The sequence below is a fragment of the Camelus dromedarius genome, chromosome 26, assembly GCF_036321535.1.
Source record: "Camelus dromedarius isolate mCamDro1 chromosome 26, mCamDro1.pat, whole genome shotgun sequence".
NCBI lineage: Eukaryota > Metazoa > Chordata > Mammalia > Artiodactyla > Camelidae > Camelus > Camelus dromedarius.
Window position 1 is genome coordinate 16,443,956 of NC_087461.1, and position 288,358 is coordinate 16,732,313.

General features: G+C 40.1%; 1 protein-coding gene and 2 pseudogenes across 1 annotated transcript; 1 reads left to right on the forward strand and 2 right to left on the reverse strand.

Annotated features, from left to right (window-relative positions):
- Positions 1 to 20,133: 20,133 nt before the first annotated feature.
- On the reverse strand, positions 20,134 to 20,547 carry LOC135319382 (small ribosomal subunit protein uS8-like; annotated as a pseudogene).
- A 15,154-nt stretch (positions 20,548 to 35,701) lies between these two features.
- On the forward strand, positions 35,702 to 208,228 carry ITGA8 (integrin subunit alpha 8). The gene is made up of 30 exons (XM_031444604.2): positions 35,702 to 36,123; positions 36,815 to 36,948; positions 55,989 to 56,089; positions 59,225 to 59,348; positions 64,092 to 64,153; positions 65,184 to 65,229; positions 68,742 to 68,867; positions 70,225 to 70,269; positions 72,594 to 72,637; positions 74,084 to 74,140; positions 76,966 to 77,018; positions 85,923 to 86,128; positions 88,470 to 88,661; positions 134,394 to 134,439; positions 137,659 to 137,766; positions 142,664 to 142,719; positions 143,160 to 143,314; positions 144,744 to 144,881; positions 145,374 to 145,441; positions 147,018 to 147,165; positions 152,264 to 152,356; positions 156,519 to 156,598; positions 161,269 to 161,349; positions 171,629 to 171,734; positions 173,953 to 174,111; positions 184,412 to 184,540; positions 189,015 to 189,128; positions 195,576 to 195,677; positions 203,507 to 203,629; positions 205,339 to 208,228. The coding sequence occupies exons 1-30, from the start codon at positions 35,918 to 35,920 to the stop codon at positions 205,423 to 205,425; spliced, it is 3,189 nt and encodes a 1,062-aa protein (XP_031300464.2). The 5' UTR covers positions 35,702 to 35,917; the 3' UTR covers positions 205,426 to 208,228.
- Positions 169,633 to 170,184, reverse strand: LOC105096920 (guanine nucleotide-binding protein G(I)/G(S)/G(T) subunit beta-1-like; annotated as a pseudogene).
- Positions 208,229 to 288,358: the final 80,130 nt, after the last annotated feature.

Consider the following 288,358-nt stretch of genomic DNA (forward strand, 5'->3'; position numbering starts at 1 on the left):
ATGTATTCTGTGGCTAAGGAAGTTTGAAAGGATGGTAAGGACAGGACAGTAATAACAAAACTGTAGAAAAGAAATATCTGCAATTATAAGGGTATCACACAATCTGGAATTTTGGTCTCATTCTCAAATGGCTCAATAGAGTAGTCCAAGTTTTCCTCTTTATCCTTAACAATGATATTAATAAGAATTAAAGACAAAAACATTAGTGGCACTACTTAGTTGCAGCGATAAATGTTTTTCCTTCCTTAGTGGTGCTGCTAAATGCCTTAAGCTGGTTTTATCTGTTTGCTCAGTAAGTGTAGTTTAAGTGATTTCACAATTGTTTAAAGCACTGAGGAAAAAAGGCAAGTGATTTGTCATTTTATTATAGTTTCTTAGTGGCAGCAAATTGATGTCTTACCAAAAACATGCTTTACCTGTTTGCAATTTGCTTGGGGGGTCTTGTGGACTGAAACCCCATTGTGTTTCAAAGCTATATGTTTTGGGAGCTCATCTCTCAGGTACGGGTCTTAAAAGTTGGTGTATCTGGTTTGGGGTTCAAACCCTTTGCTCCTAAGGAGAAGCTCCAGGTTTTGAGTTCCCTCCCATTGTGGGTTGAAGTTCTGGGCTGGGTTTTATGTAGAGATTGTGTTTCAGGCTCTCTTATCAACCTTATTGTGTTTTTATTCTCATTTGCCTGATATGTAGTCATCACTGAGCCAGTTTTTAGTTTAGTTTAGTTTTGTTTTTTTCATAAGAAATCGTTCTATATGTAGCTGTAGATTTGGTGTGTCTGCGGAAGAAGATGAGTTTGGGATCTTCCTCTGTCACCATCTTGAACACAGAAAGAAAAACCATCTTTCACAAAGAAAAGGGGATGGGAGTTGATAGGACAGTGGCTGGTGAATGAGTGTGGTGGAGATGAACTTAAAGAACCAAAACTAGACTATTCTAAGTTGAGATGGCAGGGAACCAATTGCAGAAGGAGAGGTAATAATCTGCTTGGCTTCCTGTCCCTGAAGACAGGAGACAAGCAGTCCCTCCTTGTCAGTCTACCCTTGCTTTAGGCTCAGACACAGGTAGGTTTGACTCAAAAGCCTGGTGAAGCCCTGCTCTGCCACTTACTACTCTATGACTTTGAGCCTTGACCTCTGGGCTTTGCTTTCTCATCTGTGTAGTGGGGATAGAACATGACCTCTACCAAATACACTCTACCTGTCTTTCAGGACAGCCTCTCCTGGATATTCTTTGAAAGTTTTCCCATCTTGGATTCCACCCCTTTAGAGCTATCTGGTTTTGGCTCCTAAGTACCCCTGTCCTGGTTATGACACCTCTTCAACTTTTAAAAACAGTGAAGTAGGGTGTTTGCATTTGGCCTTCTCTCACTTCCCTTTCTGCCAATCCTCACCCACTTTCTACAGCCTCTGCCTAGACCTCTAGGCACCAAACTTCAACTCCTCAGTGCAAGACTCTACACTCAAGGCCCATTGTGCTCCTGATTCAGAATTGTAAGCCTCCTCTGCGGCCAAAGCACAGGTACTTTCCCTTCAAGGTTTGGCTCTGTATTTGGAGAAAGTTAGAGCCTTTCCACCTAAAGTCAACTTGCCCATCCCATTGCCTGAGGTCTTTACCTAATCTTGTAACTGACTCTACTTTAAATTTCACCAGTCAAAATTCATTTATAGGAGTCTGGGGGATGTGGATAATATGTTACTTTATTCCTTGTTCATCTCATATCCTAGCTGTACTAGGTGTTACATGTGCTGAGGACAGCTGGAGGAAACGTCTATAACATGAGCAATTTAACAGAAAAATCAATTCATGAAAATTGCCTTACTCAAATGAGATCATAATGGATTACAAATGGTATTATATTGAATAACAATTCAACATACCAGTCTGGAGACTCAATTTTGTTCCATAAACTGTTACTAGAATTGCATCTATGAGCAAGATCTGGTGGCTGCCTCTGAAAAGCTCAGAGTTTATTGCAGTGATTAGCAACATTGTTAAGTGAGGTCACAAGCCCACTTCTGCAGAAAACTGTTGCTCCATTCCATAAAAAGTTGGCTTGTTGGGGAGCTTGAATGTTTTAAATGTAGTTATATTTCTCTGTCTATTCCCAATAGATTTGTGCACCATCTACTTTAGAAAGTTAGTAGTTTTGGTCAATCAGGATACTGAGTCATTGGCTAGCAAGTGAGGAAGCTGATAATCAATAATCATGATTGGAATGCCCACCATTTATTTACTTTGAACCAGAAAATTTATGCATAATATTTAGTATTCTCACAACTCAGGTGAAGAAAACAAAAAAGAAACCAACCAATTAATCCAAGGATACATAGCTAGTAAGTGGTAGGAAGTGTGCCAAGGGTCTACTCAGCCTTCAGAAACATCCATTATGTTAACTTCTGGCTCCAACATCTTGCATGAAAATACTGTGTATTTCAGTTGTGATTTTGGAATTTTGTCATGCGGGAAAAGACGGTACTGACACTCTAGGAATTTTAAAAATAACTCGATAATAAATGTGACAGAAAACAAATGAAGCTATATAAGAATGTAGCAAATAAACAGTTTTCCAGAGCAGTGTAATGTTAACATGGCATATTTCCCCTATTAAATTTTAACAACAATATATGTGTGTTTGTAGACAAAATGTTTTAATTTAATTCTACAAGACAGCTAGAGATTGCTTGCATTTGTTTTTTACTCAAAATATTTGTTTAGAATTAGTCAATTGATTTAATATGTAACAGCAGTTTGTGTGAACAAGAAGAAAAACGTGCAATTGATGGGGAAGAAAGTATTATTGTGTAATGTCTAACCATTGTGTTGATAGAATGAGTTTGTGTTCTTCAGTAAAGATGTTTAGCATTAACTCAGATTTGGAACATAGTGGGAAAAAACATACTGTCAATTGTATTCTCAGACCAAAATACCTTCATAACAGAAGTTTGTTTGTTTTTTATCATGTTCTGAAAATTGTTAAGTCACATAACCTGATATGGTAAATACTGTATTATATTACAGTGAGTCATGGAATGTATTTTCTTCAATTAAATTAATATATATTTTTACAAATTCTGGTCTGGTATAAATTTGGTGTGTGATGAAGTTGTCTCCCAGATACATAAAGAAATTCTGTGATTTCCAAAAGATCTTATTTAGTATGTAGAGTAATGCTAAGATCTTATGAATGAAGATGAGGATCATTTTCAACTCCATTGGACATGTAACATACATATATTTAAGTAAATCGCCCCAATCCATGCTGGAAGCAGGCATTCAGAGTTGAGACCAGGCCCTTTTGTGCATGACTGTACTGAGCTATGTGAAATTACCCCACATTTGAAGTCATGGGTGACACTGACTGTTCTCTGGACTTAGCACCACTGTGGTTCACTGGCATTCAAGGGCAGGGTACCAGAGATGGTCAAGCCAGTCTTGGGTCTTGGCCCCGCCATGTTCTGATTGTGTGATGACAGGCAGTAAATTCACCTCTAAGCTTCAGGAACTGCACCTAGATCCTGGGGAAACTTATACCATAGGGTTGTTGAAAGGCCGCAACTGGTTCAGCGACACTGTAAAAACGGTCCTTGTAATTATAATGCAAAGACATTGAGAAAGTAATACTTGACAGATGGTAAGAGCTAATGCAAACTTTACCCACACTGTGACTGTTTTTTTTCTAATTGCCCGTCTTTTTTCCTGATCATGATCAAGAACCTTTATTCTGAGGAATTAAGCAAGAGAAAATGTTTTCAATCAGCTTTCATCGAGTATGCCTCACTTTGTGAGGTAGGTATAATTATTCTCATTTTATAGCAGAGTTATCAGGATTCAAAATATTAAGTGGACTGGTGCCTAGGAGATTGTTCTTAGGTGCTGCTAAGTGAATAAATAGGTGAAGTAAGTGGTAAAGCTGAGATTTAAAATAGAACTTTACAAGCTTAAATCCAGTGTTCTTGCTGCTTTGTTGTCTTTCTGGAAGGGACTTGGGTGAGCCTACAAGATCACTGGTATCCTGTGCTATTTATTCAACAATTAACGTTTGATTTTTGAGAGAAGAGGACTATGTTGGCTTTATTTAATGATACCTAAAGGACCTGTGTACTTTTTGCTTAGTTAGCCTATAATTTACACAGCCCTATTCATAATATTCTTTCTTTTTCAGATATAACTGACACGTAGCATTGGATTAGTTTTAGGTGTACCAAATAATGATTATGTATGTATTGCAAAGTGATTACCACAATAGGTTTATTAACATTAATCACCACACATAGTTAAAATCTTGTTGTCCTTGTGATAAGAAGTTTTAAGATCTACCCACTCAGCAAGTTTCAAACATGCAATACAGTATTATTATCCCTAAATCACCATCCTGGACATTACATACCCAGAATTGATTTATCTATTAATGACAAGTGTGTACCTTTTGACCCCAGTTCACCTATTATGCCTACTCCCCACCTCTGGCAATCGCCAGTCTGTTCCCTGTATCTATGAGCTTTTTATTTACAGATTTCATTTTTCAGTGAGGTCATACAATATTTGTCTTTCTCTATCTCACTTATTGCACTTAGCATAATATCCTCAAAGTTCATCCATGTTTTCACAGACAGCATGATTTCCTCCTTTCTTATGGCTGAATGATATTCTATATATAATGATATTCTAAATAATATATTCTCCCTATATATAATTCTATATATACTCTCTCTATATATTCTATATATATAATATAATATATTATACGTGTGTGTGTATATATATATATACATCACATTTTAAAAAATGCATTTATGTGTCAGTGTGACACTTAGGTTGTTTCCATGTCTTGGCTTTTGTAAATAATGCTGCAATAACATGAGAGCACAGATATCTTTTTGAGAGAATGATTAAGTTTCCCTCAAATAAATACCGAGAAGGAGAATTGCTGGATCATAAGGTGGTTCTATTTTTAATATTTTAAGGAAACTCCATACTGTTTTCCATAGTGGCTGCACCAATTTACATTCTCACCAATAGTGCACAAGGATTTCCTTTTTGTCCATATTCTTTCCACTATATATTCGAAGTTTTTGTGTAGGTATGTTTTATTTTTTTCTCTTGGGTGTATACTTAGGAGTGTAATTGCTGGTTCATATGCTGTTTATTTAACTTTTTGAGGAATTGCACAACTTTTTCTAATGTGACTTCACCATTTTACATTCCCATCAATGATGAAAAACTTTAAATTCTTCCACATCTTTGCCTACTCTTGTTACTGTTTAGCTTTCTCATTTAAGACATCCTAGGGTGGATGAAGTGTTATCTCCTGGTTTTAATTTCCCTAATACATCATTATATTGAGTATGTTTTCATGTATTTATCACCTTTGGAGATATCCCTTCAATCATCTGCCCATTTAAAACTAGTTTTTTATTTATGAGTTATGAGTTCTTTATATATTTTGGATACAAATTCATTATGAGATATAATTTGCAAATATTTTTCCCCTTCTATGGGTTGTCATCTCACTTTCTCGATGGTGTCCTTTGACACACAAAGATTTTTTAAAATTTTATTTTATTTTTAATGTTCTTTTTTTAATGAAATTCAGTCAGTTTACCATGTTGTGTCAATTTCTGGTGTACAGCATATTTCAGTCATACATGTACATACATATATTCCTTTTCATGTTTTTTCATTATAGGTTACTACAAGATATTGAATATAGTTTCCTGTGTTATACAATAGGACCTTGTTTTTTTATATATATTATATATATAGTATCTGCAAATCTCAAACTCCCAATTTATCCCTTCCTATCTCCTCTCCCCCCAGTAACCATAAGTTTGTTTTCTATGTTTGTGAGTCTGTTTCTCTTTTGTAAATAAGTTCATTTGTCTCTCTTTTTTTTTTTTTTTTTGGATTCCATATATGAGTGATATTATATGGTATTTTTCTTTCTCTATCTGACTTACTTCACTTGGAATGACAATCTCCAGGTCCATCCATGTTGCTGCAAATAGCATTGTTTTATTCTTTTTATGGTGGAGTAGTACCATTATATATATAAACCACAACTTCTTTATCCAGTCATCTGCCGATGGACATTTAGGTTGTTTCCATGTCTTGCCTATCGTAAATACTGCTGCTATGAACATTGGGGTGCACGTATCTTTTTGAGTTAGAGCTGTCTCCAAATATATGCCCAGGAGTGGGATTGCTGGATCATAATGTAACTATATTTTTAGTTTTTTGAGGAATCTCCATACTTTTTTCCATAATGGCTACACCAAACTAACTTTCCACCAACAGTGTAGGAGGGTTCCCTTTTCTCCACACCGTGTCCAACATTTATGGTTTGTGGACTTTTTAATGATGGCTATTCCGACTGGTGTGAGGTGATACCTCATTGTAGTTTTGATTTATATTTCTCTGATAATTAGCCATATTGAGCAGTTTTTCATGTGCCTATTGGCCATTTATTTGTATATCTACATTGGAGAAATGCTTGTTTAGGTCTTCTGCCCATTGTTGGATTGGGTTGTTTGGGTTTTGTTGTTGTTGTTGTTGTTATTAAATTGTATGACCTATTTGTATATTCTGTAAATTAAGCCCTTGTCAATTGCATCACTTGCAAATATTTTCTCCCATTCCATAGGTTTTTTGTTTTGTTTATATTTACCTTTGTTGTGCGAAAGCTTATAAATTTAATTAGGTCCCATTTGTTTATTTTTGCTTTTACTTCTATTGCCTAGGTAGACTGCCCTAGGAGAATATTGCTAAGATTTATGTCAGAGAATGTTTTGCCTATGTTTTCTTCTAGGTTTATAGTGTCTTGTCTTATGTTTATGTTTTTAAGCCATTTTGAATTTATTTTTGTGTATGTTTTGAGGGTTTGTTCTAACTTAATTCATTTATATGCAGCTGTCCAGCTTTCCCAACACCACTTGTTTTTTCTCCATTGTATATTCTTGCCTACTTTGTCAAAGATTAATTGATCATAAGTCTGTAGGTTTATTTCTGAGCTCTCTATTCTGTTCCATTGATCCATATATCTGTTTTTGTGCCAATACCACATTGTTTCCTTTCCTTTTAAATCATCTTTAATTTCCATAATCAATGTTTTACAGTTTGTTACATATAAGTCTTTCACCTCCTTGGTCAGGTTTATTCCTAAGTAAAATAACTTTATTTTTGATGCAATTTTAAAAGGGATTTTTTTTTTAATTTCCTTTTCTGATATTTCATTGTTAGTGTAAATAAACGCAACTGATTTCTGTATGTTAATCTTGTATCTTGCTACCTTGTCGAATTCTTTTATCAGTTCTAGTAATTTGGGGCACAGAAGGGTTTTTAGTTTTGATGCAGTCTAATTTGTCTTTGTTGTTGCTGCTGATGTTTGTATTTTTGCTATTTTAAGAAACCACTTCCTAATCCATGGTCATGAAGTTACTACTATTTCTTCTTTTATAGTTTTAGCTCTTAGAATTAGATCTCGGACCATTTTAAGTTAATTTTTACATACGGTGTGAGGCAGGAGTCCAAATTTGTTCTTTTGTAAATTCTTTTTAAATCTCATTATTTACTTTCCATTTGTTTTTGAGATGAAAGCTTAGCCTGTCAATTTCCAAACTTCCTATTTTTTAAATATATTAAATTTACATTCCCCTTTAAGCACTGCTTTATTTACATCCTACAATTTTCGCTATATGCTATTTTCTCATTGTCATTCAGTAAAAAATGTTCTAATTCCCATTGCAATTCTACTTTGACCTTTGGGTTATTTAGATGTGTGCTTCTTAACTTGCAGATTTTGGGGGATTTTCTAGACTTGTTTTATGGTCCAGTATATAGTCTATTTTGGTAAGTGTCCCACATGGACATGAAAAGAAAATGTATCCACAGTTGTTAGATGTAGTGTTTTATGTTTGTCAGTTAAATCAAGCTAGGGTCCCCGTCATCCCAGTCATATGAGTTAAGACATCTCAGTCTCCCAGCTGGGACTCCAGATCAAGAAGCAAACCAGCCATGCCCATTGTATTTTATTCAAACTCCTAAGCCAAAGTCTTTCTCAAATGATTATTTTATGTCATGAAGTTTTGGAATGGTTTGTGATGAAGCAACTGTAAGAAGAATAGACTATATTGCAAGCTCAGTGTTTATGAGAAAAATCTATACTTTTTCATAATCCTTATGGAATTTAGGACCAGAGTTAGATGATTAAATCTAGCATAATGTATTTTTATATACATTTGGAATAACTTTGACTTTTACTTAGTGTAAGATAAGAATCCGTGACAGGGTTTCCACTAGAGGAGAGACATGGTCATGTTTGCTTTAAGGGAAGGATTCTGCAGTGTGGAAAATTGACCATATGGTTCCTTCTGGATATATGCCCAGGAGTGGGATTCCTGGGTCATACGGTTAGTCTATTCCTAGTCTTTTGAGGAATCTTCGTACTGTTTTCCACAGTGGCTGCACCAAACTGCATTCCCACCAGCAGTGTAGGAGGGTTCCCTTTTCTCCACAGCCTCTCCAGCATTTGTCATTTGTGGGATTTTGAATGATGGCCATTCTGACTGGTGTGAGGTGATACCTCATTGGAGTTTTGATTTGCATTTCTCTGATAATTAGTGATATTGAGCATTGTTTCATGTGCCTATTGATCATTTGTATTTCATCCTTGGAGAATTGCTTGTTTAGGTCTTTTGAGAGGGAACCTTATTTTCAGGATAAAATCTGCTATTGGGCTGAGGGCTAAACATTGTATAATTTGTATAGAGTTTGGTTTTGTATAGACATGGGAAGAAGCTACAAGTGAAAATAAAGAACTCTAAATGCATTTTTTAATGTCTTGCGTTGGAGCGAGTTTGCAAAGATGTTACTGAATCACAGTGTGTATCCAATGTGGGTAGAAAAACAATAAATTTACTTGACCAGAAATTTAAAGGCAATACAGCAGCATGACTGTTTCTGTCGGCAAAGTTAGAGCCACACTTGTCACTTTTGCTGTTTGTCATTAGACCATGAAGAAAATACCAACAACTGGCAAGATTTTGAAAACCTATGTGTGTTTTTCTGGATTCTTTCACAGTCCAAGTGACGAGGACATCACTGGGAAAAGGGTTCAATTCATCAGAATGAAAGGGAGTATAGAAGGAGCACTAAAATGATTCCCTTTTCCATTAGAGATGATGTGGGCTTGGGGAGATGATTGGGACTTGGGCAGATGATGTGGGCTTGGGGAGATGTTTGCTTGGAGACATGATGCGGGCTTGGGGAGATGATGTTGGCTCAGGGAGATGTTGGCTTGGGGAGATGACACGGGCTCAGGGAGATGATGTGGACTCCCTGACATGACGCAGGATTGAGGACACGACACGGGCTTGGGGAGATGACAGGGGTTTGGGGTGATGACTCAGGCTCGCAGACATTTTTCCATTCTATATCTATTCTACACTTTCCATATCCCCTCATGCATTGATGGACACTCAGGTTGTTTGCATGTCTTGGCTATTGTGAATAATACTTGCAGTGCACATGGGAGTACAGATACATTTTGGGTTTATTTTCATTTCCTTTGGATAAATATCCAGAAATAAAATGGTTGGATCGTATGGTAGTTCTATTTTTAATTTTTTGAGAAGACTCCATACTGTTTTCATAGTGGCTGCACCAATTTGCATTCCCACCAACTGTGCACAAGGGTTCCCTTTTCTCCACATTCTTGCCAACATGTGTTATCTCCTGTCTTTTTGTTATTAGCCCTTCTAACAGGTGCGAGGTTGTGGTTTGATTTGCATTTCCCTGATGATTCCTGACATTGAGCTCCTTATTTATACTCTTTGGCCATCTGTATGTCTTCTTGGGAAAATTGTGCATATCCTCTGTTCATTTTTCAGTTGGATTTTTTTTTCCACCATTGAGTTGTATGAGTTCTTGGTGAGTTTTATATTTGGGGTATTAATCCCTCATCAGATATGTGGTTTGCACATATTTTCTCTCACTGATCGATGTGATGCACTGCTTTAATGAAATGAAGTATTCAAGTCATTTGATCACCTCAATAGATGCAGGAAAAAACATTTGACAAATTCAACATCCATTAATGATTAAAAAAAAAGCTCTCAACAAAAATGAATATAAAGGGAACATTCCTCAACATTAAAAAAGCTGTATATGACAAGCCCACAGTTAGCACCATACACAGCAGTGAAAAACTAACAGTGTTTCCTCAAAGATTTGGAATAAGACAAGGATACCCAATCTTGCCATTTTTATTCAACATAGTACTAGAAGTCCGAACCAGACAAGAAAAAGAAATAAAAGGCTTCTGTATTAAAAATGAAGAAGTAAAGCTGTCTCTGTTTGCCTATGATGTGATATTTTACACAGAAAACCTTAAAGACTGCACCCAAAATGTGTTAGAACTAATAAAAGAATGCAGTAAAGTTGCAGGTTAAAAAATCAATTTCCAAAAATCTGTTGAGCTTCTGTACACTAATAACAAACTATCAGAAAGAGAAATTAAGGGGGAAAAAATCCCACACAGAACAGATCGGTGTTTGCCTGAGGCATGGGGTGGAGAGGAGGTGAAATGGGTGACGATGGTCATAAGATGCAAACTTATAGTTATAAGATAAACAGGTCTTGGGATGTAATGTACAGCCTGGTGACTCTTGTTAACAATACTGTATTGTATATGTGAAATTTACAAAGAGAATAGATCTTAAATGTTCTCATTATGAGAAAAACCATAATCATGTGACATGCTGGATGTTAACTAAACTTGTAAACATTTGGCCATATGTACATATATCAAATCAGTATGTGTCACACCATGGACTAATACAATGTTATATATCAACTATATGTCAGTAAAAAGCTAGAAAAAATTGAGTATTAGTAAAAGTTGTAAATGACTTTATATGGCCTTGAGATGGACAAAGCCTTTTGCAGCGTTACCTAAAGTGGGAAAATTATAGCACTGATATAAAATTTTATAGGTTTTGTATATAGAAAACCATAAGTAAAAGGGAAGTGACAAATGAGAAAAAAAATACATGTGGCTAACCACTACCCTGCCCCAATGAGAAAACAGACTCAGGAGATAAGAGGACACACAGTAGTGAAAAAACACCTCTCTAAGCTTTAGTTTCCTTCCTGAATATTGAGAATCTTGATAATGTATGCAAAGAGCTTAGGGTTGGCGCAGCACTTGAAGTTTCTAATAAAAATGGTTGTATTTATTAATGCACGTGCATGTGTGTGTGTGTGTATATGCACAAGTGCACCATTTTGCCCAGAACTGATTAGTTTGAAAGCTGAAAACCCCACAGATCTCCTCAGGCATCAAACTGGGATGGTGGGTCACCCTACTACATATGTACAGAGCAGACACAGAAGAGTGCGCACCAAGATTTTAAGAAGACTTAGTTCTGGGAAGCAGGTCTCACAGATGCCTTTTATTTTCTTTGTTATGCTTAATTGTACATTTTAATTTTTTTCATACATGTGTTGGTTTTATGATAAGGAAACAACCCACATTTATTCCAATTTGACATTTAAAAAAAGTTGAATACAGCCTCTAGAACTATTAATAGCTGTGGAATAATTTCCAAAATTAGACCAAGTCAAATACTAGCAGTTCTTTTAATATGAGCAAATCTTCTGGCCACAAGACATGACATGCTATCAATTTGCCAGCACTAAAAAGATGTTCCCTGTGCGTGATTTCTGCACTTCAACGCCTTGACAAATAGCGTCAAAAATGCAATATAAGTGTTTTAATAAAAGGCAAGTTATGCAGTTACACTAGCGTGCAAAGTACAGTCAATAAAAATTGGAGATTTTCCTTATTTCTATACTGTTTAATACACTGACAATTATGATACCATCATTTCAAACGCTATGAGTTATGTGCTAAAACTGTATCCATTAATTACTAGGATTATGTGATGAACACGATACCGTAATGATAGATTTTTGTGATTTATTCTTAAATCGAGGGGTTTTTATTTTTATTTGATTTACTTAAAATTTGATCTATTCCTAACTTAAATATATACTTTGAAGTATCTTTTCTTTTTCTTTTTCTTTTTCTTTTTCTTTTTTTTGATGGAGGAGACAGGTGGAGCAGGAGGAGGTGGGTCCCAGAAATTTGATGAGGGGGAAGAAAGGATATTTTCATTATTCTTTTAGTACCCATGGGCTGCTAGTTGCATGGAAGACAGATGTGGCAGGGGAGGGAAACTGTGGGGCAGCCTCTTCTTGTGAGTAGGAAAAGCTTCACAGTCCACACAAAGGTTCTCCATTACCAGTGGGATCATCTCACATTTCCTTATTGAGTGCCAGCAAGCTGTTAATGGCTTGACTAAAGTCTTTCCAGTTACTGTATTTTTGAATACTTCCACATGAGATTTAGAATGTCTGAGCTGTTGAGAGAAAAAAGAAAATTTGGGAGAGTGGAAGCACACAAGACAGCCTCTGATTCCCTAACACTGCTTCCTAGAACTAAACTCAAAACACACACACACTCACACACACACACACACACACACACACACAGCTACTGGCCAGGACTTTGTGAAAACACAGGTGTAACCCTGTAACTCAGCCCTATTTAGAAACCCAGGCTCTCCGATTTAAAGGGCTCATCTACATTACAAGAACCCACTGAAGCATAATTCCAGATGCATTTGAAATCCCATCTTTGGAATCTAGCATCATTTTGAATCAGGCCCTTATACTTACTGCCTCAGCCCCCTCTAGGGAGAATTATCTGCACTTATCATTGTTGGCCTTAATTAGGGAGCCCAAATCAAGTATCTGGGATTACATTACTGCTATATTAACTCCTCTCTGGCTTTGCCCAAGACAAAGGGTCTCTTTTCAGCAATTGCAGCTAACCAAATCTGTGGGCTTTACTGCTCTCCAAAACAAAACAGAAACAAAGGCCAAGCCATACAAGAAAATACTCTACCTCTATCGCCCAAAGTGCGTCTCCTGAGTCATCCCTTCTTCCTTGCTCCCTCAACCAACCCCAGACCCCTCCACTGGCAAGGTGGAAAAGACCACCAGGCAGACTTTTTGATGAATTCATGAAAAACTTACCTTCTGTCCACTATTATACTTTTTAGAGGAGCTCTATGAGGTGTATATGGAATACTCCCTTGAGAAGATGCAGCTTTGTTTTCACAGAAGTGCAGCAGAAAGAAAGTTACATGAGTCCTTGAAGGCACACACAGCTGAGTTCTATGAACTGCTGTTAGTCAGGAGGAAAGGGAGCAGACATGGGCAACAAGCAGCCTGTAAATTCTGCACCCTAAGTGAAGTGCTGGGGCTCAGGCCAACTCAAGAACCCAAGACTGAGGAACATGGGAGCCAATGAGTGTGGGCAGTTGACCTCATGTTTAAAGGGCTGTCACAAAGGCAGCTCATTAACTCACAAAGAGCCCACTTCCACATTCTCTGACTTCTAAGTGTTGGCAGCTGTGTCTCTATCCTTTCGGCCCTAGTGGCACACACAAGCTTTCTTTCCTCCCTCCTTCCAATCCATTACCCAGTCCCAACTATTTCCTTTCTCCACAGTTAAGCAGCCATAAGCCTGCCTCCTGTAAGAGCTCCACCCCAACTTCCCTGCCTCTGTCTCCTCCTATTTTATCTCATGCCTACAAACAAAAGTTGTATTTCCTTAGTACATTTTTGTTAACCTACCCTGTCCACGGAATCTACTGCTGGCTCTAACTTGATTAAATTATATGCACTGTTTTGATTGAAAAACTGATTATGAATTAAGTGGGATTTTTTACTCTGCATTCCTTTCCCCCATCATTAAACAATCTTCATCTCCAATTACAAACAGCAGCACCCACTCTCCTATTCATCCCTTATCAACCACAGCTCCTGCAACCCTGCCTCTGAGCCCAGTGAGTGGACGGAGACAACGCATAGAGCTGCTGAATTCTGAGACACAGTGTTGAGGCAGCATAGGGGAAAACCTGTTTTCAACTTGGACCCCAAGCAGAAAAGTGATTGCACCCACCAAAGCTGTCTAAAGCAACATGGGTAATACGTTAACTAGCCAAAGAGTGCCACATTGCCCAAAGAGAATAAAGCCTGCAAGGAGAATCCAGGTAGAAAGAAAAAGACAGAGAATATGACATCAATTTAATGAGTCCAGCCCACATTTGCAAAATACATAGGGAAAGCAGTATCTTCCCTAAAAATCAATTCATGAAGATTCATCAGTTAGAGACTACACTGGAAGCAATGGCATAAGACTAGTTATTTTCTGTGTTTAGTTATAGGAACATTCAAACAAACAAACAAACAAACAAAATCACAGCACAGCTGGTGCAGAACAAATTCCTGGAGAAAGAAGATTCCAGACAAGAGTCTTTAACCCATGCAGGTTACTGCTATCATGGGTTCATGAATGAGGAAGAATGAAAGATTGTTATTATAACCCACTAGACATTTCTTATGGCTTTAAAGGAGAGCCCCAGAAAAATCTATAGTTACTCGCATATAGCTCTCATTTCTGAGCATGAGTTTAATCGTTCTCAATAAATCTTTCTGTTGGATTTGTAAGACACCTGCCCCACCCTCCTAGAAGGACTGGGTAGATTCTCACTCCGTCTTTCTAAAGGCTTCCAATGAATCAACCAGTACATTGTATTTAAGATCACAGAAACCCCTCTGAGCTCATCTCATTCATTTCCATCTCTGTATATGGAGATAGCACTGGTTATGCACATCTGCATATTACTTAGTGGTTAAATATATTGATGTTATTTGGCATCATAGCCCCAGATACTATGGGGACATAAAGTATACACAGCACATTATTCTTGCCCCAAAGGGCTGTCAATCTAGTTGGATGAAAGAAACGAGAAGTCAAGAGTTAAGAAAGGGTGAGGCAATTAAGAAATAACTCGGTCCTGGAAGTAATTGTATGGGAATCAAAGGGAGAAATCCCACTGGGACTGGATATTCATCTGCTGTTTCTTTCCTACATGCAGGAACTGGTATTGATTTTTCTTACTGAGTCTGGCTGGATGGTTTGGGTGTAGTCCCTTCCTTCACCTACCCCCGAAAATGGGAGTCTGGGTATTGGTCCTGAGTTGTGATGTTCTATCCTGAAAACCTGGGAAAGGTACTGGGAAAAAGATCACTGGACCACTAGAGAGCCAAGAGCGACCACCTTGGGAGGAATTTCAATCAGAACCCTGTAAAACATCCTACCAGAAATTCAATCCAAAGAGCCTAGGATTGGAGAGAGAGAGAAGCAATGGAGGGAGAGGACAGGTCCCATTGTAGAAGCCGAGCAAGCCAGGCTAAGTGAAAGGATCTGAATCACAAAATGCGCAGAGAGTCTGGGAGCATTTCCCAAGTCAGAGAAAATAGTTGTAGGAACTTTTATCAAAGGGAATAACACCCGTGGGTTTTAGTGAGTTAAAAAAAGGCTCCCTGAATGTAGACACCACCTCCCACCAGGTCTGACGCTTTTCATCAGGACGGGCTGGATGGAGCTTCCCTACAACAGTTTACCCAGAATAGGACCTAAAGTTTGCCGTAACATTTCCGAGGTGGAAGAAGAGTCCCCTTGTCTATCTCTTTGACCCAGACCCTTCCTAGTGGATGATTTTAATGCCATGGGATGCCCAGAACCTCTTCCAGCATACACTTAGGGATTTGAGGTGGAGAAGGGAGTTGTGGGTCTTGGTGATCTGTGTGACCGTTAACAGAATGCATGGGGCTGTCTTGAAGATAGCATCTCTTGTTGCCTTGGAGACCCAGAAGTTGTCTTCCAGCAGCTGGCTTGAGCAGAATGTACATTGTGTCTGGAGGCCAGCCCAGACTCACAGATCTCCCCCGACTCCTTCCCCTCAGGGCCCAGCACTAGCTATAAAACTCCTTATATGTATATGGTGACAGCTTCCTTAATACTGACCAGCTGCTATGGAAATAGTGGTGCCAGGGATGGCAAGGGACCAGCACAAATGGAACGATGATTGATGCAGAAGGGAGGGTTCTGACCAGTGAGATACGGTGAGTCATGACAACCGAATGCTGCTGTGACTACAAACAGCATGCATCTCTTTCAGTAAGAGGGGCTACCCTGGAGTTCCCATCTGAGTACCAGCTGATATAATCCGTGTGGCTTATAGCCTTTGTATAGTGGACAATGGGCAGGTGGAACCAGTCTTGGAAGGTCTGGAGCAGTGTGCTATTTGGCCTGACAACAGAATCATCTGTGAAGTTAAGACTATGGATCACTGGGCCCTATGCTTGATCTACTGGATCAGAACAGCCCGGGGTGGAACTCTGGCACACACACATTTTTACAATTCCACAAGGGATTCGGAAGCACAGCTAGGGTAGTGAACTACTGATCTAGAACAGTGCTCTACAGAACTGGGGTACAAAATGAAGACTGAATTGACGTTACATAGTCAGCTAAACTGTGAAGATATATGGGGCCAGGTAATCAGTGGAGATGTTAGATGATTAGGTAATCTGTGGAAGCAGAAGGCCTTTCTGACAAACAGGCAGCAGCTGTTGATTAAGTGGGAGATAAAAGGACCTTCAGTGTGGGGCTAATAGACAAGAATTTCAAATTTTGTTTGAGATTATTTCACTTTAGGTGACACAAGTGAAAAGAAGAATTATATTTTAGTCTGTGCTCAAGCATTTCCCGAAGAATATTATTTTGATTATCTTTCTTGGCAGAGAAGTCAAAGTTATGGTGGACATGTTTAAAGTTAGAGACTGATAATGTTTCAAAATATATAATCAATCAGAGATAATTTTCTGGTCAGCCTGACCTAGCCAGACACACATCTTATCCTTAAGTATTTAATTCATTAAGTTAAATAAGGTGACACCGATAGGATTTGAATTGCTGCTCTTTGATTGAAGTTGATTGAGTAAGTAAGCCAATGGCTTGTACGTACTTGCTATCAGAACAAGAATCACCAGTGGAAACAAAGCTCAACTCTGATGACAGAGGGAGGGGAGGGATGGGGAGGATTGGTAGACACAGTAAGGAAGCAGAGCTCTTAGAAACACGGGGTGACTGCAGAAAACATGTCAATTAAGGGCCAGCTTCTTCTGGAGGATATCCCCATAGGGAAAGCCAGGGGAAAATGTAATCTCAACACAAGTCAAACCAGGGTACGAGGAGATTATCAACCTCGGCCAGCCACATACAGCTCCACCCATGAAAATATTCTCCTTGTGAACTTTGGTAGAAGAACAGCTTAGAGAGAGTTTATAGTTGCCACCAACATCCTTCTTTGGTAAACAGGGCACATTTCATTTTAAAGTTCTTGGTGCTGATTGCTCAGTTTGATCAAGATAAGAATGGGTTCCAATGGTCCAAATTCTTCTAACTGAATCAGTCAACCAACCCACAGGCAAGTCTACTAGTTGGCAGCATAGGGCAGATATAGGGCCCCTAAAAGTTTTGGTGGATCACATTTAGTGTTTTGAATGGGCCAAGTAGTCAGCTAGGGCATTGCCAGGGCACCGGCAAAGTATGTTGGCTCAAACTCCCTTGGTTGCTCCAAAGAGTCATTCTCCCTCCATATTCTTTCTTCTAAATCCTCCAGCTTCTGTGACTGTCTCTTCAGGAAGGCATCATTTTACATCATCTCTCTGTTAGAGCTATAGAATCACAAAGTTTTGGGGCTGAAGGACTCCCTGTGAGGGTACCTGGTAGCCTAGATATCTGTTGACTAAGTATATTAGTCAGAGTTCTCCAGATAACACAACCACTAGGATGTACTCATGTGTGTGTGTGTGTGTGCATGCACACGTATGTGTGTATAGATAGATAGCACACCCACATGAAAGAGAGAGGGAGAGAGAAAGATAGATTGATTGATTGATAGATATATTTTAAGGGATTTGACTATACAATTGTGGAGGATGGCAAGACCAAAATCTGCAGGGTGGGTTCACAGGCTGGAGACCCAAGGAAAAGTCACTGTTGCAGTTCAAGTCCAAAGGCTGTCTACTGGCAGAATTTCCTCTTGCTTGGGGGAAGTTGGTCTTTTGTTCTATTCAGGCCTTCAACTGATTAAATGAGGCCCACCCACATTATAGAGGGCAAACTGCTTTACTCAAAGTCCACCTTTTTAAATGTTAATCTCATCCAAAAATACCCTCACAGACACACCCAGAATAATGTTTGAGCAAATAGCCGGGCACCACAGCCCAGCCAAGTTGACATGTAATTTCAACAATCTTGGTGCCAATTGAGCACCCTAATCAGCCTAGAAGACCATGACTCCTCAAGCACCAGAGAGTATCAGGTACAAGCAGACAGTAACAGGGGTGTCCTCCTTCCCCATTTCACAGAGGGGTGTCTTAAAGAATTAGGCAAAGATGGACTCCAAACCATCAGAGTACCCGTCTGGTCAGGATGGTATTCATTCCCTCTGGAAATCAGTGTTAAAAAGAATGATAAAGACCAACAGTATCATTTGAAGAAAGTCCTTGTTTCCTGTGAACATTAGCACAGGGTCCTGAAGGAGGATGGAGGGCTGTGTCACGTTCTCAATGCACTGGAGCAAAGTGTATGTTGTATTCAGGTGAGGGCAGGAGTGGAATCTCACACAGTTCAAACCCCACTCTTCTGGAATATTTGCTTTTCAATGTTTTGAAGCTGTATCCCAGGCTTTTGCTTACCATTTGTTTTCCCAGAAATCACATTAAAATCTCTCTGGAAAAACTGTTAGTAACATTGTGGATCATGTCCCCCTTTATGAGTTTCACAGGAGCCCACAAGAATGGGAGACAGTCTATCTCACAGAAGAATTTGGCAGAAGACAACTATTGTGACTCAGTTCAGGGCAGTTAATGTTACCACTGTCTCTCTGTTGAAAAGGGATCCATACAGAGCACATGAAATCAACTGTAGAGCAGAGAAGCCATTGTTACCAGTACAGAGGGAGCCACAGTAAGGGGTCTTGTCATAGCCTGCAGACTTTGAAGTTTGGACTTCCCAGTTTTGTTCCACTGAGCAAACCAAACCAGCTAGCTATAGGACTTACATGACATGAAGTAAATCAGACCAAGCCAAAGAGAAACAAGCTAAGTGACAATGTAACAGATCCACCCCCCTGCCCCTGCTCTCTCCTCAGTAGTTTGCACACTCCTGATGGCAGGGTCTTCATCTTGTTTTCTGCTGAGTCTCCAGAAGCTGGCACATTAACCTTTGCTCAGTAAACTTTTATGGAATGACTGTTTTGGTGATTAAATAAATTCCAAAGCAATTCCCTCTATATACGGACACAACATCACAGCAGTCAGAAAGGAATGGGACTTCTTGGTAGGAAAACGGGAATGTTCTCAGAGTGCTTCATTTTTGAAGTGAATTTACTTACAAAGTGGCCACCATCTCTGTGCATCTCCCTGGCCATCTGTGAAATGAGACTGGGGAATGGGATCTTTACTTAGCACCCATGCAACTCTCTGGGACTCATCTGATAGGTAAACATGGAGGGTGGGCAGCACCCTCACTACTCATTCACAACAGCCCTTTTCCTTTCTAGCAGAGCGAGAGAGAGAGAAGATCCTGGAAGATCTCACCAGGCTGCTTAACGTGGCTGGATTTTACCTTTCTGAGGACAGAGACTGTGTACATTATCCCCAGCATACCACACGGCCTGATAACCATGGAGTATGCTCAGGTGATGGTTATCGGATGTGTACGTTCTTGGTTTGTTCTTGCCAAGCAAGGGGACTAAAGCATGGAAGCATTTCAGGAAGCCTGTAACAACAGAAAGCTGGTAAAGTGAGCAAAGACAATTACAATGGAATATCAGAAAGAATTAAGAGGATTAATAGAGGATATTGACAAAGAGAGTAAGACCCAAAGAGATTAAACTAGCTTATTGAGGAGACAGAAGTAGCAAGAAGACAAAAGAAAGATAACCAGACCACGAATGAATACTCATACTGCCAGGATGTGGACTAGATTATGATATATATATAAAGATTGAGGAGAGCAAGAGATTGGTTCTTAGACAGATTCAAAGAATGCGGAAGGGAGAGTTTCCAATCTTAAAGAGCTTACACATTATACCATTATACTTTTTCCTTTTCCTTTTTCTCTCTTTTTTTCTTTTCGTCCACTCAGGCATTTTATTTGCATGTATATATTACATCCTTAGGAAAAGAATCCCAAGATTTCCCTCCTGTGTGTTTTTGCCTTGCTTCTTTGTGGTCCCTGATGCCAGCTGAGGTTGTGAGAACCATGAAAACAAACTAATGGGACAGGAGCAGGTCATTCTAGCATTTTCCTGGATCTTTGAGTTGCATGTAAAATCAGGCTGGTCACTCCACACTTACTTAGCCTGCCTGTGAGGTTCACAACAATTTTCCAGCTCTGAGATCATCAATGATTTCAAATTCACCAAGATAACCATGCTTCATCATCACAGTTAGAAACCTGATGATGACTTTGGAGCACAGCCTAACAAAAACCTGATGTTTGCCTCTCTCTTCAGCATCTTTGATGCTTTTGAGAGCATCAGCCAGGACCTTCATGCACAGCATTGTGGTGGCACAGAAAGATGGCAGGAAATTATACTTTTTCATTAACAATAATGTGGACCAACTGTCATAGCAAGAAGTAATAATTTAATAATCAAAGATTATTATCAGCTTGCATAACTGTTATGCATATTTACCTTGAAATAATACCTATAATATGAATATTGTTATATATAAATATTATGTTACATATAAATATTATATAATTTTAACTATATTTCTCTTTCATAAACTAAGTCATAGATTAAGACACCACAAGTATAATTAAATTTTGCATTTGTCATCTTAAAACAGGAACTGAAGCATTTACTACTTTCAAATGAATAAGCCCTAATGTCACCAATTTGAATGCTGCTGAAAAATCTTCAACTGCACTCAAAAACCATCACATTATAACTACAAAGTGGACCCATAAATAATGCCTGTACTTTCATTCTCAAAGGACAGTAAATCTTGACCACTTGGGGGATATAAATTCTTTGAGAAGCTGATAAAAGGTATGGATCTTTCTCTCAAGAAAATAAGTTTATATAGTTTATTTCATCATAGGTGTTTTTTGTTTACATAAACCAACTATTTAAAAGATGTGTACTTGTGTTTTTCATGGAAAAATTAATGTGTAATTTCTGAAATAAACATCGAACTAAATTGAAATTTACAAATAATTAAAAAAACAGAATTTTAACTCTGTTCACATTTCAATGAGAAGCTGGATTTTGTTTTGCCTTGAATAAGAAGACAAAATTATAGCTAGGCTTTTGCTACCGTGACGTTCATGTCAGGGTAATGGCTGACATCTTTTCATTTTTTGACTTTTCTTTCTGATGGCCACAACTGCTGAAAATTCCCATGTACAAAACTCGGTGTTCAATAAAATCAGACTTCTAGAGTTCACTGTCAAAAGAAGCCAGGCTTATGTCAAGATTCCCAGAAACTTCACTTCTTTGAATTGAATTAATGCCCTATCATTTCCTTTGCCTATGAGGTGACCTTAGGCAAAATCTGCATCTTTGACATTGTCCTCAAAGAATTTTTAAAAGGAGGAAAGTCCTAAGCAGACCTTAGGGCTTATGCTGTTAGAAGCCTGTGAGTTTCTCATCTCCTGGCTCCCTGGTCCCCTCAATCCTATTCCTTCTACAGTTTAGTCCTTGCCTATTTCCCAACCATCAATTCTATATCCCTGCGGAATGGCCAAGGAGGACCCCAATCCCACTGCGGCCAGGGAGCAGGACATCAACCCAAGTGTGGTCTCAAATATTTCCCCCCAGAAGCACCATTAACACTGCAGTTGCATTTTGTAGCAGACTGTTTGTTCCCTTATGAGACCATTATGAGCAAAGCAGATGGGCTGGGCTTTTGACAATCACATTTGTTTCTGTCAAAAAAAAAAAAAAAAAAACTTCCAAGTTCCACACAACCCCTAAAAACTGGCTTTGGTAGCACAGTGTGTTCAGAGCAGACACCGCTTGCATAGGATTTCACACTGGCACTAGACTCTAGCTTCACCCTCATTAGTTTTAATTGAATAGTGCAGAGGTCCAGATGTATTTTATTCCTATGGGAATAAACACATGATTTATGCCTATCCATGTCCTGATTGTCAGATACAGTAGTTAACATTAAAAGAAATAAAAATGGAAGGTAAAAGCTTCTAACCATCTGTTTTTTCCCACTACCAGCTAGGCCTCTATTTTCTTAACATTTCATTCTAGAGCAGAGTGGAGAGCTGCTGTTTTCACTGTTATTCTACAGAGCCATCCTGGGCCAATAAGCCAATAGCGGAGCTGAAAACATAATGGGTTTTCTCAGGTTAGATAGCTCACTTCTCTCCAGACGGCATCTTCCCAATTTGGTAAAAGTCAAGCCTCACTCTGCTGCATCTCAACTGATTCCTGATTAGCTTTGGCCTTGTGTTCTCAGTGGCTAAGATCTCCCTGGAACATTAGGATGGACATGGAGAGAATGTCCTTGGATGTCGACACACTCGACTTCCCAGGACTTTTAAAGTCCTAATCACATCACTAGCATCTCCACTCTTGGCTGCTAGTTAATGAGAATGAAGCTGTTCTTTTAAATCTACTAGATAATGTGTGATTAATTGAAGACATAAGGGCCAATATCCTGTCTCTCACATTATTATAATCTAGTGGTGTCTCATGGTTCCACCAAAAAGCACAAATCTTCATCACAGCAATCTCTCTGTGTTTGTGATGGCAAGCCTCCAAAACAGTGTTGTTTGGCAAAAACAGGAGTGTTTTCAGCAACAAAATCCAAGGCAATTGTATGTTACAGTCTGAACCCACCATAGCTTGAGCCAATTAACTGAGCATCTGTTGCATGTGGTCCCACACTATTACACATAATCTTGATTATCTTCATGTATGAAACAAAGGAATCTCCGGGCTAGGTGTATTTTATTTTACTTAATCTTATTTTTTTCAGGTAAGTTAGAGATCCAAATTTGTTTGGATCTGGACGTTTGAGGCCCACTGGATAATTTAGTGGGTTTTTTGTTTGTTTCTGTTTAAGTTTCTTGTGACATTTGTTTTTTAAAAAAGCTACTTAAATAGTTAGGGTTTATATGCCTAATATAAATTATTTGTATCAGATGGCATGATTTTGAAAGAAACTAAAAGAAACTCCAAGGCAAAGTGACTTAAACAATGAAGAGTGCTTATGAGTCACACCACTGGAAAGTTGAGGAGCGAGGCAGACGTCAGGTGTGGTTCAGTCAGAACTCTGGCTCCACTGATCTGTGATTTCTGGTCCTCCCCCAGGTTGACGGCTGGCAGCAATGAGGGTTATGTACCTCCTTTATGGTAATCCAGAGGAGAGAGCATTTTACCTCTCATCTCTAGTTCTATAAACCGGAACCAATCAGGGTAGCTCTTAGAATGCCAGGAGCTGATTGGTTTATGCCTAGGGTCCACCAATCAAAAGATGGCACATGCTTTTTGGCTTATGCCAGTCAGAGACTACCCACAGAGCTGGTGCTGGATTCATCCCACCTGAACCACCTAGATACTCTGCAATGCGTGGGGGAGGGTTGAGGAGAGGAGGTTCACTATAGAAAAGGGAAAGAGATGATGGTTGCTACAAAAGAAACTATTGAATGCCAACTGTGCCATTTGCTTTAAAAAAGAACTGCTTTTTCTTTTTAAAATTGTAATAAGGAGCCATTACAGATTATTATTTAGAAGCAGTGTTTAATTTTTTTAGAGTAGAAAGAGACAGTTAGAAATAGGATGGTATTTATCTACTCAAAAAAAAAAAAAAAAAAAAAAAAAAGAAAAAGAAAAAGAAAATCCCCACCAAATTTATCAATATTATAATGGTTAGGAATCCAAGTGTTCTGGAGTCCTTGAGTTTAAATTGTATCTCCATCACTTACTAGCTGCATGACACTGAGTTAGTCAATTGGCATATGTGTCTCAGTAAATGAGGATAACAATAGTGCCTACATCATCAGGACCAACTGAAAGCACACATGCAAATAAATCTTCTAGCAATCCTAAGTGTGCCATGTTGTCACCCATCCCCCAGAATGTGGCTTCTATGGGTAGGGACCTCGCCTGCCTTATGCACAGCTGTAACTTCAGTGGCTGCATATACTAGGGGGTGCCTGATTAACCCGTGTGGGAAGAATGAATGAATCACCTTTCTTCTGTCTCCAACTCTTCCCACCAGAGTAAAGAAGAGGAAAGGGTTAAGGAAATAAGAGGCCAGTACAGCTGGAGCCAGTTCTTGGTGGAAGGCCAGCACTGAAATCCAGGAGGAATGGGGTTTGGAGATGTAGAGCCACTCTGAGTGCTGTTGGAACAGTGCAGCTGACAGGGTCTGGAAGAGAAGAGGTCGAAGTGTTTGTTAAATCCCACAACACGGACTTTTTTTCTTTTTTTTCTCTGAGCCTGAGAAGCATAGGATGAAACTGGATCATCTGGTTCAGTAACAGAATCCTAAAATAAAATGAAAAATGTGGGAGTTTCTCTGTGGGAAAGGAGAGAAGAGGATTCAAAGGAAAAAGACAATAGAAGATTTAATCCAAAACATCTAAAAGCAAGTATTGTGTTCAGGGATTTTCAGAGATTCTCTACAGAAAGAAAAAGACATTGAAAGACAGAGGAGGAATAAAACTGTGGAGATGTTTCAAATAAGGGGTCTCATAGGGATCTTTAAAATATACCTAGAGGAATTCTTCATTCATAGAGATAAACATACTCAATTCCCCACTGGCCCCCCCTGCCAACGTCTTCTTTATCTGCTGGACTTCTGCCAAGATGTGGCAGAATACTGACTGCACAAATGAGTCCTGCTCAGTGGGAAGAAGCAAAACTGAGCTAAAGTCTGCTCCCAAGATTAAGTGAATATTCACTTTGAAATGATCAGAGAAACTATATAAAACACAAGTCACGTAGAAGACAACAAATACACAATTTTTCATTTTTGTTTTAAATGGACTGTTTAATTTAGAATAGTTTCCATCCAGGAACCCATATCACATTTAGTCACCATGTCTCCTTGGGATCCATTAATCTGTGACAGTTCTTTAGACTTGGGTTCTTTTAGGTGACTTGGATCCTTTGGAGAAATACAGGTCAGATATTTTGTAAAGTGTCCGTCAATTTGGGTTTGATGTTTTCCTCTTGATTCGACCGGGATTATAGTTTTGGGGAGGAAAACCACAGAGGTGAAGTGCCGTTCTCGCCACATCACATCAAAGGTACATTATCAACATAAATTACCACTAAGGATGTCAACCTTCTGTAGCTTTACCCCCTTTTCATACTGTATCTTTGGAAGAAGTTCACCATACCCAGTGTAGCGAGTTGTGCTCCACTTCCTTAAGGTGGCAGTGTTGGCATAAATTAAGAAAAAATTCTTATGTATAGGAATTTGTCTCTTCTCCCTACTTATTTATTTATTCAATCATTTATTTATATCAGTATGGACTTGCATTAGTCTACTAGTGCTAGCATAACAAAATACCGTAGACTGGGTGGCTTAAACAATAGAAATTAATTTTCTCCCCATTCTGGAGGCTGGAAGTCTAAGATCAAGGTAACAATAGAGTTGGTTTGCAGATTGCCACTATCTCACTGTATCCTCACTGTGTGCACCTGCCTAGAGAGAAAGATTTCTCATGTTACTTCTTTTTTTTTTTGAAGAGTGGGTTATTTATTTATTTATGTTTTCCTTCAGTGGGGGGGAACTATTTCGATTTATTTATTTCTTCATTTTTGGAGGGGTTCCTGGGGGATGAACCCAGGACCTCATTGTTGCTTCCTCTTAAAAGGACAGGAGTCCTGTTGGATTAGGGCCCCACCCTTATGACCTCATGTAGCTTTATTTACTTCCTTAAAGGTGCTATTTCCAAATACAGTGGTAGGTATTGGGCATTAGGGCTGCAGCATATGCTTTTTGTTTTGGTGGGAGGACACAATTCAGGCCATTATGGGGCTCATAATTATTTATTTTAGACTTTGGGTTATAATCCAACACTATATTATTTATTTTGTTGTTCAAGCAGCCTTTGGAAGCTCTTTCCCTTGACTGTTACGTCTCTTTAACTACTCCCATCCATTTGGTTTTTGAGCACTTCCTTATTTTCTGCTCCACAAGATGCCCCGGGTTCATCTTGTGTGTTTATTTCCTGCTGCGGCCCTAGAGTCAGCTGTTTCTCCCAAGGTCTCTGGTTCCTTCTATTGGAGAATGGTATTAGAAACTCGGATATGGTTCCTGGGTCTCCTTGTTGCTGCTGGGTGCCATTGCCTCTAAGCCCTTTCAGCCATAGCACTGACAACAGTGTCTTATCCCAAACCTAGAAAATAGAAATAGACTGATAGAAAAAGTAAATTCTTGGGAATCAGAGATTCTGTGATTTATACTCAGGTTTCACCACTTATCACATATGTAATCTCCTGCAAATTACTTAACCCCATAAAGTTTAGGTTTCCTCATTTTAAACATGGAATATTTAGGGGAGAAGGGAATAGCTCAGTGGTAAAGTGCATACTTAGCATGCACGAGGTCCTGGGTTCAATCCCTGGGAACTCCACTTAAAAAAAAAGAAAAGAAAAAATGGAATATTTAAAAATATGTTAAAAGAGATTATGTATATAAAGGGCAAAGCATGAAGCTCACGACCAATAAATATTAGTAACTGCTTAGCATAAATGGGCCGCCTATTATGTCTGCAATTTGGACCTTTGAACAAGAAATAATTGCTTTGCTAATTAATTATTTTACTTAATAATTATTTCTATTAATAAAATAAATAATATTTAGTAAATAGATGTTACTTCAAACTCAAAATATTTGAAGCTAAATGCTTTTTCAGGGGGTGGAGATCATTATTTCTTCCTAGAGGAGGTACTGGGGATTGAACCCAGGGCCTTATGCATGTTAAGCATGTGCTTTAGTACTTGAGCTATATCCTTTCCCCTCCCCAAGCTGAATTCTTTCCCCTAAACCAAGTTCCATATTAGACTTTATGTTTCTAAAAGGAACACCATAATTCACCCAAATTATCCAGATTCAAAGGCTGATAATGCCAGGGTAGATGTTTCAGACTAGCCCTCCCGCTCAGTATTAAAATACTGACAAAGTATGCTTTTCAATAGTCTAAAAGGCACTGGAGCTTTTATAAGCCACTGAGGAATTTCCAAGCCAATGTCCAAGAGAAGAAGGAAATTCAGAGTTGGCCACCAATATCTGGAGCCATTTTTCCCTAGAAGAATTTTCTGCTCTTCTAATGAAATGGAATACTGAGAGGTTGGGTTGGGAAGGACTTACGGGGCTAAAGGAACAAAAATTATAATCTGTGGTCTTGCAAAGAGGCTGTTCAATGGCAAATATCCCATATTTAGCATTGAGACTCTAAAAGTCTACACTCTAAGACAAAGGATGAACTAGAAATTGGCCATTCCAGGGACTGAAGCCCAGCTTCAAGTCATTTCGATCCTGGACATTGATTTAGATGAGTGAGTAGTAGTATTGCTCGTAGAAACCTGCAGAAATAGTTGTTAAATTCTATCTGAATGAAGATGGCATCAGTGCAGGCCTCAAGTTACATGTGTAGTTTTTCACAGATGATTTCTGGCATTTAAATTTTTAAAAATGTTCTTACTTGAGAGGCACCCAAGGAAATAAGATAATGTGATCAAAACACAAGAGAAAAAACCAGATAATATGAAGAAACCCTTCCCCCATAATTCACATAATGTTGGTAGACACAAACTTCAAAATAACTCCAAAAACAGTCAATAAAATAAAAAATAAGATTGAGATCTCTGACAGAGAAGTGGAAAGTATAAAAGCAAAACAACCTGTGGCAGTTCTATAACTTAAGGATACGCTAGCCAAAATTTAGAATCTGATGGACTGATGTAGCAACCAGTCAGTCACAATTATAGAGATAATCAGTGAACTGGTAGATAAATCAGAAAAAAAAAAGTAAGATAAAACATGTAGAACAAAGCAGATGGAAAATGTCAAAATAAAATAATAATATAGGGTGTACTGTGAGAAGGCCGAACATACACTAATAGGAGTCTCAAAAGAAGATAAGAGAGACAATGGGGAAGAAGCAATATTGGAAGAGATAAGTGAGAATTTTTTTAAAAGATGAAAGATATTAACCAACAGATTCAAGAAGTTCTATGCCTCATGAAATAGAAGTAAATAGAAAAACACGACTACATGCATCATATTAAAAGCACTAAAACCAAAACTTTTCACTGCCCATCCCCATTGCATGGTACTATCCTAATTCTGACCTTTATTCTGTCACAAGCAGACTAATATAAGTATGTACCTACTATTCTCTATGTCTCCCTCATTTACATAGCTGTTAAATTAATGTTCCCCAAACATTATTTGTTATGCGAAAATACTAAGAATTATTTGGTAACCTCTCTATAAACCTGCTATTGCCCGAAGGAGTGTAAATTGAGAAGGGTCAACTAAGACAGCAGGACACAGTAAGTTACCCGAGATCCCCCATGCAAGGCAGGCACAAGTGGATAATGGAAAGGAAAGATAACATAATTCCATTAGTAATCCAGAACCAATTAGAAGTGTCAGTAATAATAATGACTAACACTTATACTGCTTTTTGTAGGGACACTCATATGGGTTTACGTATTTGAACTCATTTAGTTCTCACACATCCGTATGAAATACTGTTAGTATCTTCATTTTACAATTGGGGAAACTGAGGCACAGAGATGGTCAGTAACCTGTCCACGGTCATGGAGGCAAGTGGCAAAGCTGAGCTACAGATCCAGATATCTGGCTCCGGAATCCATGTTCTTAACACTTACACGGTACAGCGTCCACACATCTGAGCAGCACTGGCTTCCAAAAAGAATCACAGTATGACTGAACTGCCAGCAGGGATTCGGAGTTCAAGAGAGAAATGTTAACTGTGGTTAGAGCTAATCTCTTAGCTCCCGAGAGTGAGATGATAGTGAATGAGATCACACTGTGACTAAGGGCTAGACAGCAACCTTAACATCACTATAAAAAGAATTAAATTTTAGACCCCTTCTTTCCCAGGCATTACCATCATTACCACGACTTTTATGACCCTGAGTAGTGGCACAAGGTTTTCAGGGATTTCATAGGAAGTTACTCTAATATCTACTCTGAATAAGTCCTCCTTGCAAGCCGGTAGAAAAATGGCTAAAAATGGCTTAATCCATTTAGTTTAGTTTCCCCTTCCAGTAATGCTACTTGGCATCTTTCTTTTTCCTTTATGAGAATATTTTAACTTTCATCTGCTGGTTTTAATTTAACTTGTCATATTTCTATTTTCTTGTGCATGTGCCCAGAAGCCTTTGGGAAAAAGACACTTTTTTTAATAAGTCAAAACAATAAAAACCAGAAAGGTCAACCTAAGTCAATTAGTCACATTTTAAACAGTCTAAGTAGAAGACACAAAATCCACTTCCAACCTTCAAATTGTTCTCTCAAAAAGACTGCAAACCCAAGAAACAGACTAGGGCATTCTCGCACAGAAAGAGTTGAAGGGATCAAGGCCTTGGGCACGGATAACTTACTCTCCTGGTAAATAGGAGGTCGTTTCATGTAAGTTACACAAGTGACAAAATGCACGGATATCATAGGAGGCACATGGCATTTTATAGGGGCACTAAATGCCTTAACTTGATTCCATGTCCTAGCAGAGATGAATCCAGCTAAGATCGAACGTTTCTGAGTCCATGGCCCCAGACCAAGACATAGGGCCCCTTATTTTCCAGATCTGAGTGAACAGACTAACAACCACATGTTTTTAAAAAGTTTCATCATTAATAGTACATTTTATTTTTTTGGGTTTTGCCCTATGGCTGTGTTCTTCTTTGAAGGAAAATGATCTTCTAAAACCTTCCCCACACCTATTCTTCTCTAACCACACCTTATTAGTTTTGCTCCTGGCCCTTATCCACTGAATTATATTCGTATCAGGTTGCTGTCTCCTCACTGTATCAGAAGCTCCATGAAGGGAAGAACTCTCTCTCTTAAATTCACAATTGTATCTCCAGTTCCAGTCCAGTGCCTAAGATGTAGGTGGTGCTCATATCTGTTGATGGAATGAAAAAAAAAAAATGAAGAAACAAATAACAAAGTTAGGTAGGCAAATGAGAGTGAGTAGAATATAATCCTTGCACGAGTGACATGGAGATCTGATTTGGATTTTGCAGTTGGCTGGGAAAATATGAAATATTATTTTTATGGGCAAATTCCTTCCTTCCCTCCCTCCTTCCTTCTTTCCATCCTCTATGTCTCTCTTCTTCTTTTTCACCTGTTCCACCTGATTTGCAAAGCTACAACAAGGAAATAAAGATGGTGATACATGTGGGAGGGACCAAGTCAAGCTCGGGAACTTTTGAATGAAAAGGTCATCTAAGTGGTTGTGAGACTCAATCATTTTTTTCACAAGAAAATCCCACCCACTTTAACAGGATCACAGACACTAGAGGGCAGTCCTAGACACCATCATGGTGTCTTCTAACAGTGAAATAAAGGTAGCAATTTAGCCTGGGGTTTAAAACACACTCATATCACCAAGCAGATGCTGCAGCCCTCACCTCCTCCCATAATTGGAGGACTCCTCAAAGACTCTCCCATCTATTTGTCAGAGACCTTAGGTATCTCACCTGAGTCCTTCAGCCTCCTCCAAGAGCTGAATGGAGAGGTGTCTAGCTGCTTCAGCTGTCTGTGGCTGCTGTCTCCCCCTGGAACCCACAGCTATTGCTGCTGCCCTTGTCCTGGGTCTGCGGAGGCACCCGCAGCACTGTGTTAACAGAAGCCTCTGCTTTCAAGGCCTGGTAGGACCCCCATGAGGGAATTAGTGCCTTATAAAAGGAACCCCAGAGGACTCTCTCACCCCATTTCTGCCATGTAATCATGTTGCCATGTGAGAATACGAGAAGTTGGCAGTCTGCATCCTGGAGAGGGCTCTCTCGAGAATCCAACCATTCTGGCACCTTGATGTCGAACTTCCAGCCTCCAGAACTATGAGAAATAAATTTCTGTTGTTTATAGGCCTCCCAGTCAATGATACTTTGTATGGCTGCCTGAATGAATGAAGATACCTGATGTGCACAGGTGAGGAGAATGCCTCACTCCTCGTTTTAAGTGACTCTCTTTCCCAAGGACCAGGGTGGTGCTGCCCTAAACCCTAACACCTCATTGAAATTCAATAATAAGTGATAACATAAAATATATAATATAATAAATAATAAAGCCCTTCAAATATATTCGCACAGCCTCCTTTTGTGTTGGACTGAAGCATAATCTCTTGGGGAATTGGACTCTCCAGCTGGACTCCAAATCTACAAGTAAGATCTGAGTTTTTGCCCCCAGAAGTTTGCTTTCATCACTATGGCTAACCCATCAGACATGTATAGGTTTTTCAAGATTCTGGAATGAACGTGCCCTACATGACATCTGTAGATCAAGGTCCTGCCTATAAGCTCAACTGCCTGGGGTTTTTGACTCTCAGGAAGATTTATCTCCAAATGTCAAGGCTTTGAGAGAGCAACATTTGCAACAGTTACCTTCCTTTTTTAGAGAAAGAACTGTTTTATTTATTTTTATTTTTGTTTAAAGCACAGTTGTATTTAAAAGGCTCATGCTAAAAAGAGATCAAGTCAGAGTCTGGTTTTGACCAGTGGGAATTTTCCTTCAGCCAAAGCAACTGTTGGCTGTGCTTGAACATCTGCCAGCACAGGGGCCAGGGCTGCAGCACTTTGAACTTAAAAGTGGCTAATAAAATCATGAAGGGAAATCATAAAAGAGAATTACACACAAAATTATCAAAAAGAGAGAGAGAGAGAGAAAAGAGATTTTACTATAATGAGATTCACCCTTGAGGGACCAGAATAGAAAATTTGCAGACATAAGCTTAACATTTGCAGAGATACTTGACAGACTTAAAAGTTGTTTGCCCAAAGTGAGTGCAATGGACCAGTTTTTACTAATCAATGGTTTCTAATATTGCAGAAGTACTGAGTCCAGTTGGGAAAAACAAAACAAAACAGAACAAACAAAAAAGCTGAGATCACCTTAATTACCCCAGATACAAGAAGAGATTGAAAAATTACCTTCCATTTTTGGTGCATTCATTTTTAAAGCTGATGGCATCTTCAAGGACACATTGTTTTCACACTGCCTCATTTTGTAAATAGATTAATTAGCACAGTGAAAGTGTGGTTGTACAAATGAAATGATCAGGCTGGGACTCTCTTACCCCTTGATTTGAAGGCGGGATCACTTTTCATCAAACAAAGAAATAGATTTAAACATAGTCGGGAATAATACTTGGTTACTAAGTTACAAATGTATTTGGTCTTCTGTTAGAAAATATGCACTAATGGTTAAATGTTACAGCATCTCTATTTTTAAGTACTTTGTACATGGCTACAACCCAGAGAGCATTTTTTCTCCTGTGGTACTCTTTTACTTATTTATTTTTGGAAAGTTTGGGCCAAATCTGTTCCATCTTTGACCTCTGGGTTCTTTTCTTTTCTTTTTAGGGAAATAACTATGTATACCTTTCTCAGTATTAAATATACACATGTACTCACATGCAAAATAAACAGTTCCCAGACTTGCTTTTCTGACAAATAAATCCTTGCTAGTAGATCTTTAAAATGTCAAACTTCTCATTCAGCACAAAACCTGTCACTGTCCATGTGTTTCTCTGAAGGTACCCTAGATCTTACTGATTGGCATGGTTCCCATGTGTCAAAATAGTGAAATATGCAAGATTCAGGCCTATTCTATCCCTGTAATTATTACAGCCTTTTTTTTTTTTTTCTGGCTTCTTGCAAGATTTACTACTTTCCCCAGCTTTTGATTTCTTAGGGAGGTCAAAGAGCTTTGAGTTAGTTTGCTTTCCTTCCACTCTTTGAATACCAAGGTGCCACCACATCTTTTTCCGAGACCACTTAGAAAAGTACACAGTTGCTTTATGCCACCTCTCAATCACTACTCACAGACATGCCCAAAGGGTCAGCCCAGAAGAGCTCATGACTTAATAAAGGTGACTTCTCATTTTTATCATAACTTAGAAAAATGTTCTTATAGCCCTAACAGCATGAGAAACTGGTTTTGGCATCTAGCGATCCTGGGTTCAAATCACACCATTTACTTACTCTGTAAATTTGTATATGATTGTGCCTCTCTGAACCTTAATGCCCTCATCTGTAAAGTAGAAAGTGACGTAATTAAGAATACAGGCTCGTTGTGTAAATCAAGAACAAGTGTCTTTTAGAAGAAAGGAACAAGTATTTATGTATCCAATTATGTGGTAATTATTAGAATTTTCTTTCCCTACCCATCCTATCTTGAATTAAAGGACAGAGAACATGCCAGAAATACTGCAAAGCAAGGGAGTAACAAAAGGGGATACACTGGTGACATGGCGCTTTGCACAAACGAAAGCATTTTATAATATTTAGCGAGTTCTGCCCAGTAAGTCACTCAGCGGGCTGAGTGCACATCTAGGATTATATGATTACTTTCCACCTATTTAGGTGTTCCATTTCAACCTAAGACTTGCTTGAAATATGATGAATTTCCACATTTCAGCATGTCAGTGTCAGGAAATGATGGAGTTGAGGTTATTCCGCAGACTCAATGTTTTCCTCAGCTTGGAATAAGCCCATGTGTATGTTGCATGTAAGTTACTCATTGAAATTCACTCTAGGGAACATCACTTTTATTAACATAAGTAACCTGACCAGAGTAGCAGACTTTGTATCCAACACAAATGTCCTAAGTGTCTCGGAAAGGACTGTCCAGTTAGGATAGTCCTGGGAAAGGCCTTTTTTCTGCCATCTACTCTTAAGTCGTTGTCTTGGAAAGGACTGTCAGTTAGGAAATGATTCAGATGTGATGATTTTCTAGGTAATCTTCTGATAGCTTATTGATTTTTAGCATTTTTACAGGGATTAGCAAAGATAAAAACAAAATTTAAGTCACTCTACAACTGGGTTCTGATCTAAAGAGAGATGAGAAAATCCAGCTTTACAGTGGGAGCAGAGATTTTTCTGTGGGTGGACTCCCACATCCACATCACCTAGACTAGACCACCGCTCTGGATCGTAGTTTATGTTCCCAGCTTCTCTGCGGATCCCACACTAGCAACAGATTCAACAGTCCAGCATCTACCTCCCATTCTGCTCTCCTTCCTCCACTGCAGCCATCTGGGATTCTCCTCAGTGAAGCTGATACCTGCAGATTCACCTTGGGCCCTCCTTCACTTTCATTCTGCATCAATCTTCTGGCCTTTTTCCTACTAGTTAGCATTGTGGCCTTCCCTTCCCTTCCTTCGGTTAATCATGTCTAGGTCCTCATCACCCAGTGCATTTGGACAACAGCTACTTTGCTTGCTCTTTCTTCTAACAACTGACCACCTCCCCACAACACACATACATTCTCCACTAAACTTGGAATCCCTGTGGGAATGTCATGCCCTTGGGGCAGAACTATCTCCCTTTGCCTCAATAAATGTTCCTGTTATTCAAGGTCCTCTTTCTCAGGAAGTGCATCCCCATCTCCCACTGCTCCCTAACCCACATTTTATTCTAATCCTTTGCACAACAATTTCACCCCAGCCTTTGTGTCTTTAATATTTTCCCTCAATTACTCTGCCCACAATATCCAAAGCCAAGCCTCCTACTCAAATTTCTGCTTAAATCTACTAACAAATCTGCCAACAATTCTCTTTAAAATACTGTAGAACCTACTCACCTCTCCTGCGTCTACACTTCATTCCTATTTAACCCCAGTGCGACGCTCCCCCCCCCCCCCCCCCGTAATGCTTAATTGCTCTCTTTTCCCGTTAGTCCTGTTTCCCTGGAAGATCGTGTTATGTAAGGGCTTACACCACGTTTCTCTTCTGCCTTGTCCCTCTTCATATCCTTCACTCCTTCCCCAGAGCAGAAAACACAGAAAGAGAGCAATAACACCCGTGGGGTGGGACTGCAGTTTGAACTCATGGAGATTCCAACCTACACCTTCTACCCCTGCTGAGGGCACGTTGTAAATCCCAACATTCCCAATTTTGCCAGCCTTTGGCACAATTACACTGGGTCACGGAGATTTAGGACCGAGTCATTTAACAGGCCCCGCGTGCCTTTGAGAAGGACCGAAATAAATTCTCTAGGATTGCTTTGTTTATTAGTTACCTCTGCAGGGAGGTGGAGTGGAGGTGGGGGGCGAGCGGATCTTTGGATTTAAACTTTAATTCTCAGTCACGGACGAACAAACGCATCTACCCTGAGGGCTCTTCAGGCTGCAGAGGTGATGCAAAGATCACGCATTTTGTTTGTCTGGCCTCGTCTCTCGTGGTAGGGTACGTACGCGCTGTCACATTCTTCCACTTGGAGAAACTGAAACAAACCCTCGCCCCATGCGGTGGGGGAGCTTGCTTCCAAAACCAAAAGCTTGAATTGGCGCGTGTGAGGCTCAGATCGTTCTTGAGATGCAACTGCAATAGAAAGTCAGGCGGCCAAAACAGGCGCCTGGCGCCGGCCGCTAGCGGGGGCGAGGGCTGCCAGGGAGTCACGGGCTTCGGCCCGCGGCGCGCGGACCCGCCGCTAGGTGGCGCCGGGAGCGCGCCGGGTCCCCTCCCGTTGCCAGAGGTGGGCTGGGATCCCCTGCGCCAGTCCCCGAACTGCGGGATCAGGCTGCCAGGGACGCCTCTAGGGACGCGCGGCGGAGCGCCTGGGGCTGTCACCGCAGACAAGCCGCTCGCACTGACCCGGGACGTGGGCATCGGGAACCTCCAGCCGCCACGCCTGCGATTTCCCGGCGCGGGTCCTCTGCTCTCGCTGCCCAGGGAGCATCGCCCGGGCGGAGGGCGATGTCTGCCCGGACCCACCGCGGCCCCCGGGGCAGCTGGGCGCCGCGGCTCGCGCCCTTCTGTTGCTTCTCGGCCGCACTGGGGATGCTCTGGTCCCCAGCCTCCCAGGCGTTCAACTTGGATGTGGATAAGCTCACGGTGTACAGTGGCCCCGAGGGCAGCTACTTCGGCTACGCGGTGGACTTCCACATACCTGCCGCTCGCACGTAAGTGGCCCTGCTCGCGCGTCGATGAACCCCGCCACAGCTTGGGTCCCTGCCCCTCTGCCGGGGGGACCCGCGCTTGTCCCCGCAGCCTGATGGAAGGCGATTCCTGAGAGCCCGTCCTGTTTGCCCAATTGGGGTCCCGTCTGGCTTCACACCACTAGCCCCTTCTCTCCCCTTCCATGCTAGATGTGCCTTGTGAACTCTGAACTAGGGACGTGTCACTTGGCTAGAATCTGAAAGTCCCGGGAAGTTCCTGGGACAAAGACTCGAGCATCATACAAAGGGGAACACGGGACCGAACAGATTCAAGCCAGTTAAAACTACGACCACAACATGGTCTGTTTATACATAGCCTGGAACAATTAAGTGTCTGGGCGCAAGTGCTGTCTGCTACAAGCAGCTGGGCTCTGTCCTTTGCTATTTTTTTTTTTTTAAACTCTTTTCTCAACTCGCTGTATACATAGCTCCACCTAGGGAAGAATTAGGACTATTCGCACCGTCTTCCAAACCAGGTTTCAGACGCCCGTGGGTTTCCGAGAGGAAATCAAGTTTGACAATTGGTCTCCATCATGAGTACATTCCTACCCTGGACCCTGACCCTAGTCTTCGTGGGTAGGCTGCTCCAGAAACTGCATCGCCTGCGCTCACGTTTCTGATTCCCAAGGAGTAATTTTCTCCAATCCTTTCGCAGAGCGAGCGTCTTGGTGGGGGCGCCCAAAGCCAACACCAGCCAGCCAGACATTGTGGAAGGGGGAGCCGTCTACCACTGCCCTTGGCCCGCCCAGGGGTCTGCGCAGTGCAGGCAGATACCGTTTGACAGCACCAGTAAGTGATGTTTGTCATTCTCAATGGTGGGTCCCGGTTTCAAAGAGCCAGAGCCATCCCGGAGTCAACTCCCCATGTTCTTTGTACTCGTTTGGTCTGTCTGATGGGTCTGTGCAGGTCCTTAGAGAAATCAGCTTTTTAAAGCCTGAGCGGCAGGGAGGGAAAATGTTGCCTGAACCCCAGGGAAGGGACAATATTATGAGCTTGGGTATTTGGATGCATCCTAGGAACTTCTTTTTCCTTACTCTCCAGAGATAAGCATTTTCAGGGTGAGTGGATGCTTTGGAGAAATACAGATGTTACACCTTAACCTTGGAGAGAATTTGGTTGCTTCCCAAGGACGAGTCTGGGATAAAGATCCTTAGCATTTACAGTGCCCAAACTCTGGAGGCAAGAGTCAGCTGCTACAGACCCAGACATCACTCCATGTTGCTGTTTAATTCTTTACAGAAAGAAAGAATTTTCTTTCAAAATACTGGACATTGGATGCAAACTAGTACAGGCAGAGTGTGGATGGATTACATTCATTTCGAAAATCCCTAGACAGATGTTTCTTATTTAATTAAAGGGAAAATACATTTTAAACAATTCAGGCTGGTTATGTTTCCTCTGGTGTTTTCTCCTTGGGTCTTGAGAAAATAATTTAAACTTAATGCTTTCAAAAACATTAACATTGAATGTTTTAATTTGTACCTCCAAAACTTTATGAATTCAAAAGGTATACATTATTGGAAAGCAAATACCTCTTTTTGGAAAAATGTGACTATGTCAATTCAAATAATGTTCTTTGATGAACAGTCAATTAAAATGCTTTTTGTGCCACACAACTATTTTATGGCATCATTCTTCATTATTGTTACATTAGTATAGATTTAGAATTTATGTAGAACATCAATTTTCAAAGAATTCTGATGAAACTGTATGGGTGGTATTTACCTGTTACTTTAACCGATTTACATTTTTTATTTTAAAAGAAAAAAATAATTTCAGTTCTATGAATATGCAAATCATTTCAAAGGGAAAAAATCCTATGCAAGCATTACCTTGAATTATGACCAAATCAGGAAATATTTTATAAAAGCATTTTAAGATTATGTTTTCATATGTGTCTATATATGGTCACAATAGCTCATTTACCATTTTAATAGTTCACTTATTTCATACCAATTTTAAAAGATTTTATTTTAAAGCTTAACTATTAGAAACTAGAAAATTTAAACCACTTGATGTTAATTTGTGAAAGAAGTCTTTCAATTAGTTGTTTAATCAGAACTTTAGATGCTTCTAATTACTGGCTTCCTGCTTGAGAATAAATTTCCTAAATCAGAAAAATTAAGCATAAAATTAATGGCATTTTATTAACCCATGTCAAAATCACTTGTATTTTACAAAGTATTTTAAATGTAAACGTTGATAAATAAAAACGTAACTTATTGGCATTATTTGAATTTAAGTTAAGAGAAGTTAGCATTTACATTGTGAGACATGTTTGATGTATTTTTACCCAAAATCAATCTATTGTCATGATCATGAATTTAGTAACATTCTAGAATATTCCCATAGTATATCAAAATATCAAATCAGGATCTGGTTAGTATATTTTTCCTTTAAAACAGGAAAAATCAGTGTCTGTCTAGATAAGTCACACCTGAATACCTAAGTACTAGTCCCAGTGGATGGCACAGTTCAGCACCTATGTGAAAACCACAGAATACAGACATTAATAGGAGTTTTAAAAAACTGACCACTCCCAGCCAACAATTTCCAATGTTAAATTATAATAGGTAACATTTTCCAAAAGTTCATTCTAAAGCAACTGTTTGAAGTGTTGAATTCAGTTTCCCACAGAGAACAAATGCTAAAAGATTGTGCTTTGGTTTCCAGAATAACCCACAGGAATGCACGTAACCCTTACTGTAGCTAAATTATATTTTCAATGAAACAGTAAGGGACAAACTAGTACAATTCTGACAATTAAATAAATAGGAAAATAATAAGAGTGTTGAGAAAAGATCAGTGTTTCTTGGAGACAGAGCACGAGGTAGATGGCATCTTCTGGGCAGGTTCTCAGGAAGGCACCTGGATATCTCAGAGGGCTTTAGAGATTAGTGCTGCTGGTTCTACACCATGTCTTATTTTGATTTTTTTTTTCCTTGAGAGATGCACTCATCCTATTTTTATACTTGCAACAATAATCACCATAATTTGAGGATTCATTAATGGAACAAAGTGAGGGAAAGAAAGGAGGAGGGGTGGTGATGGATATTTCTGAAAGAATTGAGCAAGAAATGGAAAAAAAAAAAAAAAGCAAGGCAGAAGAGACCAAATGACATTTGTGAAAAACGAATAGTCTATGCTGGAATGAACAAAGCAGTGACCTGTGAAAACCTGGGGGAGTTGCAGAGAGAGGATAAAAATGACTGAGAAAAAGAAGTTTCCCATGTTAGCCATCAGGGGGTACTGTGGGCCCAGGAACCCTGGCTACTACTGGGAATGGCCTGAGAATGGATGGGGGAATAGGAATCAGAGGATCATGGCTCAGGTGTTTGCTACTGAGTGGGTGCCAGCACCAGGCACATCATTTCTATCAATACCTTTATGTGTGCACCCTGCGACGATGGAGCTGTTGGTGAATGCCATTTGCTGTGAAGCTGTGAAAGGGAGGGAGGGAAACAGCAGGAGCCTGGAGAGCTATTTCCAGTTTGACTGTTGGTTCTGTGGGCAGAATGTGATATTGGAACTCAAGACGAAAGGCAGAAACAGAGGCATTCTGACTCTGGCTGTTGCAGTCAACGCTACCAGATGTGTTGCATTTATTCATCACCTACTATGTACCAGTCACTTATATACATTATTTCTAATCCATAAAACAAAACAACTATGTAAAACTCATTTTGTGAATAAGAAAATGGACATCAAAGTTGTTAAAAACAAAAGATATATCCAAGACCACACAATGGTAAACAGTAGATGCAGGGCTGGTCCTAACAGACTGCAAATTCAGGGTAAGATCCTACAGAACTGAGACACTGCTCGCCTTCCTCCTTCTCCAAACCTCCACCCCAATGCTACCTTCATGAATTCCAATTAAAATGATCCTCCAGAGAAGATCTGAAAGGGGAAAGCAGTTTAGGTAGAGGTGGTAGAAGCAGCTTTTGCCTCTGTGAGAATGATGAATTCCATATGCCCCTGATTTGCCACAGTTCCCCATGTGTGCCCTCTGGTGTCCTCATCAGCTGCCTCCTGTCTTACTCTCTGCCCATTGGCAGTGACATACAGTTTTCCCACAAAGAGAAAGAAAATTTCTCTGCTTGACAAAGTAGTGGCTCTGAGTGCTGGACACCCACAAATTGACATGCACATGACAGAGAGTGATGTGCCAGGCATAAATACATATCACATTGCAAATATTCCTTTGTGTAGAGAATCGTGGCTATCCCTTCCACTCTGTCTGCTTTTACTATTACATCTGAATTCAAGGCATTCTAAGTAAATTTGACCTTTTAATGACGTTGTTTCAACTTGTTCAGGCCCCCGGGGTGTCTACAAATTAATGTTTGCTGTGGTAACCTACTAAACTCTCTCAACTCAGACATTGGAGGAGACTGGCCTATAATTTAGTCCCTGAATCTGGTTGTGATCTTGAACCTTAGTTTAAGGTCAACTGCCTTTAAAAAAAAAACTGTCTTTGAGTTTGAATTTTTTTCATTAAATAGTTATTTTATTTTTGCTTTATCCTATAACCTGGATTAAAAAAAATATTTCTGATCGTAAATGCAAAAACAGAGGAAGCTGGGAATTGCCTAGCCTTTCAAATGCGTGACTACTATTAAAATCTGTGGTCCTTTCAAGTACGGAAAAAAAGAAACTTTCGGGAAGCATATGGTGCTGGGGGAGGTGCAAAGAGTAGATAATTTTCCTGCTCTGTGCAAAATCAACTGGTTCCAAAAATGCTCTTCTCTCATCTCCCTTCTGTCTTTCCCTCTTACTTCACTAGAATAAAATTTCCCCATTGCCAAATTGATTTCTTTCACTTTTACCTCTAAACTATGCCCTGTGTCTTAAATGTAAAGCATCTCATCTGCCAAATTCATGCCTCTCCTTTCTGAATTTACTCCAAGGTTTGTTTTTTCTTTTTCCTACCTTTTCCAAACCCATGTGTAGTTACATAAAAACTCCTGGATTACAGCTCTCCTGCTGAAAGGGCAATGAATGAAATAGAATGAAGCAGACACTCCATCTTTGGAATGCTAGGAAGGCCCATTGCAACAGTAGTAACAAGAGTATAGTGCACAAATATTTGATTGTTTTAAACGGTCAAATGAAACATTTTGAGGAGAAAGATAATGGCATATGCTAATTAATGATGATAATCACCATAGCACTGGTCATACTGGAGGGGTGATACAGCTGGGAACCCTCCCAGTTACGGACCCACTTAAAGAGTGAACAGGAAGAGGTAGGGGGTACCACTGAGATTTGGAAAGACTAACAGAATTTGTCTGGCCTTAATTTAGCATCTTTATGTTTAAACACACACACACACACACACACACACACACACACACAGCTAAAGATGGAAGACAATTTGGTTAGGATATTTCAAAGCTCTAGAATGGTAAGATTTTTGTTGGAATTGTGTTTTAGCTTGGAGACCGGAAGCCTTTGTTGCGGGGGTGGAGGGGGGTTGGGGAGGAGAGTCTGTTTTATTTTGTATCCTGTGAGCCCACAATAAGGAGCAGCTTAAAGCATCTGGTGCTGTGACTGGTACAGGGTTGTTTTTTGATAGTATTGGGTGTGCCCTTTTTCTCATATGAGGGTTGGGGAACATATTGGCCGCATAAGTCTTGCTTTTCTAACTTCCTCCGAAAGAAATCAGTTTTTGTTCAGGAACAAAGCAAAGACAAATGTAGGTCAGAGCTACCCCAGTAAATGACAGAGGAAATAACACCAATGTGACAGAACTCAGAGACAGCAGAAATCTGGATTCTAGTAAGTTCAACTGAATGTGGAAAAAAAAAGGCGGAAGGCAGCCCAAAGATAACCTACTCCCTTTAAGAATGAATAATGCCAAATGATAACCACTATATGTAAAAATAGATAAAAACAAATTTCTTCTGTATAGCACAGGGAACTATATTCAATACCTTGTAATAAGCTTTAATGAAAAAGAATATGAAAATGAATATGTGTATATATGTGCATGACTGGGACATTATGCTGTACACCAGAAATTGACACATTGTAGCTGACTATTCTTCAATTAAAAACAAAATAATGCCAGAGTTAGGACGTTTTGCTACTCAAAAAATATACATATTATATACACATACACACATAGATTAGGGCAGAAAGCTTACTCTGTGAAGTACGAATCCCACTGAGTCATCAAGGGCAATTAAGCTGGAAGGCTTAATTATTCTAGAAGCAATGATGGCTCCCATGGCTGATAAACTGGCTTGAAAATTTAACCAACATCCCTCAGCTTCTCCCAACTGGCTCAGACTTTCATGTGACAAAAATCAGCTATCATCAAGTCCTGATATGAAGAGGGAGGAGGCAGCAGTCTCTACAGTGCATAGCAACCGAGGAAGCAATTAGAAAGAGGAAGTCCTTGAAACTCCCTCTAGAAATGGGAAACAGATCTCCTCTATGGCTAGTAGAATGAGCGTTAGGCGCCTGTTGCTTAATCTGCAAAGTTCTTTCAAGAAGCTGGAAGTGTGTGTGATGGAACAGGCTTTCAGGCTTTTGGCAGGAATGGTCCATGCAGCAGCTGCAGCATTCTGGGAGAAATGTAGGAAGTTGTCTTGAAATTGTTCTGAAAGCAAGAAAAAAAGCTCTGTGACATGTAAGCCACTGGTTAAGATGTGCACATTCAAGCTCTACCTGTTGCATGTAGAGTCCTGTATCTATGAGATGTGTTGACGGAGAGTTGCCAATATCTCTTGACAAGCTCAGCTCAGCTGTGCCCTGACTGACACCACCCAGATACACGAACATGAATTTTTGAGGAAGAGAGATAAAAGACTAGTAACCGATCTTATTAAAAGTGCTCACTTAAAAAGTACTTAATTTTCAAAATTGAGTTTAAATACATCTTCATAAAATTAGTGCATCAAGCAAGGTATACCTAGACAATGAAATGCTAAAATAGATTAAAAGTAATTTTAATTCTGTGTTATGTTATATGGAGGCTTAAGGTAGATAAGCAAATCACGATTCACCAATAAGCAACTTATACTTTAAACAGTCTACCTGATATACCGGTGTCGTTCTGTTATGGACTTCAGCCAGGCAGCTGTCAGACCAGCTGAGAAGGAATGGAGCTCAAATCCAGCCCTGCAGAAAAGCCAGCCCCTGGCTTTTTTGAGATTTAGTGTATTACCCCAAAGGTCTGCCAAGTAGAGAAATTCTTCTAGATTCACAGACACTGGTGAAATTTACCCTTTTAATTTCTTTAGTAAAAGTAAAGCATAGATTACAAAAAGAAGGCTTTACAAACATGGTTGCCAGGCATTAGGAGTAGGAAAGAGGGGTTGTCTCCAAAGGGGAGGATCAGGGGATTTTGGGGAGGTAATGGAACTTTCTGCATCTTGATTGTGATGGTGGATCCATAACTGTATGTATTTATTAAAATTCACTGAACTGTACATCACCAAGAGTGAAAATAAAACAAAACAATACAAAATGAGAAAGAAAAAAACATTATGGACAGTGCTAGAGAGTTACATATCCGATATGAAGATCCAAGCTGATGGTATGGCCATTGCTATGAATATGGGGGATGAAACCCTTAAACTACACGAAGGTCTAACATAATAGTAGCTAGAAGCATAAGGACACATATTATCCCTGAAAAGCAAAGTAGGTTGCCTTACTGCCCCCCAAAGGGGGCAAACAATATGTCAGCTTGTCACGTAGGACCTTCTATATCATTCTTTAAATAAAGGATACTATGTTCAGGATGTGTTTGGCAAGAAAACTGTGAGTGGAAACATGTTAAATCAGAATAAATCTTTGCAACAAAGCATCATACTTGGATAAATCTCATATCCTTACTGAAATTCAAGCATGAGACCTCTCATTGGTGGTCATTAAACAAAGGAAATCTCACTTCAAACGCATTAGTAGAGTGATCAAAATTAGTATAACTGCACTGCAGGACATTGACTTACTATATTAGGTCAGTTTTATTATTAAGCTCTGATGTTTGACATATGGACACAGATTTGAATATGATACTGCAAAAGCCTCTGTATGGTTCTGCTCTGATTTACAGGACATTCAGAGGTGAGAGAGAAGGAATAGGTTTACACAAGAACCCTACGCAGCCCACATTACACACAGCGTCTCACCCTAGGTGTAGCAGCCCACGTCCTGGTGCCTCTCTCTTAGCACCCAGAACATCTTATCTTCCAGTAGTGATTTTTCTGGAACTTTTCTGACTCCTCTCTTCCTGCAATTCCAATGCAAAATATGTTCCTGAAATTAATTCTAATGTTGCTGCAAATCCTTTTTTAGAAGAAAAGAGGTGTAACACTAAAAATTTTTTTTTGAAAATCCTTTAACTATGGATTCATGTAAATTATGGTCTTAATCACACAAAAGTCTTATATACCCATAAAAAATGAAGCCTGCTAAGAATCTGTATTAATATGGGGAATTTCTTTTGTTTTAATGTTAAGTGAAAAACAAAATTCAAAATTATATTTGCAACTTGTAGGAGAGTACAAAGGGGAATAGGTAATGATAGGGTGTCTTTGAGACATACAATTAAAACTATTTTCTTCTTCTTTTTCCAATACATTTATTATTTATTTTAAAAACCACAAACAAGCATTTATTTATGATCAAGAAAAATAATGATAAAACTACAGATGCAACCATTTCTAAATGAAATTATTTGAGTTCACTGAAGATTAACAACAGAAGACCACAGTTTAGGTTCTGTATTGGCTGAAGGCATTCTTAGTTGCTTCCTTTTTTGTCTTGGGTATTGATGGTAAAGTAGGTTAGAAATGTACTTATTTATGTATAGGTGCTTATGTTTTAAAATACTGATCATTAAGGATGTTTTTAGTGATAGTTCTATGTGGAAAAGTAAGACAATGCAGAGTATCACCTGTTTTCATTCTAGATTGCTCCTGCACCAATAGAATCGTAGGCCCAGAGGTCTGACATGACAAATTCTAGAGACTCTTATTTCAGAATAAGAGAGCTATCTGTGGGGACAAACTGCCTTACTGAATCTGCCAATTTAATGACTGACTGCATCCAGAAACACCCTCACAGACACATCCAGAAATAATGCTTAGTCAGATAACTGGGGACCCCATGATCCAGTCAGGTTGACACATAAAATTAACCATCAGATCTTCTGTGAGACTCGCAATGCCTATTTTCCTAGAAAAGGCACTGAGAATTCATGAACTAAAGATAAAGAAATCTATTGCATTCATAGGATAGAATATTTTTTGACAGTCATTATTTTTCCTCACATTTCTTAGGCCAAAGTTTGCCCAGGAATTACTGTTGTATCCAACAACCCCAAATCTCTGGCTGAAACAGCCAGAGTTTATTGCTTGTCCACACTATCTGTTTAATCTAAGTTGGTAGGGAGGCTCTGCTTATTCAAGGTTCCTCACTGACACGTGCTTTTACGATCACTCTAGCTGGAAAGGCATGTGGCAGATTGCATATGGTCTAGTAAAGCTTCCACTTGGAATTGACATTGGCTTCCTACATTTGGTGAGCCAAAGCTTGCCTAGGAGGTTGGCCATGCCAACTTACTTGAATATCTAATATTTTATGTTAGATTGGTGTGTTTACTCACACCTGTCAAAAGTGTATGCACACCCATTAAAAGAACACTGGGAGAGAAATGCAATAGAAGAGACTGTCTTGCAAAATGTGATTAAAACAGATTTTTCTTCTGTTTCTAAAGGACATATTTTGCAGGACACAGTTTTGGGACCCTGAAATAATGTAGTTCCCTGGGGCTGCAGTTCTAATGCTCACACTTATGGTAGGGAGCAGACACATGACAAGGAAAGGAAGGTATTTCTATCAACAGATGCAAAGATATAAGTGAAACTCATACTGACCAGCAGTCCTCAACTTCTTCCACCTGGTCTGTATTCTCTAGCACAAATATTGTTTGAGAAGACTAAGTACCCTTCATCCTTTAAGTCAGGCTCATTGGGTGCCATTAAATCATAACGTCTTTTCTCCTCAAAGCATCCTTTGGTTAATTTTAACCCATTTTTACTTTTAAAATACAGTTGACCTTGAACAACAGGGGTTTAAACTGTTTGGGTTTACTTATAGGTGGATTTTGTTTTTTTCAATAAATGGGCCTTGAAGGATTTTAGTGTTCAAGGTGAATCCTGGAACCAGTCCAGAACATTGTCCAAGGGTCAACTATATTATCTTCAGGAACAGTGGAGTTGACAATAAAGCTTAGACTTACCAAACATTCAAATCAAGTTTCAGTGACTGACTAGAAGCATGTCAGTAACTATCTACAAGCAGATTTTGTCTTTGAATCTGGAAGTATGGCCATGAACAAAGCTCAAGACATTCACCTTGTAGAATTTGAATAGCCAGTGACAAGTTGAGAAAAAGTAAGGGGATGTGTGTGTATGCATGTATGCACATATGCACTTTTTTTTTTTTTTTTTAGATTGACTGAGGTGCTGTTTTCCTGTTGTGCTGTAACAGATTTACCACATATTTCATGGCTTTGAACAACACAAATTGGTCATCATACAGATCTGGAGGCCACATCTAAAATAGATCTCCTGGGCTAAAATCAAGAGGTTGGCAGAACTGTATTTCTTCTGGAAGCTCTGGGGGAGAGCCTGTTTCCCTGCTTTCTCTAGCTTCTAGAAGCTGCTCACGTTGCTTGGTTCATGGCCATCTTCCATGTTCAAAGCCAGCAATGCCAGCTGAGTCCTTCTTGCACTGCCGTGCCTCTGGTTCTCCTTTTCTGCCTCCCTCTCTCACTTTAAAGTATTTTTGTTATTACATTGGGCCCTCCAGATGATCCAGGATAATCTTATTTTAAGGTTGACTGATTAGCAACCTTAATTCCATTTGCAAACTTAATTCTCCATTGCTATGTAACGTAACATAGCCACAGGTTTTGGGTATTAAGATGTAGACATCTTGGTGGCTGTTATTTTGCTTTCCAAAGGTGGTCAGAGAAAGTTTCATTAAGGAGGTGGTGTATGAGCAAGGGTCTAAATTAAGCAAGGGAAGAAACTGTGTAATTGGGGAGCAGGGGGAAGGTTCTAGGTTGCAGGGAAGTCAATGTTAAGTCTGGAGATGAGAGTATTCTTGGGAACTGGAGAAAGGCCACTGTGTTAAAGAGAAGTAAGTCAGGAAAAGAGTGATAGAAAATGAGGCCGGAGAACCAGGTATAGGCAAAATTATACAGTACCTTGAAGGCCAGAGTTGGGATTTAGGATTTTATTCTGAGCAGTCAGTAGTGGTTTTAAGTAAACAAGTAATAGAATTTGAATTATGTTTTTAAAAGGGTCAGTTTTATAGAGTGTAGGCAACCAAGACCAGGAGTAAGGGGCTTAGGTAGGAGACATTCCCATCATCTAGTGATAGAGAAGCATGGTTTGGGTTCAATGATAGCAGTTAGGGTTGAGACATGGTTGGATCTGGGATTTATTTGAAAGGACAGTTGGTAGAATTTTCATTGTGGATCAGATTAAGGGCAAAGAATAAAGAGAAAAAATTGACCTGAGTGACTGGAGGAATGGGACTGAGACAGAGGTCAGTGGGGAAGGAGGAAATCTTAGAGAGAATACCCACTGAGTTCAGATATGAGAAATTTGAGATGCTCAGTGGACATCCAAGTGATGTCAGATGGGCAGTTGGATACATAAACTCAGAGTTCTGACAAGAGGTTTGGAAATTTAAATGTGGAAGTCCTAAGTATGTAGATGATACTTAACACCATGACTTAGGGAGTTAGTGTGAGTGAAGAGGAGACGTGAGGAGAAGCCAAGGGAAGCAAACGGAAAAGAGGAGGGAGGGGGAGAGGAGAGGTCAAGATTGCGATGGAGTCCTGGAGTTCCCGTCTTTTAAAGAAAAATTGGAGAACTGAGGAGAATGTATGAACAACACTAAGAAGGAGGGGCTGGTTAGGCAAGAGAAGTCTTTAAGCCAGTGAAGAAGTTCATGTGAGGTGAAGTAAGGACTGAATTCTGAATGTCTGACTTGGTAACGTAAGGTGACTGGTGACAGAAAAGAGCACTTGCAGTCATGCGTGTGTCAGGAGAGGATGGGAGAAGACCAATGGGAGACAGCAGGTCTGTAGAGCCATGTTTCCTCCAAGGAGTTCTGCCCTCAGTGGGACCATGGAAATGGGATAGTCAAGAAGACGTTATTGGGTGTTTGTAATCTAAACGGAATTGTCCAGTCAAGAGGGAAGTGATGATGTTAATTGAAGGAAAAGGGGATGATATGCAGGAATAGATTCCTGAGTAGATGAAAAGGGATGAGTGGGACCGTTACACAGATGGAGGGACTGACCTTAGGGGAGCACAAAGGTGGTCCATACTTAGTGACCTCAGGAGGTGGAGTGAGAGTAGGTTGGTGGGTTTGGTGACAGGAGGAAGAAAATAATCTTTCTGCATTTCTTGTATTTTCTCAGTGAAGAAAGAAGCAAGATTATCAGCTGAGAATGAGGAGGTAGACAGATAAGGTTGAGAGAAGGAGAAAATGTAAATAATAGCAGAATGGCAGAAGAAATTGAGTGATGAAGTAATAGGTTTACCAGGCAGGACACAGGGACCAGGTGAATTTATAAATCTGAATTTATTTGTGGAAGGAATACAGTTTGCCTCTGTTCAACTTATAGTACGGTCCTATCTGGGGTAGAATTTAAGATATCCCCAGAGGATGGTTCCATCTTGGGTGTTCATCTTCCTTAAGTATGCATTGTAGACACAGAAGGTTTAAGGCTGAAGTGCCTGCTTTGTGTAGCATTGGGAGTGGAGATTTTTTTTTAACCCACAAAATAAACCATTTTGTTAGATGACTGTTGGTTCCCTTTTTACCACATCTTCTGGCAACAGGGATGAGATCCTGAGGAAAATACAAGCCTACAACAGACCTAGTATAAATACGTGTTCATGTGCAATTGGGAGGCAAGTTTATGCAAACTTCATCCTGAAACCCAATCATATCCTGTATTTAGAAGTATTGCTTTGAGATCATATTGAAGAGATTTATGTCATTCAGCCTGCTTCCTGAGATTCCCAAGCTGAGAGGTTTTCATTACTTCTTGAGGCAAATAAATTACTGGGCACTGAACAGAGGAGCACACTGTTCTCTTCACAATTGGAAGGTGACATATAAATCAAATCGACAGTTCATGTTTACCCAGCTGTGTCTCTGGCCAAGATACTTGATCCCAGGTAATTATTCCAAGCATGAGAAAATCTAGAGATGAGAGAAAGTATGTAAGATTCAGGGAGCTGAAAGAAAGTTACTATGGGAATGACACAAGGTGATGCTCACAAGGTAAGGGTGGGCTAAGGCTCTGAAGAACTTTTGATGTTTTAGAAAGAACTCTAGGATCAAGATGGAGAATGAACTTGAAGGTGACAAATCTGGAGGAAGGGAAGCCAGGTAGGGGAGACTGTTGCAGCAACTGAGGCAGAAGGCGTGGTAGTCACCACTAGGGAAGTGGCAACAGGCATGGAGGGAAGTAGACGGACTTGAGAGAGCTTCAGAAGGAAGCATCAGCTGGAACTGATCACTAAGTGGAATCAGGAGGTGCAGGATAGACAGTTGTCACAGATGTTTTCTAAGCTTCTGGCTTGGTCCACGGGGCTGCCATTATACTAGGTATAAATAGTGAGCAAGACAGATGTACTCTCTGAGCGCAAAATATTCAAGTCCTGTGGAAGAGAAGACGAGTGCCCAGTGGTCTTAATGCAGGAATGTGTGCTGTAAAAGGAGGAAGTGAGGGAGGTTTTAGGTGTGCAGGAAAGGGCTTGGATCCTTGACTAAAGAGGAAGATTTTTGTGTGGCCAGGAAAGCATTTCAGAGGGGGCATCATTAAAGATCAGAGTTGAATACTGGTGTGTGTGTGTGTGTGTGTGTGTGTGTGTGTACATGCATGCATGCACATGACTATCTTGGGGTGGGTGAAATGGGAAGGAAAACCAATCTGGCCAGTGTAGATGTGATGGAGAGGGTTGTAGCAGGCGTGGTCAAAGTTGAAGTCTCAGTCTCAACAACCCACCTGTAACAAGCTCTGCCCTTCAGACTTTTGTGTCTGACAAGGGGACACAGAGTGCTGTGTTTTGAATGGCTTATCACCTCCCTTTGGAGAGGTGATACTTTCACTCCGTGTCATGGGCTCTTCTAGCTGTGTGATATAAGTGAGCTGAATGCCCACCCAAGAAATCAACTCCGTGGCACCAATGAAAGCCCATATGTATTTCCAGAACAAACCTTACCTATGGCCTGAGTCACATTACATATGAAAAACATTTCAAATGATTTCATATGAGGTGGAGACAGATGTCTGGAGAGCAGTGGTGAGGCACTATTTGATATTAAAAACAGGAAGTTGGAAACGTGATCTTTATTCTCAGGAAGATGATACAGATGTGGAAATAACTGTGGCCCTCACCGGGGCCTGCCCTCACCTGGTCAGGCCCTCTCCTGATTAAAAACGTCTGGACAGCTCCCATGACAGCTTTATGTTTGTTGTGAGATATTCACGTGTTTATGAATAGATAGATGGATGATAGATCCAACTCATTCTTTTTCACTCCTGTATAGTTGTGTGCCCCCTTAATAGCTGCCCTCACTTATCTGTCCATTTCTTTTACATATGAACATTTAGGTTTTGCACTTTTTTCTACTGCAACAAACATGTGCCCTGAGCATCTGTATATCCAACTTCATCTGCATACAGAGAAGAGTTTCTCTCTGGCACCAGACTAGAAATGACATTGCTGGGTCTTAGCGAATTATCAAATCTGTTTTATCAGCTACGCCAATTGAACTTCCAAAGTAGCCACAATTTCCATGCACACAAGCAAGGCATGAGAGCGGGACAATAGGCTCTTAATACTGTAGGACTTCAGTTTTTGCCAATCTGGAAGACGATGAAATGGTACTCCGTTTTGTCCTGTTTTCATTTGCAATTCCCTGATTATTAGTTGAGTCGATCATCTGTTTATGCTTACAGACCATACACTTTTTTCTTCTGTGAGTTACTCTTCCATAGCCTTTGTTCATTCTCATGTTTGGTTATTAGTTTTATGGATTAGAAGCATACGACATATATTCTGAGTGTGGGTTCTTTTTTCGCATGCATATGCTGCAAATACTGTCTCCTCAAGTTTTGCTAGTCTTTTAATTTTATTTATGGAGATTGTCGTCCATCTGAAATTTATCTTTAGGATGTGGCATAGGTTTCTAACTTATTTTCAATACGAAAGGCCAGTTGTCTTAACATCGCTTACTGAACACTCCACCTTTTTTTTTTTCCTTTGGAGAGTTACAAAGAACATACAGAAGAATACCGAGTAGTAAATTATTGACACACTACAATGAAATCTGACCCACCGCCTGTTTTTGTATGCCTATAAGCTGAGTAGTTTTTACATTTTGTAATGATTGGGAAAAATTTTTTTAAGGAGTAATATTTAATGACATGAAAATTATGTGAAATTCAAATTTCTGTGTCTGCAAGTAAAGTTTTATTGGAACACAGCCAAACTAGAATATTAATTATCAGCCCTGTAGAGAAAACATTTGCAGACGCCTGTTCTGTATTATTCATGGACATTTTTTTTAATGGTCAAGAGTATACACATTAAATTCATGATGGTGAAGGAGGAGAAGAGGGGAGTGGAACTGGGGATAGACGTCAAAGGGTACTGTAATGTTTGTAAACATGAAAAAGCAATGGTCAATTCTGCCTGGTGGAAATACAAGTATTTGTTATATGAAGTTCTTGTAACTTTCTGTGTGCTTTTTTAAAAAATAGACTTTTTTTTTAGAGCAGTTTCAGGTTTACAGCAGAATTGAGCAGAAAATACAGAGTTCCCACATAGCCCTCCCCACCCACACATATATGGTCCCCTACCCTCAACATTCCTCACTAATATCTATCTGTGCTTTCTTTAAAAGCCTCAGAAAAACTAAAAAAAGAACAATATATTTTGTAGACAATATTCTATATCAATGCTTATAAATCCGTCATATGTTTTAGTAGTGGAGAGGAACCTATTTTATAGATAACAGAAATTTCTTCTTGAATCCCCTTGTTTATGGATATTTAAGTTGCTTCAGTTTATTAGATGAAACATAATATTCAAAATAGTTCATGAAACAACAAAACTTATACTTTACCACAGGTTTGGAAGTACATAGAATATGTGGTTTAGATCTTGACTATGGCTTTTAAAAAAAAGTTTAATTGTAGTTGATTTACAATGTTAGTTTCAGGTGTACAGCAGAGTGATTCAGTTATACATATACATACCTACATATATTTTTTCTTTTCAGATTTTCACTTATATGTAATTAAAAGAGATTGAATGTAGTTCCATGTGCTATACAGTAGGTCCTTGTTGTTTATTTATTTCATATAAAGTAATGTGTGTCTGTTAATCCACAACCCCTAATTTACCCCTGCCTTCTCCTGGGCCTGCCCTCACCTGGGCCTGCCCTCTCCTGGGCCTGCCCTCATATAGGCCATTCCGCGTATAGGTGACATTGTATTTGTCTCTGTCTGACTTACTTCACTTAATATGATAATCTCTAGGTCCACCCATGCAGATTGTTTCAGTTTTCCTGTCACAACTGGGACAGCAAAGGTCTCCATATTGCATCTTAAAGCATTTGTGTAATTATTTCTATTGAACAGACTTCTAGAAGTTGAACTCCATTGGTCAAAAAATGAATATTTAAAATTTTGATATATGTTGCCAAATTGCCCTTCTAAAAAGTAGCTTTGAGTTATTACCTTGAAAACAGAGATTATTAATACTTTTGCTAAACTGCTAGGTGGCAAATGTCTTCATTGTGGTTTTAACTTGAGGCTCAGGCTCTTTCCATGAATTTACAAGTTTATTTGATTTCTTTTTCCCTGCATTGCCTGTTTAGGTCCTTAGAACTTCTCTCTTTTAAATTTTAGTCTTTTTCTCTTATTGATTTTAGAGCTCTTTTATGTATTAAATATATTCTTTCTTTGAAAACAGTTCATCTGCATTTTCATTTATTAACTTTGTTAATAGTCTTCTGCCACTTAGGAAGCCTCAAATCACATACAATCACTATAAAACTTTTCCTTAGCTTTTCGCTTTGTTTTCTCCATAGTTTTTTGATATTCCAAGGAGAGAACTGCTTTGGTAGCTAATGGTCTCCATCATCTCCCAGGACCGTTGACCCTTCCAAGAGTTCTCTGGGGTTGAAAGTGCACTTGGGGTAACCAATGCCTTCCTTCTGCTCCAGAAGGATGTATGGTTCTATCCTAAATGTTTTGCCCCATGTCATAGGAGTTTGGTCAGGAAATAGAAACCGCTCTGAATATTACAAATAGGGAGGAATTTCTTGCAGAATCTGAGAGGTTTGTTTACATGGCCACTGGAAAGACTGGAGATGTGAAGGTCAAGAAGGTCACTGCTGACAGATCAAGAAATCTGGACATTCAGAACTTGGTCTCAACAGTCAGAAGCATCAAAATGTGTGATTGTCAATGGATACTTGAGAGTCACAGGAAGAACATCATATATGTCACTGCTGATGCCCACGTGCCTGCCAGAATATAATGGCTTCTCCATCTTCTCCTCTTTCCAGATCTCTCATGAGCCTATCATTCAGCCTGAATCCTACTTGTAAGAGGGTCTGGAAAATGTATGTTACAGGCTTTAGGACTTTTGCCAGAAAGAAGAAAGCTTAGGAGGGCAGAAATTGTGCTCAATATTTATAGATATTATTACCTGGAGGTTGTTTTCAGGGAAGACCACATCAAATGGAATCAACATTCCCCATGCATCAAAGGTTCACTGAGCATCAGTGTGCAAAAAATAGCACTAAGCTCTGTGTTGGGTTGTTTGGCGTGAAAGGATCTTGTTCAGAAAAGGAAAGTGAGAAACTAGGGAAAGGTCACTTTCACAGTCAACACATATATATTTCACTCATTTGAAATTTTATGACATTACAATATTAGATGTAAAGTCAGTGAATTCATGAAAATAATCAAACAGAACTTTTAAAAGGAGACTCATCCACCTTAAATATCAAGGAGAGGAGGATACACCTAGATCAAAACTCATGTCAGTAAAGAGAGACCTGGGGCAGTGGGGTTCTTCTCTATTATAATCCTTGCACTGGGGATGGAGTTAGTGATGTCTACTCATTTGTATTCTTGCTCCTGAAGAAATTTGTCACTAGAAAACAACTCACAGTTTACACTTTTTTCATTTTAATTCTATTATATTTTTCACGGTTTATACTTTAAATCAAGTTATTACACAGTTCAACTTTATAATAGCAGAAAAGATGCCTCAGGATTTGCAGAAGCAGAGTCATGTTATTTTTCTCCAGCAAAATAAAGCCAACTGGGAGTAGATATTTTTGTGTCTGTGAGGTCCTTTCCAATTCTTGGAGTTAGGCTGTTTCCATGTTTCTAATTAAGAGGTACTTTTAAAGGGTTGTATTGCTGCAAGATTTCTGTAGTATATTCTTAGCTTATAAAGCACTTCCACATTCATTTATCTCATGTGATCTTTATGATTTTGATCACCTGTGAAAGAGGGAAGGGGGAAAGTATCCTCAGCCTCAGTTTACAGAAGATATTGAAACTATAAAAGATGAAATGAATTGCCGAAGAGCACCCAGTCAATGCTGACAAGATCCTTTCTCTCTGAGTTCTGTGATCTTGCCTAGATACAAATAGAAATGTTTCTATTTTCAATTTAATGCTCTAATGTGTAAGGTGCTCCAGTTCTTTGCCAGATGTGTGCATTTTGGGTGAGGATTTCCAGAACTTGTTTTTTCTTTTTTAAAAGCCCAGAAACATCAAAAGCATAAGATTTTAAAGAAGGAAATTTGCAATTTTCTACTAACATGTCAAAGTGTAAATTTTAGGTTAAGACTGAGTATATATAATTTTTTCTTTTTTAAACAGTCTGTAATCATGCAAACTCAACTGAATGTTAATTACATGTATATTTTGGCCTCACTTAATAGAAGTTAAAAGTTCATTTGTAATGCATTTATTATAGAGGCAAGGAGGAAAAATAAAATGCCTACCAAAGAGAACACATACAAATAAGGTGCCCTAGTATAAATGTCTTTTGCAATTCATTAGCTATTACTTACTGATGGAGCTAAGAACCTTGTGGTTAGAACCATGTGGGAAATACATTGACTGGGAACCAGGAGTGAAAGAAAAGATATCTGCTTTTTATTAAGACATGAAGTGTGTCATAATTGGGTTGAATTTCTACCCAGATGGCCCTCCTCATGCTGACATTTGCAAAGTGTGTAGAAAACTGTGTTGAGGTGTTATTTTCTGTGGCTGTGTGGACACACATTGCTCGGTTGAAAACCAAGGTCTTGCTTGAGCAGATTCCTGCTAACCTGTGCTGAGAAAAGCTGTGCTTCCTGGCCCAGGGAGATTCTCAATTGTTTCATTATCGGAAAAGATTTAGAATGCTTTAGAGGAGTTATCAATGTTTGGTCTTTCCTCTGATGCACATCAAAGATAAAAGTGCAGATTTTTAAGACCCATAGAGTCCATATCAAGTTTACAGTACAGTTACCCCTGAAAATATAAGTTATTTTAAAGAATGCTTCTTTTAAGTTGTGAAATGTCATGTTCAAATATGTATTTTCACTTGATTGGTAGTTTTCTAGCTTAGTCTTAGTCAAAGAGAAATGCTCCATGTGTATGAAAATTGTGTTTCAAACAGTTTTAATGGGTAAATTCATTATCACATATTGACTGCCGCGTTTTACAAATTGTTAACAATCCATGTCCTCCTTGTCAGACAACAGGAAGATCAGAGTAAATGGAACCAAGGAGCCTATAGAATTTAAATCGAATCAGTGGTTTGGAGCAACAGTGAAAGCTCACAAAGGAAAAGTGGTGGTAAGTATCAGCCGTGGGCTAGTTGGGTTGCTTTGGAATCATGTGTGCCCTGAAATGTTTTAGAATTTGTATCTACAAAAATCCATTGATGTATGATCACACAAAGATTTTCAAAGATGAGCTTATCAGCATTCCCCTCCCCCCCCAAAATTAGTGCTTAAAATTAAAGAATCTATTTTCGTCTTCTTTTAAGCTACAGGCAATTAAACTTGTCTTCCAGAAAATCGGTTAGACCTTTTTAAATATTTCAAAACAAATAAGGAAGATAGGATAATAAAAGCTTAATCTGAAATAGGTAAATATTTTATTGCTTAAGATTAGTTTAAAGGGCTGATTAAAATTTGACCAGAGAAATAGGATTAGTACTGCTAGGATTCTTTGAAAGTTAATCTACTGTGATGTCACTGACCCTCTTTAGAACTATGGGAAAGTTTTCTTTAAAAATATAACTGCTGGAAGAGGGTATAACTGAGTGGTAGAGTGTGTGCTTAGCATGCAGGAGGTCCTGGGTTCAATTCCCACCACCTCCATTAAAATAAATAAATCTAATTACCCCCCAAACTTAAAAAAATTAAAAATTATACATGTGTGTGTATATATGTGTGTGTGTATATATATGTATCAATTATATATATATATCAATTACATGGCTCTCTGAGTACAGTGATACTTTTAAAGTAAAATTTCTACATCCCAAGTATAGATCTTTAGGCTTTAAAGTGCTATGAGTTTATGATTCTCTTCTCTATGGTTCTGAGTGATAATACATATCTAACTTATTGAGAAATAAATGACTGTATTAAGCTGATCTAGATTTTTTTTTTTTTTTTTTTTACTGTTGGCTCTACTTTCCTTACAAACTAAAGCAGTAGCTTTGGCTCTTAGGATTTGTTTAAAGCTGTTTGAATTATGATCTAACAAGAATAAGTATCAAAAGGAAATGTCTTGCTTTCTTTGGTCTGTGGTTAACCGCCCAAAGAGATTTTTGAAAGAAAATAGGTAATGTATAAAATATAAATAGCCCTCTTTAATTACAAATCTAGAATTTACAATAGGCTGTCTGTAGAACTGTATTTGCATCAACATAGTTTTCACTTGGTAAAAAATGTTTTTTATCCTTTAGTGATTTATGATATATACAAAAGCTAATTCCATCTAATAACTATTTGGGGTTAAAAAAATCTTTTGGTACTGTATTGATTTTTATTGTCTTGAAAATTTATAGCATCATTGTTGTGTGTTTACTTAATATTTGTAGGTGCCTTCAGAACTGTTGAAAATAAAACAACATACCACATTCATAGTAAAATGGTTAATTTGAGGGCATGCTTGCATTTTCAAACTAATGTGATAGAAAATAGGGTAATAGTACATTTCAAGTACATTTACAAACGTAATAAAGTACGTTCAAGGTTATTTTTGCTTTGAGCACTTAAACTCAGCAGAATAAGGAACTAAATTCCACCCTGTCTGACAGCTATTAGAACTGCAGAATGCTGTGAGCAGAAGGATCGTTCTGAATATTCAGGTATCATGTGTACACATAAGATTTGGGTCAAAGTCCAAATATTATCATGTCATCATGTTTCACATCAGTGTGAAACTGAGCAGGTATAAAAAAGATAACTTTTTAGGGCTGACAGCAGGTAAGGACTGGAAAGAATTGTGATGACGTTGAAAGTTTCTGTGGTGCTATAGAAAGTGAGACAGGTTGCCTTATATTGAGCCACACAAGTAATGCTTTCCCTCTCCAGACTCCTACTTCCCACTGTTCCACCTTATGTTAAATGTCTTAACCACCTAGCTTGTCAGTTCAGTAATAGGGCCCTAAGTTAAGGGAACTTATATGAGTTAGGCCAAGACCTCCCACTATAGAGAAAGATGAAGCCCTCAAAAAACTTAAGTTGTAGAAGCACCCTTCTCACTTGAGAATATAAGTTATCTTTACCAGAAGTCATTGCATGTTAGACTGATTACTAAGGACATGTTTGGAATCATGAAAGGACTTTAAAATTGGGAACTACCTCCCCTTTTCTGGCATTGTTTTAAGTGTGATGTCATCTAATTGGAAGAGGGGCTAGTGGTTCCATTTTCTAGAAATCTGTAATTCTGCATTCTTAGAAATGAGTGTTTGAATATTCAGATAAACTCACCTACAGAGGATTCAAGCTAGCAAAACAGAAGTCAAAAAGGTACCCATGTTTTCTACCTCGTTGTTTTTACTGTCTCTCACTCTTAGAAAACTTAATGTTATTTAACTTCCTTAAAGAGGGTTTCATATACCCTCTTTGATACTTGACAATCCTTTCAAATATCATGGTCTTCTTAGAATCCAAGCTTCTGAAGAAGCAACCAGAGGATTTCATTCAAGAAGCATGTTTTTCTTACCAATGTTTAAATTAATTTTTGTTTTGTCATGAATAAAAACCATTAAATGAAAAACAAAATTATGGTGATAAGGAGGTAGCAGGTCCAAATGTAGGTTATTGTTTAAAAAATTGTCATGTATATAGTAGCTGAACCACTATACTATACACCAGAAACTGACACAACATTGTAAACTGACTATACTTCAATAAAAAAAAGGTAAAACAAAATAAAAAATTGTCAGACATACCCTCAGTGATAAACTGGGGGAATCCACAAAACAGAGGTTTACAAACTTGTCTGCATCTTGTGATTTGAAAGTTGTTTTTCTTTAAGCAACAACTAGACAAAGAAAGGAACTAGTTCTCATTTTAAGACATCATACTGTTTCATTCCCTGTTTCAATGTTCATTTGCTTTTATGCAGGTCCAATTAAAAAAAATAATATATGAGTTCTTGGCTTTTAGTAAATATTTACTTTGCCAGGCCACTTTTACTTGACTTAAAATCCTGTGGGGAAAATCCCATTCCTTTGTATATGCTTAATTTGTTCCAACCCTACAGCGCATTAATGTTGAAAAATGGCCTTCGGAAGTTTAATTAGTGCTGACTACCAAGGTCCTCATTAGCATCCTGGAGGCCAGTTAAGCCACCTAATAATTTAGCATTATTTGTTACAAATTCAACTGTAACAGCTGATGAGTCAAATCAAAGCATCATAGAAGAGATTTACATTAAAAAAAATTCACTGTCTTTGATGTTTCCCAGGCCTGTGCTCCTTTATATCACTGGAGGACTCTTAAACCAACCCCAGAAAAGGACCCAGTTGGCACCTGCTACGTAGCAATTCAGAATTTCAGTGCATATGCTGAGTACTCGCCTTGTCGGAACAGTAAGTTATTTTTATTCTCAAAACTGAAATATAGCTCAAGAGCTTTTCTGCTGTAGACAGGGCAAGGAAATCTTAAAACACCATTGAGAAGGAAAAAGCGACAGGGGTGAAGATGATTGAAGGTCTTACAGGATGACTTGCTGTGACTTGGCGACCAAGACGGGGAATTCTGCAGCTCCTCTTCCGTGTTTTAGAGAAGTTCTGTTTTTAGATATCCTACAGCTGACTTGATTGGTTCCTTATGTTAGGCCTTAAACTTTCAGTCTCTATTCAAAATTCACCCTGCATCTAGAGAATGCTGACTGCCCACTTGACTAGTTAATTGCAGGAATGAGGTTGGCACGATGGGACCTGGAGGCACGTTGGATGTGAGCGCCCCATCCAGCCTGTGTTCTCAGTGACTGTTGTTTTCTTTGGTGTGATATACCTTTCTCCTTAAAGTGCTTAATCCCATTTTTCAAAAAGATTCTGTACATTTGTAGTCCACATCTCATCTGGCAGGTCTAAGGATCTTCCAGTGACGTAGCCTTTAAAACAAGCCTGTAAGTGCCACTTTGGGGGCACTGCTATTTAATCACTTCCTTTTTGGGGGAAGACTCAAGGACTTTGGGACAGCACTATTGACTGCTCTATTCAAAGTCCTTTTGGCAATTTTCCCAGTTCTCTGTGTGTCATGTTGATCGTGGGTATTTGCCAGCAAGAAACTGATGGATTTTCATCCTTAGTCTTGATCATTCACGAGACTATGTTGGAGAAAGAAATGGTGTTAGAAAGAAAATTCTAGTGACTGATTTCAGAATATTGATTTTTAAAAACTTAAATTAGATTCTCAAACCTCTAAAGTTTCCCTGTTTCATGTGAATATTTTTAAATTTCAAGATTAATTTAGGCCAGACAATGAGCAAGTATCAGAAATCAAACAATGGGGATAAAGAATGGATGAGTGATATTAGAGGGTTCCTAAAGATGTTCTGAGATTAGAAATCTAAAGGGCTGGGAGTTAAACAGCCAACTCTCTTGGTTTTGGTTGAGGATCTTGTCAAGGAGATTATATCTTTCTGTTTTAAAGTGCTGAAATAAATCAGCCACTTCTTCACATCTTAACAAATGTCAGCTGAATGACTAGTCTGTCAATTCAGAATTTTGCTTTAAATGGCTTCAAAACAAGTGTTCCTTGTCAATAATGAGGCTCAATTATATATTCATTCAGCACATGTTTATTGAACACACTGAGCACTAATTATTCTGTGTTTAGGGAATAAAGCACAGAACAAGAGAAAGCAAACCTCTGTTTTCAAAAAACTTAGATTCTAGTGCAGGAGGGAGACAGCATACATGTAAGCAATTAGGTTCAGATCCAGTAATCCCAGTTGTGGGTATTTATGCAAAAGAAATGAAATCACTATCTTGGAAAGATATCTACACCCCATGTTCATTGCAGCATTGTTTATAATAGCCAAGACATGGAAATAACCTAAGCATGCACTGATGGATGACCAGATAAAGGAAATGTGGTATAGATGTAAATATGGATATGGATATAGATACATACACAATGGAATATTATTCAGCCATAAAAAGAATGAAATCTTGCCACTTGAGACAACATGGATGGTTCTTGAGGGCATTATGCTAACTGAAATAAATCAGATACAGGAAAAATACTCTGTAAGCTCTCACTTATATGCAGAATCTTAAAACAAACACAAACTCACAGTGTCAGTTTGAACCATTATCTAAAAATATAAATTATAGTATGCTTACATTTTGAGTTACATGGGTACACTATATTGGCAATTTATTTAGTGTTTCCTTTCCTAAATAAAAGAATAGGTTGACAAATGTGTGTCAACTGAAATAAATGTGCAGCCTAAAAGTTAAGAGTTATGTTTTATTTGGTGGGAGGACTTGAGCCGGGATGGCAGCCTCTCAGATCACTCTGAGGGACTGCTCCGAAGGGGTAGGGGAGGAGCTAGGATATAGGGGCTTTGCAACAAAGACCAGGTAGTTGGAACAATAAAAGATTGCTTGTTATCTAAAGGAAATCAGGCATCTTAAGTTAAAGAATCTAGTGCTTTTCTATATATGGGAGGAAGCAAACATTTGGGCTCACTGAATTCATTCCTTTGACAAGCACCTGGCTATCTAGAGCCAGTATCCTGTCTGTTCTTATTCTGAGTCCCCTCACAGTGCACCATTGTGAGTGGCTGCAGAGGCTGGGATGCTGGCCTGTCCTCACTGGGGGGTGGCGGCAGCCGCTGAGAATTTGGTTTCAGCATTCTTTGCTTACTGATATGGTTGCAGTATTTTCATTCACAGGTGAAAGCGGAGTTTAGGCTGAGTTGCACAATAGCTAAACAAATGGCCAGGAATTCCTCCCACTCTAGTAGCCATCTCTAGTGTTCACATCCTCATGGTCTCCCTCTTACTGGGAGTACTTCCTCCTCAAATGCACCCAAGGAGCAGATTTCCTGTCATCCCTAAGGAGTTCACAGTTCATTAACACAAAGCCAGCTTGTTCATGAACATATGGTCAATATCACAGAACAGGAATATCATTTTCAAAAGAGAATTTCAAGAAGACTCTCATGTTCAGTTCACACCATGAAGCCCGTCCACTGACACTTTGAGTGATTTGGGTGGTAATCTGCTCATTCATATTCATGGCATGCCTGTAGTTCTTATGGTCATTCATAATTCACTTGGGGATGGTTTACACACACCCTTCCATTCTCCTTTGGAAGCCAACAAACAGAAGCACGGTTCCCTGGATTCCTGAGTTTGCTCTGGGACATAATTGTAAAGTTCACAGGTGCTCTGAAGTTATGGGAAGAAAGATTCCTTTAGCTTTCATAAACTATAATTTTAGGAGGAAAACTTACTTTGCAAAGGAAATAACATCACATTCTATTATAACATAAACATAAACATGTGAAGTTGATTATTTTCTCAATGACTTTTAGGAAAAACTACTATTTTCTCTTAATTTTTTTCAGTTTCCCAGTGTGAAGCAAAATGATTTCAAAGAACAGTCATGTTTCTTCCTTTCTGAATAATTTATAGTCTTAAAAATAAAAAGTCAAAGTTGATTTTAAAAAGGACTTATAAAAAGTGAATTAAAGATACATTTTTTATAGTCAAGATTACCCATGTTTGTTTACATAATCATATCATGTATTCAAATATATTTCTGTATGCATACAAATATTTAAATATATGAACTTTTAAAAAAATGGTACCTGGATGTTTTAGGTTATACAGATGAGATTTTAGGCCACTTTATAGCATTCATAATTATAAACCACAAAATACATCATAGAATAAAATACATTGTAAGATATTGTGCACTTAAAAATTTGTTAAGAAGGTAGAGCTCGTGTTAAGTGTTTTCACTACACACACACACACACACACACACACAAACAACAAACAAAAAAGCAATATTTGGTTGGGGGGGCAACACAAGAATTCTTTTGGAAGTGATGGATATGTTTATTCCCTTGATCGTGGTGACGGTGTCTTGTGTTTATGCATATGTCTAAACTCATCAAAATGTACACATTAAAGTGTACAATTTAAAAAATAATATTAAGTATACCTCAATAAAGCTAAACAAAAAGAACTTAGTAAATAAAAAACATACAAAGCATTAAGTGACATTTGAATTAAAAACAAAACATCGCAAAAATACAGTATATGAGTTTAAAAAAACTATTTTAAGACATAAAGGGAGCATCTGGAAAGAATGGCTGATGGCAGAGCTAAAATTAGCTAAGGACTAACCAAAGAAAAGGAAAAACAGAAGGCATTCTAGGAAAAGCTGGAAAGCCTAGATCTATTTCAAAAAGCTTCTGGAATAGGAAAGCCTGTAAATTCTTCCTGTAATGATGTTTTGCATGTTTGGATGTTTTACATGATTTGCATGTTTGGATCTAACTAGATAATACTTGAGAGTCCCTCTGCTGAACTACATTTCGGGTTTAATGTAAGCCCTTTAGAAGTTGTAGATAGTCCTTTAAAGTGCAAGTGACAAGCAGTACATTCCTCATCCTGATATCACGGGATCCTCATCTCCTAGGTGGGGATCTACATGCTGACCTGCTATGGTTTAAAACGCTGTGTAACAAAGTTCTATTGGATATTCAGGTAGTGAATTACATTGCACAGAATATAAAATAAGCCACTGCTAGAGAGTTTCCTCTTCTGTGAAAACTTGTGCCCCTGTGAGATGCATTGTGACCAGAAATGCAATATCCAGATTTACCTAATGATAACTGAATAATTTAAAGTTAATTTCCTATGAGAGATCATGAAAATCGAAACCATTGTCGGTGCCTCCAGCAGAAAGTATCCACCCAGGGGACCAAGTTGAGCGCTCTCTTTCTCAAGGCATTGCTTCACTCAGAACACGAGGGTGCCACCGAAATACGTTCCTGCCACCTGGGGAACTGGGAACACAGTTGAGAGGTGGAGGTTTTGTTTCTTCAAACAAACATGGGCTGTAAAACCCAATATAATAACTCCAGGGAACATTATTCCCCCTGATCTTACTATACAATCCTAGTGCTTTTTGGGACAAGATAACAGATTGAAATATGTTTAAGAAATTACTTGGAATTCAGTTTGATCATTTTAAATTTGGAAGTCTATATAGAGAAAAACAACAGAATTTTGTGAATTGGCTATTAAAATATATCTTGGGAATGATGACATTATAACATTTATGTATTTTGATCCTTTCAGGCAATGCTGATCCTGAAGGCCAGGGTTACTGCCAAGCAGGATTTAGTCTGGATTTTTATAAGGTGAATTTTTTTGATCTTGTAGCTTCTAATAATTATTTTATTTTATTTATTTATTTTTTACTTCTACCTCTGACTCTCACTCCCACCCCCAATAACCAACAACAGCAAAAGAATCTTCAGGTACATACCTAGCCTGTTTTGGCAACTTCTTTCAATTTTTTTTGTTTGCTATTTATTTTCAATAATAAAGTAATCTATGCACATGACAACCTATTAAACAGCAAAGAATTATTCAGATGGAAAGCAACAGTCTTTCTTCATTTTTAAATGAAAATCCAAAAAAGAAAAAAATCAGTAAAGAAATATGCTTCTGAAAAAGATCACAAGAATCTATAAATTATTGTCTCTTAGCTGCAATTGACTGATTAAACATTAGTGTTAAAATTCACATATTCTTTTACAAAATTAAAAACAGATATCTAATAAGAATATAGGAGGCAAAGATTCCATGGTTTTAGAAATAATAAAAATTTAATCAACATCTGAAATTTTACTCTCCCTTTTTTTTCTCTCTACTGAAAGTTAAGGATGCAAGATATGTAAGTTGGGGTTGTAAGTAAAAAAGAAAATTTCTGTTTTCTAGTCTGGAGCTTTTACTCTCTCTCCTGGAAGAGTAGGTTTACAGATGTATAGAAAAAATAGGCATTATTGTGGCCTTGAAATAAATAGGAACCAAATTTTCTTTTTATTACCAAGGCTCAAAAGACCATGCCTGCTGAATTGCATAGCATTAAACATGTAGATATTTTGCTTACTTGAGGCAGTGCCAAAGAATTGAATTTACTTTTTATCAGGGGAGAGAATTTAACTTATCTAATTGAATCAAACTAAAAGTATTTAATATGATAAATAACTGAAACCAATAAAAGGAAAGAAAATAACTTGCATGACTCAGATATAAGAGCCTGTTTTAAAATTTATTTTTTTATGTATAACAAATTGTAAGAGCAATGCTAATAATGATTTATCACCCTTAAGAAAAAAAAACCTCAGTTTTTCTTTTCTAATTGTTGCTGTTTCTGTTTTATAGAATGGAGACCTTATAGTAGGAGGACCTGGAAGTTTTTATTGGCAAGGTATGTTTTGTTAGCGGAGAAGAAGTGCTCATTGGTTGTTGCCAACAAGGAGATGAAACAGAACATCAGATGTTGACTTTTTACTGCATTAATTTTATATCCACATTTATATCTTCTCCAGTGAAGGAAGCACCATTTCAGTTTGTGCTTTGTTTTATAAATGATATTTTAAAATACTGTGGCAACTTAATTCCTTTAGTCATCAAATGCTGATTGAGGCCACGTGAGGCTTTATGTGAGATGCTGAGGATACAATGGTGAGTAACCCGTAGAGGTCATTATCTCAGGCAAGACGCAGGCATTAGTGGAATACTCACACAAGCACTTGAGAAACTCCAGGCATGATACTCACTAGCAAGGAAAGGGACGTCAAGAGGGGGCCACAAGAGGAGGCTTCTCCAGGGTGGCCCTGTGCAAATGTGTGTTGTTCTCTGAACGGTGGCTGACAGGGAGATGAAATGCAACCTGTGCTCTGCTTAAGGCGCCCTGAACCCAGGTGTCTGCCCAGAAAGGATGACTTCCCCTACTTCTTAGAAAAGTGTTGCATAAGCCAGCAGCAAGCCTGAGGTCAACCGGTTTGGAAGTAAGCAGCCCTGAACTGAGATCTGAACCTTGAGTAGACGGTAACCTTAAGTCATAGGCAGAGACAGGAGCAACTGTGTGAAAACGTTCTATGGCACAAAGGAGTGCGGGGGGCTGGGAATGGAGGGAAGCCGGGCAACTGGAGCCAAGAGCTGCTGAGTGGGAGGGAGGAGCCCCGCTCACCAGGCAAGGCTTGCAGCCCAAGGTAAGGGGTTTGTCTTTATCCCAAAAGACAAGGAGAAATCCCTGGTAGAGGGTTGGAGTTTTAATGAATTATTTGAGGTAGAGTAAGAATGTGTTGTTTGTTCTGAGAAAAATGGGAAACCACTGGAGAATTTTAAGCATGGGATGCTATGATCAGATTTGTGTTTTGCAATGATCATTCTGGCTGCAGTATGGAAGATGGATTGGAGGTTGGCCCAAGTGAAGTATCAGCAAATTTGTTACAAGGTTATAAGCTAGTGATGAGTTTGTAAAGTAGACTAACTCTAAGGTTCAGATGAGGAGACTTGCTTCTCAGAGTTGGTGACGGTACAGACTGAAAAATGGGAGGAATCTGAGACAGAATTTGGAAGCAAAATAAACAGCCTGGATGATGGATTGGATGTATGTGGGTGAGCATAGGGAGGACGTCAAGGATATGTTTCTGACTTTTGTAACTGAATGGTAGTAGGTGGATCCCAGTCCCTGAGATGGAGAACACTAGAAAAGAAGGCCTTTGGCGTGGGTTAGGGGAGGAAGATGATGAGTTTGCTTTTGGTTATATTGAGTATGAACATGTTTGAGATATCCAAGTTTTTTCACAGATGTGTTTAGATGTATGGGCTTAAACTCAAAGATAACTAGGCTAAAATAAAAACTAGCACAGAGGTGACAACTGAAGCCATGGATGTGGATGGGATGCCCAAAGAGAGATTACCAAGAATACAGACTTAATTTTGGCTGTAAAGTTTAGAGTAAAGATAGAGTAGAATATGAGAGAGGTGAATAGTTGAATAATGGTTATTTTTTTAATGGAAGAGACCTGACCATATTTAAAAAACCAGTGGGAATGATGCAGGACAGATGGATTTATGATAAAATTTTACATGAAAGTATTGTTAAGCTTAATTCATACCTATACAGCTATGAACATCAAATAATTAACATTTCAATTTATAACCATTATTTTGCATACTGGAAAACAATATATTTTATGCAGTGGATGGATATAAAATAAAAATTATCTGCATTTAAAAAGATTTTGTTCAAACTCAATTAATTCCACACAATTCTTTCCTTAAGTTGAAAAAAATGCCTGATACAGATGATATGCTGAAAATTAACCTTATCGAGGGGATAGAGGAAGATTTGTTTGAGATCAATAATTTAAATTTTATTCAGTTTTAAGATTGTAATATTTGTAAAAGCAGCTTAAGGAAACAAGCAAAGGCAGTGTGTATGTGGGAGGAGAGTGCGGGCTATTTAGCTTTAACCCAGAGAAAATTGGCAAATCCTACACACATTGTTTAGAAATGCCGAGTATGAATATGATTGTCTTAATATAAGAACAGTTATTTCAGGCACGGTCACTTGGAGATATTTATGGCCTGGTTTGACAGTTTTATTCTTTTTGAACTTCAGACAGAAAGACTGTGGGATTTATGTGGGAATTCCCAAGGAATAATTTGGCTTTAAAATTGATATTAAATGTTAGTCTCTTGAAAGCATTCTTCCAATTTTCTCCCGAAGAGCATGAGATCACACTTTCCCCTTAGCTGTGCAAAATAAAAATGAGAATGCATAGAAAATGCATAAAAATTGTGCTGGAACACAGCTGTCCATCTTTTGTATTCACGTCCATCTCACTACAATCATATTTCAAGGCTTCTGATAGTGATTTTATTTGGGGGAGACTAGCCAATGTTCTTATCATATCAATGTTGGTGGCCACGGATTCCCTTTTTGCTACAATTTTGGATCTTGCTGGGCCTTGCTGCTTCCCATTGTCACAATTGTATGCTTTATGTATATATTTTAACATTAAATGTGAATGGCTCAGAGATTAGGTAATTCCTACCTTCAGTTTAGCTGGTATGTTTACAATCTGTTAACTGAGTAAGTGATTTAGATTTAATACATCTGCACTTTGAGTGAACACAAAAACCCTAGAATTAGAATGACAAAGGGACCCTTGTCGTAATGCTGAATATCTCAATAACAAAACCACCTGACCTTAGGGAATCCATGCAAGCTTTTTGGGCCACAGTCTCTCCATCTGTAAGAAGATACATTTTGCCTAGATGACCTCAAAGCTAGATGATGTTTCTTCTAGCTAGAATATTCTTCTAGCTAGATTAATTAAAAATGTAATCACATAAATGTTCAGGTGTCTTCACTCTTAGATACGTTTATCATTTAGAGGATGAGGGAGTATGTAAGGTGAAGGCAACAGGAAAACAGATAAAATTAAGGGCTTTTGGATTAATGGATGCAAACTACTATATATCAAATAGATAACAAAAAAAGGACCTACTGTGTAGTATAGGAAATTGTATCCATTATCTTGTAATGACCTAAAATGGAGTAGAATCTGCAAAAATACTGAGTCACTATGCTGTGTGCCTGAAACTAACATGATATTGTAAACCAACTATACTTCAATTAAAAAACCCAGAAACAAATAAATGTTACATGAAAAAACTTACATAGTTCATCTTTGGTTCTTCTATCAGGATGGAAAGCTCTGACCAGCTGTCAGCAACTCTGCCTTGCAGTTCTAGTACCAGGCAATAAAAATTGTTGTCAGAAGTGCAAGCAATCCCATTGTTGTCAGTAGTGCAAGCAAGCTCATTCTCAAGGGAGTATGTGTTGTTCAGACGCCCTGTGTTTGCAGAGGGAGGGTCTGCCTCTTGTATTCATTGTTACCATATTCATTTGTTTCAACACAGGTCAGGTGATCACTGCCAGTATTGCAGATATCATTGCAAATTACTCGTTCAAGGATATCCTAAGGAAATTGGCTCATGAAAAACAGACAGAAGTGGCTCCAGCTTCCTACGACGATAGTTACCTGGGTGAGAGCCATTGCTCAACACCTTTGTGGTTTTTCAAAAGACAAATTAAATGTAGAGGGAAATTTTATTCCTCACTTATCTGATCATTTGGGGTACCTTATGTAAATTTTCTTTTCTTAAAACTTAGCTTGGACTCTTATCTTTCTTTTCTTTTCTTTGGGCTCAGCCATACTATATAATCTGCATAGACTGATAGCTATTTTATAGGCTCCATGATAATCTCTTGCACATAAAATATTTTGCCAGCTGTTGACACTGTGTATTAGTGGGGATGCCCACTACTGTATAGGCAACACGATAGTGGACGTTTCCAGTTTCTAGAGCAAAAGCAAGAGACTTTCGAGTTGCTGGAATGTTCTCAAATTTTTTTTATGTGCAAACCACACAAGGCCATTTTACCACTATTCCCAGCTTTGGAATCCTATTGGCATTTTGATTACTTGATGAACTTTCAAAAGTTGTAGTTATCTTTTCTCACCTCACCTCATGTTAGAGCTAAGTGAAATTTGAGGGAAATCATCATGAAAGGTATTAGGAAGTAGGCCTTTTTGGTGATCACAAAAAGCAAAACCTGACACAAGAAATACTTTTCAGAGTGATCATGTCTGATTATGATGAATCAGTGACTCTTAAAATGCAGCCGCCACCATTCACACATCACGGTGGGTGATGAAGCAATCCTGCTTTTAAAAGGGACCCTAGAGAATACAATAATGCCATTTTCAGCAATGTGGTTGGACCTGGAGATTGTCATACTAAGTGAAATAAGCCAGAAGGAGAAATACCATATGGTATCACTTGTATGTAAAATGTAAAAAGATGACACAAATAAGCTTATTTACAAAACAGAAACAGACTCACAGACACAGAAAACAAACTTATGGTTACCAAGGAGGGAAGAAGGTAGGAAGGGATAAATTGGGAGTCTGAGATTTGCAGATACTAACTCCTATATATAAAGCAGATGCAGAGCACAGGGAATTCTATTCAATATCTTGTAATGGCCTATAATGAAAAAGAACATGAAAAAGAATACATATGTATGTATAACTGACTCACTAGAAATCAACACAACATTGTAAAATGACTATATTTCAATTAAAAAATAAACAAATAAAAGAGACCTCAGAATCTAATCGTGTTACCATGCCCAGAAATAGCAGATCTACTATGCTTGCAAGATTTAGTCTGAATCTTGGTTTGATTAATTTTTCTCTTTATGAAACTCTAAACTTTTATGTTACAATTTGGCACAAAGCAGTACTGTGGTAGTTCTTTCATATTTCCATATATAGATAATAGATCATTTGTAAAACCTTCAAACATGTGATTAGTTTGTTTCTTTTCTTCAAAACAGGATATTCAGTTGCTGCTGGGGAATTTACTGGGGACTCTCAGCAAGGTGAGAGACATTGTTGACATTAAGTCATCTATAAAACATGGGGAAAAGGTAAAGTGACCTAAAAAGCCCTTTTGTGAATGTGATTTTTCCTGAAACTTTTAATCAACATTACATGCAATTCCTCCTTAGTGCTGTAGCCATATGAGACTGCAGGCTCCAAAGTTACTGATTGTGATGGTTAATTTCTTTTTTCAATGAAATTCTGAATATTTGTGGGATGGGAGAGGCCATGGTTACCATGTATCTCAAATGGCATAATCCCCCTTAATCTTTCCTGATTGACAAATCTGTTCCCCAAATCAGGCAACTCCACTGTATCTGACTGTGGTCTGTTTTGAGGTGCCCCTACTAACCATCCATACATGAACCTGGAATGCAGTGTAAGATCTAGAATCTCTACTCAACACTCAACATCTCCATTTGAATGGCTATCCCAAACTTAATGCATTTATAGCTGAACACCTACCTGATCTTTCCACTTAGACATGCTTTACTACCCTCCATCATCTCCATCTCAGTAGGTGGCAATGCCAACTTCCCAGTTGCTCAAGAAATATAACCTTGCAAGTCAACCTTGGATGTTGCGCTTGCTCTCATTCCCCATCCATATCCAATCCATGAGCAAATCCAGCTAACTAAGCACAAAATACAACCAGAATCGGACTACTTCTCATCTCCTCCACAGCTTCTACTCGGATCCAAGTCCCCATCCACATGATTGCAATAGCTTCCTAACTGGTCTCCCTGTTTTCATCTTTGCCCTCTTGTAGTCTACCCAAAATCCAGCAGCCAAAGTGGTCCTTTAGAAACAGAAATCAAATTGTATAACTTCTTTGTTCCCAATGACTTCCCAGCTGATTCAGCCTAAAATCCGAATCTTCACAATGACCTTTAAGGCTCTGTTTATGAGACCCCTATTTACTTTGACCTCATCTCCTAGTCCTTTACCATCCTCCAGTCCCTCTACTCCAGCCACCCTGCCCTCCTTGCTGTTCTTGGAATTCTCCAGACACACTTTTACCTCAGGACCTTTGCACTTGCTGTCCCTTCTGACTAGAACATACTTCTCCCAGATCTCCATCATATTTATTGTCTCACTTTCTTCAGTCTTTGCTAACATGTCATCTTCTTGTCAAGGCCTTCCATGGCCACACTAATTAATCACAATTACTTCCACATTCTGACTCTAACACACCTAGCACCATTTTACTGCTTAGTGTTTCTACATTATGCTCATCCCCTTCTAACATATCCTTTAATTGACTCCATTTTTCAAACTGATTGCCTCTTCCAACTAAAGTATAAGTTGCATGAGAGCAGGGAATTTTATCTTTGTTCCCTGCTGTAGCCTGCGGTTGCCTATGAATATTGATTGAATGAGTGAATTTACTACCAAAAAGTCCAGTGTCTAACTCCAAATGAGTCTTCTCTGATTGTTAATGCTCTAACAGCATGAGCACTCAACCCTGCTAAAATTCAGTACATCAGATAGAATTAATGCTAGAATTTGTGCTGTACCTTTAGGAGCAGGTTTAGGAGAAGGGAAATTTGAGTAGAAGGGAGGCTCTTTTCCAGTCCCCCTCTTTCTAAATCAAAATAAAAATTTAATCCCAATGAATCAAAGGATACTTTAGATATGTAGAAATGAGAGCTGGAAAGATCTTTGATAATCAGGCAATTCCAACTCCCATCTATATTGCAGGTGGAAAAAAATTAGGTTCAATGGTTGATGTCAGGTATATGGCGGACCCATATACCTGAATCTAGAGCCATGTCACTGTGCATTAGAATATGCTGCCCCCTTTCACCAGAGTTGGTTCTTCTACCTGGGTTATTGAAGCCTCCTTCCCAGTGTACCCTCGGCTGCCAGGTTGTCCTATAATTCTGTTCTTGGGGGCCAGACTTACTCATTTATGATATGTGGCCTTTCCTTAGGTAACAGAAATTATTTTAACACTTTAGTTGGACAGGAATTTTTACTTTGTACACCAGTACGAAAGACAGTGAAAGCTGGAGAAATCAGAGTAAGAAGTTTAACCTACAAGCCATATGCAGATCTGAGAAGCCAGGCTTGTGTTCTAGAGACAGAAACACATGGAGGCTGGTGATGGAGATGGGTAAAACTCAAAGTAAGGCTTTTGTTCTTCTGTTTTCATTTGTTTGTAGCAGAAACAAAAGCCAATGCAAAACTGAGACCTCAGACTTCCAGCTCTCTACCTGGTACATGACAGTTACTCATTAAAAAGAGCCATTCTTAACCGCTTTGTTGTAGAGCTTTTGAGTATCTGTGTAATTCACCTTCTAAATTTCTATTTTCATCACAGAATTGGTTGCTGGAGTTCCAAGAGGAGCACAGAATTTTGGATATGTGAGTACTAAGAATGCACTCCAGGATTTTTTTCTTTATATATGCAAAGAAACATTTTGTTTCATACAACTTTTTAATCTTTTAAAATGCCCTGTAATCATAAGCACTACTGATCCGCACTTGCTTGCTCACTCAAAGGGAGGCTAGATTGTTGTCTACTCTGTGTGCAGGATCAACAACATAACTGGTGGGACCCAGCGTAAAGCGAAAATGCCTCGGCCCTTGTTCAAAATTGATGATTTCAGGACAGTGACAGCCGGGCTGTTAAGGGGCAGGGCTCATCTGAGTGTGACTGCCCAGGTCTCATCCCCATGAGTCTAGCCCTATCCTTGTGCATAATCTGGGAATAATTTCAGAGTCTCCCATTGTTGATATGAACAGCATTTTAATATGTCTCATATGGTAGAAATAATAAAGTCAACTGTTATTTCAGTTGTATATTCGTTTGCAGGGGATCTCATAAAAAATTATGACAAACTGGGTGGCTTCAAACAACATAAATTTGTTCTCTCACAGTTCAAGAGGCCAGAAGTCTGAAGTGCAAGTGTCGTTGGTGGGGTTATACTCCCTACAATGCACATGGAGGGGAGGCTCTTTCTGTCTCTTCCAGCTGCAGGGGTTCCCTGCCTTCCCTTGGCTGTGGCAGCATCGTGTCAATCTCTGCCTCAGTCTCCATATGGCTTTCTTCCCTCTGTGTCTGTGTGTCTCCTCCGCTCTTGCTATGAAGACACCAGTCACTGGACAAAGGCCCCCTAAATCCAGGATGATTTCATTTCAAGATCCTTAACTTCAAATCTACAGAGACTCTATTTCTAAATAAGGTCACCTTCTGAAGTTCTAGGCAGACATGAATTTTGGAGGGATATTATTCAAACTCGCTATAACTAGTTACTGTAAAAATAGGAAAGGAAAATAAAGCAACCTTATAAAAATAAAAACTTATATTTTAAATAATATTTTTAAAGTCTGGTAAATCTGTAATTATCTATAGATTTTAGGTTGGCTGGATAGGATTTAAAAGGAATATTTTTGCTAGTTGGATAACACTTAAAATTTCTTTTTTTTTTTTTTTTTGCACAAAGCCACAATCATCAATTTCTTATAGGAGCATATGCATACAAATTAAATTTAGACTAAAATTTTGATTAGATCAATTAACTGACCATCAGGTTAGTTGTTCTCAGAGTTCTTGAATTCAATTTTTATTTCTGTACTGCAGATCAGTAAGCATGCACAGTGTCTGAAAGGATCCAAATCTTAACTATAAACAAAAATTTCAATTGACTTTTTTAAAAGATGATTCTTATGGGCTTATATATATTTTTTCATATAGCTAACCATTTATCACTCTTCACAGAAATTTTTAAATGATTTAAGTTATACTTTTTAAGAAGTTCTCCAATTCTATACTAAATGATGTAACGTATCTAATTTCTATGATTTCAGGTTTCAATCATTAACTCTACAGATATGACCTTTATTCAGAACTTCACTGGTGAACAGGTAGGGTACTTTAATATCAAATAATGAATGTTACTGTACTAACAGAATATTGTAATATTCATACCACTTATTCATTCATGAAATATTTGCCAACCACCTACTATGTGCTGGAAACTTGTCTGAGCACTGGGACTGTAACCATGTACCAGAAGGACAAGATCCCAGCTCTGATGCCATGGTACAGGGGAGGTAGTTGGGGGAGCAACAGTTAATTAACAAACAAGTGAATGTCCATCATGATTTCAGATAATGATAAGTGATGTAAAGGCAGAATATGCTCCTTATAAGCCAAAATCCCACTAAGTGCTGAAATCTGAGAGCAATCCTCTTATATTGCAGTCCTGTATGTAGCATGTCTGGTGGTAAGTTCTGGGAGGACACAGTCTTCTCACAGATTCCACATATCCATCAGAGTCAACGGGCCTGGGCTCTGCCTCTCATCCTCACTGTGACTGGAACCCTCTCCATTCCCAGCATTATATGGTAGTTGACAAGCTGTCTGGTTCTGGACCCTTAGCCCTGGGCTAGGTCTTGCTCCTGACTCACTGTCATTGGCTGAGGCCTTATCAGTAGATCAGTTGCTTGAAAACAGGCTGCTGTGAGGTCACTCTTCACTCACTACCCTCCATTTTCCTGGGTTGTGTGACCTGTGGAAATGTGTCACATTTCTTAAAATAATGATTGTGGTACTGCTGTCTAAGGGAGCCAGTGGTGAGCTGAGTTAGTTCCTCTGGGCAACCAATTTTCTCTCCTAAACACCACCGCAGGTTACTGAGCTCATAGTGAGCCTCACATTTGAATCTGGCCCACTGGGTCTGGAAGGGTCCAGGTTTAAGATCCTGAAATGATAAACTCTTGACTAGACCTATAAATTAGGACTAATATATTTGTCAAGAAGTTTTGATAAATAGAGATTTTTAACGAACACAAAGGATTTTTGACATTTCCACCCTCCAACTGGGGCTTTAGTCTCTCCATCAGTCTGCAATTTTCAACAAAGCACTGAACAATGTCTCTCATGGTACTCTTGTGATAAATATAGAGATCTAAGGCCAGGATGATAGTGAAGATGGGTGGAATTGTAAATTTTGAGCAACTGTTCCCAAGTGGTGATAATGAATAGTTTAATGAAGATCTGGCAAGACTTCTCCTCTGCCTTTTTGTGCTACATCTTTATCATTAGAAGCTCTTTAAACACTGTTAAGTTTGGACTTTCTGTAACTTCTCATCCCCAATACCACCTAGTTCTGCAATCTTGAACCTCAGAACTTAGCATATAAATGATGAATGTCCTCTGAGTTCCACAGAACGCCACACCAGGAGTAAGAATTTTACCACATGTGTTTGGAATAGAGAAAAGAGGTAGAAAAATTGAGTTATTGCCTGACACAGTTAAATGAAGCATTCATTTCCTCTGCAGAGAGTATTTTGCATCTAACACCCATGTCTTCGTCCATTTGGACTACTTTAATGAAAATTCCGTAGAATGGCTAAAGCAACAAACGTTTCTCTCTCACAGTTCTGGAGTCTGGGAAGCCGAAGCACAAAGGCTAGGCAGATTCATGTCTGGTGAGAGCCTGCTTCCTGGTTCACAGCCGTCTTCTCACTGTGTCCTCCCATGGTGGAAGGAGGGCTGGAGAGCTCTCTGGAGTCTCTTTTGTAAGGACACTGATCACATTCATGAAGCTTCCATCTTGGTAGTCTGATCACCTTCTGAAGGCCCCACGTCCTAATACCATCATGTTGGGGGTTAGGTTTCAGTATCTGAATTTGGGGGAGGTAAGGGATGCAAACATTTCAGTCTATAGCAACTGTGTATGTTTTGAATAGAGTAAACAGGTGAGAGAATTTAATTATTGTGTTACACTCATTAACTCATCTATTTATTTCCTCCGCAAAGAGTGTCTGACACCTGACACCTAATCTGAGCTAAACCCTGTTCAGACAGTGCAGACAGAAGAATGAACAACACAGACCAAATTCTCTGCCTTCTGAGAAGCATACTTTCCAGTGGACTGTAGTCTGATTAAATTTGTAGGTGATGGGAGGCTAAGTCAGCTAAAGCACTGGATAGCAGAATATGAAAACAAACAAACAAACAAAACTTGACAACCTAAAACTATAGGTTAAGGTTGAAAGGATTATGATCTTGAAAACATAGGTTGAAAAACACATGTAAGAGCTAGAACGTGAGGAGATTAGGCACACAATTTACACTCGTTAAAGACCTAGAAAATTTAGCAGGTGATAAACTCAGTATGAATTGATACTGAGAAGTGGTTTACCCCAAAATTAAAACCTTTTTTTTTTGCTTCAGTGATATAAAGACTGTACATCCTACTTAACTTCTGTCAGTGAGCTCATGAGGTATCATCTTTTCTTTGGTATCACATATTGTATCTCTAAGGAAGATGGTGAGCTGGCTGAAAATATTTCCATGTGAGGTTTCATGTGGAAATGAAATTAGATTTGTTCTGTGACATTCCAGATTGCAGAATAAGTAGGAGGATCAAGAACTAGAAGTTACAGAAAGACCAATTTTAGCAAAGAACATTCTAAGAGTTAACACTACAAATTGAGTGGGCTGATTGTTGAACATCTCCAGAGAATGTCCAAGCAGATGTCAGGGATATTGTGAGGAAAATTATGCACCAGGTCAAGGGTTAAACTAAAGGACTCAAAGACTCTGTCCATGTCCCGGGGTCTATGAATTTAAATGCAAAAATGTGCGGCAATGAGGCTAATCTTTCAGGGAAAATTGAGAGATCACAATAAAAGTGACTTTTTGAACACGGAATGCATCATCTTATGGTTTTCCTTTGCAGATGGCATCTTATTTTGGATATACAGTTGCAGTATCAGATATTAACAATGATGGGTAAGTTTATAAGAACTTCCTCACTCACCAGATACTATACTCATCCTTATAAATGTAATATTTTTTTCTGCATAAATTACATCCTTCCATACATCCTTGACAAGATAGAGGCTCTCTTGTTTTAACTTTTTTTCAGTTCAGGGCAAGAGGATATATCTACTAAAGAAATCTATGTTATCCTATTTTATGTGTTTACCAAGATTTTCCACATCTGCCACTTCTAAGAAACGACTGTTTTACTTAGTTTTGTCTTTAATTATATGAATTGAATAGTCCTCGGCCATTTGAAATCCATAGTCATTGAAGAATTTTCTCATCTTCTTCCCTTGCATATGATACATTCATAAAACATTTGCACATCAATATTTTTTCTCCTGACAGTAACTGCCATTCTAGTGACACCCATGCAGAAGATGAAATAATATATTTTTTAGATCATGGCAGTAAATTACAGTTGAGCTTGGACCAAACAGCATGATAAATTATGGTCATGTTTAAGCCGTTACTTCAAAGAAAATTATTATTAAGCGTCTCTTTGACCCACTAAAAGCACCTGTCAGATAAAACACAAGATTAAATAAGAAAACCAGTGAATTAAGTTGAACTGATTATCCATGCAATAAATTGCTGGAGCCCCTACAATGTGCCAGGCACTTTTTTGGGTGCCCAGAATGTCACAGTGAATAAGGCAGAATAGGTCTCTGCTTTCATGGACCTCGCGTTTTTGTAAGAAGCACATAGCTGAAGAATCTTAACTATGTTCCAAGATACGGGCTAAGCACTTTAGATACATCATGATAGGCATTAGCTGTGACCTCTGTATAGAACAGAAACCTCCACCCTCACAAAGGTTATACTGGAGTTGAGGTAGGAGCTACATACCAAAAATAAATGAGTCAAGTCAAGAATATGTTAGATGGTGATGAGCACTATGGAGGGAAAAAATGAAAACAGAAGGGCTGAAGGCAATCAAGATGTCCTTTACCAGGTAAATGTATGAGTATTCTGTGGGACATCCAGACAATGGAATATCACACAGCGCCAAAAAGAAATGAGCTATCAAGCTAAAAAAAGACATGGAAGAACCTTAAATGCATATTGCTAAGTGAAAGAAGCTAGTATGAAGAAGTTTCATATTTTACAATTCCACTTTGGAGAGAAAAGGCAAAACCACGGAGACAGTTAAAAGACCAGTGGTTACCAGCTGTTAGTGGTGAAAAGAGGGATGAGTTGAGTGGAACACAGAGGATTTTTAGGGACATGAAACTACTCTGTATGGTACTACAATGGTGGATTCGTGGCATTATACATTTTTCCAAACTTATAGAATGTGCACCAGCAAGAGTGAACCCAAGTGTAATCTGCAGACTTTATGATTATGAGGTGTCAGTGCAGGTTTATCAGTTGTAACAAATGTACCGTCTGGTGTGGGATGTTCACCGTGTGGGAGGCTGTGCTTGTGGCCAGAGATGTATGGGAAGTGTCTGTACTTTCTGCTCATTTCGGCTTTGAACCTAAAACTGCTCTAAAAAATGAAGTCTATTAATGAAACTTAAAAAAATATATACAAAAACAAAAGGGGATAGGAAAAATTGGGAGGGATGCAATTTTTAATCAGGTAAATAGGGAAGGCCTTGGTGTTAGGTTAGGTGAGGGAGCAAAACATGATAATATCCAGGGAAGGGTGTTCAGATGCCCAGAGGAGGTGACAGCTGCTGGCAAGTTCAAGGAATATCAAAGAAGCTTGGAGAGATGACAGTGGGGAGTGGGATTATGAAGTTTTGTGAGCCACTGCATTTACTCCAAACTGCTTTACATGGTACCATGCAGACTCTGCCACAAATAGAATGAGTCTGTTTCCAAGAAAGACACATGATCTTGAGAGCCACTGGAGGCTTCTAAGCAAGGCAGTGGCCTGCTCCCACTTCACTTTTAGTGGGCAGGCTCTGTTTATTGAGTCTCAATGGCCACGAGGCCTTCTGGGAGCCCACTGAGATAAGCCAGGTGAGGTATGACAGTGGCTTGGACCAGAGCAGTAACTGGAAAAAAATATATATATTTATTGAAGTATAGTCAGTTTTTACAACATTATGTCAATTTTTGGTGTACAGCATAATGTTTCAGTAATACATATACATACATATATTTGTTTTCATATTCATTTTCATTATAGCTTACTATTGAATACAGTTGAATATTGAATACAGTTCTCTGTGCTATACAGAAGAAACTTATTGTTTCTCTATTTTATATACAGTAATTAGTATCTGCAAATCTTGAACTCTTAATTTATCCCTTCCCATCCCCTTTTACCCCGGTAACCATGTTTGTTTTCTATGTGAGTCTGTTTCTGGGTTTATTTTGAAGGTATATGTGAATGTAATCTTATTCTGGATGCAGATAATGTATAACGAAGTTGCTTTCATCTTCAGCTCTCTGAGTTGTGAAAAGAAAGTAACAAATAGAATCATCTTGAAAACGTGTAACCCATGTGGGCTGTATTTGTCATCAGAGCATTTTAGCCATTTGGAGAGAAAATGGCAGAGGATGAGCTTGAGTCCAAAACATGGCATACTGTCCAGATTTAGGAAGCCCATTCTTTAGCGAAAACAAAAATTCTGACAGTGGCCCTCAGAATAAGTATAGACACATTTCTCTCAATAGATAGTAACACATCACCCACCGGGCTTCTCTCCTGGGACCCAGGCAGCATTTTATAGGGCACAAATCACCCAGTGTGTTTCCTTCCATAGTTCACTCCCTTTTGAATCCTTTCAACTTTCCCCCAGTGTCACAAAAGAAACCTTGTGAATAAAGGACATCATTGGTTTCTTGTGATCAAAACAACATGGTAGTAACAAACACAGGAATTTTCCAGTGATAATTTGTTTTTCTTGATGTTCTCAAAAAATTGCTGTGCACATTATTTCTTCTTCTTAGGCAATATATTCTGAATTCTGTAGACTGCTTTGAATCAAATTCATCTATTATCTTAATATTGCCATTCTTAAAGAAAAAATACATATGGATTCTCAGTCTGTATATTATTTGCTGCTCAATTACTAATTGTAATTGCTAATTCAATTAGATGCTAATTAAATTGCTAATTTAATTAATTAGATGCTATGTACATTCAAGGTCCTATAATAAATGAGTATACTCTGGAATCTGTAATTTATCCCAAGTAAAGATAGCTCACATGAAGTCTGAGATTACAATAATGCAGATATAATTTGCCATCATCTTTGCACACTTGTGTTTCTAGAACAATAACTTGATATTGTTGGCTTTCAAGTAGACACAAATAGGGAAAACAAGGCATCTTGGGTTTCTAGGTTTATAGTTGATCCCAGGATGGGGCCCGAAAACCACTAATTATAGTGGCAGCCAGTATCCTCACCTCCATGGCAGGATATTCATCCCCAGGGAAGGTACAAAGCAACCCATCAGGACAGAGACATAAACCTGTAATCCCAGAAATCTTAGCAGAACAAGAAAAGGAAGGCAGCAAATCATGCACGTGTCAGTGATTCTTCCTAAGCTGCTGTGATGGTTCCATGTCAGGGTGCATGTGGCCTCATTTTGAGATAACACTTCTGTCATTCTCAATTCCAGACAAGGTTTCTAGCAGGGACCCTCAGGATGTATAAGATTTGCAGCAAACATAAATCGCTATCTCATATAGTTTTCCTGGGTGTGACATATTGGGTCTCCCCAGTTGGTTAGCAGTTTCCAAGGCAGAAATGTCCACTGAAACAATGGTAGAACCTAATATGCCATTAAACAGCAAAATTTGATCATTAATTATTAGCAGACCATGCTTTTTTTTTTTTCTCTCAAAATGCCTTTGTGTGTAATATGTATAATAACATGGGACGATCCATACTACAATCCAGTGAAACTATCTAAAATTCACCACTGAGGAAAATGAGACAGAAGTTAAGTGAATCGCTCAAGAGTACACATTAAGTAGGGGAAGACCTTAATTGTTTACACAACTTCTGCTGACTTGCTCCACAGAAATTTTCTCTGTATTCTCTGTATACAGAGAGCTCTTTACAAAGCTCTAAAAAACACCTAGTAGGAAATATATATATATATATATATATATATATATATAATCTCAGTCTTCAAGGGTTTATAATCTGTAAGGATTAGGAATTTTCAACCTAGTAAGTGAGTAAAATGACTAATGTGCCTCTCACTTACTTTTTTTTGTGTTTTTATACTTACTTTTAAAAATTGGGAAACCAGGATAAATTAGTATACTTGTCACTGAAGAAATTCAGTAACCTTTTAAATATTTTAAAATAAAAATTGTATATATTTAAGGCTTAAAATTGTATATATTTAAGGCTTAATTGTATATATTTAAGGCTTAAATATACATACAAATATACATACAAAATATATGTATATTTTGTATGTAAATATACATACAAAATATATGTATATTTTGGTGTACATATATATAGTGAAATGATCACTACGTTCAATCACATGAACATACCCATCTGTGTGATTCATTTATATCCATCCAACCATCCAACCATGTGGTCCATCTGTCTCATAGTAACCTTTTGTGTGCATATATGTGTATGTGTGCGTGCACAGTAAGAGCACCCAAAATCTATTCTTTTAGCAAATTTCCAGTATGTAATACAGTATTATTAACTGTAGCCACTGTGCTGTATGCTGCATCCCTAGAACGTATGCATCCTGCCTAGCTGCAACTTTGTACCCTTTGACCAGTATCTCCCTATTTCCCTGACATATCCACCCCTGTAAGCACCACACTCTGCTTCTCTGAATTTTCATTTTAGATTCCACATATATATACAAATATAGATCTATCTATATCTGATGACATATAAATAAAAACATATATTATCTGTATATATACATGTGTATATAGGTATACATATACACATATGTACAGAATACATATAGATTTCAATGACTTTTAATAAGGGTTGTGATAGAAGGGTAACGTGTGTTTAAGTTTTTGCTCTGTTTTAGCTGTTGATGAGAATCTGTTTATTAAATGTGCATTTTATTAGTTTTCATTATTTTTATAGATGAGGTCAGACTTTCATTTTATACAAATATAAGAGCATAATTTCACTTATTTTCACCCAAAGAACTTTAAGATTGTCTTTAGTGTTGCTAAAAACAACTGACTGATTAAAAAATTCCATTATGAATGGTTTTTAGCAGCATGGCATATAAGGAAAGTCAGTTTGTTTGATTATATTAAAAATAGCCATACTAGTCTTCTGCATTTTACCTAGTCATTAGTTTAACTCATAAATAATTTTACAGAGTCTATAACTCCTATGATTTTAATTCACAAAGCCCTTTCTAGCTTTTCCAGCATTTATCAGTGATGAAGGAATTATACATGAGCATTAATCACCCAGCAGAGTTCCATCCTAGAATTGAGATTTAATTCCCATTCTTTACCCAATTTCTCATTTCTCAATATCCTTAAAAAAAAAAAAATAGCCTGACTGTTTCCTTTTAAGCCCTGGCCCTAAGTGGATGTTGTGCAGTTACTCAGAATAGGATGAAGAGCATCACTCAGCTAGTTTGTGGTTCAGAAGTTAAGACTTCCAAGTTCTGTGGGATTGAACCAGACTTTCCTTTCTCCATCAGAGAAATAATTAAGTAATGCTGTGCACAAGGCTACCTAGTGAGCATCCTTCGACAGGGTGTGTCATCCTCTGCATCCGCCATGCAACAAAAGCAAAATCCCTACAGATGCTCCAAAACTCAACATCAGGGGAAAAAAAAGACAATGTCATTAAGTATTGCAACAAAATAAATAAGCTGGTGGGAATGTCCCCAGTGGGTTTTTTTTTATAATCAGAAAAGATGTCCAGGTGTTAGGAGTGGGCTCCAAAATTTAGAACAAACAGTTGCCAGAACGCTGGTTGCGGATGATATTGTCAAGCCTGTGCCTGTTTTGAAACTATAAACAAGCTGGTGAAATTAACTTAACCAGTTAATCTTAAAAATAGCCAAAGCTACAGAGTCTTTCAATATAAACACTGTTACGAAATTCTGGACAAAATTAACAACAAAGGGAGATAGTATTTTCCTCTTGGACCTAAGCAAGAAAATCTGTTTTTTATTTTCTTACAGCTTTTTGGACTTTATAGTATTAATACTATTTCACAAATTTACAGAATTACAGTTTAATTCACTGGATTGTTTCTAGCCACTGCAGGGCCAAAACGAACTAAAAGAGATTCTTAGCAGTTAGTTAACTTGAGAGCATTTCAGAGAAAATTTATTTGAAAAGAAGCAGCTTTGGGTAACTAAGTTTTGGTGCTAGATTTAATCCAAGTGTGTTTGCTCATAGAGGAGAGATCATTAATGATTCAGTTAAGTAGAAAATCTAGAAAACCAAAACATAAGTTGCAAATTAAACTGATTTTAGTAACATAAATGACAAGCTATGTTAATTCTCGCTATCATAAAAATAATTAAATTGATGAGATATCAATTCTACTATACAGTTTTCTAACCTGTATTCTCTTAATAAATAACTACATTCTGAAAATCAGTTCAAGGCATTAACATGCAAAATGGACTACTGGGAAAAAAGAAACATGAAATTTATGTGTTAATTATTACATATAACAATTATTACATATAACATATGAAACACCGTTTGGCTGCAGAAAACTTGAATTCAGATTCTTCATAATGAATTCTCATAGATGGGTTCCCTTATCCTCCCTCTCTTTCTATCCCTATATTTATGCTTTGCTTTTCAGGAAAATATTTATAATGTTTTATCTCAAAGAGCACATGAAGGATGAGAAGTTGCACTTTGTGTTGTATTATATTATTAGAGTGGGTTTAGGCATAAAAAAGAAATACAAATAAAACCTGTGTGAATGCTACACAGAAATTTAAAGAAAACTGCTTAAACATTAGACATTTCAGATACGATGAAATTTAGTGTATATATTCTACTTTTATAAAATGCTTTTACATAATAACTTAGATCTCATCCAAACCACCAACATGACCCAGAGAAGATGGTTTTTAGTAACAACCTCATTAATATTATTTATTCATCATTGTTCTTTTTTGAGATTAAATATATATAATATATATTTTATATATGTTACATATTCTTAGAATGGCATCCAGCCTGTTAACACAACTACTTTTTCAGGATGTCAGTGTTAAACATCTTTACTAATATTGTTAAACTTTAAATTTGAATTGGGTATATTCAAAAAAAGGTTGTGATAAATACACTTTGAAATAGTGTAATAGCACACATAGCCTACTGCAGTGGCTTTCTGATGATTTTTTGGCCTTGTGGGTTCATAATCAGAAATACGTTTGATACTGCAACCCACTACACACAACTGAAACAGTTCGTGGAACAATATTTACCCTTATTATGTGTAACACATTAACTGTGATGTTTTCTATTGTATTCTATTTTGTGTTTTAAAATTGCTCATCAAGATCCATTACACTGATTTCACAATCCACTAATGAGTTGCAAATGAGGATGTAAAAACACCAGCCTAAACAACAATATATACTGTGTCTCTTAAGTGGTGTTGCTAATATAAATTAATATTGACACTAAATGCAAAATATTCTACAAGGCACATTGAACCAAATGAATCCAAGATTACTGTCTCTCAACTTCATGAGAACACAATTATTAATTAAGAACAAATGTCTGTCTCCTTTTTTGGCATTTAGAACATTTTAGAAGACTTACACTTAAATATCTAGGGAAATACACTTCTAAGAAGATAAATCAGTGCTGTCATAATTCTCCAAGAATCCAAAGATTCCATGGATGTACTAATCTTTTACAATGACAGGTCAAATATTTTTGCATTTCTAGAACTCTGCAGTGTTGGCAGTGAGAAATGGAGTGAGTCAATATGTCAGTCCCATGTCCTGTTCATACCCTCAGGGACCAATTATATGGCTTTGTTCTTTCTTTAGAGAATGAGCAAATGGCCCAGCTCAATCTCTGCACTAAAGAACCGGTGGTTTTAGACGCCTTTGAACTACAAGGCAGCAGCACACACAATTAGGTATTTAACAAATGCCTCTTCATACTGACAATAATAATAAAAGAAAGAGAGGCAATGCGATTCCTCCCAGGGAAAGCCAGAGACTTGGAACAGCCCCAATCTCTGCTCTCCTTTTGGCCTAGAGCACAGAAGCATGGCAAGTAAATGCATTTGGAACATTTCTAAGGGAATGTTTTACCTAAATGTAGCAATCCGCTTGCTATCTCTTTCTTGAATTTTTTTCAACCTGAAAAATTATCTACCAGTTTCCTGCTATAATATCTATCTATATTTACAAAGAAAAACTATAAATCTGCATTTGGGAGGAAAGTGTTGTTTTCTATCTTTCTAGTCGGTACAGTAACCTTCTCTGGCCTCTGTTTTATTTAAACGGAGGTAACAAGAGGAAGACAAAATTTATGTTAAACCTTATTACTGCAAGAAAACTTCATAATATAAATGCACAGTTGTATAAATTGTAGACAAGCTCTCATCTACATTTAGAAAAGCATATTTAGGTCTTTTTGATATGTTTTACTTGTATGACTACATTTTGTGGAAAATCATTAAAAAGCCAAAAAGGATGCAATATCTGTGGTTTTCTTAAACTAGTTATTTTTTAACATAGCTAAAAAATTCAATGTGACGGTTTAACAACTCTTATTTTCTTACGGCATTCTATTCCTTAGACATAACAAAGCAGTGAAAGAAATAATGACGATTAAAAATGTCCCTTGGAAAATGAAAAATGCCAATGGAAATGCACTAATCTAGTTGATTAGAAATCTACTGAAAATGATCTCATGTCTGCCAGCATGCTGACTTCTCTCTTTGTTCCCTGCAGGATGGATGACATATTGATTGGGGCACCTCTCTTTATGGAACGAGAATTTGAGAGCAACCCTAGAGAAGTAGGGCAAGTTTACCTGTATTTGCAAGAGAGCGAACTCGTCTTCAGGGACCCACAGGTCCTCACAGGCACTGAGATTTTCGGGAGATTTGGTAGTGCTGTGGCACACTTAGGAGACCTGAACCAAGATGGATACAATGGTAATTTACACCAATGCATGGAAATTACTCATGTGCCACAATTTTATGTTACTGTGACATGAAAGAAACAACAGACTTCACAATGGTGTGTGTGGTACAGCTCTTATGATTGGTCCTTAATAAACTATCCAAAAATCCTAGGGCAGTTTAAACTTTATTTAGTTTTGGCAAACATAGATGTTACATGGAAATTTTCTCCATTGATTTAGGGTGTCCTATAACAGCTCTGAATAAAGCAACAATTATTTTTAAAACTGATGTTTGGATTACTGACTTGAAGAGAACCAGAGATTCTTCTATATGAACAGGGTCAAAACAAATAAATATATGTTGATATATTAGTAAATATATTGCCTTCTGAGTAATCCAAATGGGTTATGTATGAGTTATGCTGAATTTTAATTGGTCTATAAACTTCACCTTAAAACTACCTTCATTGTCATAAAGTAGTATTAAGTTCTTAGTTTAGGATTGTGGTTCTGTAAGGTAAGAATTAATGAATGCCTTCTAAGTGCCTCTCCTCAGAAGGTATATGCCAGCTCACACAAAATTTTGCATACACTTTTTAGGACCTTTAAATTAAGAAGCTGGGTATAGTGAGTGTCTTGAAGTTTGAAGGATTAATAAGAATTAGCACCAATAAAATAGCTTAAGGAGTGTTCCTATCAAATCAAAGTATTCATTAGTACCTTTGGCAAGGAGCACATACTTTATACTTTGTATGATTTCTTTGAAAAAAACTATGTCTCAGCAATGTATGGTTAGTAATTTTTAAAGTACCATAAAACATGAATGCACATTAAAGGCTTATGGTTCCAGGGAAATTTTTTAAAGACAATTTCATCTTTATCTGATTTGTTGCTTTCAAAAACTGCCCTATTCCTGAGCCCCAAAGGAAATAAATGATGCTAAGTTATCTGTGGAGTCATCTTTTTCATCCTCTTTTCTTCTATTTTTACTTTCTCCTGAACCGTTAATGCTGTTTTTAAGAGCTAAGAGAAACATTTCTAATGATTTAAAATGGGTTCTGCTTCTTGGAGCCTTGGTGTCCTTGAGTATCAAGTAGGTAAAATAATGCCCAAATGGGATTCAATTGAGAGGCACATGTAAGCTCACTGACTCAGATGTGAAGAAGGTGCCCCTTTCTACCTACCAGATGACCATATCTTTATTTTCTACAACAGTATGAGTTTTTAGGCCGTTCATCCTTACCTGTTAAGTGAAAGTGGATTTATGATCCTTTTATGTCGTGAAAATTGGTTCACAATTTATACAGTCTTAGGCTTACAAACAGATGAAAAACAAAATGAGGACACATGCTGCGGTATGCGGTGTGGGGCTGTTTGGGTATTGTGTTTCTGGTGCTCTTTTTCATGTAAATTTCGGTAGTTATGTGTATTATTTAGAACAATCCTGGTGAGCACAATATTTGGAAGGTGGTTTGCATTCAGTGCTGTGTTTAAGTAGGAGTCAGACATAAGAGCGCTGTTTGGTTTCCCAGAGTCCTTAGCTGTGAAATGGGTGTTGCCTATATCATGGGTGACATCATCATTCAAGGATATAATCTTTGTGAGAGAGGTTATTTCTTTTCTTTTTTCCTTTACATGAAAAAATCTATAAGGTGATTTAAATTTATTTTTCAGCCATAAAATAATTAAAATAATGCCATTTGCAACACCATGGAGAAGGTTATTTCTTTTAACAAGAATCTCTAACGTACACTGCAGAGGAGCCTCATCTAGTCTATCAGCCTGGTGGTCTGTCCCAGCTCTTCCTCCTTGTCACTCACTAGGTTCCCATGTAGACCACCCTCTGACTGCCAGGCTCCCTCCATCTTTGGGCCTTTGCACAGTAACTCCTTCTGCTGGAAACACTTGCCCCTCTGATTCCACCTGGTTGGTTCCATCATGTTCCCAGATTTCAGTTTCAAGATGGGCCTTAGAGACACCTTGTCTGACCATGGAATCTAAAATCACAATCCAGTCACTGCACTGTATCAATATTTTTAAGATTCTCTATGTAGCATTTGTTGCTTTCTATCTTCTTGATTATTTCTTTATTCAAGTTGTCCATGACCTGCTCTAGAATATAAACTTTCTAAAAGCAGTGTCAGGTTCATTGTTGTACTCACTGTACCCAAGACAGAGTAGGCCCTTGGTAAATATTTCTTGAATGGATAAAAGATGGCAAATAATTGACTCTTGCTGCAGCACTACAGATTTTCATGGAAAACTTAATAAGCTTTTTGGGCTGCATGGTACTGCTCTTTGATTATACTGCATTCTATGTCTAAAACATTCTTCTTTATTTAAAAAAAATGTTTATATGTCTCTGTTTGTAGATGTTGCCATTGGTGCACCCTTTGCAGGCAAGGATCAGAGAGGCAACGTGCTCATTTACAACGGGAACAAGAATGGCTTAAACGTCAAGGCTTCCCAGATTCTTCAAGGAGTCTGGGCCTCACAGGCTGTCCCTTCTGGATTTGGCTTTACTTTAAGAGGTGATTCAGACATAGACAAGAATGATTACCCAGGTAAGGTTTGCTTTCTTTTCCCATGAGAGAGTCCACTTCCTGGAAGGAGCCATTCTCTGGAAAATGCATCATGTGTAAGCAGTTCTCTTGTCCAGGCTACAGCCAAGCTTAAACGTGGCATAGATTCTTTGGGTAAGATTCCGGAGCAACTTTCATGAGACTTTGAAGACAGACAAAACAAATATTCCCTTTCCTGTCAAGAAATGATGTTAAAAGAAGCAAGGTGGCTTTTTAAAAACTGCACTGGATATAAAACTTATCAATTGGGCAACAAAAGTTTTTATTTGAAACCCCTCAGTAATGTGTTCTCCACTGACAAAGACAGCTTGCATCATATCCCTTTTAGAGCAGTTTATTTTAACCCTGTAATTCCCTTTTGAGCACATAGTGCCTATGAATTAACTTCTGCACCTCAACATTTGTGTCATAAAGCTCATGGTTTTGGAGCATAAATATTTTCCAGCCACATTTGGGGGTTTTCCAAAGATAGGTTGACGTTTTTTAAAGTGAAGCAAAAAGAACGGGTCCATGATATAGATCATAGACTATTCTTGATCGCCTAATTCATGTAGAGAGTTCAGTAGAAATCCGTAAAGCACAGTGAGGTAATTCATGTTTTATGCACGCAGTGCTGTTTTAAAGGATTGTTTCAGTAATCAGGGATTTTAGCAAAGAACATTAGACTTCTTGGTTTTGTGGTTCAGTTTTCACTTTTATGTTGGTTATTTATAAGATGGTTTCAATAAATACTTACAAATCATTAGTAGTTAACTGACAGCTTCAACTATTTATTGAAACTTTGTCTCCTCCATCACCCGTTCCCTAATTGAGTATTTTCCATATGTAAAGCTTTTTTTTTCTGGTTTGGGGGAGCATTCAGTAAACTAACTGACTAAATATACATGACTAATTTCAATCCTTCAACTTTCTCTTCCCCTCTGGAATTAGGCAAAAAGGTTACTGCAGTTTATTCTTATAAATTTGCCAGAAATTTTTCCTGGCACTCACATAGACATTGCAGTGGGCTCAAAGCAGGTTTAGTATTATGTTGTATAGGAGTGTGTTCTACCTGTGGCATTTTCAAGGGCATCTAGTTAAATTAATTGTCTTAGGTTATATTATACTAACCTAATCAATGATGATTAGGCTTTTTTTGAGGGGGGGGTGTCTCATACATAATCTATTCTATTTTAAATAACCCCAAAATGAAATCCCCTATGATTTCTTCCCCAAATATGGCAGGATAATTAATGAAATCATTAGTCACCATTCAAATCCTGGGTTGCAATTTTAGAGAAACAGTTATTTTAGAAAGTTAGTACTATTCCTTACATTCATCATAGTCTTCCCTTAGTACCAGGGAACTTGACAGAGAATGGCCATGCCTTCCACAAGGGAAAGGAAATAGAGACTGTATGGATCACATAGCCAGTCTATCAACTTCCTTTGAAGACTTCTAAATAAGGGCCAGGAAGAAGAGGAATGTGAAACAACTGTTCTCTCAAGGAATGTTCCCTCCAGGGAGTTGGGTAAAGAAGTAAGACAAGGAGAAGCTAAAGTAATTGCAATGTCAGTAATTAGTCACCTCTTAATTACCTCTTGTTCATCCCTTCTTGACAATCAGAGAAAAGTCATGTGAGGCCATTCACTAGTCAACAGCTTTATGCACTGAGGCTGATTCAATTTACAGTAACCAATGACATTAATGCAGTATATCCATCTGTATGTAAAGTAAATGCTCTTTACTAAGGTAGGACTGTTAATGCCACTTAGTTGAATTTTTCCATCACCCCTTCTCAAGATAGTCTTGAGGCTTTCAGAATTCGTCTGGACATCATACTCAGTAGACCTGAGTTCTGGTCCCAGTTCTGCCTCTCCAATATAGATGTCTTGAGCTTCATAATCTTGCAATATTTTCCCTGATCCCATCTTCTTGTGAAAGAGTGCCATTCAAAGAAGGCTTTCTATCTTGACACCAAGTCCCCAGGAGGCTAATGAGAGGAAAACTGCCTTATAGGCAGGTGACCAGATTCTGTTAGCTAGTGTAGCCAATTTGAAATTTGCATGCATAATACAGGAATTAGACACAGAACCTTCCTCATTTTTCTATAAGTGAATTCCATGTAACTCTCAAAGCCTCCATTTCCATGATGGTGGAAAACCTTAATATTTGCAGTCACTTCTAGATTCAGACTTAATGTCATTTGGGTAAGTATTCATCAAGACTCTCTCTTTCCTCCCTCTGTGGCCACTCTCCCAAGGAATGGAATAGTGAAGGGGGTGCCTGTTGTCCAGGGGTGGAGAAAGGGGCACCTGGTCCAAGAGCATCATCCGTAGTTATTGGCCTCTGGCTGAAGAATAGCTCAGTATCTCATGGTCTTTGACGTGATGCTTGAGCTTCTGTGCTTAATTCAGTGGTCCACTTAGTGGCCACTACCCAGAAGTTCCATGTGTCTGGGTCTTCCTTGTCCTGATTTGCTTTCTTCCGGTTCACTCTCAGCAAGCACTTCTATGCCACTCAAATACTCACAGATTGGGGCCTTTCAGTTTCTAAGATTGCCTTTGGGCATATCCTAGATTATTCCTCTAGCTATTGTTTATTTTCCACCTAGATGTCTCTTACTCCAGCATGTAAGAGGGTTGAAGTCTTCTTGGGTTTGGCTTGAGAAGTAGCAGAAGCCCTCTTTTCCTACCAAAGGTTACTGGGTGGCATGCTGAAGTAAGATCTATGTTCTCCTCCTCCATGGCCTGTTTCGTGGTTTTCCAAACCAGCCTTTTCTGGAACTTAAAAATAGATATACTTTTCTTCCTCTCTGTGGTCCTGCTTCTTCAATCCAAAGAACTCTGTCTTCAGATTATTGTCCCTTCTATGAGTTTCAAAATCCATTCAACACACCGACTTCCTTCTGCTAGGATGCATCTTGGTCACCACCTAAAAGCAGTGGTCCTCCATCTTGGCTACACATTAGAATCACCTGGGGAACTTTAAAAAATTTGTATGCTCAGGTCACCCTCCAGACCAGTTAAGTCAGGATCTCCAGGGGGCAGAACCCAGACCACAGTCATGTGTTTAAGTGACCTGGGTGACTCCAGTGTACAACCAACCAGGGAACTAATGATCAAGAGTAAGGCTTCCCCCACTTTAAGGGACTGGATTACCTAGGCATCTTGTTTGAATGCAGATCCTGATTCAGTAGGTCAAATGGGCGGGAAAGACTTCTCATTTCTAGTCCCTGGTGGCACGATTAGTGCTGGTCTGCACACCACCTCCTGAGTAGCAAGCTCTGAAACTGGCATGCATGTCAGTTACCTGTTGTGCCTATTAATAAAGGCTGGGTGCGTGGCACTCCCTCAGATATTCTGACTTCCCAAGTCTGGAACGGGGTTTAGGGCTTTGTGTTTTTACCCAGTAGCCTACTCTGAGAAACACCACCCCAGAGTCTCCATGCCAGGTTCCCATGCCCACAGCAACAGATACACAGTGCTCTCTTTTGGCAAGAATGGGTTAGCTGAGCTCTGGCATTTAATTTATTCTTCACCAGGTTGCTAAACGGGGGTGGCAGGAGTGGGGGCAGCCAGGCCTAGGGTGGAGTACTTGCCTAGCTTAGGAAAACTCCTAAATGGAGATTCGAGGGCACTTCTCTTGTGTAGTGGGGCCTGGAGTACCTCCCTCTCGGCGAGTGAGAGAGAAGATAGAAAAGCACTCAGAAGTCTGTGACATGCCTCACTGGCGCTGCTGCTGTTGGGAGTCGAATGTTTTCCCTGGTGGAGGCCCCGTGTGGATTGGGACACAGAGCTGGTGGAGGACGGGGCCCTGGGCAGGGCTGGGGGACACGTGGAGGAGATATGCCTGCTCAGCTGAGTGCTGGCCTGGCCTGCTGCTGCTCTGGAGACCTTGAGCAAGGAACTTGGTCATCTGTAAAATAGGGTGAGGAGCCCTGCCCACCTCACAGGGCTTATCTGAGGTCTGCCTGACAGCCTTTCAGCTTTGGGACCAGCAGAGTCCTGGCCAGTGTTAGGGGTGATGAGGATGTCGAGGGTGACAAGGACAGGGACAAGAACGAGTACTGAGGATTCACTTTGTGCCAGGCACGTGCCGAGTGCCTCCCATACCACCACCAGTGCCATCGCATCCAGGCCGCTGGCACCTCTCACCCAGACCCTGCAGCTGACCCCCAGGCTGGTCTCCGACTCCGACTCTGCTCCCCTTTGGTCCGTTCTCTGCCAGTGGCTGAAGCAGGCTTCAAACAGCACACCACCCAGTGGCGTCTTGTCCCTTCCTGTGGACCCTGCATGAGCAGCTCCTGCCAACCTTGCTGATTTTACCTACCCTACTTGTCCCTGTCCCTCACACCTGCAGTGCCCCAGTCCCGGACCTTGGCCCTTGTTCCCTCTTCCTGGGTCACTCTTCACCCAGATTTCTGTGACCTCCCTCCACGCTTCATCCAAAAACATTGTCAAACCCAGCCTTCTCATCCCCTCAAGCCAGGGCCCTGCTGCGGGTTCCCTTTTAGCACCTGAGTTCAGCTGCCACTACCATACAGGCATGCGCACTTCTCCCACACTGGACTCTAGGCCCCAGGGGAGCAGGCAGTTGGTGTCTTGTTTCCTGATGTGTCTCCAGCCCCCATAACAGGGTCTGATACAAGGTTGGTGAATGAACAAATCAACATATTTCATTTAGTCTCACCCCATGACATAGGCACGTTGCTATCTGCACTTCACAGATGAGGAAGGTAAGCTCAGAGAGATGGATTGACTCGCTCATGGTCACCTAGCTGCAGCAAGACAGAGCCGAGCTCTGAGCCCAGTGTCTGTACCCCAGAGCCCTGTCTCAGCCAGTAGCAGCTCCCACCTTCCTGGAATCTAGGCAGGCTTGCCCTGCAGGGGAGGACAGAAGTGTGAGGGGGCTGAAAGCGGGGAGCAGGTGGGATTAGACCCCAGGAAGGGATGAAGGTGGGCCAAGGAGAAAGTGAGAAAACAAACTGGAGGGGTCTGAGAGGGCCGCTGGGGCGGGGACCTCAGCGCAAGTCAGGACAGGGAGCCCCAAGGAGAGAGGAGAGCCCCCGGGCACCCCTGCTCCTGAGGCCATCTCTGTCACCTGTGTCCAAGCTCCCTGCCCTGGCTGTGTTCCTGGCATGATCTCCGCTTCCCAGAGGAGCTCAGGACTGGCCTGACTTCCCGGGGTGGAGAAGCACATGGGGAGACAGAGCGAATGTGTGTGTCTGTCCAGCCTCGCTGTTTGCGTTGTCGTCACATCTTAATCAGCCTATTTCTGGGAGCGATGACTTCATCTCCTGTGTTTCTCGACACAGCCATTGTCAGGCATCCATAGAAAGACTGGGCCTGGCACCATCCATGTTCCCTTAATGAGCTGGGTTGGGAGAGCCAGTTGGCAGACCCTAAGCTGACCTGGTCGGGGGGCTTACAGTCAGGTCTGCCTCCAAGAGACTCCCCTTCTGGAGGTTAGCCTTAGATCTGGGCTCATTGACCCTGGCAAGCCCAGTGCAGCAAATTGTAGCCAGCCAGGGCACATGCTGTGTTGTGGGCTAGGGGTGGTCACACCCAGTCTCTGCCCTCAAGGGCTCCTACTGGCCGAAGGAGGCAGATGGGTCAGTGGGCTCTACACTAGAGGGGCTGTGGGTGGACAGGGAAGGGAGCGAGGACTCCACTGGGGCTCAAGGACAGCTCCACAGGGCTGGTGGTTGGGCCGCAGAGTGAAGGTGATGGCTGGTGGAAGTTTCCCCTTGGAGAGGAGGGACGGGGCTTGCTGGTAGGCCTGGTGGCTGTGTTGCTCTGTACATGTGCTGTGTGTTGGCCTGGGGAGTGGCAAGGGACAGAGTAAAGGGCAGTGGGAAGGGAGGACTTGATCCTGAAGGTGACTGGGAGTGGGAAGGATTTTTAAGAGGGTCTGAGCAGTGGTTTCAAAACAGCTCCCTGCCCACGGGAGGTGGGTCTGGGAGGAGGAAGAAGAAGCTGGCAATTGAGAGCCTGGCCCTGTTTTCCCTTCATCCTCCAGGGAACGGGTCTCCTCTCTGCCCCTCCCCCATGCTACCAGGAGCTCCAGTCCCCAGCCCTGGAGGCTGCTGGACTAGGGACAAGCGGTTGTGGGAGGTGGTGGGGATAGGGATTTAGGGTGGTCTCTGAAAGATGGTTTGTCTGGGCTTGGGCAGCTCTGGACGGCCCCTGAGCCTCGGTCCTGAAAGCACATCGCTACTCCAGGCTGATGGAAGCCTTGTCTGGAGGCAGGGGGATGGGCTGAGTGACCCCTGGCCGGATACAGTGCTGAGGGGTAGGTGACACATTGTGTCACAGCCATGACCAGGACATGGAGGTAGGGGACCCCCACCAGGGAGTTCCCTGGGTCCCAGCACGGAGCAGCCCCTGAGTGAGCCCACCTGCCCTGCATCCACCACTTCCCAGCTCCACAGCCTGGAGCAGCTTACTTAACCTGTCCGACTTCATTTTCCATCCCATTGTACCTGCTTCCTGGGATATTTGTGAGGATTATTTGAATTTAAAGGGGAAAGAGCCTGGCAGAGTGTCCACACACAGGAGGTACCCTGTCTGCTTAGCTGGGCAGACAGAAGTGGCTGTGGTGGTAGGGGCAGAGGGCAGTCATGCTCACCATCATTGTCAAGGCTCCTTTAGGTTTCTAAGGGCCAGAGGTGGGGAGTTGTTGGGGGGCAGGGGTGGGAGAGCTGGCTAGTGTGGAGGGGTGACGGGAGAGCCTCGTTGAAGGAGCAAAGAAGTGTAAGTCCCAGTCTTCAGAGCTCAGGCAAATCACACATCTCTCCCAGCCTCAATTTCAGGGGCCAAGGAAGGAGTGAGGAAGGGTCAGAGCTGGCAGGGGACAGGCGAGGGGCTAACATATCTGTTAAAGACTTCTGTGTCATTTCTTCCAATACTGAGAGTCAGCTAACTGCCGCTTCTTGAACAGACACCAGCAGGGAAATGCTCTGAAAGGGGCCCTTCCCAAGCTGAGGATGGCCATGTCCTCCCACGGAGGATGGTCCGATCTCCCATAACCTTGAACACCACCCATCTTCCTTCACGGGCCTTACTGTTCCAGCTGTTCAGCATTGTCTTTTTTGGTAAGAGAATAGTTCAGCTCAGCAAAGATTTCCTCAGCATCCTTTGTCTTGGGTCTGTGTTGGGCCCAGGGGATGCAGGGATGGTTATACTGACCCAGCTACCAAGGGGGAGGAGGACTGTTGAATTGTCTCGTGTTTCAAGACGTAAATGTAAAAGCAGCATCGGGGGCGAGAGGCTCTGGGTTGTAGGCTCTTCTCCTTCCTGCCTGTGGGGCTGCGGGCAAATTACAGGACCGCCGAACCTCAGCTGCTTTAGCTCAGAACCTCGGTCAGTCTCTGCTGATCCCTCCCAGCACAAAGGTGCTGTGATCACTTTTGGATTATTAACTTCCTCTGTCCTCTCCAGGTAGAGAGGCCTGTGCTGAGTGCAGTTTGAGGGCAGAGCCAGAGGAGTGGACTCCAGGGTGGTAGACTGACCTGACCCAAGTTTGAAGTCAGTTCTGCAACTTAATATTTATGTGACTTTGAGCAAATTACTCCCTCAGTTTCTCTTTGGGACTGGGTTTTCTCAGCTGTAAAATGGGGACGATGATATGCCTGGTGTGGTATGTCCTGGCCCTGAGGGAACTCAGCAGCAACATTAAAGCTGCTGTGAACCTCTTCTCTCCGCGGACAGTGCCTGCTCCGTGCCAGACACACACACCCGCCCCTCACCCCTTCCCAGATCCAGGTATCAGAGGGGAGCCAGTTAGTGGAGGTCTTCAGCCTGCACTACCGGGAAAAGAGGCCCAGAGATAGTAAGTGGCAGCCTCGGGCCTGCGGCTGACCGAAGAGCATGAGGATGGGCCCCCCAAACAATTCAGGTGGGGCGCGGGCCTCCGCAGAGAGCCCCCTGCAGTGGGCAGCAGGCATCAAGTGATTTTAAACGCCTTTGACTGGAATATATACTAGTTTGAAATTCTGTCTTGCTTTATGAAAAGAAAAGTTTGCTAATGAAATTAATAGTGTAAACAAGATTTGGGGAGGGAGGGCGGCCAGGGGAGGGGGTCATTTGAGCACACTTCAAAGAACATCCTTCTCCAGCATCTTAGCCGCACCATTTGCACACGTAATGATTGTATTAATTATAGGTGGCCTCATCTGTTAATACACTGAATAACATGCGGCAGAACTTTGCCCTCCTGCTTAATTTAATATGAGACAAGCAGTTTTGGACCAATGCCACGAATAAGGTGTCTTTGAAGAAAAGTGGACTGTTCTCAAAGAAGAAAACAAGGAAACACTTTACTCCGTTTTACACTGATCTAAAGAAGCCAATGACTGCATCTTTATTACTTCCTTTCCAGTTTCCTTTCTTTTTCTTGCACGCACCCCATCATCCACCCTGCCACAGAGCTGTAAAAATTCACAACAACAGGTTTGCCAGGCTGTGCTACATTCTTGTAATCACCCAGTCAGAATTCTCTGGCATGCTTTTCTCTAAAGATAACAAGAACAGTAATAATAATGCAAGTCATTTTTTTGATCCCTTGCTATGTGCCAGGCATCCTACTAGGCACTTGACTGTCATCATCTCATTTAATCTTCACAGCAGCTTTGTGTGCCAGAGATTCTTATCTCCTGTATACAGAGAGGTTAGGTAACTTCCCTGGGCTCACGCAGCCGTGAGCTGGCAGTTGGGAAAAAGACCCAAGGTCTTGCTAACTTTCGTGCTCCTTCTGCTCTGGGGGAGACTTGACATGTTTGCTCTTTATCTCGAAGATTTCCCTGTCTTATTTGGCCATCACAGAAAAACTCCCTTTCTGCCAAAGAGGAAGCTGAGACTCTAATAGGTTGTTGAGGGTGATGCAGGAGGCGAGCCCAGGACCCCTAATTTCTAGGGTAAAACCAGCCCCACATCCCCACCCACCTGCCCACAGAGTGTGTGTGTGGAGGGGGAGCCCCTCCTTCCTCCCCTGAGATCTTGAGGACAGGAGGGTGTCTCTAGCCTCTTGAAGTAGGGATGGGCTTGGCCTCACGGTCAAAGAAAACTATGAAGCAATAACCAGGGAGGAGGACGCCAGCACGTCCTAAATGGCGTTGCATGCGTTGTCACTAAGTCGGAGGTTGCACATGGGTGGCTCATGGCCCACAGGCTGGTTTCATTAGGTCTGGTAGGGCAGAAAGGTGTTTTTTTTTAATAATCTGTTCCTGATATTTAAGCAGTCCTAAAACATTCACCTTCAACATTCACCAGAAAAATCTGGATTTTTGGCTTTTCTTGAAAAAACAGCCCTGGCAGCACTGGGTCTGTATTCCTGCAGGACAGAGAACTGGCCTCTGCAGCTCACCCCAGGCTCCTTTACTCCCTGGAAGGCTCTGAGTTTGCTTGGCCTGCATTAGGTCTTTCCAGTGATTCTGGGAGGGGTGTATGGTGGGGAGATAGTGTTCCCATTCCATAGATGATGAGCCTGTGGCCCCACTGGACCACTCTGTAAGACGTTGTCAGCTAGGCCTTTAACCTCTATCTTCATTGTCCACCTTGTGTGGTTTTCACTCCACCTCACCACCTCCCAGCCATGTCCAACCCCCACTGTCCGCCAAGGCAAGAAAGAAACCTTTCACAGGCCTAATGACTCAAAAATAACCAACAGTGAGCCCAGGGAACTGTTCCTGTCTCCCCCTCTCCTTTTCCACCCTCCCCAAGGCCGGAGGGGACATGGGAAACCTATTCATTTAAACTCAGTTATTTTCTTGAAGACAGAATGGAACTGAATTGGGTCAGTGGCTATAGTTGCTGTGCTCAGCTGTTTTCCCTGCAACAACATCACCCGCCGGCTGTGTTGCTGGGCTCTGTGCCGCTGGGCTCACCAATTAGAACTCTGTATCGGTGGCCATTCCTCGGCAGGCTTGACTCTGAAGGAGAGGAGCCCCCTCTGCCCATTTACCCCACAGGCTGCCGGAGTGGGGTCCAGAATCACGTGCTCACTATGAACCCAGGCTGCCCGCCCCCAGCCTGCGGTGGACACTGGAGTTTCTACTGATGAGCCAGCAAAGGCGCAGAGAAATTGAGTGCTTGCTGGAAAGACAGGCCTTGAGCCAGGCACGACAGGGACTTTACTGGCTAGGTTACTTGGAGCAGAGTACTTGACCGCTCTGCACTTCCGTCTCCTCGTCTTGTAAATGAGGTACAAGGTCTTGACCCTGGGGTTGGGCTGTCATGATGTAAACGTGACTCAGTGTGCCAGGGGCCTGCCCCCCGTTAACCCGTCTGTCCACACTCATTCCCTTGCATGATGTGCCACGCACAGAGCTTGGTGGAGGACCCAGACCTCAAAAGGAGGATGTGCTGGGACACCCTCCTCTCTTTGAAGCCTTTCCCTATACTTTGCACCCAAACTGGAACGGTTGTCCCTGCAGTCATTATAGGTCCTCTTGTTGCAGAAAAATGTGTTACAGCTCAGTTGTGACAGCAGCCTGGATCTGGGCGAGAGACCAAGCAGCACTTGGAGAGTTGGAGAACTCAGGTTTATCATGCCAGCAGGCCCAGGGGAGTTAGCACTTCAAGCTCTGGACCCCATCTGTAGGTTTACACAGGCCTTTTATAGGCTGCTAGTTTTACACTTTGCAACATCATCTGTAAATAAAGTACAACAGAAGTTGACAAACCAGGAGCAAGCTTTGTAGAAATAGACCAATCAGGAGTGAGAGTAATAACCAATCAGGAGTGAGGGAAGTAATCAATCAGAAGTGACCTCAGGGAACCAATAGAATTCTAAGTGTAAGTTAGCCACTTTAAAGGCAAAAAGTAAGATAGAGCCTCTGGGCCAGGGAACTGGACGGTGCTAAGAGGAGAGCAGCGGCCCTGCCTAGGGGTCCTGCCGGTCTTTTTATGGGGCTTCCCGCCTCACTCTGATGGGCCAGCCCTGTGCTGAGTACTTTTGCAGCTTCCTCTGGGCCCACAGCCTGACAAATATGCTTGTATTGACACTCATGTCTGCATGCATCCCTCCCTCACTGGACTGCCAGCTTCTTGGGGACAGAAACTGTGTGTCTTTTTCACCTGCCTGTATCCTTCCTAGCTGTGTGGCCTCGGATTGGATGTTTTCCCATAGATGGGAATTGTGATGCCTCCCTCTGGCACGTGTCACAGAGAGGAGGCCAGTAGTGTCAGGCAAGGCAGCAGCAGACTCTTGCAAAACACACAGAGGGAATCAGATCAGACGCTTCCATTCCACTCTGTTGAAGCAGGGAATCTCTAAGAGCAGGGCTCTGGGGAATTCTGGGAGGGGTTGTTATTGCTGTCTCATTGCAGGATTGCTGTCTGTTTACGTGGGGAAATGAGGACAGGGAGGTGGTCTGTGGGCCTCCCCTCCATCTTCTCTGCTGAGGAGGGCTGAGCCTTCCCTGAGGCAGCTGCTCTGGCTTCACAGTTTTCTCCTGCTGCCCAGGGCACGGCTGGGATGAGTTAGGACCTAGCCAGCCATCGCTGACCCCTGGGCCCCCAGGTTACAGTGCCTGGCATTGTACCTCCCCTCTTGGCAGAGTTGGAACCGGGAGGTGGAGCAGGGCCTCCTCACTGCATCCCCTTCTCTGATTCCAGGGGTTGGGGAGGTGTGGATAAGGGAAGTTTGGCTTCCTGACCTTTCAGGGTTGTGGTGAAATTAGGTGGCTTATGTGACTTGGGTAACAGGTCTGGTGTGGTGATGGCTGTGAGGGCAGGGCCTCACCCTGGTGAGCGGGCCAGGACCTGGGGCCTGGGCAGTAGGTGACCCAGTCAGAGACAGAGAAGCTAGGCTCTGGTGGGAGCACAGTGAGTAGCACTCAAGTCTCTGGGGAGGGGCTTGGGGACAGACCACAAACTGACCTAGTACACTGTACAGTGGGGCCGCAGTCAAGGCCTCATACACCATGCCCCTCCCCTCTCCCTCGCCTGTTGATAGCACTCACTCCCTGGAACACCGCGCTGGGCTCACCCGGGACTTGGCACCGTGACAACCAAGAAAGAGAAGTGCTGACCATGTCTCATTGCTTGTTCGAGTAAATTTACTCTATGTTTTTCCAAGGAGGTGTCACATGGGGAGGAATTTACTCACCCTAAATGCTTTGATGGAAACATTACATTTTTTGAGTGAACATGTGTCAACATCACTGTGGGGGAAAGGTTCCAGGATTCCCTGCCAGCTGAAGTCATTACCACAAGATGCTGGTGGGGGGCCTGGCAGATGGGGGTCGGGGAAGGAGGTAGCCAGAGGGCAGGAGCCTGGCTGGCCTAATGGGAGGGGAGAGGGGTTGGAGCTGGGGGGCTCTCGAGCAGGTGGAGAGGAGGGAGGGAGTTAGGAAGCTGCAGGCTGATGATATACATGAACCCCCCGGCCCCCGCCCAATCACAGAACATGGAGCATGCGGAGCTTGAGGGGTGGGGACAGGGAACAGAGGCTAGGGAATGGTGAGCACTGGAAGCTCAGGCCAGAAAGATAGGCCAGGGCCAGATTGTTGAGGGGACTGGAATCACAGCTGCCACTAACTAGCTATGTGACCTTGCGTGGCATTTTCAACCTCTCTGTGCTTCAGCTCCATTGTAGTAAAAGCATCTCTGTGAATTCCCACAGCTGATGGCTTTTTGGAAGATTAAGTGAGATAATGTATGTAAAATACCTAGCACTGGGCCTGGCACATAGCAGGTGCTGGGACACATTTGTCATTTGTTGGTGATGATGAAACCACAAAAGCATAGATGCGCTCACATAAATTAACAGCTGGGGCACACTGAAACTGCTACCCAAAGCTAGCCCTCAGTCTAATACCAAGTTTGTTTCTCACCATCAGCTAAGTGCAGTGAGGGTCTCTTCAGAAGCACTTATCCATGCATATCTAGATTCTAGGGTTGACTCTCTGCGGGGCCTCCTTCTCCCGTCCTTGTGCTTGCTTCTGTCCTGCAGACTCGTCCCGAGGTGGTGGGTTGTAGCAGCACCCTCCTGTGGCTGAGGCAGTTCTGGGCAGGCCGCAGAGGGCCGCCAGCCTGTACATAGCTTCTAGAAAGAAGGGGGCTGTGATCACAAGAAAGTTCCTCCCTCATAGGTTGTGAGCATCTCTCTTCCCAAGGGGATGTGCAAGCATTGCCTGGAAGTGTTCCTCAACAGCCTTGCTGCTGGCTCCCCTGTACCACAGGAAGTGGGAAGCTCCTTGAAGAAAGGGGGTTCCAGAGTCTCCCAGAGAGCCAGCACTTAATAGGAGCTCAGTTGTTGAGAGTCTGGAGCAGGCTGAAACCACCGAGGACTGAACGGGGGCTTGTGATTGCCTCTAGATATAGAGGCCACAGGGTAGGCAGGAACCCAGGCAGGGGCTCTGTTCCCCCACTGGCTTGTTAATCCATATTTACATGGAGGGATTGGATTCCATAATCCTATTGCATCAGAAAGTTAATGCAGCAGCCACCCTAGCGGAGGCTTTGATTAGCCCCTTTGGGTGGCGGCTATAAGGGAAGTAGATATGATTCCCTGCGTGTGATAGAGGCTCAGTGCTTGGAAAACTGTGGCTTCTCTAGTGGGTGACCCCAGGCAAAAATGTCGAGTTAGCTGGGTGTGCCTTTCCCAGAGGGATTTTGGTTCAATGAGGGCTGTGTCAGTGTCACCCGAGACCAAAAGGTGGGGTGGCATGTGGGCTCATGGGTCCGACTGCCCATCTTGTAGCATTCACAAACCCGGGCAGTCCACCTAGCTCACCCCCTTGTCTCTTCCATCCAGCACTTCACCACCCCCCCCTCGCCCTGCTGGCTCAGCCCAGGATGTAGGAGACACCGCCCAGAGAGGGAACTTGAATCCAGTTCTTCCCAGCTAGGGGAGCTGTCTGGTTGCCTGGCTGGCTAGTTCTGAGTCAGAGCCCCGCTCACCCTTGGCCCTTCTGTCCGGGTGACCTTGTCTGCCCCTCTGTCTTTGTTTGCATTTAAAAAATGTCTGACTGGAAGTGCGGGGGAGGGAGGGTGCTGGTCCTGGAGTTGGGGGGTGGGGGTGATCAGGGCTGTTGTTCTGAGCCTGACCAAATCCAGCGGGGCCTCCGCGGGCGGCGGGGTTGGGCCGGGCCTCTTCCCTGCCCTTGGCTGGAGCACAGTGGTGAGTGGGGGCGGAAAGCGGTTGCAGCTGGGGGCAGCTGGTTGCGGAATGTCCCGGCCACCGGTCGCTCCTGGCCTGGAGCCGGGGTGCGGGTGGGAGAGGGGGCGGTGAGCCACTTGGTCGTCGGAGCCTGGCCTGGACTGCTCTGCAAGCCGCGCAGGGTAAAGGTGCTTTCTGCTTGCCCTGGTCTTTTGGTTACCCCTGCCCTGGTTCTGCCAGCTTGTCTCAGACCAGCCAGAAAGACACGTATATTCATTCAGGACATCTGTTAGTGCCTACTTTGTGCCAGGCACGTGGCTGGAGGTCTACCAGGCCTACCAGGTGAACAAGCCCTATTTTTGCAGCCCGGACTTTCTCCCGGTGGGAAAAGGGGGCCCAAGCAAGTTTCAGATCAGTTCTATGAGGAAAATGAAGCAGGGTAATCACTTGGAGTAGGGGTGGAATTTGCTCCTTTAGCTAGAGTGGTAAGGAATGGCCTCCCCTAGGACCCGCATGACTTTGATCTCAGAGCAGAATGAGGAGAAACCAGCCTTGCCTAGAGCCAGCATCCAAGGGAGGGAATGGCAAGTGCAAAGGCCCGGAGGTGGGACTCGGACAGGATATGACCCTGGGCAGAGCCTGCAGTTTGGGGGAGGAACCTGAAGCTCGCTGCAAGCCTCCTCCAGCTTCCCGGACAGGATCGGACCTGGAGCTTGGTCCCCAGGCTGCATCCTGCCTGGTGCCCTGGGAGGGCTACTGGCTTATAGCTGGGAGTGTATCTTTCTAGACTTCTTGGACCTGGAGGTTGTGCCATGTGGTTACCTGTATGGAAGACTATAATTTTCCACTTGTTCCTTGGAGGGCCTGGAAATCTCTAGATGTTGTCACTGTGGTGTTTTTTTAAGTCATTTTTGAAATTTCAACTTGGAAGACAGAATCAGTGTGTGCTTTGCAGGAAGGGGAAGCCTGTCTGGTCACACCTATTAGATGCTGGCCTGGGCTGAGAGCTCCCCTGATCTGGCTGGGAGAGGCACCTGGGTGCACGCCATCCTCAGAAATGGGTCTCTGTGGCCTCGGACTCCTCAGTGACAACCTCAAAAAGATCCTGGGCTGGGCCAGAGGAGCTGCTCTGTGGAGACCCAGCCATCCTCGAAAGCCGGATCTGGCTCCAGGGCCCCTGGTGTGCAGACCTGGGTCAGCCCAGGGGCCTACCCCACTGCCAAGGTCTGTGGGTGGCTCTAGGGGTAAAAGGGATGCAGGAAACTTACTCGCTGATGAGTGGGCAGGCGACCTCGATGGCTGTGGGTCAGAGATGGAGGGTGTGGGGCTGGCTGTTTCTCTAAGGAGGCCCAGCCCTGGGACTCCACCTGCCCCAGGACCCTACCTGTCCTGGGACCCCATTGGTGCCCAACAGGTCCTTCCACACCAGCCCAGGTTCCTCACTGGCCCTGGGAGAAGGAATGGAGACTCTCCCCAGAGGCTTGGGAGGAAAAGTGAAGGTGGGGGCTGGGGTTACTGGTCTGGCTTCTCTCTCCTGGGAACCAGTCCTCCTGAAGCATCAAGTCATGCGGGAGCCAGGTAGGGAGAAGCCCACTGAGCACTGGACAGAGGAGGTGGAAGCAGGCAGGCGAAGCAGTGGGGAAGGAACTTTAGGCCCAGGGAACTGGTGGGGTTGGCAAGGTGGGCTGTGAGGAAGGGGCTTTGACCCCAGGCTGTGCAGCCAGTGAGGGCCCTCGGGCTCCTGTTCCCTTAGCCTGGGGCTCCCAGCGCAGGTAAGGAGAAGGGCAAAACCGCTGGGGCTCCCAGCCACTGCCTCTTGGAGACAGATTTAAGAATCCTCCGCTTTCTCTCTGGCGGTTAGTATTGCAGGAGAGAAGCTTTACTCCTAAAACTTATATTGATCCAGACACTAATAAAAAGTAAAGAGTTTTTTAGAGCAAGTTTTTTTCCTGTTTTTCTACTAGAGCAAAGAACATCAGAGCCCTAAAACACAGATTTGTTTTCCTCCCTCTCTCTAGGTTTGGGTGAGGAGGGCATGGGGATTGGCCTTGTTCAGGTTTCACCTTTTCAAGGAACCTTCCCCGATTGCACAGGCCTGCAGTCGTCCCTCTTCTCCAGCAGTTAACCGAAGCTGCCACTGTGCATCTAGTCTCTCCCCCAAAAGGGCTGGGGTGTTACAGAAGCCTTCACGCTCACCCGAGACCACAGGGCAGTGAGAGGCATCTGCCTTGGAGGCAGCAAAGGCTTGACTCTTGACTTCTTGTGTCTTTCTAGATCTGAGTCTTTTGCTGCCCTGTTCTTTGCGTCTCCATATTTATTTCATAAATACTTCTTGAGCTCTTACACCTTGCCAGACCCTCCCCTCAGGATGCAGAAATACAACAGACATAGCCCTTGGCCACGCAGAGCTTACTTCTGGCAGGAAAGACAGGTAACCATAAATGAATGGAGAAACAAATAAGTAATTCTGGATTGAGTGATGTAAGTCAGGATTTTTGTCCAGTTCGTTCAGCACCTGGATTCCCAGTGCCTAAAACAGTGACCGGCTCATACTTTTGCACATAATAAATACTTGCTGGCTGAATGAGCAGGATGATAAGAGGGAAACAGCCAGGTGTTTCTGTAGCAAGTAATGGGGGTGGGGCAGGACCTGTTGTAGCCAGAGCAGCTGGGGAAGGACTGAGTTCCACCAGAGTCCAGAAACCAGCCTTTTGGAGAAGGGGGTGGACCTGGAGCTCCCACTGAGGGAGCAGCAAGTACAAAGTCCCTGCGGCGGGAGGCGGGGAAAGCGGAGGCCTGTAGTAGGGGATGGAGTTGCTGGATGAGGTCAGATGGTAGGCAGGCCACTCCTGCCGACTTCTTTCACCCAGGAAGAAGTCTGAATTTATTCAAATTGCTGTAGGGATAACTGGAGGGTTTCAAAGCCTAGGAGTTAAATAATCTGATTTGCATTTCTCAAAGGTCCCTCTTAACTCCAGGTAGGGGGGCAGGATCAGGTAGGTGCGGAGGGGTGGACAGGTATGAGAGACTTTAGAGGAGGTAGTGGCTGGATTTGCTGATGGATTGGGTGCTCAAGGTTAGGGAAAGGGAGGGTTCCTGGCTTTTGAGACTTCTGGCTTAAGCTGCTGAGACAAAGCTCCGCTTTGGCCATGTCAGGCCCGAGATTCTACAAGCCATCCAAGATGAGGTATCAGGCCAGCATTTAGATATATGAGTCTGGAGCTCAGAGCAGGGAAGGACCAGAGATAGAAACTTGGGAGTCTTGAGCACACAGGAGGTGTTTCAAGCTAAGAGCAGATGAGATCACCAAAGGAACGTGTTTTACTGAAGGGGAGTGCCCCCAAATCAGAGACTGAGAAACTGCCAACACCTGGAGGAAAGGAGGGCCGTGGCCTGTGAGGGAGGAGGGAGTGTGGTGGCCTGGGCTTGAGGGAGGGAGCTAGCTGTCAGGTCGAGTGAGGAGAGGACAGGAACTGTGATTGGTTTTGGCCACATGAAGGCCTTTGGGGACCTTCCAGAGACTCCCTGGGGTCAGGCCAGGTATGCTGAGTAGCCAGGAGGTGAGTAGAAGAAGAGGCAGCAGGATCTGAGAAGCGCAGGGAGAGCAGGCCAGCCCGGGGAGCCGAGGAGGCTCAGGTGAGAGGCTCACACGTCCTCAGGTCCGGGCTTTCCAGCGGCGGAGGGCCTCCACCTTGGGCCTGCATCCGGGGCCTCTCAGCGGACTCTAGGGACTCTGAATGGGCTGAACTGGGCCTCCCAAAATGACCTTCAACAGCTCTCTCAGCTCTTCTTTCTCCCTCTCTCCCTGGAAGGCTCACTAGCCAACGTGCTAGGTTCCCCTTTTCTGTAGAGTCACCCAGCCCTGCCCTCCCCTCTCCCTGCCAGTCTCTCTCTGGGTCCAGGGCACATAAAGAAGAGCCCGGGATCTGGCTTTCCTTGGAGGGCCCTCCCGCCTTCCCAGAGCAGAACTAGACTTCATTTGCCCTAGTGTCTTTGCTCTGGGAAGTTCCTTGGTGTGTTTGGCTTCCAGAGAAGTTTTAAGTCTTTTTCAGGGTATCTTGGTGGCCGGCACCTTGACCTCCTGCAAGGCTTGGCTGGCCGTGAGGGGGAGTTTAGAATGTGTTTGGTTTTGTCGGGGAGCAGTGTAGGGTTGGGGAGAACCTAAGGTCTGATGGTCCCCAGGTGGGTTCTGAGTGTGTTGAATAAATGCCACCCAGGTATTTGAGTCTTTGGGTTCCCAAGTTGTTTAATTAAATGCTTCCTCTGTGTCTGGTTAACCAGTGTTTTTACATCTGTTGTCTGCAGAGGATAGTGTATTTCTTTTTATGCATGAAGAAACTGAGGCTTAGGAAACTGAAAGGACTTGCCCAAAGTCCCACAGTTGCTAAGGTACACAACCAGAATTGCCACCCAGCCCTGCAGACCTCCGAGTCACACCACCCTGTACCAACTAATTAACCCTGTGGGTGAGGAGGTGGTGGTGGGGTGTAAGCCCCTGGGTCTCCCACTGCCCCTCAGGAATAGTGGCCCATGTTCTGCCAGGGCTTCAGGGGATTCCTTCTGCCTCCTACCCTGTTTGTTCTGGTGCTTCCCTCCCTCTTTCCCGCTCCCCCAGGACACACATCAGTTGCTTTAGGCTCCAGAAAGAAAGAGGCAGACCTTGAACTTGATCAAGCTTTGGGGGCTCTTGGGGCCAAGGGAGCCCCCAGCTTCTGGGAGGCTGTGCCACAGGTGTGGAGTGGCTTGTGTGGCTGCTGAACACAGGAGAGCAGGCTCAGCTGCAGCACATCCCGTGGGAGACACCTGAGAAGGGGGCCCGCTCCTCACTGGGGAGTGGGGGAGACCGAGGTCCGGAGCTGGCTGGGTGGGTGGGCTCCACCTGGAGAGGTAATGCCTTATGCTGCCTCCTGACAGGCTGTGTGGCTTGGCACCCTTGTACCCTCTCCCTACCCAGCAAACTCCAGTTAGCCTGGGGCTGGGGCGCGGTGGAGGCCGGCTGTTTTCAGGTTGCAGGGGAATCGGGCCACAGCCCAGTCTTTATGGCCTTATGACCTGGATGCTTCTGGAGGAGAGTGGGCATCTGGGACATGCTAGGGAGTGGTCATGCCTGGTAGTCACTGAGGGTCTCAGTTGGACCCCCTCTTTACAGAAATAAACCGAGGCTCAGAGAAAGAAGTGACTTGCCCAGGGTCACTACCCAGGAAGCTAGTTTTGAGTCTCCCAGCATGTCCTCGGGCAGCCTCCTTCAACCTAGTTAATCTGGCAGCTCTTTCGTAAGTGCTCACTGGGAGCCAGATTTGGTTCTGTAACTCACTGACTCCTCGCAGCCACCCTGTGAGGCTTAGTACTGTGATTATCGCAGAGGGGAAACAGGCTTGGAGAGGGGACTTGGCTTGTCCAAGAACACAAGGTTGCAAGCAGCACAGCACAGGTTTGAACAGTCTGGCTTCAGAACCCATGTTCTTAACCACCAGGCTACACGGCTTCAAACTTACTGCCAGGCTCTATAGAAATGGACTGAGGGTAGCAAACCCTTGAATGACCTGGCCCCTACAGTGTTAGGCCTGAGGACTCTGCCTGGCCTCGGCCTTTCTGATGGGTTTGCTGTACAGCACCTATGGCCTGCCCACACACTCCTGGTGCCCAAAAATGGCCCACCTTTCTTGGATGGCTTGCTGGACCAGATATGAACCCCAGGCAGTCAAGTCTCTCCTCCTTTCCTCTCCCCTGCCCACTCCTATTCTAGCAGCTCCCAGGCCTTGCACACCCTTGGAGCCCAGGGGCCCCAGGAGTGCCCCCATCCCTGCAGCCCTGCCTCATCCATTCCTGTGGACCTTGCCCAGCTTGCCTGAGCCATGAGCTTGGAAGGACCACTCGCTCACCCACCCCCTCCTCTTGACTGTAGAGCCTGTTTGAGAAGGGATGAAGGCCTGGGTGTCAGGTGCCCCACCGCTGTGGGGCTGCAGACTCGCCTCTTCCTCTCCCTGCCTTTCCTACACTTCCTGATGTCCAGTCTTCTCATCTGTAAGGAGAGGGAAAGAGTGGAACTGACCTCGCAGGGTTTTGAGGCCTAGACTGAAAGCCCAGTGTTTGGGCACCTGTGAGAATGATTCCTCATCCTCACCGGCTTATTTCCTTAAAAAGAAAGATGCTAGTGGATGTGGAACAGGCGGGGCCTCCGGAGGGAGCAGGTGGGAGAGAGTCCCGGCTTTGGCTGAACTCACGTGGCTGTGCCCTGGCTTTGCTGCAGACTTTGCACGGCCCTGGCTTCCTCACCTGTAAGGTGGGGTGAGGAGAATGCCCGTGTTGTGGCATGATTGTGAGGAGTAAGGAGGCAGGGCTGTGCAGCGCAGAGAGCTGTGCCTGGTGACCGTGGGTGCTTCCTATTCTCAGTCTTGAGATGCAGCCTCCTGGTTTTGGGGTGTGGGCAGTTCTTCAGGTGAAATTTGGAGTTTTACTGTTACACATTTTGTCGGAAATGTTCCTGAGAAGCCCCAGGCCTCTAATCTGATCATGACCTCAGAAGGATTTTTGGTTTTTTGCTGTCTTGTTTCCTATACAGAAAAAGGGAGCTGTGCCTTTAAGTCCCCAGCGGCCCCAAGTGGGACACTGGCCCTTTAAAAGCACATTACGGAGAGTTGGAACTTAGCCTTTGTTTAACTAGCCGTGATTAGTCCCAGCGGACAGGGCTGGAGTAGTATGCCTAGGACTGGAGTGGGGTTGGACTGGCTGGGCCCAGTGGGGGACAGTGGGCAGTGGGGTGGCTGGCCCGGCTCCTCCGTTTCCCCGGCCTGGTGAGCCTGGTGAGCCTGGTGGCCGAGCTGAGGGATGGTGAGTGACCCGACCCGATGGCCTGAGCAGAGGTGGGAAGGAGGGAAGGAGGGAGGCTGCCAGCCTTCTGGGCCCAGGGCAACTAAATGAGATGGGTGGGAGTGTCCGGTCAGAGAGGGGTCATTACAGGTGCCCAGTCTTGGGAGGGACTCAGTTGTTCCCCCTCAATGGTGTCTCTGCCCCTCTGCAGACATCTAGCGGTGGCCCAGAGTGTAGTAGAAGCGATTAGGATAACCCTGCCAAAAAGCGAGAAATCAAGGGGTGTTGTTTCTGTTTTCAGTTTTTAAAAAGAGAGGGAATCCTGCTCCTTTCCGTGAGCAGGCCCAGTGGCATCCGTGGCTGCACCGGGAACCGGGAAATGAGGTGCTTGGCCTTTGCTCAGCCCAGCCCGGGGCTGCACTGAGTGGGGCTGCGCCAGGGTTTGGGGGCTGCTCCCCACCCCCAGCAAGACTCTTTTCCCCTGCTTCTCCCTGCCTGTGTCTGTCTCCTGATCCATCGGCCTGCAGGCCTGCAGCGTGTCCAGACCTGGGTGTGTTTTGCTGAAGCTTAAATGTTTGAAACAGTTGTCAGGAGTCAGGTCCCTGTGATGCGTCAGTCTGTCCTGGGGAAGTATCTTGGCTCCAGAGATGTCCGGGGTTTGGCTTGTCACACACTGTCTCGTGGAGCGATTGTGAAGGTCAGCTGAGCCACTGCTATGGAAGTGCCAGCCGTGTGCCTGGCTTCTTACAAGTCTCCATGTCCCTTGGTCCTGGCCACCATCACTACCACTGCTGGTGGATCAGCGTCCTACCCTTCTCACCATTTCCCAGACAGGGAAACGATCTACCTAGTGTCACACAGGAGGTGACAGGAAGGGCTCAGTACAGTTCTGGTGACCCATGATTTTTCTAAGTGACTTGAAAGTTAGTGCATTTGATCACAGGATTTCTGTAGGCTCGGTGAAATTCTGAGGCATTGACAGGCAGTGAAGAGAGTTTGGAGTTGGAGCCCAGATGCCAGACCTCCAGCCCTGCCCAGGGGCCTGTGAACTGTGACCTGGGGCAAGCTGCTGGACTTCTCTGAGCCTCCACTTCCAGAGGTGGGCTGGTGGTGGAGTGCCTCGGGGCAAACTCTGGTTCTGCTGGGGCAGGCGGAGTGCACATGGTGGTCTTAGAGCTGGGCATTGATGGATAAGGCGGACTTGCTGCTGGGGGTGTTCTGAGTGTAGGTGGGCAGCCCGGTGTGACTGGGTCCAGATGCAGCTGAGCAGGACCTGTGTGGCTGGGCTGGGACGCACCTTGGAAACAATTTAAAGTATATGGCATTACTGTTTGGAATCCCATGGGCCAGTGGTAAGTGACAGACAGGGCTAGCTTATCCCAGACTCCGCCAGAGTGTGGTGGGAAGAGAAGGTGGGCTCTTTGGCATCTGGGACACTCTGGCCTTGGGAAGCCCCTCAAGGTCTCAGAGGCTGTTTTTTTAACTGTAGCTGGGCCACGTGAGCAGCAGAGATTGGGGTCCGCCAGATGCAGAGCCAGTGCCTGCCTGGTGCACTTCCCAGGCATGCGGGGTGTTGTGGCTCAGGCCGGCACTGGAGAGCCACAGATGGCTTAGGTGCATGGTCGCTAGGAGCAGGAGGAACTCAGCAGCCACGCCCTGGTTTTCTTTGACATGAGTTTTTGCTTTCGCTGGTGGCCTGGGTGCCTGTGGCTGGTTGGCAGCCACCCGCTCCTGCTGTTTTGCTGCTGATGAGAGCTCCTGGCTGTCTCCTGCGAGTTGCAGTCAGGGAAGCAGAGCTCTGATGCCCCATTGGGACTCCCAGACGCCAGGCTTTGAGAGGATGGGAAACCAGGGTCCCAAGGCCCCCAGGCTCAGCGCTTTCATACTGGAGGCACTCAGTAACTATACACTGAAATACTGAATTAACTCGAACCAGGAGTGGGGGGTGTTATCATTGATAACAGACCTCCAGCATGCTCTGGGAGGGGGTAAGAGCAGCCCATTTGTCAGATGAGAAAGTGGAGGTGCAGGAGAGACCTGCCCGAGGTCTACACTCTCTTGGCCCCTTCCTCAGCTTGTCTTTGCCTCTTGTCTGCCACAGGCCACAAAGCATCTCTGTCCTAAATGGTGGCCGGACAGGAGAAAGCATTGCTGCTGGACCTCAGGTGCCAGCATTTGCTCCCAGATGGGTCCCTCTCTCCTTAAGCAAGGAAGTAGAGCCACCTGCCTAAGGCAGAAGCGCTTTAGGGGCAGGAAGGGGCAGAATGCCCAGGAGAAGGCAGGGCTGGGGCTGATCACTGCGCGTCAGGTTACACCTGTTGCCCCGAAGGTGGTGCCATCCCCATTTAACAGATAAGACAACTGAGACATGGCAGGTTAATTAATTTAACCAAAGTCACAGAACTTTGTTTACATATGTTTGTCTTTAAGGAAGGAGACCTCACCACATTAGACCAGTCACCAACCATCATGATGCCAGGGACTGGGGCTGTGTTGACAAGTGGCTGGTCTGAGGCTGGAAGCCTAGTGCCCAGGGGTAGGAAAAGAACAGTCCCCAGATCACCTTGTCACCCTAACATGAGTGGCTCGCACAGCACCAGAACCCGGGTCTGGGGTGGAGACGAGAGGGGAGAAGATCCCGCCTCTGCCCCAACTCTCTCATTCTTTAGAGGGTCCCCTGAGCCCAGGAAGGCTTCCTGGAGGTGGAGAGCTGGGAAAAATCAGATAAGCCAGAGGAGAAGTAACTTCCTTGGGGAGTGGGAATCCTTGGTTTTCAGCTCATTCTTTTTTTGTTTTGTTTTGTTTCATTTCATCATCCCTCCCCGGTTGGGTCCTGAGTCCCCAGGGCCTGAGGCAGCTGTTGGAGGTTTCTATGGTCTGGGAGGGTGGGGTGGGGAGGGGTATGATCTGTGGGGCTGAGGGGATACCTGGGAGTGATCGCGCTTGTGAGGAAACGGCACAGACTGAACTCGCAGGGACGGACAGCACAGCCAGGGCCTTGAAGTGTTCTCAAGAGTCTTCCAAGCCAAGGAGCTGGGGGATGGGCAGCGGGCTGCTGCCTGGGTGCTCTGGGACTGGCAGCACCAGGGTTGTGGCAGATGGGGCTAATGCTGTGCTCCTGGGCTGGGGGGGGGGGGGGGCGATTTACCTGGGGGGAGGCTGACGGGAGCGGAGCTTAGGGTTTTGGGTGTCTCAGCCTTTCTGAGCTGCTGGGCCAGGCTTGGTGGTTTCCCTTGGGGACCAGTGAGGGGCAGAGAGCTGTCAGAAGCAGGAGGAGCATTTGGTCCTCAACTCACTTTCAATTTGCCCAACTCTCATCCTATTCAATGAGTGTTCCTCAGATACTTTTCTTTTAAAATTCAGGGCACCTCACTGTTCTGCTGAGGTTTATGAATGTTTAAAAACTGCTTTGCAGTCCCCAAAGTAATTTGACAAGTCTGACAGCTATTGATGAAAAACCCGAAATTATTCAGGCTGCAGGGCAACTTAAGGGTGTAGATGGAAAGTTTTTTGTTTCTTCTCTCTGTGCCCCTTGCCCCCTCCCCTTCCCCCCCCGCCCTCAAAAAAAGATGTGGGGAGGTAAATGTGTTCCTGAATGTTGTTTGAAAACTCCATTAGGCTGTAGAATTATACTGGAAAGGGTGGGGACAGGAGATGGGCAGGATGCTGAGGGGTGCCTCTCCTGTTCAGGAGTCAGAACCAGCACCCCTCACATCCCTGGTCTCTCCTCAGGCCTGTGGCCCAAGTCACCAACAGGCAGCAGTGAGGTATTGCCCGACACCATTACATGTGGTGGTGAGGAGGTGGGGCGGTGGGGGGGAGGAGGGGTGGCAGTGGTTAGTATCTGGCCCCTTATGTTCATGGGGAGTTCACTTTGTGGGTAGCTCTGTGGGTGAGGAGACAGCAGCCTAGAGAGAGGAAGGAACTTGTTCGGGGCCATGTAGCAGGCCTTTGGGCCCCCGGTCACAGGCAGATCAAGGACGGGCGAGGATAGGACCCTTTCAGCGAGAGGGTCGGACCCCTGCTAGGGCACAGGGCACAGGCTTGGCCCAGCATGATGTAGGTACCGGACTGTCCGACAGAGGGTGATCAGGCTGTTAGGATCCCAGCTTTTACTTCTGGACCTTGTGGCCCAGCCAACCCACTTCTCTCTGGTGTCCTAAAGCTTCCTTCACCGAACCCTTTGGATTGACTGGGGTGTCGCCCCACGAGCCGGGGCTCATCAAACCTGTTGGAGTTCTGCTCCCCCTTCTGCTGGGGCAATGCCTCCTTTTGTGCAGGGCTGTTGGGAGAAGGCCGTGTGGTGATGTGTGTACCTTGGTGAGAACACCTATCTCTGAGCTCGGCACATAGTAGATGCTTGCTAAGTGGCTGAAGTCCAGGCTGCTGCAGGTCAGTCATTCAGCTTGTGTGGGGCACCCCAGGAGCGGGGCCTCCCGCTGCCGCAGCTGTAGCACATGACAGCTGCCAGGGCGCGGCCCCTCCTTCTCCAGCTCAGCCCTGCGGTGTCGGGGAAGGACAGGCTCCCGGGTGGTAAGGTGAGGCAGGAGACCGGCACCTCCCAGCCCAGGGCTCAGTGTCAGTATGGCGGCGGGGTCACACTGGTTCTAGCGACTGCTGGGACTTGCCCCTTTGCCTCAGACCGGGAGAACCCTGGGTGGAAAGGGACCATGCCTCCAGGGCCTGTCATCCCAGGAAGCCTTCCCAGGCTGGACAGTGAACCTCCCTGCCTTTTAAGGACAGGTTCTGTCTCCCCAGGGCCCTGGGGGCCACCAAGCGGCTGCATTCTTCTCCCCTCCCCTAGGACTCCAGCTGGGCCAGGAGTGAGCACTGGCCTCAGCAGCCAGTTCCCAGGCCAGCAGGGCAAGGCTGGGCCTGGGGAAGAGATGGCTCTGCTGGATGTTTGGGGCAGAGGGGCAGGGTGGGGTATGGTCCTGTTTGTGTCCTGACATTGACCCTGTTCTCCAGAGCCTCCCCTGCATTGTCCTAGTTGACGCTTACAGCAGCCCCTTGAGGAAGGTTGGTCAGTTCTCCCCACTTAGGGACAGGGAAACTGAGGCCTGGAGAGTTGAATGAGTTACAGGTACTCAAGGTTGTGTGTTTTATAGGGAATGGGACTTGATTTGCTCCTGCAGCTGAGCTCTCCTGCCTGTTCCCAGCTGCAGGTGTGCAGAGTGCATGTTCACCCCACTGCCTGCCTGCTCCCGGCGCCAGCAGCCCCCAGCAGTGCAGGCGTCCCCTCCGCGGCATAGCTAAGCGCGCTCTCCCAGCTCCGCTTGCACGCCTCCAGAGACAGGGTGCCCGCTCCCACTCAAACCAAACCAGCCTGCCCATTTGGGGACAGTGTGACTGAGCTGGACTTGGCTTCTCCTGGCCCCAGCCCTGCCCTCTGGGGGCATGCACAGCAGCTCCCCCTGCCCCTTCAAGATTTGGAGGGAGATTCTGAGCCTCTTCCTGTCCAGGCTCTCCAGCCCCACTCTCTACTTGCCCCACCCGTAGTGGGAACATCCTCCCCATAGGGCTTTTTAATTATCACAAGTTCTATTTTCAGGTCTCCTCCCTCCTTGAAATAATGGGGAATTTGCTACACTAACCTTTTAAGAGGAAAAAGGATGGAGTTGAAAAACAGCTTGTGGGTTGGCTGGAAGGCTATCAGATAAGGCCGGGCCCAGGAGCCAGGACAATGTCCCATTGTTCCTGCTACCGGCCCTCACAATGAGCTGCTGTTGGGGCCTGGCTGTGTCTCCCACAGTGGCTCCACCTGCACCCGTGTTGTGCCCACGTTTCTCGGCTCCTGGGCCCTGGGCACAAGCTACCTGACCCCAGCCAGCCCTGCAGCTCTTCCTCCCGACCTGGAATGAGTGGTCATGTTGAGCAGGTCAGCTGGCTGTGGGCCTTTCCCTGCGTGCCTGCCTGTGGGGAGGCTCGGCTCGGGCGGATGGAGTTAGGCCTGGAGTCTGCTGAACGGGGCTCAAATCCCACTCGGCCACTTGCCACGTGTGTGGTCTTGGGCAAGCCACCTGGCCCTTCTGAGGTGCGGTACCTTGGTCCTGATGGGCTGTCGTGAGAACAGGTGAGGAGGCAGGTTGGAAAGTGCTGTGGAGTGGGACTCTGCCGCCCCACCTGAATGTGAGCTCTTGTATGTCTGAGAGACCAGGGACAGCGTTGTGGTGGCCACATTTGGCCTGGGCTTTGAAGACTGAGAAAGAAGGCTGTTCTGGGGCAGATGGTGGAGAGGAAGGTGGAACCGGTTCTGGAACCAGCATGGGCAAAGGCCCCCCAGAGGGAAGGAGTCCCAGCTGGCCAGGGATTCTCTGGGGAGGAGAGTCTAGGTCACTGGCCAGGGTATGTGTGAGTGCGTAGAGTTGTGGGGAGGGTTCAACCCCAGGTTGAAGCACTGAGACTTGATTCTCTCTAGGCTGTGAGGGGAGAGCTGATAGGGCCAGAGTGACATCATGTCAGGCAAAGGGGCCCGTCCAGTGGGAGGGGACTGCTATGGTCTAGACAGGAAGACCAGTGGGGCTCCCCTCCTCTGCTGCCCCCCAAGGCCCTGACCAAGACAGCTCTCAGAGGCAGAGGAGGGCAGGGCAGGGCTCCCTCTCCTGTGGCTTTGGCTCCTGTCTGTGACCTGGGAATCCGGGCACCACCCCTTTCCCAGGATGTGTGAGGATTCCATGGCATGGAGGACGTGGGTAACTGAGCAGCTGGGTCAGTTTGAGGAGGGGCGACTGCAGGGGACACAAGGGCCTCTAGTCCCAGGGATGGGGATGGGCTGTTGAGGGTCTAGAGAATCAGCTGTGTCTTGGACAGTGTCAGAGGGGTAGGGCCATGGTAGAGGGGTGCAGCCACAGAGCAGAGGATGAGCCCCTGGCTTTGGGAGAGATGGAGGGAGCTCCGCATACCTGGACAAAGCAACAGCCAGGTGTTCTTTGGAGATTCTGTGTGAGCACCAGGGTGCTGCTCTTAGGAATTGGCCTTGAGCAGGCAGCTGCCCCGAAGACCAGCGCTTGGGTCATTTTGTCCCTTCTCCCACCACCAGGGTCTAAAGGCTCAGGGAGGGTTGTCCTCATGGCAGCTGACCTCCTATTCCCCCAGGCTTAGCAGACCTTGGCTGCTGGAGTGTTGAGGCCTTGGTCCAGGAACTCGGGGGCTCTGATTCTTGGTGCTGATCCAGACCCAGCCCTCCGCACAAGGACCCCCATGCCTAGCAACGAGACAGCTCTGTGACAGGCCTCCCAGCACAGCCTAATGAACAAGGTGCTGGGGCCACATGCAAGGTCGCTGTCTGCCCCAGGAGTCTGGGAATGCTTCGTGGAAGATTGAGCACTGATGCTGGGTATTGAAGGTTGAATAGGACAAGGGGACTTCTGGGCAGAGGGGGCTGCAAGTGCCTAGAGGCCTGCCTGAGGGAATCATGACCCCTGGGGAAGAGGAGCCCAGGGGGAAGTGGAACAGGCAGGTGGATCCCAGCCAGCGGGGCTGCAACTGAGCCCATGTGATCGTGATGGGACACCCCCCTCTTCATGACTCAAACGCCGGGGGTGCCTCTCCCTGAAAAGCCTCTCTGTGGTGCTTTGGTGTGTGCTCATTATCCTCTATTTCCATTTGAGAGCAGAGTCCTTTCTCTTTCAGATAAGGAAAGGGCTCCCAGTGGGGTTGGGGTGTGGAGGTGACACAGGGAGGAAGCTGAGACCCTGGGCTGGTCACCTGCGTTCTCTGAGCAGGCCTCAGTGTCTCCCCTGAAAAGTCAGCATGAGGTCAGTATCCATCTCGCAGCCTTGTGAGGATCCAGCCAAGTGCTGTGTGTGATGTTTCCTGCGGGCACAGCCCCACAGCCCAGGCATGAGACCTGGTTCTGTTGTAGCTGCAAGACCCAGCCTCTCAGCCCAGCACAGTCACACGGCAGCCCTGGCAGGGTGGTTGTGAGAATTAGCCCACACCTGGGCTGTGGGAGCGGCCTGCACGTCCAGGGCCCCCGTGCAAAGGCCTTGGCCCTCCTTGGTGCCATCTCACCGAGAACCGAGGCTCTGGTCTCCAGAGACCACAGGAGGTCACTGTGGGGTGCATGAGACTGAGCTGGGCACTGGGGAGGCCACACAGTGGGCATGTTGGGCCACAGTCTCTCCCACCCCAGCCTCTGGGCAACAGGGAAGGGCCTGCCTCAGGAATGGGGGGGCACTGACCCCCTACACCATACAGGGCAGCTGTGGGCAGGGCCCCCAGACCTACCTGGGTCCCTTCCAGCAGGAGGCCTCGGGCAGATGAAATGGCTGCTGCTCCCTGAGCCCATCTTTCTGTAAAATGGGTAGATGAATGCTCCTGGCAGAGTTGTGTGCAGTTGAAATTTTAAAAGGGATGTGAATGTGACCAGCTGGGTGCCCTGGCCGAGTGGAGGTGGGCACCCACAAGTTGGGTGGGAACAAGGTAGAGGCCAACACCTGCTCACCTCCTTACCAAGCTTCTTGGGTAGAGAGACTGTGCCCACTGTCTGTCCCCTTGGAGCCTGGGCAGTCTGTGGTGCCCTGCTCCCTCCCTCCCTCTCATTCCAGAGATGAACCCTTTCCCCTCATTTTATATGCTTTCTTTTGTCCACACTGCCTGCCATTGACCCACTTCTGGGCAGGCTGCTATTAAACCTACCTAAGATCATGGTGGGGCACACATGCTGCCCTGTTTGTTAGACAACAGCAAGTACTCTTTGTGTGTTCTTGACACAACCCAGCTGCCTTCCACAGGGAGAGAAGAATAAGGTTGATTGTGATGTTCGATATATCCTTATTATGAATTACAGCTATTTCATCCCCTGGACTGACTAGAAATCAGATCACTTAGTACCTTGAAATAATCAAAAGCACAGACGTGCAAAGGTGGTTTGATTTACATTTACCCTTTGTCACATGATCTGTTCTGCAAGCTACAGATGTTCTGTATTTGAGCAGGATCAGACATTTAGTATTCTTGCCTTAGGGAAAAAAGAACGCTGGCAAAAAGCAGCCATGGGGCCAATTATATTGCTAACAGTATTGCAATTATAGCCATCATTACTCCTGATAATTAAGTGTCCAAAGCAAGCCAGCCAATGCAAATAAGATAAATACAGTTCATATCCTTTGGATATGGAATATTATTTCTGAATCTCTCTCATATGTACATACATGCACTCACACTTACATGTTTGTGTATGTGTTTATATGTGTGTGTGTGTGTATAGCAGCAGAGTACATAGGATAAAATTGGATGACACTCTACTTCTTTTTGGGAAACATCAAACCAATATAAACATAACCATGTTAAAGCTGGCAGAGTGGCAGTGGAGGGGAAGGGGAATCAGACTGCCTGGTTTCGTTCACATCCATCACTGATGAGCTATGTGGCAGTGGATGAATTAGTTGATTTCTCTCGGCTTCTGTTTCCTTAACTGGTATGATGGGGCTAATAACCCTGACTTCACCAGACTGTGTGTGCTAGCACTTTCTAGGCTGGGAGAGGATTTTTACAAAATGTTGTACAATGGTTTAAAATAGGAAAGAAAATCCATTTAATTAATCAAAACAGAATCAAAGCTTCCCCGACATGTTGGGCTATATAAGATGTTGGAAACCTGCGTTCTAGGATTCTGGGGATGGGCAGCATAGGTTCAAAACTTGACTCCGCTGTTTTCTAACTATATGTGAGTGAGGGAGTTTCTTAGGCTCTTTCAGTGTCTGAAAACTTAGATAATAATACATTGGTACAATGATGAAATGAAATTGTTTATATAATAGGAAATGAGGTATCATATTTAAGTTAATATGAGGTGATATAGAACGTAGTTTAATGAAGACTTAAAACATTCAAGACTTAAAACAAGACTCTGTTTTGGAGGTGTTCTTTTTCCTACACACACTAGTTGTTAATATCTTCTTTTTCTTATTCAATGTACGTGGTCCCCAATCTTTTTAAAATTTTTTTTGAGTTACAGTCAGTTTACAATGTTGTGTCAATTTCCAGTGTAGAGCACAATTTTTCAGTTATACATGAACATACATGTATTCATTGTTGCATACTTTTTCACCATGAGCTACCACAAGATCCTGTATGTATTTCCCTGTGCTATACAGCATAATCTTAATCTTAACTTACAATGCTACATTTGCCTCCCCCACAAATAGGAATGAGAATAAGAACTTAGCTACTGGGACTCTGCTGGGTTGAGAGCCACTCATAAAATTCCTGTTGCTGGACCCTCACTAGAAGCTTCTGCTAATTTCATGAGATTGCCGCTCTGCTGTGATGTAATTGTATCACTCACCCTATCCTACTTTCCACCCCTAAATGGGAGATGAGGGACTTCTCCATATCTCATTATTGTGATTTCCTCGGCTCCAGCAAAGCAAAGTGCTCTTTTCTCTTAGCCCTTTAGCCATTAAAGGATATTTAATTTTTCATATAAATTAGGGCCAAACTAGGTGATGAAAAGTAGACAAGACTTAGTAACGACTGGCTATGATGGACAGGAGAGGAGCTGGGAGTAAGGAAGAGGTGATGTTAAGATGAATCTGGAATCTTGATCCAGTGTACTCAAGAAAAGTAGAGCCTAATGGACCAACATGGGGAGATTCAACTACAGAAACTAAAAGGTTCTACTCTAAAAGTAATATTTGGAATAATTTTCCTAACATCTAGCTTAACCACTTAGTATTTATTTAGACTTCTTCCAATAAATATTGTCATCACACACGTACATAAATAGCAGTTATAAGTACTTTCATTTCCAGCAGCCATATTCATTTTCCTATTCAAAATGTAGATGTGTTCAGGTTTTTATGTTGGTGCTTATTGAAAAACTGAGGTTGACCAGAGGCGTGTCTTGCATACATTATCTGAGTGAAAGCATTTCAGAGAAGAAACAGCTGTGATAGTCAAGAATCCCCAAAATCCAGTGATCTGGTCTAATCCCATTAAACATGATTGTATAACAAGTCCATCTGTTAAATGCATAGCCCAGACATTGTAGGATGGAAGGGGATAAGTGCAGGCTTTTTTGAGGAGCAGAGATCTTACAGGCAATAAAACCTGGAGGAAAATATGGGCTGAATGCCAAGACTAACATTGCCTTGCTTTGGCTTCTGATATATGACGATTATATCATGAAGCAATCTCAAACAGTTATAACAAAGGACATAAAATGACCTATCATATGTTTTCTTTATTTAAGTATAATCAGTTTACAATGTGTTAATTCCTGGTGTATAGATAGCATAGTGATTCTCTGCCTCTGGTTCTATCCTTTTATGATAGAGGAGTGTTGAAGTCTACAACTGTAATAGTAGATTCTTCCATTTCTCCCAGCATTTCTATCAGTTTTTGCTACATATATTTTGATGCTCTGTTCTTAGGCACATACATTTTAAGGACCATTATGTCTTCGTGGAGAATTTGCCCCTTTATCATTATATAATGCCTTTCTTTATCCCTGATAACTTTCCTTACTTTGAAGTCTGTTCTATCTGAAATCAATATAGCCACTCCCACTTTCTTTTGATTAACATTAACATGATATATCTTCTCCATCCATTTACTTTTAATTTATGTGTGTCTTTATATTTAAAGTGGATTTCTTATAGATAACATATAGTTGGGTATTATTTTTTGACCTGTTCTAACAATCTGTCTTTTAATTGATGTACTTATACCCTGACATTCAAAATAATTTTTAATAAACTTGAATTAATATCTACTATATGGGTTACTGTTTTCTATTTGTTGTCCTTATTCTTTGTTCCTATTTTTGTCTTCCACTCTTTTGCTCCCTTTTGAGGTTTTAATTGAGCATTTATATAATTCCATTTTCTCTTCTTTATTAGCATATCAGTCATCCTTTCTTAATTTTTTTTTTTTGTAGTGGTTGTCCTAGAGTTTGCAATATACATTTACAACTAATCCAAGTGTATTTCAAATAACACTATACCACCTCACAGGTGGTAAGAGTATCTTAAAAAAGCAAAATAATCCTATTTTCTCCCACCTGTTCCTTGTATCATTGTTGTCATTCATTTTACATACACACACACACACACATATACACACACACACACACATACACACACACACACACACACAGGTGAATACTGTGTTGCTATCTTTATTTTGAATTCTTACATGTTAGACTAAGAACAAGAAAAATAAGTTTTTATTTTACCTCTACTTATTCTTTCTTCAGTACTCTTTTATTTATGTAGATCTGAGTTTCTGACATATATCATTTTCCTTCTCTCTAAAGAGCTTCTTTTAACATTTCTTTCAAGGCAGGCCTGTTGTCAATAAATTATTTTATTTGCCTGAGAAAGTGTTTCTCCTTCAATTGTGAAGGATAATTTTATAGGATAAAAAATTCTAGGTTGGTGTTTTTCTTCTCTCATCGGTTTAAATATTTCACTCCATTCTCTTCTTGCTTGCATGGTTTCTGGGGAGAAGTCACATGTAATTATTATCTTCCTCCTCTATAGGTAAGGTGTTTTCTTGCTCTTGCTTCCATAGTTCAGGATTTTTTTCTTTATGTTTGCTTTTCTATAGTTTGAATGTAATATGCCAATGTGTAGTTTTGGGGGGCATTTATCTTTCTTGGTGTTCTTTGAGATTCCTAGATCTGTGTTTTGCTGTCTGAGATTAATTTGGAGAAATTTGCAGTCATTGTTTCAAATATTTCTTCTGTTTCTTTTCCTGTATTCCCATTACATTTATGTTACACCTTTTGTAGTTGTCCCACATTATTGGATAATCCATTTTTTCAGTCTTTTTTCTCTTTGATTGCCAGTTTTAGAGGTTTCTATCTCAGAGATTTTTTTCCCCTCAGTCTTGTCCAGTCTATTAATAAGCCCATCAAAGACAATTCTTCATTTCTGTTACAATATTATGTATCTCTATCTTTTTTTTTTTTTTGGTTCTTAGAATTTCCATCTGTGTGCTTACATTTCCCTTCTGTTCTTATGAGCTTCTGTTCTTAAATACTTTATCAGTAGAGGCCTTAGCATATTAATCATGGTTGTTTTAAATTCCTAGTCTGATAATTCCAACATCCCTGCCATATCTTAATCTGGTTCTTATGCTTGCTCTGTCTCTTCCAACTATGTATTTTGCCTTTTAGTTTATTTTGTATTTTTTTTTTCTGATAGCTGGGCATGATGTGCTGGGTAAAAGGGACTGCTGTAGATATGCCTTTAGTAGTGTGGTGGGAGGTGATGGCAGGAGGGGGAGTGTTTAATGGGTCTATGATTCGGTCTCAGTCTGTTAGTGAAACTGTGCCTCTGGACTGTGAGCTTCACACATGCCTCTTACATTTTTCCACTTCAGTGGGACAGGATGTCTATAGTGGGCCGAGATTGGGTATTTCCCTTCCCCCAGGTTAGATTCTGATAATATTCCAACAGGTTAGGTGCTGTTTAACTAGCTTCTCCTGAAGGCAGACCTTGTTAGGAAGAACAGAGTGCTCTGGTATGTTTCCAAAAGGTCTCTACCCCCATCCCTGCCAGAAGCACTAGGAAATTTTCTCTCATGTTCACTGTGAGAACCTGGTAGAGATCCAGGAGAAAAAGCAAAAAAAAAAAAAAAAAAAAAAAAACCTCTCAAAAGTGTGCCCACATCCGCCCTAATCCCCAGTAATTGGATCCCTCCGGGGTGGTTGAATCTCAGAGTTGTCCACACTGAGCCTCCTGCAATTCACCAGTGATAATCCAGGTTTCCTGGCCCTGGCTCTGGCTCCCATGGATAAGTTGTGATTCTCTGCATTTGCTTGTCAGTCTCTCCAACTTGGGGACAGCGGTTTGCCCCGCTGTGACCTCACTTCACTTACGGATCTAAGAAGAGTTGTTGATTTTTCAGTTTGTTCAGCTTTTTACTTGCTGGGGCAGAGGGGCGACTTTCAAACTTTCTACATGCTAGACCAGAACCCAGAAGTCTGTCAGTTTAAATCCAAACTAAAGACCTCCCAAACATTCAATTGTAGAAGCTGGCGTCTTTCTGAAAGCCAAGACACCAGTAAATAGGACAGGATGTCATTTATCCTGGATCTTACTTGTAAGTGTATAGTTAATGAACACTTGCTGGCCTGCCACGGTTCCTTTTATTGGAGGCGGAGGGAGGCAGTGAGCGGGAGTAAGTTCCCCTGTACTTAGAACCTCTACTTTACTTCTGATCTCCCGCTGCATGTTTTTATATAAGTCATTTTTAATTTACTTATATACGACTTAAAAGCCATACTGTAGTACAGTTCGCTTGAAGCATCCCTTCTGTCTTTGCACACCCTGGACATCTTCCCAGGAGTTCACTTCCCACTTAGGAACTCAATTCGAGGGTCACTTCCTCAGGAAGCCTTTCCTAATTACCGTCCTTTCTCCAGAAACGCTTCTCTTGGGTTGAAATTACACATGTGAGTGGTTATTTGATAAATGCCTCTTTAGTCCCACTGGACTGGACACTTTATTAGTTGAGGACAAGCACTGGATTTAATTTTGCTCATTGTGGAATCCCTAGTGCCCCCAGCAGTGGCTGCCACTAGAGGCATCTAATGAATTTTGTTGAATGAATGAATGAGGATGAATGAGTCAGTGAGTGAATAAAGCAACGTTCTCACAGCCGCACACCTTGGCGTGTAAGTGCCGCCACTCCTCTCTTTACCTGGCTGCTGCCTTCCAACTCTGCTTATGTGTAGTGAACACTCTTACCCTTGTACTGAATAAGAAGAGACATGGAAATTGAGATGGTGCCCTTTTAAATAAACTAGGGCATTCTCTCCTGGGATCATGGGAGGCTCCACTCAGAGTAGTGCACTCATTCCTGACAAGTAGAACCTTTGATCTCAGTTCTGTATTCACTGGGCATTCAAATGCCAAACTGCTGGACCAGGGGGACCAGCAGTGAGTTTGGTAGAAAACCAAACTGGCAACCAGGGGGTCTGTATTCTTATTTCTTCACCCATCATTTTCAGCTCTGTAATCTTGGACATAGCACTGACATCTCTGAACCTTATCTCCTCCAGCCATAAAAGAAAGGTCAGATCAATTCCCCACCCTTCAGGATTGCTGTGAAGGCGATTTGCAAATTGAAAAGAACTCTAAACAGTCAATACATATTATCTCTTAACTCCACCCACTAAATGGTAGTGAGATGGACCAGAAACAAGCCCTCACGCTGAGATCCAGGCTCTTTGCGCAAGTCCTAGACCTGTGCCTTAAGGTGATGACTCTGGTAACATGTCTAAATCTTCCTATGAGATGAGGGAGGAAAGATGTTTAATGTAACTAACACAACAGCAAAATCTGCTTTAGTACTTCCTATGTATAAACACTGTTGTGTGGTGCTCCTCTTTCTATACATGGCCATCATCATATTTTCTTACTCACATTTTCCCAGGATGACATTAGAAATAGACGGTTTCCTAAAAACTACCAACCCTAATAGAAATTCATGGCCACGTGAGTGTACAAGAGAAAGCTTAGGGTCTGGCTAGCCTTCAGGCTAAATCGTGATGTAGGTAAAGCTCATTTGAGAGATGCTCAGCCCCTCGGATCTCTGGCTTCCTTCTCCTTCTGTCCCTACCAGCTCTTCTACACCCTTCTCAAATGTGCGGTGAAGTTTCTAACATCCTATTCCCATCAAGATATAAATGATGTAGGGGAAGTACGTGGCACCCAGGGACTCTGATTCAGTGCATCTTTGACAAGTCCCCTGGGAGGGTTGACTGAAAGGCTGTAAGTGCTTAAAGAGCAGGGAATCTGTCAGTTTGTGCACTGCTAAATCCTTGGCAGCTGGGACAGGACTTGGCTTACAGTGGGTGTTCACTAACGAGTTGCAAAACGAGGGTGCCCAGTCCAGGGAACCACTGCACATCCCTTCCTTTCTTCCTCTCCTCCCTCCCTTGCAACTCTGTAAATTTGTACCTTAGTGTATCAGTTTCTTGGGGCTGCCATAACAAATACCACACACTAGGGGTTCAAGCAACAGAAATGTATCTCTTTACATTTCTCGAGGCTGCAAATCCAAGTTCAAGGCATGGGCAGGGTTGATTTCTTTGGAGGCTTCTCTCCTTGGCTTGTAGACAGCTGTCTCTTTAAAGACCGTTTCTCTAAACAGAGTCACATTCGGAGGTTCTGAGGTTGAAGACTTCAACATCAAACTTTGGGGAGGTGCAGTTCAGTCTGTAACACACAGCAGGCGTGTCAAGACCCACTAGGTTTTACTCATAGGCTTTTCTCACAGGATGGCTGTGGGACTAGTGCCTAGTGAGATACCAGGCTCTTTTGGAGACTGTGAATCATTCCCAGTAGGCAGCCACTTATAAATGAGACTGGTCCTAAATAAACAAGATTTTTTCCCAAGAGTTTTAGCAACTGACTGGACAGCATATATGGTTAAATGTGGCCATAACAAGGATAAAGTGAAATGCCTTTGATCTAGTGACATGGAACACAACTAGGGAAACAACAAGTAATAGTAGAGGGAAAGGGGAGATTTTTGCAGCCACAGGATACTGATAACATACAGAAAATAATTTTCATAAGGTAGACTCATTTGATGGTTCACTTTTTTTGTGGGATTTTTTTTTAAAGGAAAATAAATCCTCAGTAAATTAGAATGTTGCAACCTAATACCACAGTCCAGCTCAGAAATGTTTTCCTTCAGAGTTCATTTGGAAGCATTTCAGACAGACTGTTAGGATTATTACTTTCTGGGATAAAATCATGCATCTTTTTCAAACATTTCTTCCTTAACTTATAACCCTCTCCTTGGTAATGTTTTGCATGTTACAGTAAAACAAAACAAAACAAACAAACAAACAAAACAAAGAAGAAAGGCAGCCTCTGCCTATTTTTAGATGAACACATTTGCCAAACTCAAGGAGACTTATCTAAATGCCTGCTTCCCACAGACATGAGCTGTTTTTCCAGTGCCAAACACTTAAGCCAATTTCAAAACACACTTAGAGTCAACACTGCCATATTTATGTGGCATCTTTATCTGCATCACTACATATTATCTTTAATCCTCTCATTTCTCTTAAAAATCTTCCTTGTATGAAAATGAGCAGATCCTTGGTGGGTCCAGGTAAACAGCTATATTTGATAACCCCCATGTGTCTTTGAAATGCTTGAATCTGTGGGAATGGGCTTAGCAGAGATGGAGCCAGGATGGTGATGAGACATGCTGGAGGAGATTCCATGGGCGTGAGCATCAGCAGTGCCAAGACAGGAACCAGAAGTCTGTGGACGATGCGTGGAGGGAGCTGAGTCATGGAGGTGAGCTAGTGTGATGTCCAGGTCTGGTTAAACCAAGAAGAAAGCCAAAAACTGTCCCATAAAGAGGCAAGAGGAAATACAAACCCTACAGGACCACAACTGACTCAAGAAGCAAAGGACAGTCCTGGATTATAAATCAGAGCAGAGGAAGTGCAGTTACATGACCCCAACCAACTCCATGGAGCTCCTGGCTTTCTCATCTCAAGAACCTTGAAGACTTCACCAGAGGTTTGGCAACCAAGAGTGACTTGTACAGAGTTGTTAGGAAGCCATTGGCAAAGCAAATTGAAATTTAGAATTCCTACATTTTTACCCTCTCTTCAGTAATTTTCCACTTGAAATAGAGCACTGCATTTAAAAGAGGGTTTCAAAGACATTACAGTGATTTCAACAAGAGGCAAGGTACAAGTCAAAATCGACCTGTACACCAATGCTTATAGTGACTTTCCAAAAACTGGAAAACAACTCAAGTGCTCCTTAGCCAGGGATGGATAAGCAAACCATGTTCCATCTACATAGTGGAATACTACTCAGCAATGAAAAAGGAATGAACTGCTGACATACACAAGACGGTATATAAATCTCAAATGCACTAAGCTGAGTGGAAGAAGCCAGATTCAAAAGGCTACATACTGGATGTCTCCACCTCTACAACATTATGGAAGACAGAGTAGAGGATGCAGATGGCTAAGGGTGGGGGTGTGCTTGACTACAGTGTGTGTGGGGGACATTTTGCGATGATGGAATTGTTCTATATCTTGGTTGTGTTGGTGGTTACATGACTGGCTTTATTTATCAAAGCTCTGAGACTAGGATACTTTTTAAGGATGAAATTTACTGTATGTAAAAGGCACCTGAATTTTAAGTTTTTTTTTTGTTTTTTTGTTTTTTTTTTTTTAAGAGAGAAAAAGAAGCCTACGGCTATGGGAAGCACTGGGGCAAAAAAAAGTAACAGCCAGACGGCCTGTGCTTACAACTTGGCCTTGTCACTTATTATGTGTAGCTTCTCTGAACCTCATTTTCCTCATTTTAAATACAGATAATTAAGGTATCTACCTCACGGGATTGTTGTAACAAAGGAATCTGTATGTTTAAAATGTTTAGAAGGTTAGCTTTTGTTTGCTACATCTCTGCACAATCGTTTAGTATATCTTCAGAATAAATTCCTAGAAGTGCAACTTCTGGGTCAAAGATTTGCAAGGTCATATCTACCAACAAAGCACCTTCCAAGAAAACTACCAATTTGTATTCCCTCAAACAGAGCAGATGAATTCTTGATCCTCTTCTCTCTACCCAGCACTGACTAATGCTAAACTTTTCATCTTTTCCAATTTGGAAGGTCAAATATGATATCTCATTGTTTCTTTCTTTTGTAATCCTTTGATGACTAATGAGGTTAAACATCTCTTTATATATTTATTGGCCATAGCTATTTGTTTTTATGTGAATTGCCTATTTATTATCTTTTTAGTAGGCCACAGTTTTATTAATTTGTATGAGTCTGTCATATATTAGGTTAATAATAATAATTAGCATTTATGTTTTAGTAGGTGCCAGACATTCTTGTAAGCATCAAAAATATTCCCATTTGACCAGGGGTCTGTATTATAAACATCTTGCTATTTCTTTGACTTCTCTTTTGAACTTGCTCCAGTTTTTTAAAAAGAAGTATAAATTTTAATATTCCTCTTGATTTCTACATTTGGGGAGTCATGTTTAAGGAGGCCTTCCCTTCTGAGTCATCATCACCGTTTCATACAACTATTAGGTTTGTGTTACCCTGATTCTCATTTATTTGGAAGCTCTGTATGATAGTTCTCATGCTCCAGAATTATTCTGAAACAGTAAATATCTTTCTTTTATAGAATCATTATTTTAAAAATTATTTATTTATATATTTATTTTTATTCTTATTTTTTATTGAAGCGTAGTTGGTTTTCAGTGTTAGTTTCAGGTGTACAGCAAAGTGATTCAGATATATATATATATATACAGTTTCTTTTCCATTATGGCTGATTACAAGAAATTGCATATAGTTCCCTGCGCTATACAGTAGGTCCTTATTGTTTATCTGTTTTACAATAAATGTCTTTTAATTCCAAGATTTGAAAGAAGGTGTTTGATGGCATTTTCAGCAATAGACTTCAGCACTAGTATGTTTCTTAGGAAGGTGAAGGAGTAAGAAGCAAGAAGGAGGAAGGGAGCAGATATGAGGGCTCACAGCTTAAGAAATGCTGGTGCTTGAGTGGCCATGGAGTCATCTTCCCATGAAATGATTTGGCGGATTCTTTCATCTAATACTGTCCCCACTCTTCCTGTTGTCTCCCCCTCCCATCTGCCCCCTTCTAGGAAGTTTCCACTCTCTCTCTTTCCTTTCTACCCCCTGCCTACCTAAGTCCAGATTTCAAGTCCACACTCAAAACAAAGCTGATATTTTCACACCAAACTTCTTCCAACTCTAAAATTTCCTTCAGAGATTAATGAAATCAGACCCCATAGCCCAAGTACCACATTAAAGGCTTGGCTCTTTCCTTCTTCTTCATTTAAAAACAACGATTCTGGAGAAATAAAACACAAAACAGAGGTGTAATGCATCTACTATGACCTCACATTTTTTAGGGTTATTTTTTCTTGCCAACTGATCCTGTGTTCATGCTAATGTCCACTTTTCGTATCCTTAAAAGTACTTAGTTCCATCAAAAGTCAAAAGGAAAATAAACTCTTTCTCAGGCAATATGAGATGATAACAAAGGACTCCAGCAATTTGAGAACAGTTTTTGATGAAGGGGAAAGAACCAATTTTAGTCACCAAATGTTAATTCAAGAAAAAAAAAAATAAAAAAGACTAAATGTCTTTCTATCAAGAAAGGCAAAGTTTTTTGTTTGCTTTTGTTCAGATTCTGCTTTCCAGAGTTTCTATAAGAAACTAAAGTAGACATTAAATAAAGGTATAAGACTTTTTGTCTCAAAGTGAGGGGAAAAGTTCGCAGAGTTATGAATCCAAATATTAGCACCAAAATTTGTCTTCAGATTATCGTTGAAATTCCTGAGCATGACAGCATAACGCAAGATTTAAAAAATATTGTGTGTCTATATGTATATGTGTGTGTGTCTATACATATATAAATTGTATATACATCTACATACATAGAAATGTATGTGTATATGTGTGGGATATATCAGAGCAAATCACATATTTTAGAAGGACAAATTGGTTAGAAACACAAATCCACAGATCAATTCTCCTTCCTCAGAGAAATCTGATAATTTTAAGGTCCCGAGCATAAACGCTTCTGGCCTTTTCCAGCACGCACAATACCAAGGTGGTGTCTCAAAAAGACAAACATTGTTGGTAGATAACTGTTTTCTTGGCCTCTGAATAACTGCGGCCTCACTCTAATGAAAAAAAAAATTGTGGCCTGTTTTGTCAATTATTTTCCTTTTCCAGAGTAGGAAAATTCCCACCCTAAGGCACAGGAATCAACGTTCCCAAAGAAAATGTCTTCCCGCCATGACCGTCAGGAGGGTGTCTGTCAACTTCTCATCTGTGATGACAAGCTAGTCATCGATGCAGATGAATCTGTAGTGTGTGTGTGTGTGTGTGTGTGTGTGTGTGTGTGTGTGTGTGTGTTTCTCTCCCAACTGCTTCATGGGCACATGCCAAAGTTCAGCAGAAGTTAGGTTCATCTGTCTTAATGACTGCTTCATTTCCTTTCCCTCTCTCTTCTTTAGGATATTATCTCGTTATTATTTACCCTGCTGTTTCACAGGTGTTTACAAAGCCCCTGCCCTATCTCAGCCCTATTTCTTCTTTCATTTATTTCAGCCCCTATGATTCCAGAAAGTCTTGGTGATAGACCTCCCTGAAGAAAGATCCCTGCCCTGGAAGAGCTTATAGTCTCAGTTTCTTTGCCGCTTCCAGAGAGTCCATTCTTAAAACTCTTCTGTTAGTTATCAAGTGTCTAATCTCAGTGTATAAACATTTTGCCTTATTTGGAGACAATGACAAAGTGCATGATTCCCTGAACAGGTTTTCTTAATGGAACTTTCCTGTCTGGTGTCCTGTCAGTAGATATGGGTCAGGGCGAGAGCTGCCTGTGTTACACTTGTCTAAATAATGGAGTCCAGGATTACACAGGAAGAACAGAGTTCATGTTTCTTCAAGTCAGGAGCTCATTTCCTCCAACATAGCAAAAGTGTACTGATGTGCTGGAAGAGACAAATGTGACAGAAAAAAATAAGTGTAGAAATAGTTGAAAAAGTTGACATCTTGGTATGATTTTAAAAATTGGTGGACTTAGAAACTTTGGCTTCTGGCTTCAAAGATTTGAAACCTTGGGGGGAAACATTAATTCCATGAACCGTAGATAGCCAAGTTATAGCCCTTTACTTACTGTGTTCCCTGACCTCACAGGCAGAGTTCCTTAGATGACCTTTACTTGGTTTATTAAGCATTAGCACGCACATCTTTTAAAATATGGAGCTTTGGAGTCCAATCCTGAGCTTACTATCTAAATCTGATTCTATATCTATAAAACAAGAGGTTTGTTGTTTTTTTTTTACTTTTTTATTGAAATATAGTTGATTTACAATATTGGGTTTCAGGTGTACAGCAAATGATTCAGTTATACACAATTTTTTCCCAGTTCTTTTCCATTATAGATTATTACAAGGTGTTGAATATAGTTTTCTTTGCTCTACAGTAACTCTTTGTTGTTTATCTACTTTGTATGTATAGTAGTGTGTATCTGTTAATACCAAATTCCTAATTTATTCCTCCCTGTCTCTCTTTCTCATTTGGAAACCATAAGTTTGTTTTCTATGTCTGTGAGTCTATTTGTGTTGCATAAATAAGTTCTTTTGTTTTTTTAAGATTCCACAAGTGAGTGATACCATATAAGATTTGTCTTTCTCTGTCTGACTTCACTCCGTATGATAAGCTCTAGGTCCATCCATGTTGCTGCAAATGGCAATATTTCATTCCTTTCTATGGCCAAGTAATATTACATTATATATGTATATATGCCTTATCTTCTTTATCCATTCATCTGTTGCTGGACACTTAGATTGCTTCTACATAACAAGAGATATTTTGACTCTGAGATTAACCCTAAAGATTTTCAAGTCCATTTTTTAAAAACCAAACATTTTTAACAAGAATTATTATGTCTTAGTTTGAATTCTTTTAGACCAGACATTAAAACAAGGATTAGAAAACAAGCAGTTTGGGAAATAATCCAAAAAAGTTGCTATGGGAGGAGTGGAGAGAGATGTGGAAAGGCAAGGTTATTATCAGGAGGTTGACAGCATGGGCAGCGAGGGCTCCGTCCAGCTCTGTTGAGCTGGGGAAATCTGGGAGACAGGGAAGTACATGACTCAGAGCCACCCTGGGAAAGAAGCTGTGCTAACTGTTGTCCCTGGCTATCTGTCCACTTCCCATCCATCATGGACTGAGGGCAATGACCAGGGGCACTTCCGGCCTGCTCTGGCCCAGCCAAGAGAAGCCCCCAAAAGGAGAATCATAGCTGCTTGCAGCCTCACCCTGTTCCTTTGTTCTGGAAAGGTGAATGCCAGGGGCATGTGGCTACAAATCATCTTCCTGAACAAATTCCATTAAACCAACTTAATTCCTTGATTAGTTTTCCATGCGGCATGGCTGAAGAAGTTCCTCATTCTTTTTTTTTTTTTTCAGTTTCACTTCTGTTCTATTAGAATGAACCAATTACAGTTTTAACTGCTGTAAGTTTTCTCCTGTAGTTATTATTTCTTCTGCCTCTATGTCTAGATTTTACTCTGCAGATTTAGTCATGGTCATTTTGACTTTTGTTTACACCCACCGAGAAAGAATAACCATCATAAATGAGATGAAGAAAAACAGAGTTCTGCCTGTGTATTAGCCAGTCACTGAGATCACTGTCAATATTGCGCCTCAAGTAGTCAAAGATTGCTCTGTTGCCCAGCACTGCTGTAACCCAGCCTCATCTCTTACCTGCTTGTGTGAACTTCAGGGAATTTATAGGGGATCCTCCTTAAGCCTCAAATTTCTCTTCTGTAAAACTGTGCTAACAATGGAGACTTCTTAACCTCTTGTTAGGAATCAAAGTAAATCAGTTAAAAGAATTCCTGGCCCAGAGTAAGTGTTTAACATGTGCTATTTATCATTTTCTTTGTTGTTGTTATTTAATATTATTATACAGTAGTTTCCCCTCACCCTTATCCAGGGGGCATACGTCCCAAGACCCCAAGTGGATATGTGAAAACCACAGAAAGTACTAAAACCTATAGATACCATGTTTCTTCCTATACATAGAGCTGAATTTATAAATGAGGCACAGTAAGAGATTAACAACAATAACTGATAAGAAAACAGAGCAAGTCTAGCCATATACTATAATAGAAGTTATGTGAATATGGTTTCTCTCTCTCAAAATATCTTTGTAATGAGTGTAATGCCTTTTCCATCTCAACTTAAGCATTTATCATGCCCTGTGGCTTTAACTTTTGCAGTTTGAAATGTGACAGCAAAACTAGCAATGGCTTTCTTTGTCCTTCTTTACAATTTCACAGAGATTTGTTTTTACCCTAGATTTTAGCCACCTCAGCACGTGATTTTTCTCTTTCCTTATTAAGTGCAGAATGTTCACCTTTTCGCTTCCAGGAAGCACTTCCTGGCTCCTCTTTGGCATATCTTAATGGCCGGCATCACTCCTCTCACACTTTGGGGCCATTATTAAGTAAAACAAAGGTCACCTGTACCCTGTGACACCAAGATGACTGCATGGGCAGGACATGCTGGACCAAGGGATGAGTCACATCCTAGTCAGGACAGAGCAGGACAGCAGGAGTTTTCATTTCGCTGCTCAGAATGGCGTTCAGTTTAAAACTTATGAGTTGTTTATTTCTAGAACTTTCCACACAATGTTTTTGACTGTGGTTGACCACAGGTAACTGAAACCACAGAAAGCAAAGCTGCAAATAAGGTGGGCGGTGTGTAATGGTATGTCAGTCATTTCATGTGCCACTGATCACTTTGCCCAAATTATACTCACCATCTATAATATTTGTAAAGAACCAATAGCTGTGTCAAGGTGACAGTCAAAATGTCCCACTTCACTGGTAAAATCCTTGCCTTCTAGGGTAGTTGCCGGTAAAGGGGATGATAAAACAGTATGTGTAATGAGCCTGGTACACAGTAGGCACTGAGCACATGCCTTTTCCCATTTGTGTTCCTTAAGCCGTGTGCCTTGAGTCTGAAGTTTAGGATAAATGGTGTTATGATGAGTATCGTACACATTTCTAGAAAGTTGGCCTTCCAAAGTCCAGACGGGTTTGAGATCTATTGACTTATATGTGATATTGAGTTAGAGTGAAATTCCAATATCCTTTTCAAAACTTCTTAAGAAAGGTGTGATTTCCTATTCTTCTTTTTATGACTCTTAATCTGCAGTCAGCATTTCAGGGTGCCCTGTGTGCTATTTGTAACTATGAGTTTAGATCATTTCTATAAAATTCATGCATGTGCTTTGTGTTTTTGTCTTTTTTTAGATTTAATTGTGGGTGCATTTGGAACAGGAAAAGTAGCTGTTTACAGGTATGTGGTTGGTGGTATGCCAATTTCTTTTCTCTTATTGACATATAACATTACATTAGCTTCAGGTATATGACTTAATGATTCAATATTTGTGTGTATTGCAAAATGATCACCACAGTAAGTCGAGTTAACATCTATCACCATACTTAGTTACAAGTTTTTTCCTTGTGATGAGAACTTTGAAGATTTACCCTCTTAGCAACTTTCAAATACACAATACAGTGTTATTAACTATAGTCATCATGCTGTACATTATACCCCCAAAATTATTTATCTTATAATTAGAAGTTTGCACTTTTGACCACCTTCACCCATTTCCCCCATCCCCACCCCTTGTTTCTGGCAATCAGCTATCTGTTCTCTGTATCTATGTGTTCATTTATTGGTTCTGAGTTTTTTCAATTCCACATATAAGTGAGATCATACAATACTAGCCTTTCTCTGACTTTTCTCACTTAGTATAATGCTCTTAAGGTCCTTCTGTGTTGTCACAAATGGCAAGATTTCCTTTTTATGGCTGAATAATATTTCACTGTATATGTATACCATGCTTTCTTTATTCCCCATTGATGGACATGTTCTAATTGTTTCAAATGCATTTCCTTTTTGTTTCTAGTTTTGCCTTAAAGACTATATCCTAACTATTTATCTTGAAGAACATTTAGATGCTCTTTTTAAAGTATGAAAGAGTATTTGCTCTCAGTATTTCTTTCTTTCATCCCTTCCGTCTTTTTATTCTCTTAACTCATGACCAAACTTCCAGCCTCGACTAAAATAATGTTAAATAAAATAAGAAACTTTCCAGAACTTATAAAGTGACACACTTTTTAGATATTACTATATTTAAATTTTTCTCTTTGCTTTGGAAGTGCATTAAAATGTGTCTATAGATAAGGAATGCGGGGTGGGAGACTATTGCTATGTACCCTGGCCACTATCATCAAAGTGGTGGACACTAAGTTCAGAAAGAGAAAAATACCAAGAATGGGGTAGCCTCCCAAAGCAAGTACTGAACAACAACTCAAATGTGACAGATCTGGATTGAAAAACCTTGTCATTCCACACACTTGCCAATTTGTAATTTGGGGCATGTTCCTATAACTTCCTGAGACTCAGATTTTTTTATAATTTTTAAATTTTTTTACGTTTTTTGTTGAGTTATAGTCATTTTACAATACTGTGTCAATTTCCAGTGTAGAGCACAATTTTTCAGTTATACATGAACATACATATATTCATTGTCGCATTCTTTTCTACTACAAGATCTTGTATATATTTCCCTGTGCTATGCAGTATAATCTTGTTTATCTATTCTACATATGCCTGTCAGTATCTACAAATTTCAAACTCCCAGTCTGTCCCTTCCCACCCACCAAGACTCAGACTTTTTATCTGTAAAATGGGCACACTATTTACTTTGTAAGGTTATTTTTGTTAAAAGGATTAAGTGAGAATCTGCATGCAAAGTACTCAGAATAGTAACCGGTAGACAGTTGGTGCTCAAAAATTTTAGATTCTTTTTTCTTCTTAAAAAAAAAAAAGTTTTATAGGAACACAAGATACCAGATCAAGACAAAAGGCAGAGTGCTGACCTGGTTATTCTGGGCATGTATTACTAACCTAGGTCAACTCCCAGAGGAATTCTGAAGTAGGTTTCCTCATGTAGATAAGATTATCTTCATCAGTCCCAAGGCTTATTCAGAGGGCTAGTTTGTACCAGCCACTCTCCACTTCAGGGTATAGAGAATCAGATGACCGAAACTCTCAAAGTACCTCAGGGATGGTGCTGTGATGGTGGTGGCCACACATGAAGACATACCACTCAGGAGTGATGGGGTGAAACTGACTCATGGTCCAGCCACTGTGCTCTGAGTCTTCATTTGCAGCAAGGCCCTACTTCCCATGAGCTGCTCCCAGCTGATTACTGGACACAACAGGGATACAAATCCAGGCCCCTCTGGAGCTCCACTAACAGAAGGCTTTGGCTAAAAGACTCCCCAGTGCCCTGGCTGGAGCTTCTTTCCCAGATCCCCCTTCCTTCCTTTGTTCCTTCACAGAGAACAGACCGACATCACACTCGGACTGCTGGCTCCCAGCCTCTTCTCTCCCTCCCTTTTCCCCCTCATCAGTATTTGCCCTAATAAATGTCTTGCACATCTAATCCTGTCTTCTCACCTGCTTTTCCAAGGACTGGAGCTAACACAATACTGAAAAGAAAATCATGTAAGAGTACAGATAAACAGTGTCAAGGAGTTTAGGAAAATTCCCACTGGGTGCCATTATGGTAACCATGAAATTGTTTAAATCAGTGCCCTTAAAAACATGCTGCCCCAAGGCACAGACCTCCCTCCTGCCAGACGAAAACTTCAGCAACATGGCATCATTTCACGTTGTCATCTGGAGATTTGGCTCCGAGCTCTTCAGTCTTGGAACCAAGCTCTAAAAATTGCCCCATTCTCTTTTCCTATGACTCCCTTTCCTGTCTAGTTATCCTCACCTGGCTGGTTGGAACTGAATTTTCTCTATACGAGTCCCTCTCCTCAAACTTGGCTGCACAAAAGAGTCACCTGGAGGGTTGACTTAACATTGCAGTGCCTGGTCTTGGCCCCCATGGTTCTGCTTTAGTTGCTCTGTATTGGGGCCTGGGCGTGGTTTCTGTTTTCAAGCTGCTGGGGATATTCTGTTGTATGATCAGGGTAGAGAAACATTGCTCTGTGTGAAGCACAGAATGAGTCTGTCAACCCACCCTCATGGGTTTAGCTCAATCTGTAAAGCTTGGCTAGAAAATTATCAATTGAAATTTAAAAGTCACCAGTCAACATGGTGAGAACATTTGCAAAACTCAAGTACTTTACAGGTGCGATGTGAGTGACTGTTAGATGATGTATTTCCTCAGATTCAGATAGGAATACAGACAGACTGGCAGATCCTGGAGCAGTAGTTCATGGCAGTGGCACACAAATATTGTGAGCCACTTGGTGAACAGAGCATATCTGTGAACACGGCTTTGCTTGATGGGCCCAGAGCATCTTTCCTTGTACTCATGAGTTACCAGATGTGTTTTGAGGTAGTTACTTGAGTCTCGAGCCCACCTGTTCACTGTGTGAGGGGAGTTCTTTGCACCAGGGTTGGGAGCGTTGGCATTGGCTTCTAGAAGTGGAGAGGGCTTCTGACTGTTGCTCGTGTGGCTTGTTAAAACCATGTGTCTCCTCCCTGTAGAGCCAGGCCTGTTGTGACAGTGGAAGCCCAGCTCCTCCTGCACCCGGTGATTATCAATCTGGAAAATAAAACCTGCCAGATTCCAGAATTTACAGCATCTGTGGCCTGGTGAGTCACTGCAGTGCTTCCCTCCCTCTCACGTGGATTCAGATCACAGGGGGATCTTGTGAACACGCAGCTTCTGGGTCCATTTTAATCCTGTGGTAGGACCTGAGGCTCTGTACTTCTGAAGAAGCTCTAAGAGGGTGCTGATGCTGCAGGTCTGTGCACCAAACCTGAGCAGCCAGGAGTTAGTCTTTCAGAAGAAAACAAAATGTATCCTTGACATGATGCTGATCTTTTGCTGTGAGCTTATCATGTGAAGGCTGTTTCTCCAATCTGTAGGCTTCAGGGGAAATGAGACACATTTAGAAACACTCAAGAAGATTCCCAACAAAGCCAATCTTGGAGATCTCTGTTAGATTCTTGGCATGCTAAAATAAACAAGAACCAAACTAAAAATATCACAAAATACCTTGATGCTTACATTTGCATATGCTTATGGGCATATGTAATAGCCTTTTTTTTTTTTAATGGTCAAGCTTGGGTTAAATTACTGTTTCCTGCACTGAAAAACAGATGTCAGTTTTGTAACTTCATATGTACAGTTAGACAGAAGGTAAATATTATAAAAATAGAGATTTTTGTGTCCTCAACTATATTTTCATGGCCATGATCTCATCATCAGGAACAGCAGTAGAATTATGGTCCCTTTGCCTGGGCTGTAGGAGAACACGGCTTCTGAGAATGTTCCTTCTGAGTCTTGCCAGCCAACAGAAGGGACTAAGAAATGGAACTTCACTGTATCACAGCTCAAGAAAATGCCACTGTGCTTCTCAGAATGTAGGCTCTCAAGGATCAGAAATCTGTCATAGTGGGTAATGCCTTAGGGTATATCCTCTAAAATAAATACTGGAGTGTTTGAGATTTGACTCCATTTTCTAGAAGAGGTGGTCTAACTCAGACAGTAAGGTTGGTTCCTCAGAATGTCAGAATGCAGAACACACCAGTTGAGATCCACAGAAGTTACTCCTAGTCAGTTTCAGCATGTTGCTAATGGTCTTTGGACAGGAGTTCATCCTGGAGTCAAAGACTTTGAGGGTGGAGGATGAGGGGTGAGGAGGACCCTGAAGAATTCTTTGAAAAACATCCTTTGCTGGGACCTCTCATTTCAGGGAGGTCTGTCTACTTCTTAACCAGCTTCTGAAAGTAGCTGGGAAATGCCTTGAGCACATTTTAAAATGGTTCAAAACCATAAAATATTATAATGAAAACCTGATCTGAGAAAATGTGTGAACGACCCAGCATCTGTCCTTACCCTGGGTGAAATGAACATGAAATGAACAGTGAAGGCTACTTGGGCCGAGTATTAACACTTCAGGATTTCCCACAATAGTCCTGTATTCACATAGTCATAACTGAATGGACTTCTAGACTGAATTCTTTTAAGCATACGTATGTAGTGCACTCTTGTGTAAAATGTTTATGAACGAGATCTTTTTTTTTTTTTATAAGGATTTTTAGGTTTTTGAATTTTTTAAAGAATTTAAGTGTTTTAAACAGATTATGGGATCTGTTAGGTTTCATGGAAAGAATATTGCTTTTTAATATGAAAATTTCTCTTTTCATGAATTCTTTTGTTCTTTCATTAAGTCAGATTACTTAGATAAAATACAATTTGTTATGTGGGCAAACGTATGATATATACCTTTATAATTATTTACTTGATTCTAGTGCATACATTTTCTGCAAGATATTTCATTTTCACATGCAAAAATTTTGAATGGGTGAGTCAGAGTATTAGAAGATGGGAAATTAACCCCAGGTTCTGTCTAGAATGTTTCTCAGATGCTTTAAAAAATTTATTATACAAATGTAGCTCAGTTTTTCCAAAATGATGGAAAGGCATTTGTTGATTTTCTTTTCTGTAATTGTTGTCTGTATTTAATATAACCTTGTATTTTACATCTGAAACCTGAAAACTATGAAGTAAACCTCTAATTGGGAAGTAGTAGTTCTCCACTGATGTAAATTTCTGTGTCTTTCAAACAGCTGTGTAATTTTATCAAGTTTATGCTACTTGCCTTTCTATACTAGAAAGAAAAAATAAAGCCAGCCCATAAATATTAATATAATTGTTATCTAATGAGAAAAAGAAAAACTTTTTAGTAACAAAAATTTTTATAAGTGTAACGGTTGATAGCTATCCATTTTTCAAATGTGAAAAAAGAACTTTTCAGATATGCCTAACCGTATGTAAAATCTGATATTTGTTATCATTGGAAGAGTATTGAATTGGTTATGTTGAAAAATGAATTGCTTTGTCCTTTCAAGTCCTATTTCACATCTGTCTCATTCTTCCTCCTCCATACATGGCTATAAGCACCATTACATCACAGAATTATTATTGCATTGGGTTAGAACTAATGCTAGAGGATTTGTAATGTATTGTCCTGCCTTCTGACAGAAGTATAGACCAACAGTTTTGTTTAGAAATCATATGATGAGGGATCTGGGCTGATTTAATGTTTTATATTTTTTCATTTGTTTCAATTAGACCTATTCATATTGACTATGATCATAAATGCTAGCTTGAAATTTTAATTCTAATTTAATAATAGTTCACAGCTTTCCCTGACAACTCAAGTGGACATTATAATTAAGTGTAGACCCATGAGTGTACCTAATTATCTGTTATATAAAACATATAATGTATATATGTGTGTTTATATACAATATAATATAATATATATAATATAAATGTTTTTTCTAAATTCAGAATGAATATTTCAGTGAGGTTTTCTTTTTAGATCAGAATGGACTGCTTTAAAAGTTATAATTTGGCAACTCTTCTATTAAAGTCATCTATAACCTCAAAAATTTAGGTTGCAGTGCTGTTATCAATAATTTAGTAAGTTGTAGCAGTAATTAAACTTAGATGAAAAGCTTAAAGTCATCCATTTAATGATATTGAGCTAACAGAGAGGAACTAAGAAAGGACAGAATAACACTGACATATAATTCATAAATCAAGAGTAACCCTTTAGTTGATAACATCATTTTCAACCAAATACCCTCTTGCAAAGATGAAATCATGTTCATATTTATAATTTAATTTCTTCTGCAAAAATTTTATCACTTTTAAATTGTGTTAAAATACTGTATGTAAATTATCTTAATCTATCTATATATATATATATTGATAATTTTCTTACAAATGGGAATTTATCTTATAAAAGCTAGTGAGTTTTGTTCATTCAGTGTAATGAATGGAAAAAAGGTCAATGGACAATTTTAACACATAACCAAGTACCTCCAAAAAAGTTGGACACTGAAAAATTTCCAATTTTGAAAGCCAGACTTGCTACAGAATTTAAAGATGTGATTAACTATTTGTCTTTCTTGAATAATTCTAATTGATTGTAGTAGAAGTGGGCTGGAATTTGTGATTTCTCTGGGGAAGTGGTACAAACAATTGTAATAGCAGAAGCATCTCAGGAAACTTTTGGCTTAATGTGGCAAATTATTTACCCTGCAGGGAGATGTTGACTGAGGTCACGGGAGCTAGATGAATCCCAGATGTGACACATCTTCATATTTGACACAGGAAACTGATGCATAATTCAAGCACAACTAGGGGTCATTTACTCCTTTTGGATCCTGCAGAAATATTCAAATCATACTATAGTATTTACTGGTAGAAGACTGCCATTAAATCCCACTTAAGTGTTTTCTTGTATTTTTACTTTCTCAGAAATGTGAAAAAGCCCTATTTTGAATGCTGGCTGTTAGGGCTTGACTGTTCCGTAGGGAGGTGAGCACATCCAAATGCCAGGCTAAGACTGTTGGCCATTCCTCATCCTTCTGTGGGCACAGGGCAGGCCCAAATGCAGGTCATCCTAAAAGCCTCAGCAGGCACCTGCCTGGATTGAGTTTGGGGCATGTTCAAAGCAAACCTATAAAGATCTCTGACATCTATGCTCTTTTTTTTTTTTTTTTTGCTCTTATATACTGCATCATTGTGCCTACCTAGCCTGAGACAGCCACTCTGCATGCCCCACTTTCTTTCTTTTTCCCTTCCATCTTCTAGTGTTTCTGCCTCATGTCATGCCCCACCCGTAGCAAGTAACCATCGATTCCTGTCTCCTTTCAAGCAGAGTGGATTGTGGGTTAGTCCATTGTGATGCTCCATGCCTCTCAGAATTAAATCTAATGTTTTTTTGAATGAAGTGTAGTTGATGTATAATATAAATTACAGCTGTATAGCAGAGTGATTCAGAATTTTTAAAGATTATACTCCATTTATAGTTATTGTAAAATATTTGCTATATTCCTTGTGTTGTATGATATATCCTTGCAGCTTATTTTATATCTTAGTGTGTGCCTCTTAATCCAGATTCTTTAATGTGATTTTCAAAGCCCTGTTACCTACTGATTGACCCTGCCAGCCCTGCTTCCTACAGTTTCCCTGACCTGCACTAAAGCACCAACCACCCCATGGTTTCCTTCAGGTTTCTCCAGTGGAGTCACGTTCTTGCTTACCTGCAGGCTCTGCCACTAGCTGTTCTCCTGCTGTTCTGCCCAATTCCTCACTCCCTGGCACATGGAAGATACTCATACGCCTTTCCTGCATAGAGGCAGAAAGGGATGGATTAAGTAATCCATTGATTAAATCAATCAATCTCTAGGATGTTCAAGTATTTTCTTCCTACATAATAATGTCACCTTTCTTGATTGTATTAGTACTGTGGCCGAATGGTGGGATATGTATATAAAAATATTTTTTGATAAATGTATGTATCAGTCAATAAATACATGCATATTTATTTAGTTTTGTGTGTATGTAATTAGAGAGGTAAGAGGAAAAATAATGCATTTGTTTTACCTGCAGTGAGGTAAAGGGAAATTTCTACTTCAGATTCAAAACTTTATTAACCAATAAATTATTGCTTATTATTTCCCATAGCTTTTCGTTAAGAGCGTGTGCGTCTGTGGCAGGCCAGAGTATTTCAGACTCAATAGGTGAGCAGATTTTCATTTTTACACTCCTATACCATATTAAGAAAAGTTAACAGTAAGCATTTCACTGCATGAACCATCTAAAACTTTTAAAGAGCTCTTTATTAGTGCCAAAGTTTCTATTATGCATATGGAAATTATGTGTAATTAATTAAATCTGTGTAATTATTGCTTGAATAATTGGTATTAATGTTATCTGTAAAAGCAGACATAATTTGGGGGGAAATGACTACTTGTAGTCATTACAAAACAAAATAAGTTGTTTAGCTTGGGGAGTGTTTTATAAAATTTTTGCAGCTCATGTATTGTTTTTGATCCCAACTATGGAAAAAATGTTCCCTGAATAAGCAAGTTGAAAGAGGAATTCCTATCTCTGATAAAGCACTGCATTCACTGAATACTTTTCCCTTCTGGATTATATTTGTTTTATTTCTGTACTTTAGGCCTGACTGTTGAGGTGCAGTTGGATTCCCTGAAACAAAAAGGCGCCATTAAACGCACACTCTTCCTCGATAACCATCAGTCACATCTCGTGTTCCCTCTCGTGATAAAGGGCCAGAAATCTCTCCAGTGCCAGGATTTTATTGTTTACCTTCGAGTAAGTGTTCCAGCATCACCTTTCTGGCCTCTAACATTCAAATCCAAATTCCAGCCATTTTTCTCCAATTAACCATCACTGTCGTTCACATCAACCCACGTCTATTTTCACTTTATAGGAGGAAACTTTAAGGCCACACACTACTCTGTTGAGCCAACCTCATGATGTATTGCTGCTAATTCCTAAGGCTTCTGTGTGTTTTGAACACACTTTTGGTTGTAGTACTAACTCAGGTGGTTTTCGTTTCTAACTGCCTCCCCCCACCCAACCGACCCCGCAAAAAACATAAAAGTTAAACACAATTTATTTGAACTTTTATCCTATGTGAGGATGTTTGACCAGATTTTTATCAATGTCCATTTCTGAGCCAACTCAGGGAAATGGTGAGGCATTTGAAGGCTTTATTAAAAGTAACTCATATTTTTAAAGCAATGTTGGTTTTTTTTTTGCCATAACTCCCCAACATATTGTGAAATAAAACTGTTTGGCACTGTTATTTCATCTTACCACTTGTGAGGTTGTGAAGGCTCTGTTTCATTTGGTCTCCTCTGTGAGGGCAGGCAGTAAGGGAATGCCTGCAGAAAGCAAAGTCTATAAATGCATTCAAGAATAAAAGCTGGTGCCTGCCCCTTGTGTCTCATTATGACTGCAGCCAGCACATAGCTGAAGGGTGATATGCTCGCCCCATGGTTTGAAAGTTCCTGTGTGCCTGGACCTACCTAGATGCTGGTGGTACCCCCTCATTCTTGGGGGAGTTCTGGTTCTTTTTTCTTCAGGAACTTCAAATGTGCTGAAGATGTGTGAAGTTTATGCAAAAAAAAAGACCCCAAAGAGATGATAAGAAGGGGTACGGTACAGCTCAGTGGCAGACAGCTTGCTCAGCATGCAGGTCTTGGCTTCAATCCCCAGTACCTCTGCTAAGAAATAAGTAAATTAAATAAATAAACCTAATTACCTCCGTACCACACAACAACAACAACAACAACAACAACAACAAAAATAAAAAGGAAGAGAATCAAAAGGTCTTCTTCATCTGAGTCAGAGGGGACTCATAAATTCTGCCGACCTTATCAAAATAAAAATTCCAGTTCATGAAGCCTTCAATGACTTTCATTGCGTATGTAATTTTTTTACTTTGTGATGTGACCAATCTGTGTGAGTTGTTGAAGATGTGGAGCACCTGGAGATGACCTCTGGAAGCATGTATTTCAGTGAAGCCACAGCTCTAAGTGAGTTCATCTCTGAGCATACATTCGCTGAGCTGGCTACTCGGCACCACATCCATCAGCAGGTGCCCAAACCCCCTGGGGTGACGATTACTTCATCATTCACCTTCATTGGCCAAAGTCGAATGCTGCCTGCCTTTCACCAACTAATATCTTGCCACCATTTTATGGAGCCTTTCTTAGTTTGTGATTAATTTCCTTAGGATGAAACTGAATTCCGAGATAAGCTATCTCCAATCAACATTAGTTTGAATTACAGTTTGGATGAATCCACATTTAAAGAAGGTCTGGAAGTGAAACCCATATTGAACCACTACAGGGAAAATGTTGTCACCGAGCAGGTAGGTCCTTGACTGTCTTGAATGGTATATTCTCAGTCAGGCCCTGGGCATTGCTCCTGTGACCTTAAGATGAAATCCAGCCCCTTTTTGTTTTCATTTCTGCACACACACACTCGTAACATTTAGGGAATTTTCCGAACATGTTTCCTGAAACACTGCATCATTGTGTTTTCGGAAGTCCTTCTCCTTGTGCAACCAAGATTTAATTTGTTCAAAATGTGGCTATAATGGAAGCAATACAGCCTGCAATCCTCAAAACATTGCCAGAGTAGCATTCTTTACAGACGTTTCAGAATGAGTTGGAATTGGGCGATTAAGCCAACTAACCTATGTGGGGACACCACCACTAAACACAGAGTTTCTAGCTGAGGGGAATCATAGATAGTGAAATGAAAGCTTTGGTTGAACTTGTGGGATCATTCATAATTTTGAAGAATAGGATGTGATTCAGATTTTCCAAGATTCTTCCTGATGCATGTTTGCACAACGCAGGCTCACATCCTGGTAGACTGTGGAGAAGATAATACGTGCATTCCTGACTTGAAGCTGTCAGCTAGACCGTAAGTTTAAATAAATAAACTCGTGCATTTTATCTAATGGAATACAGGTGTTTACTTAAAGCTTCTCTGGAGAAAGTATACTCTTCCAACTATCACAAAAAAAAAAAGTACGCTGTGTGAAACTGTCAAGCTTGGCCACACTTTGGGGTAGCTTGTAGTTTGGGTCAGTTTTTTGTCATTGGTGTCAAATGACACACCCTAAGATTTTACCTAGGCCATTTCATCTTTCAGCAAAAGTGGAGAAAAATGTTTTTGTTCAAAGTTAACTCATCTCTGGGTGGTTATGGTTGTATTTACTTGCTTCAGTTATGTGGGCAAAGGATTCAGGCAGGCTGGGTCCATCTACACCTTCTCTGTACTGGTTTTTGCAGCACCCCATGACTCAAAGGCATCTTGAAAACTGTCAAAATAAAATCAATTTTGATTTACTGAAAATAATTATTTTAATGGCACTCAGTGAAGTGAAGCAAAAGGTGTCACAAAATCAGATAAGAATTGAAGGGCTCCCTGGTTGCTTGGAGTGGGGAGCCTGCAGTCCTGCACTGGTTACCACACTGCATGATGCTACAGAAACGAACAGGACTGAGAGCTAAATCATCCTGTGGTGGAAAAACGCAGATCTGTGCTCCTCCCAACCCACCCCAAGGCCCACCAAGGCACTATCTCACTGTCAGTGTTTGGAATCTTCTTGGTAACCTTGCAAGGAGATGTTTCCAAACATCACAATTTAGCTAGTGTCCAAAGCAACAGCTTTGATTAAGGGTTAAAAGTGGGATAGGCGTTTCCAGATGCTGGTTCAATGTGAAGTTTAGAGTGAACTCAGTTTCCTCAAAATAAATCCTCAGTCAGCTATTTGACATCTTCTATCGGCCTCTTTCTTCCCTCATTTTTCACTTTGCATTACACATGCCTTCCCCTCTTACTTTCTAAATCATCTCTCTCCCTTTTTCCCCCTGCTCATCTTCCTATGGGATGTTTTCAGTGATATGCTGAAGCTGCCTCCTTCTGCCTTGTGAGCCAGTTGTTCAATTTTCAGGAACTTTTGCTGGCAGATTGTTAACTATGCTGGTAGCTTGAAAGTAATCAGAGTAGGGGGATTTATACTCCTGGAATGAGCAAATACTGTACATCGTGGCTTTGCTTTGTTTTTGAGAACTGGTTGTTACTTTATTTTTTAAATTTTTATACAATTTTTAAGGTTACTTTCCATTTACAGGTATTACAAAATATTGACTATATTCCCCGTGTTGTACAATACATCCTTGAGCCTACCTTACACCCAGTAGTTTGTGACCCTCACTCTCCCACTCTTATATTGCCCCTCCCCTCCCTTCCCCATGGGTAACCACTAGTTTGGGCAACTGATTGCTAGACATTTACCAGCACACCCCTGGAAGTTTCCCTGCACTTCCCATCCAGACATAGTTTTCATTCTGCTCACCACCCCCTCATGATGATCTGTCTTCTTTTAGTCCCAATCTTGCATGTCCACGTCTTCCAAGAAGTCCTTAAATCAAATATCCATGCATCCAAAGACCTATAGCACTTAATGATTCTTTTTAAACTACATTTTTAGTGATAAGGACCAGGTCATCATTGGAGACGAAAACCACCTTATGCTCACAATCAATGCGAGAAACGAAGGGGAAGGGGCTTATGAAGCTGAGCTCTTTGTGGTCATTCCAGAAGAGGCCGATTATGTTGGGATTGAACGCAGCAACAAGGTAATGCCTGCAGAGGATCTGAATAAGGGAGGAGCGAAGTACATTTCTGAAAGCGAGCCTACTCTAAGTCGAGCCACCTTAGCTGAGGGTTTCTTCCTCAATAAGAGAAAACAAAATGGCACCTGGTTTTGTTCAGCAGAGCAGCAATGGCCCAGGAAGGGAGATGATCTTAAGCAGTGTTCATATCTTTCTCGGCCACAGTGCAAAGACAAACTGGCCAAAGATTGGGAGTTAAAGCAAGGAAGACAGCTGTCTGAAAGAAGCAGCTCACCAACGTGATCCATCAGCTCTGTTCCCAAGCTGGCTCCCACCCTCCCTCACTGTCTTTTGGCCTTTGTTTTGAGTTCCTTTATGTTTCAAGCAGGTCCCAGGAGACCTGGTTTTCATTACTACTTACGGAGGAAGGTCCGACCAATCCCAGGTGAGCACTGGAAACAGCAGAGACAGGCACTGGTGAGGAAACATGTTTCTTTTTCCTTGGTTCTTGGCCCACCTTTTTGGGACTGGGCCCAAGAAAAAGACAGGTTTTTGTCATTTGCCTGTCCAGCAATGCCACTATATGTTAAACTGACAAATGCTTTTTATCGTCTTTCCTTTCCTTATCAGAATATGAATCATCCCACTCACAATCACCTCAGGTTCTGCTAGAAAACCATCATAAATACATTTCAGGATAACGGAGAGAGTCCTTTGGTTTCAGAGATGTACAAACTCACAGTTAAGGGCAGGGAACAACTTTCACAAGTCATCACGGCACTTCACTTAGAAGTCAGCACAATGAACGTTATTTAAATTCTTGCTTATGGATGTGGTCATTTAACTGAAATTTGCTAAGTGTCTGCTACTCTCCAAAAATCTCATACTCTAGGGATCTTTCCAATTATTAAATAATTTAATAAGAAATAATTCCTCTAAAGAGACGCTAAGAACTGTTGAGATGTTGGTATTTTAAAGGCATCACAAATATGGGGAATGCAGAATCCTCTATTCACATCTCTAGTCTTGTGATTTATGTTTTGGTTGAATTATCTTCTCAGTAAAAAACATAAACCCAGAGGAGCTATAATCAACTACCTTGGACAGGTCCTAACTTCATTGCAAGTTTCTGTTGAAGAGACTTGTGGGAACCTATCACCTATGAATACATGCAAATAACACAGAAACAAACAAAAAATGAGGCTCAAGTCTGTTATTTTTAAAAATGTCCCAGGGCTCCTCTTACATTTTTATTTCAATTCCCTTTATGTCACTCCACCCCTGACTTTGTTTAACAAAGTATCTATTCAAAACATTCTTCTTTTGGCAAAACATCCAGTTTACTGTTCACTTCCTTGCATGGAAAACATAGGAAGCATTTATCATTTCTATCTTTGGCTTTAAACATTGCAACAGACATTATCCATAATCTCAAATGAGTCCTTAACTATTTCTCTGCCATCAGTTGCCCTTGGGCAGAATCTGAACTTGATATGACTTAAGCCACATTCTAATTTCATCTTTGTTTTTCAGCAGTTTGAAGTTTGTGTCCCTTTTTATTTATACATGGTTCAAGTTTTTTTTTTTTTTCTCTCAAGGGGGAAAATATTAGGGATTATCTGATTGTAGGTTTTGTTATTCTTTGTTTGAAAACATTCATTTTTGAAAATGTGGTAGAGCCAAACTTCATACTTCTTTTCAGTGAGCTTTCTTCCAAATTTTTCTAGGAATAAAGGCCTATGTGCTTTATCTTTTTGTTATTATTGTTGTAAAATATATGTACCATAAAATGTACCATTTTAACCCTTTTAAGTGTCCAGTGGCTTTAAGTATAATCAGATTGTTGTGCAGCTATCAATACCATCCATCACCAGATTTTCAACATTGCAGACTGAAACTCTGTACCCATTAAACACCAACATACTATTAACCCCTCTTCCCAGCCTCTAGTACCCAGCGTTCTACTTTCTGTCTCTGAATGTGTCTATTCTAAGGACCTCATATACACCCCACTCCTCTGTCTCAACCCACCTCATACTCAGTGTGTCCAGAACTAGGCTTCATCTTCCCACACTCCTCCTTCTACCCACATCCTATCTCACAGAAGGGTAACCATTTCCATTTTGTTTCTAAGCCTCAGTCAGTCCTGCACCTCTCCAATCCGTATCCTCTCTCCATCTAACTGTCAGGGTCACTGCTTTCACCCAAGCTGGCATGATCTTCTCCCGAGACAACTACAACAGTCTGCTAATTCATCTCCCTGTCTGCCTGCCTCCAGTCCCTTTCCCGCCCGGGAAGCCATCTTTCTAAACTGCAAATCTGACCCAGTCACTCTCTTGCTTAAAACTTAACCTCACTAGCTCCCCATTGTAGGATAAAGTCCAAATCCTTGATATGACCTTAGAGTTCCTTCATTGTATCACCCTGGCTAACTTCTTCATCCTCACCATGAGTCTTGGAGTCTTTCTTTTACCCCACAGCTGAATTCCAGAGGGATGGGATTTCTTTTCAGGTTCTGTAATGCCCGCACATTCTCTCGCCACAGAGAGCTCGCACCTGCTGTCCTTCTGTAACTCTACTCTCGCACACCCTTTATCCAGCTTGCCTCTTTCTGCTCACCCTTCAGGCCTCAGCCTAATAATGATTGGAGACTGCTGATATTTGATGAGCAATTGCTATGAGCTGGGCTCTGCTCTGAGCTCTTGCAAGTATTTAATTTACTTAATCCTCATAATGGAGAAATGGCAAGTCTACCATTATCCCCATTTTATAGATAAAAAGATTCAGAAACATGCCCAAAGTTACGTAGCTATCACATGGCAGAACCAAGGCTGACACTCCAGCTGTTGGGTACAGGCTTGTCTTCTTAACCACTGACCTGCCCTGCCCCCCTTCAGCCTAGATGTCACTTCCTCCGAGATGTCTTCTCTGATTGCTTATATCTATGTGTGTATCCTCTTCCATCACCGTGAATTTCTCCTCTCATGAAAGTTAAGAAACTGTTCGAGTTGTGTGTTTCCATTGCTTGCTACCATTGCTTGGATTACGTATTACAATTGTTATAGTAAGTGGAAATTCAAAGAGGACAAGGGGTCTTTTCTTTCTGGGCCTCGTAAATAGCAGGTACACAGTAAATATTTTCAGTGAATGGATAATACTCTAAGAGTTATAAATGGATGAGAAAAAAGACAGTCTCTGGAATATCTGAGGAAAATAATCTAGAAATATCTAGAAAAACAATCATTGTTTCTCCCACTCAGAGGAAATAAAGGTTAAAAAAAGAAAAAGGGTGGGGGAATCTGGGGACAGAAAAAAATTGATTGATGTGAAAAAGCTATTTCTAGAAAGCCAGAAAAAATGTGCATATGACTTTCAACCTTCAGATAAGATAAAAATATTTACTATAGAAACAAAATTCTTGAATTATATTCATAGGACACATGGGCTTTTTGGAAAGCATTTGCTGTTTTGGTTTGGTTTGGTTTTTTTTCTGTTTTCAGGATTGAGTTAATAATCCCAAGTCAAAACATCTCTATACGATTAGAGTTAGTTATGGATCCTTAAGAACTTAAATACATTAAGAACTGAAGCAACCTCTGGGAAGTGAGAATATTACCAGCCTTTTAAAAATATGTTTCTTACCTCCTCAGGATACTAAGAAGTCACTCAGGTTATTTGGAAAGAGCAGATATTAAATGCTGCCTCCAAATATCAGTGATTCACTTCTTTCTCATTAGTTGGAATAGACCTTTCAATGGCTGATGGTAGGAAGAGGACTTCATACTCAGCTGTGTGACTGTCCATTTCATTTCAGACTCCTCTGAGGAAGGATTGTAAGCTACCTCTGCTCTGTATTTCCTGCCACCATCTACTCTAGGCAGCAGAAATAGAACAGATACCAAAAACGCCTGCCTCCTTAAGCTTATTCTTAAAGCATGTGATTTACCCACAGAATTTTTTACCTGGTTGTCTGGGGTTTGTTTGCCTGGTCTTTGTTTTGACTTTGGCTGTTGGTTTTTCTCAACAAAGTGGAAAGGATGGAAAGGAGGGTGGTTTCTGAAAGTTTTACTTGAAAATTTGCAGTACTGCCTTAAATGAAATTTCATTAGCACTGACAGATGGATAAATGGTCCTCGTATTTGGAACCCTCTTCCATGGATCTCTCGTGGGGTCCTTTGTGAAAGTCTTTCCATCATCACAAGCTTATCTTTGCGAATGAGGCTGACAGGCAATATATCAGTAGCACTTAACAAGTTAGAGTGAAATAATGGAGGAACATATGTAGCTATCACCAAAGGCAAGAGCAGGGCCATAGGAACATCAGGTTTTGAAATATGGGACAGGGCTCAGGATGGAGAGCCAGGTGTGGATTTCTAGGCAGCTGAGGGTAGCCAGAAGACACAGGAGGAAGCTGTGAGCAGAGGACAAGAGTCCAAAGATAAACCTCCTTTACTTTCCTTTCTTGTTGAACATAACCTTGAGACCTTCTCTAGCACATAGTTCTCAGCACCTCTTCAAATTTGAGTTTTTATCATTTTAATCAGAATAGGATATGGGGGAAGAAGGGAGATGAAAAGCAATGGTTAAATGTACAAGTGTTCTCTCCCCATCTTAAGTATTTAGAGGACTGAAGTTAAGATTGGGTGTGTAATCTCAAAATGGAATCATGGTGTGGAGAAATCTGTGTTCAAACCAATTCTCTTGCAAATGGTCGTTGGGTCAGATGATAATCCATACATCTTGCTGTCATTTCATTTTTGCAAGAATTAATTTTAGTCCATGTTTAATCATCCATGATCTTCATGGCCCAAATTTAACATGAACAATAGTGCAAATAATTTCAAAAATATTTATAGAAGTACTATACTAAGCATTTTCTTCCTCAATGAAACATAATGAATGTGTTTACCAATCCAACACATTTCTTCTTAAAAATTAAACTTTGGTCTTCTCTCACAAGTTTCTCTTCTGAGTTAATGGTCACAAATTAAGTCACGGGCACAGTCACTCACACAGGTGCTAGAAATCAAGAGAAGGTTCTCGGCCCGCAGCGTTGCCTTCGTGACAGGATGCTATTTATTCTGCCCCCTGAACTCCACGTTGGTGTTCTTTCCTGTTGCAGGGATCACGACCGCTGAGCTGTGAATACAAGATGGAGAATGTAACCCGAATGGTGGTGTGTGACCTTGGGAACCCTATGGTGGCTGGAACAAATGTAAGAGAAAACCAGAAGCCCTTAACTGATTTCTGTCTAATTGAATTTTAAAGTGAACTGGTGGAAAGCCCCCCAGTTAGCGCTCAGCAACTTAGCACCTAGCAGCTAAAACCAATTAAGCAGGAAATTACCAGGGTAGTGAGATTTTTGCATCATAACCCACACTGAGTGGATAATTTGAGGTTGAAAACACAAAATGATGAATACTTTCACAAGCCTTCTCTCTTGGCATTACCCTCACATGTCTTTTAATCTCAACGAATCTCTAAAAGCTATTTTTATTTTTACTACAGATTTTTTTCTTGAATATATTTTCTTTTGAATTTCACTACAATTTTTTTCTCTTTGAATTCAAGAAGAACTACAATATAAAGGATTTAAGAAATAACACAATTAAGAATTTTAGCAAAGATTATTCAACTTTTATATGAGATATACCTCCCATATGACTATCATTCACAATATTTTCATGTTAAAATATTATCATAATTCAGATTTTAAATCAGTTTTACCAGGTCTGTATCCTCCACACATCTTATTTGGTAAAGAAGAGTGCAGAAAATTGTTTGTAGCAAGAAAAAAGGGTTGATAATGGTCTGAAATATGCTTATGAAAGAACGAGGAGTCTTCCTCTTTTTCTGTCTTTGTTTCCAGACTTAGGAACTTCCCATTCTGGCTTCCTTGTGGGCAATAAATTCATTTTATGCAACTGCAGTTTAAGTATACACATAGTGACTTCTTCTAGTATTATCACAGTGGAAATCATTATTTTATAAAGTCATAAATCAGAAAAAGATTCTGAAATCAGCAAATACTACATAATTAAATTTTATAAATTAAATATACATATTCCTCTGTTTTACATTAAATGTTTATGATTATCAATGAAATGGCCTGTTTGAAAAAACATTTATGAAAATATATGTGTATAGATTTCTATTAGAACAGCTTCCCACAGTGTCTTCCAAAAAGTTTTAACATGTTGATTGCCCACTGTGGATTGGGTGCCCCTGAGGAAACATGACTGTTACCCAGACTTGGTTATCAATGTGCTAATCCTTTGAGATGAGCCTTTAAAAGGGAGTTCTGTAGTCACTGCTGAGAATTATATCCTCCTCTGGAAGTTTTCTGGTGCATATTTGCATTTTAAAGGTGCTGAGAACTCCTGCATAAGTAAACCTTCTAGCCCAGTGTTAGCTAACGTCTGTTGATTGCCCTGTGTGTTATAAACCCATCGTTGGATGCTTTTGTGTGTTTTACCTTATTTTCACAATAACCAACAATCCTGTGAGTCAAGTATTTCTCCTATGTTATGAATGAGGAAACTGAGACTCAGAGAAATCAAATGTATTACCCAAAGTCACACACAATGAAGAACAGAACCAGGATTTGAACCAAGCCTCAACAAAAAGCCCACATCCTACCAGGTCAGCAAAACTGGATAAAACCTAATGAAACAGACGAGGGCTTTTTTCCATGAAGGCATGAAAGAGTGAATGGAATGCCTAAGTGGAGACATTAGAACATTTTTCATCAGAATCCTTTTATCTAGAAACCAATAAATCCTTTGGCTAGTTTTAAAGAAAAATCCAGCAACCCAATTTGATAGGAAGTCTCCCTAGGGCCAGAGACAAGTGAACTGACATGGTGGTAATGGTGTTAACATCTATAGGTGACCGGGCATCCACTCCTTTTTCAGTATTAAAAGTGATAAATCCAGACCAGAGAGCATCTAACATCATTAAGAAACTTAAGGATAATCTTGGAAGGAAAACTGGGTCCCAGTGTCATTCAAAGCGGGGGGTGAAAATGGCAGTGTGGTCTTAGCCACAAGTACGTTTTGTTAGAAGATGTCAATCCATTTTACCAGCAAATAATCTTTAGAAGTCAAGGAAGTAAATTGTTTGTATTCGTTTATCTCTGAGGTCTATACTAGAAGAAACCTAATAGCTTTCTTATCTCACCCTTAAATGCCCTTAAAGACATCAAATTTTATTGCATTCTGTTTTGTTATAAAGCACTTTGATTTATTTATGTCTTCATTTTGTACTTTTAAAAGAATACTCTCAGTGGGTTGTAGTAAAATTCCAAATGTAAATGCAGTCCTAAATATTAAAAAGCATCATAAATTGCCAGGAATAATTATTTTAGTCTCAGTATTTTAAGAAAAATGTTTTCAAGTGACTATTTTAACAAAACATTCAAGGTTGTATTCAGAAATTTTACTTCCAATTTGTAAGTAGTAATGTCATTTTCATATAACAGCTTTAGTAATATAAAATATTTACTTGCCCATAAGATTCATAAAAACTCACGAAGTCTCTCAAGTAAGATAATGAAAGAACAGTGGGTCAACAAAGGCTTTTTAGAATCAATGTCCAGAGATCTGGCATTTGGTTCTAGTTAAGAAAATATGTCTCTCGCCAGCGTGAAACTGTCACACGTTCATTGTATCTTCATCTCCTGCTGTGAAATGAAAGACCAACATTAGGCAGGCCTTATCACAGAATAGTAAGCTCCCATCACTGGAAGTGTGCAAACAAGGGTGCACTCTTTTTCACCATTCTTTCAGCCACTTTTAGTTGCACCCCTTCTATAGGCCTGGTAATAGACTCTGATAATATCAAGGTGGAAATATACAACCCTCATTCCATAAGAAACTTAAAATTTGGCAGTGTCATAGGTTGAGTCATGAGAGAGTAGGAGGAGATAGGGAATAAAGAGAACATTTCTGCCTGACGTGGCTTGTGGGATCAGAAGATGTGTAACAGGAGGATCACTTGTCCTGAGCTCTGAAGCATGAGTAGGAGTTAGCTAAGTAGCAAAAGCAAGAAAAGGCTTAAAATGTTTCTGAAGAAGAGAGAAGACCATGTGCAAAGCCCCAGGGGTCTGACAGAAAACTGTACGTTTAGAATTATAAAGGAATCCACCCTGGCTGGGGCATAAGGATGCACAGGCTTAATAATTAGGCACACCTGGATTTAAATCACAGTTTCGCCACTTATCAGCAGTGGTACCTTGGGCAAATCACGTTGAAATGGGAGAATATCTATTTGTAAGAATGTTTGGAGCAATGCAGTAAGTATAAAGCCATCAGAGCAGCAGCTGACTTGTAGCTCATTTGGTAAGGGCTAGTGAAATGATGATGATTTATGATAAAAATGATGATTTAGAATTAATTCCTATGATTGCTGCTTTGCAATAACGTGAGATTTTATTACTAGTTTGATTCTCATAATGTGTGGCTGTGAGCCTCAGGTTCTGGAATTGGCTTGTAGGGATTTCAATTCCAACTCTAGAGTTTATTTGTGCTGCACCTGGAGCAAGACTCTTAATCTCCCTAATCCTCAGATTGCTGCTGGACCATACAGTGTCGGCAATCACAGTGTCTCCCTCGTAGTGTGGCTGCTGTGATTACGTGAGACATTGCACGTCAGGCTTCGTGCCTTGCATGGGAGAGTAAGTAATAGAATTATATGCTTTAGCTATTATTTTTACTTCCTTATTTATATTATCATTGGATTCATTTTTCTCCAGGTTTTCTGGAGAAATCTGTTTTCAAACTATAAAATGAATAAGAACTACTTTAAAACTTTGGAAAGAAAGGAAGGTAGAAAAATAATCCATACACTCACAACTTTAACGTAACTGTAGCAAATTATCCTGGTATATTTTCTAACAAGACATTCTCACTCCTATACATTAAGTTTTCCATTGACAGCCTTTTAAAACTATAGCTGAAACACAGGGCACATCCATCTTTGTAAGCTTTTCTCTTTATTGATCACTGTTACATTGGAAACACTTTCCACATTGCATAGGCTTCACAGATGTAACCCCAGTGACGACATAAATATCCATCAACTGGAAGCATCATAGTTTTCTAAATCAATCTCCTCTAGTATATTTAGGTTGTTTTTCATTTAGTGCATAAAAAAGAGGGCAGGAAAAGAGTTGCTATGAGACTAAACAAAGATCAGGAACCACAATGTGTAGGAACTCGAATTGCCTGAGGTCTCAACTACCCTAGGGCAGAAGCAGAGAAAGGGACATGGATCTAGGGTGGGGATTTGTAAGGATAATTTAAAATGGTTTTTATGCTGTATATAATAAGGTCCCTCTCATGTAATAAACTTAGTGTCTTGTGATTTTTTTTTTTTAGTCTTCTCTGGGCCTCCGATTTGCAGTTCCACGCCTTGAGAAAACAAACATGAGCATTAGCTTCGATCTCCAAATCAGAAGGTTAGAACTTTATGTGCCTAAAATATCATCATTGTTCAATATTAAAGAGATCCATGGTGAAATGAATGTCCCTCGTCCAGCTTCTTCACCTTAAAAGTTCTGAAATTAGAACCCAGATGTTCACTCACCATTTTTTCCTTTGTTTCTCATTTATTTCAGTTTTATTTTTCCCCATTTTTTTCCACTTTTCAAAGAGATCCATTCTGCAGACCAAGCTGTTGATAGTAAAATTTTGTCCTGGGTACCTTCCATTTTTCCTCTTTGTGATGCACATGCCTTTTCCCACCCCTACCAGCACCCTTACCACACCCCTGCCAGCCATCCTCTTAGCTGGGAGTCAACTAATTCCTGAGAACAAAGTTTCTGCAAAAAAAAAAAAAAAAAAAAGTATAGATTTTGCACTTGTGATCTGGAAATCTTAACTTTTCAAAAATGAATGAGTCCCTGATGGTTTCGTGGTGAGTGCCAAGACAGGACGCAGATGAGATCAGATGTTCAGATGGCAGAGCCTTCTCTGAGAACTATAAGCCAAACCCTGTAGGGAGCTGCTCCTCTTTCTAAGGCTGATCCTGCTCTGAGATTCAAGTATGACTTTACCTCGTCTCTGTCTATTCCGTTTGCTCCTTCATGGCCGAAAGTAATATTTCATGAGTTGAAAGACCTGGAGAGATCAATGTGTCATGAGGGCCAGGGATTCCCAACTGTGAACTTCAACCCATTGGCCAATAATGGAATCAGTGTGATGGCTCCAGACTCGTATTAAAAGCAAAGGAAACTGAATGGACTATATCAGAGTTCATGAAAACTTCCTTTCAGACAAATGTAAATGCGTGCAGTAAGACATTGTGTGGGATATATATATTGTGTGTGCCTGCAATTTTCAAAGTTTGAAAAACACTGATGTAGACACATGCTTAGTGTGTTCAACCCTTATTTTAATATAAAAATGACTCTGAAGTCAGTACCTACAATTTGGTTCTCAAATACTGATGTGCAAGGTAACTAATCTCTAGGTGAATGTAGCAGATGTTTAAAATCTGTAATCTGTGTCACAAACCACATCCTCTAAGCTTTGTGATAGATTTCTAGGAAGGAAGCTTTGTGGCAGATTTCTAACTTCCCTTTGGTGCCCTTTTCTGACCTTAATTAGGTCCTTTTTGAATTTAACTTAAATATTTTCTGCTGAATCTTGAGATTTTAAAAATTTTACCCAAATTAATGATGGGATAGAGATGAGATGAATTATTCGATATCCCTTCATTTAACCAAAAGCTTATTAGATCACTTCTTTGTATTTACATATATACATATTTTGCAGAAGGTTCAGGTAGTCCTATTTATTTTCATGTGGAGACTCTCCTGTTTATACGACTAAGTTTTAGGGGAAAAAAAGAAAAAGGAAAAAGTGAAGGACCCTCATCACTCCAGATGGTAGTCTAGAGTGTCTGTTTCTCACCATTATTATCTGTGACATTGATCCTGCAATAGCGTGAAGCTTTGTTAGCACTTCAGAAAAAGATGCCTCTCTCATAAAGATGAGGCCTTTAGCTAGATAGTCTGGTACAAAGATGCAAAACAAATTCCTGATGTTTGCTTCCTACTCCTGACTGCAGTTTTGGATAATAGAATGGATGTAACTAGTAGTATGATCAAGGAACAAAGGATACTGTCTATCATGTTGTAAATGCTTTCCCCAAGTCCGTCTATAGATCATCAGTCAAATAATGAATTCAGCAATGAAGTGATGAATTTGTTGGAAGACAGAAATGGTCCATTTTGAATATCCTCCTTCATCTAAAAGAATGGTCCCTGATTATATTCTATACACTTACAGAAACTCATGACTATTTTAACATTATCCTGAAAAATTAAAAAATGCAGAAAAGCAGAAAAAACTAGAGAGGCAACAGCAGCATACTAAAGCATCAATTCCAAAAACATGCATTATAGAGATAAAAGAGTTTGAGAATACTTTTAAGATTCAAATACTAAGGTATTTGAGAGGTGGACATTTATCTGCATGCTCTGCTGGCTGACTCCAAAGACGTAAATAACTGTTTAATGGATGGTTTGTATTCAGTGAAAATGTGTCTAAACCAAAAATAAACCAAATGGTCTGAATCTGAATTCAAGCTTCTGACCACATTGACCACCAATACCCACATTTAACGCCCTTTCCCACAAACGGAACCCAAAAGAGAAAAGGGTTTTGTAAATTAATAAGCTTAAAATATTTTATGTCACCAAATGTTTGCATTAACTGGTCTCTCTGGGCCCTGGCTCTGTGTGACATGTAAATATCTTCCTGTTTAGAGCGAGTCTTGGTTTGCAATTCCCATGCACAAACAGATCTTTAGGACCATCCTTGAAGTTGCTTCCTCAGTAATGGTGGAGGCAACATTGTATTGTTCTGCTGACACTCCAGAGACTGCAGAAAGCATAGAGGGAGTATTAGAAAATAAAAAACATTGGAGACAACAAAGGAAAAGAAACTAGCATGAGAATAAGTAAAAAACATGTTTATCCTTGATACACCACATAGGCTACAGCTGTGGAGGGGAAATTCATCATTCCCTGTGTCTAGAGAGCTCAGCACCCAGGGTGGTGATGAATTGCTTGTTTGAATGCAGCAGTGGTGTTAGTGAGGGAGGCTTCCTTCCAGGAAAGGCGGGATCGGTAGAAGGATCTATGCTTACGTCTATATCCAGCCTGGTGCCTTCCTTACCAGGAGATTTTGCTGATACCACGGCTTGCAGTCCCACCTGTCAAGGCAAGCCTGTGTGACAGAGGATGGTTTTAGGTCGCCATCCAGGTGCAGCCTCTGATTCTGCACTGCTTTTGCTACTTTTCAAAACAACCTCTGTAAGCCTATTAGACTCCTGTCCCAAGATGATGTCTGCTCGACGTCTATTTATATTTTCAGAGTGTTGTAATGAAAACTGTATTATTGAAACCACTTGGAAGCAAATGCAATAGAATGATAGGCTAACTTAAATGAATTTTTCCCCATAATTCTAATTTCTATTGCAAAGCAGCAGTGACCTAGAAATTAGAACAAGGTCTGGGTAAATGTTGAACAATGAGATTTTAAGCTAGAGTTCTTTGTAATGCACTTGGAACCATAGAGTCTGCCACAAGTGGAATTTCTTAATGACTTCTTAGTGGTTAGTAAGTCAGAATCCTTCCTTTAAAAAAAACAAACCTTTTTAGTTGACTGATACTCCCCAGATGTGATAATAATAAAGTGGCCTGGAAACTGGAGTTCAAACTTTGGTGAACAAGTCCCTCTAGGCTCATCACAAGCTTAGCGGTGATACCCCTTTACAGGAAATGAGCCTGACATTTGCCTGTTTATATCTTTTATGTGTGTTTGCCACTTAAGTTGCCTTATCAGTATATACAATCGAACAGAACTTTTCAAAAGCATTGTGGGAGCAATTTTGTCTCTTCCTCTTTTGAAAGCAGACTTTTATCATATCTTTTCTAGCTCCCACATTTGGAAAGCTTCAAAAGCTAGTCAGAACATACATACCCCATTATGATCATCACAGGGTGAGAGCCTGTCCATGGCATCTGCATGATTCAATGATGAAAAAAGAGGAGGCTTTCTCTTCTTAATGAGACCTGAATATAAACATGAACTGCTAGCAGTGGTGTCATGTCTCAGTTTGCTAAAAGCTGCAGGATTCTTTGGAATAGTAGGGTGACTTCAATGACAGCCCAGTAAGACAAAAATATGCAAATGGCAGCTGTATCCAAAGCCCGGCTACTGGTCCAACATCTTGTGAGAGAGACCACATTTCATTTTCCTTACAGCACTGGTTGCTTAATACGTGCACTTTTTAAAAGTTAAATTTCATATCTTATATTTTCTTGAAAGAAAGAAACAGCAAACTTAAAAATAATTTTGCTACTGTTCAAAGAAATGCTGTTAAACATGCATCTTCCATTTTGAGACTCGATATACTTGACGGGCATCTCTGCCATCTCCTAATTGCCTTTGAATGAAGTGCCCAACTTCCCAGAGTCTTGCTTCCTCTCGTCATTGGCCAGGCTTCTCATCCACTCTTCACCCCTCACCCTAGTCAACCAGAGGGTGTGCAGTGCACTTCTTTTAATATTACTTAAGAAATAAACCATAAGGAAGGAAGATAAATTTGCTGCCAAAACAATGTATGGTATGATGCATTCCAGAGTCGAATGCTTTTTCCGTTAGGTGCTGCTCTTGGATCATTCATGCCCATTTTCCTTCTATTAGCATGGGAAATCAGGAGTCGACTGTGCTGTCCTTTCCCATTTGATGGACACTAAGTATGATGCACAGAGAAGTTAAGGAATGTGTCCCAGGTAGAAGCTGGAATATGAACTCAGTTCACTGCCTTTTGGGCTTAGCCCTTGAAACAAAGAAATGCTGGCTTCTCTAGAAATGTTATGTTTTCAGATAAGGTGTCTCCTCATGGAAAGTTATTACATTACTTTTGATCATAGAGGATCTTAGCATTTCCATGCATAATTGTTATGATTTTGTAGGCTGGATATGCCTTTGTTTTCTGAATGATCATGCTCGTAATGCATGTTGCTCCTGTGATATATATAGAAGGTTTTATATGATCAACTATCATAATAACATGTCTGAGAAAATATGTTTAAATTATGTGTTACTGTTTTAGTTCCAACAAGGACAACCCAGACAGCAATTTTGTGAGTCTGCAGATCAACATGACCGCTGTAGCTCAAGTAGAAATAAGAGGGTAAGTACTAAACAAGGCATTGTAGTAGCTACACTATAATATTAGCTTTCTGTATACAAGTTATGATAAAATACTAATAAAAACTATATGAAATTTTCCTACTACATTAGAGATCACTACTCCCTTTGGTTACACATTTTCATTCTTTTTAACCCACAATTAGCTTTCCATTGTAAAATAGAGTAAGCCCTGTATGATATATAACTGTAAGGCCATCAGGACAAGAGATCACGTGATTCCCCAAACTGATAGTTCAGTAGTCAAACTATAAGAGCCCAATAAAACAGCCAACCACGTGATTGCCTTGAAGTCTCAATTCCCCAGTAATTATTTTGGCATAATGAAAATTCAGCCTCACCATACCACATCTGGAGTTGAAGAAATGGCTAACTCTTAGATATGAAGGTTGATGGCATCTACACTTTGTGTCTTTTTTCCTTCTGTCTTGTTCTTTGAAGAAGTTGCCAATAAGCAATCAATGGAGAGACAGGAAGAAAGTGGTCAAGTAAAAGGCTGGAATAAACACCATCTGGGAAATCAGTGCCTGGAGCGGGGAAATAAATCAGAAATGAACTGCATGTACTTCTTACTTTGCACCAAGTGTGGACTTACTGATTTTATTATAATTCTCATTTCATCAGAACAATCAAGGACTTGGCTACAAATGTCATCTAGGCTGAATAGTCCAGAAATCCCAGTTCCCTTTTCTTTTCCATAGGTCTTGAGTGGTTCACACTATTCCATAATGGCAACTGTAGATTTCTGCACTTGGAGCCCTTGTCATTATGTGTTCTCTTCCCGCTGCCCTGCTGGGCTCAAAATGGCAGTGTGAGGTAGGGGAGTGGGGAGGTCCTGCCTGCCATCCTGGCACCACTGAGATTCCACCTAGTTGGTTAAGGAATAATAATAATACTTAACATTTATTGATACTTTCATGTGCCACCCCAGCATGTTAGCACATCTTAATGTGTACTAGCATCCTTGCTGTACACGTGAGGGAATTTGGGTACAAGGAGTTGAAGGCTACACAGCTAGGAAGTGGGGAGCTAGAATGTAAAGAGGGAACTTGTCTCCAGGTGCATAGCTATAAAATGATCATGCAATTCAGCCTATGAGACACAGCCTCATCTACACAAATTGTGTGTATGCTTCTGTGATTTTTTTTAATTTAAATGAGTATTTTTGACTTTCATTCACTTTATGCATGTGCCTATAGTTCATTCATTTTAACTGCAGAAGAATATAACATTGCAAAGCTATACCATAACTTATTTATCAATTCTACTCTGGTTTTTTTTTTGAAGTATAGTTGATTTACAATGTTGTATTAGTTTCTGGTGTACAGCATAGTAATTCAGTTATACATATATACGTATTCTTTTCCATATTCTCTCTTATTACAGGTTGTCACAAGCTATTGAATATAGTTCCCTATTCTATACAGTAGGACCTTATTGTTTATCTATTTAATATACAGGAGTATGTGTATGTTAATCACAAACTCCTAATTTATCCCTCCCCACTCCTTCCCTTTGGTAACCATAAGTTTGTCTTCTATGTCTATGAGTCTTACCCTGTTTTGTAAATATGTTCATTTGTGTCATTTCTTTAAATTCCATATATAAGTGTTATCATATGGTATTTGTCTTTCTCTGATTAACGTCACTTAATGTGATAATCTCTAGGTCCATTCTTTTTGCTACAAATGGCATTATTTCCTTTTTATGGCTGAGTAATATTCCATATTATATATTCCAATATTCCATATATATACACACACACAAACCCCCCATATCTTCTTTATCTAGTCATCTGTTGACGGACATTTAGGCTGCTTCCATGTCTTGGTGATTGTAAATAGTGCTGCTGTGAACACTGGGGTGCATGTATCTTTTTGAACTGGAGATTCCTCCAGATATATGCCCAGGAGTAAGATTGCTGGATCGTATGTTAACTCTATTTTTAGTTTTTTAAGGAACCTCCATACTGTTCTCCACAGTGGGTGCACCAATTTATATTCCCACCAACAGTGTAGGAGGGGACCCTCTTTCTCCACACCCTCTCTATCATTTGTGGACTTTTTAATGATGGCCATTCTAACCAATGTGAAGTGATACCTCATTGAAGTTTTGCATTTCTCTGGTAATTAGTGACATTGAGTATCTTTTATGTGCCTGTTGGCCATCTGTATGTTTTATCTATGTAAGTCTTATCCATTCCACTCTTGATGAAAATTATTTTTTATAAACTTTCTTATACATATCTCCTGGTACACGTGTGGCAGAATGCCTGAAGGGTATACACTTCAAGGTGGGATTTTAGGATGAAAGCATATACATTATTTAACTTCACTAAATATTACCAAACTTTTTCAAAATACTTATACCAAATTCCAGCCCCACAAGAAGTGGATGAAAGTCTCCATTGTTCCACATTATTAACAAACTTTCAAAATGGTCTAGTTTTTAATTTTGAGCCAATCTGCTGGATAAGAGATAGCATCTGAAAGTTTAATTGGCTGTTCCTTGATTCCTAAATGCAATTAAGCAGCTTTTTTATGTCTTTTAAAATTTTTTAAAATTCTTCCTATTCAGGGAAATTTCTGCTCATTCTTTGGTATATATTTCTACTAAGATGGCTTTTTCTTGTTAGTTCATAAGAATTCTTTCATATTCTAGAGTTCAGACACTAATCCTTTATCAGTTACACATATTGCAAAAATCTCCTCATAGTCTATGGGGTTTAGGTTTTTTTTTTTAAAGTCATGTTTATTGAAGTATAAATTATATAAAGTAAAACTCACCCTTTTTTAGGTGTCCAGCTTGAAGAGTTATGACACCACAAGAACATTCAATATAAAACAGTTCCTTCATCCCAAATAGTTTCTTCATGTGCCTTTTCATCCATCCTTCCCCCTCTCCCAGGCTCTGGCAACCTTGATCTCTTTTCTGTCACTCTATTTCCAGAAAATCATAAATATACTCAAACAGAATGTAACCTTTTGAGTCTGGCTTCTTTCACTTAGCATAATGCATTTGAAAAATCCAGGTTCTTACATGTATCTGGATTTTTTTTTTTTTATTTGCTAAGAGGTATTCTGCTGTATGGGTACCCCATGAATTGTTAATCCACTCATGACTTGGTGAACTTGGGTTGTTTTCCCATTTGGGGCCATTAATAATAAGTCTGTTATAGGCATTCACATACAGATCTTTGTTAGGACATTGGTTTTCACAAATGGAGTTACTGAGTTGTATGGCCAGTGCCTGTTCAGCTTTATAAGAAACTGCTGCACTGTTTTTCCAAGTGGCTGTACCATTTCTATTTTGCATTCCCACCAGCAAAGCATGAGACTCTCAGCTGTGTTGCATGCTTGCCAGCATGTGCTTGAGATTTGTTTGTTTGTTTTTAGGCATTCTGGTAAGTGTGTCAGTGAGAAGCATCTCACTGAGCTTTTTATTAGCATTTTCTCATGACTAGTGATATTGAACATCTCTTCACTGCTTATTTGCCAGCAGTATCCCTTTTTTTGATAAAGTATGTCTTAAAAATTTTGCCCACTTATTATTGAGTTGTCTGTCCTATTATTATCAAGGTGTAAAAGTTCCTTACACATTCTGGATAGAAAATCATTTATTAGATAAGTGTTCTGCAAATACTTTCTCCCAGTTTATGGTTGGCCTTTTTTTTTTTTAAACAAGTAATGTTCAAAGAGCCAAAGGTTTTAATTTTGATGAAATCCAACTTTTAAATATTCTATGGTTTGTGGTCTTCATGTCCTGTCTAAAAAATATCTTCACTTGATCCAGAGCCACAAGATTTTCTTCTATATTTTCTTCTACAAGTTTTACAGTTTTATATTTTGATCTATAGTTAGTTTTAAGTTAATTTCTGTATTTGGTATAAGGTAAGGGACAATGCTAACTTTTTGCATATGAATATCTAGTTGCTGTGCCTTTGTTCAAAAAACGATCCTTTCCACATTGAATTACTTAGCACCTTTGTTGAAAAATCAATTGTCAGTCTGTGAGGGTCTATTTCTGTACCTCTTAACTCTATTCCACTGAGCTACATGTGTATATATATATATATATATATATATATATATATATATATATATATATATATATACACCACAAATCTTGACATGCAGTAGTGTATCCTGAGAACTTGGTAAACTCACTTCCAAATTTAGTAGCAGAATTTTCTAACAAATGATCATGTTATCTGTGAGTAAAGACAGTTGTGTTTATTCCTTTCTAATCTGTATGTTCAAAAGTTTAACCAACTATGAAATTAGAGGAAACAGTCCCTACAAGAGATCACCCTTGCTTCTGACACCAACTACAGATTGGGGCAGTTCCCAAATCCACCCTCAGGTTCAATAATTCATATAGAAAGATGCATCAAACTCTGAAAGCTGTTATACTCATGGGTACAATTTATTACAGGAAGAAGATACAGATTAAAATCAAGCAGGGCAGAAATGCATAAATTGGAGTCTGGGAAAGTATCAAACACAGGTCTTTCATTGTTTTCTTTTGTAGGTTCAGGATAGGTTACTTTCTTGATATTGATGTGTAATAGTTTGCTGTTCCCAGAGAAACTCACTCAAGCCTCCTTGTTCAATTTTTTTTTTTTTTTGAGGAGGGGTAGGCTCCATAAGGCCTGATTGACTGAATGACCACTTAATCGAGCTTAGTCTCCAGGCTGACTGAGATGATGTGACCAAACATCCCATCCTGAATCACACTGTTGGTCTTTCTGTGTGAGCAACTCCCACCCTACTTATATTGTTAGAATATCCAGTGTGACCTAAGCTTTGCACCACCCACCCCAGGAAAACAAAGATACTCTTTCCTGTGGAGCATGAAATTTTGAGAGCTTAGAGGTTACTTCTCAGAAGCTGAGGACAAAGGCCAGTCCTCTTTGGGGGCAAAGTTACATTGTTTACTATGTCCTTACGCCTTTCCTTTCTTTTTCTTCTGTTACTGCATAGACTACAGCTGCCAGTGCAAGACTGAATAGAAGTGGCAAATGGAGACATTCTTGTCTTGTTCTTAGACCCTGGCTTGATCTTAAGGAGAAAACATTCAGTTTTTTACCATTAAGTCTGATGTTGGCCACGGAGGGTTTTATAGATGCCTTTATTCAGTTGAGGATGTCCCCTTTTCCCCTCGTTTTCTTAAGTTTCTGACATAAATATGTATTCAGTTTTGTTAAATGTGTTTTCTGTGTCTCTGAAGATAATTAAATGTTTTCCCTTTTTTGTGCATTAAATTGGTGACTTGATTAATTTTTGTCTTCAAATTTTAAAGTAAAATTGCATTCTGGGCAAGAAACACACTTAGCCATGATGATTATCCTTTTTATATATTATGGGATTCAACTTGCTAAAATTTTGTTAGTGACTTTTGCGTATGTGTTCATAAGAAATACTGATCTGTAGTTTTCTTTTCTTACATTTTTTTTCTTCTGATTTTGTTGTTGGGGGATGCTAGCTCCATAAAATGAAATGAAAGTATTCATCCATCTGCTTTATTTTCTGGAAGAATTTGTGCAGAATTGGTATTATTTCTTCCTTAAATATATGGTAAAATTCACCAGTGAAGTTATCTGAGCCTGGAGTTTTTGGGTTTTTTGCTTTTGCAGGTTTTTTGCTTTTCTTCTTGTTTTTGTAGGAAGTTTTTTAATAATTCCATTTCATTCTTAAATACAAGGCTATCATATTACCTATTTCTACTTAAAAGGGCTTTGGTAATCTATCTTTCAAGTAATTTGTTTTCTATCTATGTTTTGGCAAAATTTTCTCTGATTTTTCTTTTCAGGTCTGTAGGACCTCTAGTGATGTCCCATCATCATTTCTGATATGGCAGTTTGTGTCTACTATTCCCTTTTATTTTTCTCTGATCAGTCTGGCTAGAGTTTAGTGATTTTTTTTTTAAGAACCAGTTATTTGTTTCATTGATTTTTCTTTCTATTTTTTCTTTTTGTTTGTTTTGCTCTTGTTTTCGCTTTCTATTCCATTGCTTTCTGCTTTTGTCATTATTACTTATTTCCTTCATTCTCATTTTGGGTTGGATTTTCTCTTCTTTTTCTGGTTCATCTATGTAGAAATGGAGACTTTCTCCTTTTCTTGCATAAGCATTTCGTGATCTAAATGTCTCTCTTACACTATTTTAGCAGCATACAAAAACATTGCTGTGTTGGGTTTTCATTATAACTCAGCTCAAAATGTTTCCCAGTTTCCTTTAGTAATTTCTTCTTTAGTTCATGAGTTGACTCATGGGAAGTGACTTGTTTGATTTAGAGATATTTGGAGCTAGTCTAGATGTTTCATTTTTGTGCATTTCTAAGTTAATTCCTCTGTTCCTCTCTTGAGAACACTATATTAAGAAGTCAGAGAAGAAAACAACCATTTTTTACTATCTTATTTTTATATCTTTTGAAATTTACAAGTAGTGAATATGACATTTTGTCTTCTTCTTTAAGCTTAGCTTATCTTTGTTTTGCTAACCAAACATAAATTGAAACTGTTTCTTAATTCCAAAATAAATCTTAGTCCAAGTCAGCTAAGTGCTTAATTTAACTATATTTATTCTCACATATCCATTTTAAGAGATACATATTTTAAAATATATTTCTGCCATTACTTATGACACCAATGTTTCCCAAGTAAAACAGAAGGAAACTTTCTATTTGTTTTTCCAGTGATCAAAACTGCTAAGTTAATATCCAACAATTGACCACAGTTTATTCTCTAAGATACTATTAATATTCTTTTTAACCATTTTGTAAAGTAAAGCTCTATCCTCCAAATAATCAGCAAAAATATTTATTCCAATATTTAATTTTTCAAGGGACAAACAGCTACTATGTTGAAAACCCTCCACATTCACCTTTCAGAAAATTCTAATTTTTTTTTTTGGCCAGTGGTGTTTATTCCAATATATTTTATCCAAAAAATTTTACTGTTTTTATAATTTTAAGAACAAATTAAAATGAATTTATTTCTTCAAATGGGGGGGAAAAGTTGCCAAGAATTGTTTCATTTGTTTCAAAGCCAGATCATGTCAACACTGTCTTTAAGCAGATTTACATGTCATTTCTTGGTACATGGGATTAATTTAGCATATGTCTATAGAGAAATAAATTTCTCTGTAAGAGACAGCACATGAAGTATTGAGCTAATGAAGAGCAAAAAAATTCTTTGATAAAAAATAAGATCTACTGCATAATGCAAGGAACTATATTCCATATCTTTTATAAGCTATAATGGAAAAGAATATGAAAAATAATGTATATATACACATACACACATATATGTATAACTGAATCACTTTGCTGTACATCAGAAACTAACACATTGAAAACTGACTATACTTCATTTTTTTAATGTCCAAAAAATTCTTTAAAAAATAGAAAATAAAATTTTGTCCTTGATAAAATAATCAGGATTGAGTAGATTTATATTGAGAGACTGCAATCAGGGATAACCATGGTCTACACAGACACTGCCTACAGCAGGGAGAGCCAACCTACACATTGTTCTTCCATATGATAAATGATAGACTTTGCTATTTGGGACTAACAGGGTTTGTGAACAGGATTATGAAAATAAAACTTACACCATACTACCAAATCATCAGATTTGAACTCCGTGATCGCATATAGACTTTAACTTATCAAAAACCAAATTTCTTGCTTCCCCTTAAATCCCTTTCTAATGCCCAGTGTTACCACTGAGTACCCAAGTCTTATTATTTGCTGGTCTCAGTGGAATAACTCTTAATGTGAGGACTATCCAGTAAGGGTTGTTAGATTTCTGCACTGGCTGTACTTCCTAGGCTCATTTGTTGTTTACATTCTTTTTTCTTCCTCACTTGCTACCTTCTAACTAAAAAAAAAAAAAAAAAAAAAAAGACTCTGAAAACAACAATGTTTCACTTACTTAGTTGGGGGTTTTCAGAGAGCCATTCTTTGTCATGGTTTCCCCAGATTTGAAAAGGTCTTAGAGGGTAGATAGTGGATTTTTGTGGGCCATCCTTTTTGAATTTTCCCCATGCCCTATGATAGACTGTGTATTTCTTTTTCTTTTTTTTTCTGATTAACATTTTTATTATAGTAGTTCCTTTTAAATTCATTCAAGACAAAAAGGAAAAAACAGAGACGGTGGTCCCGGCGGGAATGCACGACTTGTTTAGTTTACAGCACAGACTTCTTCTCTTAATGGGAATTGTGTCTTGGTTTCAGCAGTAAGTGAAGGGGAGAGATCTTGCCCTTTTGAAGTTCTGAGGGCAGTGCAGAGCATCCACGTTAGTAGGGGTTGAAACGCCATCATGGATGCTCCAGGTTGGAATGCTCTTCCAGTCACCGTGGCGTCCTCCTGCTGCTGGCAGGGGCGTCAGTTCCAGATCTTGAGGAAGCTGTCCCAGGACCCCGTTGCCACGGCCATCCCGTCGTCGTCCACTCCCAGGCAGCTGATGCGGTTGTCATGTCCCGCCAAGACACCTGCCCGGTCGGCCTTGAGCGCATACCAGACGTTGCAGTTGAAGTCATCGTACCCGGCGAGCAGGAGGCAGCCGCTCTTAGAGAAGGAGACGGACTATCCCGCAGATGATGTTGTCCTGCGAGTAGGTCATGAGCTCCTGGTCCGCGCGCAGGTCGAACAGCCTACAGGTGGCGGCATCCGAGCCAGTGGCAAAGGCGTTGATGTCGGACTCGTGGCCGGTGAAGGTTTGCCGGCACATCCGTTCTTGCACGTCTCAGAGTTTGGCTGAAGCGTCGCATGCATCAGAGACAGAGCCTGCTGTCCGGAGCAAGAGAAGGGCTCATAACGTCCCCAGTGTGATTTTAAAATCACACTTGATTTTAATCAAATCAAGTCAGAAGGGGGGATGTGGCATAACAAGATCAGAGAATGTTTTAAGTATCATCCCAGAAGGTTGTGCCCTACACTTTTTATTGTTGTTTATTACAGATGGATGCAAAGGGCTTTACAATTTAGTAACATTTCTGTGTGTTGTCAGTTTAAAAAATGTACTTCTTCCACTCACCCCTAGAAGACAACACAGACAAATTATCTTTGACCAAAAGCATTTAAGATGTTTTCCAATCATTTGTGGTGTCCGACACAGAGTTTTATCATAATTTTCCAGATGAAGAAATAGAGGCACACTGAAATTAAATTATTTGCCCTAGGGTCAGAATTTAACCTAATACACTTTGCTTTCTGCTTTTGAAAGAGATTACCCAGAGGGAGAAGAAAGGTTAACATTTGAAGTTGCAAAAGGCTGTGCTAATTATAGGTACTCTCAAAAGGGCATTTAAGACTTTCTGATCACTAAAAGAGATGTTTTCTACTGATGGTATCTGAAGGTCTGCGAATTCTTTCAAAGCTACCTTTTACCTAAAAACTTTTAGAAAGCATTATTTGGGGGGAATTATCCTTTTAAAGATTATATTAAAATAATGATTTGATTTGCAATCAGCTTTTAATATGGAATAATGCCACATACTGTATTTCATTCATCAACTTCTCCATTTTTAGATGTAAATTACAGGCAAAACTATCTATACATCAAGTTAATATCCTATTTACATGATTCCACCATTCTCTCATTCTCTGTCTCTCTCCCCTCTCTCGTGCTTTGGCTACTATAGCATAACTCTAGAGCTTGATTAGGTCCTGGCCCTGTGAGAGGTATGGCTCTGTTAATAGAAAGTCAAAGAAGCCTAAGAAGGAGAAATACACAAGTGACCACTTTTCTACTCTGAAATATTTAACTAGAAACTGTATTTTGTTATAGAATTCTAGATTTTCGTCCACAAAAATGGCCCATTTCTTGATATGGCTTAAAGCACAGATTATACATCCTCTATACACACACACACACACACACACACACACACACACACACACACACTTATACTAACACAGGATCTATAGATAGATGTCTTTACTTATACATGTACAGGTGAAACTATCCATTTCAGCTCAGGAATGCTCTCTGCTCTGCCCCTAGTGACCAAGAGAGGAGATGCTATAAAATAGTCAACCTCTGAGATGGAGATCAATAACTGAGATGTTTTAGACCCCTACCTATTCCTTTTGTGATTGTCCTGAACAAAACTTTCCATACTTTCTTTCCTTGTAGGCAATATTTATTCAAATAAATGGACAGTCACTCTTTCCTGCTGCTGTTAATGTACCCCACACTAGCGAAGCATTTTTCACACGTGCCAACACCGGCAACTGACGTAACATTCCATGTTTCAGAGTATCCCACCCTCCCCAGATTGTTCTGCCCATTCATAACTGGGAGCCGGAAGAGGAGCCCCGGAAAGAGGACGGCGTCGGACCGCTGGTGGAACATATTTATGAGGTAGCTGTTGCCTCTGTTGAAGTTGTGTTCAGGCTTTATTCTTATGCTCTTTACTAATAAGCTCTTCATAGCATTTTAAAAGATGCCAATCCAAGATCTAAGCTGTGTATATACTGCCTAGATTTGTGCTGTTACACCATCATATTGTGGGGGTGGGGGGTGATAGGCTGTCTTGTTAAGTAACCACTATGTGGTCCCTTGCTTTTCAGTGGTGAGAGCCATTCTAGAGTGAGAAACAGTTTATCTTGTTACTGTTCTTTTAAAAATGTTCTTCATTTACTCTCTTTTAACGTTTGGACAGCCTAAGTCTAAAAACGACTGGCTCCCTAGACTTACTTTCCTTCTTCCTACATTTTCAGATACATTAAAAACCCACCCACCTCTTAAACTAAAGGTCACCAACCAGAAAGTACCAAACAGAGAAAATTATATGGATTATTCACTATTATACAAAAAAAATGCATATATGGGTGGGTGGTAGCTAGATAAGAACAATTTTACTGTTTGTTCAGATAACCCAAATCAGACATGAATATCTTATTCTGAGATTTGAAGTAATCCATTGATTTTTCAGAAGCAAACCAGCAGCTCTCATGATAAAACCCTGATGATCTTTTCCCATCTTAAATGTTAAATTGTTTAGGCAAGAGCTTTGTTGACACATTATCTAAATCTTTAAATTTGTTTTACAGTTAGAAACCAAGATACAGTAAAGGGTTAATATAGTAATTGTTATTTTTTTTTCTTTTCTTTTTTTTAAATAAAGTAAATGCTATCAGTGGTGAACAGTTATTCCTGTTCATCTTCAAGAGATTAAGAATGGAATTTTGGTGAAAATGATGTTCCAAGCCATTTTCTGTTTGAGGTTCCTTCTCAGTTAATGCCTTCTGCCCTTTTCCTATGTCATGCATGCCACTGATGTAATAATTCTGACTGTGACTTTCATCTCAAGCTGTAAGAGATATGAATAGAGCTCTCTAAGGTTAACAGTAAAGCCACTTCCAAACTGATGAGCTGTTTACATGTATGGGAAAGAAGCTCCAACTCCTGTGCAGTGTCAACATGAAAACCCGTTATCTACCCAACCTGTGGTCCAGAATCAGAAGCCCTGTCCAAAGCTGGATCAAAGCTTTGGCTTAAGCTCTTTTGATAACAGAAGGATAGCAGTCCCCAAGGTCACTCAGATTAAGAACCTCACTGGAAAAAAATGCTGTCAGTTTATTAAACCTTGTGTGCACTATTTTGTCCTTAAGAATGGGGAAACTTTAAAGTTTGAAAACATTTAAACTCAGTCATTCTCAGGGAAGCCCTGCTTCTAATATGAGCAAAAACCGATCAAAAAATTTTAGAGGGAATAACCAATAATGCCAAAAGGAATCACTGAACATTTCTTACAGGCCAATCTCACATCTCAAAATATACTGTCATCACCAGATGCCACGTTGCTTTGAGACTGTGAATTAACTGAGCCACCTAATATGCAAAACTGATTATAAATTGTTTTATGGATCATTATAATTGTCGGAACTACAGAGGGAGGAGAAAAAGAACAAAAGGTCCTGGCTAACTTTGAAACGAATTTTCAAAACCACAATAAATTGAAATACACAGTGTTTTTCCCAAGCTGTTTTGTGTCCTGTGAGTACAGGATTGTAGTGTTCAAAAATGCTCATCTCTTTATGCAAAGTGGCCTTTCTTTCCTTGAGATTCACTGATTAAAACAGAAGGAGCTCAGCTTTGAAATGTGCACTTGAACTGTGGTGAGCCGGGGACCATCTTTGGTATGTGATGGCTAACCATTTTCCCAGAGGGTGAGAGAGAGCGCGTTGCATTGCATATGGTTGCACTAGACAAGTCGGTAGTCAGAAAAGAGGCAGATTTCAGCATAAAGGAAGAGTAATAACCAGGTTTAGAAAGCATCTAATTAAAATGGCTTTTCTAGCATTAAATTAATATAAACGTAAGGTAAATGGCACAATGATCATACATGGTTAATGTCATCTTTGCAAAAGAACTCTGCCCTTAGGTTGAACCGTCTTGTCTGAGTACCAGGCCATCTCGCTTACAGAGACTCTGTCTTCCTATTTTCACAGTCAGAGTCCAGATGACTTAGAACCAAAAATCCATGCTTTTGTAGAATGTGTCCAGAGTATATGGAGTTTAATTTCATCTTGCTGCCTTGTGCTGTATCATTCCATGATGCATTTGTCGCTTTTAGCTGCACAATATTGGACCAAGCACCATCAGTGATACCCTTCTGGAGGTGGGCTGGCCATTCTCTGCCCGAGACGAATTTCTCCTTTACATTTTTCATATTCAAACTCTGGGACCTCTGCGATGTCAAACAAATCCTGATATCAACCCACAGGATATAAAGGTAAGGAGCCTTGTCTAACTAGCAGCTTTGTTAAATTTTTTGTGGTAAGGAGAAAAATACAAACAGTGGCTTGCAAAAAAAAAAAAAAAAAAAAGTTGGGGGGAAGTAATTATGTTACTTCAGTGACAATTGATCAGATCTTTTAGCTTTAGAGTTAAAATGCCAGACGTAACTTAAAATATCCCTCCTAGAAAACTTAAATTTCTCCCAGTTTTATTGCTCATGGTAACCTGTCATTCATTTAGCCTATTTCAGTATTACTTTTTGCATATGGTTTACCTATGTAAACCATACATAGGTTTATGTAGGTAGCACAACCCAACCAAAATCATTAATAGACCCCACGCCATGTTTTGGATAATTTGTACAAAATGCTATTTATGAAGTCTTTTTGGTATACTGCTGAAAGACATAAGGATCTTTGCCTAAATGGGCTTTTCCAGGTGTTGCCAATAGCTAGTGATGAAATATGATAATCTACCAAATGCCATCTCAGTGCCCTGAGAACCCCCAGCATGGAATTTTCAGGGACCTAGCATATAGAAGAGCCTAGAGCAGCAGGGATTCTCAAATTCAAAAGCATATCTGAATGACCTGGGGTTTGTTAAGATGCAGGGGCAGGGGCAGGTTCTGAGCTTCTGCCTCTCTACCAGCCCCCACCTGATAACCAAACTGCTGGTTTATGAGTCACACTTGTACTAACCACGAGCTCAGAAGTCCCCAGAACTGATCTTGTCCAGATGAAGACCCAAATCTGGCTTTGGGTTCCTTCTGAGAAAGAAAGAAATTAATGAGTGTAAGCCCTCGGAAATGTCACATTTGAATGAAAAAAAAAATCTCTTGTTAATTAAATGTTGTCTTCAAAAGAGAACTTCATTGAAGAGTGAACACTCTTTAGGACCAACAGAGACATGGTGTCTCCATTACAGAGGATGAAGAGGGCAGGCAGGCTTCGGGAAATATTAATTCAAGCATCCGTGATGCAGGTCTGCCTCTGCTGTAGAGCAGTGGCACTGGGGCACTGATATCATGAAAGGATTTCTTTTTCAACCCAATATGCCTTCTATTCAAAGAGAGAAAGACTAAAAGAGGGTCCAGTATTCATGGATTTACAGGGCAACAAGTTCCCTTATTTACGGGAAAATAATACATAAGGCCACTTGTATTCCACAAAATTATTTAAAATACTTCCTCTCTGGCATCCTTCTTTTTTTTCCCTATTTCCTCTCTCTTTGCTCTCTTGAGATAATTTTAATGTCTTCCAGGACAGTAGCTTATTATAAAATGGTATCGTTAAATGTTAATGTATAACATCAAAGTGATTAAAACTTTGACATCTCCTGTTCTGTAGTTAGCATAGACCCTATTTCAGTCCTTAGATTCTTGGAGCACATGATTATGCAGAAGGTTTCTAACTCTCTTTGAGTGTAATGCTTAGTTTATATCTGACATTATTTATATATTTTTATATATATTATGTAATTTGTATAATGTGCACTATATTGGTTGTGAAGTTTTTTTGCTTTTTTTTTTTCCTTTGTTGCAATTTAACAATCATTTACAGTGACTGGAATGGTACCAACACACAACTTTCCTTAAACATTGACAGATTCAGAAACTGGATCGAAGTATATACCAGTTATCTTCATTCCCTGCTACCCAGTAATTTCTTAAAGTGTAGACTTATGATTAAAAATCTCTCTGAGGCTAGTAGTTTTTAAAAGGCAACTTAGTTATGCTCATTTTATAAAGCTCAATCTGTAGAGACTGAATATAAGATTTGATTACAGCAGAAAGTAATAGCATGCTAAAAGTAATTATAATAATTCGTGACTTCCTGAAATTCTGAATTCATGAAAATTTTGAAATGTTACTACTTTCAGATTCTCAAATACTTTTACCTGTATTTAACAAATATGACTCAGAGTCTAAATGAGGTTTTATCAATAGATTTTTAAAATAAATAATCAGCATATGTTTTTACATCAGTAACTATAAACAATTGAGAGTACTTGAAAATTATTTTCCTCATAAGATATTAAATAATTTCTTGGCAAAGTCACTATTAATTTACTTGGCAATTTCTTTCTTTCTGATAGTGAAAGGCTAAACAGCCTATTCTCTGTCTTAAATATTAATTGGAAATTAGTAAAGAACAAATTATTTATTATGTCTTGTTGTTGTCAAAAGAGTAGTCTGGGTAGATTTTTAAATCTAGTATCAATTTCAAATTCTTGCATCAAAGCTAATTGCTATTTTTTTAAAAATTGGATAGTTATTTTTTAAATAAATATGATAGTATTATTTTTAACCATCTAATTATTTTTTAACTTAGTTCTTTAACTGAGAAACAGAAAGAGGGTAGATCTGGTATAAGGAAAAGGGAGGCAGAGATATATTCATATAGGCAACATTAAATCACAATATTAAATCTTACCTACCGGGTGGACTAAGATAAAATTCCTTACTATTGGGTTGTACAGTTTTTTATAAGTAGAGTGATAGGCAGTGAGTACCTCTTAAAACATCTGCATCTGTGCGTAGTACATTTTCTACCAGTCTTTGCTGAGGATGCTCCAGTCCCCACTGGACTTGCCACCAAAATGCCCCAACCATGTACCTGTCAGAGGAGGAACTACCACCTGGACTTCCTGAAGTTTCCTCTGGAGGATATCCGAAGCTCCCCACCATGTTTTCCTCCTCAGCCACTGACTTCCTTTCAGCAAAATCCCTTTCTATTATGTTCATATGCAGTTTTCAGTCAACTTCTCCCTCCCATATATATTCTCATTTTTGCCCACTTACCACTGAATATAGCTTCCTCCTTCACTGTTTCCAACTCTCATAATTCCTAAGTAAATTAGCTTATGAATCAGAAACCATCAGTTTCTTAGAAATGTTTTCCAGGCCACCCACATTAAGGACCAGTGTGCCACCAACTCTAAAACCTTTGGAATTCCCCAAATATACTCTGCTGAATCTCCACGAGGCTTCCTTCTAATTAAATCTATCAGCATTTAATATAATGTACTTAATACAATAATTTTTCTGGTTTTTTTTTTTAATTACTCATGTAGCAACCACCCTGGCTTTATTTTTTTACTGCAAATACTTAGTTTTATGCACCAAAGTTATATTGTGTATAAAGTAGGTTTTCTTGTGGGCTGGCCTGAGAACTGAACCGCCATGGAAAACATCATTTCTAAAGAGAAATGTATTCTGAGTGCCAAACATCTAGCCTAAAACCTTCTGAAATACAACCCGCCTATAAATTGAATATGCATTCCAAATTTGACTCTCCTCACATAAGCCTCAAAGCCCGAATAGGCCTGATGGGGTTCAGTTCTAACAGGAATGGGTACTGTTTGGTTATCCCGCCCATCACCCTAATGTCCACAAGGTTTGAAGAGCAGACACTGACTACGTTTGAAAGCCACCACCAGATTCATTCTGTAACCTGTGGCTGTTTAAGGAGACCGTGGGCAAAAGGTCTCATTTACATCCACCTTATTTGTTGCCCCAAAGCAAAGCATCAATAAGTAAATTAGGGTTGATGAGCATGGAGGTCACACTCAAAAGTCTGTGAGGTTTAGATTTTTAAGGACTTGCCTTATCTTAGGCTTCATGGAGATTCACTGAGCCAGCTTCATGACACTGTTCAAATGTCCAAGGATGGGGGTGGATGGAAGCCTGGGTAGATGATGGGGTTCAGGAAAAGCTGAGTGAGGTGCCCACCCCCTCACGGTGCCCAGCTCAAGCGTGAGGGCATGGCACTGCCCCGTGAGTGTGTCACTCGTGCTTTCACTTTTGCCCTCCAGTAAGAAGGTTGCTGTCTTGGGTTTTCTGTTCCTCCTGTGATAGTTTTACTCCATTTCTCTGCCTTTTGTAAATTTCAGGGCATAAGCAGATGGCCATGAAGGTTGTGCCTCCAGACTTCACTGTCCAGGCCAGGGACAGTGGGTTTTAATGGGGCCAGTTCCCCACATCCTACCATCTAAAACATTTTAAAACATTCAACTGTCTGCAACACTCAGACCAATCCATTAAATCTAATTCATTCCAGGTCCTTCTTGGAATAAAATTTTAGAGTTGGGTAAAGTATTTATCAATTATTCTAAAGGCAGTAAAATAATGACTGCAAACTACCAATTTTCTTATTTTGGTGAACTCTACCCTGGGGTTTGGAAAGCCCTTCAAATAGGCTATGATCTCTAGATAAGATAAGGTTGATACAGTAAACACTATTAAGGAATGAAAGTTGCATAAATAGTAAAGGATTTTTTTTTAATTGGCAAGGTTTCATCAGGGAAGAGCCAAGTATGAGATGCTGGGAGAAAGGGCTACAGATTTTAAGACTGTACCAAGGAGGGGAAGACAAACAAGGGTTCAAATTCAACCTATGTTAAGATCACGGTACAGTGCTCTGGTGCTTAAGTTCAAGAAAGGAGATTACAGAGGTAAAACTGACTTGTCAGGGACAGGACTAGGTCAACCAATAGCAAAGAGAGAAAGACAAGCTATCAAGAACTGTCTTTGGAGCCATGGAAAATAGGAGGTTACAGCTGAGAACTGGTCTCTTGAACAAGACCGTTCCCACAGGAAGTCTAAATTACAACCAGATACTGCAAACATGGAAAGCAGAAACACAGAAACTGTTCATCAGTGGGTATACCTCTGCAAATTGTTTTTTTTTAAAATTAGTGGGCCGCAGACAGTGGCTTGGCAAATTTGCATAGTTTTGTCTTATCCTTAAGAGAATTTTTTTCCTTCAAAATGGCCTCCACGGCCTTACAGCTTCTTGTTAATTCAGAATGCAGGACACTTTTACTTCCTAGAACAGAAGCTCCTGGCCCAATTCAAATTCTTTCTCTCTCTTTCAGGCTCCCTGTGATAAAGGAATTTCATTCACTTTTTACTTATAATACTACCAATTCTCAGCCACCAAAGACAGTATCCTTTCTCTTCACATTGTCTTCTCTTTAAGATGTCTTCAAGTTCTCGTGTACATTTCAGAATGTAAAAATGCACGTCCAGCAATTCAGAGAAGCTTCCAAATCACCAACAGAGAGAACGAATCCTTTTAGTTAGGCTTTGCATGAGCTTTTCAGGAGGTTCAAAAATAAGTGTGGCTTTTTTCCCTCCCAGCAAACCTGTAACATTTATGTCTTAAATCAAATGACATGACGGACTGACTCTCTGGACTTATCTCTGTTTCAATTTAATTACAGACACAGAATCACATGAGAGAAGGCCACCACATCTTGTGTACCAGAAATATCTGAAATCCAAAGACAAATTACAAACAAGTTTAAAAAGATACTATGTGTTGCATTTGTTTGGATTCACAGAGCTCTGACTCTAATTTCACCCAGCTCTTTTCTTCCAAAGCTGCATTTCCAACTCCATTGCACATTCCAGCCACACACCATCCCTTTAATTCATAAGTTTAAATCTATACTAGGGTGAAGAGTTTGGTGAAGATTTATGAAAATAGAAAACTGTCACAATCAGAGTCTGACTAGCAGCTGGGGAAAGAGCCCTATTTACTAATAATCATTTCCCTATTGCAGAAAGAAGCAATTTTTGTATTTGTTCTGAAGAAGATACATTGGTGTTTACAACCAACTTCTTTCTCGTAGCACTTAGCAAATTATCCACTGAACTGAAAGTCTGCCTAATAATGGGTGCTAAGAGGCCAGCCTCCCTCACCCTAAGCATTTCAGATTAAGGGAAAACATGACCTGTGGATTCATGAGCCATTGTGAAACAGGCTGCAAAATTTCATCTGGAAAATAGCCTGTAACTGTTGTTCACCGTTCTTGGATAACTTCTACCTTGTTTTCTGTTTTGGGGATTGGTTGGTATTTTTGCTTTATGTTTTGTTGTTTTGTATTTTGAAATAATTTCTGGAAAGCCATTTGTGAGCCATGTGAAGACTTTCACAGGATGGTATTTGAGTGACGTTCCTCTATTTGTGAAACAAGGTCACGAAAAGAAAGAAACTTGCTTTATCGCCCCCTGCTTCATTCATTCATTCTCTGATGTATTCATTCTCTAGCTCAGACCAAGACCTGTGTTTTACTGAGACCACTTAAGAAATATTTGTGAGTAATCGCAAACCAGTGACCACCACGTTAGTATGTGTAATAACTTTGTATACAAGCTGCATCCGATATAACCACACAGCATGTTGAAAATTTTTCTTCTCTTCGGGCTATCATTTTACTTCAGCTATTACTTCTACCACTGCTACAACTACTACTGCTATTACTACCACCACTACTATTAGAGGACTACGACTTCAGAATAAAGAAATATTCCTTAGTTCTTTCTAGCACCTTGGCTCTACAGTTTGGTTACCTACAAAGAACGTATCTCCCAGTGACCTATAAAAAAAAAGAAGAAATTGCACATGATAAATCTCAAAAGAAAAGCTACAGAAAGACAAACACACGCACACAGAGCATGTGACAGAAACGTACAAGGAAATCTTAAATTTTAATTCTACAATTCTGAATTTTCTAAGTTCAAGTTTTAATTTTTGCTATAAAGGCTTTTCTGTCAGATCCTCCATCACTGAGTGTCCTTGAGCTAACTCATGGCCTATCTAGCATTGTCCTGGAATGTTGCAAAGTCCAAGGGCTGACCCTCACCTCACTCCCATGCACTCATCATCCCAGTACTTTAAACATCACCTGTAGCTCCCTTACCTCTGAAATTTTCAGTTCAGCATTTGAGACTCCAATTCAGTCTCTCATTTTTGTATTTTTCCTCCCTCCACTGGACCTTTTCTTCCTGGATAGGAAAACTTTCTCTGAATCAGTTAACCCACCCCACTCTCAAGACTGCCTTTGGTCATGCTTTCTTTCCAGCCTGGAATCCATGATGAGTTGTCAGAACATTCTTTTACAAGCTCCCTTACTTAACTCCCCTTGCCCACTATCCTTTGCAAGTCTCTGCCCTGACAATCCTGATCCTGCACAGTCCAGTATTTTGGCTTCTCTACCACTCAGCCTGGGGGCACCATTACAGACTGATGATAGGGCGTGCTCACTGGGTAGCCAGGATCTGCAGGGTTCTCTCTGCCATCTGATGACTCCTCCCTCCTGTTCTCCTCATTGGGCTCTCCAGACCTTCACTACCCTCCCTGTACCTCCTATCCAGTCTCTCTAGCATCACTGCTACTAAACAGGTGAGCTTAAAGCAAAACAATCTTCAAATGACCCATTTCCCATTCCAAATCCCTCCCCACCCCACTCCCACCCACTCCAGTCATCTCTCCCTCACCCTCAGCTGCTCTCCAACACTTTCAGAAGAAAGAGCGTTCTTCCATTTCCAAGTTTACTTTTCTGCATCAGGCATTCCCCCTGCTTCCTTTATCTTCAACCTATAATATCATTATCATACCTAAAACATAACTAGCAAAACTTCCTTAACATCATCAAAACTCCACCACTGGTAACAGTTAGATGACTATTCTAAATAGTCCTATTTCTGATATATAATGTAAGTAAACATCCATTAAAAATTTTTATTATATATACAATTTGTATCTTGCCTTTTCCCCTTACTAAGATCTTGTATCTTTCTAAATTACTCAATAGCTGTACATAATCATTTAAAAAAACTGTCCAGTAGTCTTCTATATAAATGGCATAATTCATTTAACCAGTAACCTCTATATGACCATAAAGTTTTATGTTACTGTCTTTTGTCTCCATTATAAATAGCTGCTAAGAATATTTATGTTTTATTTTGTTTTGATTTGGTACTTTCCTATGTGAAGGACAAGACTGCATCTCATCTCTTAGCCATTAGGAATAGTTAATATGAAAATAGGATTGAGATTTAATTTCATACTTCTAATAATTATCCATTTCTCTAAACCCATTCATTCTTAAGCTTCTGTGGTTCAGTTCCCACATAAACCAATCCCTTGCTCAGGAAAAGGCAACCATAATTTCTTTTTCTTTTTTTAAATTGAGATATAATTAACATACAACATTTCATTGGTTTTAGGTGTACAGCATAATGATTTGATATTTGTATATATTGAAAAATGATTACAGTAAGTCTAGTTAACACCCATCATCTCACATAGTTACAAATATTTTTTCCTCTAGGGATGAGTTAAGATCTATTCTCTTAGCAACTTTCAAATATACAACACAGTATCATTAACTTTCATCACCATATTGTACATTACATCCTCAGGACTTATTTATCTTATAACTGAAATTTTTACCCTTTGATCCCTTTCACCCATTTCACCCATCTCCCCACCTTTGGCAACCACCAATCTGTTCTCTTTATATATAAGTTTGGTTCATGGTTTTTTTTGGTTTGGGCTTTTATTTTTTTAGATCCCACATGTGAGTAAGATCATAAAGTCTTTCTCTGACTTATTTCACTTAGCATAGTGCACTCAAGGTCCATTCATGTTGTCACAAACGGTAGGATTTCTTTCTTTTTCATGGCTGAGTAATATTCCATTGTACATCATTGCATATGTATACCGCAATTTCTTTGTCCAGCCATCCATTGGTGACCTCTTGGGTTGTTTCCATGTTTGGCTATGGTAACTATGCTGCAGTGAACATGGGTTCGAGTTGCTGTTCTTATTTTTTTCAAGTAACCATCCAGAAGTGGAGTTGCTGGATCACATGTCCATCATTTCTTAAGTGACAAGTTCAGTGAATCCTTTTAGTCCTCACCTTTATTTTTCCTCAGGATTTAACATTTTTTTCTTGCTTCTTTTTTATTTTTCTTCTCCCTTCTTTTGGTCAATCAAGATTCTGAGTCTAGCCTAGGCTTAAGGGGAACATGAGACCTCACCTCTCAGCAGGAGGAGTAGCAAAGAATCCCTCAGCCTATTAGCCATGTATTTTTGCAACTTTCTTTTCCTTAGGCTGCAACAGAATCATGCTCTCCTGGGTTGTCTCCTCCATCTGATTCCCCCCTGTCTGACTTTTCCTGGAGGAATCTTCTTCCTCTTTTTTCTGACATATGCTGGAATGTTATATGTGACTCTCGCTTCTCATTTGACATTTTCTCTTCTCATTGGGCAACTCAGACCAGTCAGCAGGCAATGACTGTACAGCATGATCAGTGCTGATGGAGAACAGAGCCATCATCTGGAACATCAAACAGGCCTCAGAGATGTACAGGGCATTGGTGCAGGGCAGGAGTGGAATGTGGTTCTGCTTGTGGGAGAGCAGGATGCTGGGGGCTCTGGTTGAGAAAGGAGGCTGGAGCAGCAGGCAGAGGTCAGGACACAGAAGACTGCACGTGTCATCCTAAGAAGCCTGGACTCTGTCTGTTTATCCAGTGGATTTTTCTAGGTTCTCAGAATGTACTGAGTGCTATCATTTCATCTGCTGTGGTGCATCTTATGTCTGCAATGTAGAAATAACCTTTTTTCATTCCACTGAGATGAGCTTACTAGGATGGCTCTTGTGAATACAAAAAGAGATTGTGTAAAAGATGTCCTGGCAGGGGCGGGACGGGGGTGGCATGGGGAGTGGGGAGCAGAAAATTATGGTTTTATATTCAGTCAATCTAAAAGAATTTTAATGGGATATTATGTGTGATTTATTGGAACTCCCAAAATATTTATTCAGTGATCGGAGATATACTCAGCACAGAGCCCGAGATAACATCATAAGTTCTAGAACACTTGCAAACAAACTCAGGGCTGAAAGCAAGTTCCACTGTGACTCAACGTTCACATGGTATGCCAAGGAAGAATCATTTTCATTAGAACACAGTTCTCCACTGAGGGGCACTTCTTACAACCACAGGAGCATGGGACGCAGACATGCTGAGGTCCAGTCCTTAGCCTCTGCCAATAGACATCTGCCTATTTTGTTACAGTGAGTGCCTCACTTTCCTGCCACCTCAGGATCCATCTCATCACCTAAAGTGTTTTTATCAGTTCCCTGATACACAGTGAGAGAAAGTCATGAGAAAATGATGGCTCATGCTTGAAAAGTCATTTCCACCTTCTCTATCCTTAAAGGGAAATCCCTTCTGCTTCAGATCTTACCCTTTAAGAGATCATCTTTCCAGGAGTGCCTTCCCCTTGCTTCAGAAACCTCTAGAACTGGAGAATGGAAAGGCTTGTTTCTTGCCAGTGTAGTCCATCTTGCTGTTGGAGTTCCTGCTGGTCCATTAGAACACATCTGGATTTTCAGGTGCATCATCCGTCAAGAAAAAAGAAGTTGCCTACTGTTCAAGGCTGAGGACAAGGGAATGAGCATTAAAGCACCTGATGTGACTTCTCTGGCTTTGCTGTCTGCAGCCCGCTGCCCCCTGGGAGGACACCCCGGAGCTGAGTGCCTTCCTGCGGAACTCCACCATCCCGCATCTTGTCAGGAAGAGAGATGTAGCTGTGCTGGAGCCTCACAGACAGAGCCCTGCAAAGATACTGGTGAGTCATGTCAGTGTGCAGAGATCTGAGAGGAAAGGTGAACTTGACAGAATTCCCCAATGCAGGCAGTTTAAACTACAAGTGTTTTTCAGTCTCTCCAAGGCTCAGAGATGCCCAGTGTTTCAACAGTACATGTTGTAGACCATGAAAGTGCCTTTTCTGGAGGGACTTGGGAGTATTTGCAATATAATCTTTTCATTTTTTCTAAATCTGCCATGTGGGCCACATTTAGAGAAATGATGAAAACAAAAAACGTGACCTTTCATGCATTTCAAGAAGGCAAAGGTTCAATTGTCAGTCTGGCAGCTGGTGAGAATTTGAAGTGAGCCTGGAGAAACACTGCCCATGCAGTGGGTCCTTGGGAAGTTGCACCCCATGCCTGCATCTCACAGTCCTCAGCTCCACCGGAAGAGTCGAGAATGTTTTCAGAGTTCCTTGGCCAAAACTCTTGCAGAGTCTTAGCATTGGGATTTGTGGTGGATCTAGTCTGAGCTTGGTCAGCTCCTTGTAAAACTGTGGACAGCATTCCTAAGTCAGCATTTTCAATTCAGTTTTCCCACTCATTCTGGTGTGAATGTTAATGCCACTGGCTGTATGCATGAAAAGTGGTAAATTTTTTAAATCGATGTCTCTTAAAAAAATGTATGCCAGGCCTGACAGATCATGAGGGCACTGCCCCAGGACTCTTTAATCACTGCAACAAATAATAATAAAACCTATATAATCTCCCAACACTTCACAAGTAGAGACACATGGGGATGGGCAGAACAAAAAGTAACCAAATATGTAGAAAAAGAGCAGTATAGAACAATTTTTCAAGCCAGGGTGAGAGATTGAACACGCATTTGCCTAATTTTCTCCCAAATCCCACTGAAATGCATTAACAATTAATTAATGTATTATGTATGCCTTGCACATGCTCATCTTGACCATACAAAAATTTTCAAACATGGAAATGGACACAAAAGTACAAGGGGCAAGTCTAACATAATCAGTTATAACTTAAATCAAGAGAGGAACATTTATTATAATAGACATAACTTCAATTACGTGGCAAGAAGCTATGGCAGTTGGCAGGCTATGGCTCAAGTCCCTGTAAATTTTTATGGCATTGTAATGTTTTTCAGAACATAAGACTAGGGAATCTATATGCTCTTCAGTTTAGAGTCAATTAATAAAATTAATGTTACCTTTTTAAAAAAGCTTCTAGGAAGAATGACAGAACAGAGAACTGTGATTTAAGTTCTGGGGTTATATTGTACAGCAAGATGACTACAGGTGATAATATTGTCTTGCATATTTGAAAGTTGCTAAAAGAGTAGGTCTTAAAAGTGCTCATCACAAGAAAAAATATTTTTGTAACTATCCCTGGTGATGGATGTCAACTAGACTTATTGTGGTGATCATTTCACACTACACACAAATATTGAATCATTATGTTGTACATGTGAAGCTAATAATGTTATATGTCAGTTATACCTCAGTTAAATTTTTTATTAACTAAATTTTTCCAAAAAATAAAACAGTGATTGACATCTATAGAATTCTGATATTCAGTACCAAAGGGAAAGCCCTCTGGAGAACCAACATCTAAACCTATGGAGACCAACAATATGGAAAATCAAAGAGTCAAATGTTTTTCAATTTCTTTCCTCTTGAGTGTATTTCTCATGAGGCAATGGAGATCAATAACTAAAATTCCTTTGAAAATTATATTCACTTCGGTTGTAGGATCAGATTTCCCCCTCCTATTCTTTCTTATTAAAGATTTTTAATGCAAGACAATTTTTAACTTCTGAATATCATAGAAACATCTTACAGATGAGAGCAAGGTGAGCCTTGATTTCCATTTCTGATTTGGTTAACTCATGTCTTATTCCCTTTCTCTCTTATTGTTTCAAAAATTGCAAATCATCCACCTCCCCAATGTCTTTGAGTCAAAACAGTCCTGGATAGAAAGTGATTATGCAAAGTTTATTCTAAAATCAAAAGCTAAATAAGACCTCCTACAGTTTTTGTTTAGTTAAAAACAACTTACAGAATCCCATTTCTGAGGAGGAATTTGGAAGTGCAAAATGCCAACATCCTGTGTTGGGATCATAATTTCCAGTCTGCATCAGAAACATTTGTATCTGCTAACACTGAAGTATAGTTTCTCCTCCGCCTAAGAATATCCTTGCCTTTCTCATTTTTGGGCCCCCTGCTGCTTCTGTAGTCAACCCCACGTCCTCCTCCTTTCCAGGCTCTCTTCACCTTCCTGTCACTACTCAGCTTACTGAAGCCTTATCTTTGTAACCCTCTTCAGGCATGTGGTACTCTTGAGCACTTCTTGAAATCATCGCATCGCTTGTCTTCCCCAAAACATTCACTCCTGGTTCTCTTCCTACCTGTTGGCGTGCCCCTCCCTAGGATTTCTCAGGGACTTCTCTTCTGCCCATTCCTAAATGCTCCTGTGCCTCAAGATTTCACCTGTAGCCCCCTCCTCTTCTCTCCCATTGACTTTGCTCTTGCAGAGAAATGTCTTGCACCATCCAGTCACGTCTAGGTGCCTCCTGCCATCTTAGTCCTCCCTGACTACACTCTGGACTGTGCATGTTCTTCTGGTTGTCTGATCAACCCCAGTCTCAACATGTCCATGTCCCCCAAAATGTGCTTCTTCTCTAAAATTCCCAATCTCAGTAAAGCCAGTACCCATCCACTCATGCCCTCAAACCAAAAGAGCCTCCCTCATCCCTCTCTCTCCTTCACCTCAACCTTCGACTAGTCATCAAGTATATATTCTACCTCCTAAATGTCTCTAAAATTCATCCTCCTCTCTCCCTTCCCACTGCGCCTGTTCAGGGTCCCATCATTTCTCACTTGGACTCTTGAAGCAAGCCTTTACAGCCTCCTTGCCTCTTGCTGTCCTCCCTCTATTCTTCCTCAACTACCACCTATCCCCTAAAACACAAACATGATCAGATCCCTTGCCTACAATGTTTCACGGGCACCCCAGGACCTTCTGCATCAAATCAAATCTCCTTAGCACAAAGAGGAAGATTCTTTTCTACTTAGACTTTCCACCTGCCCACCCCACTCCCAAATCCCCTTTTCTTCTCTATCCTGAACATGCACTGGCCTTGTATAAGAGGACTGTGTCCCCATCATCAAGTCCTGCTAGGTAACTGTTTCTTGCCCTTCAGGATTCATTCTGAACATCACCTTCTCCAAAAATCCTCCAACAGAGCTGGCTAACTGGGATCAACATCCCACGGAGTTTATAAGAACTATCTCCTCCTGACTTCCCTCTTTTCCCTCCAGAGGGTGGAACTGGCAATACACAGCACACCAATAAAGGAGCAGAGGTAAACATGAGGGTCCTTACAGGTGACACGAACTGTAGAACTTTGAGAATTCCTGCTGCCACTCAAGGCACAAACCCAAGCCCCTTAGTGCCAAACTCAGTCGAACAGGAATAGCCTAGCCCACCTGTATTTGGAAACATCATATAGAAATCCAGCCTCACTAGATTTTATCAGATACACAATACTGACTACTTTGTTTGTAGAGAATTCTAAGGTTCTCAAAAAAATGTTTACATCATAGTACATTCCTCAGGTTACTGTGTGGTTTATCAATGTCATTAAAGTGAAATGCCTGAGTCAACGACTTCACGTAATACCCAATAAACTGATGTCTATTTAGCATCCGTGCTTGAGATGTGAAAAATGAATCAAGCATAGCCCACAAGATAAATTGAAATCAGTGAAGGAGGACAATTTGAGAAGTATCATTCTGTTCATGGGCATATAGAAAATGGAATGTAAGGTCTCCAAGTATGTACATATTGGGATCCAACCAGAAGATACAATTTAATAGACAGAATGTCACCATAATGAACATTTTCCAGGAACATGCATTTCATGTATTTAAAGTTACCCATTGTACATTGGGCAACCCTACAAAGAAGTTTAAAAACAGTTTAATGGATGGAACTTGCAGAAGATTCTGCTTTATAACCAGGAATTAATTTAGACAGAAGGATGTTGTGGAACAAATACTTGTCAATAGGTTCATATCATTGGGTCTCTGAGATAGTACAGACTCGTGGCCCTTCCTCTTAAGCCTTTTTGGGATTTGCTTGGTCAAAGGCTGGGTACTGTGATTGTAAGAAATATCCTCCTGAGTTCTGAGAAAACCAAACAGATTCAGTCGCTGCTTTGGGAAGATTGTTTTAAAGCCCTTAGAACAGAGGATAAACTTTGTTGTATTTTATGTTCCATTTTAATTCTACATTACCACTAATGGTGCATCTTGAATACCAAACAGTGTTTTTTCTTGATAGTTTCAGTGTGTTTGTTCTTTATTTAAATTAAAAGTTTATGGATTAAGCAATGACTTCAGGAAACAAAATGTAAGTAAAGTGACTTCAGTGTTGATTCTCTGCCATGATTTAAACGCACCGATTTGCCACCCCTGCTGTTGTTTTCTGCAGAATTGCACCAATATTGAGTGCTTACAAATCTCCTGTGCGGTGGGAAGGCTAGAAGGAGGAGAAAGCGCAGTCCTGAAAGTCAGATCACGGTTATGGGCCAGGACTTTCCTCCAGGTAAGAAAAGCACCCAAGCGCTTACGTGCTACTCACAGGAAACCTCTTCTCAAAAAGCTCAGAGGGGTGCTTTTTGTTTGTTTGTTTTTAAATTTTTTATTGAATTGTAGTTGACTTATAATGTTAGTTTCAGGTATACAGCAAAGCGATTCAGTTATACATATGCAAACATTTTTTTTAAGAATTCTTAAATGTTTTCATTAAATTTTTTAATGTTTTAATTTTCAGGTTTTCAATTAAAATTTTTATATTTGATTTTTACACTTTAGAATAATTTTTAATTTTAAAAATTGTAATATTTTTCATTTTTTAAAAAATTTAAAGAAATTTCAGTGGAGGAATTGAGCCAAGATCAGCTGGTCATCTTTCCCATTAGGTGAAGTTGGTATTTTTCCAGCTTTGCTGAGATATTATTGACAGATAACATATGTAAGCTCAAGGTGTACAACATGATGATTTGATACTATATATTGGGAAATGGTTACCACAATAAGGTTAATTAATACCTCCATCCCCTCACATCATTACATGTGTGTGTGTGTGTATGAGAGAGAGCTTTTAAGATCTAGCCTCTTAACAACTTCAAGGTTTATGACACAGTATTATTGACTATAGTCACTATGTTGTGCATTAGATCCCCAGGACTTACTAGTCAACTAGTTGCAAGTTTATACCCTTAAAAAACATCTCTCCATTTCTCCCACCCACAGCCCTGGTGACCATCATTCTACTCTCTATTTCTATGAGTTTGGCTTTTTTTAGATGCCACTGATAAGTGGGATCATACCCTATTTTTCTTTCTCTGTCTGATTGTTCTGACTCAGCATAATATAATGCTCTCAAGGTCCATCCGTGATACTGCAAAAGGCAAAATTTCTTTCTTTTTTATGGTTGAATGATGTTCCGTTGTGTGTATGTGTACATGTGTGTGGTATGTTAGGTGAAGACAATTTAAATATCCTGAGTCTCTAAGACAGATTCAGACAATATCTTAGATTTGAACAGATCTATTTAACTCACCACTGTAGATCACCACTGTATAGTAGTTCCTCAGTAAATATTAGTTAATGAAATGATGGTAAGTAAAAGAACACAATTCAAGACTTATGCCCAGAAAATTAAAAATATAAATTAATTTAGAAAGGAAAAGAGATATTGTCCTAAAAAGTTCCTGTCTGGTGATCCAACAGCCTGGCTGCAAGCCAGAACAGTCTTTCGGTTAAGTTCCAGTTACGTTGACTTGTAGATTTCTCACTGGATTGGCCTGTCTGGATTGCAGCATCCCACACTTCAAGGGATGATTACTTTGACTGCATGCATTTTAAAGATTTTAAATCTCTTTTATATTAAGCAGATGAGTTTTTCCATTTGGAAAGAGCTACTCATTTAAGTGATACTCCTGTGTTGTAACCTTGTTGTTTGGGGTGGGTTTGGGGAAGGGGGAATAGCTAAATTAAAACTCCTACCAAGTCTATGCATTCTTACTCATATTTTAACTACTAAAAAATCATTTGGCTCATTGTGCCACAGAAAATCCAATGGTAAAATCCTAGAGTTTTTAGTATCTCTAGATTCTCATGTTTTCTATGAATCAAAATACTTCTGTATAGTCACACAAATTTTATTTAATTTTGTTTCTAAAATAAACAGGGGGAAAATTAAAGGTATTTTTAAAGGGATTTGTGAAGCTGCCATCTTCTTTTAAAAACAAACAAACAAACAAAAACCTCAGGAAAGATTCTTTGACCTCAGCACTATTAATATTTTGATTCAGACAATTCTTTGTTGTGGGTGTTGTCCCGTGCATGAAAGGATGTTTAGCAGCATCCCTGGCCTCTGCCCCCTGCTCACCAGATGCCAGTACCAGTTCCCACCTCAGTTGTGACAACCAAAATATCTTCAGACACTACCAGTGTCCCCTGGGGGCAAAATCATCCCCGGCTTTGAACTGAACTAAGGAGATATGTAGAGCAAAATTTATTTTTTTGTTGTTGTTAAGCCATGATTTATTCATTCACTCAACAAATATTTGTGGAGTGTCTGCTGCCAACTATGTGTCAGGCATGGCTTCAGGTCCCACTTGTATGCCATCAGTTGGTTCCTTGTCATTCTGCTTTTTGGCTATTAACTTCTTATCTAAGAGTTGGGGGAGGTGAGTCTTAATGAATTCTCAAGCCCACACAGTCTAAATGATAACCATCACCCTTCCTGTTATCTTGGGCATCACATCCTACCAAAATGAAGGAGAGCAATGTTTCACTGAAGTGGGACTAAAGTCGTGACAACACTCCAGACAAGGGGGAAATGACTACTTTAGATGACTTGCATCAGTTCTGTGCCGACACCCTATTCCGTGGGGTAAAGCCTGCATCTTTCTCTACCTGTTAGGGATGACCCAGTGAATGTGGAAGAACTCAATAGCAACTGAGGGACTGTCTGAAAAATAAATAATTAGCACAGAGTCAGACCAGAGCAATCTGCAGGGATATTCTGATGTTCTACCAGAGCAAAGTGACACTTCCAAAGATTTAGGAGAGACACGCAAGTCACTTCGCTTGCGCCAGAGCCCAGACTTCTGTACTTCCACAGTTTCTGCTCACACACCAGTCTTGGAATCTGACTTCTAAAGAGGAGAGCATTAGTACAAACTGCCCCTACCTGCCACTCAAATAACATAGTATACACTGGAAGTCTTTAATAGTTTTGTCACACAACCCAGAAGGAGTTAAATATTTTCTGCCTTCCTAATCCAGGCAAGAAGGTTTACAATTCTTGGTTGACAGGATTTGCTGCGTTATGTTTGGTTTTGCACATATGGTGAACCATGTGTACTGGTCAGAAAAAGATTTTAATTGAGTTAGTTCTAAACAATGTTCTGTGCAGTGACCATTACTTGAAACAACAACCTCCTTCACAGCTTAAAGTTTTACCAGAACTAGGTTTTGTCATCCCACAAGGCTTTGTGTTTGGTAGATGCTGAGTATTCAAACATGGGCTATATAAAATGGATGTGTAGTTAAAAGTCATTCTTGAGAAGGATTTAAGCTGCGGGAAAGGTGAGAGTGCGGAGTCCTATGTGCTCCCAGCCACCCTCACCAGGTATTTAACCAACTCAAAAGCCTCACTTTCCATCCCATTTGTTACTAGCTCTGTAACTTTGATTCGTCCCATGACCAGATGCAAATCATTGTGCACTAGTACATAAGAGAGGCAGCTGGTGGGCTGCAAACCACGGTTTAAATGATGTGGCAGTGACAGAGGAATAGGCATTTTCTGAGGATTGAGAGCTAACTGGGGTATGTTGAAGGTCCAAGACGTTGTCAAGGGATATTATTCCAGCTGCTTTTTTTCAATCCTAAATTGCCTCCAGTTACTATTACAGGAGTAGGCTGCTGCAGAGAAGACAGAATTTTTAAATGAAAGAATAAAGTCATTGCTGTGCCAAGAGCACGGCTGAAAGCGTTCGTTCAGCTGTGAACAAGGAGTCGATAATAAGACTCTGCTCATAACTGTTTTTCGTGAATGAAGTCCTGACCTGGGCCAGGCCTTTTCACGTACAGACTCGTGTGTCTTTGATGCCAACCCAACTGATCAGAGTCCTAAGAGTTCACATTTCCTATTCCTTGGTGCTCCATCTTTAAAAATGGGAAGAAATGCATTTTTTTTTCTACTGAAAAGATAGGAAGAAACCTTGGTTTTGGAGAATCATTTGAAATAAAGAACAGATCAATCTATCAGTTGTATTGTTGACAGGCTATTTGCCTCCCAGTGAATTTATTCGGACCCCAGACTGTGTCCGTCTCCATCCCTGAGTTAAATAGCAGAGGAAAGCGTTTCAGTAGCCCCTTGGCATAAACTGGAGCCCTCATTGTATGTCATAACTTCCTGAACTTCCTAATCTAGTTGATGGGGGAGGAGGCCCAATTCAATAACTGAAAGAATTCAACCTTTTATAAGGGGCTATCAAATGGGTGGATATGGGATAGGAGGGTCATTCCAATAACCAAACCATCTGATGTGTTCAGTCACCATTCATGCTGTCAGTCAACCAGGATTGATGAAGCCCTCCTGTGTGTGCTCTTCTAGGTGCTATGGAAGGTATAAGCCTTCTATTCCAAAGCTCTGTGCTTTCTTTTTTTGTATAATCTTGTCAGGGAGGAAAATAAGAGAGACAAATAAAAAGTTAAACAACGTGAAAATTCCAAACAATATAAGGCAACTATAGTCTCATCCCAGACTTACTGAATCACCTTCTCTGAGCCTGATGCCAGGTGTGTCTGAGGCTCAGCACAGCACAGTGGTTTGTGAACCCTCAGAAATGAAGGTAAAGATTGGTGATAAGTGGAAAATGGGAGGAGAAATCAAACTGGCGAAGAGCAGAGGGGTGAAAGAAAGGAGGTGAGAGAAAAATCCCAGCAGAGAAGCATGTTTCTCCATATTCTAGAGTTCAGGCCACATCTCTTATTCATTAAGAAACTTCCACGTTCATAAATGCAGAATCACGTAGGACAAAAACTTTCCATCTGGAGTTGATACAGAGACACAGTTCTCCCATGATTTGTTTCCAAAGATATGACTTCAAGAGCAAGAGAATAATTTTCCATCAATGTTTCTTCAGTTGAACTTGGAGACTAAAGAAAACTTGTTCTTTGAAGGTATGGGAGCCTGGACCCATTTGAGTATGTGATTATAATCCTTATGCACAGAATCTCATTACCAGAATTTGTCATGTTTCTTCTGTGTCTACCAGCCAGGGTGGTAAGGAAAGTAAATTTAAATCACTGAGTACACATAAGATTTTATGAGCAAAGACTTCCACATTAAAAGAAAAAAAAAAAAAACCCTTCTCACACAAACAAACAAAAAATGCAGCTTTCAGTTGAAATGGAAATGCCAGGAGACAAGAGAACATCAGAAGAAAAACAACCAGAAAAGACTTTTTCCAAACGAATGAAGTTGCTTATCCTGGAATGTCAGGGTAGAAAGAACAAAAAAAGCCAAAGATATAGTGAATTCAAGTATATAAAAGTTTTGCATACTCTAGCCTGTCCTTATCATGCAGAAGAAATGGGGTTAAAGGAAGGAAGAAAAAATTCAACCACAGGTGGGAAAAAATTTTGTAAAAATATTTAAATAATTTAACTACAATCCAACCTGTTTGATTGGTCTCAAGAAACCCAACACTGGATTATAGATGGTGAAGTGCTAGTAAATATTTCATAAACCACTGTCTAGGTGCATGGATAATAGTCAAATGCAATAAAATGATTGCTAAGTACTGTGTTTTGAGTATTTATTGCTTCCTTAAAAGTATAATTTATGAAAGTTTATGTATATTTACTTTGTTTTAATAATGGCTCTATTTAACAGCTGGTACTCAACATTCTTGAAATTTTAATATTCTGCTCTGAAGAGCCATTATGAACCAGTTACAGCCAACCACTGGATAGATCTCATTCCTGTCTCAAGTTAAATGGTGGAGAACCACAGATGCTTAAGTCCTCGAAAGAGTTTTCCTTGACTTACTCTTAAATATTTCCCCTTGACTTTTATCAACAGTTAATATGAGAACCTATTAAACAAAAAGAACTGTTGCTGAAAAGTTCTATCAAAAATGCAGTATGGCTCTTCATCAGTGGTTCCTAACCAGGGGAGTTTTATTCCCCAGAGGACATTGGCAGTAACTAGAGACATTTTTGATTGTCACAACTAGGGGAGAGATGCTACTGGCACCTAATGGGTAGGGGCTAGAGATGCTGCTAAATGTCCTACAAAGCACAGGACAGTCCCTTAACCAACCCCAAATCCTAACAGTGCCAGGACTGAGAGATCCTGCTCTGGGTCTTCTGTATAAAATGAAATGTCACTAATTTCTTTATAACTTAGCAGCAGTCTCTCTCCTAAAATATTTCCTTCTATCTGATTACAAGAATTTTGTAACCCACTATGTCTCCCCCTTTTGTTCTTCACCAATAGTACCCATACTTGCTCCTTTTAGGAACTCTGATTTTCTGTTTTTATTTTAACCTTTGTGCCAAGTCCTTGGTTAATAAGACAAATTATCTTTAGAAATAAGAAAGTGAATGGATGGTTGAATGAATGTCTGGACAGATGATGGATGGATGGATGGATGATGGGTGGATGGATGACAGATGGTGGATGGATGACGATGGACAGATAATTTATGGATGGTTGAATGTATGATGGATAGAGGGGTGGATGATAGATGGATAGATGGATGGGTAGGTGATGCAGGGATGATGGAGGATGAATGGATCATGAATGGATAGATAGATGGGACAAGTAAAACAGAAAAGAAAGAAGAAGGAAGGAGGAAATTTTGCTTTGGAAATTAACAACACTGAAAACAATTGGATGGCTGCCAATATAAGTTTTAAGAGCTTTACATGGAATATATTTAACTTTTTTTTTTTTTTTAATTTTCAGAGGAAAAACAATCCCTATTCTCTTGCATCCCTGGTATCCTTTGAAGTTAAGAAGATGCCTTATAAAGATCAGCCAGCAAAACTCCCAGAAGGAAGCATAGCAGTGAGTATCTTAAAATACATAGGTACAAATAGCATCACTGAAATTATTTTTTAAGTCATTGTTTAGTGTGTGCTCAGTTTAAGTGCTTATTACATTGACTTGAGAAAAGTTTCCCTCTTTAGATCACTGTTTTCTTTTTTCAGTCTGGAAATTTCAGTGTCACTGGATCACATTTTTAAACCTTCAGTGTAAAACTTCTACTCCCCAAAAAAATCACAAGGCAGGACTAATACCATTTTTCAATTTAGCCATTTTGTTTGAAAGAAGTCCAGATACTGATGATTGTTACAATAAAATCATAGTTATCGCAATTTTAAAGACAGTCTGGAGACTGAGGTGGGAAAGGAGGAATCTCTTTGTTAGGGACAATTGCTGCAGATCAGCTACATGAGCTTGGACCGTCAGCTTTTCTTTCTATACAAAGAATAGTCATTTTTACCTGGAAATAAAAATACACTATTAGCTTCATTAGACTGAAATGTTATTTTTAAAATTGAGGCTGTTAAACATTACTGACACCCAAATATCTGTCCCAGCATAACAGCTGGCATCCTCAACAACCTGCCCAGGCCATGGGAGCAGAGGGGAGAACGGGTGACAGGGGGCCAACAGGCACAGTCACCAAAGCTCTGCCTTTGCTGGGAAAGTGACCACAGCCAGGACTCCGAAAGATGATACTAAGATTTAAACCTTCATCTCTTGGTCATGCCATAGATATTTACAACTTCAACTTGGATTCTGGTCCCCAGGTCCTTGTTACTCGAGATGTGTTTTGCAGACCAGCCTCATCAACCACACCTAAGAATTGTTAGAAATTCAGAAACAGGCCTCACTCAAGAGCTGCTGAGTTCGAATCTGCAGTTTATCAGTATCACCAGGGCATCATGTACACTTGAGATGTATTGTACTGGATGTTTGAGAAGCATTGCTTTGGACAGTGTGGAAGTGGATACCATCATAATTTCTCATCACTGTAGGTCTTATAACATAACTAATAGTTACTTTTTCTAGCCTAATCTACTCTTAATTGTTTAAATTAAATTAACCCATTGATTAGTGATTTTCAAACCTGAGTATGCAAAGAATCACCATTTGTGAGACTTTACAGATTTATTCGTACCAAGACCACACTCCAAATATCAGGATTGAGTGAGTCTGGGGTGGGGCCCTGGCATTGTGCCATAAAAGCTTTCCAGGTGGCTCTCCTGCAGTGACACTAGGAATGAGAACCCCCAGCACAGAGAGGAAAATCCCCAGATTTCAAAGCAAGTTCTCTTGGGCTTCCTCCTGGTTCCACCCCCTCTAATTGGAAACCTTCCGAAAATCACTCTCTATACTTCGCTGAGCCTGTTAACCGCATTTACATCCAAGTGTTGATAAGATTATGTATAAAAAGCTCTGGCATTGTACCTGAAATGAGGCAAGTCTCAAGTTTCACTAAGAGTAACCCTCCCCAAATGCCTTAGCTTCCCTGGCAAAGCCCAGGGAACTCAATTGGAAATGCCCATAGATTCACATAGTCAAAATACTTCAGTAAACTTTGGTGGCATTTAAAGCAAGTCCTGCCACATCTTTCTTCACTTAGCCTGCCTTTCTTTCTCTCATGAGATGTCTGCTGTAGTTTGGATTTATGTTCAACCTAGAAAACGGATGCTTGGGATTTTTAATATAGAATGTTCATTCATGGAGGGAGGTTCAAAGACTTGTAACTCTAAGGGAGATAAATCTGGGTCCTTTGTTTTCTCTGTGCACGTGCTCCATAACAGAAACACATGTGACAGTCAAGTCCATCAACAGGATTGCGTCTTTCTGTACTGGCCACAGGTGACAGCCTGCTGTTCTCAGCTCCTATCCAAAGATCCACAAAATGATCAGATACATGCTTCTCTGGTCCCAACCACCCTCGTTACTGCATCTTTTAAAAAGTCTTGTCATCTGATGTAGAAGATTTACCACCCCATTTATGTAAAGGTCATGGCAAAACCTTTTAGGTCTCCCAACCCCTGACTGACTGTAGGAGATGCTGCCAGTGGAGAGTTAGCTGTGCCCTGCAGCTTTGGTTTCAGAGGCCCATACTTGAAGTGACAGATGTTTTTTATATTGAGTTCTCTCAAAGGTCTTGTCATTCTTATCTTGAAAAGAACCCAGCAGAAGGGAATTGCTTTCAGGTGGTATAATCAGTTGGAAAAGGTGGTTAGGGGACCATCAGAGCTCCAATCCATAGTCTACCCCTGGGGAAAGTCTCTCGGTTCCTTTCTTCATAATGAGACAAGATTTTCTAGGCCCTTGTGTGGGATGATGCATCTGTTTGTGCTTCCTTTTCAATATGGTCATAATGCAGCCGTTTCTGGTGCCCTAAATAAGCTCTCCATATTGATGAGAACAGTCACCCCTGTCTGTTACTTGTACAGTGTCTGTGTTTGTAACAAATGAACTCTTCCTGCCAGGGGACCTGTCATATTCAAGGATGAGGAAAATGGTGCTTGATGTGAGGGGATTGACTGAATGCGGAATCATTACACACAACGGGGAAAAAAATTACTCAGTTATCTGAACACTTTTTTTTTTCCTATTAACACACTTTGGCATTTATATGTCATGTGACTAAAGCCAAATTCCATGATTTACATCTAGAAGGGAATAATATTGTCTGGCATGAGTCCAAAGGCAGTTATAAAATATTGTAGGAATGTCCTTATTTAAAAACTCACACATAAACTGTGAGTCCATTTGACTTTTTGAGTTGTTAGCAAGACGTCAGGATCTTAAAATGGATATTATTAAATGGATAATATTAAACAAGTGTCTCAAGTTCAAATTTATCATAGGGACGCCTTATCCGCATAGGGGCTATTTGAATGTTGTTAAAATATGTGTTCAGTTCGTCCACTTCATTTTATTATTTTCTTCTAAGTGGCACTGGAGGTAGGATGTCTTGGTACATTTATATAAAACATTTTTGTGACCCCACTGAAATATGTTTACGCAAGATTTTGTGATACATAAATACAGATGTCAAGATTAACTGCAGTTGCAAATACAAGGGAGCTTTTTCCTTCTACCTTGGTATTTTGTCAAAATACACAAAAACATATCATAAATGTTGATGATAAGATGTAGGCATATTAAAGATTTACTTATGGTCTTTCCACCATAATAAAGAACAAGATTTATGACATGATGAAGATAAGATTAAATGTTCTCTACTTCCCATCACTTTAAACCACTTACAATACATGGAACTCACTTACTAAAAGTGCAGATAGTTACATTAAGTGAATTGTTAAAAATTTATACTATCTCTTTAAATAGCTATAGGTTCTTTATACAGTTAAAAAAATGTTGATTAGTTGGCATGAGATTGACTTTTTCTCAGTTACTCAATATGAACCTTCTTTCGAAAGCAGTTGAAATGAGTAATCAAAAATCTCTGTTCTTAAAGTAAAGCTTTAGTCCTAAATACATCCCATCAGCTGGCTTGGGACCACCTTCTTGAAGAATGAATCTGATAAAGGGACTTGGGGAATTTGGCTAATCACACTATAACACGAGATGATACAGAAGCCCTAGAGATGTGTAGTCCAGTGAAGTAGCCATTCACCATGTTTCCCTGGATGGTGAGGACCTGAAATAAAGGTACAATAACTGAAGAAGTGAACTAGTAGTTTTACTTTGTTTCGACTTGCTTAAATGTAAACTTTAAAGCTGTAGCAATATAAGATATTTTCTCCATTAAATGCAACTTTAATATTTTGGTAAGTTTACATTTCACCTGAACCACTGAAAAACTAGCAGTTGTTATATGCTGCAAGTGTAAAACACACACTGGACTTTGGAGACAGTTAAAAAAAAAAAGAAGAAAATGTAAAATATTTTATGAATATTTTTATATCAATTACATGTTGAAATGATAATTTTGATATTTAGGGTTAAATACAATATATTATTAAAATTGATGCCCCATGTTTCTTTTTACTTTTTTTTATATGACTACTATAAAATTTTAAATGAAACGTGTGCCTTGCATTATATTTCTATTGGACAGCACTGATCTACAGCAGAGTTACAGAGGGTTCCAGATAGGAGCTCATGATTAATACCTACAGAGCTTCAGAAACATAGGGTGTTTAATAAATCTCATTGGAAATGAATGAAAAATTCTTACTATAAATTGGAGTTTGGTCATTAGAAACTCCAGAAATTAACACCTATTTCTCTCATTATTTATTGTCCAATGGTTTTTTTTATAATCTAAGCTACTTGTGGGCTTGTCAAAATGAGCTGCCAAATATAAATATTAGGAATAACAAAGTTTGGGTATTTCTCGACATTTTATTTCTTGGCCACCTTCCCCCAACCATCCTGGGGCTTCCACTGGATTAATACAAATTTAAATTTAAATAAACATTGGTCCTATAAAAGTGATCAATTAAGTCCTTTCCTCTTACACTTGCCTGTGGAGTTCAAGTTTCTAATTTATACAGAGTTTGAGTTTCAGAAAAAGTTTGGCTTTACCTGTTTCCACTTGCAGATGGAATGCCCCATTGCCATTTTATAGACATGATATGTCACCTGACTCCCTAAGCAACATGTTCTCAGAAAGACCTCTCTTTCCAAGACCTAGATGACTTTTCCAACAATGTGTTAACATTTGATTCACCCACCTCTTCCTTGCAGCAGCCATCTAGCTCCTCAGCCCTGGAAATCTGAAGAAATGCTCTGGGGCACTATTGTTGTTCTGTATTTCTACTGTCCTTAGTTTAGCGACTTCCTGATGGTGCAGTGAAAAACCTTGATAAGCTTAGGAAAACAACAGGGGCAACAGAAGATCTCTGCAGCTGCACCCACTTGAAGTTGGGAAGATAAGATCGGGCAGCCTCAGTACCACACGGAAGTCCTAAACACAGCAGGCAAGGAGAGCAGAATGCAGGTGCAGGAGCAATGTCACTGACTTTGCCTTCCTTTAAAATTCTTTATGACCCTCCCTCTTCATTAATTACATACAGTGACTGTCTATGACATGCATAATCCTTACATTGAGAGTGCTCTGAGAAAGGGTATGAAGTATTTTTCAAATAAACATAATCTTACTGGGAACAGACTGACAACCGTTTTGGTGATGGGAATTTCAGAATTTTGGAACTGGTAAGGACAGTGGTGTTCAACTCCTCAGATGGTTTTAAGATTGCTGTCAGAATCTTTGGAAGTGAACACAGACAAAAAGCCAACAGATGTTGTCATTAGTCCTTATAATGCTGTTCTTTGTTTCTAGGGACTCTTAATTAAAGTATATCCTGCTTAATTTAATGTTTTATTTGTACTTTTCCATCACTGCGATGAAAAAACCTTCAACTATTCTCATTCGATCTTAGTGAGTGTTTCTGCTTGTTTGTACAGAGAGACCAGTCTTATTGGTGACATTGCAAAACCTATGATAGCCAAGTGGCAAAGAAATCCAGCAAACTACTCAGTAACTATTTTCTTTCCATTCCATTTCTTTTCATTAAATCAACAACTTAAATCATCTAATGGCCCTTATTTCAACTCCTTTACTTTATTTATTTATTTATTTATTTATTTAACAAAGCTGGGACTGTTTCTTGTGTTATCATGAAACATTGGGAGGTGATTTCAGATACCGATTAGATAAATCAGAAGAGGGAAAATTTAAAAAGTATTGTTGCCTATCTTCTTGTTAATTACCTCTCACACATGCACAAAATACAGACTGAAACTGTGTTGTTTCCACAGTAGACTTAGAATTTAGGGGGAAGGAACATTTACAAGAAACCTCAGAATTGTCCACAGCTCCAGATTTCTTTCTCTGAGGTCATTGTGACCAGCCTGTGAGTACACAGTTACTGCTATCCACTATAGTTGCAAAATTCTGAAATTCTCATTGCTAAAACTGTATCAGTCTGCTTCCAGTAATATGAGGGTCATTTTACATTACTACTCCATTCCCTTTCTCTGAGCACCTTGTGTTAGGATTGAGCACTTATTTCATACATGTTATCAGATGTCATTCACCAAGGGAAAGGGATATAAACAGAAATGATGCAGGTAATCTAGTCCCCTGGAAAAATTACTTAGGCTGAAGAATCCAGGTGGCATGGTGATGCTTTGAGTCCTTGCCAGTGCATTTCTTCAATATCTGTGCCCTGTGTCCTGCCCTCAAAGTGTGGAAAGTAGGGTGAATGTGACCTCATCATGGTCATGGAACATTGCATTTCCTCTTGATGTGTTGGATGGACAGGGGCAACACTGGCCAGGGAAGCTAACAGGCAAAGGAAGAAAGCATATAATGGTCAGTAGGTTACGCCAGCCTTTTTCTCACTGGGAGCATGTGTCAAGGTCCTGGTGTTGCTAACCATATGGAATCACTAGCAGTCTCTCTACCATCAATGTGGTTTAGTCTGGATACAGATGGTATTTGGGGTGGGGAATCAAGTGACTTAAGTCATCATTATGTCTGCTGCACAAAAGAAGTGGACTAAGATGAAGGAGCAATTCAAAACCAAAACCTTCACAGGCTAAGAAAGGCATAGGCAAGGTGCTAAATCCAGTGAACAAGGCGCAAGGGAAAAAATGAACAGAGGCAGGACCCAACACTAGGGCACAGACTATGAAAACACTCATGTTTCCAGCCGGTGAGAACACCAAAGCCACCAACCTTCACCATGAGTTCTTCCCCTCCTCCTGGTGGGTTAGAAAATTGTGGCCTCAAGATTTTGAGTGTGTGTCAGGACTGGACTCATGATCCTTCCAACCAATATAGTTAAAATGAGGAAGACTTGGACCAGCTTCACGGAAGCAGTGCTTGCTTCTCTCTAAAACCAAAGAGGCCTGCTTTGGTGAGTAACATTTTAGATCCGAGAATATTTTTCTCTCTTTGATGGAAGGTGTTAGCAGCAGGACTGGGTCTCTCCTAGGTTTTTTGGGGATATCTCCAGTGGCACAGTGCCCCAGCACATGGATAGCAGGAGAGTGCTCCTGCTCACGTTGGGAGACAGGGGTCGTTCACACGCACTGAGCGTGCAGTGCTGCTGGCAAGGTCTGGTTTTCCTCCAAGTTCCCTTGCAATAGTGGGGAATGAAATAAGCTCCAATAGCAACTGAAAATTGGATTTAAGATCGAAGGCCACTCCAACACAGTGAGACAATGAGCATTCACTTCTCTCACTGCTGTTACTTTCATAAAATACAAGATGGTTGGCTTTACCTGGCTGTGATTGACAGAACAATGATGGACTATTCATTGATAGAGCACAGAGCCTAGGGACAAAGAGATGGTGACACTAGTTAGATGTATGAATCACTTAGCCTCTCTGGGCTGAGTTCCTCAATCTTCTCATCTGTAAAATGGGAAATTAGATAAGGTGATTTCTACCCTTCCTGCACATCCAACAATCCATGGATATTCACAAGCTTGTCTCCCAGTGAGGTGAGCCCAGGTCTGTGGAGAAACGTATGTGAGCAGGCTTCTGGCTTTTTGTAGCATCTCCTTTTAGCCATTTTTGCCATAAAAGTTCCAGCCCAATTTAAGATCATTCCTTGCCAGCTTGTTGGTTCCTAGTCCACCTCAATTCTATTCTAGGGTTTCTGGATTGTTTAAGCGAAACACTCACCAAATGTTTTTAATTAGACTTCCTCCCAATCTGGGAGTCTTGAGAATATGCTAAATTTGCAAGATTCCATGGGCAGGTGTGGTAAATCCTCAAATTTCCCCTGGGGTGATCGGTCTTTTCAGAAGCACCCCCAATCTTATGTTGGCCCTATTCACCAAATTATTTTCCAATTAGGGCTCACTTCCTTTATTTTCCATTTCAGATTAAAACATCGGTCATTTGGGCAACCCCAAATGTTTCCTTCTCAATCCCATTATGGGTAATAATACTAGCAATACTTCTTGGATTACTGGTTCTGGCCATTTTGACGTTGGCTTTATGGAAGGTAAGTTTATTTGTTTTCTTGTCCTTTCTGTGTAGAGAGGCTACTGAGGGGATTTAGAAGGATATACCTAGAATTTAAAAAAGCAATGCTAGAGGCATGGTTTGGGGATTTCCAACAAAGGGGCATGAAAGGAAAATTGTGTCTTGTTTGCTTTGGCAAGGTTAATATGCTTGTGTAACTGACATTTAAGAAGACTGAGGGTGTTTCATGTCGCTTTTATCTTGGGATCTCTTGCAAATAAACATAAAGAGAGTTAGGCTGTATTAACTAAAACTTGTGATCTTCTTTCCAATATGCTTGGGGTGGTCATGTTCTTATGAAGACTTCTTTTTCTTGTTTAATTAATTGAGATCTTAAGTTTTTTGTTGACACAATCCTATCAGCAGTACTTTGAGATTTTTCTTTAGAAGCACCACACAGATGTAATTAATATAGTAATTAATTGATACATGGCCTTTCAATTAGACCAGATAGATCATGCATATTATAATTCCCTTGTACTTGGTTTCTGAACTTGCCAACTTGATCATCTCCATTAAGAAGCCTTAACTTACTCTTTAATATGTTTTTCTAAAGTTTGTGCTAAAAGTCTACAATAAGCATTAATTTCTGGCCCCAAAGCAATTGCTACTGCCAAGTTTCAGAGCTTTCAATTCCAAAATAGGAACAATGTCACAATGACATGACTGTAAGAGCAATTAATCCAGTCACATCTTCATCAACCGCTATTATTGTGGTTCTCCATTATCATAGTGTATTTTGAATAAACATGGAACCTGCTTAATAAACTGAAAAAATCTTTGCCTTCTAAGTTAAATGATGGCTTAGGACAGTCATCATTATGAGCTGTTTTGTGTCAACCTGAGCCCACACAGTCTATTACATAGCCTACCTTTAGAAATAGACTTTTGTGTTGGTCTGTTATTCATAGTAACTTTATGTCCATAAATGATGCAATAATATGTAGCCAATGATAGAATACTGCACTAGTCCTACACAGGAAAGATGACTCCACAGTTTTAAGTCAAACTTGATAAGGTAGGCTTCCAAACTAATAAACACGAAGAAAGAATTAAAGTTCTAGGTTTCTAGGAAAGTCATATTCCCTTAGACAAAATACCAATTTGACATTCAGGAAAAAGAAGATTGTAAAATCACCTCTTCCCTGAGTTGCTGATTGATCTTTGGAAGAATCACTAAGATGTTAGGTTCAAATAAAGGACCAATCTAATTTTCTCTGTATACTCTTAAGTTCTACCAAGCGCAGAGAGAGATGCAAACATCTCCTCAATGCTTCCATTAGTCCATCCTGACAGAGCCTACAGTACACTTCAAGAATCTCCTTTCCCAGACGAGCAGTTTGCATTGCTGCTGGTTCCAGAAAACATGCAAAAAAGCAGAGTAGGAAGTCTTGGGCCAGGTTGCTGTAATCCCAAAAAATACTACAAGGTCCAGAAGTGGTTTATATAAAAGGAATGTTTTTCCACCACTATGACATGGCAGGAAGAACATGAAAAAGCCTATGCAATGAATTCCTCCCTGCAGGTAAAGAACACACTGCTTTCACCTCCTAATCTGGAGAACTGAGGAGATTATATTCACAGAGCTCCAAGTTCCTTAAAAAAATCTCAAGTGAAAACACTTAGAATGAGGGGTTTCACCGATTCCCAAAACAGCCTAACTTGAGAGCCCATTTCTCTCTTTCATAGTGTGGATTCTTTGACAGAGCAAGACCCCCCCAAGATGATATGAACGACAGGGAACGATTGACCAATGAGAAGACCCCTGATGCATGAAAAGGAAAACCAAAGACAAAAAAAAAAAGAAACAACTCAAACACTGGTCCAGTTCTAAGACAAGAAGATTCATGAGGGTTCACAAAAGGTTTTCCTGTACCTGCCAGTGTTCTAAGAAATGGAAGGGTTGCGGAAGGTATCACATCTACACTGTGCTTTGTTTGAGAAGTTGCCACAGATCCCAGTGATCCTTTGGGGAAAGGAAGCATCCTCAACGCTGCAGAAGCAGTTAACAATTGTGGAAGATGTCATTTGCTTGAGTCACTCTGACAGACACTTGGAAATGGGTATGGGAACTGAGGTTGCTTTCCAGGTAAATCCAACAGAAGTCTCGAAGATGAAATGTCTGAATTAGGATAGAATTTAGAAGGTGCTTGAGGACCGAACCTTTCAACACTACTGTATCCATCAGAATATTTGACACCTCCCTTTGGAAAAGAAATATTTCTAATAATGTTATGGCTCAGGGAGACAACCTATGCTGTTGGTACTGTGAAAGTTCTTTGGAAACAGCAAAGATCGTCTTTGTAAGTGAGGGTAACGATTTATTTATTTATTTTCCATGGCTCTAGGCTGATACTCTAGAGGATTTGGGAATTAAGATTTGGTTCACTTGTTTTCAAAATCACTCACCAAATGTCCTTCTGAGATAACAGTTTTGTGCAGAATACATCACTCAACAGAGCTGCTTCAGGATTTAGACAGCATGAAGGAAAACAAATTGGTATTAAAAGGCTGTTTCATTTAATACCTTGCTGCATTCTGCCTGAAATTACTTTTATCCACACTTCCCAGGGACTCACATCTGCTTATTTAAGCTTTACAAAAATTTGCATTTTATTTCCTTTTACAAAAAAAAATTAGTATTTCCATTGATATAATTAGCAATGTATAAATTTCAAGGGACTCTCGAATCTGAGTGGTATTTAGTAGTAATCATAAAATTTCTAGAGTCCATTACTAAAATAATTAATAATAGGGGTAAGCATATTATTTTTAATATCTATAAGAAGCAACCCCAATATTTATCTTGGGATTAAATATCTATATTTTCTACTATACCTCAAACTTATACTCACAGAGAAGACATGTTAAACACAAATAGGAGGGAATATAAAGTTAGGCAGATGTGAGATGAACCTAGAAAATAGATTCCTAAGGATTTTGTTTAGAATTGCCTATTCCAACTTTACTACTCATTTACACTGCTAATTTTTATAGTATACAACTTTGGAAAATAATTTTTACTTAAGCTATTTTCCTATCTTGAATTTAGCCATCACAGAAACTTGATGTTTAAAACTCTTGTAAATAATCCATCGTGTGTGCCATTATGGTTTTTAAGTTAAATTGACCAGCCAAATTTATATAGTCTGCACAATTTTGTATCCTTTTAATGATCATGAAAAATTATTAATGAAGAAATGCTGAACAAATTTTATATTTATGTGCAATATTTTATAGACCTATGTAGCAAAAGCATGTTTACACTGGCATTAGTTTTTTTAAATTAATATCTGAGTATTAAGTATGATAGAGCAAGCAGACCAAAATCCTTAAGTTTACAAAGCAGTTGGAAAATTTATATCCCTATTTAACAATCTCACTTGATTTGAAAGATGAGCCAAACTCCCAGGCACTAAATTTTCGGTCATGCCTTAACCTGGAGAGAAGCCATTTGGCTACAGCTGCAGAACTTCTTTGGAGACAAATGAAAGGCACATGGACAAATACACTGAACAGCTCATATTCTGCCTGCTTGTGAATTAAATCCTGTCATGGTAGCGGTTTTGAGGCTGTTGGGAACAGAAGTCTGGTTCCCAGTGTGTGTGGCTGACTGTGGGTGAGAACTCTATGTGTTTCAAAGAGTTTGAGTGTCCCATACCAGCCTCTGGGAGACTTTGATGTTAGCTGTCTGGGTAGAATTGGTTTTACAGGGAGGTGGCCATCTCTATCTTATAATTAGAGGGATGTTTCTCCAATCGTATTGTACAGATGGGTCTCCCTGCCTCCCAGTAATGCCCCAGCTCTTGTCATCATGCCCGACTTTTGGCCAAGAGAGAATGGCTCCTCAAGATTTTCAGTCATAAGACATCCCTGAGAAAATGCACCTGTTGCCTTTTAAGCTAAGCTTTGTGAAGGGACACAGAACTCTTAGGGCTTGGACCACATGAGCCAGGTCATTCAGACACCTGGAGGAAACTGGGGATGCCAGGGGCAAAACTGAGATCCAGAATAGCGCAAGGTATGAGGGCTTCAAAGGCAAACAACACCATCTTCACGGTCTCAGCCAAAAAGAGTACCCTCTAGAGGGGTGGGCACTGCTGCCTACAGGCATTTCCCACAGGGCCATCAGCGCACACTGGCCCTCTCTACCACTTCGGGTGTGGAAGCAAATGGAGGGAGGGAGTCACAACTGAGGTCAGGTGAACCCTCCAGCCCTCAGTTCTTGAGTTCTCCCTCCATGTGGAGGATGTTCTAACAAAGCACTGAGTGAATCTGCTTCTCATCATATAAAGCCAATCACTTTCATAATTCACTATGTGCTGTGTCTCTCTTGGAATCTATCTGTATTTCAAATATGCCTTTTGAAATTCCTGCAGCTGGTTTTTCAGACTTGGAAAAAAATCAAGTTTTATAAACTTGGAGATTTTTTACAAAATAAACAACATGGGCTAATTGCCACTGAAGCCCCAATGATTTGAACTCTCTTCTTGTTTTATTTAAATACATGTATAGATGTGTGTAAAGGATTTCATGTACCTATTTACCTTGTCACTAATAAAATTAAAAGTTAAAGACATGATATACTTCGTGGTTTGTTTCCCAAGCAACAGAAAGCTTTCCCACAATGAAAAACATCGAAGACTTCTGTCTTGACACCTGATTCTTTATTATAAAAACACTAAACATTGGAAGAAATTTGAAAGCGCAAGGACACAACTCTTCTTTGGGACGATGAACACGTTCTAATCTTAGATTATGGTGATGATTGCACGAATGTACTAAAAAGTACTACTTTAAATGGGTGAGTTTTATGGTACATGAATTAAATCTCCATACATATGTGTTTTAAAACGTGAAGTCATTTCTAATATGTACACTTATACAACTGATTTATTTTCTCAACTGATTTATTTCTCAAAATATGTCTTTCATATTTTGTCCATATAAAAATCTTCACTTTTTTGTGAAGATTTCCCTGGAGTTTTCAGTCAAATCAAAGGGTCTTCCTGTCCTCCAGTGGCATATGTTCTCAAGACTTTTCCAGTGGACTGACCCTCCAAGCAAGCAGGAACTGTATCTTTTAACTTTTGTGTCTCCTGCACCTATTACCACACCATCATCCATTAAGTAGTCAGTGCTCAAAAATTGTTCTGAAGTGAATGAGTATACGTATGTGCACGTAATGATCATGGGGTAACATGTACCTTTGTAATCTGCTCCTATTGCAAAGCTCAGAGGTACACACTTTTTTTATACATACTCCTATTTGTAATATTCATATAATGCTGTTATGATGGTTACCCAATCTTTCATTCAATTAGTAGATCATCATTTGTTTAACCCTCTTTTGGAAAGAGTTGTTCAGAGATTCACATATGATTAGCATTAAACTAAATACTGTCATATTTGAGGCTTCTTTTTGGTTATTTCAATGAATGAATTTCCCAAGAGTGAGGTTGTTGGGTCAACGTACAAGGAGATTTGCGTAGTTCTTGATAATATATTGTTTCTTAAGAGCACTGGATCAATTTGCATTAACCTAAATATTCTGTTTCCTTCATACTTCGTAATTGTGTCAGCATTTTAAAATATTTTGGTAGTTGTTTTCAAATCTTAATTCGTATTTCATGGGGATTCAGTCTATTTAATGTGCACATTTAATTTTGAGTTCTAATGTTTATCAACCATTCAATATAAACCAATATATTGGTCATAAAGATGTTTAAATACTTGCCACTTTCTCTGGCTGGCATTCATGAATTCCAGTGAAAAGAACACAGTGCCTGGATGCTTTCCTTATAGCCAAAAGCCAGCAATAGGATGAATCCTTTCCTTGATACTATTTCACTCACACTTTAAAGCCTAGACATTGCTAAAAGCTCAGGGTGGTCTCGAGGTGTCTATGTATCCCAGATGAAAAAATGCAAAACCAAATATAAATTTAGGAATATTGTTGCTGAAGATCAAAGTGCCAACCCAATACAAACAATCTGAGTGGGCAAGACTTCCCCACAGCACACCCAGGATGATTGATAATGGGACAGCCCCCCCTGGTTAAAGCCTGGGCATGCTAATAGTAGGGGGAAAAAAGAATTCTTACCATATCTTGTTGAGTAGTAACATGCTTTGTAGGTGGATGTATCCAGTGAGCGCTCAGTCTTCTTAACAAATTCTGCTGAAACATTCGTCACATCCAGCCATGTTACATGTGGACATTTAACTTTGTCAATACATTCTAAAGGTTGAGTTGAGAGCTGGGTGCCTAGAGTGGGCAAAATGAAATAACACCACTCTGCAGAATTCTGCAACAATGTAGAATTCCCTCCCACGTTGCACACTTCCTCTGTGGAAGTTGCACTATACTCACACACCATACTCGTAGATTTCCACAGCAACCTGCTACCCTTGAGAACAGCCCAAACATGAAAACCTTTGGTTGCTATCCATGAAGGCAAAGACAGTACCTCACTAGGATCTAATGTTCCTTTCCTCAAATAAAGCAGATTTTCTCCTTCAGAACTCTGATGGCATTCAAAGGTTGATTTCTTTAGCATGAAAAGTTAAAAGCATTAAAACATTTAAACTCATTTGGGAGCTTAGTAAGGTCCAAATGATGCCCCCTGGGGATGTTTAAGTCAACAGCAAGTCCAGAATGGCCAGAGTACACATGGCACAACTCTGCTTGTCGTGTTAAGTTCTACCCCACCTTGTCCCCTCAACACCATCTGCCTGACATGCTGCCTTTTGGCATTGTCTATATGTTCTCTATTACTTAGGGTTGTTGGCCAGAACCCACATGCAAATGTGGCCTGATACTAGTGTCTCTTGACAATAACAAGTCTTGGACTTAACTTCTACACACACGGTGGTATTATGATACAGTAGGAATGTTCTTAGTATCTCTGTGCTGTTGCTTATTTTGATTGTGCTCTGTGTTGCAAGAACAACAAAGTCATCAGCAAATCGTCCCACTGTCCACCTTTTAGACTCGGTTTGTTCTAAGCAGTCACGGTAGACCTCCCCGGATTTAAACCATTCGACTTCAACTGGCATTCACTGAATCAACTATGTGGTATAAGCACATGTAACAATTTTTATTTCTGTAAGAAATTTTAATTTTTGAAAACCCCTTCTATCTCCTCTGTGTTAGTTTCCTAGGGCCGCCATCACAAAACACCACACATTGGGTGGCTTAAAACAACAGAAATCTGTTGTCACACATTTTTCCAGTCCAAAAGCCCAAACCGGGGTGTTGGCAGGAGCATGTATCCTCTGAAGGCTCTAGGGAAGGGATTGCTTCCATGCGTCTTCTGTACCTTCTAGTTGTCTCAAGTGTTCCTTGGTTTGTAAAGGCATCACTCCACTCCTTCCTCCTTGCATGACATTCTCCCTGCCTGTCCCACATCATCTTCCCTCTACATCTTGTCCATGTTTCCCCTTTTTATAAGGACACCAGGCATATCCGATTAGGGTCCAACCTAATGATCTCCTTTAACTTGATTACCTCTGTAAAGACTATGTCCAAATCCAGTTACATTCAGAGATACTCAGGGTTTAGGACTTCAACACATCTTTTGTGGAGGATACAATTCAATTTAACATCCTCCTTGAAAAGTTTCTATTGTTCTGAACAGTTTGACAAGTGAACCTAAGATGACGAAGCACTTATGAATTAAGGACACGTTGAGGGGTTTAAAGAGAGTATCTTTCTATCAGCCTTTTGATTTCTACTCGCTCAGGTCATGGAGTGGTATTGCTGGTATATAATAGATTTGTAAATATCTGTCTTCTGTTCACTTACTGCCTTCACAAGCATATTAGATTAAGACAACTGCATTTTTCTAGAATTTACTCATCTGATTTGCTCTTCAATTTCTTACCAGCATCAGCCACATTCTCACTCTCTATTTTTCCCTTGAAATCATCTTATTCTCATGGACTATATGGGTAAATGTGAGTTTTGTGCTATGAGAGAGGAGATCCCGCACTTGGTGAAAACTAAAGGGTGCTGCTCACAGAATTAGTGGGACGTTGAAGGAAGGTCCCTATCTTTGGGCTATAGGGCTTGATCCTCACCACCACTGTTCAGCACAGAGAAAGCATGGCTTAGATCTGCAATGACAGAGCTGAGAAAAAGATCTACCATATTTGATGACAAAACCAAGAAAGTAAGGCAAAGGTAACTGGCATTTACTGGGCCACACACTTGGCAGTAGGAAGGAGTCTCCAAACAAAAAAAGGACAGGTCCTTCAGTGCCACAGATGGGCAATGCATCCATCCATGGACATCAGTCCAGTCTCCCAGGATGGCCAGTAGGCAGAGTCACAGCCCATGAAGCCAACCTTCTCTCTTTCATCCCTCTTCTCACTATGTACCTTTCCAGTCCTTACCTAGGAATGTCTACCAGTTTACATGTGGGACAGCTTCCACACCAGGTGGAGGCCACTGACTATTTCCTTTCAGCCAGTGGACTTTCACACCACACTCAGCTCCAGAAATTTATCCTATCCCACAAACCCCAGGCATCAGCTAGGCTGTCTGTATTTCATTAATGATAGAAAAATATGATAATACAAGTCTCAAGCATTCCCTGTGAGGAACAGTGGAGTGAACTGGGGTGGTTTAACCTGGAGAAGAGAATGTCTAGGGGAAGTGTTATCTGACTGTAATTATCTGAGGAATTATTATTAGGAAGAGGAAGTAGAAGTAGAACTGATTTAAGGTTGGAATAATAAAAGTAGTAATAACAATAAAAATAGAAATGAGTTAAGCATTTACTTTATATGAAGACCTCAGCTAACTGCTTTATACGCATTTTTTATTTAACCTTCACAACCACCTTATGAAGCAGGTTCTAGGATTACCCCTGTTTCATAGATGAATTGAGGTCTAGGGAGAGTAAGTCGCTTGCCAGTTTACAGCATAGCTGGTGGCAGAACTGACATTCAAACCCAGGTCTGCCTAACTCCACAGCCAGGACCATACAACCTGCCAATTTCAACAAATTGAGAGCAACTACCATATTCCATGCTGGAAGAAGGGAAGGAACCATTGAAGAAAATAGTTTTTCATGACCTTCGTGGTCTCTTTGAAATTCTCCCAGAACCAGAAAATTTAAAAATGAGGACTTCCAGATACAAAGTGCAAAGCTGAATCTTTCGTCTAATTTACAGAGAGCTAGGAATCAGAACCACAGAATTTTGTCCTCTATTTTTGTTTTAATTTTAGTGCACACACACATGTACACACACATATATTTATATTTATTGAAGTATAGTCAGTTCACAATGTTGTGTCAATTTCTGGTGTACAGCACAATACTTCAGTCATATATGAACATACATACATTCATTTTCATATTCTTTTTCACCATAACTTACTACAAGATATTGATTATAGCCCCCTGTGCTATGCAGTATGAACTTGTTGTTTACCTATTATATATATATATATATTAGTTAGAATCTGCAAATCTCGAACTCCTTTCCCATCCCTCCCCCCCTTGGTAACCATAAATTTGTTTTCTCTGTCTTTGAGTCTGTTTCTTTTTTTTAAACATTTTTTAATTGAGTTAAAGTCATTTTACAATGTTGTGTCAAATTCCAGTGTAGAGCACAATTTTTCAGTTATACATGAACATACATATACTCATTGTCACTTTTTTTTTTTTTTTTTGCTGTGAGCTACCACAAGATGTTGTATATATTTCCCTGTGCTATACAGTATAATCTTGTTTATTCTACATATGCCTGTCAGTATCTACAAGTTTTGAACTCCCAGTCTATCCCTTCCCACCCCCTTCCCCTTGGCAACCACACATTTGTATTCTATGTCTATGAGTCTGTTTCTGTTTTGTAAATAAGTTAATTTGTCTTTTTTTTTTTTTTAAGATTCCACATATAAGTGATATCATATGGTATTTTTCTTTCTCTTTCTGGCTTCACTTAGAACAACAATCTCTAGTTACATCCATGTTGCTGCAAATGGCATTATTTTATTATTTTTCATGGCTTTGTACTATTCCATTGTATAAATATACAACAACTTCTTTATCCAGTTATCTGTCAATGGACATGTAGGTTGTTTCCATGTCTTGGCTATTGCAAATAGTGCTGCTGTGAACATTAGGGGTGCATGTACATTTTTGAATTAAAGTTCCCTCTGAATATATGCTCAGGAGTGGGATTGCTGGATCATATAGTAAGTCTATTTTCAGTCTTTGGAGGAATCCCCATACTTTTTTCCATAATGGCTGCACCAAACTACATTCCACAAACAGTGTAAGAGGGTCCCTCTTCTCCACACCCTCTACAGCACTTATTGTTTGTGGACATTTAAATGATGGCCATTCTGACTGGTGTGAGGTGATACCTCATTGTAGTTTTGATTTGCATTTCTCTGATAATTAGTGATACTGAGCACTTTTTCATGTGTCTAGTGGCCATTTGTATATCTTCATTGCAGAATTGCTTGTTTAGGTCTTCTGCCCATTTTGGGGTTGGGATTTTTTAAATTATTAAATTGTATGAGCTGTTTATATATTCTGGAAATTAAGCCCTTATCAGACTAAGGAAATTAAAGATGACTTAAAGAAATGGAAAGATATCCCATGTTCTTGGATTGGAAGAATTAATATTCTTAAAATGGCCCCATGACCCAGAGCAATCTACAGATTTAATGCAATCCCTATCAAATTACCCAGGACATTTTTCACATAATTTGAACAAATAATCCTAAAATTTCTATAGAATCACAAAAGACCCAGAATTGCCAAAGCAATATTGAAGAAATAGAGTGGAAGCTGGAGGAATAACCCTCCTTGACTTCAGACAATACTACAAAGCTATAGTAATCAAAACAGTATGGTATTGGTACAAAAACAGACATATGGATCAATGGAATATTATAGACAGCCCAGAAATAAGCCCAGAAACTTTTGGTTAATTAATCTTTGACGGAGTAGGCAAGAACATACAATGGAATAAAGACAGTCTGTTAAACAAATATTGTTGGGAAAACTGGACAGCTGCATGTAAATCAATGAGGCTAGAATACTCCCTCACACCATACACAAAAATAAATTCAAAATGGCTTAAAGAGACTTAAACATAAGACAAGACACAATAAACCTCCTAGAAGAAAACATAGGCAAAACATTATCTTACATACATCTCAGCGATGTTCTCCTAGGGCAGTCTACCCAAGCAATAGAAATAAAAGTAAAAATAAACAAATAGGACCTAATTAAACTTATAAGCTTTTGCACAGCAAAGGAAACCATAAGCAAAAGAAAAAGACAACCTACAGAATGGGAGAATACATTTGCAAAAGATGAGCTTGTTTTCTGCTTTCTGACCTCTGTTTAGATTCATACACATAATGAAATAGTCTTACCACCTGTCAACACTTCAAGTTAGATATATACCATTTTAATTCAGAATATCTTGGCTAGAGAAGCTCATTCTTTAGCTCATTTGCCAAGATTGAGGCTAACTCCCAAAGCCACAGGGATTTCAGAGTTTGAGAACAATTTATTTTAGTTTTCTTCACACCAAAAAGCTACTGGTTAGAAACCTAAATGGCAGAATAAACTTAATTTGCCTGATCAAAAAACCTAGACTTTTTCCATTTCATTTCAGCAAACTGTGATCTCATGTTAATATTCTGTCAAAGCTTCAAACAATTGCTGCCTCCTGACCTCATTGCTTAGGAGACTAATCTGATATTTTGTTTTCATATTTTGGAAAATAGAGGTAATAAAGGATTAACCCCTAGCAAATAGAATTCCAGTTCAATACTCAAACTAGGAGATCTGCTAACTCCATTAGCATCAAGGTCTGTTCATATGTAACTCATGTTATGTGAGGTTGAAATGATGTACATTTTGTTAGTCAAGATGCTACCCATACAATTAAAAGAATATATGTCCCCTAACTCATCTCTGGCTGGACAAAGAGTGGGGAAGATAATGATCATTTTTTTCACTTGGACTCTGAGTCAAGGAAAGGTAATGATGATGCTTTACTCAATGATGCAATGATGCCATCATGGGGTGGGAAAGTAGTACTTATGGTGCAGGTAGGAAGAGACAGAGATACAGAAGGTATTTTTACATTCTCTGTGAGTGTTTGGATCATACTGTCTTCAAGAATTAACATTTGTCTTTGGAAGTTAGAAGGGATGTGTGTTTCAAGTATGAGTATGTATTTGAAAGAGAGAGGATGTGTGTATAAAGAGGACAGTCTACAATGCATGCTGGTGGAAAAACCTGGAAAGGAGCTGCACATGGAAAGCCAGAAGGTACCATAAAGCATCCTAAGGAATATTCTTCCTCCTAGATGCTCAGACATTGAGAAACATAGTGCTATGGAGAGGAATGAACACTGCAGGGAGGTCTGATGAGTGAGGAAGGGAGGTTCCGGCCAGGCAGACTGAGATTGGCAATTTGGAGATTAGAACAGGGAAGCTTTGTACAGAGACACAATTGAGCACAAGGGAGCAGGGAAGGAAATAGGAACCCCCACAAGGAACTTCATGCCATGGGTGCTCTTCTCATGGACAAGGGGACAGTAATGATAGGCATGAAGTTATAGCTTCCTTTCTGCCTCCATTGCACTGCTGTTCAGTGGAATTTGACCCGCTCTTCAATGGCAGAGTGCATTAGCAGTCCCAGTGCTTCACTCTCCCCTGCACCTGTGCTCTTTGCCACGTGGCTTTGTTGTTCCTCCCATCAGAAGGCCCCCATCCTTCTTTATCTGTGATTCTAAGTTTGCCATATGATATGCTGTGGTTCTTGGGATGTTACCAGGTGGGAAGCTAGCAGAGTCTTGAAAAACCCTGTGCATGATAAAGCTTGCACTTCATTAACTCTGCCATTAACTGTGAGAAGGATATGCCAGGGTTACCCTCCCTATCCTAGGAGGAGGATAAGAGATGACAGGTGGAACAGAACTGCCCCCATCCAAGCCCAGCATGGAGCAGCTGACCTCCTGCTAACCTGTAGTCATGAGACAAATGAAACATATAATAATGTAAGTAGGTAGTTTGAAAGAGTACAAGCTTACAGGGGCTCAAATCCAGAGTCCACTCTCAGCCATGACACTACTTAGCTCCTCTGGAGGATGAAGGTGCCGAACAAACAAAGGGAGGTGTGACATGCCTTGATTCTGACCTCCACTATAGCTCGTGTGGAGGGAGAAGCATCCTGTTGAGGAGGCCACGGACAGGAGTCCCCAGTGGTAGGAGGGGCCAGCCAGCGGTGACCTGGGAGCAGGGGAGATCTTCTACTCACCACACCCAGGCTCATGCTAGATCTGGAGATAATCATAGGATAATTCTCCCTAATATGCTTTAGAGGAAGTTTCCCTGCAGGAGAGGAAAGAAATACCTCTTGGGCTGTACATCATGATTTAAGTATAATGAAGTATTATATGGACTATAGACATATTACTTTATATACATACATGTGTGCATTGAGCATTTAAAAAATTTGTATATACAAGTATAATAGGTACCTATGAATGGAACTGTAAACAAAGTGACTAGTCTATTAGGAAGCCTTCACATCCTTTGAAGTGTTGTCATCTTCAAGGCACCCTTCTTCCAGAACTGTGACAATAATGACAGTGTTACTATAAAGCTGAAATCATTCAATTAATTGTTAAAGACTCCACTTTTGGACTTCAGACCCTTCTCCAGTCAAATAAACAGATCTACTTATGAGATACGTATACCACAAACAGTCACAATGATACAGTGTTTTGTTTTTAGTTCTTCCAGCTAAATGCAAGCACATGTTGATTAACTGAAATAACATTCTCTGGACCACACACAGATATGCTATTGCACTCCTCACCCAAAGGTAGAATGTAGGTTCCAGCTATTTGGATTGTGCCCACAAATAGCTTAAACACAAAATTAGAGTCCATTTTGTGCTTGGTAATTTGTAAATCCTGTTTTCAGTAAAGTCAAATTCAACATTCGCTTCATTGTTGGTGACCACAGCTCTTCTCTGGAGTCATGCCCTGGACCCTGTCTGTCACTGTCTTGTCCCCTCCCAGCAGTCACAGCCATTCTACTCATCAAGGCAGTGAGTATCAGAGAAAAGGACCCATAAACCCTTGTCATCATTCCCTCCCTTATTCTATATACAATCAGAGCCGAGACTTTTTTGTCATTGTGGAGCCTCTCTTTGCTCACATCCAATCAGTGATGTCCCACCAAGGCTTTGGCTTTTTGAAGTCATCCTTTTACCACCACCTGATGATCCCCTGCATGAACTATTGTTTAGCTGCCTAATCAGGGACACTCACACACACATATTTATTTGACACATAAAATGCTTTTAGTTTCATTCCTATACACAAACATACACATCTCTCTCTCTATCCTCAATACCACAGCCTGTGAGAGAACTGTTATAAGTAAATCATCCTTTTTTGTTTAGAACCAAGATTTTCCTTTGATAGGAGTTATCCTAATTTTTTTTTGATCTAGTCCATTTGACCAACTTTATTCTTTTTTCAGCCTACATATGATTACCCTCATATATCTATCCAAGAATCAAGAGAAAAACCACATTCTACAAAGTATTTGTCACTCAAGTTGCAATTCAGGGTGTCCTGTTTTGAGGTCACAGGAAGGGAAAAAAAGTCTCTTTTAGTTGTATTTTAGTCAAGACAAAAATTATGAGGAAGGAGAAGAAGTGAAGGGTTACATCTGGAGAGAGTTAAGTTCCTGGGCTGGAGAAGCAGCTGGGACCACATAAGGCAACAGCTCCCTTCTCGCAGCCATTCTGCTGTAGCTTAAAAATGCGTGGGTTTTTGAATGGCATGGATTTTATTTGGAGATAAAGAATACAGTGTTGTTTGTTTGTTTGTTTTTTTCAGAGAGGAAATTGAATAGCTGATTCATGCCCTTAATTTATTGACCAGGAAGATACTGTTAACTAAAATTGGAAGATCTTGGAAAAACTAAATCTTGTGCAGCAGTTAACTACTGGGCATTATTAGAGCTTCTGATAAGATTTTGTGGAGCACCTTTTTAAAGTGGTACAAAAACTGAAAAGTCTTGATCTGTTCTCCTTCGATGCTTGTGCTCCTCTTGCTTTACTTACTTCAGGGACCAGCAGCCTGATAATCCCAGCTGAAGTCACCGAGGGATGACAACTAATGACCTTGAGTGTTGACAGAAATGATGTTCCTCAGATATCCCTACCTTTGTTGGAATCATCCAAGGATTTGTTATACCATCTCTTCCTCTCTTATCTGTCTACCTGCACTATTTGATTAATGATACAGAATAATTCTGGAACAGAAAATCATGTTGAAATGGGCGTGCTTCCACCTGAGTGTAAAACAGTGTCTTATCTGTGCTGAAACAGGGCCCACTGTGCAAATTGCTGCCTCAACTTACTTAGAGGGAAAAAAAATGACTTTCACTGTGTGTAATCTTTAACTTAAACAAATTGTTAGACTCCTCTTGAAAAATTTTAGGTTAATAGAGTTCTATTTTGTATGAATTCTACAGCTAACACTCAAAGATTTCTGTATTTTATCTTTTTTTTCTCTTTCTGTTTGCTAATGTTGAAGGTTGCATATCACAGACTTCATGTTGCAGGATTCTTCTTCAGGATCACACCTACTTATAAACAATTCATCAACAATGTAGGTGTGACTTCTGTACTTTTCTCACTGTTTTCTTGTGTTCCTTTTCCCCTAATACCCTCCCGTCACAATCTTACCAAACCAGGTTCTTTTTGTCCAATGTGCAGCAAGCCAAAATGCTGAGATGCTGAGATTTGCAGTGAGGGTTCATTCACAAGGCAGCCAACAAAGAACAGATCTCTGATCCACCTCCCAGAAGGCAAGAGGCTCAGGGTATTTATGGGATAAAGCAGCAGGACGGACTGAAGCATGGGGACCGTGGGGAATGTGGGAAGCTTGGGGAAAGGTGATGGGGGAAAGGCGACGACATCATCATTATTCTGCCCGGGTATAACTAAGCTACAGCCTCTGCACATTCAAAACTGAAGGCTCTTAGCAGATCTGAGAGTGGAATTTTCAACCCTCTGACATCAAAGGGTCACCGAGCAGAGACTCTCGCATGCCCAGTTGGAGGGTCAGTGGGACATCCTATCCAGCCTTAACCAGCTCAGCCTGGACCAGACTCAGCTGACTGCATGTTCCTTGAAAACACCTCCGGCAAACAGACTGTTTAGGCCACACGCTGAGTGCAGGACATGCTCATCTTAAAACAACCTCATTAGCAGTGGCATGTGAAATGGATGTGACTACTGACTATCCACAGTTTCAGTTTTTGCTAGTGTTTTTAATGGTGCCCTAGCTTTTACACTGATTGGCCATGTGAGGGTTAATAATACCTGCAAACCACCTGGAAATGAAGTACAAGTACAGTGAACACAACTGGACTGATGATCAAAGTGAAGCCAATGCTGTTTCTTGATGCAGGAGATGAGTCCCTGTATTATAGGACAAACTCATGGCCTGGGAGCCACAGTGCAGCTCATAGACATGACTTCTGTTGCTGGGTGGTTATCTGGCCCATAAAGTACTTTTTAAATTTTAATTTGATTCCTGTATGCAAAGCTTTGGAGCTGCACATAAATACGCAGATGTGTGGCCTCTTGAAAAGCTAGAAGATAAGCAACTAGGTCTACATTTTGCAGTAGCAGGCAGCTAGTCCTTGGGTGGCAGCGTCCCTTCAGACAGCAAGGGCGCCTCACCAACTTCAATCCCCACCTAATCCACTTCACTTGTGACCCACTTGGTCCCAACAAGCACTTGAATTGTGAAGGGAGGGCAGCCTTCCACCTAAGATGAAGCCTCCACACAGGGAGAACACTTTGCTCTTCAGTGTTGAATAACCCAGTAACAAACATGCATTCACCGATAAAGCCCCTGATGTGCATGAAGTCATGCTCACGAGTTTTTAAGAAATACATTAGTTAGATATGAATAAAGCACAAGAATAAACAAGAAAAATTCCTTAGTGAAGACAAATCATTTTTTTTAAAGTATTGCACTTTAAAAAGGACCTTCTGGTAATATTTAAAATGCTTATTAGCTAATGTTTTCAAATGATGAAGAGAAGAGTTTCATTATGTTAAGCAATAATGAAAGTATCATGTGGAGTACACAAAGATAGAAGTAAGACTCCTTACAGCAAAATTCCGTGATAAGGTACTGTCTTCCTGATATAATCTTGACACTAAGGGCCACAGAGATTCAGGCTGACCACCTGTCTACATAGAGCTACAATCAGTGGTGTTGGGAGTAGGGGCACTTTAATTCAGATATTTATAAAAATGAAAAAGGGATGGGCTGGTAATAGCTGAACACACTCTATGATGAGAATATATGCAGTGGGAATACATGTGTGTACACATACATATATACACACTACAAAAAACATAGAGTTGTTTCTATTACCTTGTTATGCCTCCTCACTAGAAACTTGCTAACAGAATTGGAAAACCTAGTTTAAACCGGTTTTACAAAAAATAAATTTCTTGGCTCATGTAAGAGAAAAAGTCAAGAGCAGCTTGACCTGAGAATCCAATCTGTCTCCCTTTCTTTGCTCTGAGTTCCTTATGTTGCTTTCAGTTTTTGGCACTCTGTGGTGGTCAGATGGCTCCCCACATCTCCACAGTTCAAGCCTGTAAGTCTCTGTCCCAAAAGTCCTAGTAAAAAGCCTTCTTTTAATTGACTCAGATATGTACAACCCTTAACTAGTAGTGAAGACCAGGAAAATGCAATGTTCCAGTTGGCCAGGTCTGAAGCACACTCACATCTGATGTGAAGGAGGAAATCTCCCTCTTTGGCAGATCAGAAGTCTGACATAGGTCTTACCAGGTTAAAATCAGTGGTAGGAGTGTTCCCTACCACTGGAAACTTCACAGGAGAATCCATTACCTTGCCTCTTCTAGCTTCTGGAGGTTGCCTGTATTCCCTAGACCATGGCCCCTTCCTTCATCTTCAAAGTCAGCAGCATAGTGCCTTCAAATCTTGCTCTGACTCTGATACCTTCTTTTGCCTCCGTCTGTCACTTTAAAAGACCCTTGTGATAACTTTGGGTTCACCTCGATAATCTCCTAACTTTATGATCACTTAATTAGCATCCTTCATTCCATCTGCATCCTTAATTCCCCCTTGAAAGGTAACATGGCATATTCACAGGTTCCATGGATTTGAACATGACCATCTTTTGGGGGAGGGGGTATTTTATCTACCACAAAGTCCAAGCTGAATCTTCTGTAATCTGAAGATGATCTAACTTTACACTATCTGCTCAGCACTTCTTCATTCTTCAGATTCCTTTTTGCTGAACCACTGCTCATGAATTCATTCACTCATTCATCTAATAAACAGGCACTGAATATCTACCATAGGCAAAGCACTGTTTAGGTAGGCACTGAATATACAATAGTAAACAAGATGTTCCCTTCTTCATGGAGTATACAGTCTCGTGGAAGAACAGACCACAAATAAGCTAACAAATAAATATTGAAATCCTTAATTATGCATCTCTTTCTATGGGAGATTTATTTTTTCTCCAAATTGGGTTGAAAAATATTGGCTGTGTTGGAATTCTACTTCTCTCTGTTTTTCTAACTAGACTCTGTGTCTACACTCCCTCTAGAAGGTCAGGATGCTGAAGAAAGTCCCAGCCAAAACAGACATCCATGGCACAGAATTAGGGTGGCCATGACTCTCCATATAACAATTTTTTTTTAAAAAATTGAAGTATAGTTGATTTACAATATTATATTAGTTTCAGGTGTACAACATAGTGATTCAATTCAAATTATACTTCATTAAGTTATTACAAAGCTATATTTCACTGTGCTGTACAATTATATCCTTGTTGCTTATTTATTTTATACCTAATAATTTGTCTCTGTTAATCTCCTACCCCAATCTTGCCCCATGTCCCTCTTCTAACTGGTATGTACTTGTTCTCTATTCTGTCTGTTTCTGTTTTGTTATATACATTCATTTGTTTTATGTTTTACATTCCACATATAAGTGGAAATATAGATTATCTGTCTTTGTCTGGCTTATTTCATTAAGTATAATACTCTCTAGGTACATCTGCCTTGTTGCAAATCACAGAATTTCATTATTTTTATGGCTGAGTAATATTCCATTATATATATATATATATATATATATATCACATCTTCTTTATCCATTCATCTGTTGATGGACACTTAGGTTACTTCCGTATCTTGGCTATTATAAATAATGCTGCTGTGAACATTGCATGCATATATATTTTCTAATTAGAGTTTTCATTTTCTTCAGATATATACCCAAGAGTAGAACTGCTGACCATTTGGTACTTCTTTTTTAGTTTTTTGAGGAACCTCCATATTGTTTTCCATAGTGGATACACCAATTTGTACTGCCACCAACAGTGTACTAGGGTTCCCTTTTCTCTACCTCCTCTCCAACATTTGTTATTCATAGACTTTTTGATGATGTCCCTTCTTACCAGTGATAGGTGATGTCTCATTGTGGTTTTGATTTGCAATTCTCAGATGATTAGCAATGGTGAATATCTTTTCATGTGCCTGTTGGCCTGTACATCTTTGGAAAAATGTCTATTCAGGTCTTCTGCTCATTTTTTAATTGAGGGTTTTTTTTTTTTTTTTTTTTTTATGTAGAGCAGTATGAGCTGTTTATATATTGTGGATATTAGCCCTTTACTGGCCATATCATTTGCAAATATTTTCTCCCATTCAGTAGGGTGTCTTTTTGTTTTCTCAATTGTTACCTTTGCTGTGTGCAAGCCATCAAGTTTTACTAACTCCCATTTGTTTATTTTTGCTTTTATTTCTTTTGCCGAGACAGATCCAAAAAAAATTATTGCTATGATTTATTCTGCCTATGTTCTCTTCTCAGAGTTTTATGGTTTCAGTTCTTACACCTAGGTCTTTAATCCATTTTGAGTTTATTTTTGTATATGGTGTAAGGAAATGTTCTAATCTCATTCTTTTGCATGTAGCTGTCCAGTTTTCCCAGCATCACTTATTGAAGAAACTGTCTTTCCTCCAGTGTATATTCTTGCCTCCTTTGTCATAGGTTAATTGACCATAGATGTGTGGGTTACTATACAATATCTTTAAGTGACAATACTGTCCCAACCCATGTTCCCCATCTCTACCAGAGCAGCATTTCAAGGGTTATTTACATTTTATCACTCACGTCTGACATTATGTTAGTTAAGTAAGTAGGAAGTACAAAACTACTTAGAGCAAATTAAAGGGGAGCGTGGGGAAGTTTCCATAAGTCAACAGAATGAGTGATAAGAAGGAGATAATCAGAATTATGTAGGATGGAATCCCACTCTTTAAATATTACCTGTCTATACTTAATGTACCATCACATAAGGAGCTTTAAGTTTTCAATTTGATCATTTTGCTGTATCATCATGACCAAGTCCATGTCATAATGTCCTTATTTATAAGAGGTTGGTAAAGCTGGGGCCTTCCTTCACACAGCGATGAGGAGGTTATTTTTAAAGGAGTTTACAAGCATGGATCAAGTCCTAGTCCACAGGTCAAAGGGTTTTGTATACAACCACTAAAAATTCTTTCAGTGCCTCTGTAGCTCAAGCTGCATTTCATCCTTGTTTTTTCATGAGAATCATAGGTCCCTAAAAAACATGACCTTGAAAAAACCCTTTTAATTAAGTGTTGACAGCAGCACTATCTACTCCCTCCCCTTTCAGTTCATGTTCCTCCTTCAACAGAAATAACACAAATATTCACCCTAGAAGATAGTTTTGTGCCAGGACCTATGACCACAAACTTTCAGTCTCAACTGAACACCTCATATTGCTGAAACAATTAGTTTGCCTTGGCCCAAAATGAACACCATAATACAAGAGTTACCCTCAACTATAGACTTTATTCAATATATTTCCTTACAGTGTTCAAAGTTTTTAGTAGATTTCTAACCAATTCTCTCACATATGTCAGCCTTCCTCCTTCGTGGTTTTGCATTTTTATCCATTTGATTTCCATTGGTATATTTATCAAAGTCCCAGCAGGATACGTGCACAACGTTCAAAGGATTGAACTGAGGAATGTTAGAAAAAGATATATTTACCTTGAGCAAATCTGTGGCTGGACAGAGAAATAAGAAGAATAAATTCTCCAATCTCTCTTTCATCCCATCCTCTGATCTCCCACAAGGACCTTTCATCAGCCAGCCCTAGATAGATCCCTGAGGGCAGCATCCTGAGGCAATGCAGGCTTTTACAGTCAGCCTCCTGGGGCATAGACAGAAAATGTACGATGGACTGCGGGCCATCAGATGGAGGCCATCCATGGACCAACAACACAGATTTTCCCTACCAGTCAGGATGCCCACCCAGCCAATAGCAGAGACCAAGCTGAGCCCCTGCGATGACAACATTCCCAAGGGGTACCAGCCAGCCTGAAGGCAGAGCATCTACATCAGCTGCCTCTTTCATGAAGTGGGTAGATTTCTATCCCACACTTGATACAAAAATAAACTCCAAATGAATTAAAGAGAAAATAAATGCTATGTCAATGTTAAAATAAATGGAATGTGTTAATAACCTTAGGATAGATAAGGCTTCCTTCAGAAAACACATGAGATGAGAAACACAGGGAACTCCATTCAATATCTTGTAATGAAGAAGATATGAAAAAGAATATATACGTATAAATGAATCACTATGCTGTACACTAGAAATAACACAACATTGTAAATCAACTCAATTTCAGTTGAAGGAAAGCTAAATATCCATTAAGTGATGACTGAGCAATGCCCATTGCTGGATAACTTTTTTAGAGAAACACATGCATGTGTGTACTGAAATATCACTGTAATACTATCTGTAATAGTAAAATTTTGGCAAGCACTTAAATGTCAATGAATATTGTTATTGTAAAAAAAAAAAAAAAAAAAACCCTGTTGTATGGGCTATATAACACTACCCAAAAGTTATGATGCCTGAGAGGAAGAATCCCATGGTGGTGAAGAGGGCAGACTCTGGATTCAGACTAGCAAGAGTCAGGTTCCAACTGCACCACTTCCTATTTGTGTGAACAGCAAGCTCTGCAAGCCCTGAGCCTCTCTGTGCCCCAAGGTCTTTATCTGAAAACAGAACCTGTCAAAAGCACTCACTTCATTGTGGGAATTGACTAAGGCAGAACATGTGAAGTTCTCAGAACAGCCTCAAAGACATACCAAGTGTTCAATAAATGTTCCTGTTCCAAGTAACAACATGGAAAGATCTTAGACACATATTTTTTTAAATGTATACATATGCAGTCATGCACACACACAATATGATTATAATTATATATATGCATAAATACAAATGAATAAAAGCAATTGCTTATAAGTGATTTTTATAGCCATCTTTAATCCTTTTTGGAACAAGGTGGAATTAAAACTATTTTCAAATTCTACATGGAAAAAAACTGGAAGGAAATACATCAAAATGTTTACAGTGATAACTTTAGGATGGAGAAATGATGGGTTCATTTCACTGATTTTTTTTTCTTTTTCTTTCCCAAATTTTCCTTCAGGCTTATGTATTACCTTAATCAAAATATTTACACAACCAAAGTTCTAAACAAACACACTGATAACCTATATTAGTGGAAAAGATGACATTTGAAAATAAAGACCTTTTCTCAGCACTGATGGTTTTCATGTTATAAGATGAACTTCAAGAGGGCATCCTTCTCCATCTTTTTAAAGAAGAGGCAGAAGGGTCTGAAAACAAGTAGCAAAAACAACTCCTGCTAAAGAGGTCATGTGAATAAAGATGAAAGGATTTGGAATCATTTGATTTGGATGGAAGAAGAGATTATTTAGCAGAGGTTCCAAACTCATAGCTTTCTTGTTAAAAATGGCCTGGAAATACGTGTTTTGTCTGGCCATCACAGTGAACACAGCTGTGAATGTGGAAGCCTTTAACCTGGACACACAGGCTCCATCTTCTCACGGGTCCTATCATTTCTAATGGATGTAAATCTTTCTGCAGCTTTTATTTATGGTACCTGCCCAATGCCTGAAAGTAAGCTCGCAATGCCAAGTTAAACCCTTAGTACATAACTAAAAAGGAACTGAAAGCACTTCAAGAGACTTTGGCTAAATATGAAGAAATGGTATACAGTTTTAAATCAAAGAGAGCTTTTACAGACACATTTCTGGTGACCTTTAACAGGAAGATTTTTAACTCTCTGTCTCAGGTGATTTTTGTATAAACTTTCACCAAGTTCAGGCATTAAAACACTATTGAGAGTCCTAGAATATAGCAGATCTCAAATTTCAGAGTTTAGCAACATCACTTGGAGTGCTTGTCAAAAATGTAGGTTTCTGGAGCCATCCTGTTACTGAGTCCAAACTTGTTCTGCTCTCCACGTGACAGGCCAATAAATCAGGAGACGAGGTGTTGGGGCAAGAAAGAGTGACTTTATTTGTAAAGCCGGCAGACCAACATGATGGCAGCCTAATGTCTTGGAGAACCATCCTGAATTCTAATGCTAGAGCAGGTAGATAGCTAGATATGCTCATCATGTCCTCATTAGAGTAAAACTTTCAGATTAGAAGTACCCATCATGCACTGACACCATGACACTTCTAATCAAGACTAAATAAGGACAAAAATCCCTCCTCCCTTTGGGAAGGTGGAGCTGGGGTGAAAATTAGGGCATATGACCCCAAACTCCTCCCTCCCAATGAATATTCCTCTGATTCATTTTTACACCCCATATAACCAGGTTGCCAAGGAAACTTAGCACAGTTGCTCACCTGAGTTTGCCTGCTCTCCCCCTGAAGGCATCCTATCACTTAATAAATCCTCACTTTAATTTCCTAACCTCCATGTCTCATCTCTGATTTCTTTCTGCAACAAGACGAGAACCTACTCTCTGGTAACCCTAATAATCTCCACTAATTACAAGGCCAGAAGCAATGGAGGGACATGCAGATTTCAGTGTGGTTATCTTCTGCCTTATGTATGCAGAAGCAAAGAAAGCTAATCTTTTAAGGAAATGAAGCAGTTGTGCTGAGAAAAACAAAATTCATAGATTACGCAGTCTTGCACTAGGGTATAGAACAGTTATAACAAGTATTCCCAAATTTTAGTGACTTGATAAAATTTTATTTCTTGTTCATACAAGGTCTACCATGGGATTTCTTGGTCAATACCAGGTCCTTTCCATTCTGTGACTCTGCCCTCCCCCTAGGTCCCTGGAGTCTTTTGCATTTAGTCAGTAGATAGAATAAATACCACAGGAAGTTTTTATGAGCCAGACCTGGGAGAATCCAATATCCTTTATTGCCCAGACATCAGCCACATGTCCTTGCTTATGACAAGGGATGCTTAGAAATGTAGCTTAACCATGTACCCAGAGAAAAAGGGAAAGGGGAAATGAAGTTTGGTGAATACACAGCCATCTCTGATACAAGCTCAAAAGAGAGAAAAGATAAAACAACAGTGTTTGAACTATTATCAAATCAAAAACACAGAAAATATGTATTGGTGAGAATGTGAAGAAACTGGAAAATCTGCATGGTTGATGGGAATGTAAAGCAGTACAACTGTAATAGAAAAGAACAAATCTGACTCCCTGTTAGATCTGGCCTTTTGACTTTAACTATGTGCAGTTTCCTAGGCTTAGACTTCCTGGCTACTCAGCTTTTGTAAAAGAATGTTGCCTTTAGCCTGAAATATACAGGAGAGCCTATTCTCAAGGCTCTGACCTTTAAGGATATTAACACTTTTCCATTCATATAAAGATAACATGTTGCAAAATAGAAAATAACATTTGTTTTGTTAGAGGCTTACAGGGACACCATGATCTGACTCACGTGAACAGCTGCAAGAACAAAGTGTTGCTGAAAGATTGGCCCCCATCCCTGACAAGCCAAATAACTCAGAGACAGGGTCTTGGAGCTTAAAAGAAAAGAGGCAGCTTTATTACTTGGCCAGGCAAAGGTGACTCACAGCAGGCTAGTGCCTTCAAAACTGCAAACGCATGTTGGGGATGGGTGGTTACATAGCCATGTCTTAAACAATAAAGCATTGATAAGAATCAACAGAATTATTTTTTTTCTCAAAAGACTCAGAATGGCATTATGGTGTCTACAGGTAACCAAGTCTATAGAGGCTAGTGGTTGTCACTCTTTCAATCTCTTTATCTTATAAGCACCCAAGTCATGGTCTTCTTGGTAATTCAAGCTGTTTTGTAAGGTTACAGTACTGTGACCTTCTCCCTGGAGAACAACTCAGAAACCAAATATGATTATTATTTTTGATTACTGGAATAAAACAAAAAGTAAAATTAATAGCTTTATTTTAAGTATGGGCCTGGAACTGTGAGTAGCAACTGGTCAGTCAGATCAGTTGACTGTTTTAAGGGCAAGCATCGAATAAGCAATCTGTTAGCCTAAGTGTGGCCATTTTATTTATCCTCCTGCAAAAGGATCCCAAGAACAAAGAATTCCTACACCAAGAAGTTTGCAACAACCAAGCATACCCCCTTTTCCTTTTTAGCATAAAAGGAGCCTGAATTCTAACTTGGGGTAGATGGTTCTCCAGGACGTTTGTCTGACTTCTTCTCATTTTGCTGGCTTTCCAAATAAAGTCACTATTCCTTGCCCTAAAACCTCGTCTCTCAATTTATTGACCTGTTGTATGGTAAGCAGAATGAGTTTGGACTCAGTAACACAACCACTGTGGAAAACAGTATGGCAGTTCTGCAAAAAGTTACCTGGAAGAACTGAAAGCAGGGAATAAAGCAGATACTTGCACAAGAATATTCATAGCAGCAGTATTCATGAGAGCCAAAAGGTAAAAACCCAAATGTCCATCAAGAAGAGAATGGAGTAACACAGTGGTATATCCATACAATGGAATACTGTCCGGCCTTAAAAAGGAAGGAAATTGATACATGCCACATCAAAAAGGACAAATACTGTATGGTTCCACTAACATGAAATATCTACAGTAGTCAAATCTATAGAGCTTGGAAGTGAAATAGTGATTACTAGTGGTTACTGGAAGGAGGGAGGATGTCTCTAGGTCAGGGTTCATTCCTGAGCTACAGACATGAACACAAGAAAGCCATTTACACTTAGACTCCATGCATCCAACTTGAACACATCACCCTCCCTTCTGTAGACCCACTGTCCCCTACTCCTCCTTCTATATCTCAGCTAACAGTTTTGCTTTCAGCTGCTCAAACACTCTATGGTTCATTCTCAACTCTTCTGTCTCTCCATCCCCACCATCAAAGGCATCTGTCAAATTAGAAGCATCCTGTCCATCCATATATGATTGTTTAGTCCAGGCTGGCTTTATTTTTCACATGTATTACTACAAAACTTGCTAGTTGCCTTCACTACCTTCAATCTCTTTTCGTGCTTTTTCCAACTTTTTGCAAAATTACTCATTTCAAAGCATCAGATTGACCATGTATCTCCTGCTCATCATCCTGACTTCACTGTCCACTTCTCAGAGGCTCTGCTTCACCCTTGAGATGATGGTACATGAGGTTTTTCACAACACCAGCACTGCCCATTTCCTGCAAGAGCCCAACTTTCTCCCCATCCTGGTTACTTATCATGCTTCCATGGCTTTGTGATGCCATTCCCTCTGCCCGGAGGCCCTTTCTCAGACTCACCCTCTCTTGGCCTACTTCCACTTCTCTGTCGAGTCAGTTGTGACATCACCGTCTCCTGAAAGCCTTTTGTGACACCCCATCCCCATCCTTAATCCTATATTTTCTCACAGCATCCCAGATGGTCAGTCTGTATTCATCTCTCCATCTACCTGCTTGTCAGCCCTTAGGTCAGGGATGCTGCCTTTGCCTGTGGGCCACCAGAGCCCATCTCTGTGTCTGGCAGTTCCAGTCCCTCAACAATACATTGTAGTCACCATGAAGGGGATACCCTCACTCTCAGAAACATTTAATAAAAACAAGCTGCCAGTGAAAAACCAAAATCAGCGGGAAGATATAACTAAGTGGTAGAGCATGTGGTTAGCATGCAAGATGTCCTGGGTTCAATCCCCAGAATCTCCATAAATAAATTAAATAAATAAATAAACAAACCTAATCCCCGCCAATAAAAATAAAAATAAAAAAGTATGACTCTTTCTACACAGTCGATGATTTAAAAAAAGAAAAAGAAAAACAAAACAAAAATGAAAAAACAAAAAACAAGCCAAACAAGCAAACCTCAGATATACATTGATTCCTTCATTGCATATTCAACTGTATTCACATTTTGGAAGATTGTTTTTTGTTGTTTTTTTGTTTGTTTGTTTTGGAGTATTGATTGCCAAGCAAAATATTTTCCTATATTGGAAGCATTAAACTGAAAGTGTCTTTTTTTGGGGGGGTGGGAGGGAGGCATCTCTGAGAGCTGATTGGAGTCAAGAATTCAGAAACAAGAAAACAATGAAACACAAGTGGGAGTTAATGAAGTACTCATTTTAATGTACCTTGGCCATGCTTCTATATAGGAATAATTCTGTTTACAAAAATCTGGGTTTCATTTTGCAAACTCAGAGCAGAAGTAAGGTGCATGAGGACATCCTGACTTTCTAGCAGCATTTTGGAGAAATCCCACATATTGTATGTTTCTTGAAGACACTACATCTCAGAAATGTGTTATTTCCTAATGAAAGAGAACTATAGTCTGTCCATAATCTTACAATTCACCTTTGAAAGCTGAGTTTAGGGCCAATTTGCTCCTTATTCCCAGAAGAATGTATTCATGCAACTTCTATTTATAGGTTAAATCTAGTCACCACAAAAATGCAGGGTAACAAAAGATCCTTACACCCCAAGGGGATAACCTACTTAAAGGAAAATCATTGATCACCAGGAAAGAGCAGACCACAGAAGATTGAACCCAAGTCTCGCTCCAGTGGAATTTGACCTATGTAACCCTTTCACTTCCTCATGTAACAGTTCCACAGCAGAGCGTCTCTGCAGGCTTAATCCAAACCTTGCTTACTGATTTCCCTGGCCTGTCTCTGGCAGATGGCATTTTGCCGGAATGGATTGAGTTAAGGTAGCAAGACAACTTCAGTGGTTAGAAATACGAATGCATGAATGGAAGCATAGTGAATTCAAGTGCTCTCTTTCAGGAAAGGATAGAATAGGATCCATATAAGGCAGTGGGGTAAAATCTCTCTCTTCTTGGCCCTAAAAGTATTAAAAGAACTTCATGGTATGAATAAACAACACCTCATTCCCTCCACAAATGAACATTTCATAGTGTTCTAGTCCCCAGTGTTCATGTTTGTAATCTGGCATTTCCCACATTCTTACTTTAAGTGTAATAGATCTGCTTCAGTATCCCAATTTTATGAATGTGGAAATTAACCTCTGGCAGAGATCACTTTGGTCCTAAGTATAAATCAAAAGGACAACAGAGTTCAAATCGTGTCACTCTTTTTCTGGTCCTCCTTCACCTCTATCCTTACCCTCTAATATCATCAGTCTGCAGAAGGTATACATCTAATTTCTAGAACCTCCAATGTTACAGAAATAGCCTGAAGTTGCACCGGCCCTCCTAGAGGTCTGGGCCACCACCAAGACCTGGAGTCTCTACAAGCATCCTTGGATCTGAGGCCATCCCCCAATCTTGAGGATTTCTGAAAGAATTCACCAAGCCAGGGCATTTAATATATTCAGGTGGCCAGCATCCCAAACATCTTCTGGAACTAAAGACGGTTATGATTCATTTCCTCATCCTAGGGTGACAAGGCCACAGGAAAATTACAGAAAATAAGATGGTTGAGAGTTGACTTGCCAGACAGGAAAATATACTATCAGACCACATTAATTGAAAGAGTATAGAATGCATATAGGAAAAGAAAGACAGACCAATGGAATAGAATGAAAAGTCCAGGAACTAGACACAAATACATACAAAGAAGCACACACATACACTATTTGTTGTATGATGTAAATATCTTAAATTGGTAATTCATAGAGAAAAGACCCAATACTGTTGAAACAGTAAACTATGAGTTTTGTGGAAAAATAAAGATTGATCCCTATGTTACATCCCAAATCTAAATAAATTCCAAATACACTGAGGATTGATCATTAAAAAAAAATCTATGAAAACATCCTAAGAAAACTGTGTAGATATATTTTATAGTCCTACCATGAGGAATGTCCTTCTAAGTATTAAAACAACAACAACAACAACAACAACAACAACAACAACAACAACAACAACAAAAACTTGGAAAGTGCAAAGGAAAAGCTCGGTAGGTTCAAAACTTTCCCGTGGTAAAAAAAAAAAAAAAGATGTATGATGGAAGTTTCTAGGTGAATGACAAATTAGGGATAAGGGAAAGAGAAAATCGAAGAAGGAGAAGAAGAAGGAGGAGGAGGAGGAGGGGGGAGGGGGAGGAGGAGAAGCAGCAATTCACAAAGATAGAACCACAAATACCAGGAAATGTTGTCAGAGATCAAAGAAAGTCATCTTAAACAATGATGATATATTAGGTTTCACCCATGAGATTGGCAAAGACCAAAAACAGTGATCCTACAAAGGGTTAACTAAGATGAGAGAAATAAGGCCTTTTATCCAATGCTTGTGGGAGTGGAAATTGACACCCCTTTCGTGAGCACAATCAGGCACTTGGTATCTAAATTCAAAACACAAATATCATTTGATCTGTGATCCCACTTTTGGAAACCTATCCCAAGAAACAGTCAGCCAGGTGTGGGAAGAGGAAGGTATGCACACCATGAGGGATGTACTGGGAGGGATGGGAAGACAGGAGAAAGGAGGATTCTGGCAGATTTCCAAGAGGAGGGAATGCTAGAGGTAAGTCTTAAAGGACAGGTAGAAGGACGAACCAAAGAGGTAAGACCAGGAGAGGACATTGTGCCATTGGCGGCACAAGCAGTGCCTGGAAGCGCGGTCAAGATGCAAGTGACAACTAGGCAGGGAGAGAGTAGGAGCAGCAAGGGTCACAGGACTATTAATGACGGCTGATAACCATGCCCATTTTCTGGATGAAGACACTGAGGTCTGGTCAGGCAATTCAGGTGAACACAGCTGACCACATAACCTGTAAGGACAGAGCGGGAGTTTGAGCCCACTATCAGACCACGGAGCCCAAAGCATGGTCAGGAACTTGGACTCCATCCTGAGGGCCTTGGGCGGCTGTGCAGAAGGTGTGCAAAAGAGCTGTGTTTGCCTTTGGGGAAGTTAACTCTGGCGACAATGTGGAGAGGAGATGGGAGGCAATCCTGGGAGAAAAGGGAAACCAAATAGGGCTCGGTTGCTGGGAAAGATGAAGTGGAAATGGAGCAGTGGGGTTGTTAAAACACATTCAAGAAATAAAATCACTAAGGACTAATTGAGTGAAAGGTAGGGGGAGGCAGAGGAGGAGTCAAGAAGGATTCCTGCAGCCATTATGGAAAACAATACGGAGATTGCTTTAAAAACTAAAAATAGACTTAACATATGATTCAGCAATCCCACTCCTGGGCATTTATCAGGAGAAAATTCTAATTCAAAAAGATCCATGCACCCCAATGTTCACAGCAGCACTATTTACAATAGCCATGACATGGAAGCAACCTAAATGTCTATCAACAGATGACTGGGTAAAGAAAGATGTGGTATATACATACAGTAGCCTACTGGTCAGCCTTAGAAAGTAATAAAATAATACCATTTGCAGCAACATGGGTGGATTTAGAGATTATCCTACTAAGTGAAGTAAGCCACGCAGAGAAAGACAAATATCATATGACATCATTTACATATGAAATCTAAAAAAAAAAAAAAAAGACACAAATGAAATTACAAACTTTACCAAACAGAAACAGACACAAACATAGAAAACAAACTTATGGTTACCAAAGGGGAAAGAAGAGGGATAAATTAGGAGTTGGGGATTAGCAGATATAAACTACTATATATATATATATTTAATAGATAAACAATAGGGTCCTACTGTATAGCACAGGGAACTATATTCAATAGCTCATAATAAACTATAATGAAAAAGAATATACATATATATATATAAACCATATATATATACACACACATATATATATATATATAACTGAATCACTGTGTTGTACACCAGAAGCTAACACATTACAACATTGTAAATCAACCACATTTTAATAATAATAATAAAAAAAGAACGCCTCCTGATTTCTGCCTGATAGCACGGGAAGTGAGTTCTAACATCCCAACAATGGCCTATTGCATCTTTGAACACACCTGAGGCTCTCGCTTGTGCTCTCATTGTTCCCTTCCCATGAAACATCACCCCCAGTTGTCTTCAAGGTGAAATCCCATCCTTCCTTCAAAGCCTATCTCCAGTTCTTCCTCCTTTCTCCTGAAATCATCACAGAAAACTCTCCCTTCAGCCACTTGGAGTGTGAGTCTTGGGGAATGTGTTTGCTATCTTCTATTTGCCTTTATCTGCTTGATAGTTAATCAATTATGTAGGTTTCTCTTTTTCCTCTCTTATCAGTGTCCTGATGGCAAGGGCCCCATGGCCACACCATACCCTACTCCACATTCTTTTTGCAGAGTGCAGCAGACTTTCTTGTGCATGGTCGGTGTTTAAATAGTTGAAATAAAGAAAGCAAATAGCTCTCCCCCGCTTTCCTCTCCTAGATGTTGCCTTCTCAGCTTTTAGCAAAGAAATAGCTTAAACATGTCTTGCTCCAGGAGAAACTGAAAGAGTTGGAAGGAAGTTTTGGAATGCCTGCGGGAGATTTTCTTAATCCTTAACTAGCTGATAACATGGCAGGAAACTATCTTAAGGAAAACACAGTGATGAAACAGTAGGGTCCTATTACCACTTCCTTGCTTTACTGAACAGAACGTTTTGGGAGTAATTTCCAGTGGAATGTCTTCCAAATGTATATAAATAGTCATGGTCAGCTTGGCGAAAGTGTGTGTTTTCAAGATGAACTGATAAACGACACAAGATAAAAGAGGTCAAGTGGACAAGATGGATTGCATGGGACATTTATAGGCAAAGTTTGTGCATTTTCCTGGAAAGCAAGTGAATAAGCAAAGATACTCTATGGGTCTGCCTCATTTTAGGGGGCACAGTACAGAACTTTACTCTCAAAAATATATGCAAATGAATGAATGAATGATTGTTTATAGAACTAAAGTATTCTAAACATCCCTTAGGTAAGGCATAAACATATTTATGCAAGATATAAGGCTGATCTTTGGTAAAAATGAATCAACTCAACACCTTCCATCATATAATGCTTTGACCATTGCATTGATGACACCATGGGGTCCCTCCTGGAGTTACCTTCCCTTTCAACATGACTCTGTTCTCCAAACCAGAATGTCCCAAAATGTTTTGCCAGGAACACTAACCCCAGAAAACTTTCCACCAAGGGGGTTCCATGGTGAAAGACGTTTGTGAAATGTTTAATGTTATAACATCTCTCAGAGAATCACAGTGAATCTTGCCATCAAAGAGACTGTGAAAATTTGATTGTAAATTAACTTTCACTTTCTTTATGTGTATGTTTTCCCAACTTACACATGGGATCTTCTGAGAGGAGTAAAAGTAACACCCGGAAACCCTAGGTTGAAGTAATGTCCCCAAGCCAACTGGGAACTTCAAGACCTTACCATCTCTGCTTTTCCCTCCTTCTGAACCTCATCTCCTTCCTCACTACCAAATTCAACAGCGTTTTTGCTCATTCCCTTGGAGTCCAGCGAGCTGACTGGAAAACATGAAGACATAATTTACATCACCTAAAGTTGCTAATGGGTAATGATTTTTTAATTACCTCCCCCTGAGAGCATTTATATGTTTACTGAGTCATCTGAAATATAATGGCTAAATTCAAAAAAAAACAGTGCAAAGGCCAAGAATCTCTTGCCCATACGTCACAGATGAAAAAGTTACCTCTTCTTTTTCTGGGTAGGGTCCCCATTGGAAAGTGCAGGGAAATTACTCCCTGTCTCCCTGCCATCAAAGCAACTACCAACAAAATATCATGTCTGTTCCTTTGTGAATCCTGCGCTAAGATTCACCCCTCATCTTTACCTGGCGCACTCCTTCCTATGGTTTAGGAATCAAAATAAGCATTGTTTCCCCTCCCTGACCCCTAGGCTAGAATACAAAATGGGCTGTGTCTTTTCACAAAACCCAGCACGTTGCCCTCCTCTGGCCCCACAGACTTTATCATATTGTGCAAAACCGCTTGCTTCTCTGTCTCAACCACCAGATTTCAAAGTGTGTGGAGGCAGAAAAAAATGCTGTCTGTCCTGTCCCCTTCCGTATGCTCATAATCTGGTCCAGGATGGGGTCCACAAGAAAGCAAAAACTGAAAGTATAGAAAAATGTGATTTTCTTTTTTAAACCCGATGGGCAAAAAGCCCCATTTTCAGGAAGGAATTGAAAAGGAGAATATGAGTATGTGAAAATGGGTAGGTTGGTGAAAGTCCAATGGTTCCTTTCTGCTGTACACATTATTAATTGAGCATTGGTCTATAAAGCATTAGAAGAGAAACTGTAGGAAAATAAAAGACATATAAAATTCAGTTCCTACCTTCCAGGAACTTAAAATAATGGCATGATATTCATACTCTTTCATTGGCCTTCCAACATGGTTGGTATGGGAGAGCATTTCTGAAATCTGAGAATATCCTATATATATGGGCCTTCCAATTCCCTTTCAATCTGCTAATTAAGAAATCAGATGTTTATTAGATCAAAAATTTCACCCTGGTCCCAGTGCCAACTGCTGACAATAGGGTAGTTTCTTAGTGCAAGGACAGTTGCCCACAGGACACCTAATCAACTTGGTATGTTTCTGTTACTAAATACTGTGTAGGCAATAGATCAGCAGGCCAAAGTGCAAGGGACATGGCTCAAGGGGGCTGAGGAAGTAAGGGGGTGGGGGATGCTGGGCAGCTCTGCTGGTGTGTGTGATAGCAGCTGAATGGGGAACATCTGTGTCCTGTCAGAGTTTCCCAGAGATCTTCTCTGTCCAACTGCAGCATGAGCAAATTAAGATTGATAAATTGTACAGCTCTTTCTGGCTTTAAAGATCCCAGATGCTCTGTTAAATTAATGGATGCTCTATCTGCACTCAATCTGACACCAAAACAGAACCTTGAAAACGAACCAGACCCCTACTCCCCCAACCATCTGAGAAGACCCGGGGCAGCTCTGCCTCTTTCTGCCTGGATTCCAGAGCACAAACTCATGTATTTAGTTGGTGTATATGCCTGTGTGCATATGAAAGCACATGCATTTTCAAACTAGAATGTATCTTTGTTATAGGGCATGTGTGCAGTTTTGACCAATGAATATACGTCTGAAAATACAAATTGTTCCACTCTCCCAAAGTTCCTCCAACACCAAACGGTCCTACTCTTAGTGTCTGAAGGCATTCATGAGTTTTCTATGTATAGTCAGGCACATGCTAAAATGCTTTTGTTCAGATCTGTGTATCTGAAAATAGCAGTGTGTTCTCTGACGGTTACCTTGTGCAGTGACACCTTGTATGAAAAACACTGACATTAAAAAAAATTCCAAGAGAGATGAGATAATTTGTATCATTTGGAAACTATCATTTTGTGCAAATGTAACACACTGTTAATAATAATAATACCTAATATTGTCCTGTCTTTATTCTTCAGAACTCAGTTTGCTAGCCCAGTTCTCTATGTGGCTGATGGCATGTTTCATTTTTAACAGTAGAAAACAAACAGTCAAATTTGGCTTGGGGAAAAGTTTTTGGGGCACTTAGCTAAACTGTTCTGTTTCCCTGAGATTCTAGACATCAAATCCAATTGAAGAGTGGGCAGTTGGTGGGTACTCAGTTAGCCCTAAGTGTGCAACTCCAAATGAAGTAGCTCTTGTAATGAGACCTCCCCTAGAGGGGAAGTGACCAGAAGGAAATGTCCCTAACAAAGGAAAAGAAGTCTAGGGAAAAAACAAAGCTAAAGAAGAAAGGTCCTGCTTCGGTGCAGCCACTATGGAAAACAGTATGGAGATTCCTTAAAACACTAAAAAACAGAGTTACCATGTGATCCAGCAATCCCATTCTTGGGCATTTATCTGGAGGAAACTCTAATTCAAAAAGATACATGCACCCCAATTTTCATAGCAGCATTATTTACAATAGCTAAGACATGGAAACAAGCTAAATGTCCACTAACAGATGATTGGATTAAGATGGGATATATATATACACTGGAATACTACTATATATATAAAGGAATACTACTCAGCCATAAAAAATAATGAAATAATACCATTTGCAGCAACATAGATGGACACAGATATCATCATGTTAAGTGAAGAAAACAAGACAGAGAAAGACAAATATCATATGATGTCACTTGTATGTGGAATCTAAAAAATGACACAGATGAACTTACAGATGTACAAAACAGGAACAGATTCATAGACATAGAAAACAAACTTACAGTTACCAAAGGGGAAAGTGGGGGGAGAGATAAATTAGGAATTAGGGATTTGCAGATACAAACTACTATATATAAAACAAAGAAACAACAAGTCCTACTGTATAGCACAGGGAGCTATATTCAATATCTTATAATAAGCTACAATGAAATATATGAGAAAGAATAGAGATCTATGTATAACTAAATCACTATACCATACACCAGAAATGAGAGAACATTGTAAATCAATGATACTTCAATTAGAAAAAGAAGAAGAACAACAAGGAGGAGGAGGAGAAAGTTTCTGCAAATCAAACCACTGGATTGTTCCAGTAAAGATCCCTGGATTGTCTACCTCCATAATCTCTTTCTGATAAGGGCACTAAATGGAGTTAGGTACACTTTATTCTCTATGACATCATCCTGAAAAGCTTCAGATGTTCCTTAACATCCCTAAATTTCCTGTCAAGGGTTGTTAAGAATGACCTGAAAGAATGATTTCTTGTTAGCAAAACATGACTGGACACAGACCCCAAAACGGAGGACTTCAGTGTGGCCAACCACATTGGTTTCCTCAGTTGCTTGTTATTTGGTTTTCAAAGTTTTCCCATTTCCAGAGTCCAGTGATCGTATCAGCCAGCCAGCTTGCACTCATTCATTCATTCATTCATCCATTTGTTCATTTGACAGGTGCTCACAGTGCATTTCCTATTCCACATGCTGGGATACACTGGTGAAAAGCAGACACATGGTTCTCAAGGTGTGATGCCAGGACCATGAGCATCAGAATCACCTGGGAAGTTGTTAGAAATGCAAATTTACTGAGGCTCCATCTCAAACCTACTGAACCACAAGCCCTGGGGGTGGCCTTTTATTAATAAGCCCTCTGGGAGACTGATACACATCAAGTTAGAGAACCGCTGGCATAGACTAAACCCTACTCGTTCAGAGTGCACCTTCTGGAGGAGAGCAATAGATAAACAACAACATGTGATATAATGTCAGACAATGATCAATGCTATTTTTTTTTTTAAAGACAGGAAATCAAGGAAATCGGGATAGAGTAATGCGGTGCTGTTTCCCTTGGGCAGTCAGGGAAGGAAGAACTCCCTTTCAAGCAGTGAATCAAGTTAGAGGATGGCTCTGCATCCTCCCACTGCCTCCTATTTCCCATCAGAATCTCCAGGTAGATAACAGACCACAGTGGAAAGAAGCTTGTCTCACCAGCCATTCTGGAACACCTATGGGAATTTGAATCCTGAAGAAAAGTAGAAATTTAGTACCTGCTCCAGACCTCCAACTGAGTTTTGAAATCAGAAGATAGCAAAATAGTCAAGAGCCTTAATGATTTCACTGAGACCATTGAAAAGAGACACAAGGAAGAAATTTTTGACAGCAAAGATTAAGAAAATACACATTAGGCTGCCAAAGAAGACACAGGACTGCTTTCTTGAAGGAAAGATTATTTTCCAATGTTCATGGTTCAAGTGTAGTTTGGGTGGGAGGCAAGTCTGACACAGATAACAGTTTGGGGTCATATTTATCCCTAAGACCACAAATATCTGCTATATTACTTTTTCCATGCTTTTTATGAAAATATTCCAACATACTGAAGAATATGGCTGATAATTTTATATAGACCTACAAAGTAGAATGCAGAATTATTAACATTTTGCCAGCTATATGTGTTTTATCCAGACAGATTGGTAGATAAATAGATAATAAATAGATACTGCAAGTCACTTGAAAGTAGATTAAAGATATCATCACACTTTAACACTTAACATAGAATCATGCTTTCCTAAACATAAAGGCATTTTACATAATCATAATATTATCACTCTTAAGAAAATTATCAACAATTTTCTAGTATCTAGTCCATATTCAACTTTCTCTAGTTGTTCCGAAGGTGTCTTTTAATTACTTATTTAGGTGATGATTGCAGTATGCTTGTATTTTGTTTGGGTGGAGATTTGAGCTCCAGTTCATTTTAAATATATATATAGACCCTGGCACTGAAATTATGTCAAAATTTAACAAGAAATTAGGTCAAAGTTTAATATGATGATGATTATAAACCCAATAGTTATAACTAATGAACAATTCATGAAGAAATGTGAGAAAGGGAAGTAGGGACCCCAGAAAGAGAGGCTGAGCCTGTTATGTGGTATGCTGAACTATACTCACATGTTGAAATACTAACCCCCAGTGTGATGGTTTTAGGGAGTGGAGCCTTTCGGAGATGATCAGGTCATAAGGGTGGAGTCTGCATGGTATGATTAGTACCTTAAAAAAAATAAATAAAAGCTTGTATTCTCTCTCTCTCCCTTACCCCCAACCATGTGAGAATTTAGCAAGAAATCAGCAGGGTATAAACCAGAAATCAGGCCAGACACCCAATCTTGTCACACCTTGATTTTGGACTTTAACCTCTAGAACTGTGAGAAATCAAAGTTTTCCATTTAATCCACTCAGTGTGTGATAATTTGTTATTACAGCCCAAGCTGACTAAGACAGAGCCTGAATAAACTCGTTTCCTCATTCAGCCAATGGGCTTGCCTTTGGATGTAGAGCGATGTGTAAGACAAACCGCCCTGTGTTCTGACGTTCAGCTCGGCCAGTAGTGGAGGAGTCAGAAGTGAGGAGGAATGGCTACGACATCATGAGGGTCCCTTCATTAACTTGGGACCTACTGATCGCCTACCTCTTTCATCTTACTGCCATCCTTGAAAAATTCTTGTTTACTTATATAATGGAATTTTGTATTTGCAGTGGACTCACTCATTGTCTGCAGGAGCCCTTTGTCTCAGGGACATAACCAGGGCTTCTGTGATCAATGCCAAGTGGACGGGCGCTACATGACCTTAGTCAATGGACAAATAAGTGGAGGTCAAGGTCACCTCAGAGAGAGGCACAAACAGAAAACACAGGGGACTAGAATGCCAAGTCAAGAGTGTCTGGGCTGTGGGGGATGAGTCTTTGGCTACTTGAGTGTGTGTGTGGAGATGGGGAATGAGAGACATTCCTCTGCATTACCTTTTGAAAGGATTTGTCTAAAAACTGGCATATGAAAGAGATAAAGCTTGACTCTCAGGGATGAAACTGATCTGTAGTGCCATAATCATTGAATAGAATGCTAGAAATGTTAAGAGAAGAGGAGGTCTGTTCATTTAACAATCATTTATGGATTATCTGTTGAAAGACATAAGAATCTGTTAGACAGTGTAGGAGACTCAGACAATCTTTGCTGGCTCTGCCCTTCAGAAGGTTACAGAACAGCAAGAAGGAATGTGTCAGTGACTTTCTGAGGACACACAGTGATTGTGGTGGCACAGTAACCTTTACAGCATAGGTTTCTTAACGTCTCACCCAGCCCTTACTGGCTTTGGTGAGCTTTCATTTTACATGAGTTCTTTGTTAGTGTCATTACATGTAAGTTTCAGGAGGCTAGAAACTTAGATTTGTTTCCTTGTTTCCTATTGCATCCTCCACCCAGTGGTGAACACATGCGCTGTATGTCTGGCACAGGGTAGGTGCACGATACATTTTTAAACTAAATGAACATGAGTACATGAGGTCATGCAATATATTACCATGTCTCTTCACATGTTGAACACTTAATTTGTATTTAACTTGCTTTCCCTACCATCCTTTACACAGAAGTAGAAAGCGGTGATGAGGATGATGATTTAAATAGCTAAGGATATTTTGTTGTTCTCAGATCTAGACGTACTTTTCAGAAGTGACTTGAGTCTCATTTTAGTCTTAAATAATGAAAACCATACAAGCAGAAGCTATTCGATCTGACTCTTGGGGGAAAAAATCAACACTACTGCAACACTAATGCAAGTTATTGGTGTAGCTCTGATACTAATTCATTGATCCTCTTCCTATTTTATTAAAGCAAGAGGAACCACATTGTAGATTTTAGGTGACTTGACAAGAAATCAGAACTATGTCTAGATAACTTACATAGTTCATGTATCACTTGGGCAGTAGCCTAATTGGCATTTCAACCAAAGTACTATTCTCAATAGTAAATACAGCTTACAGACATAATTTCCATTGTTGCTAAAAGCCTCTTCTGGGATTAATTTTTAACTCTGAATTTCCTGAGACAGCAAATGACTTTTCAGTCTCCTCTCTGTTAGAAAGATGCCATTATTTTGGTTAAAGTGTTGATAATTATCAAGACATTGGAATTCTTCAGTCTGTGAGGTTACTTTTGTAACAAGTTTGGTAACCATGCAGATAGCTCTCATCCACGTTCCAAGTGCTTCCCAGTAATTGGCGGCATTCTCCAAACCCTACCATTTACTCTTTTTACTCTATTTGCCATTATTCAAACACTCTCTGGAGGGATTATGCCATCTTTCTGTGGAGGTGGGATATCTACCAGCATGACCAAAATTTTGTACCTGGTGTTTCTCAGACTCAGAACTCTAGCTGAGCTTCTGGCCCTGGCTGAGGATCAGTGGAGCTGCCTCCCACAGTGCCACTTTATTAACTCACTCCAGGAGACGACGAGGTCAACAAGGGGACTTTGTTCCTCTGTGTCTGCTGATCCTCTGTGGTGGGCAGGAAATGATCCCTTGGCTCCGATTTCTCCAGGCCTCACCTTTTCCTCAAGTCTTTCAACACGGGTCATCACGTGTAATATGCTCTGCTTCATTCTCTAAACAGTGGGAAAGGACTGGGGCTCGGACCCTTCATTGCTAGACAGAGCCCTAGGGGCCCTGCTTCCCTTCATGCTGAGCTCCTGACCTGGCAATGCAAGCCACCGGCTTTGCTGCCCCATCTCAAAGTCCCACAGATCAGTGATCTCCCTGAGTCACAGAGTTTTAAGAGGGAGCAAAGTTGGGGACGGGACTTGGGAAAAGGCACTATCAGGAAGATATAGAAGTCTCACTGTCCATCCAACAGTCCAAGGCTCCCCTCAAGCTTCCTCTGATATCAACAGCCCCCCGGACCCAATTCTAAACACCAGCCCTTCTCACTTCTGAAGTGGCTGCAAAGATTGGGTCCTCTCATGCCTCAAGGGTCAGAAGCCCTAGTCAGGGAAGAATGACAAGCACACCTTCTCACTCTCTAAAGCCCCCTGCACTGAGAGAGGACAACAACCTTGGGTTCATCCTGGAGGAAGCTGCAGTTCTGCATTCCCAGGAGCCGCATGTGATGGGACCAGGTACCTGGCCTGGCCAGAGTTTCTGGAGCCAGTAAGGAAGGGAGCTACAGAGAAGAGTATTTACTACCCTCAAGATGCCTTTCTGCGTGTCCCACAGCAATGCCCCAAGAGAATTAGAGTCAAGTGATTCTGAATTATCCAGTTTGTACTTAATGCTGGAAGGTTCTACAAAAGTGATGAGAAACACAAAAGAAACTAGTCTCCCACTCTGGTGCCATACCTGGGGAGACCACTTTGAATCATTGATGAATTCAGTGGCTCCTTACCTTGACAAGCAAGGCCTGGGTCATATGTCTCCTGCCTCACTCTCCAGCCCAGGCTTATAGGCTCCTGGTCATGGAAACTGTGAACACTTGGTTGTTCCTCTTATACTAGGCCAGGGGTCAAAAAACTTTATCTGTAAAGGTCTAAACAGCAAATATTTTAGGCTTTGCAGGCCTTAAATACTCTTTCTCTATCTTTCTATATATATATATATACATATATGTATATATATAGATATATCGTATAATGTAACTAATACTGTATTTCTGTTTGTTTTTATAATCATCTGTTTTTATATACAGTTTCCCATCAGACTCTGCTCTTGCCGGCAAAGACTATTCATCTTTATATCTCTAGAATCCAGCAAGTATCTGGCATATCTAGTGTTGAATAAGTAATGTTTTGGGTTTTTTTAAATTTTTTTTTGGCAGGAGAGGTAATTAGGTTTGCTATTTGTTTGTCTGTTTATTGTTGGAGGAGGGATTGAATCCAGGACCTTGTGCTTGCTAAGCATGCACTCTACTGCTTGAGCTATATCCTCCCCCTGAATAAGTAATTGTTAAATGAATGAGCCAAACAACAATACCAATGAGAGTCAAGCTATAACCCCTCCCAAACTGCCTCTAAAAGAAAGAAAACTGAAAGAGAAAAAGAAAGAAAACAAAGAAGAAAGAGAGAAAGAAAGGAAGGAAGGAAGGGGTTGGGGGAGGGGAAACTAAGACAGGCAACAGCCAAATGCCAGAACCTGGGAGTAATTTACACTAAGTCATACAGAACTGAATGAAAGAAAAAAAAGATCAGCTGCTCACGTGTGGTTTCCAATGGAAACAGATTCATCTAGACCTGCCAGGAGACAGGAGCTTGAACTCATTCTGTCCACCTCTGGACTCAGAGACTCAGGGTCTGGAACATCTGAAACAATCTGCTCTGGGTGGTGAGCTGTAATAAATTCTCCCTTCCCCCTTCATTCCCACTCATCCTCTCCCTAACTCATAGCCTCCCTAACTCATAGCCTCTCCTATTCAGACAACAGGCAGAATTCCCAGAAAGCAGTGGGGCAGAAAGTGGAGAGAAGGCAGGAGGACATGGTCCTCCCACAACTGGAGTGAATACACGGGAGGTGTTGCAGGGTAGGGTCTTCTCTGAGTCAGTTTTTCAGAGGACAGGGCAGTGAGTAGAGTGGGAAATCACACTTCAGCACACCAGAGTCACACCAAATATATGCAGTACTTCAAAACTGGAACAATCTGAATAAAATTAGCATAGCCCCTGTGCAGGAGTGACATATTGAATTCCTGAAGCATACTTTAAAAATTTACACTATGTGAATTTTACTTCAACAACAAAGAAATATATATATATTTAGACCAATAAATAAGCAAGTGTGTCCTCAACATTGGACTCTGAGCTGGGAATTCTAAAGCTGAAGCAGTCCTTCATCTATAAACCACCAGAGCCAGCATTCAAGTGGACAGTAAGTGCAGCCAAGAGCAATCTTCACTTTTCATAGCAATTTTTCTAGAAAAGAAAACACAGAAAAGGCAAAAGGTGCCCCCACATCAGCAGGACAAGAAAGGGGGAATTATTTCAGAAAGAACACCTCAGAGAATAATTTAGTATAGTATAGAAGAAAATTAAAATAACCTCCCAGGATGCTGAGTAAAGTTGAGAAGGAGAGACAAGTGGCAGGTAAGATCATGTTCCAACCTAAGAATTATAGTAATTTTTGAGAAAGAAACCAGAATATTTGGTATAGAAGTAATAATGAAGCAAATTTCCCTGAGCTAGGATGAAGAACCAAACCTGTAGATCAGAAGAATATTCCTAACAAAATCAGTTAAAACAAATCCACAATTAAATATCCTTTTGGGGAAAAAAAGTGGATTCTGAGGAAGTCTCAGTCCATGTGTTGACAGGACCAACAATCTCTACAAGTAGGGGATGACACAGGAGAATCTCAAAGAAGTCAACTGATGGCAGTACAGCTGGGCTTAATGAGACAAAGAACTATCATCGGGTGTGTTCCCCCTCTCCCTCACGTCTTCCCCTCCACCCCATCTCATTTTCACTCCATGACTGCTTTATCCAAATTTCTCTACAAACTGTCTTCTCTGCTTATTTGTTTGCTTATACATGGCTCATAACGACTGCCCCCAAATGAAACAGCACTGGAGTCTACATTTTCTTTGAACTTAACTTCCTACAGGTAACAAACTCAGTCTCTGTTCCCTACTTACAAGTTTCGTTACAAGATTACTGATGATGGATGAGCCAAAGAGCAATACCAATGAGAGTCAAGCTATAACCACTCCAGCTTTGGACAGTTTTCACCCATGGGCCACTTAGCTGTGCCCAAAGGGGCAGGGTCATCTAATAATTAGAGCTGTTCCACCTGGACTAAGGATGGAGCAAGTTCTCTATGAAGGGGCTATAGGATCAGAGGAAATTATTGAAATCTCTAGCCCAATGGATTAAGAAAAAACCCATAAGCTCCCAGGCAGGGAAAGTATTTATCAGAAATGAAATAAAAACTAGTGCGGTCTTCAATGGCTCTGCAACATGAAATGGCCCCTCTGCACCGTATCGGTCTGAATCCCACAGTGTCCCACTGATTCATATTTCCTTAGTATTTTTGAGTGGGCCTGTTTTGTTGCACACCTGCCAGCATTGGGGATTATCATTTTATCTGGTTTTTTTTTTTTTGTAGCTTTAAGACATTAAAAGGTGTTCCAGATGCACAGAATTTTTTTTTTTTTTACAGTTGACAAATTTCTTTTCCTTTTTTTGTAACCACATGAGTGTAAAACAGTGAACAATGCTAATGGCCACTTTGGCAGAAACACACAGTGTTCAAACCTAAGGAGGTTTACATTCTCTGGACAGGCTTTATTCCCAGGATATCAAACCCCTTGGCCATGAGAGCAGCTACTGCTTTGCACAGCAGCATACGCCACATGTTCAACTTCAGTACTTCTCCAGTATACACCAGATGATGAAGAAACACAGTCCATTGGGTTTTGAGTGAGGAAAGATGTTCTTAGATCTGCATGAGATTTTTTTTTTTTTTAATATCATCCATAAGACATAGTCCAGCTAACCAAAGGGAGAGGCAGGCCCTACCACCTGTACTTGAGCTGTAACACTGACCTCATGCCACGTGGAAATCATGGATGAAGCAACAGAAAAGTATAGCCTTGGAGCTCTGCCAGTTTGAATGGAAGTACTTTTTGCTGAATATATCAGTTAGGAATGTCACTCACCTCACTACAGCCAGAACAAGATGCCTCACTCACAGCCACTCTTGCTACTGGACCAATGCACTTTTCCCCAGCTGTCATGCTCTAACCACACAGGCTACGGCCAGCTTCTGCCCAGCAGCCAAGCCCTCTAAACACCAAGGTAGAATTGGATGGGACAGGACTGCTCACTCTATCACCAGAGTCTGGTGAACACATCAGATTCCTATACATGTGAAAAGTGAGTTAACCTGGAGTTTCTGCTATTACCTGTACTGAGAATTTGGTAATCCAACTTTGAGATGGAAGCACATTATTTTATACACAAAGCTAAAAGCCAGTGCTCCCTGGTCACAAGAGACATTGGTCACTGTTAGTAATTCAAGTATTGATAAGTCATAGACTGAATGCTAAGGGTTTTACTCTAAGATTTCTGTGTATCTATAGTAATAAACTAAATCCAGTTGATTGATGATGATCCTGCCAAGTGGAATGGGTCCTGGCAAAACTACTCTACCACTGTCATTGACAAGGAAAGGAAATGTCTGGGTTTACTGCATGAACATGTTATGTCATTCAGGTTAAATCATTAATAGATTAAAATTAATAATAAGTAAAATATTAGCAAACTAAAGCTTAAGAAAATGATAATGGTGATTTTATTTAGTACTCAACTGTATATAAGATCTGTGTGAAGGATTTTCCTTGCATTACATCCCTGTGATCTTTACATAAGCCAAGTGAGATATATTTTATTATTGCTATTTCATAGATCATTAAGTGGCGGCTCACTGAGATTAAAGAATTTATTCAAGTTGTATGATCAGGACCAAGCTGAGGTCCACACCCAAATCTCTCCAATTCCACAGCTTGTGCGTTTAACCACTTTTAACTCATCCTCTCCTGAAATTCACAGTGTTACTAGGAAAGGCTGCACCAGGTCAATGAGTCTGAAAATTGTAAACCAATTTTTGACTTTCAAAAAGCTGACACGACTAAAGCAAAAATTCCAAAACATGGATAGGTGGATACACACACACACACACACACACGCACACAAAATATGGAAATAGTAAAGCATAGGAAAAATGTCCTTCTCAACAAAATAGAGTATTCTGAAATTTACAAAGTTGGTCTGAATTTTTCTTTAAATGTCAGAGAAAGATTATTCCAAGGAATAAACTAGAAGGATTATTGTAAATTTTGCCCATCAGATAAATATACCACATTGAAACAATAAGTTGCAGAAACTTTTCTTTGAAAGGTTATGCTCAATCTAAATGTACTTAAATTTTCCATTGTTTTCTCACATTGCTCAATATAACTGAATCAAAGATGAATGAGTTATGTAGTCATTTAGATTAAGTTTATGAAATTTTTAAAGCATGGGAAACACCTATATCATGATGTCATAGGAAAAAAACAAGATACAAATTTTCTACAGTACAACTTCAATATATTTTTTAAATGTATAAAAAAAACTGTAAAGGAATATACCAAAGGGTTAAGAATTTGGGGCTTGGTTGGGCAAGTTATAAGTAACGTGTTCCCTTCTTGCTACCTCTGTTTATTTTCCAAGCTTTTTACAATGTGCACAATATTATCATCAGAAACACACTTTATTCTTTAAGAATTCAGATCTAGCCCACAAGTTTGTCAGTATCATTGGCTCATTGGAAAGAACACTAGAGTCAGGAAACTGGAATGTTCTAAGAAGAAAATCAGCTCTACCTTCCAAGGTGCCCCATACTGAAAGTCATCCAGCCCCACATACCCAAGTCTCTTCATGGGCAAAATAAGAGGGTGGAACAATGGTCTTCAAGGTTCCCTCCAGTTCCATGGAATATTATACTGCTATTACTTGGCAATGAAACACTCCATTGAGTAACTGTGGTGGCCAAGAGAATTCATGGTGCAAACTTCTAACTACAGGAAGTGTAACTGACACACAGGTCCAGCTGCATGCTCTGAAATCCATCATCACACTTGCATCAAGGTCATGTTTCCCATAGGTTGCTCCTAGCCAATGACTAAGCATAGCTGGGCAAACCTGGGAGACATGAGACTCCTCTCAGACATGGAACCTGGCTTTGGCTCAAGGACCCCCCCCCCCGCCCCCACCAAGGGTCTTGCTGAACCTTCCTTGAACAGCATGACAATTTTGTACATTTCTGCCCAATCTTCCTTCCCGGTCTCCTTCACTCAGGGTCAGGCTTGCAATGTGGTCTGATAGCTCTCTATCCTTTCCTAGCTCCTTCTCATTTTTCCTCACACAGTGTTTCCCACAGAAATCCTTGTGCATTAATCTCATCTTGGCACCTACTTCTCAGAGGACCCAGACTACCCAGCATATTGGTAGATGCACAAATTACACCTGTGGATAGAAAAACTGAACAGGAGGCTGCCCAGGTGACACAGTTCCTCATAGGACTGCACACCTGGTTTGTACATTGTTTTGTTATTATCATTGTCATTTTCTTCCTTTTTAAAACATATGTCAAATACAGTCCAAAAAGAGTAGTATTCTGTTGCTTGTAGATCAAAAAAATTTTTTCTATTTCAATAAGCTTTTCCTGGGTTTATTTTAAACTCGCTCTTGTTTCTTTCACCCTATCAGCCATATGTATCTCTTCAGCAATTTCTGACTCCTTACTTCAGATCAGATAATAAAGTTCACCCTTCATTTTTGTCATCTACAACATTAGAGGAATCTTCCTCTGAGATTTAAATTATAATTAATCACTTTCATCCCAGTGTGACCCCCTTGGATGGCTAAGGGAGCATTTCTTGCTGAAGTTCTTTATTTTCAGTACAGTGGTTTCCACCATCCATGGTTATTCACCAACCTTTGTCCATCTTAACAACTCCTTTGAAAATGTCAGCAATTCAGCATTGCGCGACTCATCTGCCAAACTCTCCCAGGTTGAGGATATTGCAATCCAAAAGTCTTCCTCCTGTGCTGTTTAGAATCTGTTTTGCAAATGAGGCACCAATTTAAATTCAGACTCTCCAAATCAACATTTCAGGAAAAAACACCATTAAGCTTTGGTAATTAAGAGTTAAAATATGTAACTCTGCAGGGAATTAGAGTTGTTTCCTTGATGAGCTCTGAGTAATTCAAAAACTCCCTGAGAGATATTTCCTCCTCTGGGTGAGGGGCAGCAGGTCCTGGGGGAGAGTCACCGCCTAGGATGAAGCCAGTACCCTTTTCTGCTTCCTGAGCAAGGGGTTCTGTGTCTGTGTGCCTTGCATAAGGAGCGTTTCATCTTCTTGATGATGTAAGATTTGGCTCTGGTTCATGGATTCTTGTGGCTGTTCTTGTGCCTGTGCCAAAACCCTTAGAGAGTGATACTCAAAGAGATTAGGAAGGAGAGAGACTCATGCATGTGCACAGACAAGATTGTGCCTTTGTGACAAAAGGTATTTTGATTTTGACCCTTTCTCTTCCTCAGCCAGGACAACAAAGCTGTCTCCAAACTCATGCTACACCAAAACCCTCACATTGCAGCAGACAAAATGGGCTGGAGACATAGTTGATGCAGAATAGCCCCATCAGTAACACAGAGAAAGAGCCAGTACAGTCTTGAAGTTGTGGGAGTGGGTCTCACCACACAGGATAAAACCATATAACTCCCAAGTCCCAGGGCACTGAATCAGCTTAGTATCAAATGTCCCTATTCCTTTGTTTAACTGAAATGACCAAATTAGAAGGCTTACTCAGCAAACAAATAAAAGTGGTTTTTTTTCCTGCTTTGTGTTCCTGTTCCATTTTATTGTCCTCAGGGAATGTAGAAAAAGCAAATATCATCTAAAGTGATTTCCTCTTCTCAGAGACCACATGCATAAGGCTTTATGTCCCCAAAGAATTTGTAGCCTTTCCCGAGGAGATCTTCTCTAACATCCTTTCTTCAGTTATTTATTGTGACATTTCCAAAACAAACAACTGGACAGCTGAAATCTATTCTTGGACATAGAGCCTGAGGGACCCGAGATTATTGGTTTTAGGCAGCAGGCAGGACGCCTGCCTATGGAACGGAGGAGCCCATCTCTTCAAACTCCTGAACTCTTGTTCAGTTTCTCCAGTCACCCGTGAATGCCCTGACAACACACACTACCTCCCTCTCTCTTCCTTGCTAAAAGGAGATCACTTTGCAACAGAAAAATTCTGATTTCTGAACATAAATCTCTTGCTAATACCTACATGTCTTATGGTTCAGACAAGATTTGGGATTTTTCTTAGCAAACTTAGACTGAAACTTTAACACTTGCTGCTAATCAAATTTCATCCCGAGTTACAAAAAGCCTCACTAAGAAGGAAGGAATTCTATCCCCATTGGTATGGGTGCAATTCCTTCTCCTCCAAAAGTGTTCTTTCTAAATCTAAACTCTACAACAAATCTCCTAAAATGGAAGAAATCAAGTACTGAATGTCATAGGAGGAGAAATTCTAGAGTTAGCAGCTAAAAGGCTAATGAAACAGACCAGGTTTTGGGGAGTAAGATAATGTTCTGAATTTAGCCGATGAATAATAAAAGAGAAAGAGGACACTCCTAACCAAGTTTGGGGATTTGGGATATGTTCTGTATTATGGGTGGACCCTCTGAAGGAATTCTCTTTAAATACATTTATCTCATTCATGTACATCTCCAGAGACTAGTTCAGAAATGATTTGGTGTTTTATAGGTGAACCAAAAGCAATACCCATCCCTGAGAAATTAACATTAACCTCAGTTCTTTAATCTAGACAATACAAAGAAATCAGATGGTCCAGTGCTATAAGCTAATGAGAAATTATTGTGTCAATAGCTCAAGCTTTTTAAAAAAAACTTAACTGAGTAAATGTAAAGAGGGTAAGAAAATATATCATGCAATTTTCTTGAGAAATTGGGTGGGTGGCACAGTAGAAGTAAACTCATTTGAGGACTTTTTTGACCACTGGACAGTTTTGTTAATAACCTGGAAGAGGAAGACTAGAGAAAGTAAACAGAAATCAAAGGGAACCTGGAGAGAAACATAATGGAATTAGAGATGTAAAGTTTAAACCTAAGAAAAAAATCTATTTCCAGAAGAAAAGTACCCAAAACACTGATCTCTAAAAGTATGAGTGAGACTGGAACAGAGTAAAGGAATCCGAGGAGGATGTTGGAAATACATGACTGAATTCATGCTGTGTAATAGGGAAACCAAAAACTAGTATTCTTTTGGGATTAATGCCCCTGTTCCTTCTAAGAAAAAAAAAATGATTTTCCTACTTACTGCAAGTCAATTAATTTTCACCTCCAATTCTATAAAACAGAATAACTGAATTCCAGTGACTTAAGGAAACCTGAAGTTTGGACTGTACTTAGTATGATGGGTATTGGGATCAAGATTCTCATTTGCATTAGGGATGACAACCTGTATGCTATCAGAATATTGTAGTTATGCTTCAGAGTTCACAATGTTTGCACATTTACATAGTTAGCTTGAATCCATGCATAATAATGAAGACCAAAGGAAACATTTTAAAAATTTAATGTGCATATTTTGACTGAAGTGGCAGCGGGGAAGAATAGAGTAACACTGTAACTCAGGTAGAAGTCCTTACATCTGAGCGGTTGTAGCATTCCTAGAAGGCAGGGGATATGGCAAGGGAGACATTTCAGTGGCACTGAAGGGTGCAAAAAAACCCTGTTCACATGAGTGACTGTGTTACAAAAGGATATCTAGAGGAGTAGCTTAAGCCACTTTTGCCTGCCCCTTTAATGCCAAAGCAGACAGTCCCCTAAGGATGTTTAAACCGCCTTAGAGTAACTGTGAAGAAAGGAACAAGTGCTATATTTGTGGAACTGACCACAGTCTCTATAATGCTGGAAAATGCAGAATTAATCAATTTATTGAGAATTAGCATGGACCCAGGACTGTTGGGGACATCTTAAATACACTGAAGAAATATGTCATAGAATTATCATCATTAAAAAAAACTTTTTTTTTTTTTTTAACTTGGCAAAACAAGATTTGAAAACAATTAGTGGGTAACAGGAGTCAATGTGAAACTCGTTGAGTTATTGGGATAGTCATGAAGCCCAAGAGAAATTCACAAGAGAGAGAGCACAGGAATGTCCAAGGAGACTTCCTTGAGGATAGGGTCCTGAAGGCTAAATGAGATGTGAATAGGCAGAAGAGAAGAAAAAATACACTATGTAAAATAAAATATTAAATTAAAGTAAAATATGACAGCAAACAAGGCTTCAGAGAAATTGTTCTAAGGACAGTGAGAATCAGAGGGGCTGTGATGAAGAGCACAGACAGACATGAGGACTAGTGTGAGGTCAGATGAGGAAGAAGATTAGTCCAAAACAGCAATATGTACAATTCATAATAAAAAAAAAAATAGGGAGCCTTCATTTGCAAGCAGAGAGTGAGGCTGACTCACTAGTAAGACTCGTGCAAAAATCCAAGCATGGGTATTAGAGTCTAGATGAAATGTGTGGTTATGGCAACATCGAGAGGGGAAGGAAAGAGAAACATTCCAAAGGAAAAATGAGAGAGACATTTCAAAGGCAAAGTCCTGAGGACTTGGTTGCTAGCTATCTAACCCAAATCTCCACCCAGAATGTTGGCCACCAAGGGTCAGCCACGATCATCAGAGCAGGACACCAAGTGTAACTGATCTCCCCAAAAAGCTCCTTGCAAGTGGTAGATGTGGAGCAGAATCTGTATTCTATCAACTCAAAAGGCAATGTCTGAGTATTTGGTATATAAAGAACACAGTATATGTTGAAAACAAACAAACAAACAAACAAACAAATAAAAAACAACTGGGGGTTAAACTTTAAGACCACATATTGAAAAGAAGATGAAATGAGGTGCAAAATAGCTTTCTATAATGAGCCAGAAGCCCTGAAATGTCCACACTGAGGTGCCCCTGTCAGCAACATCACTAGTTTCTAAGGAGAAAGTGATGGGACAAATGGGTGATGAGAGCCCTTTCTTAAGGAAGAAAAAAAGTTGCATCGGTAAGAAGGATGGCTGGTATTATCATGCTCTTACCCTTCCCCAGCCCACCCCCATGCCCAAATTCCCTGGAATCACAGGCTCTGGGATTTACAATGGCTCCCCTCCCCCCAAGTGGTCTCTATCTATACCACTCCTATGCCCCTCTACACAGGAGACCCTTTTAGAGTTCCTTCTCTCTTATGCTTCAGCTCCACTCACATATTCTAGGTAAGGATGATGCACCTTAATGCTCTGTCTCCTCTGCCTGAAACCAATTACAGCAAGTCAAGAGGGAAGGCTGGTTAGGATACTCCACTGACTTTAAGATTACCCTTTGTCTCTGTTTATATGGCTTCCTGATTGTCTGTTTTAGCACATTAACCAGAAAGCAATGAGTGTTTTTCTAACTGCAGTCAGATGACTAATAGAGACAAAGAAGAAGCAATTACTGGAAGACAGTGGCAATACAGATTTCCCCTAACTCTCAGTTCTCACTTAAGGCCATTTTGCAATGATTCCAATGTCTCTTGGAGTATAAGTTTTCATTTAATCGAAGTTCACCAGACTGCTCTGACAACACTTCCCTAAACTTCTTATTTTTATTATTTATTTTGATAGTCAATTGTGTCAATAAAATCTCATCTAGATGAATAGCCTAAACATATAACAACTTGTTAGGTCAAACAAAAAATAGATAAGATATACAGTATTTGTGTAGGAATGTTAGCAAAATCATCTCTGCAAATGTGTGCTTCATAAAGATTTCATAATGAAATGTTAGTGCAAACATTATTCAAATGGGAATTGCTCTTTTAGAATATTGTCTGTGAACATTTTAACCTAAGGCTGACTTACCTCAACATATAGCGTATCTGGGGGCCTCTTTCCCTCACACTCAGTTGCTATGTGCTCAGAGCAAATAGTTCTTCACTGAGGCTGCTCCCATTGCTCCTCACTCCCCAACCCTCAAACTCTTTACATACAGCCAGGGTGGACTAGGTCATGGAAACCAGCAGCTTTATTCTTGTGGTCGTTGTGCACTTACTTGACCTGGAATATTGCCAGTGAAAGTGGTTGCCTCAACAGCAAGAGAAAAGAAAAACCAGCCACCCCGGTAGAGTAAGATTGATGTCCAGTTTAGGGGAAGCAACAGACTGGCAGACTAGCTAGGAATTTAAGAGGGAGTTCCAAGAAGAAACGCAGCTCTTGGGGTTTGGTAAATTTTCCAAATATCCCAGGTTGACTGGAAGTTGTTTGTAAGTACAGCAGAGACCAGGAAAAAAACCCAAGCTACCCGCACACCCCTGGCCAACAGATCATGTGCATAAGGACAAAGACATAAAAGAGCCTGAAGGAAAGAAAAGCCCAGGGAGACTTGAAAATGGCCTGAATTTTGAACGTTCTCCACATCACCTCTCCTCTAGATCTATCAGCAGAGAGTAGAAGCCTTACAGCCTTGTATTATTAGAGCACAACCTCTGTTATGTTCAGCTGAACAATGAGCTATGCAAACACAGGAGCAACTCCTCAGAAACCAAACTTAAGGGTAAAAGCAAGAAAAAAAGAATTAGTGTCTGCACAGTGCAGGAGAGATGGAATTTAAAAGATTCACAGATTCAGACCACGTAAGTTACTAAAGGAAAATCAAAAACAACTCTTAGTAGGAAACAAAGGCAGAATTGGTAGTTGCTACAACATACTATTTAAAATTCAAGTAGTCAAAAAAAAAAAAAATGAGACACACAAAGGAACAAGAAAGTATGATCCACATTTAGAGAAAAAAGAGAGTCAAAAGAAACTGTCTTAGAGTGGCTCCTAATGCTGTATTTAGCAGGAAAAGATTTCAAAACACTTGTTATAAATATGCTCAAAGAACTAAAGAAAAATTGTGTTTAAAAAATTAAGGGAAAGTATGATGATAGTGATTCAGTGCATAGGAAATCTCAATAAAGATATGGAAATTATAAGAAAGAATCAAATGGAAACTGAAGCTAAAAAATAGAATTACTGAAATGAAAAAAATATTCACTAGAGGGTCTCAGCAGCATAAGCAAGAGGGCAGAATAAATAATCAATAAACTTGAAGATTGAATATTATAAATTACCCCATCTAAAGGACAGAGGGGAAAAAGATTGAAGAAAACTATTCAGAAGCCCAGAAATTTGGGGGGCAATATCAAGTGCATCAGCATACATGTAATGAAGAAAGAGGGAAAAGGGTATAAAAAATATTTGAAGAAATAATGACAGAAAACTTCACAAATTTGGTGAAAAGCGTTGATCTATAGGTCCAAGAAGCTCAATAAACCCAAGTAGCATAAACACAGAGAGATCCACGATTATACCTATCACAATCAAACTGTTGAAAGAAAAAAACAGAGAGAAAATCTTGAAAACAACAAGAGAAAAACAACTTATGTACAGAGGTAAACAAATAAAAGTGACTGATTTCTCAATATACAAATATATGTAAAGAGAAACAGGAGACCTCTGGGTCCAGGTAAAGGCCTTTTATTTATAGAACAGCTTACATCAATTTCTCATTTCCCATGGAACAATGCAGTGAGCACCAGAGATTAGTTGCACTGGCAGTAAGATTTACATCTCAGGAGAGGATTCCTCAAAATTATGAAACTCAGGGCTAATAGGAGCACATCTGTACCTCTGAGAGAAAATGAGAGAAAGGAGCCTTTGCCATTGAATGTAAACAAATCTTCTTTGAGGGGATAAGGAAAAGTTTGTATTACCCTTTGATTTGGCAGGCTGGGGGCTGTTTTAAGATTAGAAATGTTTTCCCTTCTAGTTTCATTGAGATGTAATTAACATATAGCACTGTGTAAGTGTAAGATGAACAGGGTAATGATTGGATGTACAAACATCATGAAATGACGACCACGATCAGCTTAGTGGGCATCCATCATTTCATAGAGATAGAAAAGAAAAGAAAATTTCCTTTTCATGAGAACTCTTAGAATTTACTCTCCTAACAACTTTCATATATAACATATAGCAGTGTTAATTACATTTAGCACGGTGTACATTACATCCCTTATACTTATTTACTTTACAGTTGGAAGTTTGTGCCTTTTGATTATCTTCAACCAATTCTCCTTTTGGAATATAAACAAAAACAATCTCCAGGAAAGATGTTTCAAAATCTCTCTGGAAGCTTCTATGTTGAACCTCCAAAATGTGTGTCCATTAATTATCTTTTAACTTAAGTTACAGGGCCCTTTCTTTGGAAAGCACTGACCATGGAGAAACATTAAGATATTTATGGAGCATTGTCTCTGGAGAGCCAGAAGACAGTGAAATAATATATTTAAATTATTGAAATTAAAAAACTATTGCAGGGGTTGGGGTCAATGTACAGCTCAGTGGTAGAGCCTGCTTGATATGCACAAGGTCCTGGGTTAAATTCCCAGTGCCTCCATTAAGGAAAAGACAAAGACAAAGAAAAAAGAAGGACATCAAAAAGCTGTCCACTAAAAATTCTGTGACTAGCAAAACTATTATTCAAAAATATAGGTGAAATTCAGAAAATCCTAAATAAAAACTGCAAGAATTTGTTGATAGCAGTATGGCTTGCAAGAAATATTAAAGAAAATATTTTAAGCAAAAAACAAAACAACAACAACAACAACAAAAGTGATACCAAATGATAAGTTGAATCCACAAAAAGAAGGGAAGTATACTGGAAGTGGTAAATATGTGAGTAAATCTAAAAGACTTCATAAATGTATTCTTTCTTCCTTATATCTGAACTTCTTTAGAAAGCATAAGATTGCAGAAAGCAGTAATTATGACACTTTGTTGTCATGCTTATAACAAATATAAATATCTGATAATAATGTTACAAAGAAAGGGAGAATGGAGTTATACTGAAGCAAGGTTTCTAAACTTTACTGGCATTAAGTTAGTATTGTTCTGAAATAGATTGTGATATATTAAGATGCAAATTGTGAACCGCTTCCTTTCTGAGATGGGCTGCTTTCTGTCTATGGAATGTGTATGTGTCTAAGTAAACTTGCTTTCACTTAAAAAAAAGATACATACTGTAATTTCTGAAACAACTACTAAGAAAATAGCTAAAAACTGATTTAAAAATAAACATATGATTTGAAATGGTCTACTAAAAAAAGGCACTGAGAAATACAGCCACATCAATAATAACATTAAATGTAAATGGACTAGATGTCCCATTTCAAAGAGAAAGATTGCCAAGTTGGATAAAAGAGCAGGACTGAACTGTGTACTACCTACAAGAGACACACATGTTCATTAACACAATGACATTTAAAATAAAAGAATAGGGGAAAAAAAAAAGACATACAATACAAAAAATGACCATAAGAGAATTGGAATTGTTATATTTACACCAGACAAAATAGCTTTTAAGAACATACATGTTTATAGAGGTAAGAAGAAACTTGTCATGATAATAAAAGGCTCAATTCATCTGGAAGATATAATAATCCCTGATGTATATACTCCTAACAAAAAAGCCCCCAAATACATGAAGCATAAACTGACACAAATGATAAGAGACTCAATACAACAATAATATCTGGAGATTTCGTTGCCTCATTTTTGATCACTGATGAAGCATTAGACAAAAAAAATCAGTAAGGATATAGAAGAAATGAACAACACTATCCACTAAATTGATACTTATAGAACAGTCTGTCAAATGATTGTAGAAATCTTATCAAGTGTACATGAAACATTTTCCAGGATAGGTCATTGCTGGGCTCAACAAATTTTAAAATATTGAAATCATACAAAATATGTTTTCTGACCACAAAGAATGAAAGATTCATGCTAGAAATAAACTTTGAAATTCCCCAAATATTTGGAAAGTAAATGCTTCTAAATAACCACAGGTCAAAAAAAAAAAAAAAAAAAAAAAGAAAGGAAGAAAGAAACATTAAATATATTGAACTGGATGAAAATAAAAACACAGTATCTCAAAGTGCATGGGATGCAGCTAAAGTAATGCTTAAGTTTTAGTTTAAGCAGTACTTATAACTTTAATGCAAATAGTAGACAAGTAGAAAGATCTTAAGTCAATAAACTAAGCTTTCACTTTAAAAGAAGAACAACCCAAAGCAAGCAGAAGGAAGGAAATAATAATGATCAGAGTAGAAATCAATAAAATCAGAAAAATAGGGACTATAAATAGAACCAAAAAGTTTGTTCTTTGAAAAGATTAACCAAATTTACAAAACCTTGGCCACATTAACTGAGAAAATAAGAGAGAAGACACAAATGACAAAAATCAGAATGGTAAGAAGGGGCATCACTGCCAACCCTACAAAAATGAGAGCATTATAAGAAAATGTTACAACTTTGTGCAAACCATTAGACAACTTAGATGAAATGAACAAATCCCTAGAAAGACACAAAATGACTCAAGCAGAAATAAAAAAATAAAAAAGCTAAAGCAGCCTATGACAAGTAAAGAATTTAAATTAGCAATTTTAAATCCTCCTACAAAGAAAATCCCAGGACCAGATGGATTAGCTGGTAATTGCTCACAAATATTTAAAGAAAAGAATGTCAATTCTTCATAAATTCAGGAAATAGAGGAAAGAAAACTGCCAGCTCATTTTATGAGGTCAGAATTACATTAATATCAAAGTCAAAAAAAGATATCACAAGAAAAAATCCTTAATGAATAAAGACACTAAAATCTTTAACAAAATATTAGCAAAGTGAACTCAGCTATCTATAGGAAGAATTATACACCATGACCAAATGAGACATCTCAGGAATGCAAGGTTGACTTAATATCCAAAAAAATGCAATATATCATATTAATAGAGGAGAAAATTCATATGATTCTTTCAGCAGGTGCAGAAAAAGCACTAAATTGACTATAATTATAGATAAAATACTAAGTACCGGCAAGGATGTGGAGCTAAGGATGTAGAGTAACTGGAACCCTCATACATTACTGCGGGGAATATAAAATGGTACAGTCACTTTAGAAATCAGTTTGGTAGTTTCTTAAAAAGTTAACAGCTCCCCATAGAATCACTCTTAGAAATGTATCTAAGAAAAATGAAAGCATGCATCCACAGAAAAGCTTGTTTATAACAGCATTATTAATAATAACCAGAAACTTGAAGCAATCCCTATGGCCACCAAGAGGTAAATGGATAAACAAAATGTGGTACATCCATACAATAGAAACATTACTCAGCAGTAAAATGAATGAAGTGGTGATGTATGTTACAACATGGATAAATGTTAAAAACGTGATGCTGAAGGAAAGAAGCCATATGCAAAAGACTGTATACTGTATGGCTTCACTTATAAGAAATGTCTGTAGGAGGTAAAATTTATATAGTGCTTGACTGGTGCCTGTAGAAAGGAGTAGAGATTGACAGTAAATGGTCTCATGATAAATTTTTGATGTGGTAAAAATGTTCTGAAAATGGGTTGTGGCAATGGTTCCAAAGATAATAAATTTATTAAAACTCAAAGCATTAATTTTTTTAAAAAAGAGAAGCCAGAGAGGGTATCAGGGGTCTGCTCAGGTAAGACCTTATAAACTATGGTAAGGAGTTTGGATTTAAGTGTGGTAGAGAGCCATAAGGAAGTTTCAAGAAAGGGAATTACATAATCTACTTTCCTAGGATTTTTTAAAAATTTCTCACACTACTATGTGGAGAACGGACTATTGAGGAATCAGAGTGAAACTAATGAGACCAGTTATAAGGACTCTTAACTCATTCAAGCAAGAAACAATGATTGCTTAGATAAGGATGACAGCAGTGGGGAACATCCTTAGTAAATGTTACACTCAAGAGAATGGAATCATTGCCATTTAGTTCAAATACATGAACCAGGAGACCAGAGAATGAAAAACAACAACAACAAAAACAAAAACAGACTTCCCCTATCTCTGGACATACACACATAGTGAAAAAGCCAAAGTCACCTCGATGGCTTTCAAAGAGAAGGCCGGATGAATAGATGACTTACTCTGTGGTTTCTAAGTGATGAACTTAGAATAAACAAGAAAACAGAATGATTTCTAATCATGCAGCAGCCAGCCTGGTATTCAAAATGTTATTTACATTTTAGGAATTTTTCTTTCCCTCCAAGCATCTTATGTTTGCTTGTCCTAAGGAAATCATCATCATCAGAAATCCAGGGATCTGTCTCTAGAGAATTGCACATTAGAGGAATACATGCATGCCTGTTAGTTGCATGGATGTATGTAGCCCTTGATTGAGTCAGTAAGCCTGGAAAAACAGAACAGAGGCATCACTAATGAGAATCACCAACTTTATATTCCTGTGCTGGCATTCAGAAATCTTGAGATTTCTACGTGTATTTGAATCCCCTGCTTGTTTTAATTATGTTCATCCAGTTCTAAGTGATGCATGGTATCAAGCATGACCAGGAATGGAAATATTTCTCTGTGGAATTTTTAAAATCTTGATTGCTGCAAGGAAAAGACCTTTAAGAAAAAAAGAATCTTTCCAAACACAGATGATATCCTGTAACTAAGACCATTCCCAAAATGGAATAGTAGGAACCTTGTGGCCTCCTTGCCCCAGTCCTATTAGTCACGATGATACACCCCTCAAGAAGGACAGAAATCAGAGAGAATGCAAGAAAAGGATGCAGAAAATAGAATCCGGCAAGCAGCAAGTGGGACCCCAGAAGTATTTTTCATGTCTTGGTTTGTTAGAGGAAAGAGCTATTTATTGAGAATGCTGCTTCAAGGGACAGGAAAACACAGAGGAGAACACCAACCTAGTGACCTCCACGAATTGCTGGCTGTAGCTCAGCCTCCCAGCCTCGCCTGCAGGAAGCCAGCCATCCAGACTCCCAACTTCCAGTCCTAATCAGGGTGGGTGATGAGGCAGGGCTTTAGTGAGAAAGTCATGAGAACACTATTAGCCACGTTCAAAGTTCAGGGCAACTGTTTCCTCCCCAGGCATCTGGAGAGCAACAGGCAGAAGCTCTGAGGCCAAGGGTCCTGGCTGCTGCTTCAATGGTTCTGAGGCAGAGAACGTTGTTTTTTCCCCAGGGGAGTCTGATGACAGTGGGTGGTCAGCTTTGGCTCAGAGTCCTGACTTAACAGGAAATCCTCATTCCTTCTGGGTCACTGAGTCACTGTGTCTTGGAGTCACTGTGTCTTGGAGTCACTGTTTTACAGCCTCTGAGTCCATCCTTTAAGCCTCAGGTAAGACCACCTTGGCCAGCCTATGATGTTAGCATAATGTGATAGCCTGTATGAATTGTGCTGCCTCATCCCTGGCTGCCCATCCAGGTGACTCACCCAGGAGTCACCCATCTTCCCAGGAAGATGACTTTGACACACACAAATTTTCCTGGCCTCAGTGTGATGAAATGTTGAGTCACCCTTAACAGGACATGTGTTTTGTTAGGCTCTTACTATGGTTGAGACTGTTTTTCTCATATCCATTGTCACTCTTTTTTTTTTTTTTTTCAATATAGGTGATGGCCTGCCCATGATTACCTGGCTGGGTTATGCGGCATCAGCTGTATTTGGGAACTGGAGACATATCTCAGCCAACCATGCCTTTAGCTATAGCAGGAATCCCAGACCCAAAGGATTAAAAAAAAACTTAAAGAATGTTGAATTTCAAGACACATCCAATGCTCAAGTCACCTCTACACCTTCCCTAGCAATTGTCCATCCAACCATCAGATATCTTTCTCCAGGGTCACAAGCAGTCCTTTCTTTGGGGGAAGTTATGTACTTCTGCTTAGAGAATCTTCACTTTAGGCTGAAAATGATATTCATATGCCTTCCACTCGACTTTAAGTTCCATATTATAGAAACCATCTCTCTCTCATTAGGGTTGTATTTCAGCAGCTTCCTCCATTCCATCTATGAGAATATCATAAGCAATGCCATTAAACACCTTGAGAAGTTCTGAAAATGCTGTCCCATTCCCTGAGCTGGAAGCCCACAGACCCTGCTACTGAAAGAAGTTAGTTCAACGTGTGCCATCTTAAGCACTTTGAGGATTTCAAAGAACAGGATTACCTTGTTCTTAGGGAACTGATGCTGGTGAAGACTAATTCCTTATTGGAGAGCCCATGAGTCATTCTTTTAATAGTTCACTCTAAAATTTTATTCAGAGTTGACTTAGAGCTCATGGCTATAATCTCAGGATATCTGAGCCTGTTAAATCATTCCTCACACATACCTTATAATCATTATTTTATGAGGAGACACATTTTTCCATTGGAGTCATTCCTTTGGTGTAATTTGGTGTAAATTTTGGGGAAAGCAGTCTGGAAAGGTACAGTAAGCAACTTTTGCATACTATCATTGTACTGAGGTCAGGACACAAAGACATTCACCTGAATCTACCTTTTCAGGGCTCCAGCTTATCCCAAAGAAAATCAGAAGTAACTTTTCTATAGTTTTCAAATTCTTTGTTTTAATACAGATTTTGTTATCTTTTAAAGTCATTTCTTAAGGTCACACACAGTACTACAGGATTATATACATATGGCTATATCAAAGGGGACTGGAGTCCAATAGTACTTCTTGTTAAAAACCATATGAAACAGCTAAAAGTTGAAAGTATTTGCTTCTGTGAAGTGGTCTGGGGAGAGAAAAAAAATGGAGGTAGAGACAAAGGACCACTCACTATTTTGTTATAAGCTTACTTAGCCTTTGAACTATGCATATATTATATTGAGGAACAATAAATTTCATGTTAAATTATTTTTTTTAATGAAACAACATATTTCATGAACATCACCTTTAAAAGTAAAGAAAGGCAGAAATTAAGGTTCTCCAAAGACACTGGCAGTTTCATAAAGTACCAAAAGAGAAAGGGAGAGTTTCATTTAAGGAATAATTTTTGAGTACTGGGTGCTATGCATTCTACCAGAGCCTTCCTAAGATGGAAATAGAAGTAAAGCCCTCTTTGTGCCCTCAAAAACCTCACACACGGTCAGAGGAAGGTGAGGATAAGTATACAAAATACACAAAGTACAAGTCAGGATATGATCTTATTTTAAAGACACATTTTTTGACAGTGTTTTAGGCTTCACATTAAAAGGAAAGAGTTTATTGGGGGGAGTCAGAAATTTGTTGTAGGAAAAAGACATTGGCAGTCAAAAGACACCTAAGACTTTGGCAGGAAGAGAAGTGGTGTGGAATACCCCAACTCTGAAGGCACAGTATGAACTAAGGCAGGGGGCAAGAATGAACAGGATCCATGTGGGGAATGACTTTGGTCATTGGGGTGGAAGCAGAGGTTGCCAACAGCTGTAATGGCAACATACCACCCTAACTGGGTCCAGAAAATAATGGGGGATAGTGAATGTTTGAGCCAGAGAATAGTGTAATCAGAGTTGCATGTTAGAGAGACTACATTCCGGTAACCTCTACAGGAGAAATAAAGAGCAGATGTCAGAAACTAAGTGAAGGTGATTAGCAAGAAGTAGAAAAGTCTGAACCTACAGAGAGGTGGTGTTTCAGCCCCTCAATGGGAGGAGCGTCAAAGAGCATGCAGATGTGTTTCCAAACCACCTCAACTTCTTTCTGTTCCATTTCTCATCTTGACAACTTCTTCCTCTCTTTGATTTCTCTGTTCGTTTCCTTCCCTCTTCCTTTCCTCCAGGGCAGAGGATTCACTTAACTTCCAACAGCCAAACAAACTATTCAATCATTCTGTGCATGTTCCTTTTGCAATTATGAGAAACCAAGTATGAGGCATGGCTCTTCCTTTGAACAGCTCAGATAAGTTCCTGGAGCCCTTAAAGAGGTCTTCCCTCAACCAAGGGCAGTCAGGATGGCAGAGTTTTGTCCAGAGCATTGTGTGTAACATTCAGACATTATTAGGTCATTATTTCATAGGCCCCATTTGGAATAATATATCTTTCAGAATAGGAGGAATGAGTTCATATGACTCCAGTGAGTCTCTTAAGAACTTCAAGTTTAAAGGTTATATTAAGTGACTTTTAGGGAAAAAAAAACTATAAAATCACAGAAAAGGCATTGGCTCTCCATATAACCATTGTTTGATTAAGGAAATTACAGTTTGGGAGGCTTCCTTCATAAAATACAGAATTATGAACTCCCTTAATTTCAACAGCTATTAACTGAATGGCCTCATGGACTCCAGACACAATCTATCATCTGATTTCACTTCTGTTAATGTTAGGATCCCTCACAAAATGAAGAATTGTTAAATGTTAATGTGGAAAGTGACATACAAATTATGCTAAGAAATGGTCAAGGAAATTCTTTTTAGCTATATGAAGTTAGGGAAATGTTTTCCGTCACGAGGTCAGTCACAAACTTTATAATGCAATTTAGCTGCAGTGAAAAGAAGCTAACGCTCACAGTTAATTTCAAAATGACCTTCTATCTCTAACAGCTTATGGTTCTCTACTGGTTCAACATTGAGCTGGTGATTATAACTTGAGGAATATTCCAAACCATTGCATTGAGATGAGGTACCAACTGAACTTCCATTAGATGGAATTCTTCTTCCCTACTCTACTTGTTTCTGTGTGGAGAGAACTCCATCAGAGGAACACCCTGGTCTGCTGCCCCATCTTTTTTTCATTCTTTTCCATGAGAAAAGAGTGCATACATACTTGTGACAAACATTGGTTCACATTTCTCATCTGGGCAGAGATCACCTACTAAAAGACTATAAGCATAGAGATGCCATCTCTTTTCTTTTCTCTGTCCCCCACTTTCTTCTCACTTGAATGAAGACTCTTACCAGTGCTTCTGGAAGAAGGAACTAAAGATTCCACCCTATGCTCTTCTTTTCTCTCTAGAGACTTGTGTTCTGACCTGCCCTCTGATAAGGTGAAGCAGTCTACCTTGTGTGGGAGGTCTGTGGTTGTGGAGCTGTGTCAGTAGCTCTATAAAAAAGTACACCTAATTTCAAGTGAAGCCCTAGCAAACCCATGTGGCTACAGACCCAAGACAACAACTTCCCCCCACAACAAACGGGAATGATTTCCAATACACCCACCTGACTCCTGAGTCTGTCTTCTAATTAAGATTCATCATCAATAAATTGTTCATCCTTATATCTGTATTATATTAGCTGTTTTTCTTCTCAAAGATGCTTTGCAAATGAATGAGTCTTTACAGATCCAGGCTTATATCAATATATCTCAGACTACCTGCATGAACAACTACTATTCAGGCAATTAAACAACATACCTTTTCATAATATAAATGTAATTTACAGAATACAAATTGTAACTTACACAATAGACATCTAGTTTGTCCACATGTAGGGTGTGCGTTCTTATGGTCACTTTCACCCTCACACTTTATGTGACAATAACTTTTACTCCAGAATTGTTTAGTGTTTTATGCTTTACAAAGTACCTTTATACTCATCTTCTCATTGAATTGTCAACAGAACTCTGTGAGGTAGGCATGATGGTATCGTCCCATTTTACAGATGAGAAAATTAAATCTCAGGAAAGTTATTGTTTTGCCCAATGCTGCACCATGAAATGACAGAACCATTATTTTAAGTCTTCTGACTCCTAGACTGGTGGTTTCAGCAGGACTTCAGCCAGATGGCATTTCCTGGAATGAGCTCTCTCCATAACCCCTTTGGTCTGGCTGTTCCCAGACTGGCTGGTCAGGAAAGCAACTGTGACTGGATTCATACGCCACAAGTGGCAGGATCACCCCTTCAATCTGTTTAGCATCAGATTCCCTTACAATGCCCCTTACACAATCCAATCTGAAACTAAAAGACACTGAAGTAGTCCAGCCAGCAGACAGGATTTCCATGATGAGAGAAGAAAGTATAGGCTACTTTGGACACTGGGAAATGACATTCTTAGGGCATCTCTGCTTCATAACCACAAAAACAGCATGAGGATAAAAATATCTTCAGGAAAAAAATTCAAGATAAAAAGGAAAACAATTACATCAATATGGTGACAGTGCATTGGAAGAAAGTATGCAAAATTCAACTGTTTTATTTCTTCAAATTATTCAGATGAATTCCACAAATATCTTGAAATCTCTGGAAAATTTCTTTTTTAAATCTCCAAATCTGTACAGTAGAGTGAATTTTTATTTTTCAATCCAGATAATTTAACTTTGAAATAAGGCAATCTGGAAAGGAAAATTTCTCAAATTCTATAAAATATATATATATAATAAAAGTGTTTATGATATAGAACAGCTTGGTCAGATGTTTCATTTTCTGCTGTCTTTTTATAGACAAAAAGACAAAGATGATCTTTCCCAGCTGGGGGACACTTTAGAGAGGTGACCACTCTAATAACAGAATTAGCTCCAAAATATTCAACTGCACTTAAACATCCCAGAAGCTAGATACCATGTTGTTCATGTGAGTGAAAGAAAGGAAATAATAAGTGAACTTTTGAAACACTTACTAGATTTCCTGGAGGTTACTAAGGATTAGAGAGCAGTTGGTATAAGCCCATGGGTCTTCAAGGTTCAAGAAACAGGAAGTAAAGATGAGTAAAGTAATAGCAGTAGGTGAAGAAATCTTGATGCATATGTGGGAATAATTGATGGGAAAACACAGTTAAACATTAATCCAGAATAAAGCAGTAGAAACAATGTGGACCAACCTACTAGGAGATAGGTATGTTATCACCTGACCTCATGCAATCATATTGCCCAAAAGGTTCTTGAAAATTAAATAATTTAAAAGCACTACAAGGTTATGACAACAATAGGACACAAAATTGTATAAAAGGTAAGGGCTAAATTTTTTAATTATATGTAAATACATATAATATATATGACACTATCATATATATGATACATGTAATGAATATAATGCATTAATATTATATATGCATATACCATATTACGTATTAATGTGCAATTAACATAATGCATATAATATATGTGATGCAGATATATTATATCTATATTTTTATAGAGATATATAAAGACTAAAAGGGAGTATACCAAAATTTTAGTAGTGCTTATCTTTGGAAATTAGGATTGTTAGGGATATTTATATTTTTCTTGTTATTTTCTGAATTTTTCAATGTTCCACAGAGAGTATGTGCTATTATGATAAATACATACAAGGGACAGTATAAAAAAGTAAACAGCTTGTGGGTTCTTGCTACTTAATTAAACTCACAATCAATACATTTATAAAGGTAATGATCTTTTCTTGTGGAACATATCAGACTTTCTAGTGTGTATGTATAGTGATTTCTTCATAGCCAAATACTTTTACTGAAAGCAGGGAAATTGTCTACAGTGAAGATGCAATGAGGACTGGGTTTGTAAGACTTTTTCTTTCTGGTTATCAAGGCTTGAGGAAAAGGGACCCCTCAACACCACCTAAATATTATTTATTTTATTAAATTAAATAGTAGATGTATTTACAGAGGTATATTTCTCTGTAGTACTCAAAGAAAAAGGCAATGATCAAATAAGTTAAATAATAGAGAATATTAAAAACTACTCAACAAAATGACAAAATTTCATCAGTAATCCTCCAGTAGCTCTTGAAGGAGTTTCTTTTATAGGAAACATTTATTTCAGTGAGTCATTGAAGGTGAATCACTCATGTTCAGTTCCGACTCAAGCCAACTTTCTCCTAGTCCAACAATTTGCATTTTCCTCATTCAAGATGGAGAAACATGGGGGAAAAATTCCTTCAGGTCTATTTGTGGTGTCATCTGTTCAGTCACAGGAAAAGGCTCGCCCAATCAAATTAGATCAAAGAAAAGATCAAAATCCAAGGTTTTTTGAAGAGTCTCCAAATATTTATTTTTAATTGTTTAAATTTTAATTTTTATACAATTTTTAAAGTTTACACTCCACACTATTGGCTATATTCCCTGTGTTGTATAATGCATCCTCGTAGGCTTGGTAGTTTGTGCCTCCCATTCACTAGCAACCCCTAGTTTGTTCTCTATATCTGTGAGTTTGCTTTTTGTTATATCCACTAGTTTCTTTTTTTTTTTAGAGTTCACATAGAAGTGATATCATGCAGTATTTGTCTTTCTGTCTGACTTGTTTCACTCAGCGTAATGGAAAGGTCTCCAAATTTACATCAGTGGTCAGTGATGGGAGGCATAAAGCCTGCACATTACCTTCCCATGATAGAAAGTGTTTTCCAAAGATTTACTTAGCTAGAATCAGGTACTTGCCATTTGAGTACTGTCACAGAGAAAACAAACTTAACAGCCCTGACCTGATCTGAAAGCAAAATGTGCCCCCATCGGTGTCCCTCAAAGAGAAGGTAGTCTCCCTCTCCAGTGAAGGGATGGCTGGCTGAGGGCCAGGAGCCAGGCCCTTTGGTGCACAAGCAGATGACTTCAGTTCCACTGCACAAGAAGGAGGTTACAGGGCTACCCTTTGCTCCAGGAGACAGAGAGATTTTTCCTGTTAATTTATATAAGGTGATGCTCTCTAAACAAGACAGGAGGCAGCTGTTTGGGAGAAGGCACTATCTAAAGCGCATCCCTCAGCACAGTGTTGGTGTTGGCTCTGTAAGGACTAAAACACGAACCCTGTCCAGTTATCACAACAAGCAGGCAATCAGGGACTAGAAACCTTGCCAAGGAAAGAGGCAAATCCTTTGATTCCCATCCACCCTTTTCCTAGCTGTCACACAATCTCATAAAAATAATTCATCTTGGGTTGTACATTCTTCGTGATGGTGTTTCTGGTCCCTATGAGAGATGACACTTTGGGATTTTCACACTGCTCAACAGTGTCTCTTTTCCTTTCCTACATTTTCCAGGCTTCTGCTCCAGGCTGCTCTGTGGCATACCCTTTTGTGTCTGAACATTCTCCCTGCCTGTTTGGGGTCCTCTAGAATAAATACAACTCATCCCAGCTCTGTCCTGCTTCGTCCTTCTGGGATGTGGCTGGCTGCTATAAAGTCAAGGGTCGAGATCAAAGGGAGGTTTGTCCTACGCAAGAGAAAACAGGGATTGTCAGCTGTATGCTCTCCTGCTGTCTGAAACCATGTGATTCAGAAGACGGGGGCAGGGAAGATTTGGGGATGCTTTCCACCTCTTAATGGTCTGAGTAAATGTGGCCGGCTGACAGCAGAGGGAAGGAAACCACTTTCTATTGAGATTTATGACCAGAGTCCAGTGTAGCCTGCTGGAAAATTACTAAAAGGCTGGGTGTGAATCTCCCCTTCAGAGATTTCTCTGTTCCCTTTTGATAAGCCAAAAAAAAATCAAATTCAGTCTCACAGGATCTCCTCAGGACACCTCTGTTGCAAACCAAGAAGGAATAAAGCCACTCCATAATAGTCTTTCCCAAAGCCACTGAACTTTCCAATCTTGTGTTTAACTAAGGAAAGTTTCCTTAGCTGCAGGAGTTCCACAGTCTATAAAAGGACCTCATCCCAAGATCGCTCCTAAATCACAGGTGTCCTCATTTTAGGAGCTGAAAAACCTCATCAATTATAGGCAAAATAGTTTTTTCTGTCCTCCAGCTCAGGCAAAACATTTATTTCCTTGTAGGTTTCTGCAGTTTATACAAATCTTGAGAGAGAGAGAGACAGAGACAGAGATGATACTGAATCAATACACACAAAAAATGAACAAAGATGGCCCAGGACCACTCAGAACTGATCCACATTTAAGAAGCCATAACATATACCTTTTGAGAGAGAGATCGTTAAAGCCAAGTACACGTATGAGGGTATGAAATGAAACCTACTTATGCTTTCAACCCAATCTTTCCATTTCTTAGGATCTTACTTTGTCGATTGTCAATTGTGCTCCTACAGAAAAGTCTTGGGAAACTAAAACTATGAATCCTCATTGAAATGTAAGAAACAGTAACTGATTCAAGTCTGTAATGCATCTCAGTTAAATAACTTAATGATAGTTCAGCCTACTCAGTGTTTCATTGACCACTGCAATAATACTCAGCTTATTAGGGATACTAGTAATGGCATTGTTGCTGTTACATGAAGTGGAAGGACAGCTTATCTTCAGATAACTATCTCAGACTGTCTCTATACTGAACAACCATAGTGAACTGGAATTAAAACTATAGCTTCACCATAACAGACTGCATAAAATATTGGCAACATTGATCCCCACTTTCTCTAGAATCTCATTGTATCACTCAAAATTTCATATGCACTTCCAACCAGAGCTAAATATTTTACTCTGTTTCATCAAGAGCTGGTAACTTTATTTGTATAAGCATGGCTTTTGTCCATGAAACAGGCTTAAGCTACAGAATCAAAATTTTTGTTTTCAGACAAGGTTTTTCTTAAGCAACTCATGTTTTCAGTGCCTAGGTCAGTCCTAGGGACCTAATACATGTTTCATAACTGATTGGGAGCCCTTTGGACATGATAGGCAATTGCCAAAACCAGGTGGTACATCCATTGTCTTCTTTTAAAAATAAACCCTATTTTAGTAAACATGTTTTTTAAATTAAAAATACTCAATTAACTGACAACATATTTTGTCAATGGCCACCATTTAATTCACCTTAGAATGTGGTGGGGGGAAACCCAATAATTTTTAAATTAAAAAAAAAAGCCAAAGGCAACATGGTTCCTGGACAACTCACCGCTTCAATGCATGTATTTCTTTTAACTTTCTGCTCTGCTGTCCTCAGCTTGCTGGAACCACAACTCCTGCTTCTTTTCCCACCAAAGGTGGCAAGACGGCTATAACCACTTCCAAAGTCACCTCATCACAGACGCTCATCTAGAGGCAGAAAAAGATGGTTATTCCTCCCCCATTGACTTTTCATAAAGCAGAAAACTTTCTCAAAGTCTTCCCAGCCATTTCCCCCTCCCCTCTCTTTGACTAGTGCTACAAACCCAAATCTGTATAAACTTGGAGTGGGCAAGGGAAGTGGACTTGCCATGTGAACATTCACTCCTAACACTGGAAGTACCCACCAAGCACATCACCACCAAACACCTCAACATATTATGGTTATGTGAGTGTAGGAGGCTAGGGAAATAAGTTGATAGGCTACCTACAGTGTCTGCTGTGGCATTTGTGCTGGTTTTAAATCAATTACTTTCCCAATCTAGTAACCTAAATGGTTCCCTAAGGTTGGCGAGACTATCACATCAGATCTGAATACCCTGGGTGACTACACACTCATAAAAAGGGGTTGTTATGACTGACCTCCCCAAACCCACCTTTTTCTAACCCCCATAGCAGGTTAACAGAGAACAAAAATAGACAGGTAGCTACACTAGAACATCGACTTGGCAGAAACGAGACTAGAATCACTATGTCATAGCAATATGTGGCTAAGAAGACATCACATCAAGAAGATATTTTGAAAAGGTTCCAGATTTTCTGTCCATAATGCTGTCACCAAATATTCCGTGGGTTATTCATTCACAGTTCAGGGGCTACTCTGACAGGTTCTATTCAAATGATCAGCAATCAGATCCTTTTTTTTTTTTTCCACCACCCAATTTACTCCTTTTATCAGGAACCAGGCCGAACTCACCAGTTAATGTCAATGTAGACAGAACCTTAATTGCACCAATAAATCTAGAAGCCCATCAATTACAGTGATGGCTAGAGAGGGCAAAAAGCAGAGATCACTCACAATTCAAAGGAAAAAATAAAGCACAACACAGAGTGGGAGTCGTCCTCTTCCTCCTCATCCTGTGGGAAGAGGAAAACCTTATGAAATCTGAGGCACTCTTTAGCCAAGAGAATAATGAGGCATAAATCCTGCCGATGGTGAGAAGCCCTGCTCAGGAAGTCACGCCACTAACCAAAGGATCCTCCGACACTAAGAACAGTGATTGATGGTCTCCACGTGACACTGCTATGGAAAGGGTGTGCACAGTTGGTTTTCACCCTAAGGGAGAGTGATTTGCAGAAACCAGGAGTGATTAGGGTGACCACGGTCAGTGTTCAGTCAGTTCCCTGAGCAGAGCAGCTCACTCAAGGAGACAGAAGGAACTTGTTTATAACCTTTTTCCTCTGAACTTGAGAACCTGAGACTGTTATCTGTGCAGTTGGAGTAGCAGGCTCCCCTCTAAACCTGGAGGATGGGTTGTTCATGTTACAATTTATGGAGTGCTTATCAACACACTTCAGCTGGCAGATGGCTCTGAGCAAACAACTTGGTTCTTATCAGACTCAATCCTCTCAGGCTGTCATCTGTTGGTCTTGGATATTAACATGGGCAGAAAGTGCCCTTGTCACACACTTGGAATGAGAGTAACAAAAATCTTGCAGACTCTCTTTGAGAACTGAGCTCCTGTCACCTCTTCAGTGCTTGTCACATCCCTTTATCACTAAGTTTTAAATATCACATGTTTCTCAGAACACAGGAGAATTAAACAGGAAAACCAGTAATGTTTCAGGACTCACAGAGCCTTCCTGTGAAGATCGCTGATTTTTTTTTTTCTTTTTAAGTCTAAGATAGAGAACTAGACAAAGGGCAGGTATCTACTGGTTATTCAGTCACCAATTGGGACACAAACAGATAAGCAATTTGGTTGCTGGAAGAATTTTAACCAGAGAGGAAGCTGTCAGTTTCTCCAGTTATACTGTCAATGAAATCTTCTGCAATTTACTTTTGAAAAATCATCTTCCCAAAGGTCCATTGTGTCCCAATGATTCTTTTGAAGTAGTTATCAAAAAAACTATACAATTATTCTATTGTTAATGTCATACTAAAAACCGTTATGGAACCATGCCCTCAGAGCCATTCACACATAAGAAAATTAGGCTCATTACTTTAGACTTATATTTCATTCACGGAATAAAATAGAATTCTCTAGCTTATACACTTACTTTATTCACTAGTCTTGTTCCTGAGTACTAATGTTCCAAAAGGATACTTTAGAAAGACCAATATTTGACCCATAGAGAATATTTGATTAGCATAGTCATTGAAGGCTTTTTCTACTTAGAAATGAGGGTTCTAAAAATGTTCTCATCAGTAGAAGGAGCACAGGAATGACAACACAATGTTAATTTTTAATATATTGGTTTAGGAAAAAAATAGCATTTGCTATATAATGATGTCATTTAGTTTTAATAAGAGGTTAATTGCTATTAAACCTCTCTCATTGCTACCGATTATCCCCCACTGTCAGAAACAAAGACAAATATTTCTGTACGTTGGCAACATTGATGTAACCATTCTGCTCTTAGAATTTTTTCTCAGCTTCTTGCCTGTGAACTTCTTTACATTAACAATAAGACATTTATAAGTGCTATGTAAAAATAGCATCAGGATAGATGAACCAGAGGATAAAAGCTACTAGGAACACACACACACACAAATCCATTGGTTATAAGCATTTGTATAAATACGCAGAATAAAGTTGGGTTAAGAGTTTGGAGTCTAGAAGTCAGACCAAGATTCCAGTGCCAACTGTGCCACCACTAGTTGAGTAAACTTTCCCAAGTTACTCAGCCTCTCTGAATGTCAATTTTCTCATCTGCAAAATGTAGACAATAGCAAGCAGTGCTACGCACCTCATATTGTGAGGACTTCATGAGCTAATCCACGTAAAGCCCTCGTGTCCTTCTGGGTACATGAACACAAAGGAAATTTTAGTTATTTTTCTAATGGTTCACATAAAGCTGAAATTCTGAATGAAGCACCTTTCTGGTGGGTGACTATGTTCCTTGCATGTCTATACTACAGTAAGCTAAGCTTACAAATGGAAATTTGAGAAATTTGGAAAGGGATTTTAAAATCTTGCTTGAGACCATCTATCTTTTCCTCCTAGAAATTCCCTCTCAATCAACTAAAGTACTTGTCAATACAAAAATAGCATTTTCTTTGCTTGTGGTGCACTGTGTCTGATAAATCCAAGAGTCAGTCTAGTTTAAAATAGACACTCAACAAACATCTGAAGATGAATCCATAGGGTCATCTGGTTCATCACAGAAGAAGAGAAACATAGCTTTCTATTGGTGACTGGCTGCCCAGATACTATAGAAATCAAATAACACTGAAATAGCATGACATTAAAACCTAGCACTTGTGTTGAAATTTCCATAAGAACACACAGGTACTATGTGCTGAAAAGGCAAGGCAAGAGAGGGCAGTCTCTTCCTTAGAGTCAAAGGAGTAGCTGTAGTTTGCATCCATCGTAAACCTAAGAGATGAATATATGGGTTAGGGTATGGGTTTGGCTGCTGTAAAAGAGAGATCAAAACAACTATGGCTTTAAAAAGCTGGTAGGTTATTTCTCTTTCACATAAATGTCCAGGAAGGCAATCCAGGGCCAGAATGGAGACCACACAATCATCAAGGATCCAAATTCTCTTTCCTGTGCACTGCCATCCTCCACACAGTTTCCATCTCATGGTTCATGTTGGTTGCTCTATCATGCCTGCCTTTCAGGTTGCAGAGCAGAGGGCAAGAGAAGGTCAAAGGGGGAAGTTGTGCACCTCACTCCCACTTGCAAATCGCTGACCTGTTTTGGTCACGTGGCCACCCCCCGCTGCAAGGTCTCAGGCTCAGCGAGTAAGAAAGAAGAGGAGAACAGAGAGCAGGAGAAAGCTAGCAGGCTAATTCAGGTGGGTGGAAAATTAACCATTCTTTAAGGATACCACAAATGGTTGGTTCAAGTGTTGCTGCATTAAAAAGTAGCAGACACCATTGTTTCCAGGCACTCCATAGTTTATTAAGCTGACATTAATCCAGAAGTCATCTCTTATTCTAGAGTAGTCTGGTTGCTGTGTATCCAAGTTGCCTCCGCACTTTTAGATGCTCTCCATGCAAATACTTGAAGCAGAGTTTAATTGCCTCTGTCTTCTAAACATGAGGTGTTTCCAGGGGCTGTTGCAGGAAAATCATCTTCAGCTGGGACAGCCCTTGGGCTCATCGTCACAGCAGTCACTGGGTCCTCAGTAAAGATTGTCATCACGGAATCATCCAAACGTATAAACCCTTCAGCCTTTAAAACCAATATTGAAAATGAAATCAATTTGAGTAATAGAAACAGAATGTTACACCAAATTCAAGTGGAGTTCAGCACTCATTCTAATATATATGTATATAATATATGCATACATATTATATATATATTCTTGTTTTTGTCAAAACTTGTTTATTTTTTAACTTTCACACCAGGACCCCCAACTATTTCTGAACCCACCATGCCCCCCCCCCCCCAGCAAAGCCCTCCTGTGAGCCCCACACTCCCTTTCCTCCCCTCAATATACTAGGTTTCAGGCTACAGCTTAATGAACTATGGAGTGCCTGGAAACAATGGTGTCTGCTACTTTTTACTTTCCATTTAATTTCCACCACATGCACAGCTCATCTCAACAGTTTGGGACCTGTTGGCTGGGAATTTGGAAAGAAGGGAGCATTGACCCTGACAGCTGAGTGCAGAGCCAGTTGCTACCCAGGTCTCTGTGAGTGGCTCCTGCTTGCTCTCCATATACACAGCCGACTGGGAATGGTGTCAAAGCCAGGATTCTGCACAGTCACGTCGCTCTGAAATGGACATGAGGCGAAAGCATATTGTTCTCTTGTTCCTGGTGGAGAAAAAAGCTGAACTAGTTTCAATAATCTTCATCTGTGCCAATCTCTTTTAAAAGGGATTCAAATCTATATAGCAGAGGTAAGAGATTAATGGCCTCATGGTAGGGGGAGTGCTGGGGGAGGGAGACTTGAGGAAAGATAGAGTCTGGGGGAGGGTGACAATATCTAAGAATGACTGCCTTTTCTAATCATTATTTCAAGAAGGTTGATTTCAAATATAGAAACACATTTCCAGGGAGGATTAACCCCAAGTTGACCTCCATTTTTCACACCTTGGGTCTACCCTTTGATCCACCAAGGAAATCCAGATCTCCCAGGGACTTCAATGGGGGGATTCTTGCATCCACATCAAAATAATTACTGCCATGTTAATAATAACATACCTGAGCTCGACACCCCTGGGGTGCAGGAGAGTGGAGGGGAAAGGTGTGGCACTAGCCCAGAGGCTCACACTGATGGGAGGACAGGAAAATGTGGGAAATGATTTTCAAGTTCAATTTAAAATGTGTTTTATTCTAGTACCTTGTCCACTAGAGGAGGTAGGGGGTCTGAGGATACGTTATTTTTTATCAATTCCTACAAGCTTCCCCTCCCCATGCTTTTTCACTTGGCTGTGTGTGTGTGTGTGTGTGGACACGCAGACACATGCAAACACATATGCATGCTGTGTGATGTGGGGGGAGCTCGGCTAACCCCTGCCAGTCAGAAGAAAAGCCTCTTTTTCTCTGGACTTCTGATCTCCTCTTATACACTCCCAGATCCCTCATCCTTTTCTTCCTCTTCTCTATCCCCTCCTGTTCCCACTTCTTTTTGCCCTAGTAAAGGGATCCTTCAGCTCCATGAACTTCCTGCTAAATGGGCATCAAGTCTGGGGACGTAAAGGAGGGACAAAGGGAAGGAGACCCCCTCAGGGGTCTGCCGTCAGGAAAAGGCATCTGCACAATGAGAGGCCTTTTCACAACTTCCAGGGTAGTCATCTTGTGGGCAGCCCCTTTGTGTTGTCATGTTAAAAGAGCTTCTGTAGCCCTCCTATTATTACGACTCCTGTTACTGTTACAGACCACTGTCATCATAGTTCACTTCCATATTCTGTTCCAGTCCCTGTGCTTTATCACCCTCTTTAATTCTCACAAAGCCGGAGAAGCAGTTTCCATTACTGCTCCTGTTATCCCTGTGACAATATTGATGTTTGGAGGACTGAGCCAACTTGTATAAGGTCGCACAGCTGGCGAGGGGCAGAGCTGGACTGTGACAATTCTGAGTGAGTCTGAACACTGAGACTTCCCAATACAATACCATGGAGGAAAAGAAGCTCCTCAGGGTCAGACTCTGCCGATAAGCTGTGTGTCATTGTTTGGTCGTGGTTGGCTTTAAGGAAAGCCAATCTCCATTGCTTAAAACCCTTGTCACCTGCTGTGCTCCAATGACTCCAAACTCTTTCATCTCACCTACAAAGGCCTTCGTGCCTGGACCCCTGCTAGTTTCCTCAGCCCCTGCTCTCAACACTCCCTGTCTTCTGCACTTGAGCTAAATTTGGGCCAAATCTTCCTAGAAACCCACTCACTGGAGAGACTCATTGAACTGTTGGCTCTGTGGTTCTATGTGTGTTCAATGTCATCTTCAGCCTTCCCTTCAAATGGATTGTAAACCAGAAAGCAAAGAACATGCCTCTGTCAATAAACTCTGATTGCAGTTGTGGGTGCAGTGGGACGAGGTACTCAGAACTCTCAGAGTCACAGTCTCATGCTGTCAGTGATGGGGGAAGTGACAGTTGCTAAGACAGCACCTAAGAGAATGATTTTACAGTAGGTGCTCCTTAATCAACCTCTTGAGTACAAGTGTGGGAAAGTGGGGAGAGGACTGGGTCTGGAAGGAGGATGATACTTTAATAGCAGCCAACATGTCTACAGAATTTATTATGTGCTGGGCCCTTTCTTAAGGACCCTATATATATATTAGCTCAGTTAATCCTAACAGTGACCTTGTAACAGAGGGATCTGCTTTAACCCCATTCTCCAGATAAAGAAATCAATGCAGAGAGATGTTAGATAATGTGCCCAGGCCACCCAGCTGGTGAGTGACGGTGCTGGAACTCATGCCCTGGCTGTCCAGGGTCAGCTATGCTCCTGATACCCCCAGCCCAGCTTGCAGACTGGGCTGCAGCTCCATGGGAAACTGAGACATTGCTACCCCTTCACACCATCTCAGACCCAGCCCTCCCAGCCCAGCCACAGCTGTGACATTGGTCCCCCCCCCCAACCTGTGTGGCTGCAGAGGATATCTAATTCCTTGGTCTCTCTGTAATTCCACAGGTGGGGCTGTGGTCCCAGTTCTTGGGACAACCTCCATCCTGATCTGGTGGAAAAGAAAATGACTCCCCAGTTTTATTGATGAATCACTCACATGGCTTGTTTATCCCTCATTCCAAGTGCTTTGTTGAAATGTCACCTCCTCCTGAGAGCCTTCCCTGACTGCTAATCAAATCAGCACATACACATTACTCTTTATTCCCCAGTGCTGCTTTATTTTATTTCACAGCATCTAACATGAGTTGAACTTATGTGGTCTGTTTATTTGTTTAATGGAATACTTGGTTATTGTCCATCTCTATTACTGGAATATCACATATATATAAATATATAATTTATATGTTATACAAAGTAATATATGCATTATTATATATAAGTAATAATATGTGTAAATAAATGCATATACATGTAAATTCCATGACAGCAGGGATTCAGTCTTTTATTACTGGAGTCCTAGGTCCTAGACAGTGGTCTGGCAACAAAAGGGGGCCCCTCATGAAATATTTTTTTAATTCAGTAATTGAAAGGTGAATAAAATCATTGTTGACTAACTTCCCAACCTCACATCTGCTAGGATTGTTTTTCTCCATGGAAGCACTTCCGCTTCTGCAAGGTCTACTGTGCAAAAAAGAAAAGGAAGGAGGGAAGGAAAGAAGGGGAAAAAAAGGAAGGAAGGAAAGAAAATAAAAAAGAAAAGAAAATGAAAGGAAAGAAAAGCTGCAAGTTTTTTTCATAGTTCCTGCTATGTGATGCTCCTCCTCATCCTGTTTCCATGAGTCTGTGCTGGGTCCGGGGACTACCATCTTTCTATGTAAAGAGAGGCGTATGTGTCTATCTGGGCAGGGGCTGTCCCAGAGAAAGCCCACACACCACAATGTGGGGAAACTGATGCCTAGCACTTGGCCGATTTCCCTCCCTCCCTTGCAGAGGGCAGTTCTGTCTGTCATTCCAGCACCACCAGGTAGGGTGGTGAACTCTGAACTTTGGAGTTCTGTGCAGCTCATCATTGCAAGTTTGTCTAAAGCTAAGTGGAGAGATTTGGAGAAGACGCAATGGAGTGGAAGCCACAAGGGGAAGGGAATCTTCCCACATCAGTAAGAATTAAAACAGCCCTGTGTAGGATCTGCCTGCAGGGAGGCTCCACGTCTCGTGGTGAAAGAAAGGCAGCTTCCCTGAGCAGGGGAGGTCCCCCTGCTTCACTTAGCTGCCAACTTCCAGTCCAGCTCTTTGTCAACCACCTTCTCAGTTCCTTCATCCCATACAAAATTAGAGGAGACAAAACAGGGTTGAAAGTTTGGCCGGCTGGACGTCGTCAGAAAAGGAAATCCAGTGCAAAGTCCAAAGGAGTATGCCTTTCAAACTATCTTTGTTTTTCTCATTCTGGACTCCTCTACGACAAACTTTGCTCACTTCAAATGTAGAAATAGCCAGGCATTATGTAAACATTGTGTAAACACTGGAACAAAAGAGATGCTCCCTCAAAGAAAGGAATCCCAGTGGAAGAATCTAACTTGGAACCATTTCTTCAAGAATAGTCAACATGTGAGCATTCAGAAATCATAGTAAATAATGCCGCACTGAGTCTGAATAATTATCTAGAACACATCCTTTTACCAGGTTTAGGTGAATCACTGAACATTGTGTGTAAATGAAAGGTTATTGAAATTCAATTTTTATTTCTATCTGAAATGGTTTAGGCCAGAATGAACTAAATTATTTGCTCAGATCATCACTTCAAATTCATATTGTGTACTTGAAGAAAATATTTTAATCAGCTATCTTTATTTTTTAATTTTTAAATTGAAGAATAGTTGATTCACAACTTTTCAGGTGTACAGCAAAGTGATTCAGTTATATATATGTATATATATACATATATATACATATATATATTCAGAAATATATATAGTCAGATCATTTTCCATTACAGGTTATTATGAGAATTGGTTATCTGTATTTCAAAAAATATTCTAAAGTTATTTAAGACATTTGGACATGTTGCCTAACAAATTTATTTTTCTTCATTCACAAAATTCCCTTTTTCTCCATAAAGTTTTGTCCCCAGCAACAATATTAACTGGGGGCCTCTCTGCACATGGCATCAGGCCAAACATTCTTGTCTTGAATGACAACCATATAGGTCAATGTGACACGGAACCCTCAAGTTGTCTTAAAAATCCCATTATGCATTGGGTTCTTTTGGTTTGTGGCTCAAAATATGTTGTCTTGAATCTTTGTATCACATGCCTTTGAAACACTGGATTTTCCCCAAAGCTTTTGTATGCCTGTCATCTGGAATCTTTTTTCCATTTCCACAGCTTTTTAAAAATAATACAATAGGGATCACGTTAAGAAATATTTACATTGTCAACACCCTTTAAAAATTTACATCTTCAAAATAGAGTCGGTATTAAGTAATCATCAAATCCAAAATAGAGGTCTCTTCATAGGACATCTTTGAAATGTCAGCATTCCATGAAAATATTTTTGTCTCAAGATCTTCTCCAGTTGGGACTTATTTAGATACAGCAATAACTTTCACCTATTCTTCTAAACTCAGAGAAGTCTAGGCATAGTTTCCATGTTTAGACAAAACAGAATAATCATCTTGTTCAATCCCAGATTTTTTCTTTTTCGCCCTGGACATCATTGGCCAGAAAGATGTGAAAAGTTTGCAAACTCAAGACACTCTTGAGGGTTTCGATCTAGCTTTCATTTTGCAGCTAATTGGTGCAAATACTGGGCATCTGATTTGCCTATCACGCTAATTTACAACCTACACCCTATACTAGCTGCTCCCTACAGATGTCAATGAGTGTACTGATGAGTTTTGTAAACCCAGATTTGAGAAGGATGTGTATAAATATAAGTAACCACATATATAAGTTATATATATGTATATATATATATGTATATAAGTTACAAATATAAGTAACACTGACCACATTTTAGATATGACCTCTTTAAAATTCTGTTCAGGAAGCTTATAAAACTACGATGATTATAGACCAATCCCTTTGAAAATAGTTTCAATCACTGGGGGGAGGGAGTATTTTCAATGAGGAAAAACAAAAACTAAGGAAGAAGAAAGAGAACATAAGAGATCTTTGGCTGTCCTTTGTAAAATAAAATTCTATTTTATCCTTTTGGACCACTTTAGTTTCTTTTTTTATCATGTGTGTGTTCCCACATAAAAAGAACCAGAACTGTTTTTTTCTCTGATGATTTTTTTTTCCAATTCTTATTTTTTTAAATTAAGTGTAGTTGATTTACAATGTTAATTTCAGGTATACAGCAAAGTGACTCAGTTATACATATACATACATTTTTTTCTGTTTATTTTCCACTACAACTCATTACAAGAAATTGAATACAGTTCCCTATGCTATACAGTAGGTCCTTATTGTTTATCTATTTTATATATAGTAATATGTGTCTGTTAATCCCAAACTTCTAATCTAACCCTCTCTCCCAACCCTTTACCCCCTGGTAAGCACAGTTTATTTTCTATGTCTGTGAGTCTATTTCTAGAACTGGAACATTTTATATATTTATTTATTTATTTTTTCTCAGTAATGTCAGGGCATTTATTTTCTTGTCTTTGTTTTTTATATCCCATGTACTAATTTATTTTACAGAATTAGTCATTAGCACAATTTTTATAAATTTAGACTTATTTCTTTTTATTCTTGAATTATATTTGGGGGGGTAATATTTATTTATTTTATTTATTTTTTTCTTTTGAGGGAGGTACGCATGTGCTCTACCACTGAGCTATTCCCCTGTCCCTAGAACTGGAACATTTTAAATCAACCATTTATCTTAGTTGTTTTGTTCAAGGGTTAGCAAAACAGACTGCTGGTGTCAGAGTGGTCGATGAGTGGATACCACTGGTGCAATCAAGACCAGCACTATCTTGACTGTGATGTCTCAGTGTTTTGTTGGAAACCTCCCCTGGGACACTGTGTTTGTACCACCACCCCCTAAATCTCCCAGCATCTTGCGTCTTCACACTCTTGGTCCAGGTCTCCTTCTTGCTCTAATCCCCCTTAAGGTGTTCACATTTTAAAATATGTTAACATATGTTTCAAGTAATGATGAATGCCAGAGCCCTTCTGAAGTGGATATAACGAGGGGTGTCCCCACTGAGGCAGCAAATCAGACCCTCCTTGGTCTCGTGTGAATCGGAGGCAGGGCACAGAAAGCAAGTGAACTTCTATGCGTGTGTCAGAATAGTATAGGAATGATAGAGTTCCTCAGTTATGATTGGCTATTCATTTAATCAGGTTTGAAGTCAAGGCTACCAAAAACAAATAAATGATTGAGTTAAGATCGCATCCTCGGGAATGCTCATGTGGAAGGTGGTCATGTAAATAAATCATCGCAGTTTCACATGACAAATGGCTAAAATAGAGACGTGTACAAAATGTCACGAGATCCCAGAAGGGACCATGCCCTTGAAGAATTTTAAACAGGAAAGCTATGGAGTCATAAATACCTCTCTGGCAGCACCGTGGAAGACTAGAAACCAGGAGACCAGAGGGAATGCTCTGACACAGCCCAGACCAGAGCAGAGGAGGGCAGGAGGGAACACAAGGGCAGGGGGAACAAGCAGACAGAGCCCGATCCTCCCCAGCAGGAAGTTATCTCACTAACAGATTGGAACATGCTCATCTTAAGAGGAGAGAGAGAGAAAGAGAATATGTGTTGCCCTCTGGTGGCTGACTCCCAAAATAGAAGAATTCGTATTGTAATATAAGTGTGTATTTGTTTATTTGCCACCATTTTAAAAGATGATTCTGAAGGTGCTGTTCATCATCACGTGTGTAATTGGAAAGCATGGAAAAAAAAACACATTATTTTAAAACAGCCTTCTATCTGAAGTCTGTATTCTGTTCTGTAGCTATAAACGTACTACAGCATTCATGCAGAACCACCGTTGTCTGGTCCTAACAAGAGACTTCCCCTGTTGTCCCTCCTGCTTACTAAGTCATCAGAATGTACAGACAGGGCCTCAGAATCAGGATTTCTTGGTTCTACTCCTGCTCTGCCTCTATCAAGGTATGAGATGTTGCCCCCTGATGTGTGTTTTTCCCATCAGAAATGATTCTAGGGTTCCTCTCAGTTCTAACATGCTGTGTGCCATCTGGTACATTTCTCCTCCTTTGCCGGGTGGAAATGGACCCATTCAATACATGTGTCCTTTGTCTCCTCAGTTTATTTTAATCCTTCGACCATCTAATTATTTATTGATCAATATTTGGACTTTGGTTTTCAGGGATATTTCACTGAATTGAATTTTAACAAGGACAATAAAGTCAATCAAAAATGATTATTTTTTAAGGGAGGTAGGATAACAGGCTGGGAGAAATAGGTGAAGGGGATTGAGAGATACAAACTCCCAGTTATAAACTATGTAAGTCACGGAGATGTAATTAATATACAGCATAAAGAATATAGTCAATAGTACTGTAATAATTTGTACAGACATAGATGGTTACTGGACTTGTCATGATCATTTGGTAATTTATTTGATTGTCAGATCACTATGCTGTACCCCTGAAACACACTATTGTACATCAACCTTACAATTTTTAAAAAGAAAAAAAAAAGACCCAGAGATTATTTTTTGAAAAACTATGACAATCAGTGGCTCAAATAATGCTCCTCACTTCAGAAAAAAAGTGTATTTACATCTAGAAAAACTTGCCGTAATGTGGTAAATGCGAGAAGGATACTGGTAGTAACACCCCTCCCCTGCCCCACCAAACCTGGCTTTACAAAGGGAACTGGCAGTACATGTGCACTTTCAGTCCAAAACTCCAACCCAAGGCTTAGAAGCATAATGGAAAGTGTTCCCCATTTTCTTTTTAGGTTCGCAGTGATGATTTGAAATCCCTAAGATACTTAGACGGAGCATGGAAATGCCTGATCCCACTGTAGGTTTCCGATCTCTATATCCAATTAAACCAAAGACTCCTCTTTCTTCCTTTGTTTCATTCAGTTTCTCAGGTTTAATGGATAAATAAGAAATTAAATTGCAACGATATTATAGACCTCAAGTTTTTTTTCCCCCTCCTTAACATATTATTCACCAAGACTGCGAATTTTAGGGAAAATGCCATATCACTTACTTTTCTCTGGGATTCTTTTGGATCAATTAGCTTTCACTCTATTTATTCTGGCTTCTCCTAATTCAGCCAAATATTGCCTGGAAACATGGAAGTGTACCTGGTTCACTTTGTAGTGATTAAATAGAACAATAAAAGAGAATCTTTTAGTTTTCTGGACTCCAATTCTCAATGCACTAGATGCATGAAAAATGATATTAGATCTACCAGGTGAGGATAAGCAGGGGGTTGCAGGATCCAAAGTCTATGAGGAATTGTTTTGGGTTTATTTTATTATTATTTTGATGCAGTAAATGTTTCAATCTAAGGACTCCCCTCCCAGATGGCCATCAAATTTATGTACAGAAAAAAGTGAACAAATTACGTACAAAATATATGTGACTAACTGGGAATTGCTGCCTCTCATTGTTTGAAATGTGATCTTAGTCCTTACAGGGAAGCCCAACTCCTTGACTGGAAAGAGATCCTGAAATGATGTATTGGAGACTTTTGCAAACTATGGAACCAAGAAAAATGTAACGTAAGTCTCATCAAAATATGGCACCAGTTTTCACAGAAGATGGAGACAAAGGAGCCAATTAAACAATTTGGGACAAAATCAGCAAAATCCAGAATGTGGGAAACTTTATAGGACAAGCAGTCCAGTTTTTAATAAATAATAAATAAATCAAGGAGGGGGAAAAAAGACATGGAAGAAGGAGTCCACAGATATAAAGACTTCTAAGAGACACGGCAACAGTTGCATTGTGTGCGTCCTACTTTGAATCCTGAGTCAAACAAACCACAAAAATGTTATTGGACAATTGTGAAAATGTGAACCTCGACTGGTTATTTTCTGTGATTAAGGAATGATGGTTGATGATATTTAAGTGTGATCATGGTCTGGTGGTTATGTTTAAAAGAAAGAATCCTTATCTTGTAGAGTAATAGGCTGGAATGAGAAGATTTGCTTCCAATAACCTGGGGGAGAAGAACGGGTCTATATGAGTCAAGATCGGCCATGAATTAATCATTGTTAAAATTGAATGACAGGAACCGAAAATTTCATTCTTCTAGTCTCTCTATTTGTGTATATGTTTGAAATTTTCAATAAGAAAAAAATTGTTTTAAAAGAAGGAGACTGACAGACAGTATTAGAGAAGATGAAGAACAACTGGATTTTCCAAACACAGTCAAACTAGGAACGGTCGCCATGACTTTGAAGAGCTATTTGGCATTTGGTTGTAAAGTGGAATGACTATGTGCACATATACACCCTTCCATTCCACTCCTAGGTATCTAGAAAACAAACTCAAGGGAGGCTGAATTACCCTCTAAATGGCTATTTAACCCATAGTCTGCTGCCTTCCAATATTTTAAAATCGTCAACTCCTATAAGAAATCACACAAACTACACTGAGTGAGGGAACATGAAGCTAATCTGGCTGCAATGACTGGAGATGCTGCTTTTTATGTTTTGGGGTTATTATGAAATATTTAAGGCACATAAACTATAAAGGGATATAAGAATATCTCATACATAAACAATAATGTGTTTTGTCTGCCATCATTAAGAAATTGGAAGGAATATAAATAGGCATCAAGGGAAAAATGGTTTACACCAAGTGTGAAGAACTCACTCACTGTGGAAAGGTAAACGTGAATCAACTGGATGTCAGCGTGAACAGTTTTACAAAGCCTAATGTTGAAAGAGAAAAATCAGCTTGCAAAAAGACAGGAGGAGGGTGACCAAGACACGAATGGAAAAATCGAATCCTAAATGTCACCAGGGAGAAGGGCAGTGAATGCAAGGGGAAGCAATACACAGAATGTCCAAGTGTACCCGTGATCTTGTCTTTCTTAAACTGAGTGGTTGGTGTGTGTCTGTTTGTTATGTTATTATCTACCCTATTTTGTGAGTCTGAAAATTTAATCAGAAGATGAAAGAGAAAACTGAATAGGATGACCCAGTTATTCCAGCTCCAGTGATAGGCCTGGTTCTGGCAAGGAAGAGGCTGCAGCCTATTAGCTTGTTACACATTCATTCACATGTCCCATAGTCTGCCTTACTTCTTAGAGTGTCAGTGATATTTTAAAAATCAAAACTCAGTTTTCCAGAAGTAAATATTCAATTTGCCAAGTAACACGACTTCTCTGGACCTTGTTGTTTTATGTGTAAAAAGAACAGTAAAAGATTTGTGAGGGGATTCATCTGTCCATCTAAATTGTAAGGCCTGGAGAGAAGCTGTGAGCAGAGTACCTTCAGATTCTCAGCTGAAAAGTATTAGACAAATACCCAAGGAATGAATGTTTTCACAACATCTGTTTATTCAAGGCACAGAACTGTAAAGGGTTTGGGGGAAAAAAAAGAGACTTAGAATCTCGGTGTCTGCCTAGAACTAGGTTGAGAAATCTGGATTTCCCTCCCAACTCCTGTTCCAGTTACACACTTTTGATTAGCATCCCGGAAGGCAACCACGCTGAAATCTGACCAAAAAGACAGTGTAGCAGTGCCATCTACTGGGCCCCAGATAACCTGACACAGAACTTGGGAAATGTCTTAAGATACAGAAAAAGCAGGCTACAGTCAAGCATGAAGTATAAATGCAGTGCATCAGGAGAACTTGTATAGTTATTTCATTATATTTTTTTACTGTTTAAAACTAATTAAAATATTAAGGTGG

Coding starts and splice junctions, on each gene's coding strand:
- ITGA8 (XM_031444604.2), top strand. CDS start 35,918: ATGTCTGCCCGGACCCACCGCGGCCCCCGGGGCAGCTGGGCGCCGCGG. Junction 59,349..64,091: donor GTACTCGCCTTGTCGGAACA/GTAAGTTATTTT, acceptor TGATCCTTTCAG/GCAATGCTGATCCTGAAGGC. Junction 152,357..156,518: donor CTATGGTGGCTGGAACAAAT/GTAAGAGAAAAC, acceptor TTTTTTTTTTAG/TCTTCTCTGGGCCTCCGATT.